This window comes from Manacus vitellinus, unplaced genomic scaffold (assembly GCF_001715985.3).
Source record: "Manacus vitellinus isolate BGI_N305 unplaced genomic scaffold, ASM171598v3 scaffold_39_pilon, whole genome shotgun sequence".
In the NCBI taxonomy this organism is placed as follows: domain Eukaryota; kingdom Metazoa; phylum Chordata; class Aves; order Passeriformes; family Pipridae; genus Manacus; species Manacus vitellinus.
The window spans coordinates 4,499,280-4,787,637 of NW_021940534.1; the positions used below are offsets into that span (position 1 = coordinate 4,499,280).

Sequence of the window (288,358 nt, forward strand, 5' to 3'; positions counted from 1 at the left end):
GGAGGGATGTTGGGAGGGAGGAAGACATCATTGACTTCAATGGGAACTGTCACATCTCCAACACTAAGTGAATTAATGAACCCTTCCTGGAATGCTAGCTGTATGCTTTGGTGATGAAAAGGGTTAAACAAAGCAGTGTGTTACCTTTACTGTCTTTTCTTCAAGCTGTCTTGAACTTTCCAGAGAAAGACTCTGTAAAGGCTCTCTCCCTGTGGAGGTGAACTTCAAAGATCAAGATTACTGAGTGGAGAAATAAAGCAACCTGTCTGGCACCACTGACTCCACACTCAGTTACCAAGGATTATTTGGGTCAGGCAGATAATGCTTTGGGCACCAAATGTAATAACTTACTGGTAAAATCACTGTGGTGGTGAAGGATGGAAAGTTAGCCTTCCTTTAGAAGAACAGGAAGGCAGAGAGAAGTTAAGCACAGTTAGAGGGTTTTGTTTATTAAACAGAGGTGATGAATAGGTGTTTCAGCATCAGTAAGCCCTGAGACATTTGATAAGAGCCTTGTTAACTTAGAAGTTTTTCCCAAACATAGTAAAGTCTGTTTGAAGTGACCTGTGGGGTGTGTGTGTGTGTGTGTGTGGCATAGCCTGGTACATAGGAGCTGTCTTCTTCCCAGCTGAGTTTCTGAAAAATGCTGTAGGCAGACAGCCAGTGTTACCTAGCCTGAATTCAACCTCTGTGTAGAAAATGGGTAAGAAGATCTGTTTAAAAATCTGGACTTTGTTTGGGGCGTTTGTTTGTTTGTTTTGTTTTGTGGTTTTTTTTGTTTTTTTGTGAGGAGGGCCTCTAGGACAAAGCTTTTCTCCCATGCTTTGGGAAGGGAATGGCAGTGGTCAAAGCTCCATCAAGGCTTGCTCTTGGTTGCTACTCTGTGTCACAACCCTGCCATCTACCTTGTTTTGGAGGCCACCCAGCTCCTCTTAGCATTAGCCTGACTTGTGCTATGACGCTGCCTGGTCTGGCAGTGGTTCACCTGCAGTGTATTTCAGTTGTGCAGCAAGCATTAAGGCCAGGTGGGCTCAAACTTATTTGCTGTTGTGTTTGAATGTAGTTAAATACCCCAGTGATGCTGTTAACAGCATCCCTGCAGCCGCCTTCGTTGTTGAGACACTTTCCTAGTGCATGCAGTACTTGAGTATACTCTGGACTGCCACAGGAGCCCCCAGCCAGTGGCTTTTAGGCAACAAATTGCTTGTGGGTGTCTTCAGCATAATCTGTGGCTCTGCCAGGCCCAGGTGGAGAAGGAGAGCAAAGTAAGTGGTACTTGTATGTATTTAGTGCTGTTTCTTCTGGGTCAGACAAGGTTTAAGATTATTCCTTGGCTTTGTGAGCAGGGCTGGTATCTACAGGGGGAGGACAGCAGAGGAAGGAGGATATTAGGGCCTAATGAATCCTTCTTGAAGCTCTTGTTTATTATCAGTCTCCAGAGTGGGAATGCATGACAGAAATTCTCTGCTTTCTCCTTTCCTGAGGCAGTATTTCTGCCTTGAGAATTAAAGGGTATGGCTTCAACCAAAAAACAGCAACAGAAACACAGCTGTGAGGATGTGAGTGATGCTTCATCTTAAGAAGAGTTAAGGGAACAGTGCAGCAGTACTACTCAATCTGAGGTCTGTGAGATAAGAGTCTGCAGATACATATCTTTCTGCAACTGCAGGCAATCAATTTGCAAGGGGGAAAAATGCAATAAATTAGTATTTCAGGCTTAACTTAATGCTTATATGGTTGCGGATGACACAAATGCAGGACCAAGATAAAAGACAACTCCTTTTTTTTTTTTTTTTAATTTTTGGGATGGGGGGCTGGGTGAGTTGTTTGTTTGTTTGATGGGTTTTTTTGTTTTGTTTTGTTTCTCCTTGAGAAAATCTTAGTGGTCCTTGGATTAAAAATTGTTCAGAATGTTTTGCTTGTAAGTTGTAGCTAATTGTTGTCCATCTCTCACCTTGTTTGCAGCCTACACTGGCACATTTTTAAACACTGGGCTTGAAAGGGAGAGCTAAGGGAGCTGTCACTATGACTTGCTTGACTTGGCCAAGTGAACAGCTTAGCTTTTCCCAAACATGGGTATGTCTACAGTTTGCATGACTTTGTTTAGTTGAGCTATGTTTTTCTCCTCTTGGCTTCTTTTTTATACAAAGTTTTTCTCAAGTGAAGTATTTTGGATTAGATGAGATTTACAAGGAGGAGTTAACATTACATTTCAAGGTTTGCTTCTGCAATTGCATTGGCTTACTGACATCATATCCCCTGGGGTCAAACCTCTGGGCTGAGAGCCAGTATTTAAAAAGACTTTTTTTCAGGGTGGAGGAATATCGTGTAATTTCACCCCCTATGAGTTCGACCTCTCCCTCTTGTGCTGCTTGTTCATTATTTCAGATTCTACTTCTACAACATGTAAGAGAAGACTGTTTTAGCCCTTATTGTGATCCTTCATGCTTAACCATCTGCTTAGAAGGCATTGATGATACTACATGCAGCTTGATTTCCTCCTGACTCATTTCTGAATTGCTGGTACATCCCTGTATGCTGTTAAGGCATCTTTGAACCTCACTGTGTCACAGCAGTATACATGAGGAGTAAATCTACTGAAGTCAGTCAAGTAGTACCAGCGTGAAACTGGAGTGACCAGAAAATCATGTCTCCTTTCTTCTGGATTATGTATAGCAGAGAGGAGTGAAAGCTTCAAGTGAGCAGAAAAAATTTTGAAAGCAGCTTTTTGATTTCCCTACTAAAGAGACTGGCCAAGTATAGTGAAAGTAATTCCAGAGACCACAAGCTGATTTGAAGTGTGTCCCTGGAGTTGCATAAACAGATGGTGCATTATTCATGAGCTAACTGAGCCTCTTACCTCCTTAAGCAGACTGGGACCTGCAGAAATGTGCTTACTTCCTTCACCTGGTTGACTGGCCCTCTGGGAAGGGCCTACTCTTTGCAGAGTGGAGTGGAAAGAGCAGAGAAGGCTGCTGATACCATTAGGCTGATTTGCAGTGTGACTTAGGAGCAGTTACGGGAAGCCCATATGAATTCACTTATGACTTGTTAATGCCGTGTTTGTCAGACAGCAGTCAATGGGGATCAGAAGCCTGAGGTACACAAAAGCAGTGCAAAAGGCAAAGACTGCCTAGGCACCAGAGTACCTGTGTGTCACCCCCACGGGCTCACATCATCTCATCCTTGTTCCTCCTGCATCTCACTTGCAGAAAACAAAAATAACAGTAATTTTCGTTAGAAGCTGGTGAATGTGCCCTCCTTCAGTGTGTTTTCTGAATCATAACCTTGTAGAAAGCATACCTCTCCCAGCAGGAATTCAGCAAATCCATTAACAGGCTTATGACGCTGGATCTGTTGTGAGATGTTTCAGTTCAGCTGACCATAACCTAACCAGAGAGCAGAGGGAACTGCCCTTGTTTGCTCCCATAGCTATGATGCTTGTGTGGGATGCGCCATTTCCTTCATGCTGTGTTTGTCAGTCTTGCAAGCTCCACATCCGACTACTTCTTTGGTAGCTGCTCTCCTCTCTGATTTTAATCCAGCAACAATAAAATTACATTTACTTCCTCTCCCATCCTCCACTGCTTACTTTACCATCTAAGCACTGAGCTACAACAGTTGTAAGTTCATGTACCATCAACAAAACCTACTAAAATAGTGTGATCAGACAGAGACCAGATTAATGTTGTCACTTGAATGTATTCTACTGAGTTTTATTTAGTGTTACATGTGTAACAGTGGGTATTTTAGCTGGTACAGATGTGTGATGATGTGTGACTGCCCTTTCTTGTAATAGTCACAGTTCATTAGGAAGAAATAAGTGTACACAGAGACAGCTGGCATAATCATGGCATACTGGAAGAACAGGTCATATTACATCCTTGCAATAAGCTGCTGTGGATTCATCATGAAAACAACTGTTCAGGTTTGAGTTTGTCTCTGACAGACAAGCTCTCTTATTGTGTCATATGTTCATAGCCATTTGAGACAGACAAAGTTGTTGAGGTCACCTAACCAATCTGCTGGACAGAACAGAGTTTTCTCCAAAGCATATTTTTGTCATATATCTAATCTTAAATATTTTCCCTGAGAGATATTCCATCTCCCTGCTGGAAGAGGTACCTTTGTAGTCAGGCTATATTGTCCTTTATTAATTCAGTTGCATAATTTCCATGTAACTCCAGTTTTTAATATCTTAATGAGTTCCCATCAATCCTTGATGTCTCATTCTTTGAATTCACATCTGTGTGTATCAGAGATTTCTACATTAATGTGTCATACCTGTCTTTCAGTGCGATTAATGAAATTATCTCAGTTTACTAATGCCTTGCGTAATCATTTGAACTGCATTCAGATGCCATTAAAGTGGGTTGGGGGTTAGACCACTGTGACAGGAAGCCTTCAAGCTGGATAAACCTCCAGATTGGTTTCCAATTTAAGCCATATCCCAGAGGTGTAGTAAAAAGCAAAAAAAGCTGTTTTCATGATGCTGTGGTTGCAGTTCATCTTCTAGTGTGTGATCAGATGACCCATGAGAGGATCCAAACCATTTAAGGCCTGCAAAATCAATGCTGATTATGTAAGCAGTCACTGTTTTGGAGTATGGATCAGAAAAGTATGCACAAGGAAATTGTAGTGTGTTTTCCCAGACTTTTTGGAATGACTGCTAACAAGGGACTGTATTTTCACTCTGTACTGTTACAAGTGGTGTGCAGGATGTGGTGTGTGTTCACACTGCACTGTATGAAGGCAGCCTGCACGATGATGCTGGATCTGACATGCTTGTTGATCACAGCCATGTCAGATAGGTAGACAGTAACTGTGATTTTTCTTTTTTGTCTCTTCAGCTTAGTCTATTTGTTGCAAGCCTGCCAGCAGCTCTTGCCATTCAATTGAGTAATGTTCTAGCAGCATTTGAGAGCTGGCAGAAAAGGGTGATGATCAGATGCAGCCAGTTAAAAAAAAAAAAAAAAAAGCATATGCTTTACAGGAACATTTGTTCTGTATCCCTGAGCTGAAGATGAAATTTCACAGCGTCAAGGCAGAACAGTCTTATGAGGGAGATAGTGGCCTTTTGGAAGGCTTACTTAAATACTGGGTGCACTGAGAGGGCATGTCAGCTCTGCATTTAGAAGCTCGAGGGTTTTGCTATGTCAGGAAAGCCAGAGGTGGATACAGCCTACTGAACATAGAGGACTTGTTAGTGAACATGTTATGTGTGTTACAGAAATACAGCTAGTGTAGATGGGATCATGTTAAACGTTAGTATGGTAGTACTGGACCCTGGGGATGTGTAGGTGTACTCCCCAGGTTGTATCAGCACATTACAAAATATATGTAAAGTTGTAGCTGAGGTGATACCTCATGGTGGGAGAATCTCTCCTCAAAAGAACCCCCCCCTTGGTTGCTCTGCTGAGTTTCATGGGTCAGTGTCTCTTGTTTCTGTAACGTACTGTGGGGCACCAGTCTCATAATGTAATCAAGTTAGGTACCCATCCTGTGTCAGTGCTCTCAGTCTTCCTCTCCGAGGGCTGGCTGAGGGCTGTATGAGTATGGAAGTGGAAACCTCCATACTTTTGGGTATTTCAAGCCTTCAGGATTGGATGCAGTGATGTGAATGCTATGGAAAAAATTGTAGCTGCTGTTTTGTTCAGGAGCAGATGTAAGTCTCTGGGGATGTCAGTCTCATGCTTCCATCAGCTTTAAATTCACGGAATGGTAAAATGCAATTGTATTATGAGACCCAAATGTAGTACATGAAGAATGTATGGCACATTAAACCTGTCTGGTTCATACAGAAACTCATGTATAATTCATAGTCTTTGTAAATATGTCAGTTTAATGCCTTTCTGGCACCTATCAGCAAAGCTATGTCTCCCTTGGGTTAGTCAGACCTGACAGCTTTTGAAACTAGACCTTGAATTGTGCGACAAATGGTGCTGAACTCTGAACACTACTGAATAATAACTAGTTTTGAATTCAGAAAAAAGAATTCTTACAGTCAAAGCCATTTTATTGAAGTTCTTCATTGTCTCCTTGGGACAATTTTAAATCTTAATCCTTGTTATGATGGAAAAACCCTTACTTTTTTAGTAGAGCAGGATTGCACTAGCACCAACCAAGCTTTGGTTATTCTTGTCTGCAACACATTCCACCAACATCAAGAAGTGTAATGAAGTTGTTGGTCATCTGATAGTTCTTTCAGGCATTTATTTGTAGTTTAACTAATATGTACAATATTTTCCCATAGACTGTAGCTCCTGAATAAGAGTCACTAGCTAAACTGTGACAGAAATGTGCCATGCCATAAAGCTCTTGGTGACTGGTGTGATGGGTGCCTACTTTTTATTAAATGAATTGCCTCTATTCTGTGGACAAATTGAGCTGTACTTACACAAAGCCTCTGAGAGTGCATGAACTTATGTGTTTGGTGCTTGCTCCTTTAAAGTGACAACATTGGTCTTTTAAGTAGTCCACAGTAAGCAGCAGCTTGGTTTAGTCGCTGCTCCTCTGAAAAAAATCAAGTCCCAAATGTATAATAGGCACTATGAAAATAATGTTAAATAACAACGTGTTTTACTATTGCTCAGTAAGAGATGCTGAGAACTGTTGAGAGCTGTTGGATGGTAAATTGTTAAAAAACACTGCTCTGCGGGATGCTAATGTAGCCTGGGCTGAAGCCAAAGTCTGTAGAAATCTGAGTTAGGTGTCCAGGGAATTAGCCTGCTTTGGACTGGGTCCTTTGGATGAGATTTTCAGAAGCAGTCAGCAGTGCTCAACTCCATTGACCCTAACTTCAGTGGGAGTGGAGAACCTATTGCTGAGTTTTCCTGATGTTAAATATGCTGGATTTAACATTATCTTTGAGTGACTCAAAGGCACTGAGGGGAGGAAAAATAATCTGCGTTTTTAAGTCAGATACAGTATATATTCTCTCAAGAGCTGGTTTTACAAGTGACTTTACAAGTTGCAAAGCTCTCTTTACCACATGGCCAATATGAATTATTTTCCTGCACACACATGTGTCAAACCAGGGGCAGGGAAAGGGCACTGTTAAATGCAGCTTTTTGCCTGCAGCTGAGACCCCTCTTGCAAAAATTTGATGGGCAGGGAGCTACAGCTAGAGCAAGAGATTTTAATATCTGGAAGCCCTCCCAGGGCACATCTCCTTAAACTCTACTCGTGTTCCTGAGCTCTGGTTTCTTTTGCAATCATCAGGCTGCCATTTATCACATTTTAACAGCCAGTGAAAGTTGTGTTGCAACCTTCCTACTTTGTTGTAGGGTGTCATGGTAATTCTTTATTCTCTATTGAATTCTTATAATTCCTTTCTTTGGGAAACAAAACAAAACCTATCTATAATAAAAACAAGTGCAAATCTTCCTGCAAATACAACAGCACAAAAGCTGGCTGCTGTTTCCCACTGAGGCTATCTGAACGAAGCAGCCTTTCCCCTATCACCTTCAAAGCCCTTGATTTAAGGAAGGGGAGTGATTACTGAATCATTAAGCATAATGGCTATTTACTTTTGGAAACAATGGACTTGATGAACCACAAAAAATAGCCTAATTTTCAGAAGCCTCTTGCCTTGGAGCAAACTAGCAGAGTTTTGGGATGGAAGTGAGGTGGTAAAAAGTGACCTTTTGTTCTGGGATTAATCACAATGTTTTTTTGTTTTTTTTTTTTAAACTTGAGGATTGATGTGGACCCAAGCATGAAAATGTCAGGCTAGAAAACAAATCTAGCATTTAAAGTAATGAGCACAGAATTTAAAACCTTTTAATAATTACCAGTTCTCAAATTTACCTGACAGCTTGCTAGGTTTTCCTGTTTTCACCTTGTATATGTTAGACATATCGATTTGCTCTGTCTGCAGTAGGATTGTGCCATGTATTCATCAATATGTGGGAAACTGCTCCTATTTTGTAGAGTCATAGAATGGTTTGTGTTGGAATGAACCTTTAAAGATCACCTACTCCAACCCTCCTGCCATGGCAGGGGGACATTCCACTATATTGGTTTGCTTAAAGCGCCGTCCTACCTGGCCTTGAACACTTCGATGATGGGACATCCACATTTAGGTGTTTAGTCGTGTCTACTTCGGTTACAGTGTAATTAAAATGTGCTGGGACCTGTGTAGGCAAGGGTAATGGAGAGGGTGTTACTGTGCTAATTAGTGTGTTATTGTAAAATAAGGGATACTGCTGGATTTGCTGTGTGCACTGGATTGAATTACAAGCTGAAGGTAGTAGTGGTGGGATAGCAGAATTATTTTACTTCCAAATCCTCTGATAGTCCACACATCCTCTGTGCCTCTGGAGCTTGGAAGACGTGTTACCTACAGCATGGGCTGAAACAGTGACTATTGCTCTGTTGTAAGCGATTTTGGTGTTTATATGGATTTATTTCTCAGGGTATGTAGTCTGAGATTTAATCCTGACTTGCAGACTGGGAGTAAGCACCACTGCAAATTCAACTGAAAAAGTGTTTGGCCTTTCAGAAGGGGTCCTGACAGGGTGCTTGTCAGAGGTACAGATGTGCATGGCACATCATGCTGCTGTTCATGATGATTGCTGTGAAATAATCACAATTAGTTGTATGTAAACCTAAGGAAGAAATACTTATAACAAACTGTGCAATGGCAAGCAGAGAAATAACCCAGCAAGACCAAAACTGTGAGAAAAAGACAACAGTTTTGAACCTGTGTTTGATGGTTCTTTGTAGGCAAGCGACTTGTCAAAAAACTTCTGTGAAAATGCTACAAAAGTGGAGATAATCACAGTAATCCAGGTTTTATATGCATTTGATAAAATGGTATGGCTGTACCTTTGGCTTTGGCAATTTAGGTTTGCAAGTTTAAGCCCCTTGCATTTTATGAAACCCTAGGCTACCTTTTGATGCCCATGGATGCTTTCTTCTTGTGGAGAACTCCAGATGTTTTTCTTGTCAAGAGGCAGACAGACATGTTATCATTGCCTTTTTTTGGGCCTCTCCTGGGGTACACAAACCCTATCAAATGATATAAATTGAAATTTGTGATCACTGTTTGAAGCTGAAGTCTCCACCAGTACCAGTATTGAGGGCAGATGTTTTGTTCTTAGACTTCTTATTAGCCGTTTTTGCATAAAATGCCCAATGATTTCACTGTTAGAATATAAGGGTATGAATCTCATTTATGCTACTGCAGTTCCTCCTATTGTAAAGTTACTTTAAAATGCTCCTGTAGCAGGTATATAAATATTTTAAAGCTGTTTTAGACTTAGGGGACTGTAGTGAATTGACCTCTGGGTTTTTAAGAATCAACCTCATAATATCTCTGAAGGGGATTGTTCTACTGGCATCTGATCATATGTTCCAATTTATAGGGAATCTCGGTTTTTGGGTTTTTTTTTGGTGAGCACTGCAAGCTTAACTCTGTCAACTGGCTGAACTTTTAGTATAGGGACAAGGTTATCGTTTGGTGCTTGTTGAATGAGTGAAACCTTCCCACTTCTGCTGCTGTCTTTGCCTTCCAGGAGACACATGAAAGGCTCTGGCAGAGCCCAATTTTTTTTAGTTCAATTTTAGATCATTTCAGCATTTATTGTTCTTCCTGCTATTGCTTAGTTCAAGTGACATTATGCAATCCAGCTTGTCTCCATACAGTGGATGGGCTTCTGTCACACTCTTGGTGTTCCCTAAGTTCTAATGAACTTCAGCAAATAAATGCTTATTCTTTCCTGAATGCAAGGAATTAGATGCTTAATAATATGTATATTGGCAGTTTCATTTCAGATATAGGTTCCTAACAGCTTTATGCTGAATCAAAGGACTGATTCTAAACTACAATATGGCTAATTTGTCTAAGAAAAAAACATTTTTATAATAAAGTAGTAACTTTGTGATCTTTCTTTAGAAAAAACAAATAAGCGTGTGTATGTGTATACAAAAAGGAAGACCACTGCCCTTTTAAGAATTGCATGCACCTTTTGAGTAAATTTAAACTGCTTTACTGCAAATGCTTTGTTTTATTGGCAGTGTGCAGTCATGGTGCTTAAAGGTGATCTAAGGTGTATAGAAAAGCACAATATCTAATATCTGATGAAGCTGGGGAAAAAGCCCAAGCTTTCAAGCCCACAAACCTTTGTGTTGTGGGTTGGGTTTTTTACTGTTGTTGTTTTTGTGTTTTGAGGTTTTTTTGAGTGTTACAGAAGCCTTAATGAGTGAGACAGACATTCTAAACTTCATCAGACTTTCTGTTCTTTAGTTTAATTTTGCATCCTGGGCAGTGAACCATGCTAAAGCTCTTTCCACTTCACTGGTGCATGCCGGAAAAGTGTAACTGAGAGCTGATGTAGTTCAAGCAGACACTGCAGCAAAACTCCCTTCTGACACTTTTTGCCATTCAGGCTTTTGCCAATGCTGCCAATTCACCTAAAAGGCTGGATTAAAAATATCTTGCACAGTCAGACAGAGCTGGTTAATCTGTGCTTGGTTTATATGTCTGAACAAGCAAAACGTTCTCATTGATGACTGGATATGCTTTTGACTCTTGCCATTGACTTGTTTTAGGACCTTCTTGTACTGTAGATTTGACCACATTTGAATGTGTTCTATCCTTTCAACACACACAGAAGACAAAGACTATCTTCAGGCAGGAGAAATGGCTCTCGCATCTCAAGCATTCTGGACCATAGCAGCAGAAGGCCCAGGCTCTCAAGTCAAGAAGGTGGGAGCTCAAGAACAAAACCAGAGTGAGCGTCACATTTTTTTCTGCCCTGGCACTCAAAACTGTCCCCAAATACCAACATGTTTAGTTGGTGCCCTGCATGGCCTAACCTAGCCAGGCTGACAGTCAGCAACAGTGAAGCTGCAGGAGTACAGACATCAGCACACCCTGTGCAAAGTCACCAGGTATCCTTTAGTCTGTGAGAGTCCATGCTGCTGTGATTTCATTGCTATTGCTGCTAGAGTAAAACTCACTGAAGCACGTCAACATGTGTGGCTGTCATATTGCGGCTTGCAGTGTAGACATAACCTTGGAGAGCACTGGTAAGGTGCTGTCTCCATTGACTCCCATGGTTTAGAAAGGGACTTTTGACAAGTGATAGGATGGGGGGAATGGCTTTAAACTGAAAGAGGGTGGGTTTAGGTTAGATATTGGGAAGAAATTCTTTACTGTGAGAGTGGTGAGGCACTGGAACAGGTTGCTCAGAGAAGTGGTGGATGTCCCATCCCTGGGAGTGTTCAAGGTGAGGTTGGATGGGGCTTTGAGCAACCTGGTCTAGTGAGAGGTGCCCCTGCTAATGGCAGGGGGGTGGAACTAGATGGTCTTTAAGGTCCCTTCCAACTCAAACCATTCTGTGACTCCAGAATGTGTTATAAGCGCTCACCTTTAAAATGGGGACAAAACTTAAGGTAGAATACAGGTGGGAATCCCCATGTAGACTTTTTCTTGATTATTCACATGCAGAGTGGTGATTTCATATGGTAGTATTGTATATGACATTGACTCAATAGGCTAAACTCAGGCTTGGCTTCTACTTGTTGAGTGGTTATGAAACCTGAAATAATTATACTATCAGAAGCACTGCTGCTGCAGCTGTATAGTTATAAAGGTGGTTTACACCAGTGTAGTTTCTTGCTTTAAGACAGGTGGAATAAGCTATGCTAAAATAAAGCATGATACAGATAAAACTCTTTCCGCAACAGAGGAATCTGTGAATACTTGGGAAATGTTTTAAGAATTATTTAAGAGTTTAGACTAATTGTTTCCTGATTCTGTGGGTGGCCACTAAACTAGATTAGAATACTTCTACTCTAAAATATTTATCTTACTTTAAAATTTCAGATTTACATTCAAATAGCAGAAGTAGTGGTATATTTTGCTTGCTCACTTATACCTGTTGGCTGTTTTGGTACACGGGTGTCATGGTTTGAAAATTGTCCCCCCCTAGGAGTTGGGGGGCCTAGAAGTGATTGGGTGCCGGGGCAGTCTCCCCTGGAGGGCCAGTCACTGCTCGTTTTGTTCGCTCCTGTGAATAATCATATATACACAACTGGTAAAAGTTGTTGGCAATCGGTCTGTCCGGCTGCTGCTGTACCTGCTGCTGTGTGAGTGCGTGGGTGTGAGAAGGCCCAGGGGTGGCAGGGCCCCCTTTTTTTCCCCTTCCGGAGGGAAGGGGGGTCCTGCGGCCCACAGCCCTGGCTAAGCCAGGGTTGGAGGCAGCACTGGAGTGAGTGTGTGTTGTGAGGGAAGGGACTCACAGCACCTGAAGGTAAGAGGGAGCGAGGAGCCAAGCCCTCTCTCCCCGCCCCCTTTGTAGCTAGATTGCAGAGGGAGCTGCTTCTTTTCCCTCTCACTGTAAAGTGGAGGGGAGGCTCGGCCTTGGAGCCAAAGTGGACGGGCTAAATGCAGCTCGGTGCCAGGGAGATAACCCCAGGTGAAATTGGAGATGGGCCAGAGAAAGGCCTGGAGGATGTCCTTGCCATGATTTAAACGGAGGACAGCCGAAAACTCGGAGGAGACATGAAGATTCCAAGACGCGTATGTGTGAGAAGCTGAACAGCACGGAACTGAGGTATGAGAGAATCACACAGCAGAGACTGACATGGAACCAAGGAGGACAGACTCAGAGCTATCTTCTTGGACTTCCTAAGGAAGAAAAGACTGCAGTAAACAGCTGGAGGTTGGTGGAGGAGTGAACCCTTTCCCCTGAACACTCCCACGAGAGAAAGATTGGTTACCTATCAGCCTGAAGGGCTTTTCCTGGACTGAATTAAGGGAAAAGCTTAAAGGGACTGATAGAAGTGTATAATATTATATATATAGTTGCTTTTAGCTTGTACAGTATATTTATTTGTGTAAAATAAAATGTATATACTTCCCCTTTTCCCCTACAGAAGCCTCTTGCCTGAAAGTTTCTCTTCAGTGTTGAGATAAACATTACTTCTGCACTGTATTACCATTAATTAATGGAACAAACATACAACACGTTGTTGTTGTGTTACATGTTATAATACCATAGGCCATATCTGGCACACAAGCAGGACTGTACTGTGCTAGGCACTGTATCAGCACAGAGCAGAAAGCTGATTCTGTCTGATGAGCTTTCCATCTTAACAGAAATCAATATATAACAGATGGATATAGATGGCGCATAGGGGAGCCCAGAGAAGACAAGGGCATAATGTTTTTCCCAAGCCAGATGTCAGTTCTGATGTAGGTGGCACTGAAAAGTTGACATGAATAAAAGGAGGAGACAAGCAGTAGCAGCAGAAAAGGCAGGATGAAGCATGGAAGCACTTGTTGGAAAATATGATAGTTGGGTGATAGTGGAAGGCTTCACGGGGTGATCAGAAGCAGGAATCGATGCCTCAGTAGCAAATGAGGAATGATAAGGATGAGAGTAAGAGATGGAAGGCTTGAAACCAAAGATAAGTTTGATGCAAGAATGTGTCTCAGAAAGAGCTGCTGATAGTGACAGGCTTGAACTGTGATCTTTGCCAAAGCCCTTTGGGTGGAAGAGAACAAGATTCTCTTTATCGTGACTGAAGGAAATAATGTTGGAGTCACCGAGATGTTTGGTACCGGACGCTTGAGAAAGGAAGAACTGTACAAACACCATGTAAAAAATATATTCAGGATATGCTGTCCATCCCCCTGCGTTAACATAGGCTAAAATGAGATGGGGAATTTAAAGTGAGTTTTCTGTTACTAACTACACTGCTTGCAGGTAGCTCTGCTTGGGAACAACCCATTTTTCTATTTTGCTTTACCCTTTTCAAGTGAAACTGCAGAGGCATGTTTCTGATCCAGAAGAAAAGTGTCCTCCTGTGGAGTTGAGGAAATCAGGAGATGCTATTCGGTAAGCTCTATCTCAGCAAGACCTCCAGTCTACTCCAGATTTGTATACCTAAATGCAGCGCATATCCAAGATGACAGCTAATGGTACACTGATGAGCTATGTTGTCCTCAAGATGAAAAGCAAGAGGAGGTGAAATTTGATTCAAAGTGAAACAATCCCTTTTACTATGTTGTGCTTGAGCTGAAGGCTAGATGTTGTGGATATGCTGTCCAAAAGACAGGCCAAACATTTACTTGAGGGCTGAAAGTGAGAAGCCTGGAAATAGTTGTACATTTTTGAGCGTCAACAGTTCAGATACAGTTGAAACATCAGATAAAATTAGCCAGATATAAAATGCAGAGGAGGCAAAAAAAGCTGATGAGAGTATTGTATGTAACAGGACCACAGAACGTGCGGAGGATGTTGAGAGCACAAGTAAAGCAGGAGAAATCAGATTTGGACAGAGTCATAAAATTATGGCTTTTACGTGTCCTGAGAGACAACCTGAGCAATTGTATTAGTACTGTTGTAGTATTATAAGGTCATATGATGAATACTTTATATTGTTTGTGTGATACAGAATATAAGCAATCAATGGTTATACTAGCACTCTAATGTTGGTACCAACAATTGAATTAACATTGTGGGTGAGTAACCAGACAAAACCTTATTCTATGATTAATTGCTCAGTGCCAGCACTACCGCTCCATTAGGGAAGAGTGCAATTTTTTTTTTTCTAATTCTGTGAAAGATTTCAACTGTAATCAATGGGAATTTCTGCCCTTAAGAACCAAGCAATGTAGTGCAATGTAACTGTTTCATTACCCTGTGCTATCATTAATTATTAAACTTTCCAAGAAGTGAATATCTGTTTAGTCAAACATAAACTATAACATGGCTTGAATTCACTATTCTGTTTGTCTGTATCATGCAAAGCAAGTGTAAAGCTACTGCCATTTTGATGTGATAACAGTTTGTGCTCTGCTTGTTTCCTGTTCTAGTACACAGAGTAATGCAATATATAGTACAGTCCAGCTGTTACGGGTATGGTTAAGTACCAGGAACAAGGCTGAGGCAGAAACAGAGGATCATGCACAAGGATATTCTGCACAAGGAGCCTTTCCTCTTAGCTGATCCTGCAGTTTAGGCTGGATTTTGCCTTGTCTTTGCAAGCAGAGAAGTCAAGATCTGTTAGGTGCTACCAAATGAGGAAGGCTAATGCTTACTGCTGTTTCTAAAGGGTTTGGTGTAATTTCGGTGTGATCACCGGCACTTGTAGGTATGACATTTTGATTCTTATTTTCCTTCCTCTTTCTGATAACCTTTGCCCTGTTCTTCCTCAGTCTGCTACATATCAGATAGATTGTAGTCACAGGGCTTCTGGCTATTTTCTCTTAGACTACAGAAAGTTGTGTTTTAGTTTGTTTTTTAAAGGTAAAAAGAAAGGGAAATGATTGAATGCCATACCCTTTACTGGAAACCTGTTCTTGTGTGAGCAAAAAGTTTCCCTTTTGGGAAACATTCAGGCTGAGTTCACAAGATTTGCTCCTGGGAGCTTGTTCAGCAGCTGGATCTCCTCTGCCTTTGTAAACCTTACAGAAAGTATTTCTAAACAACTGATTATCACAGAAATTCCCAACCTGTCAAGAAGCAGTAGTAATTGGCTTTGGGAAAGCAGTTACTGATCCGTAAAAGCAGAATAATTACAACAAGCAGCAATTACCGAAATCAAATTTCACTCTGCACTAACTGCCCTTGCATATTTATTATACTGCAGTTGGCTACTTCCCATGTAATTCTATCACTGGGCTACCACTAATAATGCAATTTTAAATCCATTGGTAACAAACTGATCAAGTCATTAAATTTCATCACCCTTTGCTCAGCCCTGCTTTACAGAGCCATAGTGACCTGCTGTTAGTGAAACTTCTGCAAAACTTTGGCAGCGACTCCCACAGACTATGGCGGTGGCACCATTTTACATCCTGAGATTCTCTGAGTCACGTTAAGATTCAGGAAACAACCATATAAATAGAGCTCTCCAAACAGTACCTTTACATCATCATCATGTGTTTCCAGTAGGGGGATAAATACTTCCTCATTCCAGTGGTGACATCACTTTTCCAGACCCTCTCTAAAACTAAATATAGTCATAGAAAGTGTCTCTGCACTTACAAACTGAAGTGGTTGAATCATTTAGGACCCTGGAGAATGAGAGAGGATATGCTGTATTGCACATACAATTGCATTACACCCTGTAATACAGGGTGGCTTTGTTGTCATTAGTAAAAAAGAGAGGTGTGGTCCTGAATTAAAGTGTAAGTTTGGAGGTCACTAATTTGTTATGTACAGACTGGCCTTGCGCAGATGATTCTGTCTGTTTGTCTGTCTGTTTGATCCGTAGAAAATGCTGCCCATCTGAGTACCTTTCACTTGGAGGAAGTTGCAGCCCCCAGGCAGTTTTGTGGCATTTCTGGTAATATCCACTTTTACATGCTAAGCTCAACTGGCAGTAGCATTCCCTTTGAAGGGAATGGTGAAGAGGAAAGGCATCCTTTGGGTCTTATTTTGATGATTGCTGAGCATGTGCAGTCTTATCACTCAGAACTCCTGAGAAGCAACTTTGCTGCAGGCTTCTGTGGTTGACTCTTAGATTCAGAATATCAAAAATTGGTGGTCAGTCCTGAAAGTGTTGAATTCTAACATTATAGTCTCCCTTTCACTTAAAAAAGACATTGGATAAATAGTATTACAGATAGAATAAAATAAGATACAATCAAGTGTTTGGGCCCTGTACAAAAGTCAGTAGCATTCATTAGATCAAAAGAACTAATGAAGTGTCATGCCAATGAGCAAATCTCCTAACACTTAACCCTTCCAGGGTTATAACTGCTCATTCCCCTACCTTAATTCTTCTGATGTTACCAACCACAGTGGAGTTTCTGTATATTGACATCACGTCAAACTGAAGGGATAGTTCCATTCCAGTTTTTGGATGTAGAAATACACAAAGAACATCACTGTTCAGGCCTGTAATTTGCCAGATGTCTAGGGGAGCTGATAATCTGGAGAGATCAGAGCTCTGCAAGGCGCACAGCACTACTGCCCAAAGCCTGGGGAGGAATGCCTTGCTCCACACTGGACTTCTAATCAAGGAAGGTTGCAAGGACAGTTTTTCACTCATAAAAGGAGAAGGTTAAAAAGGACTTCCAATTCTGGCACAAAATCATCAGGCTAAACTAATCAGCATGCTTGTTTGCCTGTTGATATCCGGAATGCTTTTCTACTCTGCTGCCTTTTCACAGAAATACTGGTGTTTGAGCCACTAGGGAAAAAAAAAAAAGGATGCCAGGTGACCAGAAAGCATGTTTCCTTGTCATATGCTTTCTTAATAGGAATGCCAAGACCTCTCTTTATATCTACCTTTCCACAGTTTTCTAAATAGCACTTAACTACAAGATTTTTGGCTGGTATTTTGAGAGAATTAAATCTTCCTCTAAAAAAAGCCCTAAAGAAGTCTGAAGAAGATTTTCAAGAAGAAAACTTGGTGGAAAAAATACAGCTCTCAATCCACCTGGAAACTTCAAAGGGAGCACCTTTTCACTCCAGCATGCCTTGCAGTCCTCTCAGACAGTGGATTCCAAATGAAGACAGAGGACCCCAAACAACTTGTGCCTGGGAGGAGGGGTGCTGTGAGTCTAGCTGATGAACTAAGTTTGGGATAGTGAACTGGGTAGAGTGAGATATACCATCAAATGCAAGTTTTCTAATCAGAAGAATTGGAGAAAACCACTGCCCAAAGGCTTTTCTCTATACCAGAGGGTTGTACTCTTCTAATTACATGTTCAGGTAGTCTGTATATAGAGAAATGGAAGACTGCTTCTGAAGTTTTGCACCTTAACTTGCAGATGGAAGGACAAATATTTGTAGGAAAGACGACTGGCAGGTGCTGCTCAAGTCTTCAGAATTGTAGAATCATTTAGGTTGGAAAAGATGTTTAAGATCATTGAGTCTAACCATTGTCTCAGCACTGCCAAGTCCACCACTAAACTGTGTCCCTAAGTGCCACATGTGCACACCTTTTAAATACCTGCCAGGGTGGTGACTCAACCATTTCCCTGGGCCACCTGTCCCAGTACTTCACCTATTGGTGATGAAATTTTATCCTAGCTTCCAGTCTAAACCTACCCTGGTGCAACTTGAGGCCATTTCCTCTTTTCCTTTCTAGCAAGGACCAAATGCATCCTGCAGATAAAATTCTGATGAATTGCATTCAGTTTGAATCCCTCTCATAATTCATTTGGATCTGGCAAATACATATTTTGTAAAGCATATATTGTGATTTATGAGGGCATTTCTGATCTATGATCATTTTTTTTCCCCACAGACAGTGGGGGCTCAATCACCAATTTCTGAAATGCTACCTTTTCAGTGCTGAAAGGTGCCTCTTGTCAAGCAGCACAAAGAAGTGCTGCCCAAGCTAACTGAGCAAAGGGAGGGAGTCGCATGCTTGCTGTCATTATGGGGAAGTTTGTAGGTAAATGGTAATTTTCCAAACCAGAATTTGGCATGGTAAAACTAATATATTCTTCCCCTGAAACAAAAAGACTGTAGAATTGTTACTAGGCATAGTGATTTGATCTCTCTGAGATCCAGCAGGAAGCAAATTGGGAAAAAGCAAACAGCAGTGTGTCTGCTTGCAGTTCCCACATCTTGCTTGCAGAAGCCTTACCACTATTTGTGTGTTTCTGGGTATTGCAGGGAAAATGTCATCCTTCTCAGCCTTCAGGTTACCCACTCTCTAGCAGTAAGCAGTCTTTGTGCTACCTGAAAAGGTCTGTGTGTGAGGCATCAGGTGCAGAGAGACTGGAAGAGATTCTTGTGAATTGCCAAGAAATATTCTGCTGTAGTAACTACACAAGAAAATTAAGATTAGTGTAAATTCAGCATTGATGTGTTCAGCTCTGTCTCACAGGGAAGATATTTTTATTGTTTCCTTGCCCGTGCCCTGCCCTCTGACCCAGGTAATGCTGTAACCAATGGCTGCTGTACTCTCCTGTCTGATCTGCGTTCAGGAGGGATTTGAGGAGAGAGAATGGTTTTAATTTCTTCTATCCTGTTAAGCTAAATTGGGCTGCGCTTACAGCTCTTGCATTTTAGCGTGTGGCATTCCCCGGTACATCCCTTCTCTGTTTCCAATAGATATCCCTTATCAAAGGAGACAGCATCTGGCGTAAGCTCAGGGAACTGGAGTATTTAGGACTCTCACAGTTAGCCCTGTGTCTCTTGGTGTTTGTTTGTTCTTAGGAAGCTTTTGTAGGATGCAGGGACTGGCAGGATGTGGAAGCATATGATGCGGTCAGCCCTGGATTACGGTTTATTTTGTAAAGCGTTTTAGCCTTGAGTGACATTAATTCTTTTGCCTCCCCTGGCTGTAAGGAGTAGGGAGATTTGCCACAGAGCAGGCCAGATTCAGGTCAGTGATCTAAACAAGTTTGTTATTTATTTTCCTGTAGCATCTGAGGCACCTTTCAAGACCAGTACAAGGGTATTTGAAGGGTGTAAATATATATATCCCTTCCTCTGAGAGCTTATGACCTTATTGGACGCAAAGACAGGCCAGGAGGAAATTTTAAGTTAAACAAAATTGCTTAAATTTTAGCACAGAAACATATATCCTGATGCTGGAAGAAAGAAATACCAGGAAACTTTCCAGCCATTGTTGGGGCATAGCTTTATCATTAGAGCATTTTTGGGACAGCGCATTCAGCAGAGCAAAGCAATACTAAACTACTTATCACCTCACATCTATGCAGACAGTATGTGCTAAATCATCAGGAAATGTCTTCTGCCTGTATTTCCAACTAGAGCAGCATCAGCGCGAGCCCTGCATGCTTCCAGCAAGAGACTGCTGTGAGCAAACCACAGAAGAAAACAGCTAAAGAGCCCCTTTCTCCTTGCAGCTTTTGGGGAAAATCTTTTGTTTAAACAAAGGGAACAGAGCCAGTAGTGCCTGGAAGGATGCAGGCTTCCTGCTGAGATGTAAATCACTTTTGGTTCTGTCTGGAAGATGCATTCTGGGAACAGAAGTGAGTGACTGGAGGAGTTGTGAGGTGGGAAAAGTGGTTGGTAACAACCTTTACACGGTGGTGGCTTTGTATACACCCAAAAGGAATGGAGAAGTTTCTCATCTGGTTACCAAAGGGGCATGATCTCCATGCAGTTGACTCAAGTTGGAAGAAACAAGTTAAAAGCCTTGCTCTCAGCTGGTGTTTTTGGGTTACCAATTATTATATGTGCACTGTGTGAGCACATGGGAGTCCAGTGTGAACTCAGTGCACCCTGTAAACGTGGAGCAAGAAAGTAGCCCCCTTGGCAGCTGGCTCACAGTTTTATTTGTCATATTTCTTTGTTGTTTTTAAGATGGTTTTCTTGCCAGTGTTGCTGTGTGAAAAACCTGTTTAAACTTCTGGAAGACAGGCTGATAATACATGCAATGTGCTGAGATGCAGAAACAGCAAGTCGGAGGAACGAAGATGGGGGGAGGGAATTTTGTTTAGTCTTTCTTGTTTTCTTTTCCCCCCCCCTCCCAAGCATAGCACAGAAGGTTTCAGCTATCAATGATGAAGATAGTAGTGAGTCACCACTTCTTCAGGCAGATGTGGAAACTTTCCATATGACAGAATTTCTAAAAGCAGGAGTCCTGCCAGGGGCCTGCTGGTGGAGGAAGCTGCCAGTTGGGGCAGGATTTTTTAGGCAAGCCATGGGCACATGCAGTGCTGGTTCCCTGGACAGGATGGGCTGATGGCTGCGTGACTGGTGCGTGCATCTGTGCTAACCCTGATGTAGTCAGGGCAGGTAGTAACACCAATAAAGACATAGTAGAGTGGGCTTATTCAGCACGGGGTAGCAGGTAGTAGATAAATGCCCAGACCCCTAAGTAGGCTTGTACCCTGTGATGAAACCTGCTATAACTTCTTCAACTGGCAAGTTCAAAGTCTGTGTGGAGGTGGCTCTCTGAAGTCCAATTACACTTTGTCTTGCTGTGTAGACAAACCAGGTGTGGTGGTGTGTGGAAACCCTGATGTTTTTCTGCCTTATAATAAAAATATGCCCCGTCCCCTCTCTTCATTTTATTCTCTTGTAATAGTTGGCTAACTTTTTAATGACAATATGAAGCTAGAGTAGGCCTTGACACTTTTGTGTAAGTCAGGAGTAATCCTAAGGAAGGCATTAGTGTTTTCCTGATGCCTAAGGAGCTGGGGGATCCTAAGGGGCTAATAACAAATATTGTATGTATTTTAACTTGCTCTTGAAGGGAATGGCTTAATTCTTGTCACCTTCGCCAGTGTGATACCAGGGAAGGTACAGTGGTGTGGCCAAGGAGACAGTAGAGAAATGGATTTGACCATGGTTTTGGTACTGCAAGTGCCGAACTTCATGAAACATCAGTTGCTTTATGAAAAATCTTACTGGCCTTGCAATTGGACTTGAGCTGCATCAAGGGTGTTTTAGCTATGTATCCTGACTTCAGGGCAGGACTGTCCTGATTTTAGGAATGTTCCCACACAACAGCTGCCGGCACCACTTTAAATAACTTCCTCTATTCCCCAAAATAATGAGAGGTTTCTTTATTCGTTTTTACCATAACACATGAAGCAGAACTGCAAACCAATAATCCGTGGAGGTTTAAGATACCCCAGACTCGAATGAATCAGACTTTTCAAGTTTCGTAGGTCATGCACTTTTCACTGGTGACTCAGAAGTCCATCTCGTTCTTCCCTGAGGCTTAGGATCTTACCGGATTTGCCAGTAAAGTTTGTCATCATGAACAGTATTTCACATCAATGTTCATATGACTAAATGACTCATGAAGCTGAAGTTTCAAGATCCTATTTCATGACATAGACAAAAAACCAAGAAGTAAGACTCAAAACTGATTTCTGTGTCCCCCCCCAGTATTTAACTTGGTCTTCTACAGTCAACTGGAGTCCCTCTAACCTATACAGTATGCTAAAAGTTTAGATGCAGGTGAAAGATAGTTAAAAGAAGAGTGAGAAGAGCCAACTAAATTCTTCTGCCACTGGTGTCAATCATCACTAGATGGTCACTAAACATAAAGTAGCTCCTTTATAGGTTGGAAAATGCTAGGTTCATACAGTGCATGTACAAAGGCTTTGTGTGCCAGATAATTATTACAACAGAAAAACAAGTGATGGAGCCAGCAAGATAATTACCCCTCCATGTTCTGTGGCATCTGTTGAAGTCCCATCTCAGTGTTTGCTCTTTCTGTTTGGAGCTTGTGAGCTCTAGACCTGGCAGACATATTTGTAATTAATATTTCCAACGTCATCCTGATGCTTCTGGCTATGCCACGGAGAACATGTGTTCCCATGAAGCCAGGATGTCATATGGACTGCTCAGGGGTAGTGCTGAACTTTAATCAGGTTACTGCATTATAAACCAGTCTCTGTGCAGAATAATAAAAGCATGCCTTGCTGGAGAAATAGGTGAGCTGGGATTCTTAGGGTTAGAAGCATGTTTGAAGAGGGAAAGGTGTCAACCTGTCAGGGAGATCTGTGAACAGAGTTCACCAGGATTCTTAATGCTGTGAATTTGAAATAACTACAAATTTATGGTTGTATAAAGGAGTGCTTATATGCCAGGGAGTTAATTCCCCTGGGACAGGGTAAAGAGAGAAAATGTGTATAGCCTTCCTGTTCACTAGGTTTTATGAGTATTGGCGGCTGCCTTTTTTGGATGCCCATTACTAGAGACTGTTAGAGCACTCAGAGCTGCAAGTGAGGTAGTGAACACTGTGGAAATCAGTCTCAAATTAAGTCCCTGAAACTAGCAGTAACCTAACAATCAGGCATAAAAAGATGAGATAAATACCCACTGGGTCACACCAATGTGCATATCTGGCCTTGGATTCTTTTCCAACGGTGCTCAAAAGATGTGCTGATCAGGAAGAGCACAAGAGCCAGGCCCCTGCTCCCTTGCACTCTCCTGCATCCACTACCCTTGTATTGGGAATGTTAGGAGAAGCATCGTGTACTGTTTGTTTATGGATTTATTGTCCCTGGATTTGTCTAATCCCTTTTTGAACCTGCTGATACTGTCTGCCTGTGGCAGACGTTACAGATCATCACTGTGGCAACAAATTCCAGAAATTCATTACTGTCTCAGTAGAAATGTATCTTCATTCATTAATTTTAAACGATTTCCTGCTAGTTTCGGTGAATGCCTCCCACATCTAATAATACAGAATTTAGATAAAAACAGTGCTATGAGTACTTTGTCCATAGACTTCATAATTTTGTAGATGCTGATCACATCCCCCATGAGATTTTTTTCTTTCTAAGTTGAAGACTCTTGGACTTTTCAGTCTCTCTTGGTAAAGCAGCTCCTCTGTCCCCTTAAGCATTGCTGTTGCCCGTCTGTGTACCTTTTCTGTGTCCACTCTGTCCTTCTTTAAATGCAGAAGCCAGAAATACCCTCAGGGCTTGGGAGGCCTGTAGACTTTGAGCGGATTGAACTTGGAAGATGGAACCGGAGACCTGCAGAATTTACCGCACAGAGAAACTATCACAAATGCCAGTTTGAATATTCACTGAGCACAGAGATGGAAATATGTTTGAAATCACTATTGCAAACTGCTGTTACTATTTTATATTTGATATTTAGTACTGTAAATATGCATGGCACATTACAGAAAGCGGAGGTAGGGTGGGTCGAAATAAAACAGCACTACGTCATGCTTTGTGAACAAAATGGTTTACCACATGGTCCCAACCCTGCAAGCATTTCCAGCTGTAGTGTTGCCAGGAACAATCACATGAATTTGCAGGGACTGTTCATGGCAGTAAGCAGCATTGTGGTCTCTGAACTCATGATGCTTAGGTGTGTACATACATACACGCATATATAGGCAAGGGCTTTTTTTAAGCCTTGTTGTATTTTTCCAATGTAAATGTTGGTGCCTTAAAAAGGCAGAGTAAAGGTTGGCTTAATTGTATGGAATGACTACAGGAATTACCCCTTTGTGGACATAACTGGTAACTAGACTGAGGTAATATTTTACACAGTCTAAGATTAGGACTGGATCTGAAGAACCCTAAAAATCCTTACCCATATGGTCAAGCTTAAGTCTGGTGATCTGTTTTGTAGTGAGAATTATTTTCGCCAAGCTTTGCAGATGGAGGGTTAACCTTGAAGGGGTGACTCTGTGTGGTAAGGACTAGTGCTTTTTTGGCATTGCCCACTGCGACAGCGAAGGAAAATATCCCATGTTCATGCTGTGTTATGAGCTTCATGTGAATTTTAAGCCCTACATCCTCTAAATGTTGTTTTTATGCTTTGTACCTGGTTAGTTGTGTCTTGGTTTCGGTAGATGGTTTCTTGAAAGCCTTAGAGACCACCGCTCTTACTAGAGATCAGCTGTGAAGTTTTACCTTGTTGACCCATGCTCCAAGGATATCCATGAGTATATCAAGTTTGATTTACTAACAGGCAGGGAGAAAATTGAAAGAAGCATTACTTGTTGGCTTTCATAGTCCTTTGTACATAGGGCAAAGTGACAATATAATCAACTTTAATTTCATTTTGTATGAAGGGAACAGGAAAACTGATTTACAGTCAGCTTGTCCACTAAACTTTGTCTTATGAATCTGATTTCCAGTGTTTTAAAAAGAGCAACACATTTTCTAGGATAAATATGGTTTACTTTGGCATCTCATTCCTTCATTTTTCTCCCTTTTCCCACTTCATTATGGATGATAATCCATCCAAAAAGCAAGAATGGCTTTATGGTGCAGCTGTACTCCATGTACAAGCAGTTTGGCTGCCTTCCCAAAATGGCACATTTCAACCATGACTGCCATAAAACCTGCTAGTAAGGATTCTAACCATACTGATGTGTTTGGATCAGTTTCATTGTATTTTTAAGTCAGGTCATATTCAAGAATATTCCTGGCTCCTGGCTACACAGTATAGTAACACTTTGAAATTTCATCTCTTGGGACATCAGCTGTCATTTTTGAGTCATTGAAAAATGTGTTTGATGATATCTACCCAGTCCTTGGTGAAACATTTGCTCATAGGACCATCTGCCCCTTTTAATAGAGTTGTCATTTCAGCATCGCTTCAGTTTCTGCAGCAGCTGCCCATTGATAATAAGTCAGATGTGGGGACGTTGCAGAGGAGAACAGTGGGGCCTCACTCCGATGCTGTCGTTGCCTTCAGCTCATTCTGCCAGAACATCATTTCCCCAATTAATGAATCCCCATTACGTGCTCTGCCTGATCCATCCTTCAGATTTCTTCTTGAACCGTCTCCAGCCAGAGAGGCAAGTCATGTGGTAGCTCAGACCAGATGCCTGTTTCATGGCCTCCACTTACAGTGAGCATCTTTCTGCGCCTGCTGAGTTGTGCTTTTAGCTTGGCTTGGCTAACTCAAATTAAAACATTGGCAAAGATACAGGACTTTGCTTTTTCACATGGATTAGCATTTTTAAGTTCTTTTTTTAGGCTTGAGCTTGAACTGATAATCTCTCTTTATTCTTAGACTTGCCAGGCATCTGCCTTCCAGCTGTCCAAGTGAGCATCCTACAGAACCCCTGCAAATCTGAGCTGTCCAGTTTGTAGCACTCCAGCACTATTGAGCCCTGCAGTGACTCCCACAGGGCCTGAGGGACTGTTGCTAATGCTGTGTGCTTTGGGACACAGGCATCTTGTTGGCTGTTCAGCCTGAGTGAAGCACTTGTGTTTTTAAAAACAAGCCCAATATGAGTGACTTGGAACAGTTCTTCTCTTACAAGTGACCTCTGTTACCAGGCACAAATGTGCCAAATGAGGCATTATGAAATAATGCAGGATAGGAAGGGTCATTCCAATAGTTTGCCCATTACCCTGAGTTCTGGGAGATGCAAATTAACTATTCAGTCCTGCTACTGATTTTCTGCCTTCTTTGTAGTGGACGTCTGTCTCAATTAACTTTAGACGATCTCTGTTTAGACATCTGGTCTAAAAGTTATGTATCTAGTTTTGACTGGTTACCAAGATGTTCTGAAGGTGGTGGAAAGATAGGCACCATCCTAAAATGTGTGCCTAAATTAGGTAAGATAAATAGGCCTCCTGGTGGTATGTGTTTATGTTTCTTGAGAAATACCAGATTATTATTTTAGACTAGACTCTTAACTTCGTGATAGTAGAAAGGAGCAGAAATGAATCCAGGGCTTGTAGTCTCTCTGTGCCTCTTTTCACAGACTGTACAAGTCATTAATGATTATCTGCTGTTTCACAGGATGTTGTGGTTGGTAAAGATGAAAGTGCCCAGAGATTTTATAAGTAACTAAGTTATGCAAAAGGGAAATGTGACCCTGTGTAGGCAGAGGTGACCTAAATGAAGTGACAGTGGCTTCTTTTGATGGTAAATCAAAAAAAGAGAACTTTTATCCTCTTCCTAAACAGCTAGCTTTATAAAATTTAGAAAACCAAAAGCATAAGCAGTTTTTCTGGCAATCTTGGCTCCATTTTCTGCTTCTCTACACTTGGAATCTTTTATAGATGTACGTATTTCTGTGTGTGCACTGTCTGATCACAAATCCTGTGCCTCACGTACTGGGTGTGGATTAATTCCTTTTTTTTCTTTTTTTCTTCTGTTTCTCTTCTTTTTTGATTTGAATGCTGGTTTGGGGGACTAAGAGGGTAAATTTCAACAGCATAGTCTCTTGATTCTCTGATGGGTGTTTAAGGTGCAGACAGACTCTAGCTATCACTTTCTTTCATTTCTCATTTTCTTTCTGTTCTTCTGCACAGGCATGTGGAAGGCTCTGAGGAGCTCTACGCAGATTTTTGGATTGCTTTGCCCAGGACCTCTAGCTGTTTTTTGGGCCTTTGGGTCATCTTTCAGGCAGAAAGAGGGTAGCAATTGTTTTCATGGTTGGAGGAGTCATTGTATATCAATAGAATAGACTATTAGGCAAAAGTGCCACATGCTTCCAAACCTTTTGCGATCTCACAGCCTGGTCTTCTGCAGTTCGTGAAAAAAACACTATTGTCTGTCTTTCTTGGGGGAACATGGTCAAGTTCATTGGGCCTAGCCATCAGGGAGCTGGGCATCTGCCTGACTGGAGCTGGCCATGTGAGCAGAGAGTGAGTTGCCAGGTGGGCCACTGAGCACATTCTGCACAGCGATGGGAGTTGTGAGGCTCTTGGGCTTCGTCTCTTTCAGTCCATTGTGGTAGAGATGATGACATACCACCAGGTGGTTTAGCTCAGTGCCCACCACTGAGAGGAATATGAAGGCATTACAGCATTGCCTGATGGGTTCTGACTGTGTGTTTCATGATACTTGACAGCCTGGAAAGGCTTCAAGGAAGTTGCAGTGCACGATGCCTTGAATGCCAGGTAAGACCTGCTTAGTCATAATGAGTTGGTTTTTCACTAGATCAGGTTCACGTTGGTTTAGCAGCAACTGACCCACCAGAGTCAGATGCTATATTCACTCACACCTCTGAGGCACTATTTGACAACAAATTACCAGTCTGGAGAAAACCTCTGTTTCTTTTAGTGTGAGATCCAGTGTGGAACGATGAATGGGTTTTTGCTTGCCTTATCCTGCTCTACTTTCATCACAAAAATTATTTCGTTAAAAATTTCCTGACCGGTTGTAGAAGCCACCCAAGGACTCAGACTTCTGTATTTGCACAGCTCTAACCCCAGCAAAACATGATTCAAGATAATAAAAACTACTGAAAATATTTTCCCACTCCTTTGTGCCTATGCTTATTGAAGAAACTGGGGAACGAAGTTAAGACTTAAGTGCTTTTCCACAGAAACCTGCTACGCTGACTTTCAGTTGGGATGTAAACATGTCACTTCCCACTAGGCAGTTTGCACATTGTGCTGTCCTTGATCCCTATAGCGGTACTGCCTGCCTTCCTCACTGTGAACAGGAGATGTGACTCTTCTCATTTACTCTGAAGTACGTTCCTGGTGGCACATCTCCACCATGTGCTGTGTGATGAGAAGGGAAGAGCTTTTTTCCCTACGAGGTGCACATGACGCTTGTGTTTCAAGAGCTGCCTTTAAAGAGGCTGGCAGATGTTGAGGCACTCGCACAGCTGGGGTTGTTTTGAAGCTGTGTGTAGTGCACGTGAGACCTTTTTCGGGTGTCTTACTGTTAGATGTTTTGCACTTCATTTTCCCCTAGAGAACTCCCCGTTACAAAACAAAACCCTACGGCACACCAGGTGAGTTGGCAATCCGGTGTGTGTTGAAGGAAGCCCTATGTTTTTTCACTCCTTCCCCTTTGCACCTCAGTCAAAGTCACACACTAATGTACATTAACAGCCACCTTTTGTCATTAAATTTGTAGATTATGACCTGGTCTGATCTCAGACAGTGTACCTGTACCCCCACTATGTTTACCTGTTTCACTCTGTTTTGTTATAACAGTGCTGAGTCTTTATCTGGGGCAGAGAGCTGGTAAATGTGAACTCTGAGCCCTGAGATAGCCTCCTGTTTCTCTGACTGAATGCTCAAAGATCTCACATTTTGGCATCTGGCCACAGATTGAAACCCTCTGTGGCCTGCCATGACCCTGTAATTGCATAAATCAACCCTAGAATTTGGCTTCTGATCATAATTTTTTGTGTTATTGTGTATTGTATTCCTAATGCAGTGATGTATAAGGAGACGAGTTTCTGAAAGATAATTTAGGTCAAGCTGAAAAGAAATTGCTGTTAAATAACATTGATTTTGTTTTATATAACCAGGACTCTTTTTGAAGTCCTTCTTTAAATATTTTGTGACCCTTTTTCCTCTTTAACTCAAGGGTCAGTGTCTCGTACTGGCCAATGGTGTGGGTTCCTGTGCCAGCATACAGAGGTTGCCAATTGTTTCTTTTCATCTTACCAGCCTTGGCTTTCCACCATGTCTGTAAGCAGTGCTTGACTATTGTATCCAGATGATGGTCCAGCTCCCTGCAGCTAGACACTGCTCACTGACTTCCTCTAACAAGCTTTGCTGGCTGGGATACTCTTAAGCCCTTCTTGCATTGTTTGGGATAGGTCAGAGAAAGGCCATGTGTTAGCATAGTTTTTGTTTTCCTGACTTTAAATCCCTTCCTAGTCAGAACAACTGCATCTAGAAAAGAGTGGAAGATCAGTCATGTGTCCCTGTCCTGTTGTGTCATGTGCCCCTGCTCCCTTTTTTTTGTGTCCTGAGATGTCCACTTTATCATCATGGCTCATTCTGTTTGTAACACATTACATCTGCAGAGGTGAAGACATGCGCTGCTGAAGTCATAGCCTTTTTAGTCATGGGCAGTTTTGATATATCCTTGAGCTGGATTCAAACAGTTCTGTGAAAAGCAGAACTAATGAAACCTGATTTGCATTTTTTTTTCCTATGTGGAATTACTGAACATGTAAAAAAATCATCAGGAGTCAGATGGACAAACATTTGTCTGTGCACAAATGTACACAAAGTGTGATGCCATGAGATTTGTTTCCTTATGAAATTAGTCTAAAAATGAGTCTAGCCAGTGCCATCTCAATCTGTCTTAGGAAAAAAAAATACGAAGACTTGAACCTCTGAAGCTTTCTCGTGCTCAAGCCAGTTTGCAGCTTTTTCACAAGCTGTTATCAAATGGGAACTTTATCCCCTCTCCTCTGTTATTCTGTTAGTTTCTTTAGTCTGTGATTCCTATTTTCACTGGCTAAACCTTAAGGATTTGAGTAAAACTTTAAAATCTGTCATCTAACTCAATAATAGATATAGAAATATTTTATCCTAAATGTTCTCAATAGGATCTGCAAGTTTAAAAAAAAAAGAAAAAGAAAAACAACAAAAACCAACACAACACCCCAAACCAAACAAACCCTCCCAACAAAACAAATTAAAAAAACTCCCCAAAATCTTATATCAGATACTGTAAAATTTATTTAATTGTAAGTTAAAACAGTTTCTAGGATCTGTGGTTTCAAGATGCTACATCCTGTCTCCAGTGTCAGTCATAGAAGTGAAGTGGAATACAGCTTTTGCTGTAGAGCAACCAACTTCAGTGGTCTTAATGGTCCAACATGAAAAATAGCCCAGTGTAATGATTTATTATGACATTTGGGTTTCATCTAGTTAAAATCTGCCTAGAAGCTGAGCATTACATCAGTGATATTTAATTGTATGCCAAAGAGCTTGTATGCATTAATAGGATCTGGCTTCCAAGACAAACCAGTGTTTGAAGCACCTTCTCATGATGGGCAAGGCACACCTAGGCCTTCTTCAGGAATCTCCCACACACTCCTCTAGGCCTCTCCGAGGCATTCAGCTGGCAGAGTCAGCTGCAGTCCCTCTGTGCTCTGCTCACTAATGCAGGGGGAAAGCTTTGTCCCCTTTATACAGCCACATACATATGTATGCACTGAAGTGGTGAGTGAAGGCTTTAGCCTGTCTGGACTGGCTGCAAAGCCAAAATTCACATTTGTATGTGTCAGATTTCTCCTTACTGTCACTACTTTTGATGCCACTGTGAAGTGACAGTAGAGAGGGGCAAATGGGGACAAGCAGCTCTTGCAGAGAGAAGTGAAGAGAAGAAGCTGTGAGGGATTTTGGGTGGAAAATTAAATTAAACCCTAGTGAGGTTATTGGAGCGGGGACTTGTCCGAGGAGGAGGAAGGCAACCCCTCCTACTACCCTGCCCCTGACACTAGGGACTCATGTTCTCTCCTAAGGACATTTTTAGTGTGTCATGCAGAGGTGATCTTCCTTGTGAGCTTCAGTGGAAATATCAGATGAGTTGCAATGGGAAATGAATAGCCACAGAGGAGATAGGGGCTGCCTAGCCTCCCTTTGCTAAAATTGCCTGATCCTATTGAAATGTTTTATAGGGAGACAAAGCCCAGTACAGTAGACAGGACTTAATTGCATAATTCCTTTGGGAGAAATAAAAAGTGCTTCCAATGCAGGTCCAGTCCCCTAAAGGGACTGCAGATTAATGGCTGAGAAGCCTTAGCTGAACTTAATCGTTGGGAAGTCATCTCTGGTCATTCAAGGAGACAGTCCAAGTTGTTTCAGTTTTAATTGGATATGGCATTGCTTTTCCTTTCCTTTCATAACCAGCACTGAGGGCTCCTGCACTTGTAGGCTGGTTGTGTCGGTGTTTTGTGACCAACACAGATATCTGGCACTCAGACTCCAGTGTCTGTGTGGAAACATTCCTGCAGCAAAGCCATGCCAGGCTGCCTGTGCCTGCTTTACTAATGTGATCACCTCTTTTGTAGTCCAGGCGTACCCCGTGCTTTTCCTGCTGCCACATGCCAAGATCTTTTGCAGCCAGTTACGGCAGCTGGGGGTCAATTTGTGTCCTGCGTAGGCCCTTCACAACAGAGTGTTGGAGGTTGGTTTGATGTCCTTGTTTTGGCTCAGAGGACAGTGGAGTTGAGACTTTAACCAGTGTCACCAGCTGAATGTCCCAGTGTTTTTCCACACCCCAGTGAAAAGCTTTTTCTTGGGATAGAGGGGGAGAGGTCTGAGACTAAAACTCCTTGCACTATGGAATGGCAGTACCGGTGGCTGCCCCCTTGGACAAAGGGATGCTCTGTATTCTGAAGTCTCAACATCTGCTAGGAGTAACTCGATTCATACCTCTTAGGTACCTGATCAGAAGGCTTTTCCTGTCATACTTCTGGAGAGCAAAGATTGCAGTACCTCCAGCTGTGCACAAGAGCTTCTCTAAATAAAGCTGGCCAGGGGTGAGCAGGACATAATCTTTGCAGAGATCTTTCCTGGAACCATAGTGAATAAAGAAATAGGGGTTTTTTTGTAAGTGCACTTGGGATATTTTGAGGCAAGATTGAGGCAGGAGCCACCAATATTTTCTGGAATATTCACTGTAGAGAAGGCAGTAACATTCTTCTTAAATACTGTATAAGCTGGAGGGAATAAACCAGTATGTCTAGCAGTTAGAAAAGAAAGCTGAAAGATACTGTGTTTTCTTACAGTGAGAGAGGAGAACTGGACAGCAGAGCTCTGTGGTCTTCATTTCTGCAGCCACGCTCTGTGCTCTAAATGGGATCCCCTCCAAAAGCCATGTGCTTGGCAGAACAGCATAAACAAGTGAATAAAAAATCACATAACTTGAAAATTTTGTTAAACTAAGGTAGCAGCAGTGTGGCTGTTTACATATCTGAATGGGAGTAGTCATTACTCAGACTGTGCATGAAGTTCATTTGTTTGCTCCGAGGAAGGGCTGTTTTCACACTAATAGTTGCTTCCGTAAAAGAGCTGGAGGTGTGCTGCTCTGTTCTTGTCACTGGGGAAAGGATGTGCTGGAAAGCTAAGCCTGTAGTAGGTACTTAGTGTGAATGACAAGTTTTGCTTGCATCCTTTTAGCTTTTTTCAGTGATTAGTGAAATGGTCAGAGGCTTTTTGGAAGAAAAAAAAGTCCTGCTTAAGTTATAGAGGATATTAAATTAAACTTCTATTTTCCTTCATAGATCCTTCCTTAATTTTCTATATTCTGTTTAATATTGTCACCTTTTTCCTGGCTTTTTACAATAATGCTGAAAGTCAGAGAGCCAGCTTCTTTCTTGCCTTCTTCCCCTCTCCAAAACTAATGTTTCATTGCCTGCCCTCAGATTTTCTGGGCAAGTGACTCAACTAGGGACCAGACGTGGATGAATAAAGGCATGCTGCAGCCTGATGTTTTGTCTGGATGTGTTTGTGCTTTGCAGGGTTGTTTGTGTGGCAGTGAAAACTCTTCAGTAATGCAGTGAACATGCACACTGGAAATGTTTGCTTTCTGTAAATGAAGGGATGTATTAGTCTTTTCTGAAATAGAAGCAAAAGAGCAAGGAGATGAGCTGGATGGCTTTCCCTAGGCACGATATTGACCAGGTGACCAGATTTCTGTGGTTTTGTCAATTCTCACTGTGGAGGGGGACAATTTTAGATGAGCCAAACCAAAGATGACAACAACAGAAGCTTTGAACCATGGAGTTAGAGAACAAAATACTCTCTAGAGGCTTAGGGGGCCAGTTTTGTTGCAAACAAACAACACACATTTTTTCCAAAGGATAGCCCGACTGGATGTGACTCAGAGGGGAACCATCCAAATTTCTGCGAAGCCCAGCTTCCTTTTAGTGTCACTGAGCCAACTGAAACCTGCTATATTTTAAAAACACTGACATGAACACATGCATGTGCTTTGTTCACCCGTGAATATTGTAGTGTTAAAAATGGTTTTATTAAAGGAAAGCCACACCTATAATATATCGGTAAAGTTAAGGCTTGTCCAAGGTAAAGAAATTTGCATTGCTGTGATGACATCCTACAGAATTGGAAAACTCCACTGTTAAATGTGCTATTATAGTGCAAAATGGAGCTTGCAGCAGGGAGGCTGTTCCAGTGTGTTTGCCACATGTTATGTCCTGACAGGCCTCAAGGACAAATACAAGCTGCACAGTTTAGAAAAAGCATTTTTGAAACTAAACACTTCTGCAGTGAACAAAAACTCATTTAAGGAATCTAAATATGCAGGCAGCATACAAAATGCATGCAGGATTTTTGCAGCACATGTAAGAAATCCCTAAAGATCAAGCAGTATGTTGTCTCCTGGTAATGCGAGTTTCTGGAGATGTGAGCAGCTTGCTACAGCCTCTGATGTAGCACCTCCCCCAACCCTGGCAGCAGGGCAGTTTCTCATTTCAGATCCACTAAGTCATGTCTCTTCCAAGTGCAGTGTAGATGATGCAAGCAGCGCTCAGGTAGTGCTGTGCCAAGGTACACCAGCTGTACTTCCCTGTGGCAAAGGCTCATCCATCTGCAGACAGACTGCAAGGTCTATCTGACCTTGCCCGTACATTCCCAGATCATTTTAAAGAAAATGGGAGACCTATGTGCAGATGCTTCCTCAGAGAAGGGGAGTGAAGGGACAGGTACTAACTGTTTTGTGTTGATGTGCCCTTGGAAGGTGAGGATGTGTTTGGTAAAATAGCTCAGGTGTCCCTGTCATGGAAAACTAACTTTGCCTTGTTTGAGCGCTTCCCTTGACTTCTGCCCTGAGGGGCAAAGCCAGCTATTGTAATGTCCCTGACAGAAACATACTGGTTTGTGGGGCAATGGAGTATTTGGTACCACGTACTTACTGCTGCAATAGAAACACCTCTTCAGCACATGCTACTACTTGTAAAACGTTTGCTTATAGGTTGAATAAACCTGGGAAACCAAAATGCTCATGGTCGGGAGAGCCTCTGATGCAGGTTATGGTAATGTGAACATCCAGCATGTGCCTTGATTTTGAGGCTGGCTGCTGGACTCTGCTTTTGCCCTGTCAGTCTTTCTGGGAGAGCCCCCAGGGGAGTCACTGATCTTGTCAAGAGTGGTTGTGATGACAGTCATGCTTCATGGCATCTGGTGGTAGGGTGAGCCTCTCATTTCACCAAGGCCAACATGTTTTTGTCAAACCAAACAACATGCAGTTGACCATTATTAAGATGAATTTGGGCTTGGAGGAGGAGCACATTACTGCAGCAGTTACCCTGAGCAGCCGAGTGCCCTGTGTTGTTGTGTTCAGACAAGGTTTACCTCACAAGAAATCACAGGTGGTTGTTTTGCACTGAGTCATAGGGGTGAACCTCAGCCAGCAGTGAGTTGCCCGTGGAGAAACTGGCCTTTCCTGCATTTGGCACTCTGTTCATTTCTAGGTAGGTGGGGTAAATATTAACCCTTAGTTTAGCCCTCTGCTGGGCTTGCATGACTGACTGGCGTCTCTCCACATGGACCTGTTGCTGCTGATGGGTATAACCACAGCCGGGGGGTGTTCCTGCCATGATTTTAGGGAGTGCTTTGGTCTCAGGACCCTCCTCATTTTTCTCTACCTGCTGGCATACAGGAAGATGTTCAGGGATTAATCTAGCCTAAAGCTGGTATTTCCACCTGCCTGCAAGGCACCCACAGTCAAGTGTGTGAATACGGGAGAACAAGAGCCTTGGTGGTTTTGCTACTCACAAAATCTCTGGAAAATGTCTGCCCTTAGGCAGTCAGACCTACACTCTTAGTGCTGAGGTTTCACTTCCAGCTAAATGGCAGTGGCTTTTAACACAGAAAGTTGAGATATTCCAACAATCTGCAAAGTACATATATGGCACTTTTTTAAAAAGAAAAGAGTAAATCATGGTAAAATAGGATGGAAAAGCTGAAAGAATGGCATAATTCCTGCAAATGCAGTAAGGTTACTAGGGAGGAAGAGGTTAGATATGTTTCCTGCTTTTGCCACTTTGATAATATGTGTACCAGGAGAAATCATCAAACTTCTTGACTCCTCTTTCCTCTGTCTTTGTAATGGGAAGGTGGTATTGGCTTGGCTTTGTCAAGTGCTGTGAGTGAACTGTGGCTCATAAGTGACTTGTGGTAGCTTTCAATAATACCATGGTTACCTGTTGTTTATCCTTGTTCCTGGAAATGGATCATCTGACTCCCAATGTCTTCTGTGCTGGGTGCAGGTACAAACTCCAAGTTAAATTCAAAGTAGGTGATGACAATGATAGGTCAAAAAGCTCTGCTTTGATATGTCCTAGGGAGCCTTCTGTTTGGCATATAGGGATTCCCAGTTCAAGTTTAAATAGGCTGCAGTCCTAAATGAAAGGGAAAATAGCACACAAGTCCTGAGTGGCACCCTTTTGTGGCTGGCCAAGTGGAGTCCTCTCTGATGGCCCATGAGCATGTGATCATTGGCTGGAGTCCACAGCAAAGCTCTTGTCCAAATCCATCCACACAAAGTCATATTCAGGTTTCTAACGGGAAACTTCATCCAGACTAAAGCACATCTCAAATAATACAGACCTCCCAAGGAACTGTCTGTCCTGCATGGAAATTAATCCTGGTGCAAGATGTGGGATGTGATGTTTTACATACAGAATTGTAGTGGTGTGGCTTCTGCTATGGCTGGTTATGCTGGAATAAAGATGACCTATTGAAATGAACCAAAAAAACTATAACATACTTTTTATCAGTAAAACCATGTGTGTACTTGGGGGTGGGGATGGTACGCTTCTTAATGTATCATTATGAAATAATAATGGACTCTGTGTAGACATGGCTTAAAGAAAAAGAATTGCAGACTAACTTTTTGTCTGTACTTACTGAAGTGTCTTTTGGGTTATTAAAACCCTAGGCTATATTAAATGATTTTAAATATACAAGCTTGTTATTATGAAGCCACTTGAGATACTGTACAATGTGACTGCAGATGTATGCAAATTGGCATAATTTCCATTTGACATATGCACTGTAATTATTGAAAGCTTTTTTTCCACATTTCTTTTTTATGTCTGCTGTAGTTAATTCACTATCTCCTTTTAACATTGGCAATTATAATTATTTGCCACGAGCAAATCCTTGCTAACAAAAATCCAGTTTTCTTTAGCCTGCAGCTTTTCTTTTGATTTCATGATGAGGTACTGTTAATCAGAGAAACCAGTGCTGGCCTCTGAGTATCCAGCAGGGCAGGAAAACACTGCAGTCAGAAAAAGAAATGCATTTAATTAGCCTAAGCTGCTTTTCTAGCATCCCAACTCTGGGCCTCCTGAGTTTCCGAGTTTGTGTGAAGAGGTGCTCTGTGAGAAGATCAATCAGAGTTAGCATCTCAATAGGTCTTACAGTGAAAGCTGTCTGTGCCCGCTGTTATATTTCTCTTCACAAGTTCTTGCTCATTCTTTTTTCTAGGGGCTACATGTAGAAAATAGTGTGTATTTGGGGAAAATGGTGTTATTGAGTTGAAAAAAAAAACCTTTCTAGGGCTGTTTTGCCTAGGAACCTGAGCCAAATCTGTGACTGAAAAATGCAGTGTTTGAGGGCTTTGGGCTTCTAGCTGCATACTGTTGTTCAGAAATAAAGCAATTCTTATTCCCTTGAAATGTCTTGTCCTTTTTGCCCTCCTTTTCCTTGGAGATCATTGTATTATGCAGCTTCTGAAGGGAAACACAAGTGCAAGTGCTGTCTAAGAATTACTGACCTACTTTACAGGTATTTTATTCTTCATTGAATCAGATGTACCTGCAAGAGTGTAGGTGGATAAAAACTACATTTCCTTCACCCACTATGGCACAGGTCAAGTGCAGGAGAGCTCTACTCTTTAAGTCTCTACCCCTGGAATAATACTTCAGATTCTCCTGGGGCTTCAAAGGGATGAGGTCCAAACATAGCTTTGCAGTGAACTCAGAACAGCATAAGGCAAGGTAACCTGGGCTTCACTTCTCCCACAGCAGAAGGTGGGCACAGTGAGAGGAACTACCTGTGTTAACCCATCTCTCCCATCCAGGTATCCAGTATGTACATGGTAAAACAAAGCCTGTTGTGAGTAGGTGCTCATTTTTCATTGCATGCTTATGGAGTATCTAGCACAAGAGGGTCCTGGGTTTGCAATATAAATGCATCAAAATCAGGTTTTGAGGTTGATTAAGAACACAGCAGTTTAGGCTACCATAATTGACTATATCCAGCCTAATGAACAGAACGGGGAAACATTTCAGTGTCGACCTGCTTTCCAGCAAATTTTCAATGGTGGGTAAAAGTCTCCCTTAGAGCAAGTGGAAAAGCATAGTGAAATACAAATTCAGCTGCTACTGTGCTGTAGCTGTGTCTTGTCCGGTGCACACTTAGCCAGCATGATTGTGAATGGCATTTTCCAAGAAACCCTTCAGGGAGGATTAGTTTGCAGATTGACTGCAGACAGGACAATCTGGCATCCAGGCAGATTGCACCTGAGGAGTTATGGCCATCTGAGTCAGCTGGTTGGGCTGCTGCTGAGTCGTTGGCTCTTGTGTAAGCTCTGCAGTCTGGGGAGTAATTCATCAAACTTCCATCTTTCTTATGGAGCAAGAGTTGGAGCCAGGGAAGCGCGATGTCAGCGTCTCACATAGTTAGAATTGCTGATTCACTTCATTCATGCTTGCTGCTGCTTTTCAGAATGGGTTTATGGCTCCTCTTTAGCGGCACTTAGCTCTCACTGACAGGAATATAAAATACTACCCAGGAAAGTACACTGATTCTAAGACTACTGCCTTGAGGGGGGGGTTATAATTTATTTAGAAGTTTCTCTAAGAACCTGAGAATTATGAAGTACTGTTGGATGAGAAGTTAACGAAAGTACAGTTAGTTTAAACCACAGTTTGCTTGTCATCTGTTCACTCTTGTTCCATTGACTGTGTGGCTTGAAGAGCCAGACAAATGGCCAGTGTGACTACTTTAATTCATAGGATTACAGCTGAGGTAAATTTTACTTGGAGCCTGCTAAGACCTGATGCCAACTCCCTGGAAAACTCCGTTATGAAAATTTTTATTAACTTAAAAATGGGACTGGAGCTGGACTGAAGGAACCAGGCCCAAATTATGCCTAGGATAGAGTTGTGCTACTCAACATCAACTTGGAGAAGTGGGGGTCCTCTATAAGGATGTATTTTGGGTTGACAGCATCCCAACAAAGGGATTTCATTATGATAGGGTTTTAATTCAACTGGCTTTATTTTTCTTATATGGGCCAAGCTAACTTATTTTATTCACCTCTGTGTTCTGCAGTCCTGATCCTTGATGTTCTTGGCAAGAAGTAAAAACTATCCCTGGTCTGAGCAGAGGACTTAGATTGTGAAAAGGAAATGAGAAGCCATGAAGAATCCAAGCCATGATCTCACCTGTAAATAGCCTTAGGCAAACTTTGATGACCTAGGCAGGTGGAAGAATACTGTCCTGCAGATTCACTGTTGTGTATGTGGTTTTGTAGTCTCCCATATCCTGGTGAAATGGCACAACAGAAACGAACAGATAGAAAAGGCATCCTTGAGCCCCTTAGGTGAGGTTGGAAGGTTGGTCCAACTGCCCTGTTTCATCGTGACACCTTTTGCATCACAACTTCTCCTCTCTGCTGCAGCCTTTCCTGAGAGCAGAGCACTCATGCCAGCCTTTCTAGCTGTGCTGCTGATGCCGCTCAGTGATCAGAGAGAGGACCTGATGACACACTGAACATGAAACCACTGAGAGAATGTTCTCTCCAAGATGCATTGTGCAACTCGGTGTTCGTGTATCCCTGGACAACACGCTGGAAGATCTGGTCCCGCTGCTAGGCGCAGCCTTATGGGCTCTACTAGGGTTTGCCTAGTAATTATAAATTGACATTTCCAACTTTTGCAGGTGTATATGTGAAAGAGAAGATGTGATTTACGGTGTGAGCCTGTACGTACAGGTGCACGCAGGGGACACGTGGAGTGTGTGTACACTCACTGCTTAATGAAAGGAATGGCACTGCTCACCACTATCTGCCATGTACTTGTGTTTGTGTATGTGAAAGGGACTCTCTTTCACGTTCCTTTGCACATGTGTGTCTGTTTACGTGCTTATATACTAAAATCAGAAGTGCGTGTGTGTGGTAGCAGTCTTCAAATGAGTCCAGTTATGTTAGTGCACCTCAGTCTACAGTTCGGTGCTTTGGTGTCTGTAGTCAGTACAGTATTTGGGAATATGAGTAATGATCTTAGAATTTATTTTAACCACTTGTATCAGAAAATTAGGTCAAATGCATTCTCCATTCATCCAGCACTGCAGGGCTGACACACATTTTCTTCAGCACTACAATCCTTCAGACTTCACTGGGCAGGAAAGGAAGTAGAAATACCCCAGCTGAAAATACTGCGGAGAAATAAGGTCAGGAAAAGTGTTTGCAAGGTTAAGTAGGTAGCGAAGCTGATGCTTCATTTAATCATCGCATATAAAGGATCGTACTAGAAACTGCAGTGCTTCTCCTGCAAACAGATAGCATCGCTGAATGTTTGCTGAATAATAACAATCCTGAAGTATAAAGTGCAGGGAGACTACAGGTTTGCTGCTCTGCAGGATGATGCCATGTGAGATATAGATAGGGATCTGACACTGCTACTTGTAGTGTCAGAAGGGTTTTTTTTTAAGACTTTAGTTTCCTGTCACTTTCCCTGTCACTTGACTGGTGAGATGTAATTTTTCAATGTTTATAAAGCTTCATGAATCCTGTACAAATCAGCCAAAATAATGGCTGCATTAATTACTCACCAGCAGTAGTCTGATGTTTATCTTTTGTCAGTGTTTTATTTACTATCAGATTACAACTTGCTAGGTTTAATGGGGTAGAAAGGGTAGGCAAGAGAAACATAAAGAAAATTAACTCTAATTATCAGTCATAAATTTCTCTGGCTCAGTAAATGTAAACAAGTCCGTGATGGAAAAGCAAGCTGAAAGAAAATTGAACTGCCTGATTTCCTAATCCTCCCAAAGCCTCTACTATATCTAGGCATTTAGTTGTTGTCAGGTAATACAAAAAGAAACATATTTAAATACAGATAATAATGCTTCCAGGGAACAGAGATTGACCCTAGGCTGTGATCGTCCTGTGATTTTTTTACTGAGGAAAAGAAAGGTATTATAATATACTGGACTGATGGCATGCATTTTGCTCCAGAAGTTGAATAAAGGGAATGAGAGTAATGGGAACAAATAAAGGGCCAAACACAGATTTTCACTGAGTTTTTTATTTAGTTCTAAAGCAATTAAAATCCCCTTGAAATTAATGTTTGCTTGAATAAGGTCTAAGTAGACTGTTTTTCTTTTTTCGGTTTATTTGTCTACATAGAACTAGTATTTTGATTTTTTTTTTTCTTGTATGGGGAAGTACTCAGCAGGGATGTGATCATACTGTTTTGATGGGAATTTGAAGATATAAACATTTAATAGAAATTTGGAAAAATGGGTGTGTCCCATTTACTTTTTCCCAGGCACATATGAGAGCATGGAAAGCATCCAAATAGGGATCAGGGAAAGTAAGTCTGAACGTGTTTCAGATGCCTGACCAGATAATCTCAAGCTGAGACCTCTGAAGCATTTCCTTGTGGTGTGCAAGTAGCTGGTTTGCCAGGGTGTATTTGCACCTTCTCTAGATTTCCCAGCAGTTAAATATTTTTAAGTAGTTAAAAAATTACTAAGTGCTTAATTTATTTCAGTCTCCAGTGCTGTTATTTGTGTAAGTGCCTATGGAGAAGAGGTGAGAATGACATGCCAGGTGGGCTATAAACCAAGCATCAAGCTATAACCCATGTTAGAAAAGGGCCAGAGAATTTTGCTTTGCCTTGCAAAATGCTGGCATACGGAGTAACACAAATCTTGACTGCTTTCCTTGCTCTCAAGCACATTGCCCACGGATTCAGTGATGCAGAAACTTTACACTGCCAAATCAAAGGCCCCAGCTAGCCAGACTAACAGAATAAGCAATCAAAATTTTATATGGACTTACTAGAAAAGTTACCTTCAAGTCAGCACATACGGTCTTTGCAAATGAGGTCATATATCAGAGAATCACTGAATATCTCAAGCTGAAAGGGACCCATAAGGATCATCGAGTCCAACTCCCTGCTCACTGCAGGACTACCTAAAACTTTTCTGTGAAGCAACTGTGAGTCCACTGTCAAGCACGAAAGGACTGGATCTATTCCAGATGCCATGAATACTGCTACAGCAACACTTAACCCCTACTGTAACATATGCACAGACATGGCCCCAGTCCATAACCCTAACGATTACCTCCATGCAAATAGAAGTTAGCAACAATATTAATACATAATGAAAATTGATATCATCATTAGAGTCTTCTCTCATTCTGGTGAACCCTCCTGGCTCTGCTTAGGTGGCACTTACTTTCCTGCAGGCATCATTATAATCTCTTTGGAGTCAGCAGGGGTATTTTCCCAGCCTAGGTACCACACCTCAGGAGCTATCTCCAAAGAACCCAGCATCTTTTTTTATTCCAAGACAAACTGGTTCCTTGTTTTTCCGTTTGAGTGGTTTTACAAACTGCTAACTCAGCTGAAATCACTGCTGTGAGCTCACAGCTTGGTTAACCTTCTTACCTGTTTAGCCTGATTGCAGTTCTGGCACTGTTTGCCTGAGCTACACGTGTCTCTGTAGCTAAGTGACACCTAAACTGTCGGTGGAGATGGTGCTCATATGCCACCAGCAGTAAGGTGTCTTTGCAGGGTTTCTTCTCATCATGCAGGTAGTCACTTGAGTGAAGTTTGGTTTAGCCTATGATTTCAGGGCAGCCAAGACAGAGGCACTCACAAACAGCTTTTTTTTTCAGTGTATTTGAATGTTTCGAGTTTTGTTTTCAAAGGATTTGTGTGAAAAAAAGGTTACGTCAGTGAGGATAAACCAGCCTAAAAACTGGAATCATGGTGTGATGCACCAGAGCCAGAAAAAGCTGTGTGAACCGAGAACCTGGCTCTGGAGGTGGCATGTACAGTTTGAGCATGTGTGTGTTTACTGTATAGGATTTTTCATTTAATATTTGTGAAGTGCAGCTCATCTCAGTTGACTGTAAAATGTAAGAGTACATGTGGTCTTTTACTGCATAACATTTAGATGCAGAGGAAGAGATGTAGGGTTTCTAAAATCTGTATAAGCCATTGATTTGCTGTGGCCAGATGAGCTGTCGCTTGTCAGCAGGGCAGTGTATTACTGCCTGTGTGCATTTGCTGTCTGTTTCAGTTGCGAAGGAAAACATGTTCCTTCAGTCACTGTTATTTTCCTTCACACTTACAGCAGACTAGGAATACACACATGGCCTGTTAATATGAATCAGATCGTGAGCTATGACTCACTATGCTATAGTAACTTGATTTTTTGCAACAGCTATGCATATCTGTGATTAACAGAGATTGTCTTGGCCAATGTTAGAGCTGTGACTAAAACCAATCTTGTTAGGCATTCATCATCCAGATTTATTTCCTTGTCAAAAGTTTTGTTAAATAAGATTTCCTCAAAGAAACATTGTCATGCCATCAATTTTCCCTGGCAGATGTATTGATTGAAATAAATGTTTTTTTCATGCCACTCAAGGAACTGAGTGACACATTATGCACTGAATACAATAAATACAACCATTGTTTTTATTGTTATTGTAATCATTACTGTATCACAACACTGACAGCAGCAGCATCTCCTAATAGCAGAGACATCTCTGCATACTAATAAAAAAATCTCATCCTGTGTGAAAGGGTTTTCAAATCACCTGAGTGATTGCTTTTATGAGATGACCTAGGCTTCAGTCCTCAGTCCTTCAGTTCTCATTTCCCAGAGCAGAGCAACTTTCTATCAGGTTTTCTACTCTTCCTGCTAGAAATACACATATCCATATCTATTTAGACAATATTCTGAGAGATTCAAAAGCTTTTAATCACTCTGCAGTATGTGATTCACATATGCCCACATGTAATGCATCAGAAAATATTATCAGCCCCATAGAATAGCCCTGTCCTGGTATTGCCTAATGTGCCTATTGGGCAACAGCTTAATTCACACATGTTTTAACACAGATGCTTTTTCTTAATATTCCCTCCCTCCTGTCCAGTGTCTGAGTACAGAGGGGTGCTACTTTTCTCTCAAATTTATTTCTTTCTCCTCCATTGTTACTTTCTTTTGCAGAAAAGATGCTAGCAGGGCTCACAAAAAATTGAACTGAAGGAGAGCCTTTCAGGATGGGCCTCCAAATATTGGGGATGTTGCTGATACCATTAGGGGGCTGTTGCAGCTCCTGGAGTGGCAGGAGCTTCTCTACATTTTTGCACCAGCCCTTTCCAGTTCCTTTCTGTTGCCTCTCCTCTCTCCTTCTTCATCTACTCAGCTACCTTTCTGCTTTTTTCTTCTGGACCCCTGCTGCTGCTTGCTCATCTGGAGTGGCTCCAAAAACACCCCTATGGCTGCCTTGGTTGCCTTGGGGAGCCCCAGGAGGGAAGTAGGACTATGGGCTAGATACAACAAGATAATGTTGTATCTTCTGCAAATTCAAAAGAAAGTGATAGAAGAGAGTAGTTCAAATAACTGTGAGGATTTCTGAGGTCATTATTATTGAGGAAAGAAAATGATTCTGTATGGATTTGCATATGGGTACACAGGTACACACCAGAATTAACTGTAAATTTTGTACAAGATAGAAACGGAAAAACATTTTCTGAAAATCCAAAGGGGCTGTAGTAGTACCATCAGCTAATGTGATTAGTGTTGCAAACAGATCTCCCTGCCCAGTATGGGAGTGTGCAAAATACACAGTTCTACTGATACGCAGCTTATATCAAACATCAATTTAACTGCAAGGAATCATGGGCTGGCTTCTGGTGCCTTATGTAGTTTCTGAGACGGTTTCTGTGCCAAATCACAGAGTTAACGTATATGCAGAAGAAGAAACTGCTGAATATCAGCTATTTACATGAGAGGTAATGAGTTTTGATTTAGGCCATTTGTTATTTTTTATATATTCCTAGGGAAAGGTCTTTTGTCAGTATGGCTGAAAGGACTGATTTGCAGCAGAGTAAACTTGCTATTTTTTGTTTTTTGACTTGGGCACATTTATAAAGGTAGCTGAATATCTCTGCTTATTTTTTCAGTGTTATAATGCTGGGAAAATATGAACGAGATACTTCTCATTAATGTATTAAATGATACTTTTTTGCATTTGCAAACCATGTGAAACTGCATTAGGAGGAAAACCGTAATCTGATTGCAACTAATAATACAGGATAGCATTGCAATATGTTTTTTCAAGCTGTGAACAGGACTGAGTACCAAGGACGATTTCCCCTCTGATTCCACATAGGATCCAAAGGCAGCAATGCAACAATGGTCAGATACAAAAAGAAAAAGTCACCCTTATTTATTTATTGTGTCGGTATTAATGATGCGAATTATCACCATTTGAAATGTAATTTTGTATTAGCTTTTTTAAAAAAAATGTGTTTGAAAGAGGTACTATAATCAGATATAAGTATTATAAATCACTCACTTGAAATAACCTGATAAGCTTGCTCTTCCACCATTCCTGTGTTTTCTGAAACTCAGATTGTCCCTTGAATGTTGACAGTTCCTCTTTATTCTCAGAAATTTATTTTTCTGCCGACTAATGTAGCTTAGTCCACCAAAACCTTATTTTTCCTTTTTCTCTCCCTCATCCTGACAGAGACCAATACGTAGCGACTGCTAACTAATGAATCTTTCTGGTGCCGGTGAAGGTTTTGATTATATGCCTGCCCAGACTCCAAATAGAGCCCTTTTTGATTTTCTGGTGAATAGGAGGAGGAGAAAATACTGTACTGAGGCCTCATGTCTTGAGCTGAACAGATAGAGGACTAGTCTTACTTCATTCAGTGATGGACACTTGTTTCCTTAATTAGTTGGAGGTTTTTATGGAAAAACAATCAGAGCAGATGAGGGGAAAAAAGCTGACATTGCAGGTTTCAAAACTGATGAAGCCTGTGCTAGTTACAGCTGCTCTACCTTCCCTGTGCTGTGAGTCCAGGAGTTCTGCTCATTTTTAGGCTGTGCAGCACAGGGATGATACAGGGACAAAGAAACTTGGACTGCTGGTAGCTGAGGAGCTGGAGTCATCTGTAAAATGAAGGGCTGCAAATGCCAGGCATTTCAAAATCAAGACTTAAATTCTTACTGTAGCTTCTTAATATTTCCCTGCATTTATATGGAAAAAAATGTAAGTACTGCTACCCTGGACTGTATCTACTTGCCACTGACTTCTGGGCTGACCTCCAATTCACAAGGACTTCATATTTTTTAAATGAAGGCTGAGGTTTGCAAACAAATCACATACTTCCTCACAAAAATAATTACTGTGAGGTGGGTGACAAGCCATTAGATCATGGTTACAATTTGACTTTTCAACATAAGCTCCTAGAGGAATCTTTGTTCAAATGGTAGCACCAATGACAGCATAGACAATCTTTTTCTATTTGCTCAACAGCTTCTCGAGAGGTGGGGTTAGGCATCTCCTTCTTCAGACAAAGTCAGTTGTTCTTAAATAACCTTCTTAAAATAAATGCAGATTGGTACCAAAGTCATTGAGGTTTGGCTTGGGGGATGCCCTTTATGACCTTTGGTAGGCTGGCCAGGAGTGAGCCCCCCCACCATGCCGTGCCAGGTTGGAGAAATCCCACGCCATGTCACTTACTACCTGGTTGGGCACCACTGTCTCTCTTTCTGAAGCACAACCAAGCAAGGAGACTGGGGTGAAGGCTGTGCAGAGCCCTCAGAAAGAATGACATGAATTTAAAATATTTTTCTTCTTAATTTTATCTAAGAAGTCAAGAAATGAGTGCTCAGAAATTGCCTGACTGAGAACTGTAGCACTGTGTACCAGATTTCTTGATGCATGTGGAAAGCATGTGGAAAGGGGTGTGTATTCTTTCATGGGATGAGATGTATTTAACTCTGTTGCTTATCAGCATGGACAAATATATTGCACTTTCTTGCTGAAGCAAGCTGACTGTACTTCCCTGCTCTTATGTAATTAATGAAGTTTTTGCTGTCTGTTGTGGTGTGATTTTCAGAGATGTGTGAAACAACAAAACACGCTGACAGAGTGACAAGTGGTAACAATTCATCCTTTCTTAGAGTCTTGTCGAAAAGTGGAGAGGATTAGACCATAACCCCAGACTAGAGGAGAAGAAGGTCTGTTCCCAGAGAAGACTCCTGCAGCACCTGCAGTCAGAGGCACCTGCCTTTTCATGAGACTGTCAGTGTTGGGAAGGGAGGTTTTCCTCACACATTGCCCTCTGCTCTGTCTGACGCTGCTTTAGAGAATGGCTCAAAGGGAAGGTGCCTTTTTTCCTTCTCCTTTTGAGAAGGGAGCAGAGGAAAGAGAGCAGAAAACTGGTGTTTTGATCTGCCTGTTTCTCATTCTGGTTGCATAAACACACCAGAGTATTTCTCTAAATTAAATTAAGCAAAGCTTTTATGTTCTCTCCCTGCTTCCAGAAAGCTGGCGTGGCTGCTTGCAGATTTGCAGCTACAGAGGAGACAAAAATCTGTAGTGTGCACAGACTCGAGTGCCGAGCAGTGTCATGCTGAAAGAACTGCACAAGCTCTAATAGCATATAAAAGCTTTCTGGGCATCAAGCAAAAATCTGTTTAAATCCCTGACAGAGATGAGAGCACAGCACGTATTATCAGCATATGCACAGAGACAGAAAGGCTCTCAGAACATTTGCATTTTGGATTTGCTATAATTAGAAGGTTTCAACCTTTCCAAAAAGGTTGAAATGGTGGAAGGAGTAAGTGTAAAACTTCAGCTTTTTTCCATCCCCATACAAATATTTAGGGCTCTTCCCTTTTCTCCGCCTGTGTCCCTGAGTTACACTGATCCCAATGGCAATTTTTCTTGAATGTAAGGGATGTAAAAAGCCACAGGCTTCTCTTTCATATTAATAATCATAATCTGATCCTCAAATATTGACAATCCCAAGTATTCCCCACCCAAAACACTGAAGGACTGACCCCCACCATGCACGGCAGCGAACACACAGCAAAAAGATTGTCCCTGGGCTGCAATTCCTCATGAAAGCAGATCCTTTTCCTAGTGAGCATATGTGTAGAGCTGAGTATCTTGAGATACAGACATACCTGTGCCTGGACAGACCTCAGATAAAATGTGGCAGGTATCTGTGAGGCAGAATGATGCAAGCTGAACTGGAGCAGAAAGGATGCTCGTGGGACAGTGGTGAGCAGGTCAGATAATGATGTAGTACGTATGGGTTCTCTGAGGGGAAAATGGCTATTTTGGGAAGGTTTGACTGTAGGAAAGCTTTGCCTCACTACGATTTCCCTTATTTTGATAACTAATTTACCAGACTAAAATCTCTCTGCAAAGACTCTGGTTGATTATATTAGTGATCTGTATCAAGTGGCACAGCTGAGCTAGCAGAGGAATATAGGGCAGGTGGATGAATGCTTTCTCCAGTGTCAAACAGATTCAGCAGAAAATTATTCAGGAGCAGGAAGAGAAGTGTTATTAGGTTGAAGATGTCAGCTCAGTCACCAATAGCCATCTGTAAAGATGAGGGAGAAAAGTAAGAAGAGAAGACCATGGTCACTAAATAGAGGATTCTTGCCTAATTTAAGAGGAAAATGAGTATGTCTCTACTTACGTGGTTAAGTAGAAGGTGAGTAGGAACGAGTTGCAGAAAGGTTTTCCCTTCTTGTCTGTTAACTAGATGTGACTGCCACTTCAGTGATGACAGCCCTCCCTCCAGTTTCAACTACTCAAACAGCAGCAGACAAAGACTGGGAATAGGCAGTGTGGATAAGCTGGTTATTGAATGTTTGGACTGTGACCCCCTTCTTCTTCCAGTCAGACTGTTGAATATTCATGTAAGTGGGCTCAGATAGATCAATGCCATCTGTCTGTATTTATATGACTTCATCCAAATAACTCCAAAACATGTACAGTTTTATTCCCACAACGGCTCTTTAAAGCAAAAGGGATATTTTACCTATCTGAAGGGAAGAGGAATGAAAAGACAATGTGATTTAGCAAGTAGCCAGATTTATTCATCTGGACTCCATCAGGGAGAATCCAAATTCAGCTCCTTTAAGTGCCAGGCCCAGCTATAGCCAAAGGTCCTCAAGGCAGAAATCATATTTGGTGCTCTAAGGTGTTCCATAATTCGCCTAATGTTGCTCACTAAATGTAAAAAAATCTTTGTATGCAATTAAAAAGGAAAATGGAGATTTCATCACTATATATGTGTATGGGTACAGAGTGAAACTATTTGAGGAGGAGAAATCAATAATAAATGCATTATTTAGCCTGCACTGCATTTAGTTGCACACCTTGATGACCAGATAAAAGAGGACTGTCATACAAGCTTCAGTAAACAATGTGTCCATATGGACAATTCCATGAGGGAACAGATTGTCACAGCTACATTTGACCTGTTTTAGAGCAATCGTGACTCTCCCTTGGCACAGTGGATGTGCTGCTGACATTTCAGCAGAGCTGCTTCAAAAAAACAGAGTGCCATTGTCAGAATAGCGTGGCATTTTATGAGTGAAAAGCAATTTCTACTTTTTAAATCCAACAGCAAGCCCAGTACCTCTCCTTCTCTCCTCAGAGCCCCTTAAAACACTCTGAGCAGGAGAGATGAAGGGACAAGACTGTTGAGAAGATGAAGCCAGACTTTTCAGTGTACCTACATTAAGTTACTGAATATGTCACTCATACGCTTCAGGGATTTGAATCTGAAGCTCAGATTCAGCTGACGGAAGCCCACACACAGGCAGGTTATCACAGAAGAGACGTCTGTGAGATGGTTGAGGGGGGGTGGTTGGTTTCATACCTGCTCCCAGAAGGTACCTTACTTTCTTATCTGTCCAGGCCCTCGCCTTCGAGCTATTTTTAGACATGAGTGCATTTTGAAAACAAAACGGAATACATTTTCACTGTGGTGCTCAAGAAACACTTAACATGCATTTTGGAAGCATGCCAGAATGGGTCTTTGTGCCTTTAACACCATATTGAAATGTTTTCTTCTTTCAAGGATCTTTCTCCTTGGCTTAGTCTTTAAGAATAGCCTCGAGGCTTTCAGTTTACTCAGTCAGTATATTTTTGTTGATGATTTTTTTTTCCCAACTGTTTTTCAGGCATTGGAAAAAATGTCATCTGTGACCGAACGGCGACTCCCCTGGATGCCTTTAGGATGATGACTGCGGCTCATTACTACCCAAAGCTCATGAGCATCATGGGGAACGTTTTACGCTTCCTGCCTGCTTTTGTGAAGATGAAACAGCTGATCCAGGAGGGTTACGTAGGGGAGCTGCTGGTGTGCGAGGTGCAGGTTCACAGCGGAAGCCTGCTAGGCAAGAAGTACAACTGGAGCTGTGATGACCTGATGGGAGGTGGGGGCTTGCACTCGGTTGGCACCTACATCATCGACCTCCTGACCTTCCTCACCAGCCAGAAGGCCGTGAAAGTGCACGGGTTGCTCAAGACGTTCGTGAAGCAGACGGACCACATCAAGGGGATACGGCAGATCACCAGCGATGACTTCTGTACCTTTCAGATGGTCCTGGAAGGAGGCGTGTGCTGCACGGTGACGCTCAACTTCAACATCCCGGGGGAGTTCAAACAAGACATTATTGTGGTGGGTTCGGCAGGACGGCTGATTGTAATAGGCACTGACCTCTACGGACAGAGCAACAGCTCTCCTCAGCGGGAGCTCCTGCTAAAGGACTCCACGCCAGTCAGCAACTCCTTACTTCCAGAGAAAGCCTTCAGCGACATCCCATCGCCCTACCTCCGGGGCACCATTAAGATGGTCCAAGCTGTCCGGCAAGCATTTGAGGACCAGGACGACAGGAGGACCTGGGACGGGAGGCCCCTTACGATGGCTGCCACTTTTGATGACTGCCTGTATGCCCTGTGTGTGGTGGACACCATTAAAAAGTCAAACCAGTTGGGGGAGTGGCAGAACATTTCAATCATGACTGAGGAGCCGGAACTGAGCCCAGCATACTTAATCAGCGAAGCCATGCGGAAGAGCAGGATGTCTCTGTACTGCTAGCTCCTCTTGGCTCCTAGGAAAGAATAGGAACCAGACAGCTCTCGAAGGAGATGGTAATTCAGCCCCTGTGAAGGGCTTGGGTGTCTTAGAAACAGCTGAAGAGAAGGAAATACAGTGTCTGGATCAATTAAATCTGTTGGCAGCTAAATGGCAAAGCGATATGGTCCTTCAAAATGCCCAAGACAGATAGGAGACGTAAGAGCTGATATAACTTAACTGTTTTAATAACAGTATTAGCTGGGTGATTGGAAAGATATATCACGGACTCATCTCCTGCTTGCAGGTGCTTTAGATTATCCAATTGTGTTTACTGTGAAAGGTTGGGAAGATCCTTTTAGATTTTCCTTACCTACCAGAGGGCTGTGAAGGTACTGTCATGTCGTTAAATTTTCTGTAGTGTCTGACATGAATGGTTCCTACCATGACAGCTGACACCACCATGCTGTAGTACTACACCTCTAACCAACACACAGAATAACAGGACTTGGTGTGAAAGTGTTGCGTGACAGGGAAAATCTTGGCAGCTCACTTTTCATACAACCTGTTAGGAGCTTCTCTCTGTTGGTTTAGCTAGTTGTTTTTTGTTTGGTTTGATTTTTTTTAAAGCACAATTAAGTAGGAAAGTGTGTGGCTTTTAAAACAAAGCAGTCCTCAACCACAGTGCATATGCCCCAGTATTTGGGGAGGGAGGGAGGGTCTTCTATGAGCTCCCTGTAAGCTTCAGTATTACATATTTGCTGATTGAATGGGTTGTGGAAAACCTTTAACAGATGACAAGTGGCATGACACAGTAGTGATAGTGCGTTTTATTACACAGCCAAACTCAGGCTAGTCTTACGAAGGTTTCCTGTGTCTGGGACTGACTTTTGAGTGAATTCATCATGCATTTTGGTTCTAGGTGGAAAACAATAGAAACACAACCCGAAACCATACAATGTTTAGATGAGCTGTGTTCTTTTAAACCTTTGTGAACTCACACTTGAGAGATGCACACCAAATAATTTCACATCCCTCAACCCAGAAGCTCTCACCTCCATCAAGTGCTGATTGTGACTGAAAAACAACAGGGATGAGAAAATTTCCCGTCCATTTCCAAGGAAAAAAATTGACATAGGACTCCCACTCTCCTCATCTCCTTAAAGTGGCCAACTACTGGTACTGTAGTAATCATTCCCTGTCATCAGTGCAGGGGTGAACAAACTCTTTTGGTATGTTTGTCCTGTTCTTCTTTTTAATATTTTAGTTGCAGTCTTGAAATAATATATTCTTTTGAGAATATCTTCTTGAATGAATATAGTGAAAGGCACATAAATTATCCCACTAAACAGGGATACTGTTTTTCTGCATAAAGCTGCTCCACTGCTGATGTGTTTACAGTGCTAGGTCTTCAGACAGTAAAAAAAGTAGAACACAAGCATATAGCACTAAATTATATTAAACTTGAGAAAAACCTTTTCAGGGTTTGTTTTGTTAACTTTGATGAGGGGAAAGAAGAAAGCATTTGGATGAACAGTAAACGAAAAGAGAAAATATGACCCCTCTTTCTCAAGGCCATCCCATTAGTGTGGCCCTTATAGGTTAGAAGGAGAACTGTCAGAGTAATTTAGATTTTTTAAAACCACTTACAGTTTTGCTGTTTTTATGAGCACTAAGGACTTCTCTAGGGTTTTTCCTACAAATGACTCTGATTGCTCTATGCTCTTGCCTGTCCTATGCCCAGTTTTAGAGCTTCGTGGTTTTGAAAAGGAAGGGCATCAATAGTGTGGTTTATCTCATCTGACTTTAACCAGCAGAAAGTCATGTGTCTTGCCCTCATCAGCAAGGGCACAGTGGTCAGTACAGAGAGAGCTCTCCAAAGGCTGACTCAGTTCATCCTAAGATTAATATAGAAGGAAGTGTCCATTGGAAATGCCCGTCCTCCTCCTTTGCATAGAATTTTGGCTTCTAAATTTTTAGGTGACTCCCAGCGTGAAATTACTCATGTGTGATTAATTTTTCAAGAGTGTATGTGTGACCTTTCATTAAATAGTCCCCAAAGTGTAACAGTGTGACTGATGAAGGAATAATGTAATACTGCAAAACCACACCCTAAGGGACAATTGTTTCTATCCATGTTGTTCTGCCGGTTTCAGCAACTCTCTCTGGGCCTGACTGTTTCTGCTAAGACCTCAGGCAAGCTTTCATTTTTCCTTCTTGAAAGCAGTTCTTGACAAGTTTGGTTGTTTTTCGTAAAAATGGATTTCTTTGAGAGTTCCTGAGGTACTATCTGTGCCAAGAGGAATTTCCCATTGTAATTGTCATGGTATACCATGCTATCCAGTTCCTTCCCTCAAAAGTACAAAGAGTAACAAGAAGAGAGAATTTGACCAAGAAATCACCTATCTCTCTCCTGAAAAATGGAATTAGACCCAAGGGGATCAAGAGTGTTTTCATAAAGTAAAGCTAAAGCCATGTACTGAACATAGTGGTCTAGTTCAAGTCATGAATGCAAGTCTGGTGGATAATTAACCATGTACAGTTAAACATCATTCAAAAGTGGAACGAAACATGGACCAAAACATTTGTGAATCTTGCTTCTCGGTGGTTTAGCCACTGTTCTGGAATTGCTGTTCATGTGTCTTTGCACTTCATTTTGGTTTACAAATGTTGACCATTTCTCCTATCTATGTTTTCTTCTTTTCTCTGTCTTTCTGAGTTTTGTGATGCCAGTTGGAAGCAGCACCTGCAATGAACAGTCCTCAGGTGAGACATAATGTATAGGGATATAACTACTGAGCTCAAAACTTTCTGTCCCAGATCCAAAGGTTTAGTTGACAGGCATCATCCACCTCTGTGCAGACTTAGTGATGCAGCTAGTGCTGCTTAGCAGAAAAAAAATCTAATGCTTTGGGTACCCAGCCATCTGATGCTGGTTTTAGTACTGGCTTGCAAGTGGGTTGAACCCTGTACAGCTCATTGTGTGACTGCAGTGCTGGCCCCAGAGAGACAGCCAGAATGAGCAGGGGCAGGGTGGGACCTCTTCTTCTGATGGCAACAGAGATCTTACGCTAGATTTAGGTGAAGTTGTTACCTAACTGAAATGGTGGCAGTAGCTGCATATATTCAGGATTTTACAGCAGTTATTCCATTCTCTAGGAAGTGAAGGGGCTGTAGTGTCAAGTATAAACATACTAAACTTCCACCTGGCTTAGAGGAGGAAAGAATTGGTTTATTTATTGAATGTGTATTGTTATTCTGATAAATCATTCTTTTAAAGTCTGGGATCTTTCTTGGCAGCATCCAGCCCTCTGTTCTTTTGGTACAGTTGAAAGCACATTGAATTTGCCCTAAGTAGCCTCTGGAGTTTGTGCTGGATTTAAGAATTTGGGCAGGAGATACAGAGATGTACTGGATTGAACTCAAAAGCGGTACCACCTCAGAAAACATGTATTTGGAATTGCACTTCTAAAGCTGTTCTTTAATGCTGTGCCACAAGTTTTGAGACGAATGCTGCTAAATTGGTGCAGGCTGAAGAGCCAAACTGTGGTTACTGCTGGAATTCACAGTAGCCCCCAAACAAACTTTTTTATACACTAGGTGTGTTCACTCCTCTTTACCAGGGCTGCTGTTGGAGAGGCTCTTTCCTTTGCCTTTAACCTGTGCACATAGGATCCCGAACATTATGGTCTATTGCCAAAGACAAAAAGAGTCAAAGGGTGAGCCCAGGTGAAATGCTCTGTGGCTCTGCAGGGCTCTGTTCCAGTGCTGTGACAGTCAGTTGAGAGATGGTGTCTTATTTCCCATGGGAATTACATTGGTGTTCACATCAGGGCTAGAGCAACCCTACTCTGTGTGACAGCAGGGCACAACTTAAATGTGCCCATACAACCTTAAATGTGCCCAAAGGGAGAGTGGTGACTGCAGCAGGGAGCAACAGGAAGGTGTGTCTGCAGGCTGGTACCTCATGCCAACAGGGAGAATATACTGGTCACATGGAGGGTGAGGGCTGTACCTCCTGAGGGTGACAGCAGCAGCCTTGCTCCACCTCTGTGTTTGGGAGCCCAAGAAGGGACCCTGCCCTTGGGGAAGCAGCATCCGTCTTATACTCCTCCTAGATACACATGCACATCATCAGTGCTGATCTCAGTGAAGCCCTACATGGAAGCATAAGAACTCTTCAGGAGCTTGGGATTTCCTATACCTAGTATCGTGCATGTGTTAAATTAGTAGTACTTTAGCTGTGTAGTTAGAAAATACCAAGTAGAGATGATACTTACCCATGCCAGCCAGCGTGGCAGAGAATCGGGGCATGCGTAGATGAGTTTAGGCTTAGGATGGGCTGCTGTGGAGTTCACCCTTTGCTTTGGCTGAAAGCATGAGAAATTCCTGCCCAGCCAGCATTGGGCAATCAGAGGCACTACCCACTTTGTACTTAGTGTTCCCTCCTTTGCAATAGTTTTCAAAAAAAGTGACTGTACAAGTGAACAGCTGTCCTGGAAGTTCAGCCATTCAAAAAAGGAGGCTTTTCTGCTTCTGTGTGGTCACAGCACAAGGACAATTCAATTTCTCTGTTGCCTTTTTTGTTTCCGTGTCCATACAAATGTGGAAAAGACCCAGACAATTTAAAATGACTCATTGAGCTACCAAGAAAAAATGAAAAGGCATATTTGACTTAATGGGTAAAGGTAAACATAGTGACTTGATTTTGCCTTTGCAGAGATATAGAAATTAGTGATGACAGAATTTCTTGTTGCTGGGAATTTTTTTGTTTGACTTTTATCTAAGGCCTTCAATATAAAATATCACACATTATGAAGTTCTGTATTTACAAGGGTTTAAAAGTACGCAGCAGAATTTTGGCTTTGTGCAGATACTGAGCACTGGTGTGGTGTTCCAGTGGCCCAGTGATGTACCATTAAGTACATATGAAACTTAACACTGGACTTTTGACCTCTGCAGTGCTCTTTGGGTATCTAGAGCTAGTTGTGAAATGGCAGGATTATTCAGGACAGCAGTTTCTTTTTGTTGTTGTTGAAGTTGTTACTTGTGGGGAGCAAAGTTTGTAAATTTTAGAGATGAAGTATGACTGAATAATATTTGGCAGTCTTATCTGCTTTAAAATTTCCTCTCTCTTGAGCTACTGGGTGAAGTCTGTCCAATAAAAATAATTTCCCTTAACTGCCCACTTCCATTTGCTCTTGAAAAGAAGAAATTTTAAGTAAATGGGACTACACATAATGCTGCATTCATGAACCGATGTCAAAACCTCATGACTTAATGAGTGTATGAAGCCAGAGACCAGACAAGTAATGACTTTCTCGAAGCTGCCAGATTGAGGCCTTGGGGTTGGGAAATGAAGGGTATCAACATAGGTCAAACTGAAATAGCTTTTATTCAGCATTTTGAGTTAAATGAATAAACAGAATGCCTATGGTCAATCCAAAATTGAGGGCAACACAAAACATGTTTGTATAAGGTTATTTAAATTTTTTTTGGGGGGATTAAGTTCTATTTTTAAAGAATGATGTTTTGAAATTAAAGGTTTTAAAAATCTATCTTTTATTATGTTTTGGCATGTGTGAAATTAACTGTTTGGGGTTGAGTTTGGGGTTTGGCTTTGGGGTTTTTTGGGGGGTTTTTTTTGGATTGATTTTTGTTGGGCTTTTATTTAAGTTCATATCTTAAAAAATTCCATCTATTTGGTTTAAGAACATTCAGTGAATTCAGCTGCCCTTGGCAGGTTCAGCTCTGAACCTGTAGCTTCACAGTGTCTTACAGTGACCCCATTTCTAACATCTGAATTTGGCCATCTGGGTTTCATTTGTGTCTTCTTGTGGCAGTGGGAAAACTGGTTCATTACATGGAGCTGGCTACAGATAATCAAGATACTTTTTGCAGCAGTGCCAGCCATCGTCTTTAAAAGCACTTAACTCTATTGACTTGTTTACCATGGTTATTTATGACTTTCCAGCTATGTGCTGCCCATTATTTCCTTTCCTTTTTATACCAGCCTTCAGACTCACTTCTCTCCCCTCTGTTTCTCATTCCATTGCAAACCTGGAGGCGAGTCTCCCTTGTTTCCCACTGAGCTCACGCTCAGTCTGTGTTACACGTGGCGTACAGGGTGGCTAACCTACAACTTGAAGTAGCTTTTAACACAGGTCCAGTACAGGATATGTGAACACCACAACTGAATGCCTAGCCAGGGCAGGAATCCAAACTCCCTGCTACGCTGTCCTTCACAAGCAACACGCACTGTTCCTCTCCCACTGGTTTGCTTTTATTTGATTTTGAAGATGAGAGTATGTTCAGTTTGTTGCTGTGTCGATATTAAGTATATATTTATTGTTTTTTTCAGACATACATACATATATATAAATGCTATATATATATAATGTCAACGCATGGACATATGTACAGTAGATATTTTAAAGAGCTATTTATCAAGAAAAGTAAGTGTTATAAGTAAACAGAGTTTATATTTTATATATTATGTAGATAGCAAAAAAAAAAAAAGTGGTTAAATTATAGTAGGACTTTTGGGGATGGGGTTGGAGAAATGGGCAAGGACTGGTTCTAGCATTTTAAATAGCCAAACTACTTTGTACGGAAGCTGCCTGCTGTGCCTCGGCTGCAATATCTGTTTGTTTCTTCTTTTGGAAGATGATGTGCATTGTTACTTTTACATTGCTTGGGGAATGTAGTTAGTTTATTCTCAGCCAACTGGTATGTGCTGCTTAAAACATGGTTTCCTGCTGTTCTGCGTATTTGCATTGATGGAATAAAAGGATCTTAACTGGCAAATAAAGACGTAAAAGGATGTGATCTCAGCTGTCTGTGGTTTTTCCCCACACTTCTGTTTTGAGGGGGTGTAATAACCATCACCTTTTCCTGGTTTCTAGCCTACCTGTTAAGTTCAGCATATCAGAGGGAAATACATGGGCTTTTGTGCTTGGGGGTGGGGATTGTGATGGAGAGAGAGGAAGAAGAAGGTTTAACACTATGCCATTGAAGGTATTATAGCAAGGACCAAACTAACACCTATTGGAGGGATGTGTCCTGAGGAATCAGCTGGTTCTGTCAAAGGATGCGAATATGTCCAGTGGCATAACAAAATGGGGGCATTGGACATCCCCACTGAGCACAGCCTGGAGATCCTTTCTCCTGAATTTTCTCTTTCTCCTGGATCCTTTCTCTCCTCCTTTCTCCAGCACAGCCTGGAGATCCAAATCCTACCTCCCCACTGGTGTCCTGGAATGTTTTTGCCTTCTCTGTCCTGAGCTCCCTCCAGTGACTTCCCCAGGCCTACCCGATCCTTGCTCCCATCTGCCAGGAGTTGTTGTCTTTCTGCTTACCCACTGTTCTTTTCTCCCCTGTGTGTCAGAGTATCAAAAGTCTAGTAAGGATCTTGTTAGTCCAGCCCCTCTGATGCTTAAGAAAACCTCACTCAGGTTTGAAGCAGAAGATAATATGAAGCAATTGTAAATGCTAGGCTCTGAGGAAAGCTTGATTGCCTCTGTGATTGATGTGTAAAAAGGCTAGAGCATTTTCTATGTTGCTTTTCCTATTTTACGGCAGAGCACACATAAGGATGTTGGATTCTACTCCCGTCAGTGCTCACTCATTTTCCAGGCACTACGAAAATACACAAATCTGAGGCACAAATCCATGATGGGATGGGAAAGCATTGTCACTTACAATGCACACTCCCCTCAAACCATACAATCTTGTGAATACTTTTCCTATATATAAAAATTCACAGAGGGGGTATAGCATTTACTTCATCACAGAAATGTAACATGTTAGCAACTTCTATGACTTCCATCGCAGCTATCATACTTTAAAGATGTACTGATGTTTATATACACATAAAATTTTTTTTATCGGTTTTAATACACATGATTTTCTTAGGCTGAAGAGGAGAAAAGTACAAGACAAGGAAGCTTCAGTCTGCAGGTCTCCAACAATTATTGTTTAATGTTTGTCTTGTCCTGGTGAGTAAATGTAGTATACCCTTGCTCAGATTTCTGGATCACTGTCTCCAGCTAATCAATTAGGCACTGAATTAAAATAGGGCCAAATTTCATGGTATATCCTTTCCCATCAATTTCATCATCAAACAAGGCCTACTTCCCTCTCAGAGGCTAAAACATAGAAATCTTTGGAAAACAGCTCCTAGGGGAGCTGTGAGACAGTGCTGGAGATGCAGTGGGATTATTAGTACAGCATTTCAGTGCACAATATGTAACTGTATAGGTAAGTGCAAATGCAAGAGTGAGTATAAACATTCCATGCTAATGAGGCTACACAAATGCTAAGGTAAACATTTCCAAACCTGTGTCAGCACAGTGAGACACTTAGGTGTAGATTTATGAACCCATGTAAGAGTTCTGCTTTTAAAACAAACTGCAGAAATGTAAGTGAAGGGGAAAACTTCATGCCATTTTCCCTAGTTTTTGAAGAACCAAGGCTTCTACAGTTTACCCTGGCTTGTCCTGCTGTTTTCTGGAGTCTTTATTGATTAGCAGCTATGTAGTAAAAACAATGGGTGGCTTGTAGCCATAAATATTAATCAAGAAGAATGTTAAATGCATTGCATTGTTCTCTTCAGGATTGAAGAGTTTGCTGGGGCAGGGGTTATTAAAACATGCTGCTGTGCCAAAGAGAAGATGCACTTAATGCCTTTGCTACTTACTCCTGTTGGGCGGTGGAAAGCCTGGGAGCACTTTTGTGATGCCAATGGAAAGCTCATGTTTCAGATTTGACATATGTGAAGCCCAAAAGAGTAGGACAATTTGCCACATGTAATGCACCAGCACAGCTCAAATGGGGGTGAGACAGCATAGCTCTTCCTAGAGCAGCCTTTCCTGGGACTGGAGGCTGGGGGGAATGGCTGGTGCAGCCCTGCTGCACCCAGGTGCCTCTTGCTCAGTCTGCTCAGGCCCGTGTGCCTGTGCTGGTCACTTCTGCAGTCATCATGTTCAGCATGGAAAGAAGAAATTTCCATCAGGTGTCCCCAGCCAGCAGCACTTGGAGTCACCAGACCTGTCACTGGTCTTACAGCAGTATCCTAATTCAAGCTAACACTTGTGTCCTGCATATATTGCCTTTTCTAATCTGCTTTGCACTTGGGAGTGCTCCAGCTAGTGCCTTTTGCACCGTGAACCTTGGTGTGCACCATCTCTTTACTTTAAAATGAATAATTGCAGATCCAGAAGCAGTTCCTGAGGGATGAGGCAGGGCTGCTGACAAGCAGTGCTGACACTACTTACTCTTGTTCTCAACTGCTTGTTCCTGCCTTCCCCGAGTATGGGCACATGGGGAGCGTGTGTGCAGCCACCTGGTTAATGTGATCATGGATTTAGCTGAAAACTAAACATGTGAGGGTTTTACTAGATTACTTTTCAGGCAGAGCAATTCCCTGATTTGAGTCATTGTCGACAGCAATTGATGCGAGATCACTCTAATAGCAGAATGTAAATAGAAACCAGGTCTGCTGACTGCCAGAAATGCACCTTTTTCATCAGATCAAAGTAAAGTAACTGCAGACTAATAAACAGGACCAAAAGAAAAATGAATGAGCGGAGGAAAACAATTTCTGTCCTTACAAAAGGATATACATGTAAGCAAATGTTTCTTAAGGAACTGGAGGCCTCCTCCTCCAGACATGGAAGTGGTGTATATACAGATTCTAGATAACCCTTTCAGAGTGTGCTCCAATCTGTTTTAATAACTCTGCCTTTTGCAGTTAATCACATCTTACAGACTAAAGGCTTTTGCAGTGATTATCATATTCCATTCAGGCAATGAGAACAGGCATTGTCACTTGTGCAAGTAAGTTTTACATGGTATTTCAGCCAAACCTGGAAAGGCTGAGACCCACTTTTCAGACTTTGAGAAGGCAGAGACTGTTGGAAATGGAAATGGTGCTTGACGGACTTCTTTATTTTCCCAGTGCTAAATTGCTAGATTTTATATTTTAACATTCCTTTTCAGTGGTGCTAGTTATGATACCTTATGGAAGTTTCTGTTATGAAAAGAAGCCTTACAGCTGGGGAGCTGTGACAAGCTCTCCATCTCAAGAAGGAAGGTAATCAAAAAGACAGAACTGTCATAAAAAGCAGATTAAGAAGAAACAATAATGTTCCTGGGCTTGGAAGATTTCTATCCTGTTAAATTGTTAGAAACATCCCAAGCATGGTTTCTGGCTTAGATCAACTTGTATTTTTCTAGATCCTTTCTGTGGCACTGTTAGGAAGTTAGCATGCAGCAGACATGATTCCCACTAAGCAAATTGCTTGAAACACCCTCTTTTGGGTGATTATGAAATCAATAATAGGGCCACTGGGATTCTGTGCCAACAGGCCCTATGGCCAGATGGTGGGCCTGGGTGCTTGATCTGCTGTTGTGGATACAGTTCAGTGTTGAGGACTGATCGGTAGAATAGAAGGATCATAGAATAGAATCATAGAATAGAATCATAGAATCATCTGGGTTGCAAAAGACCTCTGAGATCATCAAGTCCAACCCTTGATCCACTACCGCCATGGTTACTAGACCATGGCACTAAGTGCCACATCCAGTCTCATCTTAAAAACCTCCAGGGATGGAGAATCCACCACTTCCCTGGGCAGCCCATTCCAATGCCTCATTACCCTCTCTATAAAGAATTTCTTCCTAATATCCAACCTAAACCTCGCCTGGCAGAGCTTGAGACCATGCCCTGGTCTGAGAGAAGAGACCAAGCCCCACCTGGCTACAACCTCCTTTCAGGGAGTTGTAGAGAGTGATGAGGTCTCCCCTGAGCTTCCTCTTCTCCAGGCTGAACAGCCCCAGCTCCCTCAGCCTCTCCTCATAGGATTTATGCTCAAGTCCCTTCCCCAGCCTTGTTGCTCTTCTCTGGACCTGCTCCAGTACCTCAATATCCTTCCTGAACTGAGTGGACCAGAACTGGACACAGTACTCCAGGTGAGGCCTCACCAGCGCTGAGTACAGGGGAAGAATCACTTCCTTGGACCTGTTGGTCACACTGTTCCTGATCCAGGCCAGGATGCCACTGGCCTTCTTGGCCCCCTGGGCACACTGCTGGCTCATGTTCAGCTTCCTGTCAGTCCAAACTCCCAGGTCCCTTTCTGCCTGGCTGCTCTCCAGCCCCTCTGTGCCCAGCCTGTAGCGCCACATGGGGTAAAGGTTGGTATTACAAAACTTGTGCGTTAAGAAATGAGTCTGTGTCACAGTGTGAGGAAATGCAGGTATAAACTGTGCCAAGTTCTTTCAGCACAACATTTTTTCTTCATATGGACTATTTTTCCACTCACTTTTCTATGCCTTTTGTGTGCAGTTCCATGACAGCAGAAATAACTTTCTGGGAGATGTTCTGCCCTTTTGGCTACAGACCTTGCTAGCCGGGAATAATTCCTGTTTAGGCCTACTGCAGGACCAGGGCCTCTGAGGAGAAGAGGGGACCAAGTCACTTGCTGAATTGACAAAATGCCCAGCTATCCATCCACATTTGGCAAACTTTGTCTGTACTGCTTCACATCAATGAAGTGTCTTATGAAGATTAACAAATCCACTCCAAATGAGCTGTTGTGATTATTCCCATTTTGCAGCTGGCAAGGTGGAGGAAGAGGTGAAGTCAGTGAGATGACTCTCTAATGAATTTTTCCGTTCTCTGAGTTTCCTACTTGGATTATTAGGTTTGCCTTCTCACAGAGTCTGAACCCATCACTCAAAATGTCACTCTCAGAGGGCCTTCCAAATGTCTAAGATGACAGAAATGTCTTATTCCAGACCAGGTACCAGCTTAGGTCTTTATGGAATTTCAGCTTACTTGGAAATACTCTTAAAAATATTTTTTCATATATATATATATATATATATATATTTACTTACTTGTAGCTTCTAACCTATTTTTAAGGAAGTTTTTGGTAAGATTTTCCTCCTTTTAGGGACTAAGTAGTCAGAACTATTTAGCTTTATAAAAAGGATTTTTATATTCTTTACTGTGAGAGTGATGAGGCACTGGAACAGGTTGTCCAGAGAAGTCGTGGATGTCCTGTCCCTGGCAGTATTCAAGGCCAGGTTGGATGGGGCATCGAGGAACCTGGTCTAGTGGAAGGTGTCCGTGCCCATGGCAGGGGGTTGGAACTAGATGATTGGTCCCTTCCAACCCAAATTGTTCTATGATTTTATGATTTTAAAACCGTAGTGCTGGAATATTTGAAATTACAATTGCTATTTCTAACAGAATCTCTTTGGCTTTACAGAGAAGGTACATACCATTACCTTCACCTCGTCTTTTGAAAATCTAGAGATGAATGGTAAGCCATGCTGCCCAAGGCCATGCAGAGCAAGTCCATGACAGCCAGATATTACATCCTGCTGCTTTAATTTCTAGTTCCCTTTAAATAGTTCTTAAACCTAATACAATTCTCATTCACTATAATTAATACAATTAGTCATATATAATTAATGCCTAATATGCTGTTGCGGTTTGTGAATACCAAATAAGCTGGAGTTGGCTGCACAGGCCGTGTTCAAATCCATCTGTTTAGAACAGTGCCTCTGCAGCACCAAAGCCAATACCAACAACTTTATATCTACATGGATACATTTTGCACAATTCCATCTGTGGAGGGAAAGGTGAGAGACACTGTGTTCTGCATGCATTGATTTTAAAACCAAGCTGATAAAATTAGCACCAGATCCATTCAGAAATTGATGGGGTAAACTGTTCTGTGGTTTTTACAGCTTTGCATTATTCTGTACAACAACCTGAAAGGAGGACATTGACAGTATCTGTAACAATTGCAGGAATGCAGACCTAGGAGGCTGACAAAAAAATCAGCATCAGGAGAGAGGTGGGGACTTCTTTGTCCTGTCACAAAATAAACATCAGTTCATCACTCCAGCTTAACAGCATGTCTTCACATATTAAAACAAGCCTCTAAACCATGACTGATACAATTTAGAGTCATTAATTAGTTTCTGCTCGATCCTTTAAATGAATGCACTAGTGAAGCCCTCTGAGCTTCACCGAGATCAAAAGCCTGCTTGTGCACAAGGCTCCCCTCCCCCTTGGTAGACAGTCTTTCTAAAAGAAAGTGATTAAGTGACAAATTATTCTTTGGAGGTACAAGTGCTGTGTCTGCTGGGTTGCTGTGGTTGGATTCGATCCTTTCACACTTACATTAGTGGTCCCAGTGAAGCCACTGGGTTAGGCTCTTGCTTTTGAGCCTAGGCAGCAGGTTGGAGATACAGACTTGTCTCTGTGGCCAAAAGTGCCAGCAGCAAGTTGAGTGCCATTCTCAGCTCAGGTCCTGGCTGAGGAGAGTAGAAATGGGGTGCAAAGCTTGATCTGCCTCTGCAATCACAGAATCATAGGATACTTTGGGTTGGAAGGGACCTGTACAACTCATCTAGACCAAGTCCTCTGCAACGATCAAGGACAGCTCCATCTAGCTCAGGTTACTCAGAGCCCTGTCCAACCTGACCATGAATGTTTTCAGGGATGGGGCATCCACCACCTCTGTAATCAGGGATACTTGGTTGAGTGAGGAACACAGAATCTAACTACCATATCCAGCTTGTGACCTTGAATTGGCATTTAGGCACCTTTATAGCTCTGATACAAGGAAAAATATTGCACAGACTGATTCCTACTTGCTTTCTCACTTTGTGACAGATAGCTGCATATTTTTGCCTTGCCTCTAACCATGCATAGTGATCATAATAACTATACTTCATCCATATACCAGAACCCTTGATAAGGCTTCTCAAAGTGTATTATCTAATTTTCCCATAGTCCCTAAACTGAACAATCTTTGTCTCATTGTCATCTCACTGTCATTTCTCAAAGAGTACCTGTGATAATATTATTTGGGACTATTTATTATTTATTGTGTACTGCCCCCCAAATGCCATGCTCAGTGACAGTACAGAGCATGTGTTTGATGCTATTTAAAAACTTGCAATCCTTTTTCAGACAAAAACATTGATCTTAACACAGCTACTAATCAAGGTGGTAGAAGAATAATTAGGGCAGGCACAGCTGATCTGAGGTTATGCAACAAATCAAAGTTATGACTAGAATCCAGGAAAAATCACTAACATAATCTCAAAAACTCCCCTATTTCTGCTATGTATGGAGCAAGCAACTGCAATTGGTTATTTTCTTCATAATTGTCTTGCAGTTTCTGTATACCTTTGCAGACAAAAGCATGTCACCTCTGAAGTACTCTCATTCTCTAGCAGGATAAGAAAACAGAGAGGCAGGACATATTTGAACTCAGATTTCCAAGTTCAGCTGCTCCTTATGCTATTTTCAGCCCCATAAGCCTTTTCCTTGTCATTTGGAGATGGGTGTTCATGATTACAAAGACAGTGTTTGCTCTGTTTGGAGACAGACCTGTCTGTTGTCCTACCATGCTAAAATGAAAGGCTGAATTCCCCTCTACTGCCAGACAGCTTTATAACTTTTTTACCCCAGAGTGTTATATTTTTGCCGTCTGACTTCAACAAGGAATTAAACTGTGAACATTAATAGTGACAACATTTGCATTCTTCTCTCAGGTAGAATGTAAACAGCAGAGCAATGCTGTTTTGGCCAGGGAATGGGGCCAAGCTCTTCTAGGTCTGCTGATTTTCATAATGAAAAGGTTATATGAATGTATAAGTAAATTGTCCTTTCCATTAACACAGCCCTACTCTGCATCTGGAACTATTCATGCTTGTCAAGAAGGAGGAGATGATATCTTAGAAAAGCTGAAATGTCCAAACTTGTAACTCCTTCCCTAAATATCAATTATTTCCTATTACAACAGGAACAAGGGATGGTGCATTACCAAACTGAAAGTACACTCTGCTTCTGAATCACTGTGAAGATATTATCAGACAAGTGTCTTTTTTTTTTTTAAAGTACATCTTCTGTTAGTTTAAAGCAAATGAAACCCACATGAAAACTTCACTTACTTTTTAAATGTTACATCATATGTTATAATGTCATGTAAATATGGACCTCCATGCTGCATAAAATTGGCATTCCATTGCTTTCTATTTTCCACTTCTTTTGATAAATTCACATAATAACGTGTGCTTCTGATAACCTTCTGTAATTCCACTGATAAATCAGTCACATAGGAGAGACAAAATTGACTTTTCAAGAGCAGCACATGGCTCCCATAAAATTATTCCAGCTTTAGTAGCACGTCATGGAGAACCAGGGACACAGTGCAGTTTGTATTTTGTAAAAAAAGACATTAGCACTGACTGCTTCGCTTCCTTCTCATGTGACTTTGTATGTCAGTGAGTAATTCAGTAGTGCAATATAAAGATATCACTACAAAATGCAAACACAGTAGTACTCAAAGTCATGGATAAAAACCAGAGATGCAGTATGCTAGCAGGGTACTAATAAATTTGGCTCAGCTATCTCAGATAATCGCAAGCCAATTCCAAACCTGTTTCCCTTTTATCTTTTATGTGTGCTACCTCTCCTGATGTTATTGCAGTTTAAAAAAAAAAAAAATCGCTCTTTAGATTCTCATTGGACAAATGCCTAGGAAAGTACTATTGATTAATGATGTATTAATCAATTTTATTATAAGCACAGACCTCCACTTGTCTGATTGACACTAGCAGCTATTAATGATTAATTTCTGCTTTCATTTACAGTGGTAAGAAAGAGATCCTGTCAATAGGAATAAAGATACTTTATGTTCCTAGACAAAGGAAAATAAGGTCTTTATTTGGTTTATGAAAATATAAAATGTTTTAAATTAAATATTTAAGTAATGAGTCACTTGTGTGCTTTACAACACTGATTTACAGCATACAGAGTCACTTAGCTAGTCCAGTTGGATGTAGAAGGGCAGGTAAAAGATAAAAAAGGCTGTTAAAGAAAGAAAGTCCAACTCTGTGCATTGCTGTCTTTCTGAAAAATAGGTTAGTCATCTTTGTTTCACTGTGAATGTGTCACCACATAATAATCATTGTAGTCATTAACTGTTCATGCTCAACCTATGCCTTTAATTTCACTTGTGTTTTGAAAAATCTCATATTAAACTAATTCATTTCCCCTTGACCTAAATATTTATTTCAACAATATATATACAACTGATCCCACTATAACCTATTATGTTACAAACTGTTTACAGGCACCATTAAGAAAATCTCTGTGTATAAGTAATACCATTAAGAAGCTTTCTATATATCGGATTTAGAAACTTTACTGTGCGGGGCGCATTAGTTTTATTGTTTTATTGTTTTTCATGACAGGTATATATTACTATAGCAATGTAATACATTTTGATCAGACCAGAAATGAATGACTGAAAACTGTAGAGATTTAATTTCAGTAGCTCTTTCCTAAACCTTGTGATACTGGTTGGCTCCCAACACCACCGAACAGATCTCGTCCAGAGACAAGTGCCATCTATCGATAAAAGATGTATTGAGTTGAAGAAGCTAGAACAGACCAAAAATGGAACCAGCCTGCCACCTGCTGCTATGTGGAATTACTTCAACAAATATATTTTCTAGGCCTTGTACTGACCAAGAAATACTCATATGTGAGCTGGGTCCGACAAAAGCCTGCCTGTTCTGCAACAGTGAGCTTTCCCCTGGGCAGTTCCAAAAGTGTTGGTTAACATTAAAATAATAGGATGCTCCGTGCATTTGAAAATAGGTCACGTAATCTAAGCAGCTGTCTTATCTTCTTTCCTGCTGTTCTTGGCACTGGTGGGGCTTCACCTCTAATGCTGTGTCCAGTTCTGGGCCCCTCAATTCAGGAAGGACATTGAGGTGCTGGAGCAGGTCCAGAGAAGGGCAATGAAGCTGGTGAAGGGTCTGGAGGGTAAGTCCTATGAGGGGCGGCTGAGGGAGCTGGAGTTGTTTAGCCTGGAGAAAAGGAGGCTCAGGGATGACCTTACTGCTCTCTACATCTACCTGAAAGGAGGTTGTAGCCAGGTAGGGATCAGTCTCTTCTTCCAGGTAACAAGTGACAGGACAAGAGGACATAGCTGTGGCAGGGGAGGTTCAGGCTGGACATCAGGAGGAATTTCTTCATGGAAAGGGTTGTTAAAAGTTGGAATGGACTGCCCAGGGAGGTGGTGGAATCACTGTCCCTGGACGTGTTTAAGGAAAGACTGGATGTAGCACTTAGTTGGTCTAGTTGACATGCTGACGTTCAGTCATAGCTTGGACTCAAATGATCTCAGGGGTCTTTTCCAACCTAACTGATTCCCTGATTCTGTGGTTCTAGTACTTCCAAGTCTTGGGGCGGCTAACTTGGGTGTTTGATGGTCTCGTTCAAGTTTCTGCTCCTGGGAAGGGGCCACGAGCTGAAAACTGAGCTCCTGCTAAAAGCAGCTGCCTAGTCCTTGCAATCGCACAGCTAGAGGCTGGCAAGGTCTCAAAGATCTGAATAAAAACATCACCACCAACTGCAAAAAAGCTCGAACCCAAAATAAAAATCATATTATTTGTTTAATATCTCACAGTTTTAGCAGCACAGGTTGATATTTGAGGCTTTGAACAGTGGTCCTTTATCTGTTCTGAGGGGCAGGATATTTAGCACCCGGTGCTTTGGTCACATCCACCAGAGTAAATCTCGGGACCTGGAAACCGCACTCCGGTTCCTAGGGACTGCTCTAAGTAAAGTGTCCCCAGGATTCACTGGGGATGGGGCCAAAACGCCGAGCACATCAATTATAGCGAACAACGCGGTGCAGCCCTCAGCGCACCCCACGCCATGCGGGCAGCAGCACGGAGCGGGAGCCGGCTCTGAGGGATGGATGGGGGCGGCAGAGGGCTCGAACTGAGAGGTGATGGGGAGCACAGCCAGGGTGTGCGAGAGACCGGGTGAGCCCGAGAGGCTGCAACAACCCCACACAAAGAAGACACCCCCAATCGCCCCGGTCACCGCCGGCCCGGAGCCACGCCCGCCGCCGGGCCGGCACGGCTACTGCGCATGCGCCCGCCTGCTGAGGCGCCGGAAGTGGCGTCCCGGTGCCGTTCGGTGTCCCGGGAAGTGGGGGGGACATTGATCCCGTGCCCAAGTGTGCCCGTATTTTCCTTTGGGAATATGTCGGAGGCCGAGAGTCTAGCCCCGAGGTACGGGCGGGTGTGGGGAGCCTCCGACAGGGCCTGCGAGGGAGGGTGTTCTGCGGCGGGCGGAGCGCGCTGGATCGCGTGTGGCTCCTTACCCGGGGTCTGCGCGGCACTGCCGCCGCTGCTGCATCGCCCGGCGTGAAACGCGGGGGTACCGTGAATCCGCTGTTAGGGCCGAAAATGCTTTAGTTGAAGACAGGGCGAGTTAATGGCACGGTTTTGTACAGAACGTTTCCAGAGAGCTGGCTGGGGGTTTGTTTCCCCCCCCCCTTCCCTTTTCCATTATATTGTAGATTCATGTGAAGGTTGGAACACTGGTCGCTTGCCTGACATGAAAAATGCATATGCTAAATTATGAGTGAGGAGGAAACTATATTCTTACTTTTTTCAACTAAGTAAAATGTATTGCTGTTACAGTGGTAGTTTAAAATTATTAAAATAGCATTCCTTTCTAATAGATAGTGCTGTTGTTTTTCAAATTATATTTATTATTCCTGTTCTGTGATTCTCTTGTCAGCTTTCCACAAAGTGGTACGGGCTAAACACGTGCTTTTTTTTTTTTTTTTAATTTTTCTAAATAGCACATATTAAATTCAGATTTTAAAAATTTGAAAGTGTAAAGGAAAATCTAAGCATTTTTTAAAGTAATTGAGTATCTGTAGCTCCATAAGTCACCATTAGACATGACTGCAGTGTAAACAGTGAACACTGTGATCACCGGACCCTTAAATACACAATACATGAACGTCAGAGTCATTTTCGTAGGCTAGTGCAGGACTGGCATGTCTTGCAAGTAACATTTTTTTCCTCTGGTTTTGAAATAATATTTGACCTGTCTCAGAAAGCATTAATTCAGTTGTTTCCTGGTTTATATTTTTCTGGCTGGTCTTGGCCCTGATGCTGCAAAGCTCTAAAAACAGTTACAGTTTGAATCACAAATAGGCCTGGTGGATATACAAATTTAAACATGTATATTCTTTGCAAAATTATGGCCTTTTTTTATATCCACGGGTGCTTTGCTCCTGATGTGTACTTTGGTTCTGCAAAGAAAAGAAGAATTTATCTAGAAAAGCTTCACAGTGCATCATTCACCCATTGCCCCTCACTCAAAATAAATTATTTTTCTTCAAGTTTTGCTGCTGTCACAGCACGTAAAAGTTAATATTGGTTTTAGTCCTTTGAGTTAGGAAACTGAGCTTTCTAACATTTGCAAGCCTGCAGAGGAGAGAGATTTGATATTTAGAAAGTTGAACTGAATTGAAATGTCATTTACAGTTGTTATGAAACACAAAGTACTCACTGGAATTTACCATTGTTTCCACTACAGGGATTCCACTACGTTGTCCTAGTTACAGGGGCTGGAACCAGTTTATCACCATGTGGGTATAACCAAAACTGTGTATTTCGCACCCTCTATGTCATTTCTGATGGACTGTTAATAAATGGATTGTTTGCAGCAGCTGCCCAGGGGCACACCTGACACCTCAGGTAACAACATGAACATTTAATTCATATCTGCAACGTAAGAAGAAACCTACATCCCTAACTTTATTCTTTCCTGTGCCACTGAGGCCAAAATTGGCTCGTCCTTGCTTCTCGCTACCTCATCTGGTGAGTATGAAACCTTAATTATTTTACTTACCTAGGTAACAGTTGTACTTCAGTAGGGTTTCTGTACCCAAAATTTTGTCAGACTCTTAACTGTATTTTTTATATTGGTTTTGAAATACGCGGTATGATGTAAAAGACCAGCAGACTTTTTTTTAAACTTTTTGAAAAGTATCATAATTTGCTATGGCAATAACTTAAAAAATAAAAACTTCCTGTGTTTTGTTTGGAAAGTTGATTTCTTTAGACCTAGTTTAGATTAAATTATTTTAATGATTTTTCTCTGTTAGCATATGATGAAAAAAATCTTGGAAGATTTAATGTTCTGTAGGGTGTAATACTACTATAGAGACATAGGCAGTTAACTTCTGCTGGTGTGCAAAAGTACTTGAGTTTAGCATAAAAGGAAAATATTCTTGTAAGTCTTAAGAGAATTACTGTTTCTCCAAAAGGAATCAGTCATGGCTGATGACTCTCAGAGGAATTTTCGCTCAGTGTATTACGAAAAAGTGGGGTTTCGTGGAGTTGAAGAAAAGAAGTCACTGGAAATTCTGTTAAAAGATGACCGTTTGGGCAAGTTGATTTCACTCTTTCCTCTGTTACTTTGGTGATAAGGAACTGGGGAGGGAGTAATAGAAAATGTTAAGCTGCTGTGCTTAATACTCATTTTTCATGTTTTACCACTAATCTCTCAGTTATTGCTAGCAGACCTTTGACTTTGGAAGATCTGAAAATCTGTTTTTAAAACTACCAAAGATTTGTCAGTTGGCTTCCTTTTTTTCCTTCTCTCATTCTTTGTGCTGAAGAAATGGAAAGTTTTTTAATGAAAGCAATTTTAATCGGAGAACGCATCATTTCATGCTGTTTATTCCATATAACTTCAAAACAATGAAGATTTTGTTATTGCTGTTGGTCCCTGAGGAGTGCCACATCTCTAACAGAACAGAAGGATAAATGTCGTCCCTTTAAAAAAGCCCTTAATTGTTTTGACAGTGGCACGATTTACAAAATGCCTATAAAAATGATCCAGTTTCTTCCTGATGAAACTTAAAGTAGTTTTACTGTAGATCAAGCCAATGTATATATTTTTCAAAATTGTTGCAGTTTATAGGGCACATTCTATTCACAATTGAAGTGGTGAAAGATCTTATTGATAATATGTGATGAAAGTGAGAATTTCAATGAGCAGCTGAAGATTTGTCATAGTTAGGTAGATCAGAGACGCAAAATTATTTATATTTAAATTTATCATAATTGTTTTTCTTTTTATTTCTCTACAGATATTGAGAAGCTTTGCACATTTAGTCAAAGGTTTCCACTCCCATCCATGTATCGTATACTGGTGTGGAAAGTGCTTCTAGGTATGAAATATAACATAGAATGTAGGAAGGTGTATTTTTTTAAAGAGGTAATGACATGGATTATTCTGTACTACCTTGCCTACTGCTGCATATTTAGCCTACTTTTGTATCCACCTCGAATGCACAATGGCAATTATAAAACAGTGTTCCATGGATAGTTTTTGAGAACTTTGCTGAAGTGTACCTAGAAAAGTGTGTTTCTGTATTTAACTTTGTAACACTATGCAGTTACAGTTATAAAATGGATTTGAAAGGTGGGTTATAGCAAGTCACCAATACCTGATAAGATATTCAGTGCTGTTTCTGAAATAACATACAGTTAGGTTGAAGTAAGGCTGTGATTAATTTTAAACTGGGCAAGTTTATTCTAAAGAAAAGCTTTGTGTTCCACAAAATCTTGGTCTCTTCTGGTTTTGCTTCTGGTTTTGAATTGTATTTGCCATTGAAGAAGTTATGAGGCCAAAGACAAGTTATGGTATCCCCAGAAACCATAAAACCCCATAAATAGATTATATTTTCGTTGAAGTGCATTAGTCAGATGACTAATTCAAAAGTACTAATGGCTTTGCACTAACTGGTCAAGTGTATTGGTTTACTTGTGTCACTTGGAGACAGGAGGGGTTGTGCAAGGCCCAGGAGTTCTGACCCTTACAAGGTACCTGGAGAGTTTGTTTTCCTTAGAGTTGCTGCACGTAGAGAAACACCGATAGGTTGAGTGTGAAGGTACATCGTCGGGCTGAATCTGTGGAAGAGAAATGTGATTTGGGGGAGGAGCCTTGTGCCACTTTTGTAAAGCTTGAGTGTGGCTCCCATGCTCAGTCTTGTACTAGCAGAGCTGTGCTGGCAGGAAAGGAGCTGAGAGCCAAAATGTTTCATCAGGGAGACCAGCAGCATCGGTCTGCAGATTGGCTTGGAAGCTGCCGTCTTTTACTGCCTGTGAACTATCCTGCATATTCTTTGTCATTTGGCTCTCCAGAGTACATGATACAGATCCCACATATATTTCATACAAAGATTCTTGATGTGTGATTCAGAGTCAGTAAGGCTGGTGATTCCTACCTCAGAATGGTTATTTTCCAAAACAGTTTTTGTCTGTTTTGGGATGTTTATTAATCTTAGGCCGTGCCATAATCTTGAACAATGTTCAAGTAAATATCTTCCTTGTTTCCATATTCCACTACAATGTCTGAAGTTTGAAATAGTGTATTAGAAAGTTTTAGGTGAGTTTTAAAAATGATTTTTAATTTTTTCTTGGTTTTTTTCCCGCTTCTAATTTTCTACAGTTTAAAAGTTGTGGCTTCATATCCCTGATTATTTGGATTTGTGAGCCTGTTTCTGGCAAAGGTAGTAAAGGAACAGTGCACAGAAGGTGCAAGATCTAATTATAAAACTTGGAAGTTCTTGGCATTGATCATTGAACTGACAGAGTAATTCTACTTGATAAAAGCCTTTGCCATAAAAAAGGTGATTGCATCCTGGGCCCTAGTGAAGTAGTCTGCATCCTTTAAAATATTAGTTGTAGGAAATATAGCGTCGAAGGTTTAGACAAGTGACTCAATAAAAGATCCTTCAGCCAAAATTATAATAGCAAAACATAGTCTGCAAAGTTGTGGCTCACTGCAGAGCCAGTGGTCAGTCTTTGACTGTTTTAGATAGATGATCCGTGAATCATGTGATAACACAAAACACCTTCTGAGTTAACTGCATGGAAAATTATATTGATTTTTAGAAAGATTTTCTGTTTTAAACTCAGAGTGATTCATTTCACGACATGAAGCTGTGTCAGGGGAGGTTTAAGTTAGATATTTGGAAAAGTTTCTTCACCCAGAGGGTGGTTGGGCGCTGGAACAGGCTCCCCAGGGAAGTGGTCATGGCACCAAGCCTGCCAAAGTTCAAGAAGTGTTTGAACAGTGCTCTCAGACGTGTAATTTTTTGGAGTGGTGCTCTGCAGGGTCAGGAATTGGACTCAGTGATGCTTGTGGGTCCCTTCCAACTTGAGATATTCTGATTTCAAGCATCCATACTGTCATTCTGTATACTTCTTGGGTGAACAGAGGTGAACAAGGACTTCTCTTATGCTGTATCTCAGTGTTAACACTTGTTAGAAAAGCTGGTATTGAAAAGGAATGCAAAATATCTCTCCTTAAGTAATTGGAACGACAGCCCAGTCCATTTCTGGTGGGAAGTGTTACATGTCCTCTAAACAGTGTTAATAGTTTAAGAAAATTTTGCTGACAGGATAGGCTTCCTTATCTCAGACATGTACCAAGACTTGATGCTGTCCCAGGTTGCATGGTATGTCAGCAGTGTCTCCATTAATTTCCTGTTCAAGTGTGACTCATTATGGTTTCTGGACATCCCGGTGTTGTTTAAGCTTTTTTTAAGCTTTTCTTTCTGCCTAAGGTTATCTTCTGTATTTCAGGAGAGCAGTTGGCAATATGTATATACAAAGTCATGATGTTGACTCTCTTTGGCATAACATGAAAAATGTCTTGTTCTGTCCCAGCTTTTGAAATGCAGACAGGTTTGCAGTTGGAAATGAAAAGATAATTTTCTATCTGATGTACTTGTTACTAAACTCAGTCATTTCATGGTTTAACACTTGACAGGAATATTTTTTTTTTAAAGTGAGAGATAAAAGCAGCAGGTAGCTTGTTTCAAACTGATTTTTGAAGAATACTTTGTTCTCATGGGTTTCTGCACTGAGAAATATTCTGCTCCACTAGTGAAATGTTGAGCATCTCTTCTGGAGATGCAGTTTAATTTTGTCTACCTTACTACTTTTATTTCTTTTTAAATTTTTTTTTTTCTCCTAGAAAACTAGAACAAATATTCGTGTTGTGCTAAGAATGTAAAAAATGTTACCTTGCAAAGTGCCTATGTGGTATTCTTAAGTTTTAATCTATAACTGATTCAACCCGTGTGATTGATTTTGCTTCTGAATGTTGTTTTAAGAGAGATTTAATCTATGATACAGAGAGTAAAGTAATTAATACTGAGTTGTACAGTATCTTTGCATTGGTTAATTGAATCTGTATATTCTCTGTCATCTCAGACAAAGTGTAGAATTTGAGAAAATGAACAGCTAATGTAGATAAAAATCATTCTGCACCCACTTTGTTTTCAAAGTAAGTGGAAGGTGGGCACAAATGCACAACTGTAACTATACTAAAAGCTAGATAAGTATAAACAAGTAACAAGTAAGATTTCTCTTTACAATTGCTTGTATTTTTTTATTTTAATTATTTTTTTTTTCAAATTTTTGTCAGGAATTATTCCTCCTCACCATGAATCTCATGCTTTGGTGATGAAGTGCCGAAAGGAGCAGTACTGGGATATACACCATGCTCTTCGTGTAATTCGCTTTATTAATGATTCTACCCCACAGGTGGATGTTTTCCTGCGCATCCATCAACTGGAATCGGGAAAACTGCCTCGAAACTTGGCTTTCACATTGGTCAGTGAACTGCAAGTCACCTCACAAATGCATGTAGATAGATGAGTAAGGTGAATGGAAAACAGAGAAGTACTAGTACAAAATAAGACATTTTAGTCAAAGTGCTTTTCTCTTTTTCTTCCCCTAAGTACTTATGTAAGATTTGATGCCTTAGAATCCCTTTTGAGTATTTTGCCTGCTAGCATTTCAAGCATTTTGTACTCTAATGCACTTCAGTTTCTTTATAGCACTGAAATGAAAATGACATAATCCTATTGGAGCTCATAGATTCTTACATGTCCTGGAACAAGGATAATTCAGAACCCGTACAAGCCATGATTTAATGCAAATTGCATCATATATTTAAATTATTTGTTTTTAAATCTAGACTTTAATGTACTGACCTCCTTTTTACGTTAGTCTGAACTAATCAGGGCTTCTGTCAGGTCATGCATGTACTCTGCAGTTTACAGTGTACTCACAAATGGACCTTGATGCGATGGTAAGCCAGTAGAGAGATGAGAAAAACAATGTGTGGATCTTATGTATAAACCTCTGTCAAAGAGGATGTGATGAAAGGAACCACAGGGCTTTCCGCAGTGGTTTTTGTCCCTTATTTAATATTAATTTATCCATCACAAAATTTGACATAAAAACTAAAAAAAAAATAAAAAAAGAGAACTTAAAGTTAATATAGAAAGTTCAGTAATATTTTGATCTGGAGGATTACATACAGCATTCCGTTGTTAAAGGAGGGAGAACATTTTCGTGCCCTTACCATTGTCTGGGAATGTGGCTGTCCTACCTTGCAAGTTTCCTGTAGAGAAATTTCCTTGATCTGTGACCCAGTGGGCGAAAAATTCCTCCCTTCTAGAGCAGTATTGCCTTCTGAGCACATGTTTTGTCAGTGCATCCCAGAGCACTGGCTGCTCTCAGTACTGTGATGGTGGTGTTCAGCAGAGCACTAGTTATTAGTCCTGTAACTTGGATTTGTTTTGCTGCAGAAAGCATTTGTTCTCTTTATGCCAGTCTGCTTTCTGTGCAGTAATGTCCCCTTAAATAAGAGGTTACTGCTTGATAGTAGCTCAGTTTTATTGTGGAGGCAGGGGGAATATAAAGATGATGTTGGATTGATATAAATATTTTGAAATGTTTGAGTACCAGAGAGAAGTCTGGTAAATGTTTTGTGCAGTCTGAAAGCAGACAGTTTAAGTAGGGGTATGTGTGCATTGCAGCAGTCTGTGTGGCAGAGACATATCAGTAGTATTTAAGACTCTCCGTGCATCAAACTCTGTGATCCTATAGCTCATGGCCGCATTGTTTTTGGTATCTGTAACGTCCACGACAGAAGTGTTTGAGGGGCCCGTTTGGCCCTTAGCAATCAACAGCATGAAAAATTCTGCTGCTATGCAGTATAAATATGTGGTCCACATAAGTGGGATTATCACTACCTTGTTAGAATGTAGTATTTTCTCATCTGAGAAAATTTGAAACTTTTAAACAGTTTTCCCCAAGCTCCTATTGTGTGTTTTGGTTTTAAAATTAAAACAAGTCTTATTTGCTCTGCTTCAGTATTTGTCATCATAGTGCAGCTGCTGCCCGATGTCTTATTTATGAATGTTAGAACAGCTCTTTGTGTACGTCAATTTCCATTTATTCTCCCAAATAGCAGAGAAAAGGAATATAAGAATAATTTAAATCAGAATAGTCCAATACTTCTGTGTAGTTCACTTTTTTTTGGCTTTGTTTTCCAGGAACCTGAAGATGAAGTGTTTCTTGTTATTGCTAAAGCAATGGAGGAAATGGTGGAGGATCCTGTAGAATGCTATTGGCTTGTCAGTTGCTTTGTGAATCAGCTGAACAGCAAGCACAAAGATTCATTACAACAACTGGTAAGGAAAAAACACTTTTTTTTTTCCTTTTGTTTTTTCCAGTTGTGGAAAGCATTAATACATGGAGACAACTGGAGTGTCAGAGGTGACACCCTTGGGTTCTGTTCCACCAGCTGTTTTGAGAAAATGGGAGGAGTGCCTTTTGGGTTTTGATTGTGCTGTCCTGCACAATTGGATTTGTTTGCTGCGTGGTGATTTTCAGTTACATCTTATTTTCTTTTTAGCTTGCTTGAAGGTTGCATTGTATCTAGTTGAATTATATTTCCTTTTTAGGTTGTCTAAAGGTTGCTTGTATCTAGGTGAATTATATTTCTCACAAATCGGTCACTTAAGAATTTTTTTTATTTTAAACAATTAAATTTAAATTACAGAGTTAAGAACATCTTGATGTATGTCTGCTACTTTTAAGGCTGCATCTCTATCATCCATGTGTGGCTCACTGTATGATAGACAAAGCACAATTGTCTTTGCTTTTTAAATGAACCGGAGTACTACGTCTTCAGAAAAACAGTATGCTGAAAATTAAGTTATAATAAAAAGTGGAATAGTTTTGTTTTAGCACTGATCATTTAAGCGCTGTCATAGAATGTTAATTTTGAATTTCTGTCTTACTGATTTATAAAATTAAAATTTTAATTGTAAAGAAAATGCGTACTTATCAAAATCACGAAAGTTTTTGTAATTCTTCAAATAGCCTTAACAGATAAAAGCTCTTTAGTTAACAGTATCTGCTGAGGTGGCACCTGTGCACTGGCAAGCACCGAATGAAAATTCGTTTTGGAGAAAATGATGCCTGCCCATTGTTTGTTAGTCTTTTGGAACAAGAAATAATTTTTAAACCTACCTCCTGTTTCTGGGGGCGATACATTAAACTAAACAGATTTCTTTAATTCCTTTCAAAGGAAAAAGGAGTATTTTTAAAGAAAGTGTGTACTCTCACTACATAAAGAGTGCCAAGTGTCTCTCTCCCTAATTTTTTTTTTGTAATATAAGCAATTACCAAGTACCAAGTACCAAGACTCTGCAGGTGAGAATATGGAAAAAGGACGTGTTTTTTTCCCTTTGACAGCTGAAGTCATTAGCTGTTTACTTAATTATGACAAAAAACATAAAGGTACTCCTGAATTTATGAAAATGTGTATTGTGTTACATTAAAATTTAAACAAGATGAGAAAATTATCCACATGTTTATCCTTCTAAATACTTTGGGTTTTTAAGCAATAAATCAATGTCCAGCTTTTAATGGGTTGCACAGAGATTTACTCTCAGAATTGATTTTCTGGGTTTTGCTGTATTGTGTGTAGATTTTTTTTTATGTGTGCTAAGGCGATTAGGTTTGAGGTGAATGAAACTCAATTTTACTTGTGGAGGTAACAGTAATTAGTGGATGTTTAATCTCTGCATTGCCTTAAACTCTGAAACACCTCCTTGCATTAGGGAATACTGCATATATTGGAAGTTCTGCTAGTGGTCAGCAATTTAAGGAAGCTGAGTTTGTTTATTTAGTTAAGTACTTAATTAGTTAATTGCAAAAGTCAGCGACACTCATATTTTGGAACAGTTAAAACAGTGCGAGTTCATTATTTTAACATGTTGTTTTACGCGAGTTGAATTTCTAAGACATTCCATGTCTTACGGTGCGCATTAACTATGAAGGTTTTCTGATGTTTCCTAAAATTTTCCAATTCTTTCTCAGCCAAAAGTTCTGGAGCAGTATTTGAACATTGAAGATAACAGACTCCTGATGCATCTGAAAGCATGTGCTGCAATAAGCAAGCTCCCTTATGATCTCTGGTTTAAAAAGTGTTTTGCAGGATGTTTACCTGAGTCCAGTTTACAGAGGCAAGTTCTCTTCTTTCAGTTTGTAACTTCATGGTACTTTTAGCTTTTTGTCGTCACTAGCACACAAAGAGCCTTCTGTACTTTATCTGTAAGATTATGGTGTTAACTTTATTGCTGACTTTACTGATGCAGGATAATCAATCTGTGTGATCATTTCACCCATTGAAATTAAAAAAAGAATGGAGTTAAGTATACCAACTGATTCTGTTGGACACTCCTGGGATTTAAAACTCAAAGTCCTGTCTTAGTGATAGATGGCTGAATGGTAGTCGTTTTCAGGCTTTTTAACCGAAATAATTTCGTAGGGAGTGACTGTAACGTCATCATCATTAGATGAAAAAGATTTTGGGAATGTGTAGTAATTTTGGCTGGGATAGAGTTAAATTTCTTCAGAGTAGCTCATATAGGGCTATGTTTTGCATTTGTGCTGAAAACTGTTGATAACACAGGGATGTTTTAGTTACTTCTGAGTGGCACTAACACAGCATCATTCTGCTCACCAGCAAGGAGGCTGGGGCTGCTTAGGGAGCTGGGAGGGGGACACACCCAGGACAGCTGACCCCAGCTGACTTCAGGGATATCCCGTTCCATATGGAGTCATGCTCAGCAATAAAGCTGGGGTGAAAATTGGTGGAGGAGAGTGCTCCCTTGGGGACTTGCTGCCTGTTGATCGGTTGGTGGTGGGCAGCTGTTTCCATTTGCATCACTCGTCTCAAGTTTTATTTTCCTCTATTTGTTATTTTTTTCTTCTCTTCCTTACAGTTTTTTGAAATTATTATTTCTTTTAAATTATGAAACTTTTTTTCTCAACCCAGAAGTTTGTTTCTTACTTCTACCCTTCCAATTCTTTTCCCATCCCAATGGCAGTAGTGACTGAGTTGGCTGTGTGATGCTCAGTTGCTGGCTGGGGTTAAACCATGACAACGTTTGTTTTGAAAAGTCCTAGGGCAGGTTGAGTATTACAAAGTTAATGAAATAGTGGATTGCATCAGGATTCTACAGCTAGAAATAGGTTGTTGAGCTTTTAATAGGGCAAAATTCTTGTGCATAGCATTTCACTGAAGGGCTTTTGAAACGAAACTTGTATTATTTCTCTAGTTCTGGTGCCTGAGAACTCTTGGAAAGCAGGAAATTCAAGCTGGATGTAGAGAAACACATTCTTTCTGCATTAATAAGAGTTGCTAATATCTGAACAGGATGTGGCACAAAAAAACCCAATGGTTTCATCTTCAGCAGCCTGAAAACTTTGAGGAGTAATAAGGTTCAAGGGAATTTTTATTTCAAGGAAATCAATTCCAGGGCTTCAGTTAGTATAGGAACCTAGTGTGGAAACGAAATGCTTTGTAAATTGCTCTGTATATCACCATCTTTTATGGTGATAAAGTTGGTCATAATCTAAATAGTGAACGCAACGTTGTTTGTTTATCTGGAAGTTCATGTTTCATGAAGAAAAGTGAGAAATGGCTGCTTTTAAAAATTTATTGACCCTTATAAAACCAAAGTTTTAGAGAACAAACTGTAAGATTAGAAATCATGCTGGTCTTGGTGAACCATGGCCCTTGAGGTTCTGGATGTTTTACTGTTGGCAAGGAATATGTTTGAGAGAAACAAACATTTTGAACCTTTAGGTGCAGCACTGTAATTGTTACATGCCAGGTTCTTCTCATCAAGCACCTATAAGTCCCCAAAATAGTCATCTCTGTGTACTGGTTGTGTGTGATGTGATGGTGGAAAGCTTTTACTCCTATTACGGCTACAGAAATTATTTAAGTACATAGTGTGTTTGTTACAGCCTTAGAAGCAATTGATCACCTATGGTTTACCTACATCTCTTTCACATTTGCTTTTTTAGGTTATTTTCAGCAGGTAATGATTGCTCTTGTTTCATTGTGCTTTCTCTTTGTGCAGCTTAATGCCTTAAAATGTAAACTAACATCAGTCAGAAGTGACTGCCCTAGCTAGGACTTGTCAGTCTCTTCAGACCTTCTTTTCCATAGGCTTTTGTGATCTGAAATGGCCTTGGCAATCTACTGCGTTGGAAACCTCTTTGCATGTCTCCTAGGAAATATTTTTATTTAGAGCTTATCTGATTCAATTTTGCTACTTAGTCTTATGGCCGAGAACCGTTGCTGAAAGAGGAATTTGCATCAGAGCAGTTTTGCTCTTGGAAGAAGAAGAGTTTTTTAAAATTTCTGTTGAAAATAGAACATTTTATGGAGCTGTGTAATCTTGATAGTGTAAAAGAAAAAATCTAGATGAAGAATTTTGATTTCATATTTCATCTTGTCAGGACCTTTAGTTTCAAACTTCTACCATTTTGAATCAGTTTATTTACGTAAAATATTTTGTCTAGTCAGTGTGCATGTTTAGCATTCATATATGCTGTTTGACCTTACTGAAATAGAATATTTTGATTACCTGGAATTTTTTTAATACTTCCCCACCTCCTCCCATGGAAAAGGTCAAAATATTGACTTTCAGTATCACTATGGAGTAAAAACAAATTTTCGTGTTGATACTTCTAATGGCAGAGCAATCCCTTTTGCCAACTGTTCTTGTGGGAACGTGATACAAGTGCACTTTTTCTTTTTTAGGTTTCTGAATTATTCAGTTGTAATCATAATGGCCTTATTCACTAAGGAAATAACATACTTCATGGGTAGCATGTGACAAATGAACTTAATTAATGCTTGGAGATTCGCTTCGGATTAGAATCTAGAAGCCTGAATGCTTATCTGAAATGTATCCAAGTGGCAGTGTTGGAACTGCTGAGATTTGAAAACAGGACTCCAGTTCTCCTGTGAATTTTACTTACTTTTTTGTCAAGTAAGAGATGATGTGAACACAGTCTTTTATGATTTAATTTATCTTATGATTTAGCACTGTGTTTCTTGGAGAGGTTGATTGCTTTCTATAAATTGTAATCTTCTCTGCCAGGCAGCTAAATCTAGATTTCATGGTTTTCTTTCTTTTCTTTTTTTTCTCTGAGGTGCACAAGGCTTGTATATGCTGTGCAGAAATTTTTTCTGATAGTGGTGGGATGACTTTGCACAATACCAACTTAAACTTCTGGCGGGCATTGCCATTCAATATAAATACTCTTTTATAGCACACTTCCAGTCACACCATAGGTAAAATTTATGCATCAGTTTAATTGAAATGGGCTTGGAAAATGTGTATAGACAGATTTCAGGTAGAAACATTTCCTTTGAGCTTATGCAGTGTCTTTGTGTGCCCTAATACACTTGACATATTATTCAATAAGCTTCTTAAAACTTCTTAAAGGTGCCATATTGATAAAAGAGAGGAGCAAACTGGCCATTTCAAAGAATCTCTGTCCCACCTGGAATACAGACAGGGTGCTTTCTGGAATATGAACCAGCCTGTAGCACAGGTTTAAGAGGGACAGAAAGGTGTACTTGTCTCTGAAACAGGGAGAGAACTGGATCACGCCATTGTTTTCATACTCATCATTACCCTGTTTGCTTGATTTCTGCAGCAGCATATCTGGTCATCTGTTTGGGAAGCCATGCCTGGAAAGCTTTCCAATGGTGCTGTGTTGGCCCTCAGCTAGAAATCCCTGCTCTTAGAGCTTGGTGTTCCATTCGTGGCTTCAGCTCTACAGGCAAAATGGCATGTTGACTGCCAGTTTAATCCAGCACTATCATCCCAGATGATCCAGCCACAACAGAAGTAGTGCAGCTTTGCAGTTGTAATTGTGAATGAGCCAGGCATTTTTTTATGGCCTAATGGTGCCAATCATGTAACATGCCCCTGAGTAATGTTGTTTGTATTCTGCACTGAAGGCTTGGCATTAGCAGGGTGGTGTTAGGTTATTAGTCTCTGGCAACTTGGTAGTGGCAAACTATTTGGTCATTCTCCTGAAATTTACGACTTTCCAGCTGACACTGCCTCATGTATTAATATATGGCTTCTGTAGTTTTACATCTGTGATCTCCATGTCCTGCATAATTTACATCTAGTTGTAAAAATGTAAGTATTTAGTTAGTAGAAACAACAGGAATATGATGAAAAATGCCTTAAATTTACTATGGAGTGGGAGGGCATAAAAATGTGCATGTGTGGGCTACTACTGTGGAAAAACTTAATTTGATTTGCCTTTGCCTAAGTAACTGAGCTGCTTCTCAACTCTGTAGATGGGTGGGCACAAGATCATGACATGACATCGGGATGAGATTTGTGTGAGCCTAATCACGTCCTTCCATGCCTGGTTACCATTAGAAGGACACCCAGAAGTACAGGCAGAGGATAAAGCATTGGCTCTTTTTAGATATTTCTGACCTGAACAACTGGAGGACCAGAACCAGGGAAAAAGGCTAAGTGTGTTTACTGTGCAGCCTAGGGGAAAAGCTGTGAGATTAATGGTAATATTTCAGAAAAAGAGAGAGCAGCAATGCTGTGATGCTTCTTGTGTCCTACTGCACTGTAGCAGTGCAGCAACCTCAGAAGCTGCCTGGAGAATGGCATCCGTTCACACATAGGTGCACACAGAGTAAGTGGTATCTTGTCTATGGAAAAAACTCAGTGAAAAGTAAATGGTTTTATTTGCATAATCCTGGGCATGCTCTTTGCTTTAAGTGCTTCCTGTTTCTTCTTATTTTTCCTTGTGGTTGTCACTACTGTTTCACTGTTAGACAAATACCTACAAGAGTGCTCCTGTAGTTAGTCAAATGGTTATATTTCATAGAGGAAGACAGCCACACAAACGTAGGGAATTTAGCATATACCTTCTTTTTCAGCATTTCTGAGTGGGGCTATAGGCACAGTGGCATGATGTTTCTGTTCTACTATTAATCTACTGTGGGTTTTTTCCGTTTTTGACAGAGTTTATGTTGTTCTTCTTGGCTCTGCTGGTACAGAGAAGGTGCTGACTCTTGACACAGTGTTGCTGGTGGCATTGCATTGAGAGTAACAATAGCTGGAAATGTTAAAGGGAAAAATATTGCAGCAGAACAGCTGGTTAGTGCTGACATCTCACCCACTTCTCTATGCACCATCTTCCAAAATTTGTGAAGACACTGGTGATTTAGGTGCTGCATCTGTTTTGCCGTTGTTAAAAGATTTGTTCTGGAATCAGACTAAATAATGCAGGAAAACAATAGAGTGTTTTCTGAGCATAGCATGTAACCTAATGCAGTTATGGAGACTAAAGTCAGGAGAGTTGGAAGCAAAATAATGAAAGGAGACTAGGTGTTTTATACTAGGATTAGTAAGTTTGTTTTTGAATTAACATGTGCTTTAATATTAACTTTAAAAATTATTTCCTGTTTTTGAAGTTTGCTGCTCTTTGTAATTGTCATTCATAATTACATAATTCTGATGCACATGAAACACACGGGGAAGCTGTTCTTGGGTTCTAAACAGATGTGTTTGGTAAGGAAAATGCTTTAGAAATAAACAGGGATGACTTACAGTATGGAACAGGGCTGTCGTCTCAGTTTTCTCATAGACTTGCTCAAAGCTCCTAGACCTGACTTCAACATCAGTGTAATATTTACAGTGATAATTTGTCCTGGGATTCTCAAACCGCAAAGGAAGCAGTAAGATTTTGATCTTGGATTATGTGTTATTCCTCTCAATATGGGAATTATGCTCAGTTTTTTGTCATAACAAGACAGGGAATTAAAACTAAATTGCAAAGGGGAAGGCTGTGCCTTTTTTTCCCCCATCTGTCCATGTGGGGTTTTTTGTTTCCTTCTTTTTTAAGAGTAGTCCTGAGGATTTAACATATTATTTTCCTCATTTCTTCATTGTAAGTTAAAATCTAGTCTAAATTTTTTGATGAATGGAGGGGTGGTGAAAATAGTGTCAAAAATTTATGTGAATAGGAGGTTAAGAAACTGATAAAGAGTTGACTTGAGTCACAGTGTGAAAAATAAGCACTGTGTAGCAGCAGCAAACCTTCCAGCAAGTTATAAAGCTTTTCACCAGAAAGCCACAGAAAGTTTGAGGTTGGCAGGGACCTGTGGAGGGCACTGGTCCAACCAGTCCCTCTGCTCAGGCAGGCCTGCCTAGAGCCAATTGCCCAGTGTCATGTCCAGACGGCTTTTGAATGTCTCCAAGGAGAGAGACAACTTCTCCTATCTGGGCAACCTGTGCCAGTGCTCGGTCACCCTCACAGTTGAAAAAGTGTTTCCTGATGTTCAGAGGGAACGTCCTGTGTTTCAGTTTGTGCCTGTTCCCTCAGATCCCTTCACCGGGCACGACTGGAAAGAGCCTGGTTCCATCCTTTTTGCACTCTCCCTTCAGGTAATTATGTACATTGATGAGATTCCCCAGATCCTTCTCTTTTTCAGGCTGAGCAGTCCCAGCTCTCTCAGCCTTTCCTCACAGGAGAGGTGCTGCAGTCCCTTCATCATCTTAATGGCTCTTGGCTTGGCTCTCACTGTTTAAAAGTGTGATACCTACACTTCAATTCAGCTGTCAAAGTTCATATTGTGCCTGCATTGTACTCTGCTGGCACTCTGGGCTGAAGGGCAAATTTGTCTAGGAGAGGTCATACAAAAATCGAGTTGCCTTTGGAAGAAGCACATCAACAGATCCAGATTTATAGGTGGGCTGCAGAAGATGTTTTTCAATTAGTGTGACTGTATTCAGAAATTACGGAGGATGGTATGTGATCTTTGTCCCCCATGATTTTATTTGGAAGGAAAAGTACTTTGAACAAGTGCCCAGAAGGAGCAAGATCTGTAATCCTCAGAAAGTCTTTCTGACACAGCTCTTAAAATTCAAGAACTAAAAATAATGCAAGCCCATAAAAGCTGCCATCTGACAGATGGTTTCACACTGGTTTTGGATAACCTTTTGTCGCGAGTATGTTGAGCTGGGCCTGAGAGAGAGCTGCTGAATGAAGGATGATTTCAAATTGTTGGTAGTTTTGGTAGTAAGGATCCATTTTAGTATTCATCCAGGTTCTGTTACTGAAGTACATGCAACCTTTGGAGCCCTGCCCTTTAGGTTTTCTTAAAACTGAGGTCCAGATACAGCTTCATACAAGTGGTAGAAGTGCTTAGGTAATTCTGAGAGGGTCTGCACAGTGGGATGGATTGGAAGACTTAATAGTTGTTCCTTGTGACTGATTTAAACATAGTGGATTACATCCTGTAGATAGGTCATATTTGTATCATATACAGCAATGACCTGGAATATTTAGCTGCTTAAGATGTAGTAGTTCAGTATTACATCCCTTTGAATTTTCAGCAACTTAACTGTTTGAAAGAGTATATTAGGCATGCTAATGAAGTTAATTTCTTCTTTTTTGCGCTAGGAAAAATTCTAACCTTTACCCTACACGGTAGAGTAGTTGTTACAGTTCAGGCTATTAAAACAAGATTTGCTTTTTGTACTTGAGCTTGTAAACAGTTCAATTTCTAAACAGCAACACACCATATCAGTACGTACCAATTACTGCTTGCCATCCCTCTGCTCTGAACAGATTTAGGAGTTGATTAAATGTCTTTCATTTACCCTAACCCAAATAATTCAATACATTGCTGTTACTCAGAAAAATAATCTGGGAAGAGGTGATTGTACGAAGGCTGTTCCAGCAGATAAATAAGCAGATAAGCACTGCAATAATGTTTAGTGATTCGTTTTCATTTTCTTGTAGGGTTTGGGACAAAGTTATTAGTGGGTCCTGCAAGATTCTCGTTTTTGTTGCTTTGGAGATATTATTAACCTTTAAAATGAAGATAATAGCGCTAAATACTGCAGAAAAGATCACACAGTTTTTGGAAAATGTAAGTACTCTATTGTGCTTTTATAAAAGTGTGTTTCAACCTTAGTCATTTGCCTATTGCAGATGTACCATTGATATTATTACAGATGTATGTAGTGGATTGGTTAGAAATGCGAGGACATATGAACATGGCTAAGGCTATGGATGAGCTGCTAAAGTATAAGACGCAGTCTGACTAGGCCCATGAGAAAGTCTGAGATAGCAGGGCCATGAGAAAGCGGCAGTGTCCTTGGGTATCCTAAATTGAGCTGAGAAACAGAGCTAGGCATTACCAAAACAAAGGCACTTAACGAGCCACCTGTGTAAACAGTGGGAAGCAGTTAAGATGATATCACCACCTAACTGAGCACCAATAATGAGCCTGATTTCTGTAATATTCATGAACCTATTATAGAGTGTATATTAAGCTACTGTCAATCTACAATAAACGAAGTTCCTGGATTCTCACATTGAGGTGTCTAGAGCTTTCCGTCGCGACGTTAGATGTACCATGAGATATTATTACACTCCTTCCTGAGAATAGTGGAGTAGTACAAAAGTGAAGGAAAAATGCACAGGATTGAGAATAATGATTTTTTCTATGAGGAGGTAAGGCTTTCATAGACTGAAGTTATTTTTAGGCTTGGGGAATGTATTATCTACGTTTGTACAGAACTGACAGTATTCCTTGTGATACTAAAGGGTTTTTCTGTGAAAGTAAGTGCAGGTGAGGTTAGGTTAATTTTTCTGGAAGCTCCTTAGAGGGGTTGGTTTCTGGCTGCTTTTTTTTTCTTTGCTTCTTGCCTGAGTGCACGTCTACAGACTCAAGGTGTGTTTTCTGTTGATGTGAGGACAGGGTCATGAACCTGACCCTGAACTTTCCTGACCTTGAATAGTAATGAGCATCACAGCAGGGCTGTAGGGTTCCAGTGTAACCCAGGTTAGTTAGATGAGATATGTTTGTGGTCATGGATAGCCAGTGTGAGTTCTGCCTGCTGTCAGCTCGGGGATGTATTGAGATGTCTGGGTGGTAACCTTACCATTTTGTAAATAAAAGCTTTCTGTCCAAAACCTGGAGGTAATGTGGTGTGTGTAGGACTGAGGGGTGGTGGGATGGTGGAGCAGGAAGGTGGGATTCTAGTTTTGTTTTCTTTTTTCTAAAGAGAGAAAATACAAACTGGAAATTCAAAATCTTTATTTTAAACAAAACAGTCCAAATGAAGTACTCTGACAAGGCATCTTGCCCTGATCTTTTGTAGATTCCTCAAGACAACACTGATGCCATTGTCAGCAAAGCTGTTGATCTGTGGCGCACACACTGTGGGACTCCAGCACACTCAGTCTGAGAACTCTCTTCGCTTGTGACAGCTTGGGAAAAAAAAAGACATTTGAAAAGACATTATACCACTCTTGCCCCATCCTAGTGTGATGTTCTTCATTAACCTATGTAAAAATGCTATTAAAGCATAGTGACCAATTGGCAGAGACTGAAAAGGTTAATGATTTGCGCATTCTAGAATCTCCAGGGGACTTTTGCAGGCTGGGAAGAGGCAATCGCTCACCCAGCAGGGCCCCACCAGTGCTGCTGAGGGGTCAGTCCTGAAAAGGCAGGAAGTGCCATATTTGCCATGCCCTTCTCATGAACTCTGTGTGTCTGGCCTGGGCTGTCAGAGATGTTGGAGGCTTGTGGCACACCCATCAAAGCCCATCCCCGCACCAGTCCTGAAAGGCGGGAAAAACCCTTTTACCATGCCCCTCACAGGAGCTCCTCGCATGCCCAGGAGACGCTGGAGGCTCGTGGCACGGCCCACAACACTATTCTGTGGTAAAACTCCCCGCCTCGGGGAGGTACAAGGTGTTCTGGAAGTATATAATAACTCATAACTTCTTTGAGTGTGTGGGCCTTCCTCCCCCACCCCCAATGGATCAAGACCACCACTTCAACTAATAGACGTGGAAGCCACAACTACCAAGTTTCATCGCTGGACCCTGTGTTTATTGACTATATATATCTTCCCACCTTTATCCTTTCTTTCCCCTTCTCTCCCTTTCTCTCCCTTATGCATTTCCTTAAGTGTTATCCTAATGACTGCTGTATTGCTATAGATGATAGATATAGATGGTAACATCCAAAATGGCACCATACCTGTTTACCTTTGAAACAAATTATTCTAAAATAAACTCTACATATATATGTTTTCAAACACCAATTATTCAGTGTCGTTTTCACTCTAATCCACCCCAAGGGATTTATTAATAAGAACCTGGGTAAACCCACTCCCCTCCTTTCTGGGGTGGGTCACAACACCAATATGTAAATATTTTTCAATAAATACTGGTGGAATGAAGATATCTAGCGGTGGTGTGATCATGTCCAAAGTGTTTGTTGGTCAGCCAGCTACAGTATTTTGATTGTGCAGTGTGCTCTGTTGCTCATGAAGAAGTAAATCTAACTCTTGAAGCAGTAAATCTAACTCCTGAAGCAAGGTAAATAGACTTAATTGTAATTTAAAAATGTTTCTGTATGCCAGCTTATACTTGACATAACTAGTTACTATTTGGAGGTGTTTGTAAGGTAAATGTACTGAATGTTAGTCTGCTGGATTGGTGGACAAGCATGCCTTTCTAGAAATGTAATTGTACTCCATTAATACTGTTAATTTTCAGGTAAATGAGGCTTCACAAGGCTGAGGTATAGGATGTCACAATGATTGGGGTGGCATCCTTTTCTGAAGTGTTTTAAAATACTTTCTTTTTATCTGTCAACCAGCTCTCTATGGCTGTACCTCTGTCTTTGTTCTTCATGAAGATATTCTAGAGGTGGATCTGTGCAGGTGTGGAGAAAATCAATTGGGATGAGTCAGTAAAATTCAGAATTACAGCCCAGTAATAACTCAACTCTGTTGAGCGCTTGGCTTGAAGTTGTAATTTGATTCTTGTTTGGCTTAGATTTCAAAACAAATTTAATACAGAAATGTAATTCATGATTTAAGTAGAAGCCATACATAGAGGTTTACTGGAGAACTGATCTTTTTCTTGTAAAAGGGTAAAATTCTGTTTCTACTTCTTGCATAGCCCAGGGAATTGTATATAAAAATGTGTTGCTTAGCTGTCAGTTGACTCAAATTGATGTTCAGTATGCTGAGTATGCTCATTGCAATTGAAAGAGTGTGTTTACCTTGTACTTGGCATAGGGCAAACTTGAAATGCTTCAGAAACTTGTTTTAGACCTGACTACATCAGGTTTACCTTCAAGCACATGGGGAAGCTTAGGATGCGGCTCAAGTTACCCCTAAAACCCTGGGAACATGACCTATGCTGGAGGCTGAGATGCTGTGGTTAGTGCTTCTGGAATGTCCAAGTTTTGCCAGTTCAGAAAAAGCATGTTCATGTCTGCTTTGGAATCCATTGCAGTGCCTGCATTGTAGTGTAATCCAGTGAGTTCACTTCAGGTGGGAGCCTATTTTCCCAGCGTAGGCATGAGAGCTGGGTAAGGGGGATGGGAAAGTGCCATGATCTGAGGGGGAATGGGACTGAAGACAAGGTAGAGGTGCAAATGGAATACTTTATTCAAGTGTGCCCGGGGTTTTATGAGTTCAGGCGGGGAAAGAGCTGGAATATGGGGTGGAGCATGAGACAGAAAAACGGGGGAACAAATCGGGGTAGAGATGCAGGCAAAGGGGGAGGAACATGGGAGGAACCGGGGAAGGAAAGGGTGAATGGGAACTGTCTCCTCTCTGCAGCTCCTTCAGCCTATCAGAGAGGGGAGTGGGGAAGCAGGGAGCAATCAAAACTCGTGGCAAGCCCTGGCATGGCCAGGGTGTGCACTGTGTAGTGTGGGTACAACGCGATACACATATCTGAAACGGTAAAGTCCATATAATAAAGTCCTGTCAATTGCTGTATGTCTTTCTCCACACCTGGAACCGCTCCCATCCTGAATCTTGCTCCTTCACAGGAAAGAGCACACACGTTCTGTGAACAGTAGCACTGTAACGTGCAGTGCACAAGTTTCTCAAATAATGGCCACAGGTGTAGTCTGAGAGATTGCCTATTTGAAGATTTCCGCCCCTCCAGGCTGCACTGCTAATTCACACAACCCCAAAGGTACAGGTGCATTATCCAGGCTTTTACACAGCGGATTACTTGGTCATTGAAAAAACAAACACCGATGACACTGAAGGTGTTCAGCAATTTCAGTCCTGAAGGGGAATCAATAACTCATATTCTGTGAAGAGAGGTGAATTGAATCAGGATTAGAAATGCCAGTCAGCGTTACTGCTTCCAGACTTGCCAGTGAGTGTTCCTCCAATTACTAGTTGACTGAAGGCTCCAAACGCTTTTTTAATTTAAAGAAGCCTTTCTCTATCAATAGGCAGGCCCTGGAGTTGCACAGAAGAGAGAGATCAACCTTTACGGAATCACAGAAAGGCTGAGACCAGCAGGGACCTCTGGAGTCCATCTGATCTAACCTCCCTGCCCAAGCAGGACTGCCTAGAGCCAGTTGCCGAGAACCATGTCCGTGTGGCTCCATGGATGTCTCCAAGATGGAGACTGTCTCTGAGGATGGAGACTCTACCACCTCTTTGGGCAACCTGTGCCCGTGCTTGGTCACCCTCACAGTAAAAAATCTTCGTGTTTCCACGACCACCAGCAATTTTACTTAAACATCTCATTGTATGTGGGATGGATCCTCACATGCTGCTCCCCTGTAATGTCCAGCTGAAGGTTGTGTGCAGCTTTTTCAGTTCTATGTATAAAGAGGGAGCAGGAATGTGACTAATACAGAGTGCATTATTTATTGTGGGCTATCCTGAAGGAGGGGAGTTCTCTAGAGAAGATATTGTGGTTTAAGTCCGTTTTTCCTTCACCAATCAGGTAAGAGACATTTGTGTGTCTCTTAATGGATCCATTTGCAGACTTTCACTGTGGATTTATGAGGGAATCAGTTTATGTAGAAAATGTACTGAATTCCCAAAAGACTGGAAGTATGAATCTGGCTAACTTACGCTCAGTTAATTTTTGGTGATTGCTTAGTTGCTCGTATGCTCAGTGGAACAAAATGCTTCAGCTCAGAGACCTGCTTACCAAGAGAGCAGAAGAGCACAGTGGGAGCTTTTACTGTCTCCAGCATGTGACAATCAGGGGGAACATGAGACAAGGTACTTTTAAAGTCCCAACCTGGAGCAGAGTCACAGTTTGGGAAGCCTGGGTCTGTGCCTCTAGCAATTGTCATCAGCCTGCAGTTGACCTCTTGAACTAAACCAGCTCAATAATTGTGGTGTCCAGCTTGGCACTTCGTTTAGTGGGAAATCCCACTAAAGTTTGCTCTTTTATCTACTACGGACTCCTAGACACAGATTGTTTTGAAATTGCATATAGTTGAGCCTCACACTGAAATCCTTGGCTAAGTACTTAATACAAGGAAGGGGTTATCTTTGCTATTTGTTTTCTGTTAACCTTTATGTCGTCCAGGAGGAGCATGGTAGCAAGCCAGGCGTGTCTGTTAAATGGAGAATTGGGTTTTTCAGCCTTCTCTGTTTCCTGCCTGAAGATGGCATTGGATTGCAATTTGATTGCTAGTAATTACATAGACTTCACTGAAGGCACACACATCTCTTCACTCAGACTGGTTTTATGAAAAACTTCCGTTAAAACATAAAACCCCATCCCTTTTGTAGAGGTCTCAGCGCAACAGATTGGACTGTGTTCTCATATTCCCTGTACAACGTGTTCTCACCAATACTTTTCTTGTTAAATCACAGAAATTACTGTATGTAACCAAATCACATTGTACTGCTGCTGTGGAAGCCATATCTAGTTGCAGGAAAAGGGGATCTTTAGTCAAAAACTATGATTTTGTTTACTTTATTTATCCAAGCCTCACTGGATAGCTACAAACTTGTTGGCTGTGAGAATGGAAATGCATATAAACAAGGATTTTAAGGAGTTCAGTGAAAACTTACCCAAATGAAAACAAACAAAAAAGACCCATACCAGAGTTTGATGATGTTGTGTCTCCCTATCAACAAAGGAAAGGAACAAAATTTGGTCAGTTAAAATACATAGATCTTCAATTTTTGTGTAATTGGAAGCCTACGTGTGTGTCAGGGAAGGGGAACTGCTCCCATCTGCCAGTTACTGTGAGGATGCTGGGTGTCAGTTGTTTCTTTAGGGTCAGAATTTTTGCACCATCAGTTACAAAAACTGAAGAGCCTAAGCAGAGCTGTTACCTTAAATACTTTCTGCTGGAGGCCAGTGAGCCTGTTTGAAGGTATGTACTTATTCATGGGTAGGTTTTTTCTTCACTTCACAGAGGCTTCAGCTTGTCACAGCCTGAAATGCTGTGCAACTACTGAAGCTACTCAGGGGAAAGAGAGAAAAAAAGAAAAAGATGAAAAGGCAATATAGATGTGCAGGAAAGGCTCCTCTGCTGAACAGCAACAGCACTTGCTAGTGCTACTTGGCATTTTCTTTAACCACCAGATATTGCCTATTGGACAAAGGCTTGTGAACAGGGAAGGGAGAGCAGAGCTGGCAAATGCTGCATGTTGATGCTGGCAGCTGGCACAGCATTCCCTGTGCCAACAACATTGTGGTGACAGGTGGGGTTTGGTTGTGTTTGTGGATGTGTTTGTGGATGTGTGTGTGTGTGTGTCTTGTGCAGACTGTTGGATTTGCTCTTCATTAGCACAGTGTTGGGTACAACTTTAGCAGCAGAGGTACCATCATCCTCCTTTGCACACCTTTGTTGATCCAGCTCAGCAATGGCGCTTGTGGCCCATTCAGTACGTTCCACTGATCATCTCTGCTAAGTCTCACTCTTCTGCTTTGCTCCCCATGGAGGTGGGCAAGCCTGCCTGGCAGCAGGAGGGCTGTATCCTTGGCTGCATCCATGTGTTACACTATCAGTCACTGGGATAGAGGGTGATAAAATACACAGGCATGAAAATGCTTTTTTTTAAATGAATTTTTTTAAGAAACTGCATACATCAGAGACAAACAATAATTTAAATACCATGCAGTTTCAGTATGTACAAAAACTAGGACATTAGAGATCCAGTTTAATTTTTTCTAGTTATTTACATCATTTTCATACAGCCATAATCTGTTAAATTACAATACTGGAAGAGCACGATTGACAGCCACCACACTCACTCCTATACAAAGACAAACTATATATATACACTTGGATATCAACTGGAAAATGCAACTGGTGCAGGAGTAACTGGGACACACGGGAAGGCAGGTAATGTGCCCGTCACCTCCTCTTTGTTTACAGAAGTTGTTCCAAGCTTGAGCAGACTGAACACCTAGGAAAAATAATTTGTCCCCTTTCTCTTTCCTGATTTTTTATTAGCCTAGTCATCTCCCATGGCTATTTATACAAAGTGATTTTATTTGCAGGCACGTTAGGGAGCCCATGTATGTCTAACTGTGGGTTTCCACCTTGCCCATCTATTTTTGAGTGCATGTTGGAAGTGCTCCCCCCCTCTTGGTTTATAGTGTTTGCACTGCACAGGTGGCACTACAGAAGTAATGAAGGGTGAGTTTGGTGAGTAGCTGCAGTGATGGCAAAGTGCTGACAGGTTATACATGGATTAGGACAAAATACATTTGTGTAATGGACTCACTGAATGGTTTCAGTTAACATAAAATAGCTGAAAGTCTATTATGTTCTTTTCCCCCCTTCCTTCTCTTCTGATAATGCCCAGAGTGCTCACTAGGAATTGCCTAGACATAAAAGTTGGCCTGAGCCTCATCCCAGCAAACTTGCAGCCTCGAACTTCAGCTTGCAAGTACCTACACAGTGGGGTGTAGGGTGAGCAAAAGCCACAACACTCACCTTCCCTCTGAGTCAGAATTACGTCACCAGGTTCCTGGTAATGCCACTTACTGGGCTTCCTCACCATCACATCCAAACAATCAAAACTTTTTTGCCTAGATGTTTTGGAATTGCTTTTCCAATACCCACTATCTCCCCAGGCCCCCATACTCCCCATTTCTACTTCATCCTTCCATAGAATATAGAACAGATGTCACAATAGCTGCACATTTTAAGAATTCAGGATTCAGTGGATTATAACCAAAACATTTTTCTTCCTTGGCTCTGGATTATTATCTCCATTATAAGCCTTGGAGATGGATGATAGGAATAGCCATTTTTGTTCCATGTTGATTTTTCTGTTTTCTAAACCTGATGTAATTTCTTTATTATCACTGTTAATCTCCTCCTCATATGAATGAGGATGACTGGTGGTAACAGAGTCTTAGCAGGAATGCCATCATCTTTACATCCTACACATCATCCAGGTCAAAGGGAGAGATACCATGACTGTTTGTTTTGTTTCTTTTTTCTTTACCCTCAACAGAATCACAGCTACTTTACCATGATAGAGATGGCTTTCACAGATGAGAAGACAAGTGCTCAAAAAAACAGATTTAAAAAACAGGGACTAGCAGTTCCCCAGTCTGTGTGCACATTCCCATTGATGCCAGAGAGGTGGGTGTGCAAACTGAGGATGCACTGCCATGGTCAGGCCCTGAAAGGCTGTTGAAGGATGCCTTGACAAAGGTTACCTTCACAAACTACCCAGACCCAATGAAGCTAAAAGCAGATGAAGTGTCAGTTCTGCGACGCTTATGGCAGTGCCAAACACTTTGTATGGCTTCTTTCTCCTCCCTTCCACCTTTTCAGTAGTGAGCTCCATTTGCAAATGGGGAGAATATGGCAGTTCTTCCGCTTGTGTCCCGGTGTCTGCTCAGCCAGGAGCTAACATAGTTATTAAAAAAAAAAAAAAGAAAAAAAGGTAAAAGAATAGAAAAAAAGCATGGCTGCGTGAGGCTGCCCTGGGGACAGCATAAATCATGGGGCAAGGCTGAGTGTGACAACTTCCCTCTCACTAGCCTACTGAGTCCTGGGATTTCTGCCACCACTGCTGCTTAAATGGTGTCCTTTCCCTTTCACAGTGAACTTCTAAGCTAATGATGCCAGGCCAGGTGTGAGATCTATACTGGGAACATATGGACTTGTTGCTCTTCAGAACAGCTGTGCTGCAGAGCCCATTCCTAATACAGTATATGTGTAGTCAAAAGCACAGAGGCTTTTTTCCTTTTTTTAAAGCTGTGATGCAGTCTTGTGTGCATGTGTATGTGAATGAACTTAAAAACATGAACCCGAGGTTTTAATGAAAATTACCCCAAAGCAGTGTATTCCTGGCTAGTACGTTAAGTGCTCTGCCTTTGCTGCCCTGAGCTGATAACACTGCACACTAAAGGCTTTCACCACTGATGCCCTTGTATCTCAAGCAACCGTGAGCTGGTGATATAGGGATCACTGTGTATTTCTTCAGAAATCATCACCCAATCTGGGAAGTGTCTGAGGCATGATGCCTCAAAAATGAGGCACCAGAAACCAGTTGGTTTTTACTTTCCTTTGATCTTCTATCCTACAACAACCAATTTTTATTTAATAGCTTATCATCCATAGCATTTCAAGGATGGCCATGGATGAAAAAGAAAAGCTTTCCCTTGTCTCAGATAGAGAGCAAATCTGTGAGGCATTGAGTACCACCACTAGGCACTGAGTACCACCACTAAGCGTAGATGGAGTGCATTAGCCTTGCTGCCAGGGTTGTTGGGCAGCCTGGATGCAAGAACAACTCCATGGGCTACACAGGTCCTATTGCTGTACTCCTGCAACCAGAAGAATGAGACAAGGCCTGAGAAGAGGCAGGAGTGTTGGCACTGTGTTGCATTGGCCATTAAATGCTCATGTGCAAGAGGCTTCTCAGCCCGTGATCCGTGAAGGGCAATGTTAGCATGGCACTGGGGAGGTGGACAGGGAGCACAGAAGAGAGGACAGATATGTGGAAGACAGTGAGAAAGAAAAAATTAGTAAAATAATAGAAATAACAATATTGTAGTAAAAAACTTTGGCCTTTCGGTTCAAACTGTCAAAGCAAATTGCTATTACAGAAGAAAAAAGGTGTCCTGAAGTAATAATCCGGAACTTCTTACAGTAATGTTGCTACAGTGCTTTGGGCCACTGTCCCAAAACAATGGCATAATAGTTTCATGTAAGAGCTGGAAAGGAATCCTGACAATGTTTACCCCAGCTTGCTGGCATTATACTAGTTAAGGACTTGATTCTGGAAGGTGATGGCCTAAGTTCAGAAAAGCACTTTAATGTGTTCAGCTTCAGTTAAGCCTGTCAGACATATCCTTGAATGCAGTGAGGCTGTGTGCATGCTTACTTACTGTAGAGCACACGCTTAAGTTGGCAAGTAAACCAGGCCCAGAGTGACCAGCTCTCTGAGCTTTACTTGGTCAGTTTGTGTGTTAAACCACTATAATAAAAATAAATTAAAACCAAAATTAGAACCAATAAATTCAGAAACCTCTGAATTGCTGTCCTTATGCCTCAGCTGTGGGTACTGGTAACAAGTCCCACCATCCATAAGAATGCACCAGACTCCTTTTGTTAGGCCAGGTAACACAATCGGTCATGCTTTGCTCAGAATGAGTTTAGGATCAGTTCTTGAAACACCTGGTACAGACAGGATACCTATCCCTCATCGAACCCCCAGTTCCTCCTGTCACGTGTCCCTCTGCAGAGCCGGTGGGGAATCCTGGCCTTTCTTGCTGCCTGAGTGCACATCGGCTCTCACTCAGTCACAAGGCCTGGGTGTAAAGACAAACTACAAAAGGAGTGAATGCCATGCAGTGACCATGAAGAGATGGGTTTTTGCTTGCTTGTCCTCAACATTCTTGTCACTTACTGCCAATTGATTCACAACTGGGTTTAGAAAATTATACTTGAAAGAGATGAAAAACAAACAGTTGCTGAGACTGAAGCAGCCTTCAGCAGGGAGTCCTGTTCTTTAGAGGTGATACCTTTTTCTGCTTGGAAGCCAAACAACGTCTTCTGACTGGACATAAACTTCTCCAGGGAAAGAAATACCTTTCTAGTCAGATGATATTCACAGATGAGCTGGCCCATAGAGTCGTTTCGCTCCTTCACCATTCTTATAAGGTGCTCGCAGCCTGAAAGGAGTGTTTGGTGTAAGTGCTTTAACGCCATAGGTGCTCATCTTTTGGAGACTTCATCCAGGCCAAGTGATTCCCTGAACACCATCTCAGGGCTCTCTGGAGTTGATGACAGAGGTTTGTCAGGATGAGGGCTGCCTGAAGACAAAATGGTTGCACCACCAGCTGGGCCTGAACATATATGGCAAATCCACATGCCGGGAAAGTCCTATACATAGATGCCAAGTCTTGGCACGATTCCCACCAGGGGTATTTTCTGTTACTGAAGCTTGAACCAGCAGGTGTGATGATGCCGCAGTACTCATCACATGTAAATACAATTTTCCTTTTTTTTATACTTCTTTTTCTACTCTTTTTATTTTTTTTTTTTAAAAAGGCAGTTCGGAAGATTTACATTGTACGTAACAGGGAAGTGAATAATACCAGCACTTATGGTTCCTTTTAGTTATGTTTTGAAGATGGCATAGTAGTAAGGTAGAATTGATCTGCTACGGTCTATGAAACCTGAAACCCAAGGGGAAAAAAAAAGAGAGAAACAGTAAGATAATATCCTCACATGTTTATTGTACATAAAAAATATAGGAAAACTAATTGCTACAGTGATACCATTAGGCAGCTGGATTCTTGCAGCACTGGCATCAGCTATGCTTGGCACTGAGGACCCAGAACAGACACTCACACTTCCTTGGTCCTTGCCAGACTCACAGTTCATAGGTATAAGCTGTTTGCACCAAAATCTACCAAAGACATTCATACTCTTTGGGTCCATCCTATGGGATCCCTGAGTGGGTGATTGCAGATCATCTAGTTATCTTTCAGACCATTCCACAAAAATTGCCTGGTTCAGACAAACCTTGTGCTCTTCAGCCAGAAAAATTTACATACAGCTTAAGTATAGTTATTCCTAAATGTTGGAGGGTAAAGAGGCAAATGGAGCTAAAATGGCCACCCTTTCTGCAGGGACACCGCATGTCAGGAGGCCTGGGTTTGTCAGATCTGCCAATATAGTTTTTTTAAGCTTTGATTTTTTACTCTGTTATGAATTAATTAATGTGTCCCACTAGTAAAGTGACACATTCTATGCTCAGCTCATGCAACTGCTTAATGACATGAATAGCTCATTACCTTGCTAATGACTTTATAATGCTGATTTATCTAAGTTTGTTTAAGGGAATTACTTTCTTTTGTTTAAGCATGCTTCCTTCAAGTGTGTATTTCCCAAAGCCACTTGTCTAACCTCTAAGTCCTACTCAATTTGAGGCAAACCTTTATTCCAATTTCTGTTATATTAGTTATGGCTTTGTGTATGCCTGGTCCAGACTTAGTGAGTCCAAGTTGGTGGCCTTCAGATACAAACTGAGTCACCTTAAAGGGTCACTGCTCAGCCCAACGCTGTAAGACAAGGAAAATATTGCCCAGAAGCCTGTGAAAACCAAGCAGCTGGAGATACTTCTGGAAAACTAAACCAAGTCTGTATGTTGTGGGATGCTAAAGGCCTCATGGAATTCAATGGAGCTCTCAATCGTGCTCGACTCCTTGTAGCAATACCCCCTTCATCCTTTCTACATTTGTCACCTCTCCCCTGGAGGAGTGAGCCAAATGTCCCTCAAAGGCTCAGTCACTGGGGTCAATGGATCTAGGCCAATTGTACACCCTAAAGCTTCTTCCAGACCTCGTGGCTCAGAAGCAGCTGGCTTGTCTCTAGCAGCACTCCATTACTACAGACCTTAGTGCAACCAGTCTAGCACATGCTAGGAAGGAGAAGGGAAATAGTTTCTGCTAGGGAATATATGCATAATACATGTGGTGAATTTTAATATAATTATTAATTCATACACCTAAAAATCGCCTAATACAAAATTAATTTTGCCTTAAGCTTTTCTGTATTTTTCCTAAAAGTATTGCCTGCATTTTTCATGAGCACCGAGCTGATGAACACATTAATACAAGGGCAGATCCGGTTTTGCACCACATCTCACTGTCCCTTGTCTTCAGTACCTAGCACTTGTCTTTAAAGTCTAAAAGGTTGATTTGCAAAGGCCTGACTGAAGCTGAAATGCCAGGAGTTGGCTCATCTTGGCACCAAAGCCAGAGCAGACTCAGCACAGGCTGTGTGGGGCATGTGCCCTGACCTCCCAGCGTTCCTCAGCCCCAGCCTGTCAGAGAGGAAGGTGGTTGGTTTGGGCTCATGGATATTTCATTCAGTCTCTATTTCCTCACTGCATTGCCATGGCTGGACATGGACAGGACTGAGAGATCTGTGGGAGGGATGTGTGTGGTGTGGAACAGCTCTACACTCAGCAGGGTTTAGTGTGTGCTCATTCATACTTTCCTGTGTGCTCTACAAGAGTCCTTTGTCCTGCTTCAGACACCAACACTACTTACTTTTGATCTCGGAAGAACAGATACACAGCTAGAGCATGATGATTCCACAAATAAAAGGAGGTGACACTTTGTTAAACAGACAGCACGTGCCTGCATAACGCCACATAATGGGGTAGCATGTTTCTTTTACAGCCTGTAATTCTAAATGTTGTCTAGACCTCATGGTGTGTTCAGTGTGTGTTGGAGAAACAGCTGCTGGTTGTTTCTTTGAAAACAACAGTATTCATTTATAGTCTTAAAAAATTAATCTCAGCTTACCTTGTTAGATGCCTACTTAATTCATGAACTTCCATTTCAGAGCTTTTAAATTCATTAAGCTCTTTTCGAATGGCTGCCTGCAAAGGACAAATAAACTCATAAATGTATAAATGAGAGAGATTAAAATAAGTTAATTTTGTTCTCAAAATAGTATATTAAAAGTGAAGCAAATAGATAACATTATCAGAGAGAGAAAGACCAACATAAAGACTTAAAATATGAAAAGTAACAGAGATAAACGTTTCCTTGGATGAAGTTACCTAAAATGACTGATCTCACTTGGGAAGAAAAGAGGGATGCCTGGCTTCCTGCCCTCTACATTGCCTAAGGCTGTGCTCCTCTGACCCTCCTCCTCCCTTCTGACCCAGCTGTATCGTTTGTTGAACCGATTCAACGCACTAACCCAGCAGAAAAATAGCCATGGTGCGGTGGTATTCACCCTCTGTGGCTTGCCCATGAGGGAAAAGAAAACCAGGGGCACTGGCAGGAAGAGGGATACTGAAGAATAAAAAACCAGAGGGGGTGATATGGAGGAACTCAGCTGCATGGAAGAGGTGGCACTCAGCAGAACTGGCTCAAGTCCCAAGCCCAAAGTCAAGACCTCTGACAGACCTGTGATATTTGTAGCTCATAACTGGGTTTCACCGTGAGTGTTTGGAAGGGACATGCAAGGTGGTTCCTGTGGCCAAACGCTCCCATGGGTGCAAGGTGTGTGCCATTGCATTTCTGTGGGATGCTGAAAACTCGTGTCTGCCAGGAATTTTTCTCAGTGAAGGAAATCTAAACTAGTATGAGTAGCATGAGCCCATAACAGGGCTTTTGCAACAGCCACTGACCCAGTCACCAATTACTTTTGCCTTGATAAGCCCTAAGTGATAGATTTTGCAAGTGTTTTTCTAAAGAAAAGGCCCCTTGTGCTCTTTCTGCACAGCTTTGGGTTTTTATTTCCCTTAGAAGTGCCTGTCAGGCTCTGCCTCCATCCATCAGGACAGAGCGATGGCTATGCAGCAGCTCAAGGGCCTACATTCAGCAGACCAATCTGCAACTGAAGTGACTGTGAAGGAGGCCACAGGGGCTGCTGACTCCCACAGGGTCTGAGATCTGTTTCCCCCTCCATCCCTCATCTACTGGAGAGATGCAAAAGTGCCCTTTTCCTTCCCCTAAGAATCAGACCTGATAAAAATGAACTCTGATTGAAGGCAATTCCCTCCACCAAGCACACAGAGCAAGACTTTCTGACAAACAGAAAAGCCCATTGCTAAAATCTGTTTTTGCAATAAATCTAGCCTGTGCTGACCAATGAAGATGGCTATTGAATCAGAGCTCTGGAAGAAAATAATCTTTTATAGGATGGTGTGGCTTTGTCAGGCATTTTAGAGTTTATTTCAATTTGCCTGGCTATTTTTTCCAACAGTGGACATAGTGGTGGGGAAGAGCAGATCATCTGAATGGTAGAAATCAGAATACTGCCCACAGGACCCAACCCCAAAAAACAATCTATTTGCTTCCTTATGCCATAAGGGACATTAATATCAGCATGACAAACTCTTTTCATCTGATGATGCTTTGCTGAGAAAAGGTTCATTTGGAGAACTTAAGCCTTTGCTCTAACTATTGAATTTGCACATGCGTTATAAAAAAAGTGATGTCAAAGTACTTTGCCTTAATACTAAACTTTTTACCAGGTTACACTTAATAGTGGTATTTCATGCTTGTTCTTTTCAGAGACAGAGGATGAGGTAGAACTTCTCTGGAAACCAAATCTTCTCCATGCCCAGATGAAGTTTCTCCATGTCTTTCATCCCAGACAAGCCTCAGTTTCAGCTTGTCACCCATAAATAATCAAAGGTCCAGTTGGGAGATTTATTCCCTTCCTCATTTACCAATTAAGAGAATAAAACTAAGTCAGTCGACTAAGATCTTGTCAAACATGTTGAGATAAAATGGGAAAAGCTAATTTAACCCAGTATATTATGGTCTGTGGACAGTCCAGAGGAAGTTTTTCATGTTTTCAGATCAGTTTATGCTTTATTAACTTATCCACAGCTAACTGAAAAAAGCACTCTGTCAAGGACGAGACCAATGGTCACAAAACTATACAAATCTTTTGGCTCAATTATACAAGTATAAGAGCTTGTTCTTTGTGAATAAAACTAAGAGCACCATAGATGCGTGGCATGGCCAGAAAGCCTGCTCAGTCTCTAAACACTGGACATCATAGTCTCCATTGCTGCATGAGTGAGTTCCATTGCAAAGAAATAGTCAAGGCTTGAATTCAGGCACCTGAAAGTCTTTAAAATTACAAGGGCATCACAGCGCAACTGTAAGCATGGGAATCACTGATCAGCCTCAGAGTCCTTAAAAGCGTCCATAGAACATTTAAATCTTTTTCCTGAGGCACCATTAAGACCTTCAGAATGTTAGTGATATAATTTGCCATCAATTTAACCTCTCTGCCACCAATATTGACAACAGAGACACCATTCACTGGAAGTCTCTCTGGTGCTGAGAGGGCAATGCCATCAGTATCAAATGTGTGTCTTTTCTTCATCTGCAGGTCTCATGCAATTTCAGTTCAGTGCTTAAAATACTCCGTGGTAGAAATCCCAAGCAAAGGCCCCTATTGTAACAACCAGAGAGAAGTTACCTGGCTTTGGAGGGACGGAGATACCTTTGCCAAACTGACCTGCTGGCATTTTCACACCCAAATCTAATCTGTTCTGTCCTGTCCTGGTACAGAAATTCTGGCACCTGCTCCTGTCACACTGCTCTGCTAGCTCTTGCTGGAGCTCTCAGCTGGCAGCGTTAAGACCAAAATCAATGTAAAACGTATCAGGGCTGTCATTAGGACCTTTCTCAAAGGGCTTGGGATTCCTTCCCTCTCCTCATTTCCATGCATATAGAAACCTTCTTGCCAAAGAGTTATGATTCAAACAAACAAACCTTGTGAATGGGAAAAAAACACAGGTGTGTTGGGAAGGGAAGTCAGGTGGACGTTTATTCCTTGACAGCCATGGGACCTGTGGGACCTGAGGGATGCCACTTTCTGCTACTTGCTCTGACTGTTCAGGTCACGGCTCTTCCAAAGTTGCTCCACTTACTTTGTCGGCGGCTGTGAGTCGTGTCCAGGGTTTGTCTGCCCTCCGGTCGTAGTCCTGCGCATCTGCCACTTCCACGTAGTCACTGAAGCGGATGAGGATCTTCCTCTCACGTAGCTCTTCTACTGTGGGCCTTTGACTCAGCTGCAGGTTTGAGGAAGGAGTGGAAAAAGGCATCAGGACTTCTCTTTTTTCCTGCAGAGTGCTGCTTGGGGATTTATTTTACTACAACCATCGTTATGGTAATAAGAGGGTTCACACATTCCCAGTACTTTTGTTTTATCAACCTTTCACAGAATTGCTACCAGGGAGATGCCCTCTTGTTATAGCACCGTAAATATCATCCCATCTTGCTGCCAGAGCAGTCCACTGTTCTTTGGGAAGCAGCTGTGGCTAGAGATCCCAGTCCCTGGCTGAGGTTGATCACCCCTGGCAGAAATAAGATGTAATGCAAGAAAGTCTCCTAGTGCACTGATGTCCCAGCAAGAGACAAAGACCACAATGCAACTTTAAAACTACCTGAACAGGCTGTTCATTCTCCAGCCTTCTGCTGCTCTGTGTGTGTGGTCCTGTGCTGCCTAGCCAGAGTCAGGGCAAGGCATGGAGTGGCTCCTGCCCTGAATTATGTGCAAATGGTGACAAACGAATTACTTTATGATTCTGATATCCTGCAGACTTGTCTTTACCTCTAGAAAAGGCAGGCAGGATGACTAGTGCTCACTGAACTTTTCACTATTGACTGCTCTATTTTGTGTCACGGCATATTTGGCTTTTAACAGTTTATGTTGCATGCTATAAGCAAAAAAAAAAAGGGGGAGGGGGAAAGTCAAGGGTGGATTCTATCATGTCAGGAAAGCATCTTCATTATTCCAAAGCGTTTCTTTCAAATTCTACAGCAGAATAGGCAGCCACAGTCAAAACTCCTCTCAAATTAGAAAGAGTAGAAGAGTAGTATGCTCATAGTCCATGTATTGCACAGCCAGTTATATGGATAGGGACAGGCATTAGCTTTCAGGGATCAATTCTCCTTGGATGCACAGCATGCTGCTTAATGTCAAAAGCAATTACAGAACCGTTTCTGAAGAAGGTGCTACATAGATATGTGCATGTGGCTGCAGCTTAACTGAATAAGTTTCACTGTTAGACTGAAACATTTATAACCAGGATACATCAGAAGAAATAATATCCTGATAACAAGTACCTATCCACTCACTAGAAATAGGTGTGTTTTGCAGTACTTCACCCTTGTGAAGAGCGAAAGGTCTAAATAGTTCATAAAATGTTTGAGATTATTTTGCAACATCATTTATGTTCCTGAATCCACCTTCCTCCCAAATTAAGTCTCTCAGTTCCCAGCATTTCATCTTCCAGGAAGAATTAAGATTCAAAACAGCCAGGATACTAAGTGGAGGGTGAAAAATCCCATCTTTCTCTAGCATCTGGGTGCCAATGCAAGAAAGCTCCACTGGCCCATCCTGTTTCTGGCTTTGAGCCTGTGTGTTTGTTCTTGGCATGAATGGTTGTCTTCCTCTTCTCTTGTGATGGCAGGTGACAGTGTGCTGCTCTCCTTACAACAACGGCCCTGAGCATGCACCTACAAAACAGGTTCAGACATCTCAAGTGGAGAGCCTGCAGAGCTGCACTAATGCCCTGCCTGTGAGATGCTCAGGAGAATGGAAATGAGGATGGAAATTCTATCCTTCCTGGCTTCAGCCCAGCCATTTTGCACACACAAAACCCAGAAAAATCAGGGAAAGAGAGTGTAACAACTCTAGCAGAGGGCACAACTCTACACTCTGTTACATGTTGCCCTTGTCTAGGACAGCTGGCATCAGTCAAGTCACAGCTCAGCAGTTCATGTGTTGTCTCCAAAGCCATTTTAGGATAAATTATGACACTTAATAGTGGGGGAAAACCCATTGCTGATTTGAAAAACAACTTTGAAATTTCTGAATATTGCAAAGATCTTAAAACTAAACAGTTTTTCACACCCATCTTCTTCTATGGGAAGCATGATGTTTCCTGGGGCAAGCTGCTCTGCATGTGGCTGCCACACAAGATTCCTCCTCTTTCACTCAAAAGCTTCCCAAGAAAAGCCCTATTTCCTATACCCATGCTCAGGCCAGCCATGCTCAGGTCACCGAAAAGCATGTACACAATAAGGTGAGCAAAAAACATTCCCTTCTTAACTGAGGCTACACGTTCTGGGGACTTCTTTTTAAAAAAAGCAAAATGTATAAACAGCAGGCATAACTTTTTTTGCCTTTTTTTAGACAACAAGATAAACATATCTCTGAATTAGAGTACTGTATCAGAAAAGCCAGAGGGCACAATAAAGTAGATCAAAGCACATCTAGATTTAAAAATGTTATTTTTCATTCTAACAGAATGAAATTCTAACTAGAATTGGTTCTTCAGCCTCGAGTTCTGATACCTACACCTATGCCACCTGCAAGCCAAATACACACTGCAAACAAAACCAAGAAAAGCCAAGTGCTATACCACACTTGGATTATAATCACAGTTATGCTGAGTGAGGGTTCTCTCTGTCCTACAACTCATCTTAAATGTGGTCTCGAACTGGCAGGTTTTTCTAGCAGCCCTTATACTAGGAGCTGCAGGTTTGTTAGCACTGATACATTATTATTCGGATAGAACAGCACGGATCTGCTTTCAGTTATTGAAAATCTAACCTCTGACTATGGGAATAGGGAATCTTTATGCTGAAATAATATTATGACTACACCCAAAAATTTCAAAGATAAGGGTGACACTTCATCTTTACTTGCATCAACTGCTTCTTTTCCCAAAACAGCATGAATTAAGGATGGATCACTAATATTATCCGTACACTTCTCAGCTTTTATCATCTTAGCACATAGCCTAGATGTTGCTTCAGATTGGAATGGAATTAAAAAAGAAACCAAAACAAAAATGTCTTACTGCGCGGAGTATGACAACACCAACAAAATACAAAATCCTGTGAATTAAACTCTGTGTTTCTAAATGGCTACAAGGGAAGCGGGAATTCCTACAAGCTTTCTAAGCTGGAAGAGGACTTTCAAAAATGACCGACTCTATTTCACAGCTTCTGTCAGCTCCTGACATTAGCTGGCTCTCAGGTTTGTGCTAATCCAAGTGATGTGCAAGTTTGTAAAAAGGAGAAGGCAGGTGGCTGCTGATACAGTGAAACATGCCATGCCAGGCTGCTGTCTAGGAGGTGTGAGGAAGGCAGGAGCATCAGGGGCCACAGAGATGGTGATACTTCTGCTGGCAGTGTAAATTCATTGTTGGTATTTACCTCAGTGCCTCACTGGTTCCTAAACAGCTAATCTGGTTTCCTTTGTGCACTGAGTGTGGGTAAAATCAAAGAAATAATACTAAATGTTAAGGGTCACGTGATGAAGTAAGACACATCTAAGTTCTCATATTTGCAAATGCAGAAAATCAAATCAGGTGCATCACCTGCACTGAAACTCAGTGGGAAACTTCAGTGTGTGTGAAGAGCAGTGCACTGAAATAGATGTGAAAAAACATCAAGGGCATAAGCACATTATGAAACTGGTGTTAATGTACGTTTTTCATTCTCAGGTGACACCTGAATGTAAGACAGACTAAAATCTGCTTCTTCATCTGAAGACATAAAACCATTACTGCATATTATTTTTAGATGCCATGCCTTTGCTTCAGAAACCTACAGCCAGTGCAATTTCAGGTAGTTCTACACCCTATCAGAGTGGTAAGCAGTGTCTCCATCTCCATAGAGTGGGGAAAGCAAGTGAAGCACAGAGACCAAGCACCTGGTTCAAGATGACCCAGGAGGCCTGGGGCAGAGCTATGAACAGGAAAAAAGATGCCCTGACTCTCGTGCCAGTGCTCTGGCTGTGAAAGAGTCCTGAAATCCATAGCTGATATCACGTAGTTCATGTGTAGCCATAAATCTACATATATTTCCATATATAAAGACATGCACACAAAATACATTCAGTACATTAAACCAAAATGCCAATCTGATCATGCTAAATTTTAGGAGATGGACAACCACACCGAGTGATTTCCTAAAAGCCATTAATTAAAGTTACATTATTTGAATGGTTAACAAACTTCCCTGCCTCATGCCATTGCAGAGATTTCTTGTGAGCTGCTAGGTGCGAGGGTCTTGCAGTATGTATGGGCTTCCAGAGGTCCCTTAACTCTTGAACAGCTGGGGAAACAGCTTTGCAGAACAGACTCTAAGCAGCCCCACTGTAGGTTTCAGTTCAATCTGTGTCCACGTTGAGGGCACAGCTCGCCTGAGATCTCACCTTGGAGTTCATTTTTATGACCTGTGTGCTGTGATCTCTTGGGTCAAAATTGCTTAATGCTACAGAGTCCTTCTTGAATAACACCTGAGAATGAACTCTTCTAACAGGCACATTCAAAACTTACAGTAAAAGGACATGGCCAAGGACATGATGCAATTGTCTGAACAAGGCAGTGGTGCTCCAAGCAGGGAGAAAGGGTTCTTACTGAGCTGGAGCCTTTTTTACTTCTGTTAATGTCAAAGGGATTTATTGTGTGTGTCTGCACTTTTTCTGTGTGCACCACTGGGCATTTACTTTTCTATTTACCTATTTGTGAAGATTTGTGAGCCGAGGGAGCAGGATAATTTTATCGCAAGTGACTCATTATTTGAGTGTGAATGTCATAGTTTCAAATTGCCTCCCTGGAAGTCGGGGGCCTAGAGGTGATTGGGTGCCAGGGCAGTCTCCCCTGGAGAGCAAATCACCGCCCGTTTTGTTTGCTCCTGTGAAAAATCACATATACACAACCGGCGGAAATTGTTGGCAGTCTGCCTGCTGCCGTGTGTGGGTGTAGAAGGCCAGGGGTGCCAGGGCCTCCTTCTTCCCCCTCCGGGGGGAAAGGGGGACCCTGTGGCCCCACAACTCTGCCTAATCAGGGCTGGAGGCAGCATTGGAGTGAGTGTGTGTGTTGTGAAGGAAGGGATTCACAACACCTGAAGGTAAGAGGGAGAGAGGAGACAGGCCCTCTTCTCCCCCCCGCCCTTTTGCAGTTAGGCTGTGGAGGGGGGCTTCTCCTGTCCCTCTCACTGTAAAGTGGAGGGGAGGCTCGGCATTGGAGCCAAAGTGGATGGGCTAAATGCAGCCCGGTGCCAGGGAGATAACCCCAGGCAAAACTGGAGATGGACCAGAGACAGGCCCGGAGGACGTCCCTGAAGTGATTTAAACGCAGGACGGCCGAAAACACAGATGAGGAATGAAGATTCCAAGACGTGTATGTGTGATAAGCTGAACTACAGCAGCACAGAACCGAGGTATGAGACAGAATTACACAGCAGAGGTGGCACAGAACCAAGGAGGACGGACTCAGAGCTATCTTCTTGGACTTCATGAGGAAGAAGGGACTTCAGCAAACAGCTGGAGGTTGATCAGGTTCTCCGAACACTCCCATGAGAGAGAGACTGGGTACCTATCAGCCCTGAAGGGCTTTTCCTGGACTGAACTGAAGGAGAAGCTTAAAAGGACCGATAGAAGTGTATAATATTATATATATAGTTGCTTTTAGCTTGTATAGTATTTATTTGGGTAAAATAAATGTATATATACTTCCCCTTTCCCCTATAGAAGCCTCTTGCCTGAAAGTTTCTCTTCAGTGTTGAGATAAATTGTGGGAAGGGGTGGGGGAAGCCTGGAAATTGGATTTTGGATTTTTGTGGTGCCTCAAACCACCACAGTGAACCAGGGTAAAAATCCCTTACGAAGTGAATGGATTTGTACTAATGCAAAAGCAGTAAATTAGGACAAGTCTTGTCATAGGAGGTCAAGTTTTCCTCTGTATATCCTGTATCACCTATAGATACAAATGGGCACTTTTCAAGCTTTGATACTAAGGCAATTTGGAAGGGAAGGTTTAACACAAATCCCTTTCTCCTCAGCATGGGAAATGAAGTAAGCCCGAGCACTGACACCAGGTAAAGAGGAGAGGGACGTACTATTGCCAGGTTGGTCTTGGGATTTAGTCAAATGCAGAATGCTGAGTTTGCTCCACTTTGGTCACAAGGAAGCTTGTTGTCCTGGCACTTCATCATTGCCTGCTCTAGTTAAATTGCCTCGTTAAAATGTTATGGTTGTTATTTAGGGAAGAAACTAAGGTGAAAAATTACAGACCCCAGGCAGCAGCACACACAACCCCCTCTCTCCTTTGCTCCCCACTTTTTGTGGTAAAGACATAGGAGCAGCATGTGATTAAAACGCCCCGAAGACCTTTCCCTCTGACTACAGATGCAGTTTATCCAAATTAGCTGCCAACCTTTTTTTCTTCTCCGACCTTTCCCCTCCCTCCTGCCTCCCTCTCACCTCTCTCTGATGAGTCCCACTTCTCACAGGAGTTCATTATTTTCAACAGCCTGTGCTGATGCAAGCCGGTGGAGGTCAAGGAAAAGATTGAAGATCTTCAACCAAGCAAGGCATTTCCCAGTGAGGCACAGTGAACAGATAGTTTAAATTGTATCAGGGCAGGAATTTAATGGGAACAAAGATTTCAGATTATTGTATGGATTTTAAGAAACATCCACACCTCACCACTTTGCTTGTCGATATTACAACTGAGATATTTCATTTTGGAGCTAGACCTCGGGGAAATACACACTATTGGCAGTGGGGTGATAGGAAGCAGTAAACAGCTCTGGGGATTGGGCAGCGTGATGCCGTTTAAGGGAAGAGAAGGTAGGAAGAGTTTTATTCCTCTTTGCAAGTGATTTGTAATGTCTCCTGGTAATGCAGGCTACGATTCTCTCTCTCTAATGGAAGTCCTCAAGGGGCATTCAGGCTTGTGTTAATTGCCTTGGAGCTCAGCCAAATTCAGAGAGGATACATTCCTGGGAGCCCAGAATTCCCTGTGGCCATGACCCATCTACGACACTTCTCCCAGAGGGCCTCTGCACATTAATATTCGTGGAATGAGCTTGGGGTCAAGACCAGTGCTCAGAGAAAAACCTTCCTAATCTACATATCCTTCCACTCAAATGTTCCAAGTCAATGTGCCTGAAGCTGCTCAGTGGGCCCTGAGGTGCAGAGAGGGAGAGGACAGGGGTGGCTGGATGGCAGAACCCAGCCATAAGCATCTCAGGTGACAGGCAAATACGCTTCACCTCTCCTTCCTCAGGGAGGAGGGACACAAACTACTGAGAAACTTACCCAGTAGCATTTGCCTCTATTTTGTTCTTTGAATGGCAGCTATTCTCTATCCCGAGTTAATTTGGAGTTAGATGAGTCTGAGAGGATGAAAAGTGCTTAAAGGGGCAGCTTGCTATAGGTCACCTGATTTCTTTTTAATTCTTTTTTTTTTTCTTTAGAAATTGCCTGTCCACATGATGAATTCAGCTGGATATTTATTGCTGACTTTAATAAGGCATCTAGACCTAGCAAGGTAATCTTACTTATTACAGTATGTCATGTTACAACTTATCATCATAATACTCTAACAAAATGTCAGTGCTGAAGGAATTTTAAGAACAGCTTTTTAATGGATGGAGCGTATTGTTTCCTTGGAGTTGGAATGTCGCCACCAAAAAAACTGAGGACAGTAGCATTTCTATCCTGCAAGGTCAAAAGTCGCATCAGTGGCTCCTACAGAACCCCCTTCCCTTCTTATGACCAACTGTACACAGATACAAAAGAGGCAACATGGCACACCTTGCTTATGTTGAATTTACCCTGTGGGTATGTGTGTGCTTTAAAACTCAGTGCAAACAGAAAGGGCTGCTGGGCAACAAACTTGCTGTGCTCAATTAAACTTCTGCTTGATCTGAGGTTTAAAATCCTTTGGTAATAAGACTTCAGAACAAACCGACAGAAGGTGCCTGCCACTCTGCTGTAAACACAACAACACATCTGGGACATGCTCATGAAAGATGCAGCTGGGGAATAACAACTATTTTTGCAGGATTCACTAGGTGGTTGGCATTTCTAGTTGTTGTCTAAAACACTTGCACAGTTTATTCACTTATTTTCTCTAGTGATTTCTGAGCTTTTATGATGGTAGGTTTGGTAGGTGAGAACAAAATCTGTTGTTAGATCAGGCCTGTGGTTCTTTCATTAAAATTACGTGTGTCACTAGAACAATTTACAACGGTTTAAAAAGATGATCCAAATCAAACAATACTAAGTCAGGTTGCTACCAATCTTACAAAGGTTGGGGAGAAAAATCTTTACTAGGGAGGAGGCCAAAAAAAAGGCTAAAACGAATGTGACTGGGAACAGGGGTATGTACATTAAAGGGCTGACTGCCAGGGACTTGAACTGATGCTGCTCTTCCCGTTGTTTCTGCTTAGAAGTGCAAACAAGACAAAGCAAGAAATCTTACAGAAAACTGCTGAGGTTTCAGGGAGCGGACAATGCTGTGGCAGCCTGGGCATTTTAGTTGAGCATGTGGCTGTGGCTTCTGCCTGCAGCAGACAGCTCATGTGCTTTGTACCTTTTCTACAAAGTAGTGGAGGATGGGATCCATATGGTGATGATGCCAGCTCAGGTAGCAAGCCCTCTGTTCTTAGGCAGCAGATTGGGTATGGGTAGCTTTGGTTTTTATCTTTTACAGCAGTTCCTCAAATGGCATCAAGCCTTGGATTGGATTCCTGGCAGATGTTCACCCTTCAATGTACAGGGAAATTTAAAGCCTGGTAAAAACCGTATTCCTAGCCTTTGTGCAGAGCCTACGTCCCACGAAACATCTGCAATGCAGTTAGGATCTTTTCTTTCAGGCTGTGCTATGAGGGAATGCAAAACCATCCCTGTCATTGTGGTCAGGAATTTAAGTGTTTTAAAAATAATATTACAGCTCTCTGGGCCGCAGTCTTAGCTCCTGCAGACACAGCAGTATCCCCCCACCGGTGACCAATAATTCTGCCTGTTTACTTGAACTCTAAGGCATGAGATTTTTAACCACGAAAGAAGGCAATCCAGTTCTCTGAATGTAACCTTTCCATGCATATTTAGAGCCCTTTCCTTGTTATTATTTATACCATCAAAGTTGTGATCACATACGTCAAAAAGACTAAACCACCTAAAACTGTACAGGAAGGGAATGGTGCTCCTTCACAAGCATGTGAGTTTTTAGGGGGCTTTCTCCACCTCTGGAGATAGGAAATACGTCAGTGGTAAAATAAAGTTTATCTGCAACAACAGGATGGATTGTTCACCGTGTAAATTGGGGCATCTGTTGACATTTACACCAGCTGCGAAACTGAATGTGTGTATCTGAAATGACTTCTTCAGTTTGAAGAGTAAATGACTTGCAAATGGCAGGAAAACCAAACCCAAATGATGGTGTTTTGTTTGTCCTTCCCTGCCAATACAAGATAGTGTATAGTGCAGAAAACAGTTTTGCAAATGTTTGTCTCTATTTAGTTTAAATACCTCAATTGACAATCTCCAGAAAATGTTTAGTTCCCAGTTTATGGGGGGTTTTGTGATGGAATTTTAAAAAGCAATCAGCATTGTTTTAACTTTGCTCTCTGTAATGTCTGCAGAAGCCATTACATTTAGAAGGAGAATTGGTCCTTGTAAATGCTGGTCTCTCTATCCTTCACTATTCAAAGCTCCTTCAGTGATGAAGACTAGATCTTCTTCTGTCCTGTTTGAAATGTTACCAGCAATAGCCTGCAAAGTGGTTCCCTTCACTTTCTGTGGACTTATACCCTGTAACACTGCTGATTTCTTTTAAAGATTTCTTTTAAGACTTCTTTCACACTCTACTTTTGAAAACGGTGATGAGGAAAAGGAAAAAGGTAAACAACTGTGCAGTAGGGAGAAAGTTACAGTAGTGTCATAATAGGATCCAAGTTGCTTCTCACCTTACGTGTTAATCTTCTCTTAATCTCTCGTTTTTCCTCCTGCTCCTCTTGCTCATTCCGGGCTGTAAAAGATTTACAAGGATCTCAGACTGTGAACTCATCAGGCATGCACAGTATGCAACAAAATAAGCCTTTCCATCAGTATATTAATGTTTCAGGACCTCTCTGATGCACAGTGTATCCCTCTGGGTCTGGTGAACGTCCTCGATCTGTAGCCACTGTGCTTCTTCACACGCTTCATAAAACAGCTACAGCTTCCTTCCTTTCCCTATGTTGGCACCTCTTCATGTGTGTCACTTTCTAGAAGGGCTGGGCAGTGAGCCAGCTCTTCAGAAAATGTTATCTCCCTGCCCACAGGCCTGGTAGCCTCAAGGGGTTCAGCTACGATATGGTCAGATTCTGCAAGGCTGCAAGGTCAATGGCTGGAAAAGAAACACATCCTTTTTTTTTCCATCCACAGAATAATTTCTTGCAGCTACTTTTTGGAGATAATAGAAAAAAACTTGAGAATAGAGTTGCCAGGCAAACTGCGTTACTTCCCATGACCTGAGCAGAGTTAAGGAGAGCGTGTCCTTCCATCATAAGCCTTCACAGCACCACACTGGAGCATAAAAGCATATCCTAGGGCAATTCACTTTTAACATTAAGCCAAAAGATCCCATGCTACAAGTTCTTACCAGGACACACCTCAATTATTCTCCCTCAAGAGGACAATAACATTTGAATACGCCAACTCTTATTCAGCTTAGGAGCAGGCTGTCATGCGTGTCTTTATATTGAACTTTACCAAAAGTCACTAAAATCCCAGTTAGGATCTGTTTCCACTGCTTCATTGATGACTGAAATGCTCCTTACTCCAATCATCCCAGCACATAACAGGTAAGAGCAAACACAACTCTCCAGTAAGTACTCTGTGCCCCTGCCGTGATCTGCTTTTCACTCAGACAGGACTAGTTCAGGCAGGAATAACTCTGCAGGGGAGATTATGGACCTCAAAGGCCAGTTTAGGATAGGTGCCTTGATGTAAATTATTCAACTCTGGACTGAATTAAACTCAAGAGGGAGATAGTTCCTCTCTGCTGAACCTGTGGAAAGAGCAGACACCTCTGGCAGAGTGGCAGTAACAAACCACCAGCTGTAGCTTCTTCAGCTGTGAGAGCACAAGTCAGCACTCCCACTAACCAACTGCAACAAGCCAGAAATAATATATGGAGCTCTGAACTTAACAGAAGTCTGCTCACAGTGGGGGGGATGCAATGCTTCAAACCAATGCATAGAATATTGGGGCTTTCCCCACACAGAAATGAGTCCTCAAGTTTAGAGACCACAGAGGCCTCTGAGCAGGTGAGAAGTGCTAGGCTGGGAACCAGGTTTCTTGCTGCTCAGGACAGGCTGATGGGTCTATCACAACTGCTCACTGACTTCAGCAGGACTGGGAAATCTCTAGCAAAGTAGACAAAGAGCCATTCAATGTTATGATGTTTCATACTACACTTCTGATCTTTAAGTACCATTTTACAAAAAATACTGCTTACATTTTCAGAAAGAAGGAAACTGATACTGGAATAAAAAGAACACAAGTCAGCAGGGAGTCACAGATGGCTTTTTAAGTGATCACCAGAATACCTATACTGATAAATGTAATTTTCCTCTTTCAACGGTGCCTGTCCCTACTGGGCTGGATTCACTTCAAGCAATTGATCCTCTAGCAATATTTTTCTTCCCTTTGTGTCTCAAATTTGAAGGAGTTGATCCTGCAAATGCCTACTTTCAGAAACAGGGCCACTAATAAATCCATGTAAGATTAAGCCAGAGAGACACAGCACTAAATGGAGCCCACAGAGAGTCAGGGTAGAACTGCAAGCTGCAGAGGATAAAACTTAGTTATGGCCTTTCGCTTTTGTCCTTGGCATCCGATGTCTTTCTTTTCTCCTCACTCTTAGCTCAGCCACCCACCTTCAGAGACAGCCAGGCAGGCTGAAGACATTGGTTACGTAAAAGCTGGAAATTAGGAATACATTCTTTTCCAAAACTCGAAAGTGACTTTGTTTTAGCTACTACTTTGAAGTTAAGTCATGCCAATCTTGTGAAGCTATAAAACTGATGCTTCATTTTATCTTATGTGTTCAGGAGATGGTGTTTCTCTAGACCTGTATGTCAGGGTGGGTGGGTGCAGGTATACAATTTCCAGGCCTGATTTCTGTTCCAGTGTGAAATGTCTCCAATACAGTCTGAGGCTCTCAGAGTCTACCCATCCATCATTTCTGTGACAAATTTATGCAACCCTGACTGTGCCGGGCTGAGAACTGGACTTGTATCCATCTGCGAAGTGGCACAGGGATGGTGCATGGAGGGGATTGAGACATCCTTCCTCATAAACTTGGACAGCAAGTATTTACTGCAAAAAGTGTTCTTTAGTCTTCAAACTAACCCTGCAGGCCTGGACTTCTCTCACTACATGCCTTTGACTTAAATATGAGTTAGTGAATTAGGTATACTTCAGTAAAGGACTCCTGAAGAACCAGTTGTCCCTGCTCTCTGTTTCCTCGCTGTGACTGCTGTAATCTTACTGTTGCCATCAGCAAGTAGTGAAACCTGTGCAATGGATGCTTTGCCCTAGTAGTTCGATAAGGATAACTCATAATTATTGCAGCAGCACAGAGGGAGGAAGTGTTCAATTCATGTATTAAGACTGGCTGTCCAACCACATTTTGCCTCATTTCTTCCCATCAGGATGGGCAATAATGCAGTTACACGTGTAATAGGAACATCATGGTACCAGACATGACACTTGAATCAGGGAGATTTCAGCTTTAACTGCAGAGGAAATCCTATTTAGTCTACTTGAGAGCTTGCTAGGTTTTCCTTTGTGTGTGTGTGTGCATGCTCTGAACTGGGCTATTGCAAATTGCTTGACCTGCTTATGCAGAGACTTCACACTCTTTTTATTATCGCTTCCTAAGTCTCTCTTTGTCTACGCTCCATTATATTTATCATAATTCTCCTCAGAAGTCTAGAGGAAGGATAGAAAGTGATGTACAAACCAGACACTATTTATATTTACTTGTTTAAGGATAGAACATGTTTGTGCTCCCTTTTTTTAATTATGTAACTATTTTAATTTTTTCCTTTCTTGCTGTGGTTCACCAAAAATTGGAATGCCTTGGAAATACCACATTACTCTTTCCTGTAATTAGGAAGCTGTTTGTCTACCAAGACACACATGTTTTGGGGCAGATCTGGGCTAAGGAATCAAGCTACAAAAATTCCATTTAGGAAATACAATATGATTCTGGATTCAGGGTAGTATTTTCAAACATCCATGTCATTTAAGAGCCTTTACTCAATTATAAAAAAAACCCTAATGCTACTCAGAGGACAATTCCTCTGAAATGTAAGAGATCTTCAGGGCACTGTGTGACTGCTGTGCTTGGCAACATGACCCTTAGAAATGTCTGCAAGGCACCCAGTGTTGGCCTCTCTGCTGACGCTGGTTCAAACACTGCTGCCAAAGCAGCTGCCCAAGACCCCCATCGCCCCCAGCCACCTTCACTAGTGCCAGGGCAGCGTTTACTGGGCACGTACCAGTGCCAGGTGGTGCATGACACGTGTTTGTTCACAGGTCCCAGGATGACAACATGAGCTGCCCGGAGAATTGGCCTCTGTCCCTCCTTGCCTGAGCCTGGCACCAGTCACGTTGCACGTCCCCCCTCCTCCAGCTGTTCTGCTACCTGCCTCTGAGACAATCATATCTGGATGGGCCAACTATTTCCCTGGGTTCTGCCCCTAACTTCCTTCAGCAGTAGGTTATGGGAGTTAGGGGTAGACAGCACAAGCACAGCTAATAAGAGAGGGCTTTTTCTGGCAGACTCGAGGTTGCCCACACCACTCTGCTGTTTAGTCTTTTCTCCTCTTTGCATTGACAGTGCCACATTCTCTTTGTCTGCCACATGTCATAACATGAACAGAAAAAAAAAGATGCTGGACATTAACACTATCATTAATCATTAATCTGCTAAGAATTTGGTTTTGAAGTATTTAATCAATGAATTCTGCTAATTTTCAGGGAATTAATCTTCTGCTAACACATTTTTATGATTCTAGACAATGCAGTTATTTGAACAAGAGAAGGGGACATTATGTATAAAGTATCATTAAGGAATACTTTTTTTCTGCATTGATTTTTTAAAATTTTCCTGGAATTATGCATTTACTAACTTAAAAAGGCAAGAACTTGTCTATTTTGCTTTCTGTTTCCAGAGTAACAACAATTAGTTGAACACTTTTTTGTTTTTTAATATTCAAACCACTTCAATGTGAGTAAAGAAACTGCCATTTTTTTCCTGTTCATTCATGAGGTTATGAAATTTGGATTCAGTCTAGCTTCCCTTGAAGCTGGTGGCAACGTATCTACTAACCTAACTTGGATCAGAGCCTCTAAATGGTATTTTGTCCCTTTAAAATATTACATGTTGAGGATCTACCAGCAAGTTTTTGGCTGATTTAAAGGAAGAGTTTCAGGAGAACATTTCAGGAAATAACCCTGAGTCACACTGCATTCTTTTTTAAATTAAATAAAGGCTCCAGCTAGTGTAGATTGCTGTGAAGATTTTTAGGAAAGCTAATCAAGCTATGCCCTTACTAACTTACAGTGGGATGCTCATCTATGTAAGTGCCACGTAAAATAGACTTTTTGGGATGACTGACTCTCTGTTTGGAACATCGTTCAGCATCTGGGTCTTTTTTCCCCATAGGTTTTTCATTCTTGCAGATTTACTGACTCTGATTTTAAAGAACTGTTTCTGCGGCTCTAGATGTTCTTGCAGACTTCCATGCTTATTTGCATTTATGATGCCCTTTATTATTTTTAATTATTATTAATGATGCATACACAGAATAGTTGAATGTTTATAAAAAACACCAAATGTACATCAAAACTAACCCAAATTAGCTGGCTTCAGGTTAAACGTCAGCAGAATCAGGACTTACGTTTCAGTATGTTCCTCTGCTCCAATTCTTCAGCAGTTGGCCTCTGGCTCAGTCGTCTGCGAAAAAAGTCTAAGATCAGTTTTTGGACCATATCACATTCTCCTCAGTTCTCTTTCTTGAAGAGTTATTTTGGGGCGTGAAAGGCAGAGCAGAAAGCACGGACACTGCTCCATTATGTAGTTGGTATGCCCCAACCATGCGTGACACAGACCATGCTTCGCTTTCGCATTTTCCTCTGTTTTCAACTCACGAAAGACAAAATACGTTATGTCATCTTAGGCATGACTCTCCCACCCCTACCCCAGGCAGAGCTGCTGAAAGCTAAGCCACACAGATGTCTTCACTTAATTTCCTTCCTTCCATGCCTGCTTCCTGACTCAGGCAAGTATTTCTAGCTAAGATCCAGCTAACCCTCTCGCTGCCCTCTCACCAGCCTCCTGACTGTGCCCCATTTGTTCAAACAGCATTTCAACACACAGACAGTCCACAGAAAAAACAAGGGACGGTTTGGCAGTGCTGAGGGCAGAACAATAGCAGTCCTCCTCCTCCTCCGCACACTCACTTCCCTCCTCTGCCTCCTCCTCTTGTGGCTTTTATTAAATCTTATTTTGAAGAATCAATGTGTCTTGCTAATCAACCTGTATATAATAAGGTCACTAAACCTACAATCTAATTACAAATGCAGACTCTGTACATAGGAATGATCTGAATATTCAGAATATAAAGCAAGCACAAAAGGGTCTTTGGAAAACAAAGTAAACCAGGGAGATGACATCAGAAGTCAGCACTGTTGGGCATCCTCATACTCTTATCCGAGTCAATGGGAGTTTTGTCAATGATGTCAGTGACAGTACAGAGCCTCCTCTTCCTTCAGACATGCTCATTCAGAGACATTCCCAACTTGAGGGCCCCAGTCTCTGCCAGCTGGACCATCAGTTTCCCTGTCATTTACTGGGTACTGATAGGAAAGGTGATAAGAACGCTGGCTGCATGGCTTTATCTTCTGCAGTGAATGCTTCCTCCAACCCAGGGCGCAGCAGCTCACTGAAATGGAGCTGTCTCTGCAAGGCTGGATGAGAGATATTTGACATTGGCTCCTCACAACACAGGGGCTGAGCTGCTGATGCAAACACATCCCCAACCTTCTCCAGAGCCACGAGCTCACGTGTGCCAGTTCAGTATCCCTGCCTTCACATCCTGCAGGTTGCACAGGGTTGAATGAAGCACAAGCAGTGGTTAGGAACCCATCCGCTAAACCCGCTGTTTGAAGGCAAAAGCACTACAGGCAGCTGATTTTACACAGTCTGAAGATTTCCACCAGTAGAAGTGATACCAGCCATACATCCTTTGGGAGCACATCACACCACAAAAACAAAGCAGGAGAACACAGTCCTATTCCAGTGCAGAATTCAAAGTCAGGAGTTTTGTCTCTTTCCCACCTTTTGTCTCTTTTACTATCTTTAAGATACAGTAGCTGTTGCTAATCAGAGACTTCACCTTAGGACTTTGAAGCAATTAAAACGACTTTATTTCTAGCAGCAGATGAGAACCAAAGAGAAAAAGTTGCTACTTTCATCCTCAGCATGTGTGTCTGCAGGAACTGTGTTAAGTTTTTAATCCCCTGCACCTTGATGCTTTTGAAATTTCGGAGGGATGTAAGGGATGGACTCCAGCTATCCAGTGTGTGGAAGGCTTCTATAGAAACAAACATCGCACAACAGGTAAAAAGAGAAATTGGTCTGAAGAAAATGCTCCCAAAAAGGTCCTCCTCTTTCCAAGAATACAGGGATTGAAGGACTCAGCTAACAGTTCTGTCATGAACAGTTCACACTGGAATGTTTTTAACAGAAGGCAGAAGTTTTATCTACCTACACAGGTGATTTGCAAAAAGGACCAAGTCTTCCATGTGTTTAGTGGGGTACCTGCCATGCAGTAGATGCATTTAAACTAAGCTTTCATTCCAGTGTGTCATGGCTTTCACACAAGCAGACAGAGATTTCCTCCAAGTTGTTGTTATATAACTTGTTGTTATATGCACCCTCTACTCCTGTGCTGCTCAGGACCTATAGATCATGGGATTCTTCCCCACACTGCCTGGTAGGGCCCCTAGTGAAAGCCAGCCAAGAATACCTGCGTTCTCCATCAATAGTCGAATTACTGTACAGAATCTATTATCCACCCTTTTCAGGCTGCAGAGTGGTCCTGCCTAAAGGATGACCTCCATTTTTAAGTGATGCACTTACACAGCAGAAAAAGCCATGACAGTTTGGATAGATTAATTCTGGAGATCTGAAGCTATCTGCATTCATGGGTTGTCAATCACTTTTGGGCTCTTATAATCCCAAGAACTTTTAATAGCAAGACTTAGGCAGTAGGAAAAGATAAGGTACCCTTGTAGTGGAACAAAATCATAACTACTCCTTACAGTGCAAGCAGGGAAGCACTGCTGGAGGATGAACAAGGTAACAAACAGAAGCTGTGGAGGTTCCTGGCCTCCAGTACTGGTGTCTGCTTTCATGTCCATGAAATGCTGTTACGTCCTCATTTCCATCATCCTTATAGTCTGACAACCTGCTCCTGATTCCCTTGTTTTAAGTCCCCCCTTGATAAGCTCCTCAAACAAACCCAACCCCTTCTCCCGCCCTTCCCTTCCAAGCTCTCACAATTAACTCTTTTCTTGGTCTCTTGCTCATTTAATTTGATTTCTTCTCATGCTATTACAGTGACTTCTGCCCCTAAACCACCTTGGGGCTTTACAAACAATTCCACCAGCTCTTCAGAACAGTGCCATTTTAGTTCTTATTTTGCCTCTTAATTTCTAGGTTTGTCAGATACTGAACTGCTGCTAACTTCTCAGTTAATCTTTGAAAATCTTGATATTTGTTACAGATACCTTAAATTAAGGAAAGTAGGCAGCTATTGCTTTATTACTATGGCTGCGAAGACATATTTATTTCACACCAAATTTCAGTACACCATCTCCAGAGCACCGCTCTGACCTTGGCAAACACCAGGTGTGATAGCTTCCCTTTTCTGCCTTCACTCCTGTGCTGCCCAGAATAAAAAATTGTTAATGAAGCCCACCTAGCTTGCAGAGGTTGATTTCAGCAGTTTGATTGCTGAATTGCTGCTGTGCCTTTTTTCATTTAACATCACAGGGGCTGCACAAGTCTGTCAAGAGGCCACAGGTCAGAAAAAAAGTGTCTCATTAGCAGCACAATCAGAATAAAGAGGAGAAAATGGAATGTGAGGAAGGCTCCTGGTGCCATGAAGGTTGCCTGGAAAAGAATGAATCTGCTCATGAAAACTAAGAATCAAATGGGAGGTGTTGCTGCTGTTGATCAGAAAGGTAACTCTGGCTGTTTCATCAAGCTAAGTGAGTGCAGGTGTCTAACCAAGAAACAGGCAAGACAGGCCTTAACAAGTAACCTTTAACAGCACTTTCTGTATTCAAAATCTCGTGTGGATATGCCTGACCCTCACTGGGCCACTTCTGCAGTTTTGCAATTTGCATCAGGCATTCAAAGGGACAGGAAAGCTTTTTACAATTTGTGCTTTGCAATGTATTGCCTGGTTAACACTTTATATGTTTTTGCAATATTGATAACAACTGTTTTGCAAATACACTGACAAAGGTTTTACTACAAAGAAACCTTCCCAAGATTTATGGTGACATAAAGAAAGCCTTGCTAGGCTTTCACTGAAAAAATAATATACAAATGAGATTGTCAGTGAAAAATAAAACAGTTTGCTCACATTTACAAACTTGACAGCAAACCAATTTTCTGAATTAATGCCCCGCATGATCAAATGCATCACACTCCCTGTACTAGACAAGAGGAGCTGAGCAGCTCTTCACAAGGACAATGTGTGGTGGGGCTTATTTTGCTGGGTGTTTTTATTTTTTTGTTTGTTTGTTCTTATGAATTTGCTCTGGGCTAGGTTGTTCATATTATAGTGGATGAGTAGGAGTTTAGGGGCAGGAGGGACAATTGTGCAAAATCAATTGCTGTAGACCTAAAATATTGGCTGATGGGGGTGTAATCTCTTCAGGGAGCAAGAGGAAAGGAAGGCAACATTTTCACTGATGGATGCTACTGTTTGGAGCCTGGCCAGAAAACTGAGAACTCAGAATGAAAAGTTTCTGGTCCATGTGGCAGTGTCCTGCAGGAGCAATTAAAGAAAAAACTGGCTGTACATTTCCCTGGGCACTACAAAACAGTTAAATGAAGTACTCAGTGATGCTTACCCTGCTCTGCATTGTGGCCATTCCCAGGGGGCTCTCAGGACAGCAGCCAACCAGCTGTAGGCCTTCAGGTCAGAGTTTTGCAACCCTTTTGTCTGGAAACACCTTTGAAGCAAGATGCTCCTGGCTGCCTAGGCTGTCCCCTACCAGAAGTCATGGATTTTCTCTCCCCGATCTCTTGTTTTGCTGTGGATGAGCTCTAAGAAAGAGCTGGTTAATGCCATCCACCTCATTGATATCCTGTGAACAAGATAATTCTGGATGTGTGTTTTCTGGGTACCAGGAATTCATCTTCTGCCCAGAGAACAAGAAAATTTAAGAGCCTAGTGTGGGGTCATCTGCAAGTATAATGGCTGGATATAATACTGGGCTTGCTGGAGAATGATTCCCCATATACTTACCAGGCTTATTAACTCTGAGTGTTTGCAGATACAAAAGGAAGAACCTAGCAGCTCTCCAGCACTTGAATGGTGACATCTGGTGTGTATGACCCAGGAACAGGACTGATGGGCAAGCAGGTCACCAGTGGTCACAACAGAGCACGCAGCAGCATGGTGAGGTGTCCAGAATATCCCCAAGACATCTGTGAGCCAAGCCATGATGCCACAGCTGTTCCTCATGACTTAAGTGACCCTGATGTAAAATAACTTCTGAGCACAGCGAGGCATAACCTCTTGAGCAACTCCTGAATTTGTTCTTTGGATACAAATCTCTTTTAATCAGCTGCAACTGGGCTCATACTATCCTAGAGATTGCTATAAGAGAGGAGTAAATCTGAGCTGGGCATGTGAGGATCCCAGCTGTTACAAAGAACTACTTGTCACATTGCTCTTTAGTTGGCATAAATGAGCATGACTGAACCCAGTAGAACTGCACTGATTTACATCAACTATATAATTAAACATGAGGAAAATTCAATTGGAGTAAAGAGTCTTAGTGTTGTCTAATTTACCTTGCCTTCCCCAATAATAATGCTGATAGCAAAGCAGTTTTGATGAAGTATAGGCTAGCAGGGGCTCTTTGCACTCCCATGCGAAGTACGGAATATTTAAAGAGAAAAATGGAGGAGAAGAAAATTTTGTATTTGCTTCTGCCAGTTAATTGTTATCAGAAAGTAGAAATGAACTACCTACCTCTTTTTCTTACATCACTGCTCAATGAGCAAAACATCATTGTAAACCTGGAGGTTCACTTTCTCTGAAGTATCAGCCCAGATATTGCCAGCCAGACTGTAAAGTCTACAGAGAACTATCATTCTCCTAAACAGGATTTATAAAATGGGATTAAACACAGTTTTATCAATGAATGAATGAACTGAAGGCATATTAAATAGAAAATCCATACGCAAAAAAGCAAGTGTAAGACTTTCACGCCAATAAAATTCCTGTACTAGTCTCCATTAAGATGTTTGCTAATCTGTAGGATATATCTCTTCCTTTAAGCTCTCTTTCCTGTGTGACAAGTCTCCTGGTACCAGTCATGATAACATGATTTATAACTCATTTTCCTGAGAAATTAGGGCAATAAAACCATAAGGAATGTTTGCCATGATTCAGTAATCATGTAATGACTGCTCTCCACTTCGCTGTTGACTTTAAATATTCAGCCCCTGGGAGATGGTGGTGCTTCCGCAGTTATAAAGAAGCCTGTGGTAATGACTAGAGCAGACCAAAGTGGGCAGAAACCTCTGTTCATCCCTGGGAAAATGGGTGAAGCACCACTGAGGCAGAGTTTAGAGGAGAAGTAGGTAGCCAGTTTTGGTAGGAAGTACTTGCTTTTGGTGAAAATCTAAAAAACTGCTAAGTATCAGTTGAAGATCTAAGTACCTTCTGATGGTGCCTTACTGGCAAGGTACTTCTTCTGTTTCAGTATCCCATTTTGTTCCCTGGACCGGACTGTCTGATCCAGGATAGCTACATCAGCCCCATATCCTGGAGGAGAGAAGCAATGTTTTTGCTCAGCGCTAGTGCACTGCAAGAAATACAGAACAGTCTGGAATGTGAGCCAACCAAATTACAGTTCCCGTAACACATCTGCAGTCATGTTTCCAGCTGGGCTCTACAGGAAAATCAGATTTACAACTAAAATTATTCAGACTTTAATTTAGGCTCTAAGCAGTCTTTTACTACCCCCCAAAATTATGCTTATCCCAGACTTGATTTTGTGTTGAGAAACAGCTTCAATATAGACTTTAAAGCTCTGATTAGTCTAGATTGCAGTGAGGATTTTTGGGAAAACTAATCAGCAAATTTTCTGCTTGCTTAAGCATCTGTGGATAGTGAAAAACATAACCAAGCTGGCCCTTTGTTTAAAACCCCAAAACTGACCAATTAGTTTTCCCATTCTTTAACCCACGTGCGTCCATTCTTGAGTTATGACTCAAATGATGCCACCTTTTCTGTTCCAGCTGACTGAAGGATTGATTTATTATGGTTTTGACTTATTCCTGGGAAAGTTACAAGCTCCCCAAGAAAGAACTATCTGTTCAGATTAGGTCTTCTGAGAAAAGAGAGTCGTATTCAAAATGTAGATTTTGACAATTCATTATGTCTGCATAAAGTCAAAATCTTGCCTGTCACATACAGAATATATTTCTTTAAAATACCAAAATAAAACAGAATCATCTTGGACCGTGAGCTCTGTATTTTATTAAAAGAAATAAAGGAATGACTAGATAGCCCTATAAGTCTGAGCAGAAACAGTGTGAATAATGACATATCCAAGTCATCAATCTTTCATTAGACCACTATCACAATGCAGACACCTGCATTTTCCCAAGGAATTAGTTAATTTCTTTTCTAAAGATAATGCCAAGCAGTGATAGACACACAAATTCAGATTTTGGCCCCCTTTTAAGCAATACTAACTGTGAAATGCCTACTGATATGTGGAACATCGCAAGATCATAAAGTTCATGTCTCACACCCCGAGCTTTAAAATGGAGCCTCCCCTGTTTCATTACTGTACTGTTCTATTAACATCAAACCTCTCAGCCAAATGCTGGATGCTCACATAAAATATGGTCATGCTAGTTTAAAGGATTTAAAAAAAAAAAAAAGGTTGAATAAAGATAGTTACACCACATAAGCCTTGCAGCATTACTTCTCAAATCTCTTATCCCTAGTCCCAAGAGCAAAATATCCAACAACTGCAGTAGGAAACAAAGAACAATCCTTTCTAGAAGAGGGAATTTACTATGTATCTAATTCAAGAATGTATTTTTGGAACAATAAAAATGGGATATTTTTGAGTACTAGAAATCCAGAGGGAAAAATGTACTAAATGCTGGTTGAAATTCTAAAGCATGCCAGAAAAAACAGATGGATGTTAGGACCCATTGTAATAAGGAAAAAAATGTTCTAAAATGTTAGCGATTGTCCTTCTGTTGTCTATACAGCATTGTGAGAAGACACTTGCTTCTCCAAATGCAATAATATTGAATCAAAAGCTGAATTTACAAAGCTAAAGGGATCATAATTCACAGTTCAAGGTCAATCCACAAATGACTTGAATAAAATGGCACCACAAAAATCAATCTGAGCTGAACAGATATGCTTGCTATCTACAGGCATTATTGTGCCTGGTTTGTTTTAAAATCTCTTCTCTCTATAGTAATGTAGTTTTATCTCTGTGAACAAACATACTTCCAGCAATGAGTCTTTAAAGATGTATTTTTGAAGGAAAGATGTAGATGCTAAATCTTAGGAACACTGTTTGCCTTACACCTTATATTAACTTACTTTTTTCTGGTTAAGTACAACATTCTTTTTCTCCAAACACTAGTTTTTGAAGGCTTCTTCTACCAACTTCTGCACTAACTCAGTTTTAAGGTGTAACCTTGTATTTGGAAGATCTGTAGGAGACCAGATCGCCATCAATATATTTAAAAAGGTGTCCTTGGTTTTCTGCTGCTGAAGGGCATCATGGACCATCCTATGGACTGTTCTGCCAAACATTAGACCTGAGGCAGGGGCCCAGACCCCTTCATCTCTCTGTCACCCAACCAAGCCAGCTGTGACTGGAGTTGTGACATCACTCCCTGGTGTTTTTAGCAACTTGGATTAAACAAATCTGGGACATTTCTCTAGTTTCCAGCATACAGGTGCTTCTTACCATAAAAGTTACACTCTTAAAAGCAGAGCCATCTCCAAGCAAGAGACAGGAGTGCAGAACCCCCTTCCCTCTTAGCATTTTGCTCGCTCCAACTCCAGGTGCTCAGGGAAGTTTTTGTGGTTGAGCATAGTTTGATACTGGAATAAAGCAGTTACTTCCTCTGTGTATATGGTGTGGCCCTGGGATGGAGAGAGGAAATGATGCTTCAGGTAGAAAGAAGTTCTGTGCGACCAGGGAAGAGGACACGAAAGGAGGCTGAGGGATGACAATGGGAGCATGGCCCCACTCCCTAGACCTCCTACAACCCTCCAAAGCCCCACTGATCTTTCCCATAACCACTCTCCTCTAAAGATCCTCTTTTGAGAAATCTGCTGCCACAAACTTAAATGTTACCTATGCTGAGAAGCAATCGCTGGTTCTGGGGAAGGGTTGAGGGCTGAAGCACATAATAGAAGAACTATCTTCCCTATATTTATTTAGCATGAAGATCAAACCTCCTGATGGGTCTTTGTGGACCACAGTGACTACATGGTGCTTATATGGACCATGGTGACTGGTGAAGTGCTGACACTTCTAGCACAGACAGAATGCAATCTATTTAATGAAAAGAAAAGCAGTACCTTATTTTCTTATACACATATATATGCATTAACACAACTGTAGTACTAAAATATCAAGCCAGAGACATTTAAAGCAAATAAACCAACTTTGTTTGGCAGTCCAAATAATCTCTGACCATTGTGGAAAATGTCAATCTAAAATGCAAAAAGTGGTTGGTTTCGGGGAAGGAGACCTGGGCAGGGTGCTTCACCAGCTTGCTTATGTCAATCTCAACACATACATGGTCAGCTTGATAAAGTCTCTTTTGTTGCTACAGACCACTCAAAGAACAGAGAGAGGAATTACCATAGAATGGTTTGGGTTGGAGGGGACCTTAAAAATCATCTGCTTCCAACCACCCTGCCATGGGCAGCAACACCTTTCACTAGACCAGGTTGCTCAAAACCCCATTCAACCTGGCCCTGAACACTTCCAGGGATGGGACATCCACCACCTCACTGGGCAACCTGTTCCAGTGTCTCACCACCTCCTCAGTAAAGAATTTCTTCCTAATATCTAATCTAAACCCACCCTCTGTCAGTTTGAAGCCATTCCCCCTTGTCCTGTCACTACTTGCCCTTGTCAAAAGTCCCTCTCCATCTCCCTTGCAGGCCCTCTTAAGGTACTGGAAGGCTGCTACAAGGACTCCCCAGAGCCTTTGCTTCTCCAGGATGAACAATCCCAACTCTCTCAGCCTGTATTACATATATCCCTTGACCATGTTACTTTGTTATAGACCATTTTTCCAGTGCCAGCATGAAGAAAGGCAAACGAACAATACTGCAGAAATAACATTCATCTCCAAATAGGCACTTTACATTGGTAATGTAAAAAAAAAAATCAACTTATCCACTTTCTCAGAAATGAATCAAAAGCTAAAATACTCAGTGACTCGGAACAGCCACAATACAGGAACTCCAAATAAAAGCTTTTATAACAGAAGTTGGCAGTGTTAGCAATTCAAAACCACGACAGTTTGTTTTCTAGGAGAAAAGATGCATAGGGAATAGCATGGTTCCCATACTTTGTCTTGTTACTGAAGTGGAAAATTCCTGGAAGTGAACAAATATGAGAGCTTTAAGAGTGTTTAACTATTTTGTGCCAGAGGGATTTCAGACCCCCCAGACTGTGGGATATCAGATCCCCAGACTTCATGAAAGGCAGGTGATAAATAGCAGTGACTTTCTGCAAAGGGCTGTGCCTAAAATTTTCACTTGAAGATTAAGAATTAGCACTGTCTGAAACATTTGTGACAAGCACTAAAATTGCTGGAAAATTGAGTTCCAGAAGGTCAGAAACTATCTGCAAGGTGAGGTCAAACTTAGTGAGTAGTTTCAGCTGAAAAAACAACTCACTAGACATACTTTACTTAAAAATAAGGATATTTGGAAAGCATTAAAAAATGGATTAGACAATATTTAATTCTGACCTGAAATTCTAGTTTTCAGTGTGTAATAAAAAATTAATGCCTCTACTTGCTATTTTTATTCAGTTTTCCCTACTCCACTTGTTAATTATTTTGTTCCATTTGAGTACCAAATGCAAAAAATCCCTTATTCCACCAACTCCAGTAAACACAACTCCCCTTGCAGTAACTACTATGGTAATTACAAGCAGAAATTTACTGAGGTGAGTTACAAGGAGAATTCTACCCCAGTGTTGCAAGCTTCAATGCAGACACTTCGCTCATTCCTTGCCATTTAATGATCACATCTGCATCTGTTATAACTGCTGATCATACCAGGTTTTTGTCTTACAATGTTGATTCTTTTGTATGTGCATCACTGATTGCATATTCTTACCTTTATAGAGAATGTCATGTTTCACCACCCTGTCCAGAGATTTGCTACTCATATAAATTCCCAGCCAGTGTGTATTTAACACCTTCATTGCCAGAGCCTCTATGCATTAACAAAGTTCAGAAATGGTTTTTTTAAAATCCTAGCATCTCATGGAACATCAATGGAAACATGCTGCACCAGAGACAGAAAATACTAAAGGTGTCTAGTTAAAAAAAAAAATTCCCTGGTTAAAATTAAAAAGCCCCTATGCCTCAAGAAACTGCACACTTGTTATTTTGACAAGATATTAGATATGATTTGCTCACAGTTATATCATCACCTTTAGGCTGAAATCTAGTGGCCTAAAAGCAAGACAAAATATTTTTTATTCAGGAGAATTCTTGTCCTATCTGCCTTTTCTTCAGTTGAAGATACTGAGAGGCATATAATTACCTGTAGGCTAAATTTGGACTATAAAGTGTTAATCTTTTTTTTTTTTCCTTGTTGCTTTGTATATATTTCCACAGCAAAACAAATGGAATGCTACAAAGAGGCTTATCACACCAAATAGGAAATTAGCAGCAGGAATCAATAACCTCCAAGGTAACAAAGTTCCTATTTCCAGGCAAATACTCTTAACTTCAAAATAAACAAAACTCTCCTCATGAACCAAAATACTTCCAGAGGGACATACAAACCCTGTGCTATGCTGATCAGGCTGCAGCCTTTCTCTTTGTCTTCTGCACAGTGTGACATCGGCTTTTTACATTTTCTCCCTGAAGTTTTGGGGGCTCAGTTAACCTACTACTGCAGTTCCTCCACTCTTAGTTTTCTGACTATTATTAGGCATCAGGTACCTGCACAAACAAATCCACAGTTCCACCTGACACTTTACCAATGTGAAAATCTGCTTCATTACCACATTCTAGTTGCTGGGGTGAAATCAGTATTCTTTTCATTATATTATTTCTTAACTAGAGGTGATGTTGAACTACATCATCGGGGGAGGAAATGCTTGATGGCATCTTCCATCTTCCTGACAAAAAACAGGAAAGAAAACTCTTCCTGGCCCTGTTGAACTAAAGAATGATTTCTCCTTTACACTTCAGACACTTCACTTCTTAAACATCATTGGAAAGTGTTGTAGATGTCTTCCCTGTGACATTTCACATGAAGGTGTTATCAAAATCCATATTTTTGCAATTGTTTGCCCCCTAAAGAAACACTGCCTTACATTGGTGACTTTTTTTTTGAGCTCCTTACTGGTCTGAATAGTTGACGCAGCTGGCATTCAGACAGAAAGGCTGAAGAGAATTAATATTTAAAATACTTTGCTCTCAAGATGAGCAAAGTATTTTTGTTCATGGCTGCTGACATACCATAGGAGAAGCCTGGATTTCCCTGCAGGGCACTCAAATGCCAAGACTGTGAAATACCTCTGTCCTGGGCATTCAGTGCCCTGATTTTGTGGCATACACTTGCTTTTTGCATATCCAGCTGCAATGATGGCAAGGATACAGGGCTTAAAAAATGGCAGCAAAGAGAATCAGCAGAGTCACCCTGTCAAAAATCCCTTCGAAGCATTTATTGATGATGTACGAAGTGTTCATAAAACTGGGAACTGCACCTACTGCAATGAGAAGCTGCAGATTAGTAGTAAAACAGGCTGGCTAGCATGGCCTGGGCAAACAGACACAGTGCCTGCTCAACTTCATTTTTTGGTTTAAAACTAATTTCTCATGTATTCAAACTGAGTTGAAGCAAAAGAATACACCCTTTCAGCCCCTCCTAGCCCCCACTGGCCACAGACATGTCGACTTGTGTTTTGCTTTACAAGCATACTGAATTTACATCTGTACCTTATAGTTTATTGGGTGTTAAGCCTACTCTCATGACTGGAAATTATCTGGTGCTAATAACAACTTTGCTCTGCTGAGACCAGCTAATGAACTCCAGCTGCTAAGGAAGGGGGGTGGGGGCAAAATGTCTCGTAACTGCTACACTCTGGCAGCTTTTCAAACTCCAATAAGCAGTGTTTTTAGCAAAATGTGCATCAAATACATGCTTCCACCCCATTTTCTTCCTTAGAGCCATCAGAATAATTGCTGTACAATGCACTACTGGAGATCATTGCTGCTGTATAGATACCAGACAGCACCACTGCAAGTTGTCTGGGATGTTTGCGAGAGGACCAAGATCCCACTTCCCCAAACTGAGAAAAAAATAATAAATTGCTGTTTCTGGATTCACCCACAGATAGAAAGTTTTGAAGGTAGATCTTAAGGTTCTGCTTCAGATAGCTAGAAAGGGAGAAAAGAGCTATACAAGGGCGCAAGGAAACTGAAACCTCTCAGAAGTGAAACTGGGACTCTGTTTTTTTTGTTTTTTGCTAAGGCAGAGGTGGACCGAGGCAATGCAGAGGTGCATGGCTGAGGGAAATGCATGTTGAGGGAAGCTGGGTGTCTGGAGTTGATTTCCATGTGAATGCAGAATGTCTGCGAGATGTTCTTGTTTAGAAATTGAGTCCTGGTAATTTTTTCCATAGAGTACCACACGAGGAGTTTGGTCTCAAGGGCTAATCCCATATTCTCTTGGGACTGAAGTAAGCTAGAGATTTTTATGGTCTACATGTCATAGACAGGCATTTGTCAAAGCTTGTGACCTGGCTAAATTGTCTGTGCTGGCACAGCCATTGTGCAATAACCCAAAGTAGGAGACATTCATCAAACATTGCATCAGAATAGCTTTATGAAAATATTCACCTTAGACTGGGGGGAGTGAAGGGAGTCATGATCTGGGAAATCGGAGACAGAACTTGGCCACTCTGCAGTGCCAAAGGCACACACACACACAAAAAAATCAGTCATACACTTCAAAAGGCTAATACATATTGACTTTGTCAGCTCTTTTGATAATTTGCACTATCACAGACTGGTGGAGGTTGGCAGGGATCTCTGGGATCTCCAGGGATCTCTGGAGGTCATCTGGTCCAACCCCCCTGCTCAAGCAGGGCCACCTGGAGCCAAGACCATGTACAAAAGACTTTTTGAATATGTCCAAGGAGAGAAACTCCACAACCTCCCTGGGCAACCTGTGGCAGTGCTTGGTCACCCTCACAGGGAAAACAATTTTTCCTGATGTTCAGGAAACATCATGTTCCTGTGTTTCAGTTTGTGCCTGTTGCTTCTGATCCTGAGGATAGCCTGGCTCTGTCCCTTTTGTACCCTTCCTTCAGGTATTTATGCACATTGATAAGATCCCCTGAGCCTTTTCTTATCTAGGCTCAACAGTCCCAGCTCTGTCAGCCTTTCCCCATAGAAGAGGCCCTTTGTTGGACTTTCTCACATATGCACATATCTCTTTTCTACAGAGTAGCCAGAAGTGGACACAGCACTCCAGATGTGGCCTCACCCATGCCCAGTAGCCATGCCCAGAGCGAAAAGATTACATCCCTTGACCTGCTGGCAATACATTTTCTAATGCAGACCAGGATACCACTAGCCCTGTTTTTTACCCCACCAGGCCAAGTTGCTGGCTCATGTCCATCAGGACCCCCAGATCCTTTTCTCTCAAGATGCTCTACAGCTGGTTGGCCCCCAGCATATACTGGTGCATAGGGTTGTTCCCTTCTAGGTGCAGGACTTAGCACTTGCCTTTGCTGAACTTCATGAGACTTCTGTTAGCCCATTTTTCCAGCTTGTCAAGGTCCCTCTGGATGGCAGCACAATCTTCTGGTGCATCACCCACTCCTCCCAGCTTGGTGTCATCAGCAAGTTTGCTGAAGATACACTCTGCCCATCACTCAGATCATTAATGAATGATGTTAAAGAGGAATGGACCCAGTACTGACCCTGTGGGGTACATTGCTAATTACTGGAGTCCAACTAGACTTTGTGCCATTCAACATCAGCCTCTGGGACCAGCCATTCAGAGTTTTCAATCCATTTGCCCATCCAGCCCATACTTGGACAAGTGAGGAATCTTATGGGAGACAACGTTGAAAGGCTCACTGAAGATTACACAGACATTATCTACTGCTCCCCCCTTGTCTACCAGATCAGTCATTTCATTGTAGAAGTTCACATTGATCAAGCATGACTTCCCCTTGTGAATCCATGTTGACTACTACTACAACTTTTTTGTCCTTTACGTACCTAATTCTCCATGATTAGCTGCTCCATCACCTTCCCAAAGATCAAGGTGAGGTTGGCTGACTTATAATTCCCCGACTCCTCCTTCTTGAACATAGGAGTGACATTTGCTTTCCTCCTTGTCTGGGAGGACTTCTCCCAGTTGCCACAACCAACTAAAGAAATATTAAAGAAAATAAGGATGGCACTGAATTTTTAGTAATGCTGGGTCAAATTCATCCTTTCAGATATACCCTTATGCTGAATAGTGAGGGAGCATTGTTCTCTGGAAGATTTTAACACATGCCCTAGTTGTTAAAACATGACATGTTTAGTGACAAGTGCACAGAGCCGAGAGTAAGGCAAGGTACAGTGATGGGCAGGTGGGAGAATCAAATCTGAAGCAGTCAAGTGTGCAACAATCAGAGAAGATGTTGAGACAAGTGAGTTGTCATGCCTGCTATTCCCTCACTGATGCCCTGCATTTCCCCGTCACTGTCTTTATATCTGCTCCAAAATCCTTCAAACTGAGGCCAAGCGCTGCACAGTATCTCAAATCAAGGTAGAGTGGAGGGGGGATGCTGGCACTACCAAAATACAGGATGAAAAAGGACAGAATAAAGACTCTGAAGAGAAGAATTAGTCAAGACAAGGGCAAATAAAAGTACCTCCCAAAAATGTGTCATAAGTGATGGGTTTCAGAGACAAATATCATATCTTTTCACTGCTGTTGAGTCTTTTTTAATCTATCATGTTACATTAGAAACCATGAAGGAGCCCTTCGCTGGCATTAAACAGTGCAATGCAAAATGTTGGCAGCTCTTGACTGCAGCAGAGTATTAGATTTTCTTTGCTAGTCTAGTCTGAGGGGGAAGATGAAATGGTGGAGTATCACAGAGCTCTGTGATGCTTGCAATTGCCCAGGTCTCTCTATCTCATCATTTATGCCTGCCCAAACAAAGGAATGGTGAATGGTCCTGGCCTAACCTGAGGGTGAAGGATACCAGGCATTTACATGCAGCTGCTAACCAGGAAAAAGGAAAGAGTTTCAGGGAATGTTCTACCTCTGGAACATCACCCACTCCTTTTCCTGAAAGGAGTAGAGGGAGGTTTTGGGATCAACTGGAGAATCCCATGATGGGGAGATTCAAGAAGGCACCAAACTCCCATCAGAGAAGTTGCTCCCCACTTCAAGAGTGATGTGCAGCTGCAGTGCGTCTGCAAACCTGACTCCAAACAAACCAGTTCCAGTTTGAAGGGGCTGCTTGCCCTCCTTCTTTTATAACTGAATCCTGGATTTTATAGCTTCCCCGGGGCAGGGAAACTGCACAGAAGAAGCTGCCCCCTTGCAGAGCAGCAGAGGATGCTCTAGGAAAGCCTGGGATCACGGATCAGGTGCTCCAACTTCCCAGCGCAGCCCAATAGGCCAAAGGAGCTTGTTGTCCATGCTGCTTGCCTGCCTAGCTGGAGGTGGGCAAGCTGTTGGGCCATGAAGAGACCTTCATGGCAGATGAGTAGGGACCTTTCCCTGTAACTTCTATGAGGGCCTCCCCAGGATAGCATTTACTGACAGTTTACATACAGCAGCCTTCCAGTACCTTAAGAGAGCCAACAAGAGAGATGGAGAGGGACTTTTGACAAGGGCAAGTAGTGACAGGATGGGGGGAATGGCTTTAAACTGACAGAGCGTGGGTTTAGATTAGATATTAGGAAGAAATTCTTTACTGAGGAGGTGGTGAGACACTGGAACAGGTTGCCCAGTGAGGTGGTGGATATCCCATCCCTGGAAGTGTTCAGTGCCAGGTTGAATGGGGTTTTGAGCAGCCTGGTCTAGTGAAAGGTGTTGCTGCCCATGGCACGGGGGTTGAAACCAGATGATCTTTTAAGGTCCCCTCCAACCCAAATCATTCTATGACAATACAAATCTACTATCTCCCTGCCCACTCCTCCCTGCAGGGCCTGGGTGCAACCAAGCTGCTGTATGCCTTCCCACCAGGTAACTGATGTCCTCGAGCTTGTAGAGGAGAAGAGACCCCAGTCCAGGAACTATTCCTGTTCTCCACTGGAGAAGCAGGTTGGCACCTCTGTAGCCCCAGATGTCTGAGATCAGAGTCTCCTGCTTGCAAGGCTACCTTTTAAATCAAAGCCAGTTGATTGCAGGGAGGCAGGAAGACCATTTCTATCTTGATTACTGCAATAAAGGAAATTATGAAGACCTTTCCAGCATGCTGAAAAACTCCAATATTCTTTAGTATAAAGCTGATTATAGATGACATTAGAGATGCTTGCTCATTTAGCAAATACAATACATTGAATGCTTGTTTTATTAATTATTCATTAACCAGTAGTGTTGCTGCCTCCTGAATTCAGCGATGTCAGTGAAGAAGCAAGTTACTGAATTTATCTTGGTGCTAATGTGCTTTCCCTGTAGTTTGCTGGTTTGAAAGTTATTTATTATCAGAAAGGTAAGCAATGAATATTACAGGCTGTACACTTAGAAACACATTGATGTGGCCTACCACAGAGGAGAACATGTTCTCTTCACTAAAGTTATTAACATAAATGCTAATTTTACAGTCAGGTCTGAGGCTAAGGACTTTGGTTAATTCCCACATATGGTCTGTGCAGTGCTTATGAATCTCAGTGCACTGAAACAGGAGCATAATTCCCATCCAGACTTGCCTCTAAAAGACTGGTTGTAATTTTTCTGTATGTATGCAAAAAAGTCCTTATTCATCTGTAAGTGATCTTTGTGTTAATGCTCTGTCTTACAGAAAATACGCAAAATCCCAACCTTACGTAATGGTACCGGGTGTAATGGTAAGTATATTTGCTTTCTGGGTAAATTTGTCCAAAAGACATTTAGTCCCATATAAAACAAATCTATAAAACATTAAATCTTATTTCCTATTTTTCAAAAAGTCATCTCTGTTTACTCACATACAATAGCCTGCATGTGAAACTCTTGGGTTTCAGGACATAGACAGATGACCATGCACATAAGGTAGACTTACTTCTCTAGCAGTCCTGTTTCTACTCCCAGTAGTAGCCACAGTGCACATATATGAGCACCCATATATTTAAAAGTCGATTGGAGTCAGGATAAAAAATTGTGTTTATGTGTTTGACTGCTTTACAAGGATTGCCTGTATTAAATCTCCTGCACATGTGTTGCCAAAAAGGCCACAATACACTGAAGGGGCGGGAGGGAGGGGGAAATGCAAACTGTAACTTCTGAGAGAGGTTAAATATTTTGCTTAAAGAGCAATTTCTCCATTTTACAATCATCAGCCTATAAAATGAAATTCATTCCTGCCAGTTTGCTTCTTTTATTTGCTTGTACTGATATGTGATTTTTTTCCTTTACAGAAATTACAAAGTCATCCAAGCTAAGCAACTGTTCTGTTTTTGATTAACTCCCCACAATCAGCAGACAGAAAATATGAAGATTTATAGTTAGATTTCTTTCAAGGCGGAAATTTATGAGCTAGTTCTTTATGGAGCTGCCCTAAAATTGTCAGTATTAACCAGCAAGATAAAAAACCAAAACCAACAAACCACCTTCACTTTTAAAGCCAGAATATAATATTTTGAAGTAGCTACTTCCTTGCTTGTGTTTGTTTCACCTGTTTTTATTAATGCCATTCTTTTACTCAAAAGGGAGTACTGCACGGACTCCATGTGGCCTCTTGCTTACTGGAGACATAAGACTATTTCTATTACCAAAATACATTATTTTGCTACTGCCACAAGCTTGCATTATATCATCGTGAATTATTTTGCCCAGCAGAGAAGTGTGGCTTCCTCTTAGATAAAAGCTGACAGTAGTTTGACAACTAAAAGCAACACTGCAATCAATTTAGGGCAGAAAATGAAGGATACCACACCTCACTGAAACTACAAAGGAAATTAAGGTAGACTTAATATATTTATCTCAGCTGTGTTGACAGCCTGAATTAGAACTCAAATGCAGACTGTGTCAGGGGGCTGAAGAGTATAGGAAGCTTGAAGGCGAAATTGTGACCCCATAATATATTCTGCCTTGACTTCTGCACAGAAAGGATGGGAGAAACAGATGCTGCAATGACAGTGTGGCGTGACTTGAACTGATTCCATGAGAGCAGGCACGGGGAGCAGTGACAGACTCCAGGAATAAGAAATTCCTTTCTGGGCTGGTGACATCTCTTATTGAAATGAACTTCTGACATGGAGAAAACACTTTCCGTTTCATCAGTGGTCACATGGGTGCCTCTGGGGAGACCTTGCCCTCAAATGTTGCTTCCTGCTGCCTGTTGCCTGCCATTAAAATCATCCCCCTCCTCAGCACAACATTCCCCCTCCTTTACAGTAATATAAATGAAATGTCTCTTTACATTTGAAGCTCCACCTTCTAACATGGAGAGACACATCTGCCCAAGCCTCTGTGAGGCTTTGCTTTCATAAATAACAAAACATCTCCTGGTCCTGGTTGAGCAAAGCTGATGGGGGCAGGGTTTCATCCCATTCCAAGGTGGAGCTGCAAAAGTTAAGGAGACTGACCATCCCCCATATGAGAAAGCATGTAGAGGTGATGTGTTTTGCAGGCACCGTCACCTCCCCTTTCCCTCGATTGCTCCATTGACCTTTTGCCACAACAAATTACTCAGAGGAAGCAAACTCGTGCTGCTAGTTATGAAATGCAAAACAACTATCAAGTATCAAAACAATAGTAGTAGCATCATTCATGATGTTAGACATGCCTTTTTCTGTGATGAATGATGATGTTAGCCATGGAAATAAATATAAATTCCTAATATAAAGAGACAAGCGCAAACTGTGTTCAGAAATTAGGATACTTGCCCTACTGAAACACAGAGTTAGATGTCTAAAGAGAGCTCGGTATGTGGGTGTTTTTATTCTAAAGCGCACAAACTTTGCTGTTATGACAGTTGGTCAAGTACTGGAATTTTCCAAAGTTCATAGACACATATGTACATTTTGAGATCCCCCAAACTACCTTAAATATGTATATGTGTGCATGTGTCTCTTTCAGTAGCTTGCCTGAGGTTTGGAAAGCTCCTGGAAGATGCCAACTTCTCAGAATACTTTAACTACAAAGCCACTTTTCTTTTCCGCACAATAGAGCTCACCAGGACACAGATCACAGGAAAGAGCCCATCTCCCATCTGTACCCATGTGCAGAACCCAGACTAGTTCTGCACAGAGTGTTTATTCCCAGTGGTTGAGCCCAGATGTGTAGTGATAGCTCAGTTTCAGCTTGTCACCCATAAATAATCACCTGCTTTTTCTGCCTTCCTCCAGATGCTAAGGGCAATTTAGATAGCTCCCTCGGGGTTTCCACAAATGAAGAGCTTCCTCATAAAGCTAAACTAAAAGGGAAAAAATGTGCTTTTCCCTAGGTACCATCACAGTTAAAACCTAGGCTCAGCCCTTTGCAGCTTTTCTCGGTCACCCCCATTCATGTATCTAGTGCTGTCGCATTGTCCCCTCTAATCCAGGATTTAGATGAGCTTGTTTACCACAATCCCATTTTCCGTGTGATTTATTCCCAGCACTCGACATGTGAGGAGGCAAGTGGCACACACGTACATGTGCGTGCTGCCGTCAGGGATGAGCTCTTGCTTTAGGCACTTGCTTTTCTCTCATTAGTGGAAGCTAACAATAAGTGTGAGAATTGCAGACGTCAGACGTAATTAGGAAGAAATTATTTCACGTTACCCAACAAAATGAGGTCTATGAATAAAGCCTAATCCTGCTGTCTGCCCATTCTTTTTATCCCGAAATGACTCAGAGATGGGGAGGGCACAAAATGCTCTCCACAGCACCAGATAGGGAACAGCCACGAGGAGATTCAGCCACACTCAACGGGGGCCATCATGCTGCCATCCTCTGGCTGAATAAACCCTCCCCTTAAGAGAACTGAAACACTGTTTAAATAATTAACCATTTCAAAAAGCTGAGTCTCTTCACAGCCTAAATTTTAGTAAATAAAAATGATCACTTTGGACTATTCAGAACTTCGGACTTCAGAACTGCTGTGCATCCCAACAACTGAGACTGTGCAAGCCTCTGAGACTGACCCTTCCTCAACACTGGTAATATCTGTCACCTTCTCGGTGATGCTCAAGGTGCAATCCTTTTCCCAAACTGTCCTATTTTTCTGCTCTTCTTTCTTATTCTTTCTAGTACCTGATCTGAACAAGTCCAAAAACCTTTTAGGCAGCCTCATGACATTAAAAAAAAAAAAAAAAGTAATTTTTTATGCTTGTGGCAATTCACCAAGTTCATTTCATCACAGGATTTCTGTTTCTAAGTAGCTTTTTTCAGTACAGCTGAGTATTGATCAGGGAATGCATAGAGTAGATTACCTTTCTGAACAAGGTAGTAGGTGAGCATCATCTGTCAAACCTGCCACTCCATAAAGTTTTATGACTTCTCATGCTACATTTCTCAGTCACAGACATCTTGGTACTATTTCCAAAGCATCAATGGGACTATAAACACATCCAGCAGGTGTGCATGTCCATATCTCAAGTGTGCTTATTTACAGCCATATGCACACACACAGTGTCTCTGTGATCTATTGCCTCATGATACTTGCAATACATTATTTATATTGCTTCAGATCAATATTTTCCACTTGCTAGTGCAAGGAGAGTACCCTGTATTGTAGTGAATAAATCTAGGGCTATACAAAAACCAATGCAGATCTCTACTGTATATTTGACAGAGGAGCTTGCCACTGATTCACTGCTTTAAGGCAAAGTAGAACATTTAAAGAAGAATATATATAGTGACACACTCACAGGATTCAGTTGATAACAGAAAAAGCACCCCTCAAAGTCACAAGGGTGGCAATAGGTAGTTTGTTACTTTCTTCCTTATTTGTTTCTCATTTTATTATTTAGTTAACGTGCAGAGGGCTGCTCCTGGATCTCATGTCTCTTTGCTTTCACACTGGGCGTGGCCTTGGGTTAAACACGATCCCTGCAACTAACAGCTTTTGGCAGCAGCACAGCACAAACTCTTACTGGCTTGCAAAATCTTACTGGGCTGCCTGTGGCACCTGCCAGTGAAGGGTAGCAGTCTTTGACAAGCACTGCTTGCCTGTGGACAGCCTTTATGTGCCTCCTGACTCCTGACCTACAGGCAGCGTGCCCTCTGCCCCAAGGTGGGTAGGAGTGTGCTGATGGGACAGACATGATGCTGACCAGTAATAATACTGTACATATCAAGAAGTTTCCTTAACACTGTTTATTAGCAATATGATCATAACCACTGGATTATCAGATTTTTTTACATTATTATCCTATTCCAGCAGGTAGGAAAAGACAGGATGGAAACAATTCATGGAAAACAAAGACACTGTCATGTGTTCTTGAAAAGCAGGGGACCAAAATCTCAGCTTTAATACTCCTATATCTAATTCCTAATGAGCACCTTCACAAGAGTTGGGGGGTTAAAAGACTCAAAAAAGACTTGAGTGCTTTAGAAAGCCTCTCTTGTAGGATACATGGCATATCAGCCATAGTCTAAAGACATGTTGTCTCAGGGTATGGGAGAGACTTTGTGAAAGACACACAAAGAAACCAGGTCTTTCAAATTTAAGGGAGTGCAAAGTCCTCAGCAAAGTCTGGTGTTTTTCTAAAGAGCTCCTGTGCTTACTAAATAATATGTTGATTGAAAGTCTGTGTGGTCTCTTATGACCACCACTGTGATTCCTGGGTGAAACAGAAATGCCAGGACCGGCACTGAAGCACCTGTCTCAGTACCAGGGACAGTCCTGCAGTCTCTGGGAGACATGTGGCTCTGCTGTCCATCAGCCATCAATGCAGGCCCTCCTTCTCATTGGGGGTTCCTGGCAGGCAATGCCTTTATCATCGCCCTGGGAGAACCTCCAAGTGTCACAGCCCAGATATGCCCCATTCCTCTCACACTGATAGCCACTGAAAGCTAAATGCAGGTCCTGCTGGCCCCTGCATAACCAGGGGACCCGTGCTTCCCAGCAAGTCCCTCACAGCCAGAGAGACTGGCAGAAGGGGTATAACTGTCTTTTCCCTCTGCCTTCCAGACCCCTGTTAACTTCCATACCCCTGTTTTTCTCCTTTCTGTCTTACAGTCACATATACACACTTCTTGAGCAGCTGTGAAGCTGTGCAGGCACCAGAGGGATAAAATGGAGGAGGAGTTTGGGAGAAACTGAACAGGCAAAAAAACCCCAACCCAACCAACCAAAAAGCCAAACCACCCCTGAAAAAATTCCCAAACCCGATACTCACTTAAAGATTTATTTAGCACAGAAGGTTTGCATTTCAAAGTAGAAGTTAATGGAGCTGGAAAGGTTTTTAGCAGACAAGAACATGGCCTCCAGCATCCATTTCATATCCCCAAGTCACATGTGGTTATGAGCTGGAAGTTCTGCATCTTAATTCACTGTTTTTGCTCCTTGCTTCATAGTGCATATCACATTTTGGAGTAATCTGTTACGGTTTGTTTAGAGGAGGAGGCCTTCTAATTAGTTGCTGTAACTAGTTGCCATAATTACTGTTAGAGACTGCTCATGGTGCAGTGGCCTATTCATGTGGCTGGAATTCATATTATGTTGGATCTCCTGCCTTTGCTAGGACATATTTTCCCACCTTGGTCAAGAAGCTCCATTTCTGCTTGGGTCTACATGTGCTGAGCCATGATATAGGATACAAACCAGCAAAGGTTTGTGAACATATGAAGTGTTTCTACGATAGACACAAAGATTTTATCTCATGGTTAAGCTAACATTTAGGTGTGTAATGGGCCAGATCCTGCTATAGGATACAGTCCCTGCAGCCTCACCTTACAGTTGGTCTGGTGTAAGTCAAGGCACCATGCTCCCAGCATGGGAAACAGGCAACACAGTGAAATCTGCTCTGGAGTCTCTCTTCCAGTTGGTGGATACAATAATAGAGTCATAACAATTTCCTGGGACAAACAGGAGGTTCAGAGGTTCCAAGCTACATTTAAACAGGATCTGAACAGACCGTTCTCTGCCAAACTGATTCCCGGTGAGACTCTAATAAGGCTGGAGGAACTACACTTGGGGTGATTTTGGTCCCACACAGTATGTCAATGGCCAATCTCAATATGCTTGGCTATAAGCATTTTTAAAAATTACATCCTCTTTATAGTACTAAATTCTGATCTGCCAAATGTGGCAGCCAATGAGCTCTTCCAAACTAAATACTGTGAGGATTATGCATAAATACTGAAGTATCCTAATCAGCCTCTTGGTGAAAATTAATTGATCCATTACAGACAATAACTATATGCTGAAGTTTTTATTCTGCATTTTTTACTTCTGTAAGTAGCATATGTGATTTGATTGGCTGGCTATTTTAAACTCTAGGGAGCTATTGGTGGAACAGTACAAATCCCTCTGAAATCCAAAATTGCCAGCTGCAATTATAGTCTGCATCTAGCATCTTCTCTAAGGACTATAAATGCTTCATTACTTTAATTTTGCTTGGCATTTGCATCACTGTGTGAGCATCACTGTGTGACAATTACCAAGCAACAGCAAAGGACGGATTCAGTAATGAAGTCTGGACAGTAAAGAAATACTGTTCAAAATGAAAAATTCAATTTTAATGTAATATTCAACAGTCTGTGCACATGGATACATTACATTTAGATAAAAAGCAGTGGTTAAGACAGGCACCTCCCTTTTTGCTGCTGAAATGCCCATGGCCTTTTGCATATTAGAGATGAACAGAATTGTTCTGTCCTCATACTTCATTGTTTTCAACTGCTCAAAAGGATGAGATGCTAAGTTGTAAATACTAGTAATTAAAAGGTCAATTAAATGGCAACTGTACCATTCCAGTTAAGGCTTGTGAAATTCTACTAGTTTCAGTGATTTTACACTTAGACAAAGTGGGAATGAAACAGTTTCATTCAGCTCAGCTGTTTTTTAACTCATATATACTCAATTTTAATTATTTGAACTATTTGTGATTGCCCCTAAGTCCTAGGGGCAATATTAGAAGGCAAGATCAAGCATTATAGCTCAGACTGAATTAGCAGAGCTGCAATTGGGGAAACAAACAACATTATGAGAATGTGGGTCTTAGTCAGGAAGGGGTTTGGGTATTGCCAAAATTAGCTTCCCTCGTTAAAAAGGCATATGCTGAAGAAACATTCTTAACTGGGGAAAAAGCAGGTTTTGGAGAGGTGAGAAATAAAATACTTATAATGAAAAAGACCTGGGGCACAGTAAGTTGTGCAGAATCAATACTTGTAAATGACACTACTTTCCTTCATCAGCCAGAGCTGGAAAATTTTGGAGAGACCTAAGTAATTTAGGCAAATGGGCAACACAGTGGAAATGCTGTCCAATGTCATTGCAAGGTCAAGCAGTGTGATACGCTAAGAGATAAAAATGTCAACTCTTCGCATGCTTCAAAAGGGTTCAAAATGAATCATATAAACACTGAGACTTTGTTGTCCTGCGCTGTTCTTTGGGATCCAGAGTTTCACATGCAGCTACAATCTAACAAGGTAGTAGGCTGAATAAAGACTGAACCAAAAAAATCACACTACCAGCAAGAGTGTAGTACCATCTACCATATTTTGGGCATGATTGCTGAGACCCCTCAACAAGAATACTGAAAAATTAGACAGGTCTTGGAGTAGGCTAAGCATGATCCAGCACAAAGACTTTCAAAGACAGATTGGAAAGATGCGGTAATTTTTTTCCAAATAGGTGATAAATGAAAAAGAGTAAAGCCATGGAAAAAAGTAAATAAAATGCTGAAAGTGGTATTTACCAGGAGCTCCTATTCATCCTGTCTCCACAGCATGGTAGCAGTGTTCCCTACTTATCCACCCTAAAAATTAAAAAACCAAAACCTACAAGAAAATTCCCAAAAGCTGGCTAGTCATGTCCTTGTGGTTTTCTTAGAGTCACACTCAAGGGTCACTAACAGCATTCCCCAGCTCTACATACCACCAAGCTTACAACTTAACAGTGTTAAAATTGATTACAGAAACCATGGCTAGAGCGTAGGAGGTTCTTAGACATTTCTATCTGACCTCAATTTACTAATTTTTTTCAGAAATCTTCCACATTTAAGGGCCACCCCTCTATATGCCATGCAATATGGAAAACCATTACAGCTGGTGAATAACACTGCTATGAAGAATAAGAAAGTGTCTAGACAGGGTAAATCTGTCCAACCTGACCCAACAAGGCAAGTACTAAAGGACTTAAGTATTTTGGACCAGGAAAAGTCTCAGCTACTCATGGAGATGCAGTCAGAAGAGAAAGTTATACCTCTGCCCATTGGCCAAACTAATAGCTTATAAAATGGCACCTGCAGCAACAGTCCAAAATGTTATCAAAGCTGAATATTTCCCAGTGATACACCAAAAAGGACCAAATCCACACAGCTCATATTGATACTCAACATAATCAAAGTTCTCATAGCATATGCCACGAAAATGAACTAGGGAAGTTTTATTGGAGCAGAAATAATGTCTAGAGTCTTTTTTTTTCCTCCCCATGGCTTTTCCTCTTGAATATTGTGACAGATCACAAATGTTTAAAGACTAAGGATAAAAACTGCATCCCACCACATATTTCCAAAAGGAAGAGTTAAGAAAAATGTTTGCCTCTTACCTTGTTAACTTTGTCCCAATCTGCTGCCTAAGTTCGAGCCTCTCTTCATCAGTTTGCATGGGAAGGATGTTCTTTTCCTCCAGCTCTCGCTTAGAAGGCCTGTTGCTTAGTTTGATAGCTAAAGAGTCCTTCCTGCAGATTTTCCTTGCCAGGGAGCCTGTGGGAGAGATGAGAGGCTCTGCCAAAAGAGGTGTCATCATTTCATTACAGCATGCATCTGGCAAAGAAGTACTAGCCAAGAGAGGATACAAGGCTCTCATTTACATTGGGATGGACTATGGGAAAAGAGATGTCATTAACTTCATCTGCTCAATTAACCTCAGTTCATATCATAATAAGGAAGAGCTGAAATTGGTAGGTATACAGGAAAAAGAAATTAATATATTGCTCCATAGAGGGAAGTGGAGAAGAAGCATTGCTCCTGTAGCTTTCTCTAGCACAGTTTCTGAACATTCATAATGTAATGAATAATTTGACCTCAGGTTCTGGGCAGGCATCAGAGTTACAGCATGTTAGAAGAGAGAGGTATCTGAGTGCCTTCTGCAATATAGTATCAAAACATCTAAGCTAGCACTAGAAGAAACCAAAAGTCAATCAGAAGCAGCACAGAACTTCATGTACATTAACTGACACTGCTTCCCAGACAGTGACAAAGACACTGTGAAAACAAGCGGCATTTCCTGGCTCAAGCTTGCTTTCCGAGGCTTGTGTCCAAAGCAGTTTGAGCAAGGAAGACAGACAGAGAGAGACAAACCCATGAGAGGTTTTGGCCTTTGGCAGGAGAGTGTGAGATAGTGCAGTTCTACTCTGTTTTTAGGTTTAGGAGCAAACACTGCTTAATTTCACTTACAGGGTAAGGGAGGGTCCTGAGAAGATGAAATATGCCTGTATTAGAATCTTTGTGTGTTTTAAAAAGGGGGTTGTTTGATTGTACTGCTTCCAGTTTTCAGAAAAAAAGAAATCCAAGGGCCTGAAACTTCAGGTCAATGTGTAGGATGACAAATAGTTATTGTATGCAAAGTACAATATGGGAGAGTCCTGTGATGCCACACTGAGTCAGGAGGTGGGGTTTCTTAGAGAGGTCAGGAAGGGACCACAGGTCTCTTCCCAGACTGTAATTGTGATATGGCTATCAATTAACCTCTTCTGTCTGAGCCCAATCCTCTGATTGTGACCCCTTTCAAAGTATGTGCACACTTGGGAAAGTGAATGCAAAATTTCTAAGTAAACTAATATAAGCCAATACCAGTCATTTGAATTTAGTCTGAGAGCTACTCAGACAGGGATTCATGTGGATTAGGGAAATCACTATATATTCATACTACTTGTTATTTTGGATTACATCTCCACATAGTCAAGCCCTGAGAGATGCAAAAGCCACAGTCAAGAAAGAGAGTACACAGGCCTTTTGTTTCCCTTGTGCATTGTAAGTTCAGACTGAAAATTAAATAAGTGAGAAAGGAAAGATGGAATGAATCTTACTTGTAAATAATGAGTTGTCCTCCTCTTCATCTTCCTCTTCTTCCTCCTCCTGTCTTGGATAGAGGCAAGAAGAATCTTCATAATCAGTTTCATGAGGCACATTTTCTTTATTGTCATCGCATTCGATCACAACAGTTGGCACTTGTCTCATGTCTGGAAGGCCCCCAGGTCCTGTCTTTGTAACACTGTCACCTGTGTGTAAACCAGAGCTGTTGGGAAAGAAAAACAAATAAATAAACTAAAGGAAACAGCTCAATGAAAGACAGTTACTTCTCTCACTGTATTTAGGAAAGTAGTGGTCTTTCATCCCTTTTTGAGAAGAAACGAGAACAGAAAGATCTTCAAGACCAGCAAGACATCTAATGGGTTTAAACTGAGTACACCTTAGATTTAGGGTATGACACTTACTAGGGAGAGGTAGGACAGCATGCAGGTAGAAATACTTGCAGCCAGGATGAAGTATTAAAGATCTGTAACAAATACTTCATGACCAGCTACTCAGAGTGGTAAGCTTGCCTTCAACTCAGTGTCTGTGTGACCTCTTCACTGGTGTGCAGGCAGTAAGGAGACAGTGTCTCACCTGAATGCAAAAGGTGGAATAAGACTGGGAAGAAGGAAACATACACACTGTAGGGGATAATTGTAGAAAGGCAGAGGGAAAACATGATGGAAAACAGAGGAAAAACTCCTCAGGCAAGATGATGTTGGTTTGAGGGGAAAGCAAGGGCACAATTCTCTGAAGTGCAGGGGGCTGAGCATGTGGAACTGGGCTTGGAGAAAAGAGAGTCTGGGAGCAGGTGAGAGTAACCAGGGAAATAGCTAAAACCTGAGAGGTTTGTTTGCTAATGGCACACATATATTGGGGGCTCTGCCATGATGATATCCCTTTTCCTGCCCGGGCTTCTTATCCAGCCAGGTGCTGAAGAGCAATGAGAATTGGAGCTAACATATTTTTTTTTGTCACAGTGTGATAGATTATTTTCTGCAGCTCACTAAATTAAGGCTTATGTTCAGTACTGCTAGCACCTACTCTGTTTATGTGTTGATTTCAAAGCCCTTTACCTAGGAACATATCAATACAAATAGGGAAACAGGAACATGAGGAGGTGAAGACCAAAGTCAAACAAAAGGTGAAAGGAAAAGTCCGAGACAGAACCCTGTTTCCCAGCCAATTTTTATCTAAATAGCTCATGTTGCTTTTCCAATGTGAAATCACAATGAGAGACTGGCAGGCAAAAATGATGGCAGCTTAGATTTATTTGTGAGACAGCAGGAACCATCCTCTCAATTTCCAGCTGAGGCAACAGCTATATGAAAAACGGGGAACATTTGCCTGTTGGACATCCTCTATATGTCAAACTCCCATTTTACTTTCCAGAAGAACATAGGTGTGAAAGCAGATGTGCTGGCCAAGTTGACTTGGAGGCATTCAAATCTGGGTCTCTCCTTAACGAGTACCGAGTAGCCTCAATTCCCTTGAACATTTTAGCCTGCTCTGAATACCAGAGCCATTCTGCATCTTGAAATGATTTAAATTATTTTCTACTGAGTCAAGTGAAACATTTTGCTTTCTTCCAGCCCTAAACTTAACATGGACTCTTAAATGGCTGCCAGATAAAATCACAGAAAGACTTCTAAAAATGTAGATCTCGGGATATAATGCTAGTCCACAATATGATTAGGGATTAAGGGGAAGAAAAGGCTTTGGATCCTATGAGCAAACCATACCATGCTGTTATTATCATATTCAGCTTCAAAGAAATAATTTTGTTAATTCCAACATTTACTATTGCAGACTAACCAACAATAAGATGCAGAGCTTTACTGGATGCCTTTAAGAGAAAATCCATTTTCTTAGTGATAGTCCACGTTTTGTATCACAAAGTAAGAGAGATTCATGAATAACTGGCTTGTGAATTTTTGTATTAAACTTCAATGACTTTGACCCAAAAAACTTTATGCCTGATGTAGTTTTAAAATTCATCAGCTAAATTCTCATAAATGACACATCAACACACTAGAATATTTAAAAACTTTCAGCTAACTTTTAATTTATTGAAAAACTTTAAGAATTTTAATCTTATGAACTTCATTAAATCCGTTTTCCCTGTAACCTAATTTTTGAATAAGTCTTTTTATGAGGAAAGGCAGGAAATCAAATTTCAGAAAGAAATTATAATACTGTTAAATTCCATTAACATTGTTAAAAAAAATCAAAAACCCCACTTCCAACAGTGAACACATAACCACTGGATTATCAAGTTAATTCTAAAACAATACATACACAGAGAGTAAGTACAAGTTCACTAAGCCCTTTCTGGAAGTACAAATGAAAGCAGTAAAAAGTAGTCAGCATCCAGGACAACTTGGTTCTTTTCTGTTCTGTGTAGGATGGATGTAGGTTACAGATGCATCCTTATGGGTGAGTACACAGGGTAACAGATATCAGTGATTCATCAGTTTAGGTTATCGAGCAAGCATCAGATGGCAACAAGAGTTACAAGTTACCACAGAGGATCTTTATTTGAACTAGTGATCTAGAAATAGACAGCTTCCCATCTCATTGTCATTTTTCTGAATCATCCACTTTCTTGATAATACCACTTTCTATTTTAAGCCCCTCATTTTTCCTGGTGTTTTGTGTTGTTCTTGATTAAAATCAGCCTTTTCCACGGCATTTTGGCTAAGTCAGCTGCCTAAGCAAAGCACATGCAGTACTGCAGTATACTTAAGAAAGACGAATCAAGGTCAGTGGATATGTCCATTGTGTACAAATTCCTCTGGATCATTAGCAAAACTCTCACATAGTTAGGTGGTCTACACCACAAAATTTTTCAGCATTATTCACCAAAAAACACACTATTGTTTGAAACGGCTCTTTTTAAATCAGTTTTGTGTTTTGCAACAAAATTAGAGAACAAAGCTACAGTGAAGCAAGAACTTGTTTCAAGACGATAAATGCATCTTAACACATGGATTTGAATAATTCATAGCTCACTAGTACAAGCACTTGCAATTATTGCTGCATCATCTTTACATGATCAAAACAGCAAAAAAGTTACATCACTATAGCTTGCAACATTTCTTACGAGAAAATATTTTAATGAAAAATCTCATTTGAAGCTTATGAGGGACTCATGGTACAGAAAAAATCAAAAAGAAAAAAAGTGAAATCCCTCCTGTAAAATCTAGTGGAAAAAACCCCCATGCTTCTCATCTGTTATCCCAAGCCCTCTGATTTTGGAATAAGGGGTTACATTCTTATCAGCATGTTTTCAGATCCACAGTACATTTTTCTGTACTTACCAGTTAAAACAAAAATCTGAAAAAACTTTAAACCATTGTATATATGTTTCTACTACAGGCATGTGTGTCAGAGACAGAGAGAGAAGGCAGAGTTATAAATATTAAGTGTTTCTATCCTTAGGCAATGCTAAAGTTTAGACAAGAGGTAATTCTCTTGACAAGTTTTATGGAAGATAAATGCTTTCTGACTCAAATACGTTTTATAAGATTTACAAGACGCTGACAGTAATGCCTAATGCATTTCATTTCGTAAATCTACAGTCTGAAGCTGGGCTGGGTGTCCCAGAGGAACTGGTCTCACACACTGTCTTTTTCACTGCTCTGCCACATGGGCAATTCTAGCCCGGAGTGAGATATTGCCACTTAACAGTTCTTTAGTACCTATGTTGAACAAATAAGAGGCCTTGATTCAGCTGCTCCTGTACGCGAGCCCACAGAGTAATTGAAATTAATTGCCACCTTTCCAGACAGACTGAGAACCATAAGGGCAAGGCAGAAAATAAGGCTATTTCAGATCAAGGAAATGCCTCGCTAAGTCAAAATTAAAGACACATTCCAGTGGCACCAGAGAGTTGCTAAAGCTTCCTTTGCAACTGTTTGTGACTCACAGTTTTGGGGCACGGTCTTTCTTCTCAAGTTCGTTTCAGTCAGGAGGATATTTTGGTGTCAGGGCTTATCAGATTTTCACCACCTCTTAAAATGCATTCTGAAATGGTAAAAAACAGTGCCCAAATCTAGATTTTACTAATGCTTGACATGTACCCTTTGGGCTGAAGGGAAAAGTCATTTGCAGTAGGGCACAAATTGGCAACAGAGGTTGCAGAAAAAAGGTTACGTGGAAATTACACATTTTTCTGCTTCAACTTAATCTATAATAAAACCGGTAATTTATCAGGGAAAATAGAGACAAACTGGTAGCACAAATGACATGTCATAATAGTCATACTATGACAAGGGACAGATTGCCCTTCTGAGAATAGATTATGAATAGACATTATGAGTCCCACAAAATGTTTGCAATCAAAAGTGTTAAGTGTGCAAATGAACTTAATGTTCTATAATGTCTGTAATAAAACTGAATAAAAAAAATTCCAGGAATTAACTGCCATTTTAAGTCATAAGAGCAACTGGGACTTGAATAGCTATTACATGCTTTTAATGTACCTCAAGACATTAACTTATTAATATGCACTAGATCTAGGTGAGGCAGTAACCTGCAATCACTCCTGCAGAGGGGAAAATAGAGGTAGAGAGGCTCAGTGGTTTTCTCAAGGTCAAAGACAACAAAACAACTTCTGGCTTCCAGACCCTTACTGAGGGAGAGCTCATTTTTCTCTGGCAAGCTTGTGGCTCATTGGCAAAGTAGTGATTTCAACTATCAGTGTTAGACAACCTGAGTTATAGAGACCTTATCCGTGTAAGGAAAAAATCCAGATTGCTAGAGGAAGGGGATATTTCAGCCTTTCATTCTTTGTTCCTGTCCACACTTACAGATCTGGTGGAGAGAAGAGTTGTGAGGTCTAATAAAAGTTTACTGGGCAAAATGTGGATTTGACACAAACTGGTTATGGATTCAGTGTGTATCAATGGAGCTTAAATGGCCTTGAAGAGCTTTCACTGCAGCAGGACCAAAGAAACTAGACACAAGGAAGAAAAGGAAAAATTCCTGAAGGAAAAGAAAAAATTTAAACCAGAAACCTGTACTTGTCTAGATAATCCTTATTAAAAAAACCCACTAGTCTAAATAATGCCCCAAATTAACAGCTTTGGCAACATGGCAATTATTCTGTAAAATTGTAGGATTCTTTTGAGATAATGTCTGAGATTAGCAAAAAAACCCAAAAAAAACCCTGCTAATGAACCTTAGCATTCCCCAGAAGGTGCCTCAGAGACTTGACAGGCTCTCTTATCTCCTCAAGATTATTGACCCAACAGCAGTGACCCAGTACATTGTTATCTTGGAAGCAACTGTAAAGTTCATACAGGAAACTAGGGTGTCATTGCATATCCTATGCATGCAACAGATGTTAGCACACTCCCAAATTTTAAACAGAGGGAAGTAGATCTAGGATCTTTGCTGTTTTAACAGGCCCTCAAGAGTTCTGGGCTGAAGTGTACAATGATAAATATTGCAGTGTAATTTCTCTTGGGTTTAATGCAGATTTTATACAATTAAGGGAAAATAACTACTGTAAAAAATAGTGCAAAACATTGGCATTTGGTACAAATAATCCCCTCCCAAGTTAAATAAATATATTTTAAAAATCTGCACAAACATTCAAGAAAATGTAGCAAATTTACCTAGATCACAATGTGTCTTGAAAAAGCAATTTAAGAATTTAACAGCAAGCGTTAGCTCCACAGACATGTATATGGTTTGAAATGGTTTGAAATACTTTTACCTGTAAGTACTATAAAAAACAATTGGTCTTGCAGAGGAAACGGTCATCCCCTATTTTCTCCCTTTTGAATGCAGAAGTTATTGATTTGTTTTGACAAGGAGCACAACTGAAGTACTCAATAAATTAATCCATGATTGAAATAACAGTTCATCAACACAAAAAGGCTATGAAAAATCAACTGCCTGCAACACCATGAACTAGGATTCCTATTAATTTTAAATGTGAAATATCAGTGCTATAACCTTTTCTTATTTTCTTCTGCAATGGAAGGCAATTGCTTCACATTGGGAAATGAATCCTACCTTATTCAGTTTTTAACAAGCAGCAGAGTTTCAGCTTCAAATTAATAGTTATGTACAAACAGCATCACCTTCTTTAAATCAGTTAAATGTATTTTTAGACAAAAGCATGATGGATGACTAGAAATTGGAACATTCATTGCTGAGGGGCAACAGATGCCACAATGAAGTCATACTCTGAGAGATGTCCCTGAGCTCAGGATAACAAAGTGCCTTCTGTGCACAGTGTGAGCCAGACAGTAAGATATCCAACCTAAGTGGGGGATGGCCTGGGCAGTGTAGCCCCAAAGGAGCCTTTGGGATACAACAGCTACCCCTCTGTGCCTGGTGCATTGAGCTTTGGGGAGATGCAGATGCACCTGATTAGCCACGCTGGCAATGTGAGAGGTAAATGGGTAGTCACTGGGTATGGTGTGGAGAGGCAATGTGGATGCTCTTTCTAACTCTACCTCTACAGTTCTTTTACTGACGGGAATAGGAATCTCCTTTATAGTCCCAGCAGTTTTTCCCCAGCTGAGAATTCCCCCATGCTGTAGAAACTAAATCTGCACCCCTTACCTCATGATGTAATCACTATTCCGGTACTGAAATAAGATGGCAGTGTGGGACGGCCTCTGGTCTCCTGACAGATTTTCAGGCAGTAAGGAAAATTTGCCCTCAATAATCCAATTATTTTAAACTATGCAATATAATGAAGGTAACATTATCACAAAGAGGTATTGGGGTAAATAATTAAACATTTTGCCTTTTAGACCAAATATTTTATCTTCCTGTGTAAGAGCAGGATGATCTGATGCTCCTAGAACAAGCTGGCTACAAAGCTGCCCTTGGTACTAAATAAAACATGTCATTTTTTTTTGACTACCTTTCCTCTTCTGGGACTTCCTCAGTTTTCCACTATGAGACGAAATAAATTTTCCAAAGCTTGCTGATCTTTCACTCTATGAGGACAGCTTGCATTTATACAACATGCTTCACTTAGTCAGACTATTTGGAGCAGCATTCAGAGATACTCACAAGTGACAGTAAAAAAAAACAGCCCCAAAGTGGGGGCTGATCAAATGTGCTACTCTCCTTCAGATGCAAATGGCTAAGAAGGCAGCTGCTGTGGAATGGGTTAAATAGTTATTTTAAGATCAAACATATAATTTAATTTAAATGAATTGAAATAATTTAAATACTGTATTAAACCCCCTCTAAGTGACTTGTAGTAATTCCACAGAGATTGTTTCGAGCTAATTGCTAATACTATTCAGGTGCTGTGCTTGAGTGGCACATTGCATTATTAATGCTCTTTTATGAATCTTCCACTTCCTTTCCTTGCATATAGCAATCCTAGACACAACTGGAGCTCTGCAGTTATGCACTCCATAGTATATATTGGAAGCCAGGCATGTCCTATTAAAACTTCAGCACTGACTGTATTATCTGCTTCCTTGAACAGGACATTGGGGTTCAGGAAATTTGGTCTTTATCTCCTTTCTGCCACAAACTTGTCAAACAAGCCTGGAAAGGCTCTTCCCCTGTTTCTCTTTCTCCAGGAATGACTCTGCCCTGAAGTTGTTAGACCTCAGAGGATACACCTCATTCAAGTACTATGAACGTAACTCAAGTGATGACATAGATACCAGGGTTAGCAGAAAACGGTGCACATCCAGATGTAATTTTAAAAGTTGATCCATTACCTTTCTAGCCTGTGCATGGTCATGGCTAGTGTTTTGTTCAGTTCCTCTATCATCCGGCACCCTGAAGGGTGAATGGGCAACGTGCTGGACCCAGAAGGAAGGTGCTGGCTGTGGCTGCCGTACTGGAGCTGGTGCTGGTGAGCTGCTAACTGGGATGGCAGGACAGTGTGATGCTGTTGAGTCAAAGGCTGCTGGGAGCTCTTCTGCGTGGAATAGGATGAGAGAGAGAGGTCTGGCCCCCCTAAAGGCATGCAAATCATGACTTTCTTTGGAGGTAGTGGAGGTGACAGTTTAACTGGCATACAAGGCAGTTTCACAGGAGCGCCAGGATCTAAAACAAAAGAAAGAGAGCCCTGGTGTTAATTTTCATGTCAGTAAGATGGAGATCAGAGTATCAGCCTGGGTGAGCAGCTACTGAGGTTGCTAGTCAACACAGGAGTGTGCACCCCTCCCCTGTTGCGACAGATGACTCTGCACACCGTACACTCAGTGTGGTCTTCAGAAAAAATATTGTTGTTTTGCAGTGCTTCAGTCTCACAGAAAACATCCCAGGGCTGTGCACGCCCCTCAGCAAACACGTTAAGCAATGCTTAACAAGGCTTGCGGCACGCTTTGACGCTTTAAAGCCCAAATCCTCCAAAATAGCCCTGCGAGGTAAGCATATCTTCCACTCAACAGACAGGGAGAGAGCAATTTGGTGCCTGAAGTTACAGCATGACTCACCACCGTCACTGACAGAGCAAAAGCTCAGGGATTCATGATCCTTCTCAGGCATTGCAGTGCAATTACTACAAGTCACGCTTCTTACAGCTTTGTAATGTGCAAAACATCTGGTGTTAAAAATTACATTATAGGGCAAGTGAGAAATAAGGTTCAAATACTAAACAGGAGAGGTTTGGAAAAATGAAGGGTATATGAGGAAAAAGATATAGAGGGCAGCAGATTTTTAGGACTCATGTATTTTTTTTACAGAAGACTTGGTAGGCACTTTTCTCTGGACTCATTCACTGAATTTTACCTTTTTAAGTCTAGGCATGTTCACTAAACCCCATAGTTGACCAGCCAGGCAAAGACTTCCCTGACTTCAATGAGAAATCAATGAGAGGTCCACCTAAAAACCTCTCTTCCAGAACTCAACTGCAGGATGGAGACTTTTGGAGTTGCACTGTGAAATATTTTGAGAAGGGAAAAGAAGTAACATGAGGGCTTGTAGTTGCCAAGATGGGTGGGAGAAATGCTCACAACACATGCTAAGAGCAAAGGAGAGAGCATATATGTACACCTTGAGCTGCAACTGTAAGTTTATCTCTTTGGAGCAAGGCCAGGCCCTTTCCAGACTTTAATACTGAAGACATTTGGCTTTGCAATGTAATTCTGTGGGCAAGGTTTGCATGATTTTTGGTCTCTTGCTGCTTCAGTCCACTCTTCTTGCTGTAACATGGCCAATGAATTGCAGGGCCAGAATCTTCTTTTGACCCAAGAAAGCCTGCTGCTCTCCAGGTTCCAAAAGTTATCACCCTCCTCAGTGCAATCAGATTTCAAAAGTCCTTTTCCAGATGGTTCTTCTTAGTATTAACTATCCTTGCCCTCGCCCCCTTTATTCTTTCCTCCTTCACACCCTATTCTGGATATTGCCTGTACTACCATCCATATCTAATAGCCAGGGTGCACAGGGGTGAATAGGAGGACTTCCAACCACTAACACTTCTAGAAAATGATTGAGGATCATAAGGTGACCATGCATAGAGCCAAATTCAGATAAACCTTTTGATTTATTTTAGTGCTAGTCACAGCTTCATTGGATCCGCAGTATCCACTTAATACTAGTGTTTTTGCTGGACTAGGAACAACACATTGAGAGTAAGTTTTCCCTTTCTTCAGAGTGTTTATAGGCTAACAACATAGAGGAATCAAAGGGAGTGCAAAGATGAAATACGTTGTGCTGGTTTTGGCTGGGGTAGAGTTAATTTTCTTAATTAACCTTAGGATGGATAGGGCTGGATTTTGGATTTGTGCTGAACACAGGGTTGATAATACAGAGACCTTCTTGTTGTTGCTGGGCAGTCTTGACACAGAGTTTTTCTGCTTTACTGCCACGCTGGCAAGGAGACTGCAGTTGCATGGTAAGTTAGGAGGAAACACAGGCAGGACAAGTGACTCTAACTGACCAAAGGGATATTCCATATGACATGCTCAGTACATAAAATGGGGAGAAGGAGGATGAAGGCTGAATGTCTGGAGTGATCACGTTTGTCTTCCTAAGCAACCGTTACATGTGACAGGGGCCTTGCTCTCCTGGAGATGGCTGAAAACTTGCCTGCCTATGGGAAGCAGTGAATGATTTCCTTGTTTTACTCTGCTTGCATGCATGGCTTTTGCTTTTGCTGTTAAACTGTCTTTATCTCAACCCATGAGTTTTCTGGTTTTTACCCTTCCAATTCTCCCCCTGATCCCACTGGTGGGCGAGTGAGCAAGCAGCTGCGTGGGGCTTGGCTGTTGGCTGGGGTTAAACCACGACACAGAAGCATGGAGGAAAAAGTGGCCTTTCCACATTGCAGAATGGGAGAGTTATAGAGAGCAGAATCCAAGTCTTTGCCTTCAAGGTAATATCAAATCCACTTGGCATGCTGTCTCTTGCAGGCAAAAATTCTTCTGATGGTTCCATCAAGGCTGAAATATAACTCATGGATTTGCCAAAGCAGTACAAAGAAAACACTTCCAGGATTTTCTATTCAAGCACACAAAGCTCTTCTTACATATATGTTCTTTGTATATATTACCTCTTGGTATCCTGCATAAAAGAACACACCTCTTCAATAAAATGTAATTAACAGAAAGATAAAAGAGTAAATTGTATAGAGCCCTGAGAATAAGGTTCCTATGGGATTTGTAGTAACAAAGTGGACTTTTTCTTATATTTGTGCTTCAGGCAATTTTACTTCTAGAGCTCTTACTGAATTACAAAGACTACACTGAGATCTGCATTTCCATTTTGACAAACGCAGCTTTGATGGTTGGTTTAAGATCCTTTTTTGCAGTATCTCAATTAAAGTCTTCATTTGACAGTGCCTGTGCCTGGATGCCCCATTACTCTGTGGCAGTCATACTTAACGGTGGATTCAAAAAGATCCCAACTGCAGGCATCTCTTGCTTTTGACAAAAGAATAACTGAAAGTATTCTGGGTTTGCTGCCTTTTTGGATCTTGAAGATCAGAGCAATATTTTATGTTGAGAGTGAGCATGACATGTCAAATAGTTCAAGTATAAACCAAACAGAAATCCTTCCTTCTTCCTTCTAAAATATAATGAAAATTTATTTTCACACAATCATTCATTTAGTAGAGTTGTGACACAGGCACTGCAGCTCTGGAGTTGTATGGGAGAACAAGTCTAGCTTAATTATCCCAAGTAGCCATACATTCCATCATGAATCAGATGTGCACACTCTGGTTTCCACTCTTCATAACAAAGGTATGGACCTTTAGTTTCCACTTAAAATTAAATAAATACTTCACATCAACATGTTTTCAGTGGTTACCAGTGCTGAGTGACTCCACTGGACACCTGACAAAAATCCTGCACATTATTTTTAATGTCTTTATTCAGACTGTTTTACACCCAGGTTCTTGAGCCTGAATATGGTCCTAATACCAAAACAGATCCTTGAAAATGAACCAGAGTCATTAAATCTACTTGTCTGCCCTTCACCTTCAGGAGAATTCTATCTGTTTTTAAAAAATGGTTAAAAGGAGGATGACCACAATGGGAGGAGAGTTTAATCCATTCCCTTGGAAACGTAACAGTGTATCTTCACCAACATGAGTAATGCAGACTTTGGCACTGCAAGTTTTACTATGTGGACAGATCAGTGAACAAGTGAGGGGTGGAAACAGTTATTGTCTCCAGCATGGAATATCCATGGTCATCTGTAGATGAATAAGAAGCTGGACAGGGAAAATATGAACAAGGAATCTTGATAAGTGTCTTCTCAGCAGAACAATACCAGAGGCTTAAATCATTGAACAAAGCACTCTTAACAGAAAAGAAGAAAATTGTGTGAAGCCAGATGTACAAGTCTGATTAATCTCTTTCAGCTGAGGTTCTCCATACTCAAGAGAATAATGAGCAATTTTGTAAGATGTTGGTTCCCAGTGGGGTTGTGACCACTCAACACTGTGTAATAACTTGTATGCTAGAATTGATCAAAAAGATGATAGACATCAACTTCCCCACTTTTGATGACAATAAATTACTTAAAAGATAGTTGTGGATGTCACAATATTTGCTACACATCAGACCTTTGACTAGCAGGGCAGCTCTTACCCCTTCCTCACAGATCATTTTTCTAACAGCTACAGTTGCTGCATTTCCTTTGTTGTTTTCAGGAGATAGATAAACACACGTTTATTTGTTGCACAGGTGTGCTCATGTATGGTTCTTCTCATGTGTTTGTGGTACACTTGAGCTGAACACCAAGCACACTGAGTCTGATGCTTCTAGTCACTGAAGATGGCTGGAGAGTTGGTTGGCACATGCTGCAGATACAACTGCTGCAGACAAGGTTCTAGGAAGTTCTGAATGTGTGGTAGCAAATGTTGCTCTAGCAGGGCTGGTAGAAAAGCTCATTAAAATCTTCAAATTCTGCCCCAGCTCAACTACCGCATGGAGAAAGAGGACATGCCTGAGAATCCTGGGCTTGTGGTAGAGCTGGTTGTGTTTGCTATACTGCCAGAGGCACAAAAGCTCTTTCTTGACTCCTTGCCAAATATAAGCCAGCATTGTACCCTGAGGGCAAGGAAAGGCAAAAGACTCCTAGGTGGTACAAGTAGAAACACAGCCAGGAGATCAAAGGATTATTCTTCCTCTATTCAGCACTCCTTAGACTGTATCTAGACTACTCTGCAAGCTTAGGATGCCCCAGGAAAGATATCAAAAACCCAAAATGAGCTGGGCACAGGGCCACTGCAATGGTTGAGGGCTAGAGCACCTGAGGGACTGGGCCTTGCTCAGCTTGGAGAAAAGACAGTTTGCAGGGGGAATACCTACCAGCAGCTTTCCAGTCCCTATGAGGAGGTTATCAGTAAAGTGGAGCCAGACTTTTCACAGTGGTGCATGGTGGGAGGAAGAGACGCAGTGGACAAAAAGTGAAACAAAAGAGGTTCAAGACTGGATTATAAGGAAAATGTTTCCCCACCACGAGAAGAGTCAAATAGTGGAGCAGGTTTGCTCAGATAGGTTGTGCAGCTGGCATCCTTTGGAGTTTTCAAGACCCAGCGTGACATAGCCTGAGCAACCTGGTCTGATCCCATACCTGGCCCTGCTTTGAGCAGGAGGTTGGATTAAAGACCTGCTGAGGTTCCTTCCCAGCTGAATGACCTTATACTGTGACCTTTGCTGGACTATATACAACTACAAGTAATACAATTTGTCATAACACTAATGAGTTACTCTTTAAATTCCATCCAAATTATTAATTCTGTAAAGCAACATGCAAGAAAAGAAAACCAGTGCAAAAACCAGTGTGGCCTACTGAGGGAGTTCTACAGTGGACATGGAGTGATGTCCCTGATATTTGCTGGCAGCATTTGGACAAGCAGCTTTTACTTTTTCAGGTCTTCTCCCCAGTAATCACTTGTGCCTAAACAGCGGGAGTCACTTTTCTTATTTCAATGAGTTTTTGAGTAGATTCATAAGGACAAGTTAAAAACTGTTCTCAAAGATTTGCCATGCATCTCTTGCTGACTACAGCAAGATCTGCAGCATGTCTTCATAGAGGATTTGAGACAGAAATTCTTTACTGTTCTTCTGTATCACTTATGCATCCAGGGTTCAAGTTGAATTTGGAGAACAAAAGCATGGCATGCTTAGCCTAAAGGGTTGAAAAGTATAGCTCTGTGTGAATTCCTGTGCAAGGCCTTGAAGAGGGTTTCAAAGACGAGAAGGTTTCCTGATGCTGGTATGTGCTACGTACTCCCCTACAGGTAGCAGCACAGAGAGGAAGTATGAGAGAGCAACTGCATCAGAGTCCAGTTTCTCATGAGAACCTGGGGAAGGAGAGCTGCTTTTGCTCAGTTCCTTCTCCTTCAAGCACACAGTGAGAGAATTGTAACCTCTCTTTATGAACATAGCCTGTCAGAGCAGGCAGCTGGAGGTAACGCCACAGTGGAGGAAGCTTGTAGATTATTTACAAGGGCTTATTTACAGAGGAGTCTTCTGACACACATGTGACTATTGTGCTATAAGATACTGCAGAGAGTATTTACAGGATAAATTTTATTTGCAAATACTTTTATAAAGCTGTCACTAACAACCAGTTGTGTTGTGGCAATGCAGCAGAACCCCAGGCATTCACGTTCTCAAACCTCATTCTTGGCTTCTCTGCACTATCAAAAGTAACTTTTGAGGACCTAATATTTCCTACTCTGCTAAATGTTTGCCTCTAATTATGAATTAGTTTTGACTCTACATAGACATAACTAGAAAGCACAATCTCAGAACTAAAAATGTGCAATGTGTCTCTTCAAAATCTTAACTGAAGAAAGCAAGAGAATGCAAAAGACTTTTCAAAGCTTAAATGCAATAGTAAAGTCGCCAGATACAACCAAAGCTACACCCTACTCAAATATTAGACTAAATTTGGGCTCAAAGACACTCAGATGTTGCTGGGGTTCCATGTTAGTGGTATATATTTTGTTTTCTGAAGTTTTAGGGGACTTTATGGGTTACTGGCAACTCAGTTGGAAAATAAAACTAATTTCAGAAAACATTATCTATGCTGGTGAGCATCAACAGCTTAATGAATCAAGATCAAAGGCAGCTTTACATCACCAGAGTCTATCAAATCAGATGTGACGAGTCTTATCACTTTTGGCCATTAAAGATTTTACGATAATCTTGGGACCTTATCCCAGCACCCCAATTAAATTTGGTCTCAGGTGATTATTTCAGCTTGTCTTACATTTTCAGTAAAGGAAACTGTAAGTGTTGTTCTAAATGCCTGGGTTCTGCATGTGGATATCGGAGAAATAAACCAGCAAAAGAAATTCTGTCCATGAACACTGTCTAATAATAATAATAATCATATCTAAAAACCAGTATAAGACTCACTGGAAGGTGACTGGCCAGCAGGAAATGCAGAGCAGTGAAACAAATATCAAAACAGCTAAGGTTCATGTTTTTCTCCTAGGGTTGCCTATCTTCTAAGGCTGTGTGGGCACTTCCACACCCTGTGCTGTGACAGGGACATTCCCAGTGGAGGCAGCATCATCAAGACCACAGGAGACGGTGTGAGGCAAAGCACTGAGCATCTTCTGCAGCAGTGGTGGCACCACTCCCAGTGGCTGCTCTGCAGTCTGCTCTTGGCTCTGGCTCTGTTTCTATATTGTCCCATCCCCACAGTACCTCAGCCTTGAGAAGAAGCATGCCAAGGTTGTGTGATTTATATTTGCTAGAGGCAAATCTCTTTTCCTTTCACCTTTAAAAGGGATTTTTTCTTTTCATTTTCCCCATGATTAAATATGCTCTTACGTGTTTATTTAGGCCTGCTCTTTTATGTGCATTTATTATCAATTGAAAGGCCAATCTTTATCTTGGCACAGGTGGATAGATATTTGAGACGGTTCAAAATGCATTCAGAGGTAAGGAATGTTTCTTTTCAATTTCTAAAACACGTATTAAGCCCTTAATCAAACTCTGCAAGTCAGTTTTCATGACTTTATTGAAGAACTTTGGGATAAGTTCACAGCAAGAGGTGGTCAGACTCAAAGCAAACTTTTCTTTCCTCAACATTTCTATTTAAAATATTTCTCCTTTTTTTTTCCCACTTCTGACCATGCTTGTAGTAATTCATTGGCCTGTATAAAGCATGTTTTCCTGAAATAAATACACTTATGTACAAATACACATATATATATTTAAAGAGAAGTGGAGTTGCTTCTGTGTTTTCACTGTGTACCTGAACCCTTCACCGGATCACATCTCTCACATTCTTCTTGAACAGACCTACCAGACCATTAAACCACTGTCACTCTGCACTAGCCATGCTTAGGATTTCTTAATTTGTCCTTCAACCTTTTCACAAATTCTTCAGTAGAAAAATATGTATGCAACAAGAACAGAAAAAAAATGCACCTCAAATGCCAGAATCCAGATTTTGCTTGTTTTCTCACATACAAGCTGAGGATGTCTCTGGAGTAATTAGTAAAAGAATAGCATTAATTCTGCTTCTCACTGATGAGGATGCTTCATTAGGATTGATTGCTCATTTCCAGAGATTGTAAATGGCTAATATAATTTCCAGTGGAGAACACAAGGCACTGAGCAACATGTATCTCCTTTAGACCACCAAAGTAAATGGACCCTTAAGAACAAGCTCAATACTTTTATTTATAAGGAAGGTATAAATGAGGGTTTCAGTTCCACCAGGAATAACTGTCAATTAAATTAGGGCTCTATGACTAAATTTGCATCTCTGTTCCTTTTCCCTGAAGGTTCTGTATATGCATGTACAAGACACTGTCTATATGCCCATACAAGACTTTATTTAAGACTGGATGAGACACCACAAAGTAAGAGAATTCACAGTTGTGTTTCACTTTCATTGGAAAGTCATCACCATCAAGCAACTCACTTATAGTTGGAGCCTGATTCTACTTCACACAAAATTTGCAGCTGCAGAAAATAAAAAAACTACACCAGAAGCTCTCATCCTTTGATTCTTTTGCTTTTGCTTACAGAAGAAAGGTTTATGAATGAAGGACATTTAGTACCTGAGTTTTTTCCTTTGTTATTCCTATTTTTTTATTTCTTCCATGTTGGCCTAATTTCTGAGCACCTACTTATAACTGGGACAGAGTGTTATGGGAAATCATAGGAAGCTGGTTTTGTCCTCATGTGAAGCCATTAATACTGCTGCCTGGCTTTGCAGGCTGCAGGACTGCCCTTTCAGTTTGTAGTATAGGGTAAAATATTAATCATTATGTGCAGATTTTGACAGGCAAGAAAGTAAAGAGGTTTCACATAAAACGTACAGAACTATACAGAACAAAAAGGTGTGGTCATCCAAACAGAAACATGAAGAGACTACATAGAGATGTCAGAGAAAACCAGAACATGCTCTTTCATAATGAGCTCTTTCCTGATATAGATATTAACCTGAAAAAAACAGGTACTAACTGTTCAGGAAAAAACCCCAAACTACAGTGTATTAATGTGGGTTGAGCACTTCTCACATCAGCCCTGAATATATCAGGGCAGTGATAACACAAGATCAACCCAGGGCAAGACTGGTAGCTGCCCCAGTACAGAGATGCATCACACCCTGTGTTGAAATCAGGATTTTGAGGTGCTGCCTCCTGTGCAGCAGCTGCAATTATGAGCAAGACTGTTCAAAAGGTGCAGGCAAGTATTAAGGGAACCTTCTTTAGTCTGTGTAAATGTAGACATCTTTGCTTAAGCAGTTTAAATGAGAGACTGGAGAGAGGAGACCCACCAATCTTCCTTCCACATGTACCTAGAACTCTGAATCTCAAAAAGCTTGGACACTTGTGAAAACATGGGGAACACAAAAAGAAGCCTGTGTTGTCTACTGTTGCTAGTTTCCAAGCAGTAAGAGATAAATTGCAGCATAAACCCATAGGACAACAAAATCCTGGTCATTTAGAACTGGAGCTGGACTCACCAGTGGGAGAGGAGTAGTCAGAGCAGGGGTGGAAAGGGGGAGCAGTTGGGCAGACAGTGTAGGCAGGTAAGCAAAATGGTAAGAAGTTATGGGACAGAACTTCCTGTGTCAGGATCAGTGGGACAAGTAAACGACAAACATATGGAAAGATAAAGGGTGTGTGGAGGGGGACCCGCCCATATGGCAGTTGAGCGTACAAGCAACAAAGGGCAAAAGGAGAAATCAAAACTCTTCCTTTCCTCTCAACTCCCGTGCCTTTCCTCATTAAGGCCATTTAAAGATATCCTAATATTTTCTTGATACTTCCTTTCCCATCAAAGCACATCCTGAAATTTCAGTGGTGATGGTAAATTTTGATGAATAGGAGTGAGGAGGTTTAGGAAATGCCACAGCAATCTTAGGTAATTACAGCTGAGAGGGGAAGTGCCCTGGAGCAACCTTGATGAAGGTTTACTCTGAAGATTTCGTGATCCCTGCCCTAGGTACAACACATACACTACCAGTACACACAAAAACAAGTGCAAACAGTGTTACAGAAGGAGGAAGAACATTGAGAACCTTGCTATAATGTCAGTATTTCCTATAAGGGAAATGGTGCTGAGGGTCCAGGAATACCTACTTACCAGTTAAGTGGCTGGCAATCCTGGCAATAGGTTTAGGAGGCAGGGCAGGGGGCTGTTTGAGGAGGGACAACTGTTTCACTGGGGTGTCCTCATGGTCTCCAGGGAAAGCAGCAGATTTTTTGGGGGGAAGTAGCAGGACTGGCTTAGCTGTAGGATCTTGGGACAGGAGGACGCCGGATTCATTGGATGTGGGGCTCTCTTCAGACACTGGAGGACACAACCACATCATAGACCCAACAACGTTACGAGCAAAGCAGCAGCGGATACAGCCAATGTAAGACAAGAAAAGCAGCACAGCAATGCAGATTAGGAATGACTAATAGATTGCACTCAAACATTGTATAACATAGAAAGGAGGAAAGAAGGAAGGAAAGAAAGAGGAAGAGTAACACACATTTACACAACAACCAAATTTCCCATTACCTCTGAGAGAAGCCAGCTCCCTTATGTCAGGCTGGGATATATTCCCACATCTTGAACACAAATTGAGCTTTAAAATGTCACGTCTCTGACGGTCTGTCACCACAGCTTGCTTAGGACCAGATATGTTAGCAGGTGGTCTCTAAACTTATCCAGTAAATGTAAAAGCACCTCACAGGGTCTACTCTGTTTCAAAGAGGCTGCACAACTGTGCAAGATCATGGATAATTACTTCTGCTGCTCACTTTTTCTCACTCTACCTTTGTCCACAACTCTTGGCAGCATAAAGTGATGCAGAAAGAGGAGCTAACCTTGATGTACAGCATTGCCATCTCTCTGCATGGGCTGGGGAAAAAGTGCAGCCAGACTCACCTAGGGTAGGGCAACTGGATGTATTAGTTACTGACAGATGCATGCATGGTGTGAACATCACTCAACACCACGTGGCAGCTACAGGTCACGATGTTGTACCCCGGGGTTCAAATATGTTGTCAGCTCTCCACTCTGATGCTTATTGGCACATCTGAGATGTAGACTGAGAGTTGGAAATCTACTCTTATATGTTCACAAAGTGCAGGAACTTTGTCTGACTCCAAAAGCAGCTTAGAAGTAGAGGTTACTTCTATGCCCAGTCAGTCAAAATTTCTTGTGGAGCACTCAGTGACATCTCTATGTTGTCACCTTTTATATCAGAAGACCTTCATCTTCGACAAAGAATTCTCAGGGCTCAACACCAAAGTCAAAAACTTTTTTCAAGTAGCTTAGAGTATCTACATGATAATGTAAAGAAGATGTTACCTGTCCCATCCATGATCTCTGTGGTTGGGAGCACCTCGTATGAGCAGGGTTCCACAGATGCTGGGACTGACTCCAGTTCTGTTAGGGCTGGCAGGGATACCTGGCTGGAGCTCAGCACTTGCCCAGAGCCCAGAGGCTGTCCATTCTCCAAAGCTCCTTCTTCATTTGGTATGGAAAGTTCCCCATCTGTTCATAGTTGGAAGAAAGCAGAATGACAAAAAAGATCCATAAATAAGATGCAGAAAGATTTTTAAATGAAATTCACTATCTTCACTAGCTTGCTTCAAATGAGGAACCTGGACTGAGATCTTGTATGTATACATGTACTGGGTTTGCATGGAAAGGTTTTGGTAGCAGGGGGGCTACAGGGGTGGCTTTTGTGAGAAGCTGCCAAAAGTTTCCCCTATATCTGATGGAACCAGCTCCAGTCAGCTCCCAGATGGACCCACCACTGGCCAAGGCCAAGCCCATCAGTGGTAGCACCTCTGGGGTAACATATTTTAGAAGGGGGAAAAAAGCCATCCAGAGAGAGGAGTGAGATTACGTGAGGGGAACAACTCTGTAGACACCAAGGTCTGTGAAGAATGAGAGAAGGAGATGCTTCAGGCACAGATATTACCCTGCAGCCACGGTGAGGCAGGATGTCCCCTTGCAGCTCATAGTGATCCGTGGCTGAGATCCACCTGTATCCCTTGGAGGACCCCACGTCGGAGCAGGGAGATGCCGACTAGAGGCTGTGACCCTATGAGAAGCCTGTGCTGGAGCAGGCTGCTGGCAGGCCCTGTGGCCCTCTGGAGAGAGTAACCCACACTGGAATAGGTTTGCTGGCAGGACTTGTGACTGCACGGGGGACCCATCCTGGGGAAGTCTGAGAGACCACCCTGCTGAAGGGACCCACGCTGGACGAGTTCATGAAGAACTGCAGCCCACGGGAAGAACTTACATTGGAGAAATTTGTGGAGGACTGTCTCTTGTGGGAGGGGCCCCACGCTGAAGTAGGGGAAGAACGTTAAGAGTCCCCACTGAGGGGGACAAAACGGCAGAGACAACATGTGATGAACTGACCTCTGCCCCCATTTCCTGTCCCCTGTGTCAGTGGGGGGAGGAAGTAGAGAAAACTGGGAGGAAAGTTGAGACCAGGATGAAGGGGGGGTGGGGGAAAGGTGTTTTTAAGGTTTTATTTCTTGGAATGCTACTATGATTTGATCGGCAATTAATTAAATAATTTCCCCAGGTCGAGTCTGTTTTGCCCATGATGGTAATCGGTGAATGATCTCTCCCTGTCCTTCTCTTGACCTATGAGCCTTTCATTGTGTTTCCTCTCCCCAGCCCAGCTGAGGAGGGGGGTGATAGAGTGACTTGATAGGCACCTGGTGCCTTTGGCTTGTATCTCCAAAATACAACTTGTGCAGAGCAGTTTTTGGAGATGTCTGTCTGAGATGTTCTGTCCACAACAGTTTCACAGAAGTCTGACAGCATTCCACTTGCTTAAGGGGTTATTAAGATTTGGGAAAGATCCGTCAAATATCTCAGCTGATTTTTTGCTTACCCTAGGATGGTCGTTACGAACTATGGTCTAAGCTGGTTAGTTCCTGACCATCCTCGACATGCAGTTCCATCCAGTGACAAAAAATATGTTTTCCCTCTGTCTCTGTTGAAGCTGGGAAGTCAGGAATGAGAGTGGGCTGGAACTGAAGCTATGAAGCTTTCTTAAAGAATACTAATATTCACATATATCTAATTTATAATATTTTAATAATAATAACAACAAGAATTACTATCTTCCCTTACACCAACTTTTATGCTATAAGGGACACAAGCAAAATCACAGGAGTATGTCCCTATTTCAACACAAATAACCACATTTTATGTAAGGGAGAAAATAACTTTTATAGTTGCCTGACATAATGTCTTGGTACAGGGATATATCAGATTCCATTTAGAAAGCCTGTTTTTATAGTTACGAATAATATCTCCTCTATCTGAACAAAATTTCTGCAAGAGAAGCTGGCACTTTCTTTCCTATCAAACACCACTTCACATTAGAAATAATAAAGAACAGAAGCAAGGATTCAGATAATTCTCTATGGTGTCAACCTGCATGATTTTTATCTCAGAACTTGTTAAGCACAGCACTCTGGTATCTGGAGGCTATGACTACATGGATATCTCAATTACAGTTTTAAAAAGGAAAGTGTTCAGCCCCTATGGTTATAAAAGGAAGCCTGAAAATATAACTAAAATTTGACCTGTAATACTAAAAGCCAGCAGGCAAATAAGCAGAGTCTAATTTTACTAAGCATTTAAATTACTTTTTAAAGGGAAACTCAGGATTTCAGGATCTGGTTTTTGATTTTTGGGCACCTCTGATTAGCCACATTACTGCTCAATGTGGAGCTGTAAATCATTCAAGTGAGTGCACATTTTACCCTCACAGGGCTAAAATGTGCAAACCACTTTGGAAAACAATACTGAAAAAAAGTTAAGTCTCATTTTGGTGTTAGGACACAGCAATCAACAAGTCTGACAGCTGATAACTATTCAGAATTATGCTTCCACCATTTAAAGCTTTTCTATAGTGAGTGAAGATGGTCTCCTGTTTATTTTGGAATTATTATAAATACCAAGGTCTTGACTTTCTTAGTTTTGCTGGAGGCTTTTTGAAGATGCAGAGAGCTACTGTGGTACACAGTCACATCATACTAGACTGAAACCTGACCCATGGCTTTGAGAGCAATCGACTGAGCTGGCTAAAAGGTGGCAACATGAATCAAAGCTGAAGGCTTTGGCCAAGTGTTTGCAGCACAGCCCCCTTTCTAACTGCTGTGGTCATTCAATACAAACCCATTTATTTCCCTAGGCAGCAAAAATCAAACAACAGTTCAGCCAATTGAATGCTTTTCAGCTTGGCTGTCTGAGTAGTAATGCTATGTATTCTGCACTGGCTCTGTCTCCCTTTTATAAACACACACACGATTACATGTGTTTGGGATAAGGGCTGCTGTTCTCTCAGTTACCTGGTTTCATCAAAGAATGTAACTGTTTCTTATGCAGAGCAACTGCTTCTTGAATGAAAGGCAGTGATTGTCTCCAGAAATATATTCATTAATTCAGTGCATTAATTCAGACTAAATTCAACTGTAACTGTGAGCAGAGAAAAATATGCATGACGAAACCAGAAACATTTGTTTTTTGGAGGGATATCTACATATTTTTCACAAAGTGAGATGCCTATCATAATATGCTGAGCATCTTGAAATCGTACTGTCTTAAGTGCACTTTGTGCTTCTCAAGGTATATTAGCATGATTTAAGAAAACAGCATTCAAATGATCCATGAAGATTTATGATTGCAAAAAAGTAAAATATAAGGTAAAATTTTGGCTTTTACTTTTTGTCATAATAATAAGCATGACAGCTTTCTGTACTGAGAGAGTAACCTTTTTTAATCTTACCTCTGAATATCTCTAGTCTTTATTTAGGGTCTAAAATTTGTCCCTGGATTTGAATGAAATCATCAGACACGGCACAGAATCATGACTGAAATATAAACCCTAAGTCAGGTCTCACTTGAAGAAGAGCTACATGGGGAGCTGCTCAAGTACAGCAAACAGGTCAAAGATGCGGATAAAATAATTTGTAGAGTGAAGAGTATCTTAGTGAGAATTAATCTTGCATCAGAGACATTCTTGACAAGCAGACATAAAAAAGAAATTATGTATTATTTTTAAACTACTAAAGCTGTTCCACTTAGATGACATAGAAATGAAAAGAATCATGGTAATGCAATTATTACATAAACATGAATGAACTGATTATGTTCAGAAACTGGCTATGAGTTTAAAGTTAATTTTGCACAGGGATAACATATGTAATCTTTTGTTCTCAAACTTGCTAAATCCTTTGGTGTATTTTCACAGAGGTTGATGCTACTTAGTGGAGAATGACTTCCTCTAAATGGATGAGCTTTGATAACATCGGCTGAATCTGGGTGAAGCTGGACAGGACCATGAGAGAGTAGCTTGACCTCTGCAGCAATGGGAACACATGAAGGCTACTCTTCTGTTACTCAGGACACTCTGCACACCTGAAATCACTGAGGAAACAGGACCTCAGAGGAAACACTCTGATGCAAAGGACTCTACTCAGACACTTTAATTCACCTCATCATGCGAAAAAAACAGCATGGGGTGAAGGCTCAGAGATGCATAGGTGATGTATTCAAAATGTATGGCCCCTAACCATGGTTTGTACTCCTGAACTCCTCTGCTATTTCCACTCTCAGGAACTTTAAAAAAATTGCCTGGTGTGAGGCAGCCCACAGAGCATTATGCTGACTGACACAGACCAGTCCTTTTGTGTTCTTCGTGCTGTAGCTCTGCTTACCCTCTCACTGTGTCTTTCACTCTGAATACCTTCAACTATGGATCTTCTTGCATATCTAAAAAGTGTCGTGCTCATGCATTCCTTCTACAGACCAATGGCTATGGAAGTCAAAATGGAGAGTTTTAAATCCTGGGAGTTTTTCAAATTGGGTTGTCCCTTTCAGTACTTGCTCCCCAGTAAGACTGTCCAGGGAAGCATTCTTGATGGCAAAGGCTAGGAAGGGCAGAGAAAAATTCACTGTCCTTTTCTGCCATGAATTCTATGGGTAGGGGATGAAAAATTGAATGTTCTTGCATGTGGTCAAGACCTGTCCCTGGAGCTGTTTCCTGGAATTGGTGGCTACCTTAGCCCAGTGGCTGGGATCGTCCTCAACTTCAGTCTCTAAGCAGACCTGATGTTTTGGGATCTCATGGAGTTTGAGACAGGCTGCTTCTGGAGGAGTTCAAAACCTTTCCATTTCACTGCAACACAACTGAAGCAGTTGCCATCCTTCCTCCTTGCTGCATTACCAAAGCCACTTCTTCAAGCTTATCCTCACATACTGCCACAAGACGTACCTTAGCACATAAGTGCAATACATCCAAATCTTGTCAGCATTTAGGTTACCTGAAATTTAAGTCTAAATCCATCATTTTGATTAGAGAGAGAGTATAAAAATATGAAGACTGCCCATGCTTCTTTAAAAAACCATTGTACCATTGCCTCTGGAGCAAACAAATACACACTCATGTTCAGAAATTCTTCACTGCAGGCAGTCTCATCCACGTTCAGATAAAGGAAGAAGTATCAAAATACTACAAGTAGATTTAATTCTTTGACGGGGACTGTGAAACAGAGGGGAATCCTAAAGACAGATGTTTTTGGGGTGGTTGCCCCTTCATGGGAAAATCAAAGGTGTTTATATCTAGGTGTAGGAGCAACAGTACAGCAAAACTGTGAGTTCTTCTAAGTGCTGATGTGTGTTTTATGTTGAAGGTGGAAGTGATATTTTTAACCTCTCAGCACTGCCTGACCACAAACTATTAGAACAGCAGGAGTCTCACCAGATACTTCTTCAACTTACTATTTTCCAAAAGTACAGAGTATTTGAAAAAAATTATAACCTTTGCCTACATTTTCAGAATACTCAAGTCACAAAGCCCTGGAAATGGAAGATAACAGAAACTGATTTGGTCATGAGTCTGGCCCTTTGCAAGAAGAGAGCTCCCCGCAGTTCAGCCTGGAGCAGTTTCACTTGACTAGTTTAAGTGTGGGAGTCACTGAAGTGATAACAGCATTTCTTGTTTTTCAAATACAGCAGCTGGACTGCAGTGTCTCTCCCATGTGTGAATACTATGACTTACTGCACTCAGATAACTTTCACCTGCTGGATGACAAAAAGTCCTTTGAAAACCAGCAAATCCTGAAGCAAACATGTCAGAGCATCATTTTAAACAGCAGGCAAACAAACTAGATAATTCTGGTTTTCTTCAACACAGAAGATATGACAAAACCAACACTAAGCACACAACAGGAATTTTTGTTCTTAGGTCATTCTGTCCACACTAAGTTTACTTTAATCTGTATGGATTTTTTTAAGAAAGAAAAAGCCAAAATTACTCAGAGGCTGATTCTGTCTGCTTTGTCCACTGCTTAGGAAAAGGAGACAAAGAGATTTAGCATTATGGCTACACCTATTGTCTGTGCAAGATGCCTCTCTGTATGCTACCCTAATCAAATAATGCCTTGTGCAATGAAATGCTTAAAGTCTGCTGTGTTTTCTTGAAAGATTAGAGATTATCTAACAGGAATTACAAGGAAAATGTTACTTCCACTTAAGGTTCACAGTGAGATATGATATCATTTATTAGAATTACTCAGATTATTACACCACTGAAGGAAATAATGTTTTTGCTCTATACATCTTGCCCTGCTCATATCTTTGTATCATAAAAGCTGTCTGATTACTGCTGCTATTCTTGTGTATTACCAGTTTCTTATCTGCCTGACCTCTTTCTTTCAGGGAGGGGTACTAATACTTAGCTTCCTGTGTTTGTAACAAGCAGGAATAATAACTCTATAGTCAGTAGGGTACTGACTGTGGAGTCCAACTGGTTTGCATTGTAGTTTCCCTTTTAGTGGCACCTGACAGTGAAAAGGTCCAACGTCTCTGCTTTTTGCACTGGAAATAAGAAGTGGCACGTGTTTCATATCAGTTTTGAAAAGGTGAAAAATTACTATAAAGAGGAATTAATTTCTTTCTTTCAGACAATGACCCCCAGAGAGCTTAGTTTGTGCCTCACAAGACGACACAGAAGATCACAAACTACAGCAGTATTTGATCAACAGAGAAAGCTGTAGTGCATTGGTAGCAATGCAGGGGGAATCTCTCTGAGTTTCAATGTAGAAGGCAGAGTCAGGCTGCACAGAAAAGATTTTTCCTGGGGATACCTTTAAGTGTATGTAGGGATGGTTCAGAAAGCAGCTACATGTGGGATGTGAGGCAGGGATTAAGGAGGTCACATCCTGGACACAGGTGTGATTTAAGGCTGCCTTCTGAGCTGGCTGAGGCATTGAATAGGGAGCTGAGCCCTGGCCTCCCCTGGGCTGCTCCCCTGTCTCATGGTGTGACAGCCTGGACCATGCCTCACTGGCTGTGGATTTGATCTGAGTCACACTCTGAAACATGGGCAACACGAAGCAGTGAGAAGAGCAAATCTTTTGCCAGGAGCTGCTTCTACCCTGAAGTTGCACCTAGGATGATTTCTAGGCCAGCGGGATCTTACTGAGAGCACACTGTTAAATCTGAAGGATTAGAAGCATCCACAGTACATAACTAGTAAAACCTGTAAAATTTAACGAAAAGCACTCTATTTTTTTGTTTGTTTTGCAGTGTTTTGCGTTTTTTCCCACTTAAAAAACCGAAAAGATTGGGTTAGTAATATTTAATTTCCTTATAAAATAGACTAAAAAGTAGGCAGCAGATTTAAACACTCTCAATTATAAAGCAGACCATGTTTCTAACATCTGTGAAAGTTTATAACTTCTATTAACTTCTAATAGATTTTGTACTGGTATTGTTAAAGACTCTTAGATTTTGAATTAATGAGGCTTTAAAGCATATACATAAATTCTATTCAGATTAAGAGGCAACTTTGTCATGTTTTTATATAATTTGTTGAATTAATTGCCTTAGTGATTGACAAGAGAAGCAGCAAACCAAATAAAAGCTGCAGTTAAAGTCTGACACATATGTAATAGATGTCAAGTATGTATTGCATTACCAGTGTAAAACAATGACGTTTGTAAAACAATGGCATTTTGCATAAATAAGACATTACCAACTCAACAAATTAATTATCCTGAATAAGGAATTGTTATCTCTTCTGAGCCATTTCAAGGGAAAGTACACCGTTCTGTGCTTGTCAGGATCCAAAACCTGTCAATGTTTCCCTTTTCCACAACAATTAATCCCGAAGTGACTCAACCAGACAATGGTAACACACACAGGCATGGACCCACTTCATCCCTCCGCAGTCTGGATGCTTTGCTCTTTTGCAGTGACTAGTGCCTGTTGCTGTGATTTTTATTTCTACTGCTTTACATTTCTGATTAATTTTCATTTTTATTTGCTAAATACCTGTCACATGTATCCAACAGAATGGGCTAGACCATGGCAAAATCAAGAGAGGTGTTTGGAGACCTTTTTCTGCAGAGTCTTGCAATTCAGGACTCCATTCCCAGTTCCCAGTGTTATAATAATGTAATGTCTGGCTGTAAAACTATATGGGATGCCAACTTAATGTTGTGAAAGGAAGAACACTTACCTTTATCAAAAATTTCTTTCAGCACTCCTCGCTTTATAAGCTCCTCTCTGCTTTGCCTCATGGACATTTTTCTTTCCAAAGCTGTAAGCAAAGGATAAGGGTCAATATAAATAGAAAAGAAGGGAAATAATTGTTTTAAAAGGCTCTACGCCTTTTAAGGCATTTTAAAAAATGTTCTTTTTCCTCTTCAAGTCAATGGCAGTTTAGCATCTCAAAGGCTACTGGCAGTCCAGAGAATCTGCCTGCTGCTGTAGTGAGGCTGTTATTGACAGAAATGGCTATAGACTGGCTGATTTGAGGACGTCTCCACTCCCATTGCTTGATTTTGACATATGACCCAAGCATTTCTGTGGAGAATCAGAGACAGCAAGGGGAGAAAAAGGAAATTAGTGCAGAAGCTGCAGAGTGAAAGGTAAGAAAGAAAGCAACATATCACACCAATGAAAGATGGGGCCACAGAATGTGGCCATGGACTGTCTCCAGATCATGGAAGAGGACAGAAGCCAAGGCTTCTTGGCCACCAATTCCAGTGAGAGCAGATCAAGGTGGGGCAGTGCAAAACATAAGCCGTTTAATAGAGCCTTCTCCTGCCTAGAGGGATGTTTTTCCCTAAAGAGATGTAAATGACAGAAAATCCGAAAGAGCCACTGCAATTTACACCAGAACTGAACAGCTTGAGTTCTGTATTGGCTGCTTGGAGACTGTGGTCACTGAGGCAGCAAAACGACAGACAGAAAATACATGTTTCTTTAGTTCAGCAGTAATTAAAACAATGTCCAATTAACCAAAACGCCACAAAGGACACGCACTCAGGCAAAGACCTGAAAGCCAGTAAGCAAGGGGCGCAAGAAGTGATGTGCAGCAGAGGCTGTGACTGCACCCGCTCTGTGAGAAACAAGCCTGTGCCTGCCAAAAAAGAGGCACAGTCAAGGGCAAATTGCTTCTGCCATATGCTCCTCGATCAGACCCAGCACAGATGCATGCATACACAAATGAACTGGGACTTAGCATCTCCAGTCTGCCCAAGGCAGAATTAAAGCAAAAGAGGCTTGGAAACCCTCTCTCCTATTTCCGAAAACAGGAGGGTGTACCCTTTTCTGGTACTGCTGTGTGCTGACTGTTCCCACAGGGACACTTTGGTGAATTAGCTATGGTTATACTGACACACTGTGCTCATTGCAACTTATTTGCTGTCAGAGGCTTAGAACTTGGTATGAACAAGGCCAGCTCAGCTTTGCTTTTCTACATGGGATAAATTTAGGCTTTCCCATTTTTAAAATCAGTTTTGAACACATATTCTTCAGGGCAAAGAAGACCAGTAGGCACACTAAGAAGCTAATAAAAACCCTGGTCTCCCCTAACATTCCCTCTGAACTTTCTCATGGATCAGAGTTGAAGGCAGGTCCTTTTGCTGAGGCACAAGACCCCATACCCACTAGCCAAGCATATGGTGCAGTTTGATTTTAGAAGCTGTTAACATAACTGCCACAGCATTTTCCAGAGCGCCTAGGACCCATTGGAAGAAGTGCTTCAGGCACCTCAACTGACTTTCAACGAAACACCGACTTCTAAGTTTCTAATATGCTTTTGAATAGAAAGATCCAACAATCAGGCTTTGGAGTCACACTGCAGACTGCTCCTCAAGCTGCCTTTTACCTGTGCTGAAGGGGTCTTGTTCTGGTACAGCATCTAAAGCTCTTTCCTCTTCCTCTTGAAGAATAGCTGCCCTCGGCCCATCCAAAAAAAAGCCAAAACAGGCTATAGCTGATTCCTGAGCTTTCTCCCACCAAGAAGTTGTTAAAACCCTGACTGAATCTAAAGAGTAATTTGGTGGCACCCAACAACTAACTTTTTCAATAGGTCTAAGAAAGTCTAATTTTCTGTTAGTGTAAGCAGCAAACAGCACCCAGTGTGTCTGAACTTGCTCTACAGTGGGAAATCAAGTTGGGTGAATCATCAGCAAACAAGCAGTTTCTGCAGATAGAAAGCAGCACTGCCCATGGAACAAAGACATGGGCAAATTCTGCTATTTCTATACTTGACCATAGACAGCTAAGTAATAGATCCACACTTTACACACAAATTCATCGGCACCCACCTGGGTTCAAGGCAGTCTTACCCTCCTGTAAGGGTCAACAGCTGGCTATGCAAGGTAGCAGCATTACCACCAATTTCATGGAGGGGAGGTCTCACCACATTATTATAGTACTAGCAAAAATTACAGTAATTTTGCAGGTCGGAATTGAGGCTTTTGGGAAATTAAGTGCTAAAAAGGGCTATCAGGATATTTTGAAGAAGTGCAGAAGCACCTCTTCCAAAACAGTTGCTGGGGAAGACCCTGCAGTATTGACCAATACTTCTTGAAGTAGCAAACTATTTTTGAAGTTTAGCAGAACTTCAAAGATAAAATACATGTATTTGGAAGACTGTATATATACATAGGCTTTTCAGATACTCCCTTTTAGTTGTAATCTGCTTGTGTTCAAGAATGAAAAAACCCATAACCCTCCAGCTGAAGCTCAGACAAAAGCAATTTTTTCAGTTTCTAAATCCTTTCTAAGTAGGTACAGGACTTAAAGTATTAATTTTTTCCCTACTAATCCAGTTTAATTAATAAGATATTTAAAGGAAGGGCATGCTGGGCTAAGAGCAGCACTGAATGATAGTAACAGATGTTATACTAAAACTATAGGACATGCTGCCTTTCTATAATACAATCTTCCTCCCAAACAAGTGTTGTATGTTTAAGTGCATAACCTGCTATGCTAACACTGGATCAGATGGGAAAAAAATACAAGCACTTAGATGCAAAACTCATTAGGATCTAACAGCCTGAACAACGAAATGCTTTACTCAGTCTGGATTTCTCTGGCAAAGACTGCCAGTTCTTTCATGAAGGATTTTCTTTTCAAGCAGAAAGCTGATACAAAATAAATTCATTTACTCTCCACTGAGAAGAGTTCCATTCACAGCAGCAGATAAATAAAAACCTCAGAATTTATCCTTGATTCATGAGAACCATGTAAATTCTGTGATGGGAAAAAATGCAATATAATTAATATTTAACAAAAGATGTATTACTTCATTAGTGATTTTTCTTGGTGATTAACCTCATTTTTTTCATTTGTATAACCTTTCAGGAGATTAGAAATAAGCATTAAGCCCTCTTTATGGGATCTAATTATGCCAGAAACTAGTTATCGTAACAAATTCATCCACTCTCCAAGAAACTCCCAGTTACTAGTTTATAGCAATGAGCCTATATGTATTTTATGGTATAAGCGTACAGATGTTGCCAGTGTACTCTGCAGTAGCTGTTTCTTTTAAGCTTTGATGAAGAAACAGTGGGAAATGCTTTTATTAATGTTTCTGAGCTGCTAGTTTTGAACTCGTCCCTCAGGAGCAGAACCCCTCTGCTGTTCAAGCAGAGTTTTTCTCTGTGGCAGACCCATTAAGATCAGTAAAGCCTTGACAGGGTTGAGAGGAGTTCCTGCCCCTCCGTTCTGGAAATCAAGTACAGTTTTGTCTTTATTCCTTTAATAAGCTGCTGTGCTCTGTGATGGCAGTGATTGTGGGCTGCTCCTCCAGCTGAGAAGGTGAAGCTCGCTGCTGCCTCTATGCCAAGAGCTTCTGCTGCTCCATTAACCAGCCAAAGAGGCATTTATGCAGTCAGGACATGTAACCTTTCTGTCCCTCCCATCCTTCCCTCAAAGGCCAAAACATGTCACATAAAGTATTTGACCTGCATCTGTATGACATAATGATAAATTAAGAAATAAATATTATTATTCAAGGTAATAATAAACCAGTCTCCTTTGTAGAACTTGTCCTGTTGCTGCTTAAACCAAGGGCAGAACTAAATAAACAAGTTCTGCCTTTTCCTTCTCATGTGACAACCGAAACTAAACCCCAGTCCGTGCTGGCCAGTTGGAACTTAACCTTGTTTTTTTCTGAGGTTACCCTTGGCCTTTGTCTTAAAATGTACTGGGTGGGGGCTGCTTTTTGTGAATTCTTCCTTTCAAAGGCCAGTATAATTTTCATGATTATTTTAGAAGGCAAAGGTTGTTACAGGATGGAGCTTAGAGCAGAAGCTTTCCAGTGCATTATACTTGCATTCAACAGGAATCCACCTTGCTAATAATTCAGATCTGAATAATTAGAAAAAAGCAAATCAATTGCTTTGCACAATGGTTAGATAAACAACCATCAATATTTCCCTTAGACTTATAAGAAAGGAGAGATTTTCAGATGTGATAGATTATGTATCAAAACATGTCACATCATCTTGAAATTTTTCCAACTATGCAGACTTTCTTGACAATCAAATAGAGCAGGATTCATCTGATGTAAATTTTAACAGTGTGGGCTTATGCCTCTGAGTTGGCCTCCTTATATATTAAGAGTAAGTCTCGGGCATGATTAACCTTAGCCAAATATAAGCATCTAAGCAGGATTGAACTGCACTGTTAGGCTTCACTGACTGTTAAGGAAGCTAAGGGTGAGTAGCTGAGATGCAGATGCATAAAAATTAGGTTGATTACATTTCTGAAATCAAGAGTAGTTTTAAGAAAAGAAACGCTGCTGTAGATGAAAGCCTCAGACAGAGCTGACGAAAATGTAGATGTGTCAGCTCACACAGAGCTCCATTAATTTTGGGATGTTTTAAAAGCTGTGGCATGACACCCAGCACTGCTGCTGTGAGCTTGGGGTTTGACCAGTGTCAAAACATAGGTTGGTTGAAATAACTGGTTTGCTTTGTTTGGTATTAAATATGGATTTTGCTTGCCTTCAAACATGCATAGGTCTCTTGAAGCCTGAGGGAAATAAAAATATTCCAACAGGTTTCTCAATCTTTGAGATTTAAAATTCCTTATAGAAGTTCTGAGTCTCTCTAATATCAGCCTGGGTTTTCCTCTAGCAGTATCATCCACAAACTCTGATTCAGACAGTTTACTGCCTAGAAAGGATTAGGAGCCTCTTTTTGTCTGTGAGTCTGCCAATGAAATTTCTCTAGCCTAGCACTCCCATTCTATGAGATGACAAAATAAGTGAACATCAGGAGAAAGATGGGCTGGTATTAAAAGTTAAGCTTCATTTTAAAAAGTGTATTACACGTACCTCTTCAAGTCAGGTGTCACCACAGTAGCCGACCAAATAAATCCCTTTCAGTACATGAATAATTTGGAAAACTAATTATTAAAAAAAACTACAAGAAAAACTAATAAACCCCAGCATTGATGCCACACTGAAGAGCAACTCGAAACACTCTTTAAGCAAATCACTATCATCATTCTAGAGGTGGAAAAGTGAGGTACAGACAAATTGAGACAACTTGGTTTGTCACCTGATATATCACTAGGAAAGCATTAACAGCACCTATTCTGTGGCCTGGGCCCAACACTCTAGGCTAGGAAATGACCTTTCTAGGCTTAAAATTTGTTACTCTATAATTAAGGCAAATAGAATAATAGGAAAAAGAGGCAAAAATTAAATTATCCCCCCCACCAAATGATTAATTTTATTTCCAGTCTTGCCAGTACAACTGGATTTATTTTAGATTACTACTATGTAAAAGCACAGAGAAGATGATGTTGGGGCATCTTGTTTTCATTCAAATTCAGATTAGCTCAAGACACCAGTCCTTTTCCAAATAGAAGCACTGGACTGGGAGCATGGTAAATCCTGCAACAGGCAAGCCTTTGAAATTACACAGTAAAAATATACACATTCCTTTGAGAATGCAGGATCAAATCTAAAATTCCCAGTTACTAACCAGAAGAGTTTAGGAGGTATGACAGTTGGCACACCTGGTAACTACAGATAAAAATTCAATCATCTTTTCCTTACTGATTGAGAAAGAAAGTAAAACTGGGAAAGAAGCTGAAATGAGCCTAGAAAACTCTAGACTTGTACTGATCATTACTGTATGTAAAGTCCCAGAGGACAGATCTGGGAGGAAAGTGGATGCAAAGTCAAATCTGTAAGCATAGAATTGCAGGAGTAAATCAATATACTGCAAACCACACTAAGCGAGATCACAATACAGTAACACAGTTCAGAAACACAGCATACAAACAAGAATTTGGTAAATGCAAGGAAAGGCAGAGAAATTAAATCTGAACAACTCTACCATAATAATTCTTAGCTCTTTTTGAACTAATGAAATCAGAAATCTAATCCAAGAAGAGATGGATTGTATCTTTTTTCATACAGAAGGGCTAAAGAAAAAAATATCAATCAAAGAAGGTGCCTTCCTAGGGAAAGAACTAAACTTCAAGTTAGATCCAAAGAAATCCAACATAATGGATTTCATAGGCCAAGCAGAGTGAGCCTGGCAGAAGATGAATACATGAAAACAGGAGATAAAACAAGAAATCTTGGCAAATATAACAAAAGGTGTGTGTTTGAAAAAGAAAACAAAGAAAGTGGATTTAAAAAGAAAACAAGATTGTAGACACCTTAAGAAAAATGTTATCTCCCTCAGCTGCCCAGCTAATAAACAGAAAAACAGAACTCCACTGTGTCAGGCAACTGTGATAATCTATCAATAGGATTTTGAAAAGACTCACATATTCATACCTTTTATATGTAATTGCTTCTCTAGTCACACTTGAGAAATACTGTACAACAAGTTGGGGAGATATTCAGAAAGTTGATCAGAATATTGAAAAAATGAAGAAATACATTCCTCCCGTTTTTCTCTCTGAATTGCTGCACAGCGTTTTCATTAATTCCTAGACAGTTACTAGGTCAAGAGCTGGAAAGCTGAGACACTAAGAGGTATCGCTTTCCACAACTTAATAAAAAATGAAGCTGTGTAGCTTAACTAAAGAAATTTGCAACAAGGTAATATAGCACATCTTAGGGTACACTTGCTCTGCAATTACAGACTACAGGGTAGGAAGTCATACCCTGAACACTCTGAGACTGTCTAATTTAGGCATCAAAATGGTAGTGAGGGGGTGGTACTGACTTATTTGAAGGTTTTCATCCAAGCAAGAAACCTGGGAGGCTAGAACAGCCCATGCTGAAGTCTATACTGCTACCAGCACCCAAAGTAGCTAAAGCTAGATTAAAGATAAATTGAGCTACTACCACCACAGTTCTTACTGCAATAAGGCCATGTCCTAAGTGCCAGCAAAAGGCAGCTGACACAGTCCTTACGAGAGGAGATCCATTTACATTTTCAAGAATGATGGTTTCTCCTACAGGCTTCTGCATAACAACATGAGTTGTTAGTTGTAGAAATTGTACTGTCAAAGAAACAGTAAGAATAGGGGTTCTATTCATCAAGCCTTTGCAGCTAGACAAGATGAGTGATACCATCTGAAAAAAATATGCAGGAACATGAGAAGCAGTTGTACATCCCAAAGAACGGCTGCTTTTTACAAGTGACTCAACCTGCTTTAGGCACCTTGCAGTCTCAGATTTCTGTACATACAGCAGACAACAACTATGCTAAAAGCAAAGTAGTGACAAGCTGAGTGAGATATCTACAAGGTGTTTCCTTTACCCTGAGAAGATGTTACCCAGACCTATGATACTATGGTAGGGATCTGCAGCATTATCTGTAATGGCAGAAATGTTTATTTGAAATATTTTGTAGCATAATAGTTCAAGGGACCTTTCTCAAAGCAAAAACCATGGTGGCCATCTCTAGAATACGATAATGACTCCTGCGACTTTCTGGAGGGTTCTCTCCATAATAGAGTTTACACATGGGATATAAATAACCAGGCAAGCTGCTGCTTTTGGACTTGCTCTTCATCAGACAACACATCCAGATGGCAAAATACAGAGCACAGTTTATATAAAGATGTCTAGCAGATGTCAGGAGACTGGATTCTCCAGTGTAACTTGTAGAGGGTGAAGGAGTCAGCTTTCCTATGACAGAAAAAGGGGGGGAAATTTTGAGATAAAACCAAACAGTGGCAGACTGATGATAAGGAGGGAGAAAGAATGCTTGGACAGACCACCAGAAGATGACAACCAAGCTACCGGACAATATTTGGTCCCCTTGTTTGCCAGCTGGGAGGATCACCAGCTTATAGAAAAGAGAGCAGCACTCGGTAAGACAAGTAGCACAAGTCTCTCTACAGCAACAGCCACCTACTGTGTAGTTTTACACCTTAGTTTACCTTACAGTCGTAACTTTACAAACATATATTTCCTGGTACCCACTGCCAGACAGATGTGTAAATCCAGTGCTTTACTCCCTAAGAAAACCTATTCTGGCTACAGTGAAAAAAGCTTGGTCTGCTGGATGCTCCTATTTCCCCAGATAGGGATTTGGGACAACTGAAAAATTATCCACACATTACACTGTTGTAGTAAATTATGATTTTCCACTTACACTGGAATAATTAGGACACTGTAGCCTCCCAAACTGACACACAAAAATGATGGAGAGTTGTATATCTGTGCCCTCATGTATACCTTTTGAAAATAAATGATACAAAGCATAGCTCGCAACTAAGAAATACCTACTTAAATCTATTGGCTTAGCACTGTTTTGAGACAGATGTTATGAATATTTAATATACGTCTCAGAAACCATCATTACTGTTGTACACCCAGAAAACCTTGACTAAGCACACACAAATTAAAAATGCATTTGTTATTGGAATGAACTGGCATCAACCTTTCAACACAGACCTCTGTTAGGAGCCAAACAGGAAATCATTCATTTAATACTTGATTGTAGGAAAGACTGAATCACAAAGAAACAAACACTTCCTCCAAAATAAGAAGATTCTGGAATTGCAGCTGTCACACCATCCAGCAATTATATCTGGATGATATTTGCAGCTTGTGCAATGGCACTAGCTGGTTGGTACACGATGCTGGAAAAAAATAAGTGTCTTTAACACCAGTGTCTTATCTCCCCAAATAGCACAATCTACTTTCTGGCTTGGAAACTGATAACAGCTCAATCTACAGTAAATGTCCACATGCAATTTCAGCATGTTTTACACATTTAGAGTCTCAGTCTGACTTTTTTGCTTCTTTGGGGTGAAAAGGTAACCTTCCCAAACAGAGGGAAATTTTCCACTATACATGGCAGTCCTCTGGAATCAACAGACTGAAAAAAAAGACCAGACTGTGATTTCAGTTACAGTAACATGAATGCAGAACAGCTTCATGAGATTTTGGCATGCACCACCCTGCCTCATAGTATGAATTATTCCATTATTTCAAATGGAGGTATTTAAAAAAAAATCCACCACTGATGAAATGATTTTATGCTCCTCTCCAGCAAGTGCTTCAGTTATCTGAGAAAATAAGGCATTTTTACACTTAGTATTACATGTTATTTTAGTGCTCTTTTTTGTGTGTGTTTTTGTGTGTTATGATGCTTGTCTGGGAGGGGGAGACAGAGATGAAGATACTAAACATGTTTAGATGGGAACAGTTTTGAACTGCAGTACTGATATAAGAAGAAAACTTGAAAAATAGTAGGCAAGAAGGACAGTGAAATGAAAGAGACTGGTAATAGGCTGGACAGTTCTTACAGTGTAATCACAATTATAAATTTAGATAATATTGTATAAAATAAAGGTATAATGGCAGTCTCATATCTCAGTATTCCATTGTAAGTGGCCCTACTGTCCAGAACTTCATAGCTGAATGGGTAAAAAACCAAACAGAAAATGGGCAGATTCATAGATTATCTAAGGTTAAAAGCAATGGCCCAAAAGGAAAAAGGCCCTGGTAAACAAACCAAGTATTTTTCACAGCAGTGCTAATGCTGAAGAGCTTCAGCAGAATAGCAGAGTGAAACTCTTCTTTACAAGGAGCTGTGGAAATCTTTCTAAGTGAAGTGGCACTTGGAGAACTTTTTAAAGAAATTAATAAAATAGAGAGCAGCAAACTGCCAAGACCAGGGGGTTTTCTTCGCAGAGTTTCCCAGGAAATCAAAGATGAACTAGTAAGTGTGACAAATAACCCAGATAGGATAGAAAAGTGGGAGATGGCAAATAGAAAGTTGCTATTCTTAGGAGTCTGAAAGTCAACTGGGAATTATAGAACAGTAAGCCTGGTTTTCATACCACCAGTCTAGGAACAGCTGTATTGAATAGAGTTATAAATAGGAGACCTAGAATAAAAGAGAGATGAGAGAAGAATCATCCTGGGTTTGAGGTGGGAAGTTCATAGAAGTCAATGATTGAAGACGTTCCATGTTGGCATTTTCAGAATTCCAAAACCCCTATGTTAAGGTCAGTGGAAGAATTAAAATTGCATTATATAAGAGTGATTGTCCTCTAGTGTTATTCTATAACATATAGAAATCAAAGAGGAACGCTCCATAACTAAGCAGAGGGATGTAGTACCTGTTGTCTTCTTCACAAAGACACATTCTAGAAAGGCTGACAATAGGGAGATGACAAAATTTGCTGACTGCAGTCAAAACTAAGGCCGACTGCAAAGAACTACAAAAGATCTCTTGATATTAAATGATGTGTGACAAAATTCAACATTGGTAAGACGAAAAAAGACATTTGGGAAAAGGTAGCCCAAACTCTACATGCTTAACAGCTAAATTAGTAATTCCCATTCAGAAGATAGTGTTTGGAAACTCTTCACAGAATCCTCTGAAAACATCATCTTAATGTTTGGAGCAGTAAAAAAGGGAAACAGAAATTTGGAATATTCACAAAAATACATAGTAATTGCCACCTAGGCTGTACTCTGCATGAACCAGATCATTTCTTGAAGGAAAATCAAAGCACAAAACAGAATAGCCAACACCAGTAACACATATTCTACATACCCTCTGGTGGGAGCTGCAACAGACAGGGCTCTCTTAGCTTGGCATAGCCTTTCAAAGAATCCTCACAGTCCCTGCATTCTTCCAGATCCAAACATGAGTGGATACTCATGCCATAAGGGCTTTTGCCTTTTGAATGCATGAGATGGTCTTTGGCAGCAGTGTGAGCTCCTGCTCTCATGCAGTGTGGGCATCACCCATTGCTCCAGATCTGGGGCCGTTAACAATATAGAGAAATAAGGAGCACCCAACAAAATGATCACAGTGCAAATGATACAAAAAGGTGCTTTTGTGTACAATGTCCTTTTTCATTGTGGAATTAACTGCAAGAGATATCCATTAAGGCTAAAAGTGTAATTTGGTTCTAATGCCACAAAGTGATGGAGGATGAATCCACACATGGCTCCTTAATTTGGATGCAGCTCTTCACTTATGAATTTCTGAGTGCTGCAATCTGATTTGTTAAGTTAGAAATTGGATAAATAGATACTTACCCTGCTTCTTGCATATAACATAACCACTGACTGCAAGAAAATATACTGGGCTACCACAGATTTTTGTTTGCTCTACTATGCCTGTCCTTGAGTATATTTATCTTTAAAGGATGTGTTTAATGAATCAGGAGAAAACACCCTCGATCCCAACACCCAAAACTATTTAATTATCTAATTGTCAGGAAATGTGCAAAGGTATCTGATTTACCTTTGAAAGGAACTTGAATTTTATCTCCTTACCATGCATGTCAGGGAATTTTTCTTGCATGATTAAATCAGACCTGTTAAGTAATACAGACATACTGACATGTAAAATTACAAAAATGTATTCAGGTTTCATGGCCTGTGTAGTGCTGGTTGCAAAAGCAGTTTACTAGCTAGTGTGGCATACAGGCTTAGAACCCTTTTTCAGTATGGGCTTCAGGATTTTTCACTCGTTAACTTCAGAGAATGCTAAGACTTCTTTTATTTTACTTTGTTTCTCTCAGTTCTAGGAAGTACAAGAGCGTGTGCCGTATTTGATGTTGGACAAATCTTAATCATTATTGATTGCTTTCTGACAATGTAGTACGTGAAGTGACAGTGGAATGCAAACCTGAAATCTCAAATTCTGCCCACTGTCGGATAATGACTTGACTGTAGATGGCTTTTAAACAAAGAGAATAAAGTCATGTTGTTCTGCAGATTTTGACAAATGCTTCACAAAAGAACGACAGAGCACGACAGAGCACGACTCACTGCTCCATGGACAATTACAAGCGTGTTGAAAGTTGACACTACCTTCAAATATTTTTCTCAAGATTATCAAAATGCCATTATATTGTTATAAATGCATTAATTAAAATATTAATGATGTAGCTTCATAGTTCAGATACAAATGAAGAAATAATAACAATTCAATTTTTAACTCTACCTAAATATTTTTCTATTTCAACTTTATCCTGGTCTTTTTTTACATCAATAAGATTTAGATGATCTGTTTTTGTGAAATATCATTTATTTCTGTTGCATAATAGCAATAGATGTCACTCTATTTCTACCACCATAATTAGTTGCTGTGGAGATGGCTGAAATATCATGGGTTATTATAATTGCAAATGAGGAACTACCAGCAGGAAAAGATGACATTGATAATGTGCAAATATAGCAAGGTTCCTTGAAACTAGTTGAGTACAAGATATTTGAATTTGCCATAGTAAAGAGCAGGCTTACAGAATATGGGGGTGGTGTACATTTCAAATGAATACACTGTGAAGAAACATGATAGTTACATATGATTGCATCTTAAATTTAGCTTAATGTAAGAGCAAAATTATCATACAACCCACACATCTTATGATTTTGTTACATATAATTTTGCTTGAGGCCTATAGAAAAGCTTTTGGTGGTATTCACCTTTATTACTATGAGGTAAAAAAACCCATAGAAGTAATCCATAAAATCAGTAGGTGTTATACTGAACTACTAATCTTCTTTGGCAGATAAATGAAGGAGAAACAGGTGTTCAAGTATCTGCATGAAAAGTGGTTAGAATTATCCCTTTGACACAGTTCTTTGAAAGACAAAAATCACACTGCATCTTACACTCGAGACCAATGAACCTCTTCTGGAGGGAGAAAGGACTAAGTAGACAAAAATTCCTGATCAACTATTTTCCAACAGAAGTCCTTTGCATTATGTTGTCTTTTGCTCTAGGGCCGGCTGGCAGTCCAATCTGCACCTCAGAGCTGCAAAACTGTGTGTAATGATGCTGCCTTCATAGAGCCACTCTGTGCACTTCCAAAATGACAGCATTATTAAATCTTTGCCTTTTCTGCTTCAGTAGCATGAAGCAATTTGCCTGCCTTAAAAAAAAAAAAATCCCAAATTATGCTTTTATGAAGAAAAAAACTTTTTAAGGTTGACTGAGCTCAATACTGAATTAAATACTTTCTTATGTATTGCTGTTCAGCACTAAGTTGCTGCATTCTGAAACGTGAAGGGAAAGTGAGAAGCATTAAAGGAAAACGAGAAGCAGCTCTTTGTAAAACAAGATTTCTTACCCTTTCTGAACACGGCTGAGTAACTGGTATCAGAATTATACTCCCAAGACTTCTATGCCATCATTTGGATAGCTTTTTGAACACCAGGCACCTTATTAAGATGATAAAGATAATTTATGTGGACTGACCTGTGCATGGTAGAGCCTCAGAATATCAATGTACTTTTACTGATTGAGCAACCAAACCTCAGTTCAAAGAGACTGGAATGGATTGTTCCTGTGAAGGTAAACTCTCACACTCCATTCTGACTCACCCCAATGTTCACAGAGGAATTCTCATCAGCCACTTAACAAGGCAAACCCAAAACACAGTCATGTGAGGTCTTATCCATTTATTGCACGTTTTCAAGGCACTGGTGCTGATGTGATAGTCTGATAATTAGGCTAATTTGAGGTGAACTCTCTTGCTTTTAAACTGATTTACTTCTACATATCAAAGGGCTGTGCTGAGCAGTTAATTAAAGAAATAAATATAAAATTGAAAATGGATCTGGTTTGGAAATTTTTTTCTCTGTGTTGGTCAAACTAGAGGCTGTGCATCTCCCATGCTCGCATAAAGGCCGGGTAGAATGTGCAGTGTCTACCTTTTACTTCTACCTTTTATTTACATGGTAAATAAAACCATGATGCAGAGCTGCATCCTGCATTATTACACATCAGTGTGAGTCTGAGGGATAATCTAAGAACACTGAGAAAAGAACAAGTTTTACCAAGAACATTTTATACCTCCAATTCCATTAAAAATTATAAGCCTCCTACTGTTACATATCAACTAGTACAGGTCTGTGCCTAGTTTAGGGCTCCCTGGCATCAGAAAGACACTGACCAATCAGAGCAAATCCAGCAGTGACCCCCCATGACAGTAAAACACGATGTGCAAGAGGAGCCCAGGGAAGCAGGGTCTACTCAGCCTTGAGAAGCGAAGATTTGAGGAAGAATCTGATGACTGTTTGTCATCACCTAATATGTGGGTATAGCAGAGGCAAAGGCAGCCTCTTTCTGGAGCTACAACAAGAAAAGGCAAGAGGGAATGGACAAGTTGCAGCAAAGGAAATTCTGATCAGGTACAAGCAAAATAAGTCCTCATGCTAAGTGCAGTCAAGTGTTGGAACTGGTTTCCCAGAGTTGTCATCTCTGTCCCTTGAAATTCTTAAAAGCTGACTGGGAAAGCTACAGAAACTCCAGAAACAACCCTGCTTTCATCGAGGTTGGCCCAGATATGCTCCAGATACCTCCATTGTATATTAGTCCATCATTTCCATTTAACAAGAACTAAAAGTGCTAGAGCATGCAGAGACATGCCACACTGATGGATCATGTTGATACCACTAACTGCTGTTGTACACAGTATGACACCCAATGGGTTCCACTGCTTTTGTACTAAAAGGGTTAAAGCCTTAAAAGCTGCACTGCTAGTTTCATGTTTCTTTGCATACTAACAAAACCACACCACTTTACTCCAACTGAAATCAACTGAAGTTATGTTTCTTTTCAAGTTTGAGCCTTTTCTTGCACTGCAGAGACACTGCAGCATGCCATATGCACCCCAAAGGCATCACACCACAGATCCCTCTTGTCCTTTCAGCAGCCCCGTTGAACATGGTAGTCAAAATCCAGTGCACTCTGTTATATAAAAAGTCCAATTAAATAAGCTTTTGAGCAGAATACGTATAATGTTTGAAAATGAAAATATCTTTAATCTCAATAATTGCAAATTTTAATCAAGTCAGGTTTAAGTCTGGTTTCTGAGTATGAGACTCCCACTACTATTTTAACAACAAATCCAGAGAAAAGTAGAAAACAAAAAAAAGAATTTTTTTCCCCCTGGGATTTAGATGACATTATTAGGGTTTTGAAGGCTGTATCTGAGAAAAAGCCACAGGCTAAACATGGTGGAGGAGATGAATGTATGAAAACCGCCGAGCAATTACTGGGTGCGCTCTTTGTGTAGGCATCTCTTGTGTAACTCTGCAGGACTTAAAATCTGCTTAGAATTGTCTTGAATATTTTGGAGCTCAAATAGCCTTTTTTACCTTGTCTATTAGACATCAAGGAGCAGTCAGGCAGGTGTGACTCTTAGTCACAGAATCATAGAATGGTTTGGGTTGGAAGGGCCTTAAAGATCATGTAGTTCCAACTCCCATGCCACGGGCAGGAACACCTTCCACCAGACCAGGTTGCTCAAATCCCCAGGTATCTTTGTAGGAAAATAGTCAGTTAGTATTATATACAGAGTGGAATGAGACATATTCAGAAGGCTTACTGCCTTGGCAAAGAACAGAGGATAATTAAATAATTATGATTTTATATTTGCAGAAAATTATTTAATGACACTCTATTTATTTAATCAATGGATAGATGTGGACATGCCAGCTGGCTTCCCTCCATCTCAACATATTATAGTGAGTTCTGACTTTCTTTCAAGAGTAAAAATAAAAGCCTAACTTAAGTAACTAATTACTACAATCACAGAACCAAATCCTGATCTCATTACCTTTTTAAATCTTAGATCAAATTTCACTAGAGTTCATGTGCTTATTGGAGATGTAAATTGATGCAGCAGAGTGCCCATATATTTGCATTACTTAAATTACTCTAAACAATAATGTAAGTTGACAGTTCAAAAAATAATATAAAGGAGAAGAATATCTTTTTTAAAAAAAAATCAATTTACCCTATTAGATTTTTTTTTGTAACATAAAAAGACCTGAAAAGAGATAGAGGCAATCAGTATTTTCATACTGCTGTTTTCATTTCATCTCAGAAATATCAGCTAAAAAATGCCTGTTTATATATGGGTTTATTAATGAACTTTTTACAGATTGAAATTACATTTGTTGTGTAATGTAACTAGACTTCGTAAAATTTTCTCTTTCCTCAAATAGTTAATCCTACGTGTTTAATGGATGCTATGAAGAAAAAATTTGCACAGTTTTGGTAAATATTTTCTGCCACTCTGTTCTGGAGAGGACATAAATTGAACTACTCAGGATACTGTCTTTCAGGGCAAATAAGAATTGGCATCTTTTATATGCATAAGAAAATGCAAATATAACTGCATAATAACCTCCACCTTCCTTGTAAATGTGAGAAAATGGGAACAGAAGTCCTCTTCCCATTGAAGGTCACTTTTACCAAAGATCAGACACCAGAGTTGAACGAAAAAATCTATGATGCATTTGATTTCCTGCATTCTTCATAAAGCAGAAGCAATTTTTTTTCAAGTGACTTTTTGATTGTGTTCTGCTCTATCCTTTTCTTTTGGCCTGGCATGCTGTAAGAAGAGCAATCACAGTAACCTAAGCATTAGGTACAGGCTCTGACAACAAAATCAAACTTTAAAAAAAAATCGACACATTAAAATTGCTTTTGGTATTACATCTTTCATCAGAAAGACAGTAATACATCCTGAGCCTACATAAACAGATGACTACCATCCCTGAAGTGTAGCCAGTACAGGGTTGGGAAGCAATAATTGTGCTGTGCTAGCAAACACAGCACAGCGACTCTTGAGGGAGTGCAAAAAAACCATCATCAGTTGAAATTGCACAGGAAAAATATGAAAGGGGAAGGCTGAAATAATTGCACAAGGGGGAACTTGATCCAAAGGCTAAGTTAGTGTACTTGTATTTGTGAAAATTTCTAAGTTATCTTCATTGACTGCAAGTGGTTGTTAAAGCCTGCCTTCCTCTGAAACATAATCCTTAGGAGAATGACTTTCCTTAGTCGTAGTGTAAGTTTAGAGAATATAGCGGATCCTGTAGCCAATTACTAACACTTCCCAGAGCTCTCTTGGTTTCCTTAGAAAGGATGAACCATAAGGGACAAAGAAACATGAAGAACCCAACCTTCTAAAAGGAAAACCTTTTAGAGAAGTACAGACCCTGCATTATAATATCACTGTGATGAAGTAGGTGACCATGCTCCTCTCTTCTATATGGCTTGGCCTTGAATGAAACTGCTCTAGGACTGGACATGTACACTCACAGCACCTGCAAAGGTATTTTTTACAGCAACTTTCATGATGTGCAAAGGCTAGTGCACAGAATAGATACCAAAAGCCGGGGAGAAAAGAAGACCAAATCTGGCTTAGATATTTTTAAGAGCTTTCTAAAATAAAACCTGTATATGAATTCTGATGGAGAAAAGAGACGAGCGAAGCCTCTTTGGTGAAATCTTTTATTATTTATGAGTTTGCCCTTGATGGAATTCATCAGCTTACCATGTTTGCAAAGTAAATAGCTTGATAATCCAAGAAAGTTCTCTTAGCTTTTCCCAAAGTTTGTGTGCAGAAAAATATGAAAGAATTCAGCTTTCTAGAAAATATGAATAGATAAATACATAAATATGGGAATTTTCCTTCTGGTCAGTTTTGCTAATAACACTATTTTGCCTTGTGCACTGCTATAGTCCTTTAAATGTATCCTCATATTCACATGGAATTATGTACTGCAGCACTATTTGAAGTAATGAGTGAAGAGCACCAGCATCAGTGGGTGTTCATTGACTGTGGACTACCTTTTTTATAAGAGAAACAGAAGTCTGCTTATTTTGCAGAAAGACACGGGGTGCAAAAAGAATATGAAAAATATTGACATAATTAATCACAAAGGTATGGCATAGGGCCAGCCTTTCTTATACCACCAGCACTGGCAGACTTTTAACCACGCTTCCTGGAATGGAGAGGTGATGTTTTCCACAGTATCACAATAGTGATATGGTTTTTTAAAAACAGTAGAATTCTTTCAACATTTCACTGAAGAATACTTTCTCAAGGTAGTTTTTATGAATACAATAAAATACTTCCTTTAAACTGTAAAATCCTGAAGCTTCGGAACCTGACAAGGGGATGAGTCTGGATTGAAGGCTGATTGTATCCAAACAAAATTATCAAATCCCAGTGGAGCTAGGATCTTCTTACAGGAGAGACAACCACACCCCAAAAGAATCATTGTTTCTTCTCTCTTTGCTAATTTTTTTTTTTTTGTTTTGGTCAGAAAGATGTTACTTTCTCATTCTTTGATTCTCTTCCTCTCCTTCAGTCCCTGGAAACATGCAATAACCAGACAGAGTGTGACTGGAGAAGGGAGGCAATTGCTTTGCCAGGCTGATAAAAGTAGGTGCTTAATTGCTTTGCTACATCTGGGCTTGAGTATTCATTTTTTTCCCAGACTCCCCAGTTTTTGTAAAGTTTCATGAGGGTGTTTTACTGGACCCATAAGTTACAGCACAACTCAATTCTTTCACTCTGTGAGGTGCCATGCTGTAATTAATAAATCATTTGCATTTCAATGGCAGTTTCTGCCAAAGAAGATCAAAGAGCCCAAATATTAGAGTAGTGTCTTAACATCTTCTCTCTCTGGTACTATTCCTATTGGAAATCTAAGACAAACTCCACATCTGTGTTTGAGGCTTGATCCGCAGATGGGGCTCCCCCCAGATCCTTGGGCAGCTAGTGCCAGAGGAGGGAGCACCATTGCCCTCCTGCCCCACAGATCTTGTAGGATGGAGCATCACTGCTCTCTGCCCCTTAGTTCTTGTAGCTATATGAAACAGGATGACTGTGCAGTGTGTTTGCCCCCCACAAAGCATTCCATTCATTTGAAAGTGTGAAATACAACCCATATTTCTACTACTACTCCCAGGTGATACTTTTAGTTGTGACTCCCATAATTTCCTGTGGATGAAGGAACTGTTTGTGCTGGTTGTGTGGTTGCCATCATTATCTGATCACTTTGCTGGTTGTATCCATAAAGTTGACCAATAATTAAAAAAACAATAGCACCCACATCTCCAACAAAACCAGTTCCATACACATCCTGGAAAATTATGATTTGCAAGAGTAACTCTTTTGAAATGGAAGTACTGTTTCTTTTGAAATTAATCCAACTTTGATAAGTAAAAATATCAGGATCACTCTGAAAATATTAAAAATGCCCTCTCTAAATGTACAAGTAAAACACAAATCTTGCTGGGAAACCTTAAACTTGATGTTTTTCACATGAATACTCATTTAGAGGAGGAAAATAAGCCTTTAACCTTAATAAGTTCTGTTGCAGCTAGCTAAAAACTATCATCTTTCCTATCGACTCTAACATTTGTGATGACTCTGCTTTCTCCATAGAATTTAAATGAGGAAGAAATGGTTCCAACATAAATAAATAAAAAGTTTAAAATGTCGAAGAAGCTCTTATCATCGAAGACAGTCGATTTAAAAATACCTTAGCAAGCCTCTTTCTAATTAGAAATATTAACCTTTCTGCTTGGAAATAAGTATGCATATTATAGTGATTCCCTCAGATATGTTTGTGATGAGAGGTTCACTTAGGAGAACCCAGCTTAAATGAGACAAGGGATAATCCTTTAAGATTACATTGCCTTCATCTAACATTTTTATTTAGAAAGACCATGTCATGTATCTCTGTCTGAGTATGAATGCTCAGGGCAAATACTCCCACAGTGTAATTTACTACTGAATTTAAGGAACCAAATAGTGACAGATTTTATTAGTCCAGCAGAACAACCTTTAGACAGGTTTAGTTATCTGAACTCTGGTTCATCAAGGACATTTTGTAAAGTGGTAGAAGGTCAAACTCCTTAAAGGCAACCTCCTTTCACTGTGAAGAAAGTATTGATTATTTCCCTGTCTGTAGCAGTATTACTGGGGTGGTTAACTGAAATACTCTGAAGAATTATAACCATGTTCAACTGGACCAGGATCAAAGTACACTAAGTCAAAAATAACTAAGCCCAGCTTTCAGCTGACATCATCTATGAGTCTGTTCACTTATAAACAGCAGAACTTGCTGATTATTAGCTGCGGTACCTATTCATAAAAATATTTTAAACTTATTATCAACTTAAAATCCATGCTATTTTGAATAACTTTATTATTATCCTTCCTGATAGAGTGGAGGCACACAATTCACATCAACACAACTGTTGCGATCCCTTTTTCTGTTGAAATACAGGAATTCAGGAAAACAGAATGGTTTGAAATTCTAGAGAGAACATTTCCCAAAAATCTTAGCAAAACATCTCTGGGACAGAGGTGTTTAAGGCTTCAGGAACTTGGTTTCACATTTTAATTATAAATGGCATCTTTTAATTAAACACATAGCATATATCTTCTGGACTGAGCTGTGTAGATCTGCACTAAACTTTGGAAAACAGGGAAAGGGCACTTAAGAGAACAAAAATAACCTGAAACTTTATCAGCCATGTTGAGCCTGTTTTAAGCAGCAAATTTAAGACTACCTCTTTTACAAAGAATTTCCTTTTGCTTTTTCCCTGGTAGCTGGTGACTGCTTTAGCACATCTGTCCAGCTGTGTCCTCTCCTCTAGACATTTATGCTTTATGAGTAGGAGGAAGGAAAAAATGTATGCATTGCCTGCAGGAGGAAGGTCACAGACCTGATTCTGCTCTAGGACGTTGTTGCGGTAGAGACTCAGGGAGGAAAGAAGTGACTGAATCTTGCATGGTTGCTTTGGCGAAGCAAATAAACCCTAAAAAATCTTCTCCATGGCCCACATCAGGAATCTGCTGCTAAGAAAGTGGAGATAAGCTCCATCCCATACCCTTGAGGGTCTCAGAGAAGTAGCTGGAAGATGAAAAGTGCTGATTACAACAAAGCTCAGTAAAATACTGTTGACTCAGTGTTGACTGACTGGATCACGATGGCCTGATACCTGGCAGGGGAGACAGGGGAGATGTAATTTTGAATCTCCAATGCTTCCACTGGGAATTTGCACTCTGCAGCCCTGAAAAGGCTAGTAAATTTGCTTATTAGCAACCATATACTGATTAGGAACACATGTCAACATAAAGCACATTGCACTAGTGATCCCACCCATTGGGATGACTGATCATGGATGTGAGGATTTACTAGAAACACTACTAGACTTACTCTTTTTCAAATGTTTTCCATGGGTCTTAAGGAAAACAGGATTAAATAGGGATCAAAGGGAGGTAGCTACTGATAAAGCTACTTTAGAGACAATCTGTACTTTTATGATACTGTGCCTACATGTGAGACCTCCTCCCCGCCTATCTTGGTATGTCTTCCTGAAACAATCTGTCTTTAAAATGTGACAAACAGCTAAGAAAGCATTACATAAAAAAGATGTTGGCAGATTGTTTTTTTCCCTGCAAACTTTTGCCTCATAATATTAAATACAATCATTAAGCATTCTTCAGATTAAATGTTAAAGAAGCCTAATGCTCCATCCCTTATTTCTGGCAATGAAGAGTTTAATCTAATTAATGCCGTGAGCTGAATGTGTCTGTTGGTTCTAATCCTCAGCAGTTTCATTGTTAGGTTATGCAATCCTAATTAAAGATAATTTTAGACAACAGGAAATTTTAATGAGAGAAAAATATACACAATGTCCTTGCGGGTCTATTTAAGAATTATTTTTAAGGTTTATTTTTAGCTAGTGGTTTTCCATATATAAGCTACAACTACATTCCCTCAGAGAAATCTCTCATTTTAATATTTTCTATTGTAGTGCTGTCATTGTGTGCTTGCAGTTAAATCCCACTTAATATCAAATCCACTTCAGTGGTCTTCAGTACATTAAAATACATCAATGTAACATGCAGCCTGTGCTTCTTGGTTCTAGTGTTCAACTTAAAAGGTCTTAATTTTCAGAAAAATACTATCTACAGAGTCTTATAACATTGTCTGATAAACCATCTTGCAAAATACGAGTGCTCAAAAACCCTTTTTCAAAAAATCTAAACCACAACACTTCAGAGAAAAGACATTTCAGTTTTATTTTTAGGAAGTGAAGACAAATGTCATGGAATTTCATCCAAACCTAGCTCTCAACACAACACTCTCCCTGTGGGGTGCTGCAGAAATAGCAATTTTGGTAAGAGTGACAGAATTATTATAACTGCCAGGGAAACACTTTAGTCCTGTACAGATGCCTCAGGGCACTCAGGAAGAACTAGCTCTTCTCCTGCAATGATCTAAGACCATGGTCAGAACAGTACCAGGGGAAATGAAGCAGGAGATGTATGATTTCTCTTCCAATATACCAATTTTTTATTTATAAACTAAACAAGAGTTCCAAAAAAGTACAGAGGAAGCTTCGTGTTATTAATCTGGAAATGATAACCAATTTGGATCATAAAAGATATTCAAGAGGGGTGCAGAGGGGAGTAAGGAGGGGTTATTTGCCTAATTTTATTGTCCCTTGTGGTGAGTGCATTACTGTCCAGAAAAGTAGCTTCAGGGGCTGTGTCCAGCCCTTTGAATTCAAAATACAAAAGTTACAGGCCTTAAGGGGGTGAAAGTGCTGTAAGACGATGAAACTGTCCTCTTGAATTCACTTTGCCCCTCTATAGATGCATGGCAAAAACTGTCTGCTAAGAGCACGCCTAAAGCAGTCAAGTTTCCTGCTCTCTAAACTTAGCTCGCATGGAGATCATCACACTCCTATTATCCTACACTTCTGAGTACTGGGGGCTCAGCTGTGAGAGACACCAATCCAGGATGTGCCTCCAAGGCACAGAGGGATGACCCAGCTGCATGCCCGGATCTGGGCTGGATCCCCTGCTGCTGCTGGTTTAATGCCTTCTGCAGCATAGGAGTGGGGAGGGTTGCAGGCATTTTTGTAGACAAAGGAGGAAAGGGAGGGAGAAACTACCTGAGGAAACATGCATAGGAGTAAATGAAGAGGAGAAAGCAAGAAAGAACCAGAGCCAAAGGGAAATTGATGGTCCAGTTTGAAATGGTGAGGCAATATGCAGTTAACTCACTCGCTGGCACAAGATGCTGCCCAACATGGTATTCTGCTCTAAGCTAACACAAAGGCTCCACAGGAAACCTCTAAGCTTGCACAGGTTTTTAATGTAATTTTTTAAGCCCAGCTAGGTTCTGTATGAAATGACGAAAAAGTTTTCTCAGGTTAGTTTCACTAACATGAACCTATCTTTTTGTGTACCAATTTCTCATCCTAATATGCCTGCATTTTACATTAAGGAAGAGCACACATCACTGCCATGCTGTGGATTTCCTGAAGAAGTGATGAATAAAGCAATGGAAATTGGTGAGAAGCCTACAGTAAATAATTTGTGTGCCTTCCTGGTTCTCCAGTCAGGCAGATAAGGAATCTGGAAGAAGTAAGGCATTTCAAAACATTATTTTTTTACCATGTATTTCTACAAGTAACATCCTTGTAGGTGTTCTGGTCCCTGCTGTCACAAGCAATGCCAATAATATTAATGTTATTTTTAGAGAAAGGAAAGCCTCAAGCTACAGTAAACATAACTTCTCTATTTGAGATCAATACTTCAAAAAAACAAGTTCCAATTTATTTTTGTGCTTTTCCTCTTTGACTTGGCCATCTTCTTTATGACTATGCCTCATTGTCAGCCTCAGGATGGAGGGGATGGGCAGTTGCCTGGATGGAATTTGAAGTGTAATTCTTGTCAGGAATGGAGTCTAAAAATCTGAATTTGAAAGTCAAGTCTATTTTATGTGGTGAACATATCAAACACTGGGCTTTATTTGATCACGGTTTTTAATTTATCTTTTGTGACTACCTGCGAATGCTTTGTCAGTTTATTTTGCTCTTATGGGAACAGAGCAAATAAAAGTCCTCTCTTTGTAAGACTTAGCAGGCATACGACAAGATAGAGGTGTGTTATAGATAACTGTCTGTCTGCATTTAATTGCATTAAAGCTGCTTAAACCACAGAGAATAGACTCCTTAGATAAATAGCATAACTAGGCTGTTATGAGAAATCTGCTTGATTTTTCATACGCCTTACTAATAAAACTAGGCTGGGAGACGTTAACTGAGGTTTTTGCTGACAAGGTTCCCAGAGCCTGCGTGCTTCTTCCCTCTTTCTGTCTAGCTCTCAAACACCGAATATCATCATGCCAAATATTTTAGTCTTAACTCATTTTATACTCATATTTTGACATAAATTTTCAGTTAAAAAATAAAATCTCTATTTAAATTAGTTACAAATGGGACCAAATAGAAACAACTTTTGATTTAACATGCATGTTCTCCACATTTTTTTATCACCCAGCTGTCTCTAACTAGTTTCTTTGCCAATAATAATTCCATCATGGAGAGGACCTTGGGCCCTCAAAGACTTGCTCAGTGACTAAGCAACTTAACCAGAGCTTAAACAGCTTCAACAGACCCTGACCAGGTTTTGCAGTTTTGACAGAGTAGGTCAAAACCCAGCTGTTTTCAGTTCTAGGGCAGGTTGAAATCACTGGGTGAAGGCTTACATTAACGTTCAGGGCAACAAGGCTAAGGAGCAAGGTTTACTTAACGTCCTGAAAGGTCAGAGAGGGTAAGGTGAATGCTAGGGATGAAGATCTGGCTTTGCAGAGAGGCATGGTGATCTCCAATCAGATACAGCACATGACAGAGGAAGGAGTAAGTATGCAGCCCCAGGATGATACGCCACTGACAAGCAATACAACCAAACTGCTGCCTGCATCAGGCAGGCTGCATGCATGGACATCTGCAGAAATGAAGAGGCAGTCCGCACTGCTCAGCAGATTGACAGCAGAGCCCAGCCCAGCTGCTTAGTCATCACTCCAACTTTAATCAGCTTCAAAATACAATGGTGAAAAAATTCAGAAATAAGTCCCACCCCTTGCTACAATTTATGCCAAAAATGAACGGCTACAAACTTAAGTAGTTGTGTAACTGTGATAAAAAGCCTCTGGAGTAGCAAACCCTGCAGGAAGAGAGGGAAATGACTGGTGAAAGAGCCCTCTTGCTGCTTTGTTTAAGAGTGGGTAGCACCTGCTGACAGAGCCCAGCCTGGGACAATTTAGACCATCACCTTTAACTTAGGGGTGAGAATAACTGAGCTCAGTTTAAGAGGAAGGAGAGCCCTCAGACAACATAAGAGGTGGTGTCCTGTGGCATCCTGACCACCCTCCGTTTGCCACTAGCAGGGTCCCAACACTGGCTTTGACTGCTCTTCTGTCTACTGCTCTCCTGCACTCCCTTTTGAACCAACAATATTGATGGCTACTGTAGCCACCTGAGGGAGATTTCCTTGCTGAATTTCACTGACATGAAATAAATCCAGTTAAGATGAATGGTTTCTCAAGAGGTATATTCTGTACTGAGCATTTTTTAAACACAGAAAGCTGTACACTTATCAGGTACTGCCTAGCTAAAACCTGCGAAAGAAAATGAATATGGAAAATGGAAATAAAAATATCCCCAGTGATTTATAAAGTCTTGCTTGTCACTGTTAAGTTATTTCTACCATTTACATATGTTTCCTATATATTTCCCATATATATTCAAACAGAGCAAACCAAATATGCACACTTATTTTTTAATAAACTTATTGAAGCAGTCTAACATCCTTGAACTGGTGTGACTAGAGCTCAACCAAGCTTCCCCCTTCCACTATTGTCTTCATTCTCTACTCAGGTAAATTATGGAGAAGTTCACCCGGAGCATGTTGGAGAGTCTGTCCTGGTGTAGTCAGCTGTGATTGGTCCCATCACCCACATGCTGGTCAGTCACACGGTCATTAGCAAAGGGGCTTTTACAAAAATGAGGCTGAGATATGAATTACGTTGGTAATATACAGTTTAGACTTCATTTTGTTTCAAATGGCCTGCATTACATTAGGTGAGAATCAGATCTGCATGCAATGAGGCTAAGGCTCTGGTGACAGGATTGGGTAAATCCTGTCCATTTATCTTGCTTCAAACATCTCTTCTCATATAAAATTATGGACACATTATCCAGCCAGCAAACTGCTTTCTATGGGTAATCAGGTGACTGAAACTTGACTGTGCAAATGTTTATGAAAAGAAAATGCCAACAGTCAGATATGCATGACTGAAACAAATGAAAAATCAAATGAAGAGATGTTTTTCCCGACTAATATTTATGAAAATTAGGTATGCAAAATTTTAATGCTAAAGTAACATATCTATAGTTCTTCTTCGGGAAAATATGCTAAGGGATGGGCAATCTATGACATGAGGTGCTCTTTTTGTTCATTATAAATTACTTAAAGATACAGGGGAGTATTGCCATTTGTAACACCACAATAATGTCAAACCCATTGCTAATTTTGGATAAAAAATATTTCCTCAGTGCAGAATGTTTCTCTCCTCACCCTCCAACTTTGTTCCATTTATGTCTCTGAGATTTCCCAATAGCTTTGCTCTGAAGTATCTCTTTTGAGAAATGTCTAATATTATGCAGTATACACTTTGTACCTATGAAAATATTATATGGAAAAGATTAACCTGTATACAGAGAACATCTTAACACCCTTCTTTATGGCTTCAACCATAGCAGCTGTGTGCAGGACAGCTGCTACTGAACATGGCTTGTCCAAGCTGCCACCAGGAGTCTCTGAAAAGAGCAGTGATTTGAGCCAGGCTGTCCATTCCAGCCCATGAGCTTATATGGAGAAAAGACAACTAACTCAAGAGACTTCATTAATGAAAAGTCCCCACAGAGGACTTACACTTGAAAGTGAAAAGCAAGAGGGATGTGATGTCCACAGATTGTCACATTTTTCCCCCCATTAATTTATTCTTTGAGAAAGGCAAATTCCGCAGGGCTGGTTTTCCTGGCTCTGAATTTTATGGAGGTTTCTCCACACAAGATTCAGAGCAGTTTTAACATGCAAATGCACATCAGCCTCCAGAAGCTTAGATGAAGATATTACAAAGTCCAATCATGGTAGTGCTGCTGGGTTTTCAGTTCCCAGATTATAATGCTATTATCTGAAAATATGCCTAAATGGATAATGCTCAGTGTATGAATGTATGAGTATTTGTTTTTCTGGTCTGTTCAATACCTCTTCTGCACTGTCATGAGTTACACACAACGAGAACAATAGGGCTACAGTTTTCTTTGCAATATCAGCATTATTCTGACTATACATCAAAATAAATGAAAGATAGGCATAGTTGTAACACAAACACAAGAATTTCCAGTAATATTCAATCAGGTATGAAATCTTCATGGTAACTGAATACTCAGCCTTTATGTACATTCCAGACCTAGTTGAAATGTTGTACATATTTCATTGCTGTGAATTTAGACGTGAACCTTACCAGAGTTCAAGGAATATTTGTACTCAAATATGGGATTGAGGCACATTTTTAGCTAACAGCATTATTAAAAATTAATCTTTATAAATACATAATCATTTTTCTGTGGCAGGGCAACTTAAGTGATTCGTGATCTCCTGCTGTTCTTCATAAAGTGCTACAATAATATGTTTTGTTCTTTTCTCAAACAACCCAATTGCTGCTGTGCTGTGGAATACTATGGACTAATATTAAAATAATACAGCTAACAGGCAAGAGTTGTGAGGTGTGCAGATACACAGATGGGTAGAGAGAAAGAGGTGGAGAGAACCATGCCGTCCAGGTGAGAAGTGTTGCATTTTACCTTTTAAAGAATGGTGGCTTTTGTCTTTCTAGTGCCAGCCTATTTTGTTAATAAGTGGTTATTTGCCTGTCTTAATGCAAGCCTTCTATCCCCCAAACTGAAGAATAATCACAGATTCTACTGAGTACTTTTCTAATTGAAGTAGAAAATTGCAATTATTTTGCCAAATCGTCTAATTAGCAGATGGTATTACTGCCACTGTCGGTCAGAGACTGCTCTCAGTACACCAGAGCAATCCTTTTATTTTCAAGCAGGGCACGGAGATGTAATCAAAGACAGTATTTCCACCTTACTCTCCTGCAATTAAGTAGAACAGAGTTAGGGAAACAACATGACAAATGTAAGATTACTGTTAAAATGTTTGAAACCCTGAAATTGTTTTGCTAGCACTGCGATAAACCCAGCTTAGAATAAGCATTATGAATTTTTTGATGGAGCATCAAATTTACCTATTTTCGTCCTCATACATTGGACTGAATTACGGGTACACTTGGCACACATAGCTTTGACGAGAACTGTCATAGGTAGAGCTCTCCAAGAATTTCAAAAGCACCTCATTAACACTGAAGTGATCTAGTTAACTGTACCTACATTATAAACACCTCTAAAAACTGATGCCACAAAAACACAATTAGGGGCATATTTTTAAAGACCTGCTATACTCAAACAGGAAGGCAGTCCAAACAGTAAAATTGCTAAAGGATTGGCAGCTCCTTAAATCCTACCTTCATGCTTACTGAGGCAAAGGCAGACTGTCAATTTACTCCCCTGTCTTGGAATCACCAGGAACAGGTTTAGATAGCCACAACTTCACTACGAACAGAATCTCTTCAAACTGACCTAGTTTGAAGCAGCACATAGTAACCAGCAGAAGTGGGACAGGTAAGCACAAATACATCAACAAGACATCTGAGGAGCACTAAACTAGGTTTATCAGGATTTACATTTCCCAGGAATCCGCCATTCAGTGTGAGAGTTTCTTTACTGTCTCTGTAAAAGATTGGTGCTGGCAGCACTGAAAATGGTGCCTGTTTTTTTTATATTGACTGTCTTCCAAGAATTTCCTCCATTTCCACCATGCCACTCCATGTTATGTAGCCTTCTTGAGCTTACAGCACCGTGTGCAAGTCTGACAAGCTATTCTGTCAGATCCAGTTTGTGCATTTTCACCTGCCTGAATGTTCCCATGGAGGTCTGAAGTCACTCAACAACCCAACTTATCTCCATTGTTCTGGCACTTCAATCAGTAACACTCAAAAATGCCTGAGAATGTCCTGGGCTCCTCTGAACATGTGAAAAACATGTAGACATGCAAAATACTAGGAATTAGGGTGAAAAATTTAATGTCTCCTTAGCTTTCCAGCCACTAAGCATTTCAGTTGCAACCAATTCCAATAGGAATTGTTTATCTGAGACTCTTGATGGACTTTGACAATCCTAGACAGAAGGAAAGAGCATATGCCTGTGCACATTAATATACATCTGGAGGAAACACGGTATCCCTCCTGAGTCACATACTGAAATATGAGGATATGGGAAGAATTAGGCACCTTCTTACATAGGTCCAGGCTAGGAGCCCTGCAAATCTAGTAAAACATTTTACTTGTTAGAGACTTGTCATCGTCTGTATTTTTTGGGGGAGCACTAATCAAATAAGAAAAAAGACCCTAAATTGTCCCATTTCAAAGCTAGAAGCTGAAAACAGAAACCTACTACTGTCATCTGCTCCCTTGCTTTTACTTCTATTCAGGGTCATTCAATCCACAAATTCAATTCAAAAGTAATATAAAATATGCATATGTTTACATAACTAGGGCTAAAAATGTTCTACAAATGGCAACCATGGGAATGGTTTCTAAATTATATAGCAAAAACAACAAATTAAAATAAAACATGGTTAGTAAGAAATAGAACATATACCATTTTATGTCTCTCCAACTTGTTCCAGCTTACTGAGTTACACAGTAACTTTTATTTATGTTCTTCTCTCTCTGTATATCTCTATCTCTATATACTACACTTGAATAAGCAGCTCTGGATGGTTCACTCCCTAAGCTAAGTCTTTACATGTTTCTTAATACACTTAAACTCATAGAACAGTTGCTGACATCAATCCACAGCTAGCACATGCTGCCAAAATAAAATTTATGAGCGACATATCATCAGTTCATGGATTTTGACTCGGTTTTTAAAACTAGAAAGAGGAAAGTAAGAATGAATGCATGCAAGTATGTGTAAGTATACAATAATCGCATCTATTCATGCTTGTTTCTCTTCCTGCCATCTAGATTCTTTGTTCCTCGTTTATATTGTCTGCCACATACTTTTTATCTTCAAGCACTAAGCACAGGTTCACTTCAAATTAGGGATCAGTTTGACAATTAAAAGACACAGACTGGAAGAACAACGCACTTTGAGGCAAAATTTATGCTTTTGTTTACAATGCCAGTGTTACCCAGCCTCACGGATTTAATAGGAAATACCTAGACATAGCCACACGCAAAATTTGACCTGAGATATTTGGAATAAAGATGTAAAGCAAAGTACAACTTGATCTTATGTAAGTAAAAGTCAGTTGCTATTTGCTGCTTTGTGTTATCTAGGTGACATTGGTGCTAACTAATAAAAAAAAAATGGGAAAGATCACACTGCAAAATAAAATGAAGTGAAATCTTCGCCTAGTACTGCTCTGTGGCTAGCATGACTTTAAGGCAATCTGTGCTTTGTTTATCCTCTCCTTGCCTGCCCACTGGGCTGCAGGACAGAAGACAAGCTGAGAAAATACTGTGAGCCAAGGATATGGCCTAGATGCCTGCTTGAGATACCCAAAGGCAAGCATAGCTCTGGATGAGGCCCTGCTGGTTGTCTCTTACAGTTTCTTCACTGTGGGAGTTATTCTCTGGGCAGACCTGGGACTTCTGTAGGCATTTTACCTGATGCAAAAGGGCTGAAATGCGAGTAGTGAATCTCTTGTGCATGCTCTGTTCCTACCATGGGTAAGGTTATCTTCTGCTGTCAATTCCTGCAGTGAATATGATACTGTCAACATCTGTCTGGGACACCTCTGGCAGGAAGAACTGGAGACTCAGCTTGCATTATATCGAAGAAGCTGCTATCTGACTTAAGGATTTTCCCATGATATGGAAAAAGGAAACAAAATTATCCAGAGGTACACTCTGAGCAATCTCAAAGCAGACAGTATTGAAAGAATAGAAAGCAGCTCAGGTTTTAGTAAAATGCAGTGGGCCATTGGCTGGAGAGGATATCCTATGGCACAAAAATGATCACAGGCAAATGGTAAGAAGGCACAGGTCAGTGTGTTCATGTCAGCTCAGAATTACTTCCAATTTTTTAAAATCTTGTCAACTGCCTAATTTATATTTCCTAGCCTAATATTTAGTGAAATTTAATTAAAGTGGTGGTTGGATTTAAGCATTCCACCATAGTATTACCTACCCACTCAGTACAGCACTGCTCTCATCACAGACATACTGATTGTGGTTTACCCAGCAGTTGCTGCTTCTCCACAGAGGTCTGATTGGTCCCATGGTGATCATGCTCCTCCTGATTTCCAGCTGTTACATTTCATTAAGAGACAACTCAAATTGCCTCAGTGGTTTCCTCATATTACTTTTCCACATAAGCAGTTGGTTCAATTATCATGGGGATGCCAAGGAGTCAGGAACAGGATGAGAGGGTGGCTCATGAGACTCTCTTCTTACACAGGGGTAGTCCCACTTCAAAAGACTTTGGGAAACACTCGCACGAGCAACTAGCAAATGAAAATTACTAAAGATATCCTGGAGACTAATGGGACCAATGCATTTACATTATTCAAGCAAAACGAAACAGGAAAAATTAAGCAAATGATGACCCAGAAATCAGCATTTTGTAAACAATTTCCTGTTTGTTATTCATCAACATAATTTTGTTTCACAGTTATCTCCTCTAATAAATGCATGGATATTTTTTCTGTTCTTCTTTCCTTGAGAGGATTACTTAAAATGGTCTTCTCACTAACAAAAGTGACCTAGATATCCAGTAAAAAGCCTTCTGCCTTCAGTACATTTTTATATAGGGTCAGGCCTGTTGTCATTGAAGGTGATGAGAATTTACAACTGAGTTTAAAAGACAAAAAAGTGCCCTACATCATCTGCTGTAGGGAAGCAATGTAGTGAGCTCAAACACGTGTATAGATTCCAGGCAAAAAAAGTAGGACATGAGCATATACACATAAAGGTTTTACAGAACTAGCAGATGTTAGATGAATAGGGAGACTCTACCCTACTTGCTACAAATCAACTATAATATGGATCTAGGGCTCCTGAATATTAGCCCTCTTTTTATCCAGCTTCTCTGCAGCACAAGAGGCATCATTAGACCAGCAGCAGAAGTACTTTGCTTAGCCCATACCTTGCCACATGTGCTTGAAATAGCTATTGCTTTGTTCATCTTAACCTACAGGGAGTTTCAGACCAAGGATGCACACCAATTTATTCATAATATGCATACTGGTACCATGGTTGCTCTGGCACTGGCTAAGAGAAAGCCCTGTTCTTCTGCAGATACTGCTGGGTTTATTAGATAGTGCAATCCTCAAAGCCTGTCTTCTGTTTCTCCCATTTATCTGTGCAGTGAACTATGATTTCGCATATTTTCAATTAGCACAGAAGGGGAGCGTCTCAGCTCTCTTCCCCCGCGGCTTTTCTATCCTGTGTATTTGCAATGTTCAGTTTTATAGTCTTCTCTTCTAAGGATGCAAGGAAAGAAAACAGACCAATATAACTCATACTGCAGCGAGGGTCAACAAGGGCACTCAAATATACATAGTATTTCCTGGATGAAACCATGTTGCCAAGACAACAGATATCACACATAAAAGTCACTCTCTCCCTCAGGGCATATAATTTCACATATACGTTCTGAGGATCCTGGTCAAGTGCAACTCCTTTCTCTCAGTGGTCATTTTGATGATCAGGACCCGAGGAGAAAGATGTCATGACTATTCTGAGCCAGCTCAATTCAGCAAATGAACCAGTGCCAGAAGACAAAGAAGAAATTGCAAAATAGCTACGTCTTCAGCAGCAGCAGGGGCTCCGGTCCTCTGGAAACCAGTGTTCAGGTGTCAGCACATGGGATCACAGATGGGATGCTGTTAATTGTTTCTGACTGATGGGAGGTAGTGGTGGGGGGCTCACTCATGACCCTCTGTAAGAGGAACTCAGCTAACTCCCTCTTAACAGATGCAAGCATACCAACTAAAATATCCTGACCAAAATGTGAATAAGCATTAATTTTGTTAATTCAGGGGCAGCAATTCATGCTTCAGCTGCCTGCATTCAGAAGGTGCGACATTATGAATGACACAGCTGAGGTTTGGCTTGATCTAAGTGCAGTCACTCAAACGAGGGCAGCTGAGTTAAGCCAGTCTCACAACCCTCGCAGTGAAATCAGAAAATGGACTAATCTGCTAGACTAACAAACGGAGGGATTTTGATTGGTTTTGTCAGCTTCTTGCAGTGCATTTTAGCCTGCAGGAATGTTGTCTGCACATTATTGCCAGAAATACCACAGCGTCACTGGCCTCTCATTTCAGCACAATGCCTTTGCAGATTCAGATGCAAAAAGTCGACATCAATATTTAGAGGTAGCCATTCCAAACTGGAAGCTTTCTGGGGCGTAAACATCACATCTAAATAAAAGATAAGAGTATGGACTTGGTTAGTACAAAGGATGAGTACATGTGCTAGAGCTCCTGCATTGGTGCTGCCAACAGCAGTTCCATGTTATGAAGATCAACAGTGGATTCCTGACCGACTGTAGGGTCAGTTTAGATCTATTACTAATTAAGAGTAGCTGTCACTGATTTAATTATTTTAATTTATAAATCAATATACGTGAATTTTCTGTAATAATCTTCCCACAACATTTCTACATTTGTTTTTCTGCAGAGAAGTGCCCTATCTCTCCAAGGAGTCTTATCCAAACCCCAAAAATACATGGAGAGTGGCATTCAGAGCCTGGCTCTTTTCAAAGCAAATGGAAGAGTGAGGACACACAAAGATTTTCCACCAATCATAAAACCCCAAATTATTTCCATAAGCAATTTCTCAGAAGTTCCCTGTCCTGATCCTTGCCTTTCCTACCTCCTTGAAGTACATTTGATGAGACATGTTCCAGACATTCTGGAGTTAGCACTGAGATTGTAAAAGGATGTCATGTGTGTTGCCACTCTTCCAAACTCATTGCCCTGTCTAAAACCAGAACAGCCACTAGCTGGTGAGAAAAAATGCTACCACTCAGGCACATGTAAACTGTAGCCCAAATGTCATCTGAATATTTCCCTCACAGACAATTACATCTTTTTTTAATTGATGTTTAATCTACCTGTAGTATATTTTCTTATTAGATATGAAATTGGGAGGAATGCTACTATAACTAAATACAGACTTGATTCCATGCCCACAAAAACCAGAGAGAATCAAATGATCATTTTTATGGGGCTTTTGATCAGGTCCATAAAGTATATAGTCTATTAGAAGTACATGTACAGTTTTGAAAACAGAAGTGCCAGCATGAAAGTGTAAATGCAGTACTGATTCTTGATGATAGTGATAGAAAATTCATAGGTTTCAAAGTGTCTTGACGCAGAATTTAACCATAAAAGGCTGCAACAGTGCGTTTTGAGTATTTGGGCACACTCTGGAAACGTTATTAAACAATAAATTATTGTTTATTACTGCAAAGAGTTGAGCACCCCCGAGTCCCATGGTCTTCTTTTGGGAACAAAGCACCTCAGAAGGGAGACTGTGCAGCTGGCAGTAGCCTTTGTGGCCAGTCTATATGAGCAAAGGCTTTTGGTATTCAGCAACTGCCTGCCAGGCACCCTGTGCCCAGTGAGGACAAGGGGAGAGCTCATCAGCTACAGCAGGAAGAAAATCAAATTCATTGTCAACCATTTTCAGCACAAATGTATGCCATTGCCTTCAGGCAGAAACATGCCTGGACATTCTTTGGACCTTCCTCAGAGTACAGCTGTTGGTCCCATGCTACTTTTAACTTAGGAATAAATGAAGAGCACATGGAGATCACGAGCTTCCTGCAAAACATTAGGGAGGTGAGCAGTTGGTATTTTCAGGTTCAAGTGGTAGCTGGTGGCAAACATAAATTCCCCAATAACTTTTCTTTTAAAAATGGGTGAACAGTGCTGTTGGTTAAGTTGAAAAAGTATAATTCACCATAGCAAAAGGATGGCTTTTACTGCCTGTTTTGATAAACAGAATTGTTTGCGATTGCCTGATTAACTTGGAGAGGTGAATATAGAACTCTGAGGATATAAAAGACCAATCAATAGTGTTAATTACCAAATTAAAATCTTTTTAAGAGGAACTAAGCTCTATCCTTCAAAAATCTACATGGACATATTCACCTGCAAAATAAGACACCAAGATACTGCATTTTTCAACCTAGAAACATACACCTGCTACTCCAGCAAGAAAAAAGAAACAGAGAGTGATGGTCAGCATCATGAATCTATTCCACCACTACTTTTATCTAAAAGCATGGGATATACTGCAGATAATAAGCAACTCAGATGCAGTCAACAACAGATAGTATTATGTCTTCAGCTTATACAAACAAACGGAAACGAAAGTAAGTTTTATTTTTAACTACTTCTTTATACAGACCATACCACAGAACTGAAACATTCATCTGAAAGTGTATCAATAAAGCACACTATGAATATTCAGAAAATCCATAAGTTTCTTCCACTTGTGAGTTTAACTTTTAACAAGGATGTGTATTTTTTCCCCATGCTTTTGTTTTTCAAGACTTTCTTCTATGTTTTAATAATCTTCTTTATTACCGAAATCCGAGATTCTCTCTGAAATACTTGACTTGGTGAGCTGCAGTTCTGAAGAAACCCCACACATGGACAGACCAAAAGGCCTGGTGAAATTGCAATTAGGTCCTGAAATACTTAGGAGTCCAATAATCTGTAGGTGTTTTTTGCAACAAGACTGGGATGAGTTAGCACCAGAATCTGGAAGAGAGCACAACAGCTTTCTCTCTTCAATAAATGCTCTCATTACCACCTTGGACTTCCTTCCACCCAGTTCCTCAGGCAGTCCAAGTAGCCAAGTGCAGCTTTCACCAAACAGAGCCTCTAGAACCCATCTCTTGTGGCAGCTCAGGCAGTTATCTGATCTACCTTTTCCTGCACAGTAGCTCCCATATCTACTTATGCGGGTGCTCAGGAAAAGCCATCTGAATTAAGTAATTCAAGAAGGATCACCAATGCCACATTAAACACTTGTGTGGGCACTTTAATTCAGAACTGAGTTTGCCTTAATGAGTTAAAATTAAATGAATGAGTTTATGAACTTCATAAACATCCACTCAAGGGTTTATGATATCATAACTAATCTGCTTCATATTTAAGGTTTAAATAATTCAAGTTACAATGTATAAACAAGCCCTAGAATAAACAAGACTTAGACCAAGATTTCTAACAAACTGTTCTTTGTCAAGCTATCTTTGATTTCCAATTCATAATCTGTTTTTTTCCTATTATGTCTCTGTACACAGGGCAATTCAGTTTCTCTTTCTAGCAACTATTTACTATGCCTCAACATACCCCAGCATCCCTGGAAAGAGCTCATGAAGCTAATGGTTTTGTCTAGGTTATTGCCATCCATGTTTCAGATGCCCACGGAGCTGAAATTCTTATCACAGTTGCCAGTACCCTATACATCTAGCTGTATGTGCCTTTTAAATGCAATTCATGGACATGGAAATAAAGGACAGCTACTGTGAATAAAAAATCCCATCAGATTAGACTCATTGGGCTGCATGCTCACATTACTGTAACAATCCATTTCCCAATCACAACACGGGTCAGAGGCCACAGCAGGATTCATTTGAGGTACCTTCATGCTTGCCTTAGGGATTCCTGCTTCATTTCCCCCCTGTGGGAAACACTGAGAGCAAAATAGTATTCCAGGAATAAAACCTCCTCAAAAGCACTTTTTAATGAAGACATCTAACAAATTTCCCTTTCAGCAACTATTTGGTGGCAGCAGCATCTAAAAGGAGGTTTTCCTCTCCATTTTTCTCAGAGGGAGAGGACCACCCTGACCTCTGATCAAAGTGCAGGGAAACCAGTGGAGTAACTGAGCAATTTCCCCAACTGAAGCACTGGGTCTCTGTGGTGCCACCAGTGGACTACACTGGGTCTCAAGACTTGCATGTGCACCACAGATACTACTGACAGATGACAAATTTGTATGTCTCTATTCAATGGCTGTTGCTTTGGTGGAATAACCAAAATGACCCACGGTATGGTTACACTTGATGATATTAAAAGTCTTTTCTAACGTAAACGATCCTACGGTTCTAGGAATTGCTTAAAAGCAGGATGCTGGGACCAGCCAACACCCTAACAGAAAGGACCTGCAGCTTTTTTGTGCCACTAGGATAACCTGGTGCTACAGCTGCCCACTATCGCTCAGTCTTTGTTCTCATCACAGATCAGTTGCCTCATGGCTTCATGTCACTGTGAAACGCTGCTATTTTCTCCTGTGCCTTTGAAAAGGGCAGTGAAAATCGGAAGAACAAAAGCCAACAGTCTGAGAAATACTAACTAATTTCCATCCTTCACATGCAACCTAAAAATAAGTCAGCTTCAATGCATTTTGTTGTTAAACGAAAGCATCCTAAAATAACCTGTAAGGACCCAGTCTGAAGAAGACACTATCTTCATGAGTCACAGCAATAGCAGCTGAGGTTGTACAACTTTTTACACAAGAATGAGCTTCTTCCAAACACTCTTGTTCTCTCTCCTCACAACCAGATATTTCATTATTGCTGATCTGTTGCTAAAAACAGTTCTTAAAACATCTCCAATGAACGTTGTTCTCTAATCCATATACCATGCAGAAGCTTATGCTATTAACAGCATCTGTTTTCAATCATCAAAATTTTTACATTTTCTAACAGATTAACTGTATTATTATATTATTTTAACATGAATGCATTGTTAGAATTATGTTGCAGCATTACAGTTTGGGTGGCCTCATATAATCTTCACACAGCAGCTGGAAATGTAATTAGCATAAAAACCAAACAGCCTCATTAAACATCCCTTTCCTGTAAGAAGGGACACATTTAAAGGCCTCGTTTCACACGTTCCATTACAGCTGGCACAGGGCTGGAACAATCCCCAAAGGCATTTTTCAGTCCAGCTAAGCAAAGCCCTCTTCTTAAACACTGGAAATGTTCTGCAGCAGATCTCAGGAAGACACAACAATACTGCTCTGCAGTAGAATACATGCTCCCAGAAGAGTGATTATACCCCCCCATTTTTGAACTAGGAGCTTCCAGTTGGCAATTTAAGTATAAAAATAGACAACTGCTTTCATTGCCTTCTTTCTACAAATCAGATCTGCAACTTCCGAATGCATTTGAATTCTTTTAATCTCCTTAAAATGACAAATCTCAAAACACTGATAATTTATGATTCCAGCTATAAAGACGATAACATTTTTCTTTGCCACCACTTTGCCTTGCTAGGAAGTGCCTTCTGCCACCCTAAGCTTTGGGCTGTTTATCTAATTGTGAAGTTGAAAATAACCACTGACTGTAAGAATCTCTGTGTATCTTCGGTTCTACAGCCGTAAGCAGACAGACAGGTTAGTTTTGCTCCCTCTACAGAATGGCAAAACTGTCGCCTACAGTTTTGTATGAATTGTGGTACATTTTTCTGGCCAGTTTCTCAGAAGACATTAAGAAAATGTCAGTGCATGCAAAGAAAAGTTATGTGCACTCCTAGGATATTTTTTTTCACTTCCAAAATTCAGAATACATCAAGTGTGCAGTTTTGGACCAACGCAAAAAAACCCAACCTGAAAATGGGTTTTAGTTTTCATTCAGTCCTTAAACGCAAGCAGTGTAATATTTCAGCAGGCCTAAAATACAAATGTTCTGTTGTCTATCAGGCCATTTTATATTTGAAATTAAAATTTTTAACTATACTTAATAATATCTAGTTCAAATTTCAAAGAGAAATCTAGATTTGAATAAAAACTCTTCTAAGATTCATCTAGAAAACACTGAAATACAACAAGCTTATTTTTTGGAATTTCCTTCAGATAAAAACATTTGCTTCATTTAATGTGCATTTGTGAACAGCCCAAGTTCCTGCAAAATGGCACTTTTCTTCAGTGAATGACATTTTGCACTTCTTGCAAAAAAATCAGAAAACAATGAACAAACTTACTAACTCTGAAAAGTGGTTGTACTGCTGGTTTTTAACAAAACCAAAGCTCCTTTTTGCAAGTTTGGACTAAGTTTTACATCAGTGCCATTTTTCTCTGTTCTCCCAAAATCTTGGAAATGATTAGTGATTTTCGGCAACGTGTTAACGTTCTATGAGCTGCTTCAGCACAGCAAAAATACCTGGCTGGGACCAGCGTCTGTATCACCTGCTCACTGTCTCACATCAAAGGGGTCATTGGGGTTTTAACACAGAAGTATTAACAGGTTTTGTCATGAAAGAGAACGTGAAGGACTTTGGGGTCTTTCAGGCTTCAGGGTAACTTTAGACCCAGCCAGCCTGCAAGGGAGACTCCACTCTCTTTCTCAAAGCTGATTCAGAATTACATTTCCAAGTCATCAGAATAAGAGTATGAAGGAAGAAACCCCATAATCAGTTCTGTTCTCCATACTTAAACCTAGAGACAGTCTGGCCTGAAAGTATAAGAAGAATTATAACTGAAATATTAATACCTTTCACATGGAATCACATTAGATATTAAATAAAATTCAGAAGAACAGAATGGGACCATAAAATGCTTTAAAACACGGTTATCCTTGTTAGCCAACAATCCAAACAAAACCACCCTTTTCTCACTGAAAATAGGACTTTTGCAGATAGATTTCAATAACCTGGTACTTGGAAAAACCAACCAAAATCTCTCAACCCATAGACTATCTCCTCAGAAGTACAGGCAGAGGTGAGGGCAGGCATGTTTGCAGGCAGCTCTTCTCCTTTGTTTCCCCAGGCAGAGGTCTTTCCAAAATAGCATGACTAGTTTAATAGCCTGAGAGTTTTGCCTGAGAGTTTTACATGAGAAAACACAAGAGGCAGTCACTGGTAAAGCAGAAGGTTTAAGAGAAGCCCTGACAACATATAATTGAATTTCTCCTGATTGGAATATTCTGGAAAGAAAAGTTCAAAATATTTACCTGTTGTAGTTAGAAGTAATAGGCAGTAGGAATAAAATGATCTGGGTATAGTTTACGAATAGCAGTTCTTCTAATTGAACAGATTTACCACATTTTGTTTTCTTCTTGTTATTCATCAGAAACATTGAAAGTCCTTGCCTGTAAGTGTTTCCAATTTAAGCAATCCCTCTGCTGACTGGGAAACTTAACTTACATAAACACATTGACATATGATTTTTTATAGACCATTTTTAAAAAAAAATTCTGGTTGGAAAAAACAAAGCACCAAGACTTAGCAAGTGGAAAAAAATAGCATTTGAACACAAAATGAATGTCTGTTTTAATGTAGTGAGTGAGGGGAGTGAGGCAGCTAGAAATTGCCTGAGTGGATTTTGTTTTGGCACACGATTATCTTTAAATGGCTTGAATGAGAGTGAAAGCAAATGGAAGAGCATATTATACCCTTCCTGAAAAGCAAACTGAAAAAACTCAGATGCTCCTTTTTTTTGGCATTGTCTACATTATTGGGCTTAAATCTTTAGATCCAGCACACAGACCTCAGCCATTCCTGTCTAACAGACTAACTGCTAGCAAGAGAAGATTGTCATCCCCTGTACGTATAACTATTAAAAGAGTCTTAAGGCCCTTTGGCAGCTGATCAACCCATGAATCTGCCCTGATAGTCCTACTCCCCCAACCCAATGTCTCCCAACCCCACTGATGATGCCTGGTTTGCCTTTTGGCTCTTTTGATATCCTGGGTCTACTTCAGCCCCAGTCTTCACCGCTTCCAACTGCCCAGTCCTACACCTTGAGACAGGTTCTAGGACACCAACCTCTACAATTAAGCAAATTAAACCTTAAATTAGGTAGGAACAGGTCTTCCCTATTCTCAGGAGAGCACCCCAAGCATGAGGCTAGGAAGTAAGAGTCATGTCTTTCTTTGGTCACAGAACAGGACATGGCTCACTAGCTCACCCATAGGTTTTGGGGATGGGAGCTGTGGCACCAGAGGACTGATCTGAGATCGCTGCCTTGTGGAACAAGTTGTAAGTATTTATAGGAGGGGAATCTGCGACACAAATGAAAGGTTTTAAAGTACCTAGGAGGAAGGGTTGAATTCAAAAGATTCCCCTTTCTCTCTTTAGTATTACTGATTGTCTCAGACAACCATTTACTTGGCAACAGAGCTGCTGTGGAGCTTTCTTCTGACACAGGTCTTTCTTTGCTCATAACACAGGGTGCCAATGTACCTTACCCAAACATAGATTAATGCCTTGCCTCTCGTACTTACAGATGAACTTTCTCCACATCCCTTTATTTTTCACCATCTCCTGCTTTCTCATTCCGACCAGTTTTCTTCAAGTACAAGCTACAATGCTTCCTCCTCCTTTTTGCCAGACTACTGCAATTCAGTGAGCAAGGATGGGGGAAGACGGATGCACCAATTCTTTAAAATAAAGGTCACCAGAAAGGGGAAATGACAAAACAAGACATTTTTCTCTATTCAAACTCCTGCAAGCAGCTGAAATATTTTATTTTTTCTGAAAGGTTGCAAACAGTTGGCTTTTGATAGAAGCAGTGACAAAAAAACCTACGATCATATTTCAAGTAAGTGCGGAATTTATTTTCCCTCAATTTTTTTTATTTCAGAAGCACTTCCTTCTCCAAAACATCGCCAGAAAATGGCATTTCACCAGCATGTCTATGGCACTCCAGCAAAACACATCCAGGAATATTTTTCAAGTTCACAACAAGGTGAGCAGAACAAGATCAAGGTATTAAAAGAAAATATGACAAACGTCTGGCAGAGGAGATAGTAAGCTTCCTCTCTTGCTATCTGCTTTGCTCGTTCCCAGGGAGCCCAGTGTGGCTTTAAAAATCTCATGGAGCCTGCTGGAGCCATCCCAGCTGCATCCAGCCATGGAAATGTGCTTGAAAAAAAAACCCCTCTCTCTGTTTCTTCCTGGCTTCTTCTAACATAAGTGAGACTGCTCCTTATCAGAAACCATCCTATAATCTTGCCATTCAGAAGTTTGGCAAGGGGACCTCAGCCCTCCAGGGAAATAAAGGTTTCCACACTTTCTGTGCAAGATGAAATTTCAGGTGAGTTAAAAAAACATAGACCATATTTTTTACTATAGCATGAGTAAAACTGTGGCTGAGTTTGATTTCTTTTTCTAACTCTGCGTATATAGAACTTCACTATCAGAAGCGTTTATATTGTACTGTAGGAGTTTCTTTATCCATCAAAGAACTTCCAATGGGACCTTCTGTGATAAAATGATTTGCAATCCTGACAGTGAAAAACACTCTGTGCTGCAGAGACCTTAACTTCTGTCCAGTAGTAGAATTACTGTGAGAATTAACTTGTTTCTGTTCCTGCTGTGGTACGCTGGCTTCCCTCTCAGACTGTAATCTCCCTTCCCATTTGCTCTGAGATTGAGCCTGTCCACAGCTGGGCCCATCTGTCACTCACAGTGCATGTCCTTTACAACCTCCTTAACACACCACCTTCCAGCAGAAGAGGTCGCTCAGACCAAACCCCAGATGTAAGCTCATCTGGCGCTCACCATCTGCAACAACAGACCACCCCACAGTGCAATCTTTTCTACCTGCTCTGCCTGCTCTACAAAATACCTAATGATGATGCTCACAGACAGACCAACTGCAAGGCAAAAGCATCAGATGTCTGCATCAAAACCTGTGACTTTTAACTTCACGACTAAGTCAGCACCAAGGCAATGTCAGACTTTGGACCCTTCTGCATAGTCACTACAGGGATATCAAAACCAACGTAACCTATAAACATATAAATTCTATGAAACACACACATCCTTTTAACCTTCTGAGTGTCAGTGACAATACAATAATGAAGATGGAGGATGAGGGACTTATTATACTCAAACATCACACTTGGAGTATTGATGTGCTGAAAGGAACCATATATAACAAGCATAACGTTAAGGTCCTCAATCAACCAAATTGTGTATTTCTGTCTCACCTTATGCAATGACCAAGTGTGAGAAAATAACTTTTCCTATTAACTTAAAGGGGTTTTTTTGCCAATTGACCGCTGAATTATATTTTAAAACATTCATTTCTGAATAAATAACCAGAGCTTTTAGTCTGATAAAGATATAGATACAAAATGTTAGCATTTGGAAATACCAAGAAAAAGGCAACCTTTCAACCTTAAATATCAGCCTGTCTCTCTCTTTCTTCCTGTTCTCTCCCAGAGAAAAACTCCCATTAATTTCAAAGGAAGTTGTCAGATTAGGCCATGTGTTTTGTCCCTTACCACTTTCAGTATTAAAAATTATCGACTCTATTGTTGCAGCAAACAAGAGCCTAATAAGATATTTGTATTAGTATTATTTTTTGATAATTACTGATGTTCTACGCAGGTGGTAAAGCTTGGGTGCATGCCTGTAGGACACTAATAGGAATATTTTTTTTTCCAAGTGTCACATTTATCAGTGCACTAGAAGAAAATAAGCCTGTATTATGAAGTTTCATGCTGGCTCTCATTATGCCATCTCACAAGCTTGTCCTTTGATTTATTATAAAGATTAAATATATTTTCTCAGTGATATCAGAAGAATTAGACAAGAGGTCATGGAAATGCTGACAGAAAAATGTTAGTTTTGTGTGTGTAAAATCTTTTGTATGACACATCCAAGGTTCAAACAATGCTGCTTAATTGCTGGGGGGATGCTGGTGGATTCCTGTTCCCCAGGGTTGGGGATGACCGAAACTGTGGGGTCCCAGCTTTCACACAGTCCAGAAGTCAATCTCTACCCCTGCCTTCTGCAGAGTGCTCAGCAAATTTCACATCCTTGTCGATTTTGCTGCAGTTAGTAGCAGGGGAGCTGACAGGAATACCAATTTTGCAGAGCAGCTGCAGGATACTGTTAACTTCCTAGAAATGGAAATTTTCCTAATAAAAAAAAAAGGTTTTGGATTCAACTAAGATCAAATCCAGTACTGCAACTGACAAATGTTCCTGCAGATCCAGCTTTTAAATTAGTTTTTCAAATACTGAGGTCCATCTTACTAGGGGAGGAGATACGCTGGCGTGTCTGGTAAAGCTTACTATTCCTCTGAGAAGAGAAAATTCATGTTTTAACTCGGGTTTTAATCACTATGTACTTTCCAAATATTTTGGTAATGGGGCAAATCTATGCAACAATTCTTGGGATGCCCAGAGTAGACTATATAGGCATATTCAATCCATCTTCAAACTAAACAGTCTAACCACAGCTCAGCCTCATCTCCTGGAGCTGGATAAACCATAAAAATAAATAGTAGGCAGGCTTTGGCAACCCATAGTACCTCCTGAACAGCCATGGTTATTCTATTAGCTGTAACTAAATAACCCAGCATGCTGAAACCAGATTCAAAGTCAATGTCACCACAGTGTCCACATATCCCTGAGAGCTATGCAGTTTTCATGGAAATCCTGCTACACTGCACTACGGTTATGATTGAGACAGAACATGAAAGACAAGCCTTTTGTTCTGCAGAAACGTGTAATTTTTGGTGACAATAGTTTCTCAGCTCTCAAGTCAAAAAATACGATTATCACTCACGAGTAATATAGTCATCTACTACAGTTCATGAGTTTTTGGCTGATGAATCAGAAAGCAGCCTAAACAGTACACAGTAAAGAACACCTTCGGATATAAACCTTAAAAACTCTTATTCTGCATTTAACCTCACGCAAGAATTCGCACTTAGTTAAATGAGACTTCTCGCCCAGTTATGACCCATTTTCAGGAGTACAGGCTTTGGGGTGCCAGAACATACTGCCAAGTCCTGCCTGAAAGCTTCCACTGTGCAATACACAGGCACAAAGCAATTGGGCTGTAACTCAAGCTTCATCTGGCACTTGAAGGAGCAAGATACTTACTGCTTTCTTTCTAGTCCTAGTGAGAACAATAAGAAATCAGGAAAAAAAAATCATGTTTTCTCACAGACAATCCAGGCTCAAGACTTGCAAAACCACATGTAGTAATTATTGGTCATTGTGCAAGAACGAAGAAAAGAAACCTTCCAAATAGATGACAAAGCTTCCACAATGTGCACCAGTGCCCAGATCTGGGATTCTTGCTTAGATCAATTTACAGTATAAAACCACATTTGTGCAGTTTTCTATATTTTTTTATTATTAAAAAGGGTCTTGCACAAGGAGTGCTATAAAATGATGGCAAAAGGAAGGGTGTGGCAGGAATTGAGATTTCTTTTTCTCAGAAAACAAGTGACATATCTTTCCTGCCCAATGGAACAAATAATTTCTGGTTACAGAAGTGTCTCAACACAGTGTCAACTTCTTTGTCATGTATTTTTCTCACTCCTCTATTAGCACCCACAGGAGTTTGAATGTGGCTACATTGACCACTAGCATTATCTTTTCATACCGCTATTTTCTTTATTCATGATCGGCTAAATCAGTGTTACAAGATTTCTTATGAGTTATGCTCTAGCTCTAGTAGCAGAACCTGAATATACAGCCTTGGTGAGCTGCTGCTTTAATTGTAGTGCCCTCAAGGTGTTGTTCGGGGGTTTTTTAAAGAAATAGTTTGTAACAAAGGTAAAATTCTCTTAGAATCTGATAAATCTCTCCAAGCCAAGTTTCAACAGTTTAAAAATATATAAATTGAGGCTGTATTACACATTTTTAGTCTTGTAGAGCAAGAAGTTCCAGATTAACAAACCGACCCCAACGCAACTATTACCTGCCGAAGTGTGCTTAAATTTTTCGCTCTTCTTCTTCCTCCATTTCCATGGCTTAAAAAGTCTCCCAAGGGTGGCAAATTTGCTTCTTCTTCTGATCGGAGGTGTGTGAGTCCCAGGTACTAGAGAATCTGAACGCATTGCAGCCAGTCTTTCCACTTCCTCAGCTGTAGTTTCAGCAAGACAAAGAGAAAAGAAAATGAAAGGGGAAAATTAAATAATTGTTTTAATAAATTATCAGAGAACCACACAGATGGCTAAAGTTTTCCATAGTCACAGAGGGCAGTAACAAAGGGAAAAAATCATAGTCCTTATTATTTTAACATTTTCTTTTCTTTCAGTGGAATCCCTAATCTACTGCAAAGAACAGTATTAACAATTAGATTCAACAGGAATATGGATTATTACAAATCTTTAACAAATTGTTCTACATTGCTCTAGACAGCTGGCAGTTCATCCATCAGCCATTCCTGGGGAAGTGTGACAGAGACTGAGGAAGAAAAAGCTCAAACAAAAGGATGCAATACTGCTTAAAAAAAATTACAAGGTTGTTTGTTTGGTTTTTTTTTTCTTTTGCAATGGAAAGAGCCATTTCTGTCAACTAATATTTATCATGAGCAAGGACGCTGATAAGTAAAGACCCTTTGGTATCATTACTGTGTCCATTGAAATTAGCTTGGGTTATAAAAGGGGTTGCATTAGGAACTTCCTAGTGAGAGAAAGGGTGCTAAAAACTCACAGAATCATAGAATTGTTTAGGATGAAAAAGACCTCTAAGATCGTTGAGTCCAACCGTTAACCCAGTACTGCCAAGTCCACCCACATGCCACATCTAGACACCTTTTAAATCCCTCCAGAGATGGTGACTCCACCACTTCCCTGGCAGCCTGTTCCAATGCTTTACAACCCTTTTCACGAAGATGTCTGTCCTAATATCCAATCTAAAGTTCCCCTGGTGCCACTTGAGGCCATTTCCTCTGGTCCTGTCACTTGTTAACTGGGAGAAGAGACCAATCCCCACCTGGCTACAACCTCCTTTCTCCTCTCACATTTGCAAGGAAAAATTTATGCTGATAGTTTCGGGAAATAACATCCCTGTGATTAGAGGCACAGAGAGACGTAAGCCAGGACCACAGAGAAAACACCAACAGGGGGAAGCTATCAATAGTCTCTCTGTGCCACAGCTGTCAGGGATGCAATAAGCTCTCCCAGCCCTGAGCTGAAGGATGCATGCTCTCCCCCTAAAAAAAGCATCTGTGTAATTCAGTCAGCATATAGGAGGCGGTTTTATGTATGGGTTGTTGCTGGGGTTTTTTTTGATTTTTAAAGTAGTTATTAGCATTTGTTTTTTGGATTTTTTTAAGGGATACCATTTCCCAGGCTTGTGTTGTAATGCAACACTGCCAGTAAAACTGATTTTAGTGGTTTGTACACACAGATTCATAAAGACAGGACACAGACTGTCACCTCTCCCACACTGAAGAGAACAGCCCAGTGTTTCTATTCGGCTCTAGTATATTAAGTATTAATCTCAGCCATGAGCACGGGCTCAGGAACATCAGCAAGAACACTGCTTTCAAGAGGTGAGCACACCCACTCCACACTGACAGAACCACCAGAGATTTTGGCTGGAAAATTCTTATGTATCTCAATGGAAATTTTTCTGAGACTTTAAGTGAGCCAAATTTAGGTTGGTTTTCATGGGAACAGTCAAAGATGTATTTCTAACAAAAGGAGGTTTCATTATCAGAACTCCAACTGAAATACTATTTGAGTCCCTCAGGTTTTTGTAAGAAGGTTGGTTATTTTGTTATTGCTTTTTTGTTTGTTTTGAACATTGACAACACAATCCTTTTTCCTGTAAAATATCACGCTAGATACAGTTGCCTGTAACTTTCCAGATTAAAAAAAGTTAGCCAGCAAGATGGAAAGAGCCTAGCTGTTTCAGTGGAAACAGTTAAAAACTGCTATTCTTTGGGATAATGGAGAGGAAGGCAGACATTTCTGAGAACATCTTTTTCCAATTTAAAGCAGAGGGAATAAAAGATAATCCGGCCAAAGCATTTAATTCTGTTCCAGCTCTTTGTGCCAGACTGCCTGGAAAAATACCTTCTTATCCAAAGAACCCCTTACAGGGCTCTGTCCTGTACAGGGGCTGGGACATGCTGCATTAAGGCTGGGAATTGCCTGGTTATGCTGAACAAGCCATGAGAGTAAAAAGAAGAGGAAATCATAAATTTTCTTATGCTTTCTGATTTCACTAGAACCTTCTGGGTTTTGAAGACCAGCATGGGGTACAGACCACTGCCCTCTATGTGTTGACCCAAAGGAACCACGTCTTTTCCCCCTCCTCCAGTTTTAAGATGCCTCTAGTTAAAGCACGTAAGATCCCACTGTGTTCCACTGCTGCGATTTTTCAGAGATGCTGACAAAAGTAATAGCTGGTATCATCTTTGCTGCCTTACTTGGGGGATACAGGAAGCGGCCCATTGAGCAAACTGCACTACTGCTGCTCAATTAGGCTTCCTGCTGATAAACCCACAGCTGAAACATATTGAAATTCCTCGTTGCTCACCCTCTCACCTCTTCCCCATCACTGAGCCAAGATTTGTGCTATCCACATGCCTTAGTTACTAAATCTCAGAGCTGCAACAACTCCTCTTTGATAGCTGGTCCTAACTGGTACTGCTGAGGCCATTCCCTGGAGAACTGACATCCCTTACAGATTCTCTCCTTTTCCAATATACAACCCCCTCTGTCCCGCACCAGCTGAGCTCTCACTACCCCCAGGGAAGCTTTTCCCACTCATGGTAAATGAGTATGGATTCGCAGTCAGGTAAAACTAACACTGGAGTCAAAAAGAATTTACCCAAAGGGTGGGTTCATCGAAAGCCAAATGCAGTGTCAAAACCATTTCCATGTTTTGACTGCTCTTCTCTGAATTTCAGTATTGTCTCTCACACAAATCTGTGCCCTCGAAGTCCTGCAGTACTTGCTATCAGTCATGAACGTGGCCCTTCTCCTTCATCCTCTCCAAACACACACAGACAGCTCCTAGCTAACGCAAGTAAGAGCTCTTTTCCCCTCTCGCTCGCATTTCTCAGAAGGACATGATTTTTTTAATGAGAAATACTCTTAAGAGCACTGCTAATTCAAAGCATAACAATCACTGGCTAGGAATAAACCACATTAGCATAAAGCCATGACAGTTTTAATACAACAAGAATAAAAGCAGACCATGATGCAAGAAGTAAATGCCAGATTTCTGTGCTCTTCTTTGCTGCTGCATCTTTTGCTTGAGTTGGCTGGGTTTCTCTGCCTTTTTGGCTCCTAATGACTATTGACTGGCTGTGGGCTGCGACACCCACTGCTGACAGCAGGCTCTGTAGGCTGGTTTCACACCTTTGCTGTTCCCAAAAAAGCTGGTACTTGCAGGAATGGAAAGTAACCCAAGCCTTTTTTTTTTTTTGTCTTCAAAGAGGAAAGCAGGCCCAGCCTGATTAGTCTGCTGAACTGGGAGAAGGAACTGCCATGTGCATTAGTGCCTGTAGTCACACTGCTGAGATCTCATCTTGAGGCCACCTGATGCTTATGGGTCACGGTTGCTGCTGATACTTGGTGCTATTGGGAACTTGTTCCGATTTTTTTCCAGGATCTTAGAGATCTTGATGAGACACAGAGAAATACTGGGACCTGAACTCAAGGCAAGGGGGTGATGCACCCCCCCTCTCACTTTCTTCTGTCCAAGCTGTCATTCTGGACTGGCAATGGGGAAACTAAACCTGAGAGTTTTTCACAGGTTGTTTGGCTGTGAGACAGCTCTCAAGATTGTTGCTCTAGTTCTTAATACTCTTGAAGTCCACACAGACTTCATATAGGGCTTAAGCAAGACTTGGGGTTTTAATGAAAAAAACCACCACAAATCAAATGCAAAAGCATCCAAGTAATATAAAAGAAATTTCAGAAACATGTTTGAAACACACTATAAAGGAAAAAGAGACCAGGCCATCTTGGGCCTGTTCTATATGTTCTTATGATTTTCCCACATCTTTCAGATGTCCAGTAAGAGGCATTGGGGTCACCTACTTTTTATATTTAAAAAGCATAGCAGGCCCTCCCAAAGACAACATAACTTACTAAGTTTCCCTGGAGAACGACAGCCAGTCTTCTCATTCCCACCACTGGGAATCATTTCATCTATTAATGTTGCTGATATATAGTATATCCAACTCCCATTTTAGAAAAAAAACCCACCCTTACTGCATTTGGGAACACAGAGCAATTTCATTGCTGAAGGCTGAAGCCCACCCATCCCACCTGTGATCTTCAATATTACCTTCCTCACTGGTAATCACACTAAGTTCTCTCTCAGACCTTTCCTTAACACTTATTATTCTTAATTAGACACATGATTATCTTAATAGGCAGTTTACTTCACAAAGTTAGATTTTAATCCTTCCTAGGAAGCACCAATGGCTGCTTTGTGCTTTCTGTTATATTTGCACAAATCTATAGTAACAGGCTGAAAATTATCTTGGCCCTAAAGACGCAATTAACTAAATGTGCCATTTTATTTAATGACAAAAACTTTATATAAATAAAACAAATCTAACAGAATACTCCTTATTACCAATCAACATCTAACTATTCTGCAGACTAGTTTCCAACAAACTCCTGTTGCAAGGTTTCTTTTGAACTCTGCATCCCAAATACCCTTCATTTCAGACTACATGGACCTTATTCTAGAAGCTTTGTTCAACACAACATGCAGACGCATTATGTGTCTTTTCGAAATCACAAGAAACCTGAACAACTAATTTCTGAGCAGTTATGTCTACCCTTTACCTGAATGGAAACACTTTCAATTAAAAAACCACCTTGTTTTTCTTTCAGGAAAATGGTTTATTCTCTGCTCTTCTATTATCTTCTGTTCAGTTATTTCCCTTTAATTTCCCTTTGTACCTGGAATTAATTTTCATTAGCCCTGCCTTTACTATTTGAATTGCCCATTTAAACTTTTCCTTACTTCTCAGAGGTCTGTTTTCCAATGAAAGACAAGGCATGGCACGCAGCAATCCAAATGCAGTCTTGCCAAACGAGGATGATTACCTCATGGGTTGACAACAGCTCCCACTGGATGTATGCATTTGCAGTGGCACTGAGTTGGCTTAGTGGGTTTATGAGCCATGAATAGGCTGTCGGTAGCTTTTCTTTGCATGCTAATCAGCACACATATTTTCCAAGCCCCTGCCAATTATTCCTGCTCCCCAGGTGTGTAGCACTTCGCATGGTATCCATAAACCAAGTCTCTCACCCTTTATACTTGCCTGTTTCAGAACAAGTATCACACTGTGGCACAGCTCTTCTCTCAGCTGAGATCTCTCTGTCTCAGTCTATTTATTTCTCTTGTTGGAATAGAAGTGCAAAGAATAGCTTAGGAAGTCCAATCCCTTTAGGACCCTGCTTTCGACTTATCCACATTTTGACGTAAAATGTTAATTATTCATGCTGATTGCAATCTGAAAGCCATTTTTTTAACCTCTGCAAACTATACTGCACTGCATGCATCACTCTAAACATGACTTTATTGGTATGAAATCTCTCAAAACACTATTTTCTATACTATAAGATAATACAAAAGATTTTTACTTGCAACAAAAACACTTCATCAGGTTATGTCAACAATAGCTACATAACCTGTTCCTATAAATCCTGTAATTATAGAAAATAAGAATTGTTAGATTTTGTTGATATCAACTGTTTTGTGTATCCCTTATTGCTCTTATTACTCACCAGATTTTCCATCTCTTAAACATTTACTACATATAGATTCAAGGCTAAATCAAGTAAACAGTACTGTAGCTCATCACCATTGTGCATCTAGACATTGGAGTAGAACCCGCAGGTCTGTTGTGGTCACCACACACACACACACACACTATCTGGAGACTCAGAAGCTCCAAAACAGGACTCAGAGAAGTCACTACAAGTGTAACACACACCCAAAAATCAACCAAGAGAAAAACAGGGCCAGCAAAAGCAGTATCACAGTATTTTTGGGGCTACAGGAAGACAGTTCCACAAGTGCCAGGAGTTGCTCTAGCAAAAAACTTCAGCTTGAAAAGAAGGGATATTTTAACCTTCCTAAATGACAAACAGAGAGAAGATGCACAGTTTATGCTTTTAAGAAAGCAGAAGAAGCAAGATGAGATGTAAGGACTTTTCTATTAGAGCAGATAGAGAACTCATTTGGCAAAAAGGAGAATCATGGGGTCACTTTCATCTTCCCCTTGAGAAGGCTTAAGCCCACATCTCCCATTTTCCTTGGGAACACTACCACACTTCATACCATGATGGATGAAAGAGTACATCTATCCTACTAAAACTGCTATTTTAAGGAATTCAAGACCTACTGGTTCTGAAAGAAAGCTTTAGTGATAATTAGGGCACTCATCTGCCAGCAAAAACACCCTTCTCCCAAAACTATTCCTGGGCTTTACCCTTGGTTAAATAACCTAAACCCTCTTCTGCTTTACTCATGGATTGAAAGAAACTGCTGTTCACAGCTGTGATTTGTTGAGAGCTCGATTCTGTCCAGTTCTGTACAAAGGAGAATATAGAGGAGTGAAGATACTACCTCTCACTGTCCCTTTCTTTCACTTCTAGTAGGGGATCTCCTGTTTGAAGCATGAGGGGAGAGAGCAGAGAGGTGAGGTGCTGTCTCCTAGGTCGTCTCCCTCCAGAAAGCAAAAGCAGGAGAGGACAGATTGGTATATGGAGCCCCATTAGCAGAGCTGGCCAGGCACTCAGTGAGAGGGATCCATGCTTCAGCCTGTGAAGAACTGCTATAAAAAACTCATGTTGTGGTGTAAATGTCAGATACAAGTAGAATTTCCCATCTAGGGCATTGACTGCAAGGCATCCTCCTCATACTGTAATCACACTGTCACACTAAAAACTCATCTACTGAAGAAACCCGGACTTTTCTAAGTCACCGTTACAGAAACAGGCGCTTGGAAAGCCCCAGCCCATTGTGTGGAGCCTGGAAGGGAGCAGCCTCTAAATGCAAACATGTTGGGAGCTGGATGAACCCATATTCAGCTCATTCAGCTCCTGAGACTGAAAACAACCACCAGTAAGATGGAACCGACATTTCTACTCACAGCTATGTGTCCACTAGCACAGAACATTAGAAAAATAAACCTCCTTAAAAGGTATTTTGCCAAGCCTAAAAGAGGGAGATTAAATCTCACACCACCAAAAAATTCAAGGGAGAAAGCTGGGCAGAAGTCATACCCACAGGACTACTGCATTCCAGGCTCTAACATTATGTGCAACAAATGAAATGCTACCAGGCAAAACAGTTGCAGTGGGGTTGTGACCATCACTGTAAAAGTGGGCACCAACCAGTGGCAACACCAGTAACACCTCAAATACATGTTGAGCTGGTTTTGGCTGGTATAGAATTAATTTTCTTCACAGTAGGCGTCATGGAGCTATGTTTTGGACTTGCGCTGTAAACAGGGTTGATCACACAGCGATGTTTTCGCTACTGCTGAGCAGGGCTTATTCAGCATCAGGGCCTTTTCTGCTCCTCACACCATTCCACCAGTGAGGATACTGGGGATACACAGGGAGCTGGAAGAGGAGAGAGTTATGACAGCTGACCCCAAGTGATCTAAGGGATGTTCCGGACCACATGCTGTCATGCCCAGCACGTAAAGCTGGGGGAAAAGGAAGGAAGGGGGAGATGTTTGGACTGATGGCGTTTGTCTTTTCAGGTCACTGTCACGCATGATGGGGCTCTGTTTTCTGAGGATGGTTGAACACCTGCTTGCCCATGGGAAGTAGTGAAGGAATTCCTTATTTTGCTTTGCTTGTGCATGCAGCTTTTGCTTTACCTATTTAATTGTCTTTACCTCAACCCACAAGTTTTCTCACTTTATTTCTTCTAACTCTCTCCTCATCCCACTGTGGAAGAGTGAGCAAGCGGCTGTGTGGGGCTTGGTTGCTGGCTGGGGTTAAAGCACAATACATGTGGACAGGAATAGGCACCGCAGCTCAGGGGTCCTAGATGGACCTATGCATACACAGGGATTGTTAAGCAATCTGATTTGTCCTTCAGTCATACCCAAACTCATCAACTAGAGTTAAGACTCATCCATCACAGGTCAAGTTCTTCCTGAAAGCCAAAGCTATGGAAAACAGAGAATCTGTTTCCTCCCGGCAAGTCTTCAACCCATTCAACAAGAAAAATCAGAACTGAAGTCCATGTACTGCCAACTCCTAAATTTATTCTGAAGAAGAAACAGTGCATAACACTTTTTTCCTATGCTTGTTTCAACTTGCTAGTGATTGAAAGGGTCTTCTTGAAGGAGCTGGTAATGATTACATTTTCATGGTTGGATTTATCTCTTATAACAGCCTGAACTGCAAATTCTACTCAGCAGCAAAATACAGAAGTAATCCAAGAAAAGGATCCAGTCCATGGAAGCCCATGAGTTTGTTGCTCACATTTTGCTAGGTTTCTGCTACTGGGTGATAATTTTCCTAATTGCCATTTGGACAGAGACACAGTTACTCACATCCAAGAGCACCTTGGCTCTACCAGTCCTAACTGGGAACTGGGGAAGTTCTCCACCCTTTAAAAAACAAACCACTAGTGCAAAAGGCTAGCTGTTTATTTTGAGAAAGCCTAGAAAAAATATTTAAATGCTTCTAATTTCTTGGGGGATTTTTGGTGGACTGAGCAATTTCTATCTCTATCTTTTTGAGTTCTCATAAGTAGGAATATCCAATTTTTTACTTTATTTTACTACAAATGTGAGCTTTAGAAGGCATATTTTTAGATATTTCAGAAACCTGAGAGAGGCACGCCCTCTTATTAAAAGTAATCCTATTCAGAAAATGGCATTACAAACATTAAGCTTCCTAAACACAATGGTACCATCTCACCACTATCATCACAAAGATAAAAAATCGAGTTTTTAATTACTTTAATGGCTGCGAGAAAAGGAACAAAGTGCCTTCATTTAAGAGCTAGAAAGTTCAAACCATTCCCCTGTAAACTCTATTTCTTCTCTTGGGAAAAAGAAACTTCTATTTCTGTTCTTTAAGGAAGTTGGCCAAGAGGAAAAGAGTAATTATACCAAATGGCACATTGATAATGAGCATGAATATGAGTTGAGAAACCTCCCTCAGTAACAGCCTAGCAAAAAAATATGTTTCATTGGACTCTGAAAGGAGACAGCCTGTATCCCTGTTCAGGAATTTACAATAAGTACTAAATACTTTTGCTTTAAGTACCTAAGTGTAGCTACATATGGTCTTTGCTGATTGTCATTATAATGAGAATTTTGTTTATTCAAATGATGGTTAGTTTAGACCTTCAGCTGTGGTGAAATATGTGTTTTGGCCCTTATGGTAGAGCCTTGAGTTTCAGAGATGAATACTCAAAGGGGAGTATTCACCCCTTCACTGCTGGCACTGGACAAAGCAAAAAACCGATGAAATCTGACTTGCTTACATGCTGAAAGTTTCCTTTCAAAGTTACCAAGATTCTGCCACCAAGCAGAAAAAACAAGCGAACAAAACCCCCAACAAACCACAACAACTACAACATAAGACTTTCTGAGCATTTTTTGACAATATAAATTGACTCTGTCCATATAATCTATGGGGAACAGTGTTCTCAGTTTTAAGTACTGCTCTCTTTTAGAAGCATCCACACAACATCCTACAAGTGTCACAGATCCCCTTCTGTCCAGTCAAATGTCATATGCTCTTCCAACTGAGCCAGAACCTTTGCCATGCAAAACCAAGTGTTCAAAAATCTCTTTGACTTGTGAATTCAAACAAAATGCTGTTTAAGTAGAGACTAACGTGAACCATAACATCTGGCTGAGTACATCAAGCTTTACAAAGTTTGTGATAGTGTTCAGGATGAAAAATTTCCTAAGCATTTACCTACAAAAGGGAGGACACAAGAAAGAAAACAGGTATATCCTTGCAGGTACTTATACACAAATATATAAAAATGGAACCTGATGTACATGCAATAATAATGCAAAAATCTGAAATAAATTAATCATAGCAGGTGAAGAACACTTTCATTCACTTACTAAACCCAGAGAATAGCTGCAACTAGCTCCCAGCAGCTGAATTCTAAAAGTAAAACCCATCTTCATATAGGCTTGCAATTTTTAAAAAATTATTTCTCTCACATGACCCAGTGGCCAAAGAAGACCAGAAAGAAAAACAAATGAAAACAATCCCAAAGAAAAATATTGCCAAAAAGCACCCTTCTTGAGTCTCTGTGCAATGCCAGAAAATGTATTAGTGAATTGATGCCTGTCTTGCTGTTTAGTGAACTGGCTGTTCTGCCGACTTGAGATGAATAAGAGAAAGGAGCATCAGTTCACTGGAATTACAGGATCTCCCTATTTTTTTTAGGCTTATGGATTTCCATGCTCAGCATAAGCATATGGAGTTCATAACAAAAATAGTATTTGACTGAGATGACAAAAATGCATAGAAAGCCAAACCTACATTAGTAACTAGAGTGAAACAATGCAGGCAAAATGCTGTCCTTATTTTAATGACAGACACAAGAAAGGGAAAAGAAAATACCTCCTGAATTCTATCTTGTTTATACATGTGACTTAGGGGGTGGACTTTGAAAGAAAGGAAGCTACATAACTGAGCCTAACGAGTCCCTCCTTACTTTACCCTTTAGATATCATGTCTAATTCTCTTCAATGGCTGCTAGAGGAGCCCAGGTTTGTCAGCTATAGAGAGCAGAGCAGACAGTCAGAAATTGCTCTTCTCTATTCAGATGCTGGAGCAAGCAGCAAATTCTGTCTTAAGTGCCACGGCAGTTTGCTAGAAGACATCTTCTTACCCTCATGGCCATAAACCAGCAGACAATTCTGGGGCTGTGAATATTAATGAAACCTTTAGTCATCTCACTCTTCTATTTCTCAACAGGGTAAAATTCAGATTCAAACAGGCACACAAATCTCTGCACTTGGCTTTCCCTTCAGGGTGAACCCAAATTTCAAAACTATTTATCCAATAAAACCAGTGTGCTAGCATAAAGAAAGCATCTTGTTTGGCTGGTGCCTGGGACGAGAGGGAAGAGGTCTTTTAATAGTGGTTCCACTTCTGGTTCAAATAGCTTCCACTGTCCATCCATCCATTCATCCTTTCACACGTCTGTGTACTTACACTGCTGACTGTTCAGCCTGTGCATCTGAATTTTTATCAGTGTTGACATTTTAAGAAGCTTGGAAAGTAAAATGAGAAAGACAGGATTCTACAAAGGTCTATAGCAGCATGACAAACATACTCTTTATATCAGTTCAATTTCAGATGATACAGAAGAAATAACATTTCTATTTATTTTATTTATTTACTTACTTTACCAAAAGCAAGGCTGATAGAGTCTCCATGTTAAAAATAACATTGGAGCTGCACACATACTGCGTCAGATAGTATCAGAATATTGGAAATGTCAAAGCAGCTGCACCCATGCATGGGGTAAAGAGAGATAAAGCTGGTGCCATAATCCTTATGACATGGACTGCTGACATTAGGGACCGTGTCTGCAGACTGCGTGGATGTTGTGAATATATGGATCACCAACACTTTGGAGAAGTTTGCTAATATATGGATGCAGTAGACCACAGTGACATTTCCAGGCCTGGCTAATTTGTCACGATGCAGTAAATTAGTATTTTAATTATTTATCTTAAGATCTCCAATGCACAGAAGCCTGCTTACCAACATTTCCATCTGTTGATTCTTGAATCTGTATTAAAAGGAAAACTAACACGCAGGACAACATTAGTTGTGTTGCAGCTGAACCCCCCTCAGCCTACTGCTGAAGATAAAAAATATTGTTATCAAAATTTCTAACAAAACTTAAACACTTCTTTCTTGTAATGACCTAATATTCTCAGTATTACTAGCATTACACTTCTGTGCTTCCAAAAGATTTAAAATACCATTAGTCTCTGTTTTTTTCAAACAGATAATCAACTTCTCTTAGGAGGCAAGGTGAAATAAAAATCATTTTCTGCTACCAAAATCTCTCAAGATAAGTTAAATAATTCAATCCATTTTCGTTTTATTCCCTGCACTTCTATTGCACAAAGCCATTAGACTAATGGCCTGAAAAGTGTCATGCAAAAGATGACAGAGGGCAAGATCCTTCGCTTAAGCAGTGATAGGGGAGGGTGTCTACTGAACTGCAGCACTAAACCTGTCATCCTAGCCTGGGGCTGCATAGCTCAGGGCAGGAGGAAGGAAATACAAGATTTGAAGTACATCTGGTATCCAGTCGCTGAGACTGAACACCTCTCCTATTTAGGGGCAAAGAAATGGGTACAACAGTAATCACAAATCAAGTGACACAAACCGAGGTCTTGGAGCCTGCATGTCTCTCACCCCAGTCCTGACTAGCACACTATAAATCATAAATATGCAGAAATCTGCCCTCCTCTTCTCTTTGGACATTTTGGACACAATTTTATTTTATGGGAAGGAGGGGCGTTGGGGAAGGCTGGGGAAATATCTGGTTTTTATTCCTGAATCATATTTTCAAACTTTCAAAATTTCCACTATCTATGCAGAGGCTGCCAGTCAGGTCTGGTCATCTCTTATTTGTGTTTTTTCTCACTTGGGATCCAGAGCTTTCCTTTGGTGAGGAACACTGCTTGTCCATGAGATCTCTCTCAACAGCACATCTTAATGATGGCTGATGGGCACTGTGATTTTGGGCATGTTTTAGGCATGGTAATGCCTGTGCATTGCCAAGCCAGAAGGCTATGTCTAGTAGTTCCAAAGAAGCTACAGCAGGTGGTTTTACAATGACAGATTTTATTTTTGATTTAAATTATACTGTGTGCTCATTGTTTTCCAGAGCAACAGAAATAATTAATCTTTTTTTGAATTTAGGAGTCTCATCCAAAGGCAAAGGCTCTGCTAGATTTGCCTTATCTTCAGTAAGCTCGACCCAAAGCCAGAAAAGTCAGGGAGAGATGACAGTGACATGAACAAACATCGTCTTACTCCTCTCCACTTAATGCTTTCTGAGACAAGGAGACTAAAAGCAACAGACCAGTGAAGATTCATGTCACTTCACAAGAGCAAAAAAACAGCAAGAGGACAGTTTTCCACCTCACAGGGACGACAAGAACATCATTATTTTCCAAGAAGCGTGCAAATCAAAGTCAAAAAGGAAAAACAGGGCCTCCAAGTGTGTCCCAACTTCACCCCTCTGCAGCTTTGCTGCATTCATCTAGATAATGGCAAACATCACCGTGCCGTTCAGTTTCAAAGGAAGCCACTGAAACACACAGACAAAGCTGGCTTAACCACTCTGCACTCTGGTGGTCCCCCTCAGTCACACCAGTGCCCTGATGCCTGGGCTTGGCAAATGGATTTGGGAAGGCACGTGAGACCTGGAGTTATCCATTAAACAGGCTACAAATATATCCAATTAATCTCAGACATCCTGGCAGACCGTTAGCAATATGGTACCGCATATACTTATACTGTGCTCCAGAAATTAGATTCTGGCTAATTGCAGTCTGAATAAGGTGTTAGCAACAGGAAGCCAAATTTGGTATGGGCAGATTACAAACAAGACAATCTTAGGGCATACAAAGGAATAGCTATACATTTACTACCAGTCACTGAAATAGATCAAGAAACAAAAACTTACAATACAAAATTGATGTAGAAAACCTACCTCCTCTGCTGAGGGAGCAGCAATGAATGATAATGTTATAAATACAATGGTATACTCAAAGGATAGGTTTTGCTCATCAGTCAAGAAGCCCATAAATGAACTCTGCTGCTTTTAATGATATCATATACAAACAAAAGAAAAGGAAAAGAAAAAGAGAAGAAAGGGACATCACATGGCAGAATACTGAGTCTTTTGATCTCTTCCCTACACACCCAGTATTTCTCTGATGTTAAGCTCTGACAGGCAGTGACAACATCAATGAATAAAACTCCAATAATGGTTGTAAAGTGAAGTACTTCCATCTATCTCATTTTCTTCTAAAGAATCCCAAGTTTAAAAAACTGTAAGAAGCCAGCTGAGCATATCACCCTCTAAGAGAAACATCTCTAAGTAACTGAGAGGTACTTGGAAAAGACAAAACACAGAAATGGAAACCAACTGCCTACCGGGGCAGGTATCAAAGCATAGAATAGGACATACAGGTGATGAATGTAAAAAAAAAAAGACACAGAAAGCCAAGCTTATTCAGCCAGGTCGATATCAGACAGTTTGAAGTGCTCTGGTAGTAGCAGAGTGCGACAAGAACATGCCCCTCCGTGATCTATACCACCATCCACATCTTGCCTCTTTTTTACAAATTGCTTGCCCCCTTCACACATTGAAAACTTGTGGCCTTTTATGGTTTATTGAACAGTTCTATATTATATTTCTGATGTATCTAACTTGGTACAGAAGAAGCAAAACTAGGCATACTAATCAAGATGGCAACAAATACTCAGAGCAGATCATTGTTAAATACAGAAAAACCGCTGTATCGCTTTCATCATACTTGAAGGCATTTTATCCGTTTTTCTGAAGTTCCTGCAAGGAACTTGCATTGGTTGCCCCAATCTTTGCATTTAAGAGGCTTACATGTCTCAAGACTTAAAACTTGGTTTTCAGAATAAAAAGCAGGATGATAAAATGCTATCAAAAGCTGACAATGGAGTTACAGCATTGGAAAAGAGAGAAATCAATAAGAGGAGACAGAACTGAAACAGGCAAGCCATCTGCTCTCTAAAGACCCGAAGAATTGAGATGTCCTCTTATCCGTGTCATCATGTCAACACTGTGTAATAAAAATGAGAGGGTACTGAGCCATCATGACCAATTCCATTTTTTTTTTGTTTTATTCCTAAAGTTCCTCAAGTCAATGTCACAGATATACAGAATTCCCAGAAAAGGTGGCTAACATTTCTTCGGTAGGGACACAGAAGTTTTCACTGGAAAACAAAGAACTGAGTCATCTTCTTGCATAAGCTTGACCCAATCTTGTGTACACTTTTTCTCCCCATACTATCTAATTTACCCAAGTGAAGACCTTGCTTACTACCTATATTTTTTCTACAGTTTCTGTCAATAATGAAAATTATATTGCAGTTTTGGACAAGACATCTTCCAGGGCTTCTCAAAGTAAGCCTGGAGCTTTGCTGGGTGACAGCCCATGCAAACCTGACTGTGAACTTCCTATTGCCAGTGTGGTGTCACCCGGAATGGTACACAATTGTCTTATTTTGTGGCCAGTAGTTTTTGCTACAGGTAGTTTAACAGGATATGAGTTAGTCACTACAGAGATGCATGTGAGCAGTTAATGACATGCCCCAGGCTTGGTGATATTTCTTCAGCTTTATTTTAGGACATAAAAGTCCTCTCCTCTCTTTCCCCATCCCTTTTCTTCTGCTGCAGACTAGCCAACTGAAATAATTGCTAGTGTTTAAGGAAAGCCTCACATATCACTGATCAGCCATTTGCATTTCCTAGTCTTGGCATGCAAGCCAGAGGTATCTCCCTCATTTAGCCCAAACTGACCCTTTTGTTCCTCTTTTCTTCCTCTCCACTGTCCTCCCTGCTTGCAGGCCATGTCCAGCCACAGCAGCACTAACAGCATCCCTGTTAGTCTCTGATCTCAGGTCAAAATCACAGGTAACTGAGAAGCTTCTGTTAGCCCCCAACATGCAAGGCACACTGACGAGAGCAGGGCACTGGGACTTTGCCCTCTCCCTGGTAAAGGAAAGGTAAAGGACCATGTCCTGCCTGCCTTGGGATTTTAACATCTGGAAGTTACCATGAGCAGAAATCACACTTTCCTCTTAGAAACTGTGATTTATTCTCAGTCTGCAAAACACCAAGGGTTTGTATCTTTTGGAGCAGGAAGTGATGTTGGTGGAAGCAAAACGGGCCACCTGTTGGGACAGGGAGTATCTTTGTTTGATCTCATCAACTTCAGCATAGCATCGTATTCACCCAAATAAACCACGACAGAGTTCAACTGACAAAAACAAACCAATTTTGTTCTATGACCTGTTCTGCAAAGGAGACATATTTCACATCACAATGAAAGCCCATGTCTTACCCTCCCTGCCTCTTTTTTTATGGTAACTATCCCTCAGAGACTAAAGACTCACATCGCATAATTGTATCAGCTGTTGAAACCTCAAACATGTTTTTCAGCTTCCCACGCTTCACAGCAGGACCAGGTACACTGTTTTTTGGCCTGCTTATCCATTCTATGTAGACTAATTTTTTTACTCCCAAATATTTTAGTATTTTTGACAGGTACAATTGTAAAAGACTGCAATGCCTCATAGCCACATCCTGTGCTCCCTCTACAGATGGTAATGGAAGAGCAGTTCCTGTTTGAAATAATGTGAGCATTAGTGAAGTTAAACTTATTTTTATACACAGCTCTTCCAGGGCTTACACCCTCAGAGACAATCTCTTCAGTGATGCTAAGGTAATTGTTCTCAAGGTTCGCAGTTGAAAGAAATAACAGTCTTTAATTCCAGGTAGGAATCACATATGCACACAAACAGACGTGTATGCACATGCACAACCCCCATACAGAACCCTCTCCCTTTCTGTTTGGAAAAGATATTTATCTAGAAGCTCTAGAAGAAACACAGTGGCAGAAAAACAAGTGCTGGAATTCCTACGGCAACAGTATCTCACTCCACGCTGATTTTCAGGCATATATAAGATCATAGAATAATTTCTGCCTAAACAGCAAAACCCTGAAGTATAGGAACACATAATAAACAGACTGAGTCTGAGCTCTGAATGAAACCTTTTGGGTATGTTAATTCTTAATATTATTTGTATTTCCACTACACTTGCACCTAAAGACCCTAAAAACCTGGAGCCTCACAGTCCTTGGCACTAGGAATGCAAATGGCAAGACAGAGCACTTTCCTCCCCCCCTCCACTAAAGGACTCATAGTCTATTTACAGACCAGCAGGTAGGTGAAAGGAAATCCCACTATCTCCATTTTACAGACAAGAAACTTGGGTATGGAACAATACACGGATGGACATGTCTGAAGTTGCCCAGAGATACTCTGCAGAGAATGCTTGAGCTGATAACCCTCATCTGTCAGTGAAAAAAATCGCTCTGTTCTGTGTAGTCACTCCTTCCAACACACTTTTAGGTAACTGCTTTCCGCTTAGGTTTTCTTGTCAGATTCTCTGCATAAAAATCTAAAGTATTGCACTTCATTTGTTCCACTCACTCTTTCTGTTAGGTCATTTCTGGGTGTCTTTGAAGACTCTACAGTTCTTTCTAGCCACACTAAAGTAGAGATGTGTCTAAATCATGTTCCAGATCAAGGCTCAGACTTCGGCAGGACACTGAGATTAGCAATTTTCAGTGTATGAACATCTTAGAAAAACCCCTCTTCGTCCTGCACTTGTTCCACCAACTACTGTTCTCTTGCTCATCAGTCATGTCCTCTGGTATGACCCAGCACTGTCACAGCACTCCCAGAGACCACCAAAATTAGCACACTGAGAAGTGCTCTGTACATACCAGGAAATGTTTAGCACTCCAGTGCACTTCGATCTCTTGTAGTTCCAGTTCCTTTTGCTCTACAAGCTTATCAATCACTTCCCCACGTTCACAAGCAGAAAGTATTTTCATTCCCCTTCATGCTTCTGGAACTTTCAAAGTGCCTCCACTTGTGTTGTCTCCTCAATTCTTGTCTGTTTTTTCCTTAGAATTTTTTCAACTCTTCACCATCCTGATTCTCCCAACATATTCCTCTCAGCCCTCCTCTGGCAGCATTCAGAGCTCAGTCCTGATTGCTCTTTTATTCCTGGAGGTGACTCATATCTTTTTCTACGCTTGACCTCTCTTTCTTGGTTCAGTCTACCATGTCTGATTGCCTCTATGGCATCCTGTCCTGTATATCTCTTGACCATACCTCATTCTTCCCCCACATACAGTTTTGCTAGTCCATTTTCAACACCATTTCTGTTATTCTGTCACCCAAACTTTCAGTATAGGTGCTTTATAGACCCCTATCTCTATTTTCCAACTAAATTAGCATTAAACAAATCCATTCCTTTCAGACCAATGGCTAAAGCATCTCCCACTTCAGTGTTCATTACTGTAGCCTCCTGCTTCTCTTTGAGCTTCTCACTTCTTATTTTTTACCTCATCAAAATGCTGCATCCACATCAACTCCCTTTACCCTTACTTTAGTGAGCCCACCTGCATCTCCAAATTCTTTCACCAACTTCTCTCCAAATTACATGACCTCCTTTCCAAGATATGACGCAGCACCTGCTTCCATCTTTTCCTTCCGTTTCATGGTTATCTCTTCTACTATTCTCCTAGTCATGATTTTTGCTAGAATGGTTAGTGGTCTTTGAAGAATTTCCCTATGTTTCAGCATAAATTTTCCTTTTCCTAGTGCAGTAGTACAATGAAAATGCAGAGGAAGACAATGACTAGAATCCAGGACTCATAACTGGATTTGGAGGATATTTCAGCACTAAATCAATGTATCCCACTGATTTGCCTATGCTATGGGGACTGAATCCTGGTCTTTGTACACAGTTCCAACAAATAAAATAGTTGTTCAGGTCACAGGACTCACGCAGGACTTTTAGGTACACTAGTGCAGCTTTAGGCCTGCAAGACCATATATAAGCCATACATAGCTTGAATAGGAGGGTGGGGGGTTCACATTGCAAGGTTCAGTGGGTTCCCCTTATAAAAAGTACTAAGTGGTCACTAACTGTGAGGATGCACAGACATCTTGAGATCCCAACAGGTTTCTTCATATCTGAGTTATTCACAGATTTTTAGCTGATCTCTCCAGAGGATATTATCATCACATCATAATTTTAGTTCATTATATCATCCTTTCCCTTCAAGCCCCAACAGGTCCAGAACAGGTATTCATCAGAGAAAAAACTGGCGTCTTTTAGTCCTGAAAAATGTGACAGAGTCAAACCACTGAGTGTGACCACCTAGCATAGCTGGGACTACAGTTCCTTTACTTTCTGAAAGAAACTCATAGCTGTGCATGCTGGTGGGAAAGAAAAGATTCAGGCTGTACTGGTATTAAATACCTTTTAAATTATGATCTTATAAGTTATTTGCATGAGGTGGAATGAAATCCTACCCCACAGAAGGAGGGGGTGAAAACGGACCGATGAGATGCTCTTGAAGCCTGCTGGCTGGGAGCCTCTCTGCTCTAATCTTTGCCTCTCTAGGGTTACTAGATTATCTCCTGTCAAGAGGCATACCCTCCCCTTGGAGTACCTAGCAGTTTGAAGCTAAATAATGAAATATAGAAAAGAAAGCAAACTCCTTGAATACATACCTATTTGTCTGCTAGGAGGTAAAAGTAACTGGAGTTATACATTCGTATGCATCCATGTGTACATGTATGCCTTAAAAGGGAGGAAAGCATGTTCTTTTCTTACTGTGCTAAGATGTCAAGTACAAGGTTGCAAAAAAACCTCAGCAAAAGACGTTGATGCAACCAAGTTTTAGGTCATTTTGATTAATCTAGGAAAGCACATTTTAACAAATGGTTTCATTTGCTTTTAAGGATAAATAAACCACACTAATGCTGTAAAGTAACTACTACTGCTGGACATAGCTCTTCATTTAATATCTGTGAGGCTTGCTGTCACTAGCAGCACATAAGAAGAAAGAAAACACTCAACATTTTGTATAGCCTTCATCAGACTCTTCCCTCTGCTGTATTGGCATAAGCAGTAAGAGTGCTTAACCCACTGTGGGTTTCCAGGGTTCTCAGGCTATCTTCTCCCTCTCCACCAAAAGCAATTCCATTCAGCTTTAGCTGCTTTTTAATCAAAGAAAACTATAATCACACTAGCAGGCTGCTAATTCTGAAGCGACACTAGCAAAACCACAGTTACTTCATTAAACTGAAAACCTGTGGTTGACAAAGGACCATGAGATCCCAAATAATATTTTGCTCTTTTGCATAGAGCAAATGAAAGCAGATTTGGTTAATTAAAATATTATTATTAATAATAGTAATAATACCAGCCTCAATGACAAAGCTGAAAAATGAAGTGCCAACAACTACCAAGAACCTCAGCTCAGAAAACAATAACACTTTCATACTCACATTTATCACCAAAAAAAGCCTTTCCCTGACCTTCAGAAAATGAGATCTGTCTACCACATCTGTTATTAGGGAGTCCTAAGCCGAGTGCCTTCAGTCCTAAGTAACATGTAAATCCACAAAGCAAAACAAAGTAATACAACACTGAAAAAGAATGTGGGGTAACATCTGCGAGGCTATTTTTTTCTGAATGCTTTTATGCTGTTTTTAGTTCTCAGCTTCTTCTAATTGCTGACTTTGGCAAAATCCAAAGAATTTTTCATTGTTACCTTCAAATATCTGCCTTCCCAGAAACATAAAAAGCATATACTTACCTGTAGCAACACCTGTGATCAATTATACCTTCACTCTCTGAATACCCTCTGCAGGTTTTGCTCAGTCCCGAATGGAGAGGGGGAAGGGATGAGAACAGTTGTCTGAAGAGCACTATGCTAATTCCAATAAAAATACAATTTCCCCCATGCATTTGACAGGACCATGAAAATCACACTAGTCAGATTCCAGGTAAATCAGTCCTTCCAGATAGTGAGTTGAGTCAAGCAAACTCTATTGCAGCATGATAAGAAAAAAGTTGATATATCAAGGCAGAAAACCCTGATCTAAAATTCATGGGAATGGGAACAAAACACAATCAATACAAAGAGCAATTTCTAGAACAACTGGGGGAAAAAGGGAAAGAAAAAAAAAGAGTTGTTGCCTTAACTGTTAGTACAAAGCTTCTGTGGCAAATGAAGGGACCTGTCCCTCTTGGCATCTCCCTGATCGACAGCCTGAATCAGTGCCCAGTGCATTCCTCCCGCGTTCCCTTTCCTCTTTCCCTGGGATCTGTAGAGGAGCAAGCCGAGCATCCCCGTCTCCGACGGGAGCGCACACATGTCCGCGCACCCCCCATGCAAGCACACGCGCTCCCCTGCCTCGGTCCTACACCCACAGCATCTCAGCACTCACCGTCACGGGCTTCCTCCCCGCGACTGCAGTTGCTGCAAATGTGTTTGATCTCCTTGCCTATGTGGTACTGTATCACAAACGAGACATTGTTGTTAGTGGTGCTGGTGGGCTCCTTCAGTGGCTTCATCCTCACTAGATAGAAAGCTTTCTTTTTAGGTTTCTCTCCACTCATGCCTGAGACCGAGCCCTGCCTGCAGCCAGCAGAAGGAAGAGCCAGCATCCCAGGCTGCCTGGCGTGCATGCAATCCGCCATCCGCTCCCGCTCGCCTCGGTGTTTAGCTGCCACACACACAACGGGGATGAAGGGGAGGGCTGGGGGAGAGGGGGGAGGCGGGAGGCAGAGCAGGCAGAAGCGCTGCCTGAGCCTTGCTGCCTGCCCTCCGCGACCCCGATCCTGAACCAATCCCCCGGGCTGGGCTGGAGGATGGTCAGCGTGTGCCCGCTCCCAGCCTATCCCTAAGCCGCGGGTGCCGGACACGGGTTTGGCGGCACGGCGGAGCCTGGCACACCTTTGGATACCTCCTGCGAACACACAGGAGGCAGAGCCTCCCCTCGCCTCCCCCTCTCGCTCCCTCCGCTTCTCCCATGCCTTTCCCCGTTCCCGCAAGCCCCGAGCCCCGCGTCGCCCGTCGGCCGCGGCCCTCCGGGACGGCGGCACAGCCAAGGCTCTGCCACCGCCGCCGTCCCTGCCAGCGCGCCGCGATCCTTCGGCCTGGAGAACACGGCAACAGGGCCGGCACGGCAGCCTGTCCCGATGAATTAATATTTTACACACAAAGGACTGTCCGACAGCAGGCTGACTGCGGGCTGCAGACCCTCCTCCCCGCGCCTCTGCAGGCAGCTGCGGCTCTGGGGGTATGGGGCCACTCTGCTTCAGGTGCCCCAGCAAAACCAGACCCCACCCGCTTTCTGTTCTTGACTTTTCTCCCCTTTTGCTTCTTATAAAAGACAGAAAAGGTTCCTGGCCTGGGCCGTGCAGGGTTTACTGGACAGTGGCTGGCATTGCCTAGTGACTTCAGCCCAGGTCCCCCTGCAGCGGGACTGCTCCTCGGTGGAAAAGGCTGACCTGACTGGCAGTTTGATTTCCTTTCGACTGCTTATCTGGGGGATGAACTTCTTTGTCGCCCTTGGCTCCTGCTCAAATTGCAGCTGCTCCAGAGAACAGCCTGATCGTTCTCGGCTGCTGGTAGCCTGGGCAGTGCACTTCCAAAACTCCCCCAGCCTGAGAGGGATTATAATCCCTGGCCAGACATCCTGTCAATCCCTTGCTGCCCAGTTGCCCCAAAAATGTGCTGTTTTCATGGCATAGTTAGCAACCCAAGCTGCCCAACCGGCCAAAGCAGCAGCTCAGGACAGTGCCTGTGACACAGAGAATGAGGGGAGCAAAGGTGGGATGCTTGCTTCTGGCAGGGTTTGGGAAGGAAAGCCTGAAGAAGAGATGATAACCTCAGCTATTCTGGCTGCTATTACAGTAATGCGAGTGCTGCTTCTTTAAATCTTCAGCAAGCTATCAGTTTGGCAGGCACTAAGCAGAGAGAGTGCAACTGGGGCAGACGAAACATGGCAAAGAATAACACCATTCTCCTTATTTTTAGCCAAAGCTCTTGCTTGCTGTGAGAAGAAATCCACTCATTCTGCAATTCTTTACCATTTCCACATATTGTTGCCACATGTTTTACTGCAACAAGAGGCCAAAAGAGTCTTGATTTTCTTCAATTGCACATGAAACAGTCAGTGAGATTTTTGCCTAGAGAAGCCAGAGCAGAAACTTAAGGATTCAGTGCTACAGTTTTCCATTTTCTCAAGTTCACGCCTGCACACACACACACACACAGAGGCACACAGAAGATGCATGAAACGAAACTGCTGACCTACTTCTTCTGCGTCATTCTGATGCAGGTCTGACTTCTCACCTGGCGCTCCTGGGAGTTGAAACCTCGAGATGTCACACACAGCAAAAAATGCAAGGCTTTACTTTCCTCAGCAGTGTTCACAAATCAGACTAGGTGCTATCAGATCTCATAGAAATACGGACTGAAGCATGGTCTCAGCAGAATTATGCTGTTCACCAAGCCACGCAAGTATCCTACACACTGGGCTATGTATATGCGTTTATGCCGAAAAGAGTCGGTCACCTCAGGTGATGTATTGCCCCAAAGGACTTGAGTTTGCATGTGTTGCTCATCTAAAATTCTTACCCGTTTCATATAAGTGGAAGGAGAACAGGGAATGCAGAATTATTCAGGAAGAAGCAGGTGAATTCCCCGAATGTGCACATCATGTAGTTATGAGTTAATGCACTGAGAAGCCACCCCTTCGAATGCATGATGCTGAGATGCTGTTTGTTATGTTACACATTTGGAAAGCAAAGGCTGAGAAGAGTTTGATGCCCCACCAGTCACACAGCAGTTCAAACACTTGCAGTGGAATTCCTTCTAGCTTATTCATTGCTTTTGAGAACACCTTCAGTTTGGTTGTGATTCAGAAAATAATTAGGTGAGCAGAAGATATGACCATAATTCACCTTCTGAACTTGCCTACAGTTCAGAGCTGTCACTGGTACTCAGCACTGCTGCATTATGGAAATGGGTCAAGAGAGAAAAGCACATTCACTTGTCAACTTCCCTGAATTTGGGAAGTATGAGTGTTAACGAAATGCAGGGTGAACTCAAAACTGGAATGTCATATCTGTTGTCTCAGGGCAGTATTCGAGTGTTGTGTCTCACCCGTTTTAAGAAAGGAAACTAGAGTGATGCATTCAGCAGAGATGAAGACCAGCAGAGCTGGTCCTGTAAGGTAAATGGTCTTGTAGTTCAGGAATTGGGTATGACCTAGGATATGAAAATCTGGGTCAGGTCATCAGTCTTTTTCAGCCTCCCTCTGTGACCTCAGACAAATTATTTACAATAACTTGATATCTCAGCTCCTTGGCTAAAGAACAGTGATGTTGACATTTCTGTTTTTCAGACAAATTTTATAAAATTATATTCCAAGGTGCTCTAAAAGTGTTTGGAGGGGAAACACACAGACCTTTCAAATACAGAGATCTACTGTTTATAGCAAAATGAGAGGGGAAAGAGGAAAAATTCCATTAGGCTTAGTCCAAATGGTTCACACATTCTAAACTCAAGCTTTTTTGTTTCACTGCATTTTGTTTCAATGGTATTTATCTCTACTCTTCCAAGTCATTTTATTCTAAAACTGTAAAATTCAACTTGGATCTGACAATAGACTTGGTATTCAAACACTGCATTTTTAGTGACTCTGTTATTATCTCCCCACCCCAAACAATTTTTAGGGAGGGACAGGAGCAACTCCTTTCTCAGGGAACTGGAAGATTATCACCTATGTTTTAATCCACCCTCACATGTACTCCATTCTGTGAAAGAACCACCAAATACTACGTGAACGGACAGAATTTTTTGCAAGCAAATCCCAGGAGATTGCAGAAGCCCAGTTGCTCTGACATGTTTGGGGACATTTGGGAATTAAATAACTGGTCCAGCGACTAACACTGATTCCATGTGGATAAGAACCCCGAATTATTATGGAGAAAGCCCAGTGTATTTTTGCTTGCAGGTGCCATGTATTTTGAATGCAAACAAGCCCTGAAGCCATCTGCTAGTATGTCTCTTGTAACATGCACTTCGCTATAACATGCAAATTGCCTTCATTCCTAAGAGCTGCCTTATAGAGAATCTGAATTTGTCACAGCTCATAAAACAAAAATATGTTTAATTATGATCTGTGTAATTATGGTGAAAGCTGCCACTGCTAATCAGTTCCAGGACAAATAATGTACAACAAAGGTACTACAGTGTTCCTGTAGAAAACTACTTGGTTTGCCTTGTTTTTAAAGATAAGTAAAAAAAAAAAAGGTGTAATAACTCTTTCACTGCCTCAATACACAGCTACAAACCTTGGCATAATTTTATTGCACAGTGGACAACAAAATCAATGAACAGGATGTCAAACGGTTATTTGACAGTGAATCAACAAACTTGCATTCTATTCCCAGCCCACATTTGCTTCTTCTATAAGCTTGGGAAACCAAGCCTTCAGTGCCTCCCCCCTGCAGCCTTTGCCATTAAGGAGAGTGCCATAAAGAAGAGGTGAAATCAGCATCCTCTTTAACCAGAAGACTACTGAGATATTGGGTCATACCTGCATCAAAATCTTTGAGGTCTGACACTGTCTTACCACCCTTTTTCCCTGGACCACGTCTCTCCATGTCACAGATCACTTGGCTAAGAGTCTCTTTTGGGACACTGTGCCCTCAAAAAGCAGGCAAGCTTTTGGCTGCATTTTCCACACCACAAGAAAAGAATATTTATTCTTCTTTCTCCAAGCTGTGGCACTGTGCAAATGCCCAATGCCAGTTGAGACACCCCTGAAGTCTGTCCTACAGCCCTCAGCTGAACAACACGGAGGTTTCTGTGTGGGCAGGACAGGTTCCCTCCTACTTCCAGCACAAATAGGTAGAAAACAAAACCCATGCGGGAGCCCCTCATCCTTGTTTCTTTAAATCAAATGATGTCTTGGAGAGCTGTAGTGTTCCCTTGAAGAAGCTGTGGGTAACAGAATGGCACTGTCCATGTGAAAATGCTAGACAAATGCAAGTCTAACAAGGCAGCATCACTTCTCAGCAGTTTAGTATTTCTAGCCAAAATACCATGATTCATGTTTTACAGTCTATTTAGGCAGTGATGTTTTTACAGGGATGCCCCTGTACTTGGCAATTTTTTATAAATATTTTCCTTTTCTTCATATTTCCTCTGCCCACTGTACTACACATCCCAGTGAGAATAAAAAAAGAGATAAAAGATAAATTAACTAATTGCCAGCTGCTCTGGTGATTAATGCATACATTGATGTTGTATTACACATACTGAAACAAACTGGTCAACTTGGAGTAAAAAGGAAAATACGTACAATTTACAACACAGGAATCAGCCACTAACACAGTACCTCCTTTGGTAGCATCTTTAATTCACTATCAAAAAAATGCCCCCAAAGCCATTTCAGGACAGCTGACATTTGCCAACGTAATTTGTTGCCAGGTAGAGAATCTTTCTAGTTGCAAGGCACAACTTAAACCTAGATACTCAAATATTTTCTATTTGCAAGGCAGTTAGTGCAGCAGGAGGACTCCAGTCCATGGCAGGGGCTCCAGGGTGCTAGGCTGACAGTATTTCTGCTTACTACATGGCACATCAGCAAAACTGAGAGCGCAAAGAGGAGGGAGAATCAGCCTGAGACTCCTGCAGGCCAAAATAGAATACGACCTTTTTAGTTCTGCAGCTATAAACATATTCTTAAGCAACAATCCCAACTACTCCTTGCAGTTACAAGCCCAAGAGAGCCAGGTGATGAGTGCCACACAAAGAAAGGCAAACTGAAGGAAGAAGAAAAGAAATAAAATTCCCTTTCTTGGCTTTTCTACATTCAGCAACACTTCTGAAGCATCACACGTCTCATTCTTGCTCTACCTGCCGGGCTCTCCACATCCTCTACACATGCTTTTGCTATGATGGAGTTATCTCCTTATTTAGGAGAAGCCCTGCTTTATTTCAGTGTGATGCCATGGTGTGATGAAAATGAACAGAAAAGGTTACACACAAAAACCACATAAGCTTAGAAACACCTGTTTGCTGCAAGAGTGAAGAACTACTAATGGCAAAGGCCTTCTAAGGATAAAAAGGAAGATGTCATCCTACCTAGCAGGACAGATGGAAAGTTGCTGAGCCATTGCCATTTGAATGCCCAAATATATATGTGCAATTAATGCCCAAAGGCTGATGAAGCTAAGGGCATCAGCAATGAACCAGTGTGGAGTCTGGATTTGTAAAACAGCTGAGCAAGCAACCATTAGCATTAGATGACACTGAAAGGAAGAGACAATCTTTATGCTGAAATTATAGGTGAAGTTCTTGCTCAAGCAGAGCTTACTGCAAGTCCTAGCACAAGAGCCACCAGTCACTACAGTCCTAAGAAGGTCATTACCTCCCATCTTTGAAAACCCACTCTGAATTTTTGTATCTAATTTTGATGTGGCATGCCCTACGGTTTTATGATCTGATTGGAGGACTTTGTACATCCTGCATAACTGGCTTTCCAAAAGAATGGAAACCTACACTACTTTTACCTTGACAATACACACAGGATAGAGCTGAGACATGAACTGGGACTCAGCAGCACCCCTTCATGTTCTAAACTGAGAGTATGATATTGCTCCTATCTTGAAGTTAACAAAAAGCAATTCCAAAAACCTCAGTGCAATTACAAGATTGAAACTGAGGAGGAATCTGAATTAAGTTCTGCCTGGTCAATTTAGTAATTCAGATGGTTGCACATCTTAACATATACCAAAACACAATAGTGCTCGTGACTTGGAAGGCTCACAACATTGCAGCATCTTCCTTGCTAGTTAGTCCCTGCTTGACACTGAGAGAATAAAGTACAATATACACTGGATTTTCACACCCCACACCGTCCCACTATACCTTTTTCTTACTGCATATAAATAAAGTAACAGCTCCGCACCTTCTGCTTTCCTCTCATCAAAATCAGAGCTGTCTTATTTATAGATGCAGAAAAATATTTTTAAAAGCCTCACAAAACCAAACCCACAGCCAGGTATCAGGCTGCATCTATAATTCCACAGAAGGTTCTGTTCCCCCACAGCCTGCTAAAAAAGCCTTATTGAGGGGAGAAGGTAGAGTGTGCCTGTGTGCATACCTGTGAGCCTAACAAGCCCCTGGAGGAAAAAAACTGAATATGACTTATTCTTGTCCAAATTGCTTTGAGACATGAAAAAGGGAGAGGGAAGGTTCAAAGGAGGAGTCCAAGCCTCTAGAGTAAATAAAGTCAAGTACTGGTCACCTCTGGGTGACAAACAGGTAGAACTGCTCTCACATAATGCATTAGTTTTATACTGTTTCCTACAGATACAGAAACTAGGCACTCATGGTTTTGTGTTTTGTTGTCTCCAAGTAAAACTACATGTTTGAAAAGCAAAGCAAAGAAAGCAACAAGAGGATTCCAGAGCTGTGCACTACAACTGTTTCATAACAAGAACCTTAATTTGGGCAAAATCAAATGTTTGACTTAACAAGGAAAATACAGCAGAAGTCCTAGATTTACAACATTCAACAGAGAAACCTGAAACTGAATGGAACCTACCAAGGTTCTACTGTGATAAACCTAGGACAGCCTTTTCTGGAGACTCTTGCATGCAAAGAAAGCTCAGTAAAGCAGGTCATGATCATCATTTTTCAGGATGCCACTATGGTTTTCTCGCTGTTTTCTCAGAAATTGCACGTCTCAAGATGAGAACAAAAGAAACAATGCTGAGAAAAAAATCTACTTGTCATTGCTAGTGCCTGGAAATCCTAAGTGATTAACTTGAAACACCCAAGAAAACCTAGACCTGCCACTTGGGATATCCTGAAACTCTATCCCTTTTAGAGTGTGTGGGATAGACATGAATATCACAAAATCCCATAAGTTTAAGACTTTCTATTCCCTATCACCAGCACTGAAGGACTGAGCCATATACAGTGATCTGTCTACCCTGGCTCCAGAAAGGTCTGAGTCATCTGGCTTTAAGGAAAATTTAAGAAAATAGGTCAAACTGAACTTTCCATCACAGGCAATTACAGTGAAGTCAATCAGCTTGCACAAGCATTGCTCTCAGCACAAACTGCCCTCACACTTCTGTCTACAGAACTAATCAAATTAATTCCTGATCATATCAAATAGCATGGCTTTTCTCAGAATATACAGACTAACATTCCCTGTTGATAATCCTTACTTTTATTGTTGCTTCTCAGGCCAAAACTACGGAGAAGGATCACACTGTAGGAATCTTTGTTCAAGTACTACATTCAAAATAAGTAAGAGTGTGGCTTGAAATTGCTAGGCAGACCAAAAGATTTATTTCCAAGCAATTAAACAGATGGTTATTATCTCAGAAACTCTCTACTGGATACTGAGATCACCAACCTACAGCAGAGAAAGTTACGATCAGCACATAATAGGGATGACTGGATTTTTTTGCTTTATAAATGACTCATATTAAGCCTGTTGCTTGTATTTCAGAACAGTTTACTTGAAGGTCAGGGGTATGATGGTGCATGAAGCACACTCATTTAGGGAATACTTTCACACACAAAAAAGAAACAGCAAATGAAGAAGAATACGTTTGACAGACTTGGCCCCAAAGAGCTCATTTGCAGTAACACAATTATAGACTCTTACCCAAGCTTTCCAGGTCAATGGCCTGGGACTTGCCATGTCTCTTGTGCACGAGTGGGTCACAGCCACACAAAACTGACGAGTTTTCATTTCAGTTTTACAGCTCACTACCATTCCTGTGGTTTTCAGTACCATTGTGTTTGAAGCAATGCGAGAAAGTCATAAAATGCAAAAGGCTTTGGAGGATGGATGTGGGGGGAAAGCCAGACAGCAAGTCCACTAAAGTCAAACCCTGACCAAGCTCAGATGAATGATGAGAGGCTGAGCTGAAGGAGCAAGCTAAATGTTCATGAGGTCTAACAGAAGTACAAATGTGTAGGCAGGCAGGCAGATTCAAATGGTAACATGAGGCTAAGGGAAGTAACATTCAGTCGGAAGAGAAAGAAGATAATGGGAAGGAGAAAAGATGAGGAAACCTGCGAACAGACACTTAAACTTTCAGGCGGCCTTTGAAACAGTAGACCTTCTCAACCTTCAGAGGCTTCCCCACCACTGAAAAGCACTTTGTAATCACACATGAACAGTGCAGGAAACAAGAGTACCAAGGCAGCTGCAAAGGATGATTAAGGTACATATGCTAGCAAAGCTGTAGGGGGAAGCTTTCATAAGCATCTGCCTCCACTGGGCCTGACAGCAGCACATACTGTCAATCACCTCACTTCAATAAGTGCTCACATTTTTCTCAAATTAGAAATTAAGACAACACAAATCTCTAGGAATAGCATGCAGTCTCTATACATATCACCTAGTGAGCTAGCAGCTTGCAGAACTGAAATGAAGCAAGAATCTTCTGACATTATCATGAGCTTCTTTTTCAGTCTTTCCTCCTTCAGCATAAACACAGGGTCCTCTGAACAGCACAGAAATCTGCATGAGGAGCTTTTTACTTTCTCCAAGAAAAAAAAAAAGCAGAAAAAACTGATTCTTACTGTCCTCTCATTAGCCCCTATTATCTCTACTGTGTCCCATTTTTTATCATCAGACTCTTAGTTTGACTCTTAGTCACTGCTTGTACTTTCACTGTGGACTGGTATGAAGCACAAAGTATGGAGGGAAAAGTTTGGCTTTGTATCAGTCCCATGTCATCATTTGCCTACCATTCCCATAGTTTACATAACCAGGTTAGTCCGTACAACACCAACAGACAATACATGCACCATCTACAGATCTTGCTGACAAAAAGCCATATTAAGCATTGTTTGCATCTTTAAAACCTTGAATAGCGCTCAGCACAAAGAAGCTGCGGTGTGCTAAAGGATCTGAAGAAACAGCTGTATAATCAGTTTTTGCTGGAACATATTATCATGCGAATCTTGCCAAGCTCTTTAACGCCTGCCCATTGGTAATGCCTCAAGATCCAGGCTAGATTTTAGTAATTTTTCAGGGCCTTTTATAAAAGGAGGGAATATTAACAGCTAAAATCTAATTCAGTGTTTTCAGTGATGCATTGCCATAATGTATACCAACATACCTATAGTAATCTTGAAAATCTTAGCCATCATGTGTATAAATTATTCACAAGAAATAAAAACTTACTCGTAATATTTGCTAATTTTTGAGGTTTTAAAGATTCAACTGCTCCACCTGCATGATCCATAATGCCTACCTGTCAAAACCTAAGCCTCCAGGGGACACAGGTATCATAAAGAGCTGGATTTTTCTTTTCCCAAAGGTTTAAACCAGAGAAGAATATGTGACTGAAGGCTGAACTAGAAAGGATGCAGTACAATACGCATTCCATTCACAGTGGAGGAAATGCAACAAAATAGTGGTAAAACCCACTGCAGACCTTTTTTATTACTTTGTATTACAAAAAGATTCCAAGGGGCCCCAGCAGAGCTTAGGACTGCAGTATACAGTGTACTATGACATTTTAACAGACTTTTTATCCTAATGATCTTCTTCATGTTTTCTCTAGAACAGTAATCCTCTGAGCTTAAAGCATCCCAGCTTCAAGACTTTGTTGGTTGAAAACTTTGGGAAAGCTCTAAGTGCATCATGAGGCCAACAGCAGATGGAAGTTTTCAATCACTTTATGGGTTATTGCTGGAAATATATCAACAAAATGTATACTAAGAGGTCAAACATATCTATGTTCCTTACATCACCATGAACAACTAAGAACTTAGAGTTCATAAACAGTACTTAAAGGTCATGCTGGAAGAAGATTTGTAAAAGAACACAGTTTACATTCTCTTGTGATGCTTGCACTGAAGCAGGCACTTTTGCATAAAAAGATACTTTCCCCTTTCCACAACAGATTAAGGCCTTAAAGAGAGACTACTGATTAGTTACAGCCAAGCATAAGACCAAGTTTCCCAGGAAGGTTATAAAATCTCCATCTCTATTGGTTTTCAAGGTTGGAATGGGTAAGTCCCCAAGCAATGTGATCTAACTAGACCTGCTTTGAGCTCTGGAGGTCCCATCCCACCTAAATTATTCTATGATTCTAAAACATTCAATCAATAGTATCCTCTTCAGACTTTTCAGCTAACAATCAAAGGCAGTCTAAGGCCAAAGACTAGCTCACAGGCGTGTGCGTGTGAGGGTACTTCTGCGCTCTGCAAGTGCAAGTGTCCAAGCTTGCTTGTCAGGGTAACAGCTTTCAGCCACTCAGAAGAGCTATCTGAGTGGGATGTGACCATGCTACAGCCCTTTGGTAAAAAGGTGGTGAGTTGTGCTCATGGGAATATAAACAACTTTTCAGTTTTCTCCAGGGAAGCCTTTTGGCTTTCTTCCTCCTGGAACTTGAAGCTTTCCTTCTTGAGAGATCTCACACACTGTAAGCTGCAAATAAGCCTTTCATACCAAGAAACTACTTTTTCCACCCCCCCAGCCATCTTTTGCCATTTTTCTAGCCCTTTCAAGAAATCCAGAACTATGCATATTTTGCAATTATGCCTTGTAACCTTTCCTGATAAAGGTTCTTCCATCACTTCCTAGCCACCTCCATCCGAAGGAATGTCACCTCCACATGCTGGTTGCCAGAAGACAACTATCCTGGGAAACACATGTATTACATGACAAAGGGCTGCTCTGCCTGCCTGAGGCTTCACTGTTGATGTCTACACAGAAACATGCTGAGGGGGAAATGGAAAGGCTACCAGCCCTGACAAAACAGGGCACTAGCTGTGGCTGCACATGGGAGAGGAACAGAAATTTTGTGAGGCCAATTTGGCCTCCAAGTGGAAAGGTAGGGACTGTTAATGGGGAACAAGTGTTTGCTTTGCTCTTTCTTTTGTTCTTCTGACCGAAGCAGGACTTAAAAGGAAAGAAGACGAGAAAACAAAGAATATGGGTTGTAGAGAACAAAGCAGCTTATGACAAAACTATTATGAATAGTTGGTTTGCTGCTTAGCTAGGGGATAATGAAGTTAGCAATTAGAGATGATTAATGGTTGAAGGCGTTTTATAATGACATGGAAAGATTTTCATCTTCATATCAGACAGGTTGAATTCAGGTCAAGTCAGTACCAACTGAACGTGAATGCCATTTGATTTATTTCATCAGGTTGTGTGGAATGAGCTTGGTCTCTTGTAAGCTGTTTGGGACAAAGGCTTATTCATAAGTAATCTGTAATAAGCACCTCAACTTGCATGAGGCAGGGCTTTAAACAAGGTACTGTTCAAACAGCCCAGCCTTAAAAAGATTACAATTCAAGCAGATAGAACTACAAAATTATAATTTAAATATGACAAAGAGAAAGATGGCATAGTTTGTCCAATGTCTTACAAAAATGACGTGCCGGAGCTTTACTTGAATCTATGTTCAATTATGAGCCAGTTCTTCCTGTCTGGGCATTTAGAAATTGCACAGTGCCTGTTGGGCAAAACTGCAGTCTATATAAAGAAGCAAAGAACATAAGGTGCCCTTTACTAGCCATCATGTTCATCAGCATCTTTCAAGAGTCTGCTTCTGTTCTCACAAATCCCCCTAGTGAGAAAGAGAAGGCGTGTTAGTTGGTACCAAGGAATGGCATCAGCTTTTGGCTTGCTGGCAGGAGCTATAAACAACATTGTGTAAAGATAATGGACAACTGCCTCTTCTACTGGGTTACTGTCAGAGGACCACTGGTGTTTGCAAGCCACAGTTTGTAGTTCAGATCCTTATTACAAGAAATTTTTAGCAATTCAGGATTATGAAACCTGTTTTTTACATTTTGGGAATAGTATATAAGTACATGAGAAGAGATTAAAGGTAGTGGAGAAAGAAACTTAATTAAGGGACAAAAAGAGGTAGGGAAGCTGGAGGAGAGAAGGAATCTAGGAAATTTAGTTGAGCCTGGGAGAAGAAATAAAACAAGAATAAGAGACAGGGAGCTAATATACAGACACCCCAGAGAAACTGTAGTGACCTGACCTGTTAGTGGGGTTATACTGATGCAGTCCACTGTCATTGTCACTGACCTAGCACAGATTCAAAATTCTGTGCACCACTGAATAAAGTGTGCTTCATCTAGCACACTATTAACCAATGCTACTCTGCTGCATGTTCTACTTTGAATCTGTGTAATGGGACCATATTGCAGCAGTATAATCATGTTGAATAACTGGACTTTGCGAACTTCTTAAACATCAATTTCCTCACGCACTTAGAAGGCGTAAAACCAATGGTGTGAAGGACAGTGGATGGGGGATTAACTAGTCTTCAGGTCCCCATTCTAGGCTGCACTGTCCATATAATTAGATTTTGCATTTTGACAGTTGTTCCAGAGTTAAATTGTATTAGTTACAATTTTATGAAGTTTGAAGCGTGGAGTTTAGGACTAGGACTCAGGAGCTGTGAATGTCTCCAAGGCAGGAATAGGCTAACTGAGGTACAACCAAGTAATGTTAATAAAGCATCTGAGGGAGGAGGTGGAAAGAAATGTCTGCATGGTTAGGAAGAAAGAAACACAGCTTTGTAAGGAGAGACAAAGGGAGTCTAGTTTTGGATGGCACAGGAGGTGATCTCTTTTCCTTCATTTCTTCCTGTGCCTTCTCTGAGCAGAACAGACAGAAGTGGACATTTTGGACGACAAAGGAAGGGGGAAGGATTGCAGCTTGATTCAAGAGAAAAAATTAGAAGCTAGTTGAGGTGGTAGAGCAGTCAAGGAACTTCTTTACTCTCACATAAACTACTGTGTTCTGTTGCCTTATTCTTTTGATGTTTTCTTGCATTTGTTAAAAGCCCGTGGATTGAATAAATCTATTATCTTTACATTCTGTCTCTTGACTCATTTGACTCTGAGCATGTAACATAGCATTTTTGCTGCATAGTAATGGTGACATTGGGACCCTTTTACAAACATTGAGATTTCCAATGCATAGCCCTGGATATCCAAAGGCTTACAGTTGTCCAGTTTCAGAGCTGGTGATGTTAGATTTGACAAAATGACATATCATCCAGGGACAATTATCAAGAGATCCTTACTATTTTGGGAAAATAGTAAGGAAGACTCATGATCCTGAGGATCCTGAGGCATGAAGAACAATGTCCATGACCTTTGGTTTTGTTCACACATTTTTAAATTGAGTGTGGTCACTCAGATATAGAACACAGAACTCAACTGCTTCACAGAAGCAACTCAGAAAACACACTTTGCCTCTGCATAATAGATACTTGTAAAGTTTAAAGCAGTTCTTCCATGTGTCAGCAGGTACAAGAGGTGCTGCAAGCCTGACTCATTTGCCTCTGTTGACAAGAAGCACGGCAGTCTTTGAGACAAGAGACACTAAAATATCAGTATCTTTTATTCCTAAGGGTCTAAAACTGTGTGCCAACATTCTGTAAATTAATAACTTCCAATATTCTACTTGTTGGAAGGACAGGTAGTAAAAAAGGTATTGTTTAGTTATCATTTTAATGAAGATTACAGAGGGTTTTGTTAATTTTTCAGTTGTTTCAGGCATCACCTGCTGATATCTTGTCTACAAAAGGTGCCTGGATGGCAGGTCAGATAAGGCACAGGTCTCTTAAAAATGTGAAAATATTCTTCAAACACAGTTGTGCTGATAAAGATTTTTGATAATGCAAGCCTTGCAAAAATAGTTTCCAGGAAACAATGGATCTACACACTTGGGATGATTTAGTTAAAACCAAAACAGAATAGAGAGAAGACACAATGCAAAGTTTTGTGTTTAGATGCTTGGTATATCTTTATAATTTTAATCTCTGTAGATTAATCATTGCCTGTAGTTCACCGTGCTCACAAAATTAAATACACTGAAATGCAAACCAAAGATTCTGAAACAAACCCAACCAGAGGCATTAATGATGCTCCAGTAAGTACACTGGCACACTTTGATATTCCAGGTCAATGAAGCTTGTTCTAAGCAAAACATCTGGAGCACTCTAAATCCATCTTGCTTTAAAAACTAAATCTATGCTGAGCTTCTCTTCATTTCTTTAAGATAACATTTAATTACAGTCCTGATCAATGCTTTTTTGCAAAACCATTTCCTGCACTACTTTCCCCAATAACAATTAAAATTATTATTTTCTCTCATTCTACTCCGGATAGCTTCTCAGAGCAGAGCATTCAAATCTTACTTTCTGATCATTAGCACTGATTTTTGATCCAAATACAGAATTAATGTTGGTATATGATCTGAAGGTTTTAGAATTAATTCATACCTTCCTCTGCCTTTTTCTTCTCAGAGATGGATTGAAACAAACACTTGGAATATTTAAGGCTAGATACAGATCTAAGCTAAGGAAATGAATCTTCATTGCTTCTTAGACTTTTTAAAGGGAGTCATTGATATCAGATTTTGTCTTTTATATATATATATTCAACTACGTGAAATTTGGCACCTTTGGAGAACACACTTTCTTGATAAAAACATAATGCTACCAGATTCTGGTCATAGGATATTACACAAGCAAATCACCCATTCCCATGCACCACCTCCAACCCCCTCACCTTCCCCCGCTTCATCTCATGGATAAAATGCAACCAAGTAATATTTTTCCTGTGCCAAATAGGTCTGATATGCAGCTGCATTTTCAGCCTCAAGGTTTGAGAACATCTATGTCTCCAAGGCTATGCCTCAGAAAAGAAAAGAGGCTATGTCTCTGAAAAGAAAACAAGTTGGGCGCCCTTCATGCCTCAGAAATGTTTTCCTTTATTTACCACAATACTTTGAGGCCTTTTCTAAAACAAAAGTTCTAGACCAACTTCTGTTTGATAACTCTCCTCCTGTATATACACTGAAATTTCACTTTGGCCTTGTCTTGTGGGAAGCAGCTTTACCTTCCCCCATAAAGCTATGACATAACTACTATAAAGACGATGCCCAGATTAATGTGGAATTAAACTCCCCAACCATGTTAAGGTGAATGCATATACATGCAAATATTGCTGTAAAATGTCTTATGCATTGCTTAGTATGACACAAGTGAACCCATGACTACAGATGTAATTTTCAAAGAAAAAAACCCCACACTCAAAACCTCTCTGGCAACACTATGGGAAGTTTTCTTCAAAGAGAATGACTGAAGTTTATATCAGAAAAAGAAGGCCTCCTATATGTCTTGCTTTAGACACTAATATTGTGTTATGGACGCAGAGTGGAGAAAATATACTACTCAGTTATAGTAATTCTAGCAGAGTTCAGTCCTTATGTAGCATGAGCCCATTACAGTGGTGATTATTAGGGCATCACTAAATCAGCAAGATCTCTCCAGATACAACAATACCTAAAGTGTAGCTAAACTGCATAAACAAACACAGAGAGCACCCAAAAGAAAATCCTACTATTTATAATTGCACCATATTATTTGTAATTGCATCCGTAAGCCTCAGAAAAGATACGAGGTTTAGTCACTATAATAAAGACACAGAAAGAGTCCCTGTCCAATTACAGACAAAAGTACTTATCCTGTGGATAAAGAACTGAGATACATCAATGTTTTGCACCATTTGACTGGATGTCTGAGGTAGAGTTGCAAGACACATCGGAAGAGTGTACCTTGCTTTCCACAGTGGCTCAGTCACTCCTTGTAGACACACTCATCCAAAAAGTCACCCAATATCTTAGCAAGAAGTGTCTGCAAGATGCTACTACTCCTACACCTAGGACCTGCATTTGCTTTAGAAGAGATATATCCACAGAGAGCCCATGTATTGCTGCACAAGGATGCATGGAGCATGACATCTTATCTGAGATAAGCACTGTGCCAACATGTTGTGCCATGCAGACATTCTGTTAACTAGCTATGTGAAGCAAAAGAGGAAAGAGTTGGCATTTGCCAGCTTCCCCAGAATTTGTGGTAAAAGCTAGCAAATGTGCTGCCCATTGAAGAAAAATGCCGAATGTGCGTGGGTTGAGGCAGGCTGTGTACACGCTCTTATGCCAAGATGCAGAAGCAGCATCTCAGAGATGGCTTTCCATGCTCATTTTTTCTTTATTTCTTTCCTTTTCTAAAAAAGAACAACTGAACCATATTCTGGCACTTAGAAGCCTCCCAAAGATGATGTTTCCAGCGGCATAGAGACGTTTTTTGCTATTGCCTACACCTTTGGTTTTTTACATGTTTACAGTAGCCTCTGTGCATTACACACTGTTTGTCTAGAGTATCCCTAAGGGAGCTGAGTTATTGAGGTCTGTAATATCTTCATCCCATTTGCTGCCCCGGGGTTCATTGTTAGCCTGCATCTGCCATTCACAGGAACTTAAAGTTATGTAGCCTGAAATAAAAGCTCCTGCAAAGAAAACATGTTTAACAGAAAAAAAAAAAAAAACCAAAAAGAAAAATCTATAATTATCCAGTCACATTAGTAACAGTGAGATCCTCCCAGTTTTCCAATCATGTCCAATTAGCAATTGTTTTAAACAATCAATGACTTAATTACAGCAGTAAGTTTCCATTGCATTTCACAGGGAATCTAGTGGGGTGCATTAGAAACTGTAGAGCAGACAAGCAGAAAGAATATCCGGGTAAGCAGTGCACGACTTCCCAGCAGCACTCCTCCCTGTTGGGCCAGTGGCTGTTTCCCTTTTGTTGGTAAACATTTTCCTCACAAAATGAGACCTGAAGCCACAATCAGGCTCAAAATGTATCTTTTCCTGCATGCAGAATCTCACCTAAGTACCCAAAAAGCACACTCAGTGGTACAGCAGATGCAATCTGACAATGCAGCTGCCATCCAGTGCTCTCTTACTCTAGGTGACACAATTTGAAGTGGCTTAAATAAGACAGGACTCCTGTCAGTAATCACTTTTAACTTTGAATGCTTGACTGTGATATGTTCCTTAGATTTTTTGTGTCTTTTTAAAAAGCTTCTTACTAGCAAAGATTAATGACTTCACTGTCCCTGTGAAACAGGGAAAAATGAAGGGAGCACTACTAAGGATAGCTACGATTTATCTATCTATATATAAATCCTAGTGTTTAGCTCTGATTTGCTGCACAAACACTATTTTAGTATGGTATGGGACACTCATTTGCATCAAGGCAATTGATAAATTGATGCCTACCATAAGAGCTGGCATCATAATCTAGTACCTCAAGCTTTTGTAGTTCATTACCATCTCAAGAGTGCTCAGGTCTGCACTGAATTATATGCTTCCAGAATGCAATTTCAGTTTCAGGTAATGGTTGTAGACTTCAAGATTCCACCCAGTAAAACCAACAAAAATATTCCTGTTGAGTTTCAACAGGAAACTTCCATTGACAACTGGGCATTTCATTACAAGTGACACAGATCTGCGTTGCTGGGACACAAGCAGAAGGGTCAACCTACAGCTGTCAGAAAACCACTGCTGCTTTGATAAAAATGCAACTGCTTACATGCATTCTGGGCTCTCCTTTTCCAGAAGCAAGGGCCTTCACTGAGAGAAGAGCCACCTCATTCAGGTGCAGGGAATGCACCCTATTCTGGTACTCCAATAGCAAGTGTGTTTCTCAGAGAACATATATTCTCTCAGGCTCCCTAAAAAAGAGAAGCCTGCATGTAAGATAGTAAGGACAAGGAAAGCTATAAATAAGTGGTTTGGTCTTCCTAGCCCTAAACAAGGCTGAGTAATGGCATGTCATCACTCCCCTTTGGAGATTGCCATCAGGTATGCTGCTACATGCTTGGGGGGGAATGAAATGAAAGCAAGCCAGCTGTCCTCTCACTTCAAACACTCACTACATCTTTGACAACCTTCAGAGCCAAACTGTATCTCACTCCCCTGAGCTACTGTTTCAGTTTCCAGCATTAGATGGAATGAGTTATCTTCTCCACTGCTTTGCCAAGTACACCCTACAAATTCTGGGAGCACAAGGAAGACACCATACGTATGTTCTTATGCAAACACGGACATTCACGTAATACCGAAAGTTTGCCTGAGAAACACACACACCTGACACAGTACCCCATTCTAGATAATTTGCATCGCTTTTAAGGATAATAAAGTATATCACAAACTAGTTCACAGCACAAACTTAATATTTTGTTGCATTCTTGAAATGGGTATTGTTTTTAACTGCCTTATTACATTTAATCTCTGAGGTTATAACACAATGAAAGTTTCCTTGTAATAACTGCATAGAGCCTTGAAAAAGAATTTTGTTTCCCTAATAGAATGTCACTAGATGATGATTAATTTGCCTCTCCCTTGAGGTCTCAAAGAAAGATAATTTAAAAAAGAAAATAAATAAAAAAGGCCAATCCAAAGTTCATGTTTTCAAATATGACTGGCGACTATGTGGGCCTAGCTTGATGTACACTTAAGACTTTCAAAAGCAAGGAATCAGAATTTTTAAAAGGCAGTCCCCTTCAAGATGTGTCCAGATGGCCATATTAGCAAACAAACAAAAGCACAATTATTTGGAAACTATAAGCCTAAACACCACCGATTTTAATTCCATCTTTAAATACAGCTTCTGAAATGACACCATGGACTCTACAAGCAGAGAGCAGAGAAACAGCTCTGTTTCAGCAGAGTGTGACTCCTGGAGACACAGAGTCAACACATGTGACAGAAGAGGGGTTGCAAGTGCAGCAATTATAACAGCACTTTTTCATGGAAAAACAGCTTGTAAGCAAGAAAGCTCAGGTACAAAACAGGTCAAAACCACTCCAAAATGACTCAGAGGTCTCAAAGACTGAAAACAACAGATTTAATGGCTGTAAAAAAATCTAGTGCTATTCTTCTGAGAAGTTACTCATCAGAAATAAAAGGACGAACACATGCAGGGCTGATTGCCAATTAATTACTTCTACAAAACAAGTTCCTGGGCAACTTACACTATGGATGGACACAATCCTGATCTAACTAGGAAAGAGTGGTATACAGCACAGTCTGTGCTCCATTCAAGCATGACTTTTCCGCTTCTTATTTGCAGTCCACTCCTTAGAGCAGTCCAGGTCAGTCTGCAGACCTAGTAAGTAACTTTGGTGGCTAAAATGAAGGCCAGCAGAGACTCAAAACATAGTTCCTTCAAACTGGTTTGGTCCCTGCAAGAAATGTCTCCGTTCAGCCCCTTTTACTGCTAGCATTGCCAATTTGATTTTTATTAGATGGTTCCTCCCCACCTCCTCAGCTGGCCAGCTCTCCAAGGCCAGATGTCTTAGTGCCCACACTCTAGACTAGTGATGGCGGTTTCATTTTCTTAATTTCTTTTTCTTCAAACAAAAATCCCAACAAAATACTGTTCAGCACCATGGCATCCACACTGAATGCCTCTCCAGCTTCTGCTATTTAAGGCATCTGTAAATAACTGATAAGGATGCCACCACTTACTTATCTCTGCAGATGGCCTATTGTTTTGGCAGAAGGGAGAAAACCTCGGGCCTAAAGGAGGCTTCTTAAGCAGAGGTTAGTCACTCCTGCTGTTCATGACTACATGCTTAGGCCTCGGAGCTACTACATCTACATGGCTTGTGAATGGGACAAAGCTTCTTTCCCACTGAGATAAATATGCAGAACACGATACTAATTAGCTGAATACATTGCTAATGTAAGATAGTATAAGTCTATCGAGTTCAACTCTCACTAGAGATGTGACTTAAAAATAGGAGTCATAAATAATAGTCACCTAGATGCTAAGCCCGTCTCTCCCCTCAAAGAACTACACTCACTACACATCCTAAGCACGAATGTGTCTGTACTTATGAAATCTCTCCATGTCATTTTCTTGCTATGGGGTGACCATAGAATCACAGAACCATTAAGACTGGAAAAGACCTCCAAGATCATCGAGTCCAACCTTTGACTGAACATCACTATGTCATGTCCAGTTGTTTCTTGAACACTTCCAGGGATGGTGACTCCAGCACTTCCCTGGGCAGTCTGTTCCCATGCTTAACCACCCTTTCAGTGAAAAAATTCTTCATGGTGTCCAACCTGAACCTGCCCTAGTACAGCTTGAGACAATGTTCTCTTGTCCTGTCACTTGTCACCTGGGAGAAGAGGCTGACCCTCACCTGGCTACAACCTCCTTTCAGGTGGTTGTAGAGGGTGACAAAGCCTCCCCTGAGCCTCCTTTTCTCCAGGATAAACAACCTCAGCTTCCTCAGCTGCTCCTCATGTGACTTACTCTCTAGACCCTTCACCACCTTATACAGTATAAGCAGTTACACTATGTTCATGAAAAACTAGAGCAGAACAGGTAAATTTAAAGTATGTGTGGTCACATGGTCACAGTTTGCAGAGAGTGGACTGGCCCCTCAATGCTAATCATCCCACCAACTTTCCTTCAGTGCTCATTACAAGACCTGAAGTTTTCCCCAGGAGATGTAAGTCTCATTTGGGTCAGGTTTCCAATGAGTAGATTAGCTTCACCACTGGGAAACAGAGAAAGTACATTTGGCTCATTACATCATTCAGATCTTTTCATTCTACTCTGTAACTGCTTAGAGTTGAAAAAATGAAAGGAGAAAAGCCATTTCTTCTTTATTTTCTTTCTTCCCTAAAAATGTGACCCTCCTCCACTCTACTTCCCATCCTTATTCTCAGTAATTTTTTATTTTGGATATTTAACAAAGATATAGCACTATTTTCAGGTTCTGGTTTTTTTTTTTTAATTAAAATTTAGATGGCACAGAAGCCTCATATCCTTAAACACACACTTTTCTTCCTATTCACTTGTTTCAGACATAGACAAAATATTTAACAGAGAAGTAATCTACTGTTCTTTAGGCACTCACCCCTCCCCCAAAAAAAAGAGCCAGCAAGGCATAGGTGAGCATAAAATAATACCAAAATTCTTGGCTGTCTGGATCTGCAGCATGTAGGCAGTAAAACTGAAAGAAATCTCACTAGCATGACATAACAGTCAATTATAGTAAGCAAGATTTAATGTTAAGTACAGCAGCCTGATTAATCAGTAGATACTTCTATCAATGAAAATGGTGCTCTACATGTTTCGAGTTTTAGCTCATTGCAGCACATTAAACAAAAGGTGGGAAAGGTACAAAGGGAGACAGATTCATTCCCTGTGTAATTGCATTGACTTCAAAAAAAGATCATCTCTTTCATTCTTTGAAAGGCTCTGACTTGATATCAAATTCATACTGAGGTCTTCTTCCGATCATTATTGCCCAGCAGGATATTGAAGGGGTTTTGCTTTTTAAGTGTTTTCCCAATACACTTCTAGGTGTATATAAACTAACAAAATGAAAAAGACAAATGCTCCATGCTTCGAAACATTTTGGGTTGAATTCACAGTTGAAAAGTCAGACCTGAGGGCAAAACACACCACGGAAAGTATGGCTTGGACTCCAGACTACTGTTACACCCAGAAAAGGTGAAGTGTTTTATAAAAGACATAATTTTTTTAGGAATGCCTGGTCTTGCAGCGCTCAGCAAAACTGAGTTTCCCACCGCATAAGTAAAAAAAAATACCCAAACCCAGAAACTCAAAGTTTTTGTATAAAGTCCCTCTTTGCATGGAATCTCCCAAAATCTCTTCAGCTAAAAAGGCTCACAATCTAAATTTTCCAGAGTTAAGTCTTGCCTACTTTTATGCTGAACTGCTACAGAATGGAGGACCATTTTAACATTAAACCATTGAACTGAGTGACCGAACATCCTGAAAGTCCCTTCTGACTTAAATTATTTTCTGATGCTAAGTAGCACTGGTTTATTCAAAACGGAATTTTGGTAAGTTGGAAAATAATTTTGGAAAAAAGTTGTCTAACTCAAATTCAAGATCCATAAAAAATTATACTTCGAAAAACAGCATGAAAAATTGAGAGTAATGCTCCAATTTGTTTTGGCACTGAGTAAATTCTGAACAATTATATGAGATTTTTTTCTAATTCCCTGTTTTGAAACAACTCGCAATGTGACAAAAATTATTTTCAAGCAAGAATATTATTTATTCCATAGTGTGGGCTTCCTTTTTTGTTCTTTACATCTATCATGAGGGAGAGGAAACAACTATTAAACAACACTTGCCTCTCAAAAAAAATGTTCTCTCTTCCTGAACAGTTTTTTCCACTACAGTTGCACTCAAAACAGTTCCCAGCATTCTCTTAAATTGTCAACATCATGAACTTACAGGGATCTGACAACTGGTTAAGAGAACTACAAAACCCAGGTACATTTTGCCATTTCTTAAAGAGATTTTACATGGCTCTATCAGACCAAGACCGGGTGAAACAAGAATTATGTAGAGGCAGAAATACTGCAATGGTGGTCAAAGTCACAGCTACAGCTACAGTTTGCTCTGCGCTTCACCTGTAAGTGAATTTTGTGTTTCCTCTACTCAGTGTACTTCATAAATATAACCTTGCACAGATTTTTCCAGGTCAGTTTTGGTGGGGGTTTTTGTTTGTTTGTTTGGTTTGGTTTTGGGTTTTTTTTTGCTTTGCTTTGGGGTTTTTTGTGTACTTGGTTTGGTCTGTTGTTTGGGGTTTTTTTTTTGTTTTACCCTCTCAGGTTAATACTAAACTACAGACTTTATAACAGACACATTTGCGCCTTTATTAGCTTGACAGGTTGTTAACAACGCTGAAGACACCTTCTATTCCACTATCTGAGAGTGGTAGGCGTAGAAAGTTTGAGGAATCTGGACTCACACACCTACTGCTTGAAGATCAAGGCAAAGATAACAAAGTTCTAGATTGTTTTTCAGTTTGGTTTATCAAATCCTAGCTTGACTGTTGAACCAGAATTTTTCTTCTCATCAATATATGAAATATTGTGTTGGACCATTTTCTTCCTCTGTCACCTATCACATACAGTTTTGGAACAGTTCTCATTTGCAGATCGCTTATCCAATAAAGCATGATGATTCCTTCAGAGATTAACAGTCCAATCTTCAGTAAGACTGACCATCCCTTATGAAAATCAATAGGTCTGTGCTTTCCTACCCCTCTCTCTTATTGCCCTCAGTGGAGGTAACACATGGAAGTAAGTGTGACTATGCTGACAGAAGTTTCAACTTCTGATCTCCTTGGACTGGGGAGCATGACGAAAGATTTTGTAAGAAGACAGCTGAATTATATTCTTTTCTTCAGTACCTTTGAAAGATACTGTAGTGATATGCTGTTAGCTACCTATAGTACTATCTAAGGAGCTTCCTCGGTAGCTGTGGATGTATTTGACTACAGAGATGCTACCTGTAATATCACAGAACAATGGCATCACACAAATTATGAATAAACCCTAAGTGTCTACCTGGGGAGATTGCCCTGCAGAGAGATGACATTCAGTGGTTTAGGTCACAGAAAAGGAGATGTTCTCCAGTAGCTGCACCTGAAGGCAAGACCAATTGCTTCTCAACTGCAGCTGACCATGGTCAGAACAAGCAGGGTAGAAGTCTCAATAACAGAAGTGAGTTTACAAAGGTCCAGCTCTCTTTCCTAGAAAGGTCAGTGAAGTAAGTGTAGCTCTGCTAACACATAGCAAAGGCAGTGGAGTTAAGTTACAGCTAGTTAAGGCACACTACTACATCTGTTGTGTGATGCCAGTGACAACTACAGATATGAAGGGTGCCTTCTACTTTTCAGTGTTTTACCTGAAGCCTTTTCACTGTGGATACCTCCACTGAGAGATAAATTCAGGGAAAGGATTTGGCAAATACTGTTAACATGACAAACCTCTGAACAGGCAGCACAGTTAGCAATGGTAGTGTTACGGAGGACTAACAATTACGTACCACATTTTACAAACTGGCTTATACATAGTTGAGAGATGACACCACCCACCACCAAAATCTTCCCCTCTCTGATGCAAGTTTACAGTAGCAACACCATAAAATAAACAGTAGAAACACTTCTTAATATTAGAGACTGGAATATCACAGAAGGACAGTGCAACCATCTAAGCTAACGTAAGGTCAGGAAAAAAAGAAACAAAAAAAAGAGAATAGCTGGTTTTTTTTCTTTACTAGAATGAGTTAGTGGATAAAACGCTGGGGGATTCAGTTTGTATTTCCAGTTCTTGCCAAACTTCTTCTACATCATCAGCTAAGTTGCTTAGTCTTTGTAGTCTCAAAATGTTAGTATTTTCCTACTTAGATGTCTAGCATCATTATGGGTAGCTAAGTTTCAGTATCTGTTTATGTCCATGATGAAAGACAGCAGAGAAGTACATAGAGCAGAACATCCATTTTGCTCCATACCATACCTATCTATTTACCTGCCTGCTATGTAGGTCTGTAATTACAGCATCCTGTGCCAGCAACCAACCTCTCCATTCCTGGCAATGTTTTAGAACAGCTTGACCAGAAGCCCATAGGATACTTCTGGTACTTCAGGTTCTTTGTGCAAAGTAAGCCAGGGAAATAGCCCTGCTAATCAACGGAAGACTGATTCCATACTGAAAGGTACTAGAGAGATGACCACTCTGCTATGAATGTATGGCCGCCTTCATCTACAGTAGAAGGTTGTTTCTGCATATTTTCTTTCCAGTCTCAGATCTTGGTTTGTCCCCAGCTCCTCTCTGCAGCCAGACAGCTGCTGTAGTTCTGCATAATCACAGAGCACAGAATAAGCATAAAACTGACTGAAAGTCTAAATTCCATTTCCAAGTGCATCCTCTCCCATCTTTCTGAACAAGCCTTTTCTCCTCTCTTGACCTTTGTTCTCCCCCTCTCCCTCTTGTTTACAGGCCTGACCTGTTTGCATGCAGATGTAGAGACTGATTTTGGTAGCCACCAGGTACTGCTAAAATATAGCTGCATTTTCTATCATCTTGCAGTACCTTCAATATCACATGTTAACAATAGGGTTAAAAAAAAAAACACAACAAAACAGCAGCAGAACATAATTTCCCCTTACCTCAGCATTTTCTCACCCTTTCCTAAGCTTCTTTGCAACCAAGGGCTGGCAAAAGTACCACTAGGCCATTTCAGGTCTTCTAGATAACTTTCTACACCATCTCCATTGCTTGTGCTGTTATTCAGGAGTTACTGCAGATCTCAGTTTCAGTAGGATTTGCAAGTCAATCCTCTATCTGTAAATCCCAGATGGCTCAGTGATTTTTAGCACAGCTATTGATCTCCTCATTCATAGATACCAGCTTCTGGGCAAACACATCCAGCTGCTCTCATCAACCCCATCTCACTGCCACCAGCAGCAAAGAGGACTTTGTGAACCCAGACACTACCCGCTAATAATACCTCCACTTTGAGAAATAAAATTAGGCAGGAATAAGCATATGGTTTGCATGTTTGCCTACCTGATTACAGGGTTGCTGTCAGGCTCCCTCCCTCGCTCTGCAACAGCTGTGCTTTCAGCAACTGAGCAACAGCCTTCCTAAGTGTTGTGCTCTGAAAACACACACGCTCTACACACACCCATCCAGCCTTGTCGCGCCAGACAGCCCCTTCTCTGCCGTCAGCCAGCCGAAAAACAAGTTGCAATTCAACAACCAGCTCCCGTATGAAAGAAAGATACAGAGGTTGGAACAATCAATGCAATTAACCGTTCTGAAAACAGCACGAGGCTTTTTGTAAAAAGGGAACAATCGTGTTTTGTCTGCCCTTTCCCCTCCTCCCATACATTATGTACAAATGAAGAAGGTCTTCAGCAGATCCCTGCATATTTGATGCCAGCTGCTCTCTTCTTTCTCATTCTATCTTACACCACTTCAGAACAGCAAGAACAGATTTGGGCTCCATGGCAGTGTGGAAGGTGACTGCTCCTTACCTCCACAAGGCAGGGATTCCTACCTTCTTGCTGAGAATTCTGAGGAACCATTTTCTCTGACAAATGACAGATGAAACCAGTTTTGGAAACAGAAGGTTGTTGAAGGAGATAGGAAACGAGCCAAAGGTCCATCTAGCCTTCCCTCCTCACCCATCCACTTCCCTGCAGATTACTAAGCTTGTTACAGTAAATCAAGCCTCCACAGGGCTGCAGCAGTAGAAGGAGATTTCAGGCAAAGTGGCATGGGTATCATATACTACTGCAACTCGTTCACATTTTAAACACTGTTTGTTGATCTTTGTAACATACAGTTTGTCTCCTTCTGCAGGGAATTACTCAGCCAGGCAGTCACATGGCTGCAGCAGCACAATTAGAGGATTCAAACCGCACTAAGCTCGTCAGGGTTTTGATCTGGAAATCACATGGGGTGGGGAGAGAAATAAAACCAAATGATGACAAGGAACTACTATCTCTGTGCAAGTGGGGGCTTGTAACTCTGTCTGCACTCACCCAGGGCTGTCACAGAAAAACTCTCTGAGTTGTAGAGTAGTATAAACCTCACCTGAGTTTGAGAGGAACCCATCAGTACATAAAGTTTGAAATAAGCAGGCAAACAGGCTGCAACACACCCTCAAGAAGGAAAAGGGTACTGGGAAAAGATGATATGTACGAATATGAGTTTATCAGATTTGGGGGGGCAACAGTTTCAATGGTATAAAAACAGTTGAAACTTTTAAGATCAAATTTAAGTCCCATACAAGTCTTCTCCAAGGTTAAAAGGAGAACATTTCAGAGTTCCATAAAGTCTAAAGAGATCTTACAAAAATATTTGTATATGAGATTTTGAGTTGGATCAGCCCCATCATAATGTTTGGGAAAGTATTGTGCAGAACACAATAAAATTAGAATGGTGTTGTTTATAAATGCAACTGTAGCACAAAGACCTCTTGGACTTTGTCATGGTAGGATCAACAATGGAGTTTGCACTTGATTTAAAACCCAGCCCAAGAAGCCAGTTCTTTATCCAACCTGACCAAGGGCACATATAGAGCATTTTTTTCATTGCTGTGGTGCATCTGAGTGTAATAATAGACTTTCCCACTATGGGTTGGATGCCGTGGCCAGGTGTGGTGTTAGGATGTGAGTGAGGCCCAATAAAAAGATCCCCATCTCTGGTGGATGCTGTCATGCCCTCCCTGTCCACATATGGTTAGGCATATTCCTTGGAGTCCCCTAAACCCTCAGGAACAGATGTGCTTTGTTGCTTCAGTTAATAGACTGCTTCTAGCTGACTTACAACTTCTTTCACGAATTGCCTGACATATTTCTTTCTTGATCACAGCTTTGCTTATTACTTGTTTTATTTCTATTTAAGTTGTGTAATGAGGTAGCCGGTTTCATTTTTACCAATTCACTGGGTTTTCAGATTAATTCATGTAATTGTTCGTTCCCTTTTCCCAATATGTCCCTTCCCCCATTCCCCACACCAAATATGTATTGCTACAGCAGCCTTGTCTCTGCATTCAAGTTCCTGCACAGCACAGCTCTTGCTTGTAATTCTCCTTATGGTCAGGCTATTACTGATGCTGCCAAAATGCACCCAAGAACCAGCTAAAGATGAGAATCTTCTTGAAGAGGCACTAACAGAGGCACACAGACCCACACTTTGCCCCTCCTCTGATTTGTTGTACATGTCCCTCTGAAACTGCCTGGAGAACTTTGAAATACAAATCTTTCAGCCTTCCAAAGTGTCTCCCCGATCAGTACGTACTGCTGTCCTCCACTGAGGAGGGAGATGAGGGGTGGCTGATAGCTGTGACCACAGAAGTCATACACAGGAAGATAAGCTCAGGAAAAAGAGGTGCTACTGGAGGGAAACATGCATATCTGATCCTGCCATTTATGTGAGTTTTTTGCTTATTGTGAGCTGGTGATGTTGTTTGTAATCACAGTGATATAAATGTGGGCTGATCTCCTAGCACACAGCAATTGAACCAAGGGCCTGGCTATCTCTTGGGATTGCTGCATCTTTTTTCCTCTCTGAAAGTTTTTCCACTTTGGGTATGATATCACCCCGACACTCTTGTCTGTACTGCAAGCTGCCCTTTCCTTACCCATTCCACTTATCCCCTGCAAAGCACATGCAGGGAAACCTACAGGAAATTAACATTCAGAATAAAAACAGAAAAAAGAAAATGTTGTTGAAGTCCACGTGGGTTGCTGACTATTTTAGTGTGGGAGTCCCCAAACTCAGGGAGGACTCGCTGATGGGATGGATTTGGTGTTGGACTTTAACCTCCACCAGATTCACTGAACTCAGTACACTGAATCCAAACCAACTGTCGTTTTTGCATGGTAGGGATAAATATGAAAAAAATACCATTTCATCAAAATTGTAAAAAATTTCAAGACCTATGAAAGTGGAAAATGGACAAAGCAATCTGGTGTCAAGCAGAATGTCTATGAGAAACAGAGACAGCAGTATATTATCCTAGTTTTGCTAGACAGACTTATTTTTAATGCTGTGTTTTTGTGATCCACTGAATTATTTTTCCTTTCCTCAGTATAACACGCTAAAACAACCCCAACAAATCCAAAACCTTGTCTACTTCAAAATCCCTAGAAATAATGTGAATGCCTAGCAGAATTTTAATGACAGAGAGATTTACTGCAGATTAAATTTGAGTAAGTATCGCTAAGTAATGAGGCAATTCAGGGGACTATAAGATACTGAGGGAGTTTCTGAATTTAGTCTTTTGTCTGTAATACTTGGAGCAATTTACTAACATAGTTCATATTATGTAGTGTTTCACACAAGTGACTTAAATGCATGTGCTTTTTTTTAAAAAAGCTGTACTTTAGAAAAATTCACAGAACAAAAATGCTTTGGAACCAATAGTAATACTTACTTAGCATCTTTCATTTTCCAAAATATTCAACAGAAGGAGTAACCAATTAATCCTTGCAACACTCCTTTGAAATTCATAGATTACTAACTCTTCTTTTCCAGATAGGCCCACTGAGGTAGGATAGTAAAATTACTTGGCTAAAGCCAAAGGGAAAGCTAAGGCTAAAAATCAAAGGAGTATTGACAGCTAACATGTTTCCAGGCCCATATCTTAAATTCTTCTTAATGAATAACCCATAATTAAAAAAAAAAAAGCATATTGAAGTCCTATTACAGTTCTATGGACTGGAACAGATTTGGTGGGCTCTCTCTGGTTCTCTGTGCAGCACCCATGACACTGCAGCCCCATTCCTACTTGGCTATTAGAAAATACTTCACTACAAGTAGTTTAGCAAAGACCTTCATGCAATGGGTAGTATAAATGAACACAAAATGGAACGTTCCACTGCCTTGCATAATACGCTGTTTCAGCTCTCCACTTCGAGACATGATACTGTACAGAAGGCATTTGGGTGCCATGCTTCAGATCAAGCAAAGAGTAAGTTCTGTATGGCACACACCCTCTACACAAGTAGCCTTACTTTCAGAATATTTACTTTCATTTTCACATATTCCAGTAGTTCTTAAGAATGCAAGCTTGGACCAAATTCTTCCCCCTGAGGAGGGCAGTAGCTCTCTCTATATTGAAAGGCCACATAATTCTGGGAGAAGCCAAATAACTGTGCATCTATGTGAGGAATAAGTACATAGTTCAGCCATAAATGTGCATGACATCCTTTTTAATGTACACAGACAGCTGTACTACATCAAAAATACAGTCAGGCTTGCTTGGCTTGACAATGTACGGATCTCCTCCATCCAATCAATCCGGATGCTGTAGCCATAACAAAAGCAGAATGAAAATTGCTGGTCCTCAGTATCCCTTAAGAGAGGGGCATCAAATCTGACCAACAGCTCTGTTGACTGTTATAAAAAGATAGGCTGTACACTCACAAGGGCTGAGTAAGCAGCATTCATTTAAAACACGAGGAAGAAGCAAATGTGATGAGATCTGGCTTCAAGGTCAAATCTAAAAGCAGTGGTAGAAAAGCAGTTTAAGCCACAAAGAGAATTCATTACTCCATGAGTATCTCCATACCTTGGCTAGGAGTTCTGGCCAGCACCTGAGAGTCAAATTTAACCCTTTGTAGATCTATTGACTTGCATGGAATCTTTAGTGAATAAATTTCTTAAAAAGCTCTGGGATGGTTACCTAAAGCTATTTGTAATGAAAGGAATTTCAAGAAAATCCACATTACCCTAACAGTGAATCTAATTAATTTATTCTCATCTCACTGAACGTCTGGAACTGCTGATGCAAAAACCTGTGTTAAATTTTCTCATCTAGGCTGGCAAGTAGTTCCACTGAATTTTGGGCTGTCAAGAGAGTGAGAGAGAGAGAGAATGGCTAAGCAGGACTACCATGATAAAGTAACACAGAGGTGGATGCCAAGGGCTCACCTGAAGCATCTTAAATACCAGTACTGGTGGTTTTCACAAACAGACCTATCTCTTGCATCCTTTCAAGGTATATGTATTTTTAGAACTTGCTGCATGTTAGACAAGGAAAGTTTTAAATGGGTTCAAGTGTAAAACAAAGCATCTGAAGAGAGGTGCTCGTGCTTTTGAATGGTGGAATCCAAACCAATTAAAATGGTCTACTTCAGAAGGCAATGAGAACAGATGAAAATAGAAAATGATATGGTCAATATGGAGTAGGGCACACATTTTGTTTAGTACAGCTCCCCTGAATTCAAATAGAATAGAAATTCATGCTATTCCTAGTGATAGAACAGACTGTTTTATTTGGAAGGAACTTACAACAATCATGTATAGTCCAACTGCCTGACCACCTCAGGGCTGACCAAAAGTTAAAGGATGTTATTAAGGGCACAGTCCAAACACCTCTTAAATACTGACAGGCTGTGAGCATTGTCTGCCTCTCTGGGAAGCCTTGTTCCAGGGTTTGACCACCCTCGTGCAAAGAAATGCTTCCTAATGTCCAGTCTAAACCTCCCCTAGCACAGCTTTGAACCATTCCCACACATCCTATCACTGAATCTCAGGGAGAAGAGCTCAGCACCTCCCTCTTCTCTTCCCCTCCTCAGAAAGCTGTAAAGATCAATTGAGGTCACCCTTCAACCTGCTCTCCAAACTAGACAAGGCCAGAGTCTCAGCTGCTCCTTACAGGAGGTGTCTTCCACCCCTATGACCAGCTTTGCTGCCCTCCTCTGGACACATTCAAGGACCTTCACATCCTTCTTAAATTGTGGGCCCACAGTGCTCAAGGTGAGGCCACACCAATGCTAAACAGTGGGATAATCCCCTCTCCTGACCACTGTTTGTGCCATGTTTGATGTACCCCAGGATGTGGTTTGCCCTCTGGGCTGCCCGGGCACACACTGCTCACACTGAGCTACTGCTGACCAGCACCCCCAGATCCCCTTCTGCAGGACTGCTCTCCAGTCATTCCTCCCACAGTTTATACTTGTGCCCACGATACTCCAGACAAGGTGCCAGATTGGCATTTAGACTTGTTAAATTTCATCCCATTGATGACTGTCCAATGCTCCAATCTATCTAGGTCCCTCTGCAAGGCCTCTTGTCCCTCAGCAGAGTGAACAGCACCTCTCTATTTCAGATCATCAGCAAACCTGATAATGGGGCATTCAACTCCTCTCTCCGGACCACTGACAGATATATTGTACCACACTGGCCCTAGAACTGAGCCCTGAGGAACAGAGCTGGTGACCGGTCAACAGCCAGATTAGCCCCATTCACCACAACCCTTTGAATCCTACTGTTCAGCCAGTTCTTCACCCAGTGCACTGTGTACCCACTCATCCCACAGTTGGACAACTTGTCCAGAAGGATGCTGTGAGGGACAACTATCAAAAGCCTTACAAAAATCCAGAAAACTACATCTGCCACCTTCCCTTCACATGCTAGGCAGGTGACCTTATTGTAGGAAGATATCAATTAGTGAAACAGGACTTTCCTTTTGTGAACCCATATTGACTGCATCTTTAAATGTCTTTCAATAGTATCTAGTTTAATAATTTCCACAGCTATTCATTAACTGAGGTTAGACTAGCAGGTCTGTAGTTGCCTGGGTCTTTCCTCACATCCTCATTGCATACAGGACAACTTCTATTCCAGGCCAGATTCGGTAGAAGAGCTGCACAAAACATGTCTGCGAAGCACACAGCCTTGTGTGTCAAGAGAAAGCTTGATCCTGAGGGCTTAGGAAGCTGCAGAGACAAGTAAGGCTCCAAGTAAAAGTTTTAAGTTCTGTGGGAACCCAGGAAAACCCTTAATATTCAGTGCCTGCATACATCTTATGGCCCCAGGGAGAACTGTTTGTGAACTGTGGCCTGAGCAACCTGATAAAGAGCTGTGAGCACTGACAGGGTCAGTGTTTCACAAAGCTGGAATCAGATGGGTGCAGCAGCAAAATGCCTTAGAAATTACTATTCTTTTGTGGTTTTTTTTAAGAACTGAAAGAGACCAAAGGAATAATCTTTTCTGATCACACATTTAAGAAGATTGTCAGAAGACATGCGCAGAAGATGCCTCACCCCAACCATTCTGAGCTTCTTAAACAGGGAAAATACCCAGGGACATCTAGATTGTTGATGAGAAATGTTTATGCAAACAATTATTTTTTATTCCTTTCAACAAATTCACAAACAGAAGCTACCAAAATCTGGCAATCATTAATTGGACAAAAATAAACATCTGAGCAATATAAAAGGGAGATTTTTGAAAGCCAGTCTATGGGAGTGTCCTGCCTTTGGAATGATATAACCAGTGGAAATGCAATTGAGCGCTGCACTTGCTGAGTCTGTTGTCACAAACAAACCCAAAGGGCTGGATGCAAACTCCAGCTTCAGGAGGTGTGGATTTGACTAATCCACTAGTTTCAGAGCCTGCATCTGATCCTGTAAATCCATATGTAGGTGGTGTTTTGAAATAAGCCTGCAGGCTTTGCAGCCATCTTGCTCAGTTGGATTCAACTCCTTCAAGCACAATCTCTCTCCTGGTACACTGCTTTCTATTTTCAGGGTATGTACCTCTTAAACTGGGTTAAACTATCTTACATATTCATAAAATGCTCATAAGTAATCTCCAGTATATTCAGTGTAATATGAAGCAGATACTTTTCATCATTCCACCAAAGGGCCATCTGAAAGACTCATCTAGGAAATGAATAATCACACTGCCACTTATAATAAAGTATGCATGAGCAAAGAAGTAGAAAACTATTAAGACTAATAATCATTAGGAAAAAAACTGTCCAGCCGTGTGCTGTGGGTTGTGAAGAAGATGGAAAAACATTAAAAAAGAGAGTAAGCCTTGAGACAATAGGTGGAAGAGGCTGAACTAGCAATTGCCACTACTGAGGAGAAAATGAAAATTTTGATCTTTTAGAATCAAGATTCAAACTGAATTCTTACTACAGCATTTTAAATACACCCCTGCTTTCTATTTTTTCAGAGAAATGCTTTCGTTCTCTTATTCAACACACAGACTCAGTACTTGCATAGAGTTAAAAAAAAAAATCCAACACTTGTATGCTTCAAAAGAACCTGCACAATTTTTTTCCACAGTAAATACAAAAACCTGTCACAATACCAAGAGCTCACTTAAGATTAATGCAATGTAGATGATGCAATTCATGCTGGAGGTATCAACTTTATAAAGAAATATCTTCCTCCCATGTATTTGTGGACTACCTCGAGGACACAAGAGTACTGTGTCTGGGACTGACTAATGGGAGATGAGATTTCTCTTTTGTCCTGCTCTAACACGTTCTCCTTTGGTCTGTACACCTTTGAGATGTGCAGACAGACTCTTAAGCTGCACAAAGTCCCGCGATCAATACAGGCTGGGGGATGAAAGGATTGAGAGCAGCCCTGCAAAGAAGGACTTGGGGGTGCAGGTGGAAATACTGGGCATGAGCTGGCAATTTGTGCTTGCAGTCCAGAAAGCCAAATATATCCTGGGCTGCATCAAAAGCAGCATGGCCAGCAGGTCAAGGGAGGTCATTCTGCCCCTCTACTCCACTCTGGTGAGACCCCACCTGGGGTGCTGCATCTACCTCTGGGGCCCTCAACACAAGAGTAAGACAGACCTGTTGGAGTGAGGCCAGATGAGAGTCATTAAAGATGATCAGAGGGCTGGAACACCTTTCCTATGAAGACAGGCTGAGAGAGCTAGGGTTGTTCAGCCCAGAGAAGTCTCTGGGGTGACCCTATAGCAGCCCTCCAGTACCTAAAAGAAGATGGGGACAGACTTTTTGGTAGGGCCTATAGTGATAAGACAATGAGTGATGGTCTTCAACTAAACAAGGGTAGATTCAGACTAGATATAAGAAAATTTTTTTATGAAACACTCAAACAGGTTGTCTTGAGAGGTTGTAGATACTCCATCCCTGGAAACATTCAGAGACATGGTTTAGTGGTGAACCTGGCAGTGTCAGGTTAATGATTAGACTCAATGATCTTAGAGGTCTTTTCTACCTTAAAGCCAAAAAGAGCAAGGAGGAGAACCTGGGAAACTACCATTCAGTCATTCATCTCTGGAAAGGTGATGAAACAGATCATTCTGGAGGTCATCACCAAGCACATAAAAGAAAAGAAGGTATTGGAAGCAATCAGCATGGATTCACCAAGGAGAAATCATGCTTGATCAATCCAATAGTCTTCTATGATGAGGAGAGCAGCGGATGTTATGTACCTTGAATTCAGCAAGGCATTTGATGCTGTCTTGCATAACATTCTCGTAGGTAAGCTCAGGAAATGTGGGTGAGATGAATGGACAGTGACATGGATTGAGAATTGGCTGAATGGCAGAGCTCAGAGGGTTGTGATCAGTGGAGTAGAATCCAGTTAGAGGCCAGTTAGTGGTGTTCCCCAGGGATCTATACTGGGTCCAATTTTATTCAACTTGTTTATCAACAACCCGGACAAAGGGATACAATGTACCCTCAGCAAGTTTGATGACGATAAGAAACTGGCAGGAGTGGCTGATAAACCTGAAGGCTGTGTTGCCATTCAGTGGGACTTTGATAGGTTGGAGAGTTGGGTAGACAGAAACCTAATGAAGTTGAACAAGGGCAAGTGTAGGGTCCTGCACCTGGGGAGGAATAATCCCAAGTATCAGTAGAGGTTGGGGGCTGATCTACTAGAGAGCAGCTCTGCAGAGAAGGGCCTGGGAGTCTTGGTAGATAACAAGTTGACTATGAGCCCACAGTGTGACAGGAGGGCACACTTGAAGCCAGGAGGGCCAATGGTATCCTGGCGTGCATTGGGAAGAGTGTGGCCATCAAGTTGAGGAAGGTGATCCTCTCCCTCTACTTGGCTCTAGTGAGGCCATACCTGGAGTATTGTCTTAAATATTGGTCTCCACAATTCAAGAAAGACAAGGAGCTGCTGGAGAGGATCCAACAGGGAATTACAAAGATGATTAGTGGTCTGGAGCATCTTATGAGGAGAAACTGCAGGAGCTGGGCCTATTTAGTCTGGAGAAGAGAAGACCGAGAGGGGATATCAATACATATAAATATCTCAAAGGCAGGTGCTGAGAGGATGGTGCCAGACTTTTTTCAGTGGTGCCCAGCGACAGGATAAGGATTAATGGCCATAAACTAAAACACAAGAAATTCCACCGCAACATGAGGAAGAACTTGCTTACAGTGAGAGTGGCACAGCACTGGAATAGGTTGCCCAGGGAGGTTGTGAAGTCTCCCTCTCTGGAGACATTCCAAACTCACCTGCACACATTCCTGTGTCACCTCCTCTAGGTCACTCTGCCTTGGCAGGGAGTTGGACTAGATGATCTCCAGAGGTCCCTTCCAATCCTAATGATTCTGTGGTTTTGTGGTCAGTTTTGATGGAGCTCTGACTAACCTGATCTAGTTGAAGATATCTCCGCTTATTGCAGAGGGGTTGGACTAGATGAGGTTTAAAGGAGGTCACTTCCAACCCAAACCATCCTATGACTCTATGATTCTATGGACCCTTGTTTGGGTGTTAAAAGCCACCCAACTTCCCTTATCTGCTATGTACAATCATATAGGGCACAATCCACAGCCTACTGCTGAGACTCTTTTGAAATACTGTTTCAAAAAGCATTTATTGCTCCAGCATCAGTGGACCTGTGCTCATCACAACAAGGATCCTCTCATGATTAGCACACCACTTTGGAATATGTCAAAGCTGACTAACTTGACCAATACTCAGACTTCATAAATTTGTCCATAAAGCTACCTTTGCAATGCAATGAGATCATCTTGTCTTCTATATCCTGGCAGTTAGCAGCCTTTTTGCTTTTTGTTTCTTAAATTTATTCAAATAATCAAATAAAAAAATCCAAACTTAAAGTCAACTCACACAAAAAAAAAAAGCCACTCAGCTGAAATCAGCTGCAGAACTGACATCTAATACATGCCATTTTAATGATAACATATAGGAACAATTCCTAAACTGCCAATGAAAAGAAGTCAGATCTCTACAGGAGGTGCAAGAAGATGTTGTAGAAATCTCCCTGCAGGTATCTCCATAGGATTTGATTCTACTCTGAAGGGGTTTTTCACACAATGCAGAACTGTGCGATGCACCAGTATCTGCTACAGAACAGATCAAACCTCCTTGTGCACCAACCCTCCCAGGTTAAATCCCAGTTTGGGATGAAAGAAAGAAGTCACAATTATTAAGGGCAAGAGGGAAGTCAAAGCAAACCAACCAACAAACCAACCAGATAAATCAAACAAAACAAGAATTTTTGATGTACCTAATTGCTGTTTTAAAAAACAGTAACAGCAAGGGCTTTGGCCTTGGAGGTGTTGTCTTAGAGAAGGATCTTGCCTGGTAGCCTTGACACACATTCACACATCCAGTCACAACAGGAAAATAAATGAGCTTTCAAAACTTTTAGAGAAGCCCTCAGGAACACTTAAAATTCAAAGAAGAGTAGTGAGTTATTTGGTCTTTTGGCAAAGCATGAATCAGTTTATGGCCTCAGCTTCCAACCTTCATCCTTTTCTATACATTCACTACTGAGAACCAAGAGCTCTGTACTCTATGAGATTGCTTCTGCAGATAAGTCAACCCAAAGAGTCACCTCCCTTCCCTCGCAGCAAAAAATCAGCTTTATGAATTCCTGTACCCCTCTTCTTGCCACAAGATCTCTTTGTTTCTAATAAAACAGACTTGTTTTTTTTAACAGCAGAAGCGACGCATATTCCAAGGTGCTTGCCAAAACAGTGTAAGAGAAAATTATCATACCACAGTATCTGGGGGAGGAAAAATAAAGAAGTAAAAATGCCTCTACCTTTTCATTCAGAGAGAAATAAAATTAAGGGACTACAAAGAAAACCACATCAAAAAGGTTTCAGGTTCTGCACTGTGCCTCAAAGAAGCATAGGGTGGATTGTCCAGTTAAGAAAGAAGTTAAAGGATCCCCATAGTAGGGGATGGAAAGCTCACAGCAGTAGAAACCTGATTTCTTTTATCTTGAAATCTCTACAGCACTGTAAGCTGTAGCCTTGGTCTCAGCAATTGCCTGTGGGCTTTTGGTCAGGACTTCAGACAAGCTCATGAGGACATAATGCTTTATAGCTGCAGTCCACAGTGCCTGTATTTCAGGAAAGCCTCCTTCTACAGCTAGCATGAAATATCTGGGCCCTATCCTAGAGACACTGGGTTCTTTGTAAGTCTGCATTGTTATGTAGTTGATGGCAACTCCCAGACCTTCCTATTGCTGAGCATCTTCCACAGTGAAAGTCTTCCCCCAGACAGCACTTACCAGAATTGCATCTGAGTGAGGAATGTTGGAGTATCATCTCTTCCCCTTACTAATGTGTAAATATATGACTAAGCAGAGCCTGGGGGGTGGAGGAGGAGGAAGGCGAGGGAACAGGAAGCTAATTTCAACTTGTGGAGGTTTCATATATGTTTTTTTGTTGTGCCACAGAAGCTAAAACCCACTATTTCATTTTCCCAACACCAATTCTCCGCAAAGAAAAAGGAAGAGGAGTTTTGCATTAGTGAATGTAGGTGATTCAGAAAAAAAAAAAAAAGATCATGGGCCAGAATTTTTCTGTACACATCTATATCTCCTTGTCTACAAACATATGTTTAAGGAAAGTGATATCCCTCTTCCCCCAGTTTGGCAGGCCAGGAGTTCCACCCCTATCCCATGTGCTCTTCAGCCTTACCCTAACCTGAGAGGCTACCCCATGCCCTGAGCAAGAGGTACTCCACACTTCTCAGCTCCTTTAAAAGGCAGACCACAGGATGCCAAGAAACCAGGCAAAGGAAATCAGACAGATTTCCAGCAAAAGTTCACTTGTTTTCTTGTCTGTTTTGAATTCTGTCCAAAGAACATTGTAATTCCTCTCTGTTTTGGTTTCTTTCCAAAGAACATTGTAATCCTGATGAATCAGCATTCGCAGGTAGGAAAAAAAGCACATTTTGCTGGAGAGTTTCTTCCTAGTCAATCATGAGGTCATAAACCCAGCATGCTTTCACTTGGTACTTCTTTCAGCTGAAGTCAGTAAAACATTTTGCCCACAGGCTAAATCATGTATTGGGTATTTCGCATATACAGAAAAATCAAAGTGGCTTAAGAGTTTTTTTGGGGGAAATTACTCATCCTATATTCTGTACAAGGCAGAGAATTGACTGATACAATTTTGGAAGAACCTAAAAGTGACCCAGTACAGATTTCCCAATGTATAAGACTGCTGCAGTTTTCAGATCTGAAAACTTAAGTCCTTCCAGGGGTAGGAATGATCACTATAAATTTTACTGTGATGTAAATCCTGAGACTAGACAAAAGGACTGTGAGTCAGTAAACCTTAAATCTGTCACCAGTGAGAAAAACTCCACCTAATTTCCGAGGGCACCTAGAAGCATATTTTCAGCTCTATTATAAATGAATTGGGTGACTTTGAGCAGGTCACTTCACCTTTACCTCAACAAGCACTCCCCTTCATCTCCTTGGCAATCTTCTCTATTTAGATGCAAAAATTTTAAGGCAAGGCTCCAATTTACCAGAATTTCTATGTTTTATAATAATATTACCACTGCAATTGATAAAGACTAAAGGATGACAAACATGTTCTAAAGTACTAAGGCATGGTGGTATCTCTTGTTTTCTCTAACAGTCAGTGCAGACTCTGAAAATCTAACTCTCTATTTAGAATTGTAATAAATATTAGGAAAAAAACCCCAAACCATATGATCTCATGCTTCCAAATTTCATGGTAGTCACTGTTTAACAAGGAGAAACTTCCCTGAAACACTTTTACTGGAATCCACTATACAAACTTTTGTGTAAAAGGCAGATTAAGTGATTTTTATTATTAACTCTATGCTTGTTAAAAAAATATGCAGCTTCACAGAAGAATATCAAAATTGACCTCAAACATCCAGTATATTTTCTTGAATCTATGGAAAGCACAATAGTGGCACTGGAGATGTGACATGTCCAGATAACTTCAATAAAAGGTTATCTCCAGGACTCAAAGCTGCCCCAAGAATGCTGCACAGGAGGGCTGAAGAACAGGTACACACCTAATGAAGGAAAATAACAGGTCTGCAGGAGCAATGGGCTACCTCTCCCCACACAGCTGCAGTCAAATCTTGGACACAGAACCTGACCCAGATCCTCTTAGCTTCTTGTGGGGACCTTCCAGCAGAGTCCTTGTGTCCAAATAAGAATCAGACTTTGCCCCACTGGCTTTATAGCATCAGCAAAGCTCAATCCTGCTTGACATAGCAAAGAATATGGTGCAAACTGACTTGTTTGCAAGCACACTACTTCCATACAGAAAAGTCAAAACAAATGTAATTTATGTACCTTCCTTTGTATTCAATCAAAAATCACAACATAGCAAGAATCTTTAACCTCCTTTTTTCTTCATTTAAATAGATGAAACCTTATTTAGTACAACAGTGAGAGGTTAAGATGTCATTGTTTTGCTTTGATACTTGCTTGATGAATGAAGATTATAAAAACATAAACGAAACATTTCAGTTGTCCCATAGCAGCTCTGATTGAAAAATTTGTTCAACAAAATGAAATTAATTGGTAAGGGGTATATTTTTTAGGGTTTTTTTTTTGTCCCACTGTCCTCTCATTTACATCTCTTGGAGCATCTTATCATAGGGATAAATAGAATGAACTCTGGCTGCTTTGCAGATGAATGATATCCCAATTAAAATTTTAGCTTAGAAATGTCTAACAGCTCTTCCTTCTTGTAAGCTGAGTATAAGTTAACAGTTTGACTTTGAGGATAATCATTCAGTTTTACAGCATGGTGATGTCAATTAAAGAGATTTGCTTCACACTGAATATAGAGATCCAAAGTCTCATAAACTAGTAATGATAAAAAGCTCTGTAACAGCTCTTCTAAAAGTGGAATGAATGTAGCAGTTTAAAAATGCACAGTGCTTGATTAAATATGATGGTTTAAAACTAATTAAACCACTCATCACACTCCCTAGGGCCTGTATCTTGTAAAGAATTCAATCGGACTACTTGGGTAAGTAAAAGAACTCACTTGGTTATGTCTGTGCCAGTTTTATGTTTTACAAAATTCACACTCCAACTGCTCCCACCCTTGTATTTTAGTTTTAAAAGGATATGGGGGTGATAAATGTTTTTTAATAAAAGCAACTGAATTATTGCTACCATTTCTCTCTTGAAGTATTTCCGTGGTGAATTTCTTTCTTTCTTGCAAACGCAGTTTATTGCTCATAAATATATGTTTCTGGTGGGTTTACTAACCATCTGCCAGCATGTAGGCATGTCCTAGAACAAGTACATGAATCTGTGTTCCTGAATTTCACAGACAATCAAATAATATAAAAGCAATGCTATCTAACAACTTCAAACAGATTTCTTATCTATGAGTTTCTCTTAAGTGAAATGCACTGGAGTTCAGCATGAGTAGGAAGGCAATATGACATACTGTAACTGCTACAATAACCTAAACATGAGAATAGGCTTGGCATAATGGTCACAGATGCTAATAAACACAGAAAAGAGGTACACTAACTAAAATGCATTTGTTGCATCCTACTGTGTATAGAGTTTATGAATTGTGAAGAGACTTGTGGTGTTTTTTATTTCTTTGATCTTCAATTTGTGTTAAATCTGAGTACAAATTCTCTTTCTCTCTATGGCTCTATCAATAAACAGGAAACATCTTTTTACCTGCATATAATGGATATTTTCCGGTGTCCTGCTTAAATCCTTAGAACCATTTACTATGAATTATTTTTATGCCTTCAAATGACTACAAGATCCAGTACAAAGAGACTACATTTCTGCAAAAGCCTTAGCTAGTCACCAGACTTCACCAAGCAGCAGCAGTACATCAGTGTTCACAGCAGTGGCTGTTGCATGGAAACTATATTGTGCAGAATGTGACTTACCTGTATGGACTCTTTGCACTTTCTACAGTGAAGTTAAACACTTGTCTGTGCATATATCTACCAAAGGAATACTTGTCTACATGAAGCTATAAGCTAGCATCTTCTCATCCAAATACAATCAGGATCTCTGGCCATTGCTGTTCTTTTGCTTTCTTTCCAGCTCAGTGTTATTTATTATTTAACCCCCAAAAGCACAGAAATTCTCTATGTAATCATTAGGTGCTTCCTCCTCACCATGTTGCTGTTACAGGTCTTGGCATTAATCACACAGAAAAGGATGACATTATTTAACATATATTGCCCCCTAGCAGATATCAAAGAATTACAAGCACTGCCTGTCAGGAAACAGCTTTTACCTTATAAAAATATGGTGAATTCACAAAGAATTTACGCTATTGTTGATTGAGACTAATAATATGAAACATTATTCTGTGAACAGTTTCTCTAAAGATCTGAATGCATACTCAAGAAAAGTGGGATGCTATTAAGGGTCACTACTATTTTGGGCCATGAGTGATGTGACTGTCTCTTAGAAGAATACAAGGTCTGGTTTAACACAGAGGTACAGACACGGAGAGGGTTTGGGTGTGTGCAGACTTACATTTCCACAGATGTTGAGTGCAGCCAAGCTGCAGCCCTCCTGTGACTCTCCCAGGAGGGGTTAAAAAGAAAGCACACAAAACAAAGCCTCAGTCCTGAATATGTGATCGCTCATATCTCAAACTCCAGAGTGCAAATAGAAAGCACTGTAAATGTAATTTAAAAATACCTCCAGAAGTTATAGTGTCTTTGGGGGCGTGTCCCATGAGTTTGAACTCCTGGTTTTGGCACTGCTCTTGGAATCATCGGAGCTCTGACAACAGCCAGCTGCAAGCCTGACACACTCACTGGATGCAAAGTTGCAGGAAAGAGGAGGGGAAAAACACGGTTAGGAAAGAAAGACAACAAACTGCTTAATATTTTTGTATCCTAACAAGAAGAAGGAGAGAGCAGAAGAGAATTCTCCCTTGCAGCCTTTTCAAAATTTGTATTGGTGAATGTCGAATAATTTTATTAGACTGTACAAAACATTTCTTCTCAAAATTTAAAGGAATATCTTGAATTTGCATTTTCATCTTCATTTTTTTCCCATCCCCTCAACTTTAAATACCCCTTAATGGTTGCTACTTGGTTTTTATTATCATCAGCTTTTAATTATTACTTAACATTATCCTGTGGTAGCATTAAGACAATCCAAATCTTCCACAGTCATTTAATTTTACAAAGTGCTGTATTTATTGGAAAATACATGAAAACTCTGGGGATGAGAAGCATGTGTGGACTGCTGCAGCCCTGTTTGCCGGACTGCCACTTGGGGCTCATATTGCCTCTTGCCACCAGATGTCAGTGCTACAAAATCCATGCGGCACACGGGCACACAGTGGCACTTCCAAACCACACAGAGCTGGGCAGCAACATATCTAGGCGTGAAATCTCACCATCAACACAAAAAATAGCCATGGATCGCACTGCAAGCAAATCTCCTTTCATGTGTTGTGGAGGTGGTGCTATGTTTGCCCATGTTTTGTGGGTTTTGCTGAGTTTGGCTCACTTTGCTCCTTTCAACTTTCAGTTCAGTGTTGGTAGAAAATGCTACTGATCCAAGGAAATTTGCCTATCTTTTAAACTTTATTGCTTTTATGTTTAGATAAGAGAAAGAAAACATAAGCAAAATAAAGCTGACATAAACTTATAGAGGATGGTTTCCTTTTGGGAGAGAATAAAAAGAAATTCTATGAAGTACTTCATTTCCAGCTACCATGCCTTGGAGGTGGGAATTACAGAAACCATCCTTTTTTCAAACAGTTTTGTAATCTGGCCCCAAATACTTGTCTCCTGTGATCAGAAACATTTGTGGGATCCCCAAAATAACCAGCCGACTTCACTGAATATGAGGGAGAGAGGCACCAGCGCTCCAAGTACTACCCTTTGGTGGGGAAGCACTTTAAATACCCAAGTACCACAACTGGCAGCCACAGAAATATCTATAAAGAAAAAAAAGAGGAGATGATCTGTCCCTGAATGTTGAGCTAATTTTCCCTTCTGGGCCCAGAGCATCCAGGCACGTCTCTTTCCTCTGGTCCCCAGGAGGAATGAGCTGATCACCACTCTACCACTGAGGGACAAGAAGCATCCTTCTAAAGAAATGCATAGAAACATCTGAACACTCAAACAACTCACCCAGGGTGGCACCAGCAGAGTTGCTGCCTGCCCCCCACAGCTCAGAAGAGGACACTGCCTCTCCCTTCATTCCTGCCTTCAGTGCCAGGGAAGGATGAAGTCAGCCCTGGATAAAATTCCTTTCTGCAGCCAGGTTTGCACCAATGGCTTGCAGCTGTGGGACCCTGGAGGTTACAGCACGGTAGCCCCTGATGAGGAGCAAGATCCACCATCACAGGTTTCTGATGCATCCAGTTAAGCCTGTGGCTCCAACCCTTGTGGCCTGGCTCAAAGTTCAGAGCACTTACTCTCAGGTGAGTCAAAATCTAGACGAGGGGTCTGATCTGAGACTATTTAAGTGGATATACTTTCTTGCATCTGTATTTTTTGTGATATCCCTTTGAAAAATGGTTGTTTCCCCCTGCACCCAGATTTTCAGCAAGTTTGTTTGCAATCACTAAGAAACTCTTTCTAAGCATAGTGAATATTAAGAAATTTACATATGCTTACTTAATATTTAATAGGCCTCTCATTTTTTCCAGTAATAAAATGTATTGTCAATAAGTTTAATAATGCTATTAATAACGCCTGTATTTACAGCAATGAACACAGTCCAAAAAATACTAGTGACAGAAATTACTGTGCTAATTTATTAACACACTAGACCAATACAAAATCATTCTGAATGTGCCCATATCTGAATAACTTTGAAAATCTGACTATCCCTGACTGTAAGCAGGGCAAGCTGCTGCTGAATTTGTGAAGTGGGTTTTTTTATTTATATTTAAATTACTATGAAATTATGAAGCTCTTTCTTAACTGATAATCATCCCTCTAATCTACTGATTATTCCAACTCCACAATAGACAGAGTACTTTATAGTCTGATATTGCTTTCATGTTCAATTACTTATAATTATACAAACAAGTCTGAAATTGATGATCCATGCATATAATTATAGATTCTGCAACTCAGCATAAGCAAATAAAGGAAACTACCCTTATTATGACAACAGAGTTTCTAATAGGCACTGCAAATTTAATTGCAGTAAAGGGTGGATGGTGTTATTATGTAATTAGTAACAAAACTGTTATTTCAGGATAATTAAACGATAATGTGGGCACTGGAGCTCAGTTTTAGAGCAATCTTTTTATAAGTTAAGGTGAAGGAGCCCTACCAAATTCAAAAGCTGAGCATATTACGTTGAACAGTGTTTTCTTCCTTATGTATTGTTAAAAATACCATGACAAAATGATGTGCAGAACAGTACTGATGAAGTGATTACTTGTGGCCTCTCTACTACATATCAAAATTTTCAGAAAGTAATTTCAAATTCTTGCCTCTTAGTTTGTCCATTTTACCACACTGACAGAGAAAGGCCGGGCTTTCAGTAACAAAGATCCAAAGAATGAATCAAATACTCCATTGCCTTTCTCAGAAATACCTCTTACAAGGGAGACAACCACCTCAAATTTGCAATAAAACAGGACTAAAAGGACTTAAAACCATGACAAGTGAAAGCACAGAACAAGTACTGCAGAAAACACACACAGATAACACAAGAAGGATAAAGTCACAGAGTGCAATGAAGAGATAAATTCAAGTTCCATACAGCCCCTCTTAGACATCTTCACATTGACTGTTTCTTAAAGGGAGTTTATTTTCTGGGATATAAACTGAGTTACTGGGCCATGACTCGCAATCTCCCAGGAAAGAAAACAGTCAAAAGAGAAAAGTTTAACAATTGTGACTTGATTAATGACCTTTGGTATGAGTAATTCAGTGAGTTGTCCACAATTTTAATAACCTTTCATAAGGCATTCTTTTGCATTTATGTTTTAACTGGCATGTCTTTAAGTTAATAATAAAACTGTTATTTATTTTAATGGTGCAGGATCAGAGCCCTCGGAGAAGATAAGTTGATCTGATTAAATTTCATTTTCTGGATCATTAAAGCATCAGGAAACTAATTGATCCTTTCTCTTCCTACATTATCAAGCCTTCTGGTGAGAAATAAAATTGTTTTTTAAGCAACACAATCATACTGTACAGAAAGGCACACTTTTCATTTATCCAAACAGAAGGGTAGCAGAAATTAGATTCTCATTGACACTAACTCATCTGCTGATGGAAAACAAATATGACTTTGTAGCTTTACATGGCTGCCATGTACATAGTTCTTTAAAATGAAGGGGTCTCTAGTCACAAGATATATGTAATTTTTAACTCTTTTTTCCCTGCATTATTTCTTAACCCATAGCTAATATTCATGAAATATTGAAGGACAGGAATAAATAATCCCGAGTGAAAGTGAGTTTCCCTCTGCCTGCAGGAAGCTTTAGAAAGCTGATTGGCTTCTAAGAAGTGGAGAGCTGTGCTGGAGGAAAACAAACACTGGACAGTGGTGACCCAAGGAAATATGGTATGATGATAGAGATCTCACTTAATAGCTGAACTAGTACAATGTCTTTCTACTGACAAAAGGCATCCATCTCCCTCTTCCTCTTTCTTCTCTCTGAAGGCAGCTCACTTGTGCTGCTTCCCTTGCATGGCTCATTAATCTGGAAAAAATTAGTGCTACAAAACCAAAAATTAATAGCTTACAAATATGAATAGCCAAGGTATCGCAAAGGAAGAGAGCAGGACTTTTTCCTCTTAGAGTTGTCAATAAGAAAGAGTGTGAATGCTGCTTGGGTGGAAAAGAGTCACTACTATTGGTCTAGTGTGTTAATAACCTCCCTCTGCTGTGTGACGATCTGCCTCACTTTGTCTGAAAAAATCAAAACCAACCAACCAACCAACCAAAAACTCCCAAAAAACCAGCTTTGCTGAAAGACGCTGTATCTATACTGGGACAAGCTTTTGGCTAAAAAAGCCCCACAGAGCCACCCATAGAAAAAAAAAAATGGAAAAAACCAAACCAAACAACACGTTTACAATAGATACAGTTGCACCGTGATACAAGCTGCCTTGTGAGAAGGCCTGAAACACTGAGGCTTAAGAATTGCCAAGACAGTGAGCAATCCCTCTTGCATGCAATGTCTGACCTGACCACGAGATGGAAGTGAAGTTTAAAAATTAAAGTAAAATCTGACCGACGTGCAGACACTGCTAGTGCCATCTTAATTGACAAGCAAGGGTTATTATCAGCATGGGGATTTCTTAGCTCCTTGCTCTCTGCTCAGCAGCCTGGAATGCAATCAGTACAAAGTAAATATTGTACTGACATGTCGCAGTGGGATTTCATTTGGGGAGAAATAAAACACAGCCTTTGATTCTTGCCTTGGATTCTCGGCCGATACAGCACCGTAAGCTGTGATTGGTTATGTTTCTCTCCTCCCAGCTCTGGGGGATGATTATTCCTGAAATAATTAATTGGTAGACAAGAAAAGCAAAGATCTCCTTATTCCAGAATGTTTTAAATTGTACATAGAAATGTCAAACTAGTTCAGAAGTAATTAGTCAAGAAGTTGCTGTGCACAGAACTGGAGTTGAACACAATGAAGATTATTGCCGCGCACAACCCCGCAGAGCTGCAGATGCTGATGCACCTTTAGCAAACAGAAAGGATCTGCAGGGGGAATAGGTTTTCCCTTTTTTTAACCTTTTTGTGCAAGATAAAAGCTTAATATTAGAGCAGGAAAAGCCCATAGTGCTGTGGGTAGTTCTTTCAGAAACATTATAAGATTTTCTTCTTAGGTGGAGATCTAAGGACTTCACAATCTAAATAGTGAGGTTCCCTCACACACAGGAAAGAGGTGGTAGTGCACATACTGAACAGGCAGAGAAACTGAGGTATAGAAGGATTCAGACCCAGGTCCTTAATGCATTGGAGTGATTTTCCAAGGATGAACAGGCTGTGCCTAAAATCACACACCCTGCAAGTGGTTCCTTAGTATCAGGTTTATACTTGCACATATCCTAATTCCATGTTGGGAGCCTGACACATGCTATGCATGGTGGGGTCCTACCATCCTGCTTAGTGCCAGCAGCAAAGATAAAGAACTAAGAAGCAGTGATTTCAAGGCCTTTCCTAGGCATGACCTACTTTTGTAGCACCTGGTGATTACAAGTATTAATGTGGTATCTTGAATCTGAAAGAAAAAAATTTCTATTTTTTACTATAGTATTCTTTATATGCAGCTCAGAGGTGAGGCTGACTCATATTTATTATATGCAGTGAAGACTGGGGCTATCAGACTAGATAACATGGGCATAAATGGGCAGAAGTATGGAAAGTATTAAGCAGTCCTAAGCTGTTTTGAGTGTTCAAACAGAATAACAACGTAGTTGCAAGATTTTGCAGATGGAGAACCACGTACTGATCTACTATGTGCCCGAGCCCAAACTACTTTTCAGAGATATCCTTCTAGGTATACCATTT

At 40.9% G+C, this 288,358-nt stretch overlaps 3 protein-coding genes across 4 annotated transcripts; 2 read left to right on the forward strand and 1 right to left on the reverse strand.

Moving 5' to 3' along the window:
• The first annotated feature begins 15,016 nt into the window (after positions 1–15,016).
• GFOD1 (glucose-fructose oxidoreductase domain containing 1) lies at positions 15,017–50,957 on the forward strand. The gene is made up of 2 exons (XM_008922288.2): positions 15,017–15,108; positions 49,328–50,957. The coding sequence occupies exon 2, from the start codon at positions 49,384–49,386 to the stop codon at positions 50,245–50,247; it is 864 nt and encodes a 287-aa protein (XP_008920536.1). The 5' UTR covers positions 15,017–15,108; positions 49,328–49,383; the 3' UTR covers positions 50,248–50,957.
• Positions 50,958–68,226: 17,269 nt separating this feature from the next.
• On the forward strand, positions 68,227–88,562 carry LOC103756253 (TBC1 domain family member 7). 2 transcript variants are annotated; one of them, XM_018077708.1, is made up of 10 exons: positions 68,227–68,340; positions 69,665–69,825; positions 69,909–69,948; positions 70,398–70,518; positions 71,226–71,306; positions 74,576–74,763; positions 76,497–76,634; positions 78,331–78,476; positions 86,107–86,236; positions 87,474–88,562. In XM_018077708.1, exons 4-10 carry the CDS (start codon positions 70,407–70,409, stop codon positions 87,558–87,560), a joined length of 882 nt encoding a protein of 293 aa, XP_017933197.1. In that variant the 5' UTR covers positions 68,227–68,340; positions 69,665–69,825; positions 69,909–69,948; positions 70,398–70,406; the 3' UTR covers positions 87,561–88,562. The 2 variants fall into 2 exon arrangements, with proteins under 2 accessions (XP_017933197.1, XP_017933198.1); XM_018077709.1 differs by lacking the exons at positions 69,665–69,825; positions 69,909–69,948 and having other exon boundaries at positions 68,242–68,340.
• Positions 88,563–93,169: 4,607 nt separating this feature from the next.
• Positions 93,170–173,392, reverse strand: PHACTR1 (phosphatase and actin regulator 1). The gene is made up of 11 exons (XM_008922294.3): positions 173,252–173,392; positions 165,061–165,246; positions 163,843–164,049; positions 153,541–153,871; positions 145,849–146,057; positions 144,367–144,523; positions 117,844–117,899; positions 112,855–112,916; positions 103,008–103,148; positions 99,907–99,983; positions 93,170–97,767 (listed from the first exon to the last, which is right to left on the reverse strand). The coding sequence occupies exons 1-11, from the start codon at positions 173,316–173,318 to the stop codon at positions 97,752–97,754; spliced, it is 1,509 nt and encodes a 502-aa protein (XP_008920542.1). The 5' UTR covers positions 173,319–173,392; the 3' UTR covers positions 93,170–97,751.
• Between the last annotated feature and the right edge of the window lie 114,966 nt (positions 173,393–288,358).

Coding starts and splice junctions, on each gene's coding strand:
- PHACTR1 (XM_008922294.3), bottom strand. CDS start 173,318: ATGTCCATGAGGCAAAGCAGAGAGGAGCTTATAAAGCGAGGAGTGCTG. Junction 153,872..163,842: donor GATTGCCAGCCACTTAACTG/GTAAGTAGGTAT, acceptor CTTTTGTTTTAG/ATCCTGGCGCTCCTGTGAAA. Junction 112,917..117,843: donor GCAGAGGAACATACTGAAAC/GTAAGTCCTGAT, acceptor AATCTTTTACAG/CCCGGAATGAGCAAGAGGAG.
- LOC103756253 (XM_018077708.1), top strand. CDS start 70,407: ATGGCTGATGACTCTCAGAGGAATTTTCGCTCAGTGTATTACGAAAAA. Junction 76,635..78,330: donor AAGATTCATTACAACAACTG/GTAAGGAAAAAA, acceptor ATTCTTTCTCAG/CCAAAAGTTCTGGAGCAGTA. Junction 78,477..86,106: donor CCTGAGTCCAGTTTACAGAG/GCAAGTTCTCTT, acceptor ATTTTCTTGTAG/GGTTTGGGACAAAGTTATTA.
- GFOD1 (XM_008922288.2), top strand. CDS start 49,384: ATGATGACTGCGGCTCATTACTACCCAAAGCTCATGAGCATCATGGGG.